The 252,802-nt window shown below is 40.4% G+C and overlaps 3 protein-coding genes and 1 long non-coding RNA gene across 10 annotated transcripts; 3 read left to right on the top strand and 1 right to left on the bottom strand.

Annotated features, from left to right (window-relative positions):
• Positions 1 to 3,479: 3,479 nt before the first annotated feature.
• On the top strand, positions 3,480 to 70,787 carry ECT2L (epithelial cell transforming 2 like). 2 transcript variants are annotated; one of them, XM_036024782.1, is made up of 23 exons: positions 3,480 to 5,065; positions 5,324 to 5,477; positions 6,001 to 6,134; positions 7,453 to 7,565; positions 27,036 to 27,198; positions 32,176 to 32,428; positions 33,288 to 33,456; positions 34,180 to 34,318; positions 36,926 to 37,094; positions 40,035 to 40,163; positions 44,079 to 44,171; positions 45,890 to 46,072; positions 47,380 to 47,483; positions 49,053 to 49,178; positions 52,938 to 53,024; positions 55,392 to 55,606; positions 56,581 to 56,728; positions 58,349 to 58,422; positions 58,520 to 58,676; positions 59,288 to 59,353; positions 60,726 to 60,814; positions 68,626 to 68,798; positions 70,342 to 70,787. In XM_036024782.1, exons 3-23 carry the CDS (start codon positions 6,033 to 6,035, stop codon positions 70,461 to 70,463), a joined length of 2,874 nt encoding a protein of 957 aa, XP_035880675.1. In that variant the 5' UTR covers positions 3,480 to 5,065; positions 5,324 to 5,477; positions 6,001 to 6,032; the 3' UTR covers positions 70,464 to 70,787. The 2 variants fall into 2 exon arrangements, with proteins under 2 accessions (XP_035880675.1, XP_035880674.1); XM_036024781.1 differs by lacking the exon at positions 5,324 to 5,477.
• Positions 70,788 to 74,394: 3,607 nt separating this feature from the next.
• On the bottom strand, positions 74,395 to 152,914 carry REPS1 (RALBP1 associated Eps domain containing 1). 5 transcript variants are annotated; one of them, XM_036024784.1, is made up of 20 exons: positions 152,384 to 152,914; positions 113,939 to 114,062; positions 112,123 to 112,319; positions 111,835 to 111,988; positions 111,256 to 111,317; positions 110,506 to 110,668; positions 110,168 to 110,231; positions 107,974 to 108,128; positions 97,070 to 97,191; positions 93,576 to 93,656; positions 88,052 to 88,139; positions 87,145 to 87,246; positions 86,312 to 86,384; positions 84,650 to 84,768; positions 83,838 to 83,902; positions 81,810 to 81,995; positions 80,666 to 80,761; positions 78,642 to 78,790; positions 77,307 to 77,412; positions 74,395 to 74,665 (listed from the first exon to the last, which is right to left on the bottom strand). In XM_036024784.1, the coding sequence occupies exons 1-20, from the start codon at positions 152,534 to 152,536 to the stop codon at positions 74,597 to 74,599; spliced, it is 2,328 nt and encodes a 775-aa protein (XP_035880677.1). In that variant the 5' UTR covers positions 152,537 to 152,914; the 3' UTR covers positions 74,395 to 74,596. The 5 variants fall into 5 exon arrangements, with proteins under 5 accessions (XP_035880677.1, XP_028364543.1, XP_028364542.1 ...); XM_028508742.2 differs by having other exon boundaries at positions 86,312 to 86,381; positions 111,193 to 111,317; XM_028508741.2 differs by having other exon boundaries at positions 111,193 to 111,317.
• On the top strand, positions 132,579 to 133,579 carry LOC118500349. The gene is made up of 2 exons (XR_004902919.1): positions 132,579 to 132,969; positions 133,144 to 133,579. It is a non-coding gene; the product is annotated as an uncharacterized LOC118500349 (long non-coding RNA).
• Positions 152,915 to 192,689: 39,775 nt separating the features above from the next.
• On the top strand, positions 192,690 to 205,521 carry ABRACL (ABRA C-terminal like). 2 transcript variants are annotated; one of them, XM_036024786.1, is made up of 3 exons: positions 192,690 to 192,713; positions 198,203 to 198,269; positions 204,949 to 205,521. In XM_036024786.1, the coding sequence occupies exons 2-3, from the start codon at positions 198,209 to 198,211 to the stop codon at positions 205,131 to 205,133; spliced, it is 246 nt and encodes an 81-aa protein (XP_035880679.1). In that variant the 5' UTR covers positions 192,690 to 192,713; positions 198,203 to 198,208; the 3' UTR covers positions 205,134 to 205,521. The 2 variants fall into 2 exon arrangements, with proteins under 2 accessions (XP_035880679.1, XP_028365283.1); XM_028509482.2 differs by lacking the exon at positions 192,690 to 192,713 and adding an exon at positions 193,110 to 193,461.
• Positions 205,522 to 252,802: the final 47,281 nt, after the last annotated feature.

Raw genomic sequence — 252,802 nt, forward strand, 5'->3', positions numbered from 1 at the left:
TCTGATGCTTGAATCCCAGCTAGAATTTCCCTGACAAGTGGTCATTGAATTTGAGTTTTAATATCTCCAGTAATAGACACAACCTTCTGAGACAGCTGAAGCTGCTGAAGTACTTGTTTTCCCACACAGATTCATCCAAAATCTGTCTCTCTGACATCATCCTTTGTTCCTAAGTTTGTCTTCTGGGGATTCACAAACCATATGTGATTGATTTTACATTAAAAAAAAAAAAAAGCCTTCAGATAGCTGGGGTGTCTGTGTGTGTCTGTGTGTGTGTGTGTGTGTGTGTGAGAGAGAGAGAGAGAGAGAGAGAGAGAGAGAGAAAGGGGCTCTATTTCTTTTCTCTTCTTAAAACAGGTACTCTGCTTTCTGCAAGTAGAAGAACTCACCTCTTCCTCTTTGATTTATCACCTTACCCGTGCTCATGTGTACATGAGTCCATTTGGGACTTCCTCTGTTGCTCCCCTTCTTTCAATGTCTGTCTCCATACTAACACCACGTCATCCGCTTGCTCCAGCTTTATAGTGAGTCTCACCATCTACAAACACATCTCCCTCCCTTGCTCTTCCAGGCTGTTTTGACTGTTTTTGGCTCTTTAACTGTCCAGGAATATTTTAGAATCAGCTTTTCAGTTACACAGACACGTACAATATCTCTTGGGATTTTTCACTGAGATTGAATCGAATCTGTAGAACAATTTGAAGAGAAATAATCTCTTCATTCTTCTGAGTCTCTAATTCATGAATAAAACGTATCTCTTCACGTATTTAGATCTTTAAAACGTTTTTCAATAAAGTTTATGATTTTCTTCAGAGAAGTGTGTACTTCTATTTTTTTCTAGATACTTCATATTTTATTTTTTGTAAATGATATCTTGTCTAAAACATCCTGGTTGAAAGAGAAGATATAGGAAAATATTCCAATCATAGGTGTAGAACTCAATGAATGAGAAAGCGACTCGCCTGGGCTCCCCCCACTAGATCAGCACCAGCACCTCAGAACCACACCTCCCCATCCCTCCTTGTCATCAGCCTCTTGTTCCTCCCCAAAGGTAACCACCATCCTAACTTCTAACATCATCGTATAAAACTTTGTATACATGAAACCATACATGGTTCAATGTGTTCTTTTGTTCCAGCTTGTTTTGTTTAATGTCTTATGTGTGTGAGTCCTACATATTTTTGTGTGTAGCAGCAGATTGTTAATGGGTGTATGAATATACGACAATATAGTTATTCTTTCAACTGTAGGTGGATGCCTGGGCTTTTTCCAGTTTGAAGATGTCTGATGTAGCTGTGAATATTATGGATTTATCTGATTCACGTGTTCATGTTTTTCTGTTGGGTCAAGTGTATGCATATGTTCAACTTTAGGAACTGACACCAAACAGTTTTTCGAAGTACTTATACCACAGCAGCTGTACGTGAGAGTTCTGCATGCCCACAACACATGGCTTTGTCAGTCTGTGCTGGACAGGAAACCATCCCAACATTGAGTAGCTTGAAACAAGAACCATTATTTTTCACAGTTCTTTGGATTGGCTGGCCTCACCTGGGCAGTTCTTCTGCTTCCTGTTATAGTCTGGGCTCATTGATGCGGTTGCATTTACCTAGGAGATCAGTTGGAACAGGACACCTAAGCTGGCTTCATTCACACATCTGGTGCACTGGCTAGGGTGGCTGAAACAGGTGGGGGCTGGCTCAACCTCTCTCTCTTCATGTGGTCTCAGTCATCCATCCCAAGCTTATTTATTTGCCATCAGCTAGATCTCAGGAGTACAAAAAAGGCCCAGACTCAGAAGTTGCAAATCTTTACTTTCCACAACATCCTACTGGTTGAAGCAAGGCAGTGCTAGTACAGGTTCCTGAAGTCAATGTCATGTGCTTTATGTTATGCTATGACAATACTCTCCTTCTGGATACCAATTTCATATCAGTTATTATTGCTGAATAACAAGTCACCCAAAATTTAGTGGCTTAAAACAGTAATTATTATTTCTCATGATTCCGAAGGTCAGCTGGGCCCAACTGGGTAGTTGCCATATCCCCTAAGTAGCTCTCTAGAATCTTCCTTTCTCCACTGCTCTGCACTACCACCTTTGTCGTAAATCAGCTGTCCATATACGTGAGTCTGTTGCATTGGTCCTTTCCGTTTGTCCGTCTGTCCTTGTGCCAATATCTCATGCTCTTATTTACACTGGCTTTGTAATAAGTCCTGATATCATGTAGACTAAATGTTACCACTGTTCCTTCTGAAGCTGCCTTTAATATTCTTGCCCTTCTGCATTTCCATACACTTTTTATGAGTTTGTCAAATACATACACACACACACACTGTACCTGCTGGTTTTGACTGAGATTGTATTGAGTTGTAGATTAGTTTGGTAGAACCAACATCTATAGAGATGTATGGTCTTGATTAGGTCTTTAAAATGCTCTCTTGATGAAATATTTAGTACTCTATGCAGAATACTTGTCCCTCTTTGCTTTAAGTTGTATTTAATTTTTTTTTACAAATGGTATATTGTTGTTTGATAAAGTTCTCTTGTTAGTAAACAGAAATCCAGATTGTTTTTAATGTTTTTCTTGTGTGCAATAACCTGGCTAAGCTTCTGCATTAAGCCTGACAATTGATTTGTAGATATTTTAGTATTTTCTACATACAATTATGCCATTAAAAATGACATTTTTTTTTTCTTTTCCATCACTATACATTGTATTTTATTTCTTTGCTTTATTCTTTGGACAGAATTTCAAGAACAATGTTGAATAAAGATGATAGTAGTGATCAGAGGGGAAAGTTTCAACATTTCTCTACTAAATTTGATGTTTGCTATGTTTCCAAATATGTACTTATTTGGATTAGGAAGTTCCTTTCAAGGCATAGTTTGCTAAGATTTTTTGTTTTAATGGACGTTGAAGCTTATCAAATTTACTTTTTGTATCTATTGAGATTATCACATACTTTTCTTCTTTATTTTGTTAATATGAGAAGAACATTGATTCTGTAATATCAAACCAAATTCTCATTCCAAGAATAAATCCACTTTAGTGGTGATATATTACCTTTTTTATACATGTCAGGTTTGGTATTGATACTTTCATCAGAATATTTGCACCTATGTTTATAATAATAAACCTATAATATTCATCTTTTGTAAGGTCCTTGTTGAGTTTTGGTAACAAGGTTGTGCTGACTTCATAAAAGGATTTGGTAATAATTCCCACTTTTTCTGTTCTCTGGAAGATTTTGTTTAAGATTACTGTTATTTCTCCCCTAAATATATTTTTTAGGATTTTATTTATTTATTTTTAGAGAGAGGCTAAGGGAGGGAGAAAGGGAGAGAAACATTGATATGTGAGCTGCTTCTTGCATGTCCCCAACCAGGGACCTGGCCTACAACCCAGGCAGGTGCCCTGACTGGGAATCGAACTGGTGACCTTTCAGTTCATAGACCAGTGCTCGACCCACTGGGCCACACCAGCCAGGCCTCTCCTCTAAATGTTTGATAGATACAAATATTGGTCCAAGAGTAGGGTGCTACTATAATAAGAGCAACACATTTCAAATTATGTGACATTAACATCCAATCTCGTACCATGAATTGGTTATTGGACACTTGGAAAGATGGCAACCCATGCTATACAGTGGAAAAAAATTATAAAAGTATAGTCTTGAATATACTTTTATAAGGGTAAAGGGCATATTATGTACCTAATTAGCTTGTATTTTATGCAAAGAGTTAGAAGATTAATGTTATTAGAATGAGTTCATTACCACTGGCTGCATTTGCCAAAGTACTACAAGAAATAAAGGAGCTCAGAAAATATTTTGGCTGGTTTGTGAGCAGGAGTATAAAGAAATGTAGAGACAGCCAAAAAACTCAGGTACTTGCAAGGTTGGAAGGTGCAACTGATTCATAACTTCAATTAGTAAAGAAGCAACTGAAAAGGCATTTGATCAACTAAGTCTGCTTTAAAGTCTGCCTAGTGGGCAAGGGCCAAGTCCAGGGTGTGGCTGCCACACCCTTGTTAGGATCTCCAAATGGAACAAGATGGTGTCCAGCAAATACTGTCTCTTGCAAATATACCACAGGGAAGGTAAACTTCCAGTTTGGTCTTTCCTAAGGAAGACGGACAGGCTCAAAATGTTTGCAATTAATCTTAGAGAGAGAGAAATGTCTCTAAACAATTGTGGCATGTAGCACTACCTAGAATCAAGTACATAACTTGAGATAGATTTTGAGAGAGTGGTATGATCAGAGGAATCATGGACATGGTCTAAAAGAGAATGTGATGGTTTGAGACTAAGAATAATCACTGGGCCCCAGCCTTCTCCAGCAGGATTTCAGAATCGCTACGGATTAACTCTTTTATACATCATTCTTCTTTACAAATCAGGATATTTATTATAGTTATGCTTTCCCTGTTCCACCATTATATATATTGTATATAGGAGCTGGAGCCAGAAAACTTATCTTCTTAGTTCAGAGATCTCTAGGTCAACAGGGGCTATATCTGGATCTGTAGAGACTGCTATGAATCATGCATGCCACCTGGAATCTAAGTTAAAAATATTGATGAGATGGAACTTTTGGGTTGTCTCCCTTAAAAAGTGGGTGAATGTGCTCTGTGTGTGGGGAAAGAAGGAACTGGCCCAAAGGCTAAATTGTGGTGGACTGCGTTACTGTTTGTCTCTTATGTAATCCTCTCCCCTTGAGCGTAGGCTGGACCTAGTGACTTGTTTTTTCACTAATAGAATAGAGCAAAAATGATGGGCTATCACTTCTGTAATTCGGTTCCAGAGAGACCACAGCTTTTCTCTTGTGTGCCCTCTCCTGCTTTTCCACTCGCTCCCTCTGATGGGAGCCAGGTGCCCTTGAACCGCCCTGTGGAGAAGCCCATGTGGCACGGACAGCAAGGGAAGCCTCCAGCCAGCCAACAGCCAGTGAGACCCAAGGCCTCCCGTCCAACAGCCTGTGAGCAACTGAATCCTGCCCAGAGTCAGAAGAATGAGCTCCAAGTCCTTCAAATGACAGCACTTTATGAGAGACCTTGAAGCAGAGGTACCTGTTATGGATTTACTTGTGCCTCCCCAAGTTCATATGTTGAAACCCTACCCCCCCAACATGACAATATTTGGAGACAGAACTTATAAAGAGGTAATGAAAATTAAATGAGGTAAGGGTGGGGCCTTAATCCATTAAGACTAGTATCCTTATAAGGAGAGGAAGAGACACTAGATCTCTCTCTCTCCCTCCCTCTCTCTCTTTCTCTCTCTCTCTCTCTCTCAGCCCCTCCTTCCCAATTCTATGTGTACACAGAAGAAAGGTCTTGTGAGGACACAGTGAGAAGGTGGCCATTTACAAGTCAGGAAGAGAGGTCTCACCGGAAACCAGCCACGACAACACCTTGATCTTGGACTTCTGGCTTTCAGAACTGAGGAAAATAACATTTTTTTGTGGTTCAAGCCCCCAGGTCTGTGACGTTCTGCTATGGCAGCCCTAGTAGCCAAAGGTGGTGCTCCACTAAGCTCTGTCTAGATTCCTGACCCACAGGGACTCTGAGATAATAACAGTAATGCATTCGCTTAATTTTTTTCTCTGCATTCTCTTTGACTTGTATCCTCAAAAGATAGACAGGTAGAGTGGCACCTTTGTGCTCTTCAGAGTCTTGCTTTTCGGGGGGGTGGGGGGGGGAGGGGAAATAAAGTCTGTATTCCTGGCTGATACAGAATCATTCCAATTTCTAAGTCATTCTCCCAGCTGAGTGAAAACAGCTCTGGTTTAGATTCACGTTTGGGTGCAATGAGACAAGGGCAGAATGAATCACAATGACTTGGAGTCATGACATGAACTCCCTGTGTGTGTCTGTGTGGATTATCTTCCATGGATCTATATGTAAAGGAATTGCTGTAATTACATAATTTCTATAAGGACAATATTAATATACTGGATGTTTCTAGTTGATCTTAATTAAACATCTATTGAAATGAACCTAGTTTCTAGGACTGGAAGAAAATAATTTGCTGAAATGTCAGCTGGGAATTCTTCCAGAAAAACCCTGGAAATGGAGAGCTTCCACACAAGATTCAGTGCCTGGACGCCATTTAGCAACAAGTCTTTAAACAGACAGGTGAGTTTCATAGTCTAGAACAAAGCAAGTTTCCCTTGTGAGGCTGATTTTACTACAATATGTTGGGTTGCATGTCGCCATATGCTTTTTCTCAGGGGGGAAACACCTCTAAAGAATTTAGTTTTTGAATCATCTTAAAATAAACGTACATGTGCCTGCACCAAAGATGGTTTCTTCTCACCCCAGTCCCCAAATCCTACCTTATGGGGAGCTCCAGATCTGTGTCCCCTTTCCTCTGTACCTCCAGGGACAAAAGAGCAATCTCCAGAGCACACACTGTTTACTGTGACAGGGAAGACAGAAAAAGAAGTGCTTTGGTGGTGTGGAGAGAGTTAATGTACAGGGGTGGGCAAAGGTAGGTTAACAGCTGTGAGGACGTGAAACAGAGTTTATTCTTGTATTATTTCTTATTCATTATATTTATTTCTGTTATTTGTCTTATTACTATTGTTATTATTTCATATCCTTAGTTCCAATGTATCTTTTAGTGAATGATGGCTGGTAATTTAACTCACCCCTGTATAGATACACCTCTGTGTATTTCTTCAATCCTCTCTTCCCTCCTGTGCCAGCTGTGTGGTTCCATGGCCTGGGGATGTCCCCTTTGAAAGGTAGCCCAGGAAGTAGTCAGACCTTAATGGAGAAGCTGGCTGGGCCTGCAGAGCTCCTGAGGGTTAAGGCTGGCTCACAAAGGGAGGAGGCTCTGCAGGCCGGGACCTGAGCAATCAAGCCAGTGAGTTTGTACGTGTCATCTGAGCAAAGCTGGGCTGAAACCCAGGTGTGGGGGGGATGCTGGTTCCTGGCGTAGGTCTTTCCTGGAGACACGTCTAGCGATGGCTATGAGGCAATACTCATTAACTTTCATTTTGGCCGGTGCAGTGAAGATACAGGACTCTGAGTTCGTAAAATCAAACCTACTTCAAAGGGCCTTGTTTTCACAGTTCCATAAGGGTAGCCAGTTTGTGTTTTCAAGATGAAATATTTGGAATCTGTTTCCCCAGGCCATATGAGCTAAGGTAGAAACGAGAACCAGGATTCTTTACCTGTTTGTTTTGAAAGAGGCCTCCATGGGCCCCTGTGTAATTATATCTCCCACCCACCTTTCCCACCAGCCCACCTGGCAAGCCCGTGCTTGTCTGTATCTAAAAGTGGGTTAAGCTGGAGGGAGAGACCTCTACTAAGCATGTGAAAACGCTTTGTGACCTGTAAAGAGCTATGCAAATATGAGCCCTGAGGTTGTTAGACTGCCTTGAGGATTGCTAAGCAACTAAGAATAAATTCAGTTATACAGAAAACTGTCATTTTCCCCCCTCTATAGCTCTTTCAGGAAAGAGTTGCTCTTATAAGTCATTGGTTTGACCTCTGGACGAACAAGCAACGTCAAGAATTCTTATCCACGATATTTTTACAATGCACTAAATCACAATTAAGGTAAATGTGGCCTATTGATACAATTGTCATTGGTTCTTAAAGAAAATAAAGCGTAGTAAACTGTTTATATAACTCTTAAGGGGTTTTTTTCTCCTAGGGGGAAACACAAACAAACAAAGCCATCGATAGTTTAAGGTTTATAAACACTCTTCTGCTGCTGCTTCCTTGAGGGGAAATAGAACCTCTGGGGCTTTAATTTCTGCAGACCACAGGGAGGTATTTAATTTTTGCAAAAACTTGTAAAAAGTTTCAGCCAGTGAAGTTTTAACATTGCCCTAGTATATTAAATCCTCCTTGAAACTATGAGACACACAAGTACATCAAGTAGATATTGGATACATGGGTAGGCACTCCATAAAGATGGGTTACACGAATGGATGAATCTGAAAAGTATCTGAGAAATAACCGTGGTAACAGCATTTAGGAATATGGGCAAGACTTGTATAGCAGTGGTCCATGATTGTCAGTGGGCCCTTGTTCTTGCTCTTAACTTTCTCTCCTATTATGTCTACATTTTACTTTGAAATACTCCAGCAAAGATGGTGTGATATTCAAAGGTGTTGGCTGAAATACCAGGGGCAGCAAGTATTCTGATCAGGAATTAATACTAGCATTGTACTGGGAAGGTCATGGTCTCAGTTATCACCTGATACTTTGCTGATTAACATAGCAAATACCAGACAGTAGTTAGAATCAGAGCAACTAGTGGCTTGTCAACTTGTCAGGTGAATGTTACAATGGAGACTCTTTAGTGAAGCTAAAGATGTGGGACAGACCGGATATTCTAGAGAGCGCTGCAGGTGGATGCCTGGCTGTGGCTGAAGAATGCAGCCATGCTGATGGCAGGTGCTCGAAGGGATTGTTCCCTAGGTTTCATGACTGTTTCATGTCAGTCTGGGGGTTTCTGGTGGCCTGAGGTCAATGGTGATGGTCATGATGGAACCCCATTTCTTGAACTTGTACTGTTTCCTGTTGTTTCTCAACTGAGGGAAACTTTCACCCCAAAGTCAGAGAGCTGGGTTTTAAACCTGCAGAACAGACTGTGTGAACTGGTTTGGGGTTATTTGCCAAAGTGTTCATGGCTTTCGCTACAACCTGGTGGTGAGGTTGAGGGGACTTGGAACTTCTTAGGAAGCTGCCACGAAGTACTAGAGTGAGACCTGTGCAAGACCAAACTGGCTTATTTTAGCCGTAATACCTGCCTCCCACTTTTTCTTGCACCCTTCCCTGCCCATCTTTTTTGATGGGCCATTTCATCTCCCCTACCGACTCACTCATCTTCTCCATTGTGGGCTTTCGCCTGCACCTGTGGGCACACAGTGGGTTGTTAACCGACTGTATTTGATGAAGTCACTGGGTCACCAGGGGGAGACATATCTTCCTGGTTGTGTTGAAAAAGCTGCAAAAAAAAAAAAGCCTTAGAAAAATAGCTCTTCAGTCAACACTTAAAAAACAGGGAAGGGAACTTTTTATGGCAGGCATTGGCTAGGTTTTCTTTTGCTTCAACTTGACAGCTTTCAAGATAAGAAAATAAAAGACCAAACGCCATATCTATAATTGCTTTGTGGTGTAGTCTCATGTATCATAAATGAAGCAATTTTAGTTGCCAACACTAGAGGTCACTAGAGAACTGCTGGTATACTTTGAGGCTTATTAACACTAGGCCTGACATTTTGTCACTGGAAATCGCATCCTTTGTCTGATATCTGGATTCTTCTTTCTGTGGGGCAAGGATATGGAACTAATCTGTTCAGTGAAATCACTTTGCTTTGTGTCCCAGCAGCTGTATTTCTGCAGAGAGCTGTTTGTATTTCGTAGTCCCACAAAGCTGTGAGCACTTGTTCTGAGCCGCAGATTTTAGGGGAAGTTGCCTGTCCATTTTCAGATTCTGGTGTCTAGACCTGGCATCCTGAACCCATCTTTAATTTGCAGTGGTGGCTTCTGTTGTTTGATACCAGTCGGTTCTCTCTCCAAAGTCCAAATTAAGTCTTTCTTACCCACCTTCCTCCCCCTTTCTTTCAATCAGCCATTTCTTCTCTTCTACCGACGCCCACAGACCCCGCGTGTCCGCGTCTGATCCAACACGAACTGTGTTCAGTTTGGGTGAAGTCTTACAGCCCAACTCATTTTATTGTTTAGATTAAAGTTAGTTCAGTCAACTTCCTTTTAAACACCTTTATTCAGATATAAATCACGTATAATAACATCTCCCCCTTTAAAGTTCAACAGTTTCAGTAAATTCAGAGCTGTGCAACCATCACCACAATGGAAATTTAGACCATGGTCATTGCCCCCAAAGGACACCCCCACCCTGGAGCAGTCTCCTGTTCTCCAGCTCCCAGCACTGGGAAGCCACTAATCCACTTTCTGTTTCTATAAATTTGTCTTTTCTGGACTTTTCATATAAATGAGATCATACAATGTGTGCTCTTCTGTGACTGGCTACTGCCACGTATTATAATGCTCTCAAGGTTCAATAGTTTTGTAGGATGTATCAGCACTTCTTTTCTTTTTATTGCCAAATAATATTTCATGGTACAGATAGGCCATATTTTATTTATTCATTCATCAGTTGATGGGCATATAAGTTGCTTTTACATTCTGGCCACTTTGAATAATGCTGCTATGAACATTTGTGTACACATTTTTTTATATGGATGTACTTATGTCCTTTAGGCATATACCTAGGAATGGAATTTCTGGGTCAAATGGTGACAGGGCAATCAACTTTTAATAATTAAGTGTTTCTTTGGAATCATATTTACTCCTATAGCCCCCATTCCCCAATAACTCTGAATAAGGTTGTGAATAAATGGGAGATTTTAGCCTCCTTTGAATGCCTGAAATCTTTATATTTAAGCCAGTCTATATATTTGTGCAAAATACCTTGTTTTCAAACCGTTGTGTTAGATGCTTTGTTTGGTAATTTCTGGATAACATTGTTGTGCTCCAGGCGGTTAAAGCCGTGAAGCTTAAACAAGATATTGCCGTGCTGGTCAGAAATACGCTATCACAATTTCTGTAAAAGTTCCTTCTCAGTCTCTATGACACATATTTAAACACCAAAGATGTTCCTTTCCTAATAAATATTTCATAGTGTTACCATTTAAGATTTCCTCAACAGAGTTTTATGATGTTTAAGACAGCTTCCAAAGGCCCAGCTTCTGAGACCATCCCTTGGGCAAATTCCCCCTCGCACCTCACCTGAAACGCCCCTTCTCCTGGGCAGCCCTCCCGGCTCATGTTTCACCCCCAGCAATTTTTATGAACCTCCGTCATGGCGTTTCCTCCAGTAAGTACATTGTGCTTTTGTGGTCACATGTCTAATGGTTTCCAGTGTGTTGTCCCCCTGCCACTTGGCTGGGCTCACCTTTCTTGTGACTCCTTAAAGGAAACTGGGCTGTTTGTGGCTGTCGCACTTGGACAGACCTATGAGAAGCTTGCACCTGCCACACTGGTGACACTGGTGAGACCGGTTTCAAATGGCCTCCGCTCTGTCCCAGGGAACGCCCCACACAAAGGCCTTTCAGTCCAGGGCTGGAGCTGTTCAAACTTGTAGCTTTGCGTGGTGGGTGGGGCCACAGTCATGTAAAATCATTTCCCAGAGATGGACGGATTGTGTGTGTGTGTGTGTGTGAGTCAGGCGGAGAGGGAGGTAATGATCAGTGAAAGAGTCACTTTCCTCAGATGTCTCCCTCAGAGCCAACTGGCCATGGGGTTGGAGGGGAGAGAGGCCACCAACCCATGTGCAGTTAAGAAAGTTTCACACACACCCCCACCCCCACTTCAGTACACCCACCCTACCTCCCATGCTGCCCTGGGAGGGCTCAGCTGAGGGTGTGTGTCTGAGCTGGGAACCGTGAGGAAATCTTGCAGACAACACAATTCTAGGTTAACTTTGAACGCAGAACAGCTACATCACTGTGAATGACCGAGCGTCCACTGGAGAGAAGACTCCTGTGTGGAGGCAATGGGCGGAGAGGGGAGGAAGCAGGGACACACTGGGTTTCTAAATGTCTCACACGGTCTTGAAATTCGAGTCATCTCCACTCTTCCCTCCCTTCAGCTTGTGGTCTGGACATGTTCCTGTCCTTGCACAGAACTCCCGTGGTCATGGGCAGTCATGTGAACTGTTAGCATTTCTTGTTTGGGCAGGGGGTGTTAGAGGTGGATAAAGCTGAGAAAGAAGACCCTTGAGTGCAAAAGAAAAGGAGAACCGCAATTAAAAACCCAAAGCCGTGTAATTGGGTGGGGATGGGGACAGCAGGAGAGTGTGGATGGTGAGGAGTTCATTGGCCTGTATTAGGCAAACCCATGCCCTTGAAGTTCTCACTTCCATTTTGTAAATGGCGTCTCTCTGCTTAATAAGGTGTAACATACCTTTGTAGCACTTGGCGCCACCTGACATGATGTTATACTCAGTACTTGTTGGTTTACTTACCATCCGCCTGCCCACAACAAGTGAGAACTCCTGGTGACTGTGTGTCCGAGCACTTAGAGCAACACCGGGTACACAGGAGCCCCTCAGAAGATGCTTGTTGAATGAGGAATGAAGATGTCTAAAGCACTCCTGTCACAACAATAACAAGGAGGTAATCAGAAAGAAATTGTCACCTGATAGTTCTCAGGAGGAAAACATTTTTCAAGATCCTACAAGTTTTTGAATAGAGGTGATTACTAATACTTTGCTTCATTCAAGACTTTCCACCATTTAATTAATTCAAGACCCCTATTAAAGCAAATCCAAAAGGAATTATGCACAGCAGTAAAAGCTAAGGGTGTCGTGCCACGCGGCTCCCGGGGCTGCTGTCTCACACTGTCATCTGAGGGAAGGGCACCTCTTGCAGTTCGTCGCACAACTTCCCAAATGCAGCAGCCCAGGCAGTACTACCAGCCATTCGTAAAATACATGGTATTAGCTTCCAGATCTACCAAGCAGAGAATTCGGGGTGGGAAATGGAGACGAGGTTTCAAGGGACTGTCTGTCTGCATTGCGTATTTAATAATCTTGTAAGGAGGTATCCAGGAGGGCTGCAGCAGAATTAGTGTTGAAGTGGCCGCCTGGAGACCTCAATGGCCCGGCAGGTCTGAGAAGCCCCGTAGCGTGCCCGCTTGTAGCCCCTGGTATGCATTAGCGATGTTTGTCATCTTTCCTCCCACTCTCTCTGTTATTCTTTTGATTTCATGGTCAGGATGCATCCAGGGGAAAAGAACAGAAGTGCAGTTCAAAGAACCTTGAGAAGGCATGTGAGTTGACTGATGTAAGGTTTGTCTAGCTGCAGGCTGGGCTGGATACTTGGAATCAAACAATCTTACTAGGTCCCTCCCTCCCTCCCTCCCCCTCTATCTCTCCCTCCCCGTCTCTTTCTCTCTCTTATCTCAGCTCGGCTTCCCTGTCTTTGTTGTATATAACTAAAAAGATAAGTGCAAGGCTGTTAATTAGGAAATTATACATTTGTATTAGGGATAATAAAAAATAACCCTGGATAAAAAGATGTTTCATGTTCAAAAATGCCAGTTCAATCCAAATTAATTTTTGAGTTCAATTCAATCTCTGCTCAAATCCCCAAATGGAATTTCCTTATGGACCTTGAGAAACTGATTTTAAAGCTATTTCTAGAAAAGAAAATGGACAATGGTTAAGAAAAATTTAAATATAAAGAAAAAATGAGAAACAGTAGCACTGCCAGATAATAAAACCACTTTTATCCACTTAATAAATACCCCTTACAACCCAGCAATTCTATTTCTGAGTATTTATTTTGGATAGATAAGAAAACAAAAACACTAATTTGAAAAGATATATGCACCCCTATATTCACTGTAGAATTATTTTAAATTGCCAAGATATGAAACAACCTAAGTGTCCATTAATAGATGAATAGATAAATAAAGATGTGATATATACATACATGTATTTTTTCAATGGAATGTTCATCAGCAATATAAAAGAGTGAAATCTTGCCTTTTGTGACAACATGGATGGACCTAGAGAATACTGAGCTAATTGAAATAAGTCATATAGAGAAAAACAAAGGCCATATGATTTCATGTGCATGTGGAATCTTAAAAAAGACAAAATAAATGAACAAAAACAACAACAAAGAAAAACAGAAACAGACTCAGATACAGAGAACAAACTTATGGTTGCCGGAGGAGGGGGTGGGGGGGCGGAGATGAGTGAAAAAGGTGTAGGAAGAAGAATAGGCACACATTTCGAGTTATAAAATAAATAAACCATGAGGATGTAGTATAAAACACAGGAAATGGAGTCGATAAAATTATAAGTTTGCATGGTGATAGATGGTTAATAGACTTACTGTGTAAAGTATGTAAATGTCAAATCACTACATTGTACAACTGAAACTAATACAATATTGTATGCCAACAAAACATTGATAAAGAAAACTTTAAAAACATTTTAGGACTTACTGTAAAAAGTAAAATAAAAGAACCTTAAAAATTAAAATAAAAAAGAAGAAATACCCCCAAGTGGTATCTTAAATGTGAAGAGGAGCAGGACGGAGATGAATAAGAGCGGTGAAGGACGGGGGCTGATGTCTGCAAGGTTGGACTGGTCACACACGTAGGCAGCTGCCTCGATCTTTCCTCTTCTTCCTTCAATGCCTCTAGTGGGCTGGTCGCTGTGGATAACCCACCTGCTCATGCCATCCCCCGATTCCTCTCCCTCTTCCTGACAGCAGCCCTGTTTGACCCCAGGTATCACGTGTGGCAGAGGTGACTGATCACCTTGCCCCACAAAGGGTTAGAGTCAGGGTTAGACAGAATCATGTTAATTCCATCCCTTTTGGCGGTGTCTGGTTTAGGAAACAGTGTGTATATATTAATTCTGCCCAGGGAGATGTATGAGAGTGGCTGCAAGAGAGCTACTGGCAGCATTTTTTCATTCTCAAAGGGACTTAAATGGGGACATGAGGAAGGGACATGGCCTCTTCCAACCACCGAGCCTGTGGCCGCTGTTGTGTGAGAGTTATGCTCAGACTAGTCAGTCATTTGGGAGCCATCTCAGAGGATAATCCTGAGGACCAAAGCAAACTGTTGAGCACATCAGATATGGAAGTACTTTGGCCCTTGATGACGTCATGGAGTTCTTGACTTCACTGGCCCTGGAGCTGCCCTGATTTTCCTTCTTTTTTAAGAAAAGTGAAAGGAAAGACCATATATGATAAACCCACAGCCAGTATCATACTCAGTGGGCATACCTAAGTATTTTTCTTAAGATGGGGAACAAGACTGGGATGTCCATTTCACCACTTTTATTCAGCGTAGTACTGGAAGTCCTCACCACGGTGATCAGACAAGAAGAAGAAATAAAAGGTGTACAAATTGGAATAGAGGAAGTAAAACTGTCACTATTTGCAGATGACATGATACTGTATATAGAGAATCCTAAATATGCCACCAAAAAACTACTAGAACTGATAAATGAATTCAGTAAGGTAACAGGATAGAAGATAAATATCCAGAAATTGGTTGTATTTTTATATACCAGTAATAAACTCTCAGAAAGAGAAACAAAGAAAACAATCCCCTTGGGGTGGTAAACACACAGTACAATGTACAGATGATGTGTTGTAGAATTGTATATCTGAAACCTATATAATGTCATTAACCAATGTCACTCTAATAAATTCAATAAAAAATTTTTAAAAAATCAATCAACCCTATTTACAATTGCATCAAAAATATCCATGTAGGAATAAATTTAATCAAGGATGTAAAAGACCTGTACTCAGAAAACTGGAAGACACTGAAGAAAGAAATTAAAGCAGATACAAGTAAGTGGAAGCATAAACTGTGCTCAGGGGTAAGAAGAATTAAAATGTCCATACTATCCCAAAGCAATTTATATTCAACACAATTCTTATCAAGATACCAAAGATGTATTTCACAGAACTAGAATATTCCAAAAATTTATGTGAAACCACAAAAGACCCTGAATAGCCACATCAATCTTGAGAAAGAAGAACAAAGTTGGAGGAATTACGCTACCTGATAACAAACTACACTACAAGGCCATAGTAATCAAAACAGCCTGGTACTGGCATAAAAACAGACACAAAGATCAACAGAACAGAATGGAGAGCTCAGCAATAAACCCATGCCTTTGTGGTTAATTAATATTTGACAAAGGAGGCAAAAACATACAATAGGGCAATGACAGTCTATTCAATAAATGAGGTTAGGAAAATTTGACAGATAACATGCAAAAAATAAAGCTAGACCACCTTACACCATTCATAGAATAAACTCAAAATGGATTAAAGGCTTAAATGTTAGACTTAAAACCATAAAAATGCTAGAAAACACAGGCAGTAAAATCTTGGACCTTTCTTGTAGCACTATATTTTTTCTGTTATATCTCCTTGGGGAAGGGAAACAAAAGAAAAACAAATGGGACTACATCAAACTAAAAAGTTTTGTTTTAATTTTTTAAAAAATACATTTATTGATTTTGAGATACAAAGGGAGAGAAAAAGAAACATGCAGTGTAACCGAGAAACATCTATGGGTTACCTCCCATATGCACCCCAACTGGGGATCAAACCTGCAACCTAGGTATGTGCCCTGACCAGGAATTAATTCCCCAACTAACTGAGCCACACCAGCAAGGGCCAAAGTAAAAAGGTTTTGTACAGCAAAGGATACCATCATCGAAATGAAAAGACAACCCACTGAATGGGAAAACATGTTCTCCAATGATGACAAAAGGTTAATATTTAAAATTTATAAATAATTTATCAGCCCTGGCTGGTGTGGCTCAGTGGATTGAGTGGTGACCTATGAACCAAAGGGTCACCGGTTTGATTCCCAGTCTAGGGCACATGCCTGGGTTATGGGCCATGTCTCCAGTAGGAGATGTGTGAGAGGCAACCACACATTGATGTTTCTCTCCCTCTCTTTCTCCCTTCCCCTCTCTAAAAATAAACAAAATCTTGAAAAAAAGAATTTGTACAATGCAACACCAAAAAAATCCCCCAAACAATTTAATAAAAAAATGACCAAAGGATGTAAATAAACACTTATCCAAAGAGGATATACAGATGGCCAATAGACACACAAAAAGATGCTCAATATCACTAATCATCAGGAAAATGCAAATTAAAACCACAATGAGATATCACCTCATACCTGTCAGAATGGTTGTCACCAATAACTCAACAAACAAGTGCTGGAGAGGACGTGGAAAAAGGGGAACCCTAGTGCACTGCTGGTGGGGATGAAGAGTGGTACAGCCACTGTGGAAAGCAGTGTGAAGTTTCATCAAAAAATTAAAAGCGGAACTGCTTTATGACCCAGGGATTCCACTTCCGGCAATATATCTGAAGAAACCTGAAACACTGGTTTGAAAGACTATATACACCCCTGTGTTCACTGCAGTGTTATTTACAATCGCCAAGATTTGGAAGCAGCCCAGGTGTCCATCCACAGAGGAGTGGATGAAAACTGTGGCACATTCACACAGTGGAATACTGCTTGGTGGCAAAAAAGAAGGAAATCTTACCTTTTGCAACAGCATAGATGGACCTAGAGAGCATTAAGTGAAATAAGCCAGTCAGAGAAAGACAAATACCATATGATCTTAGATGTGGAATGTAATGAACAAAATAAACAAACAAAATAGAAACAGACTCATAGACAAAGAAAACTGACAGCTGTCAGAGGGGAGGGGAGCTAGGGGACTGGGTGAAAAAGGTGAAAGAATTAAGAAAAAAAATCATAGACACAGACAACAGTATGGAGATTACCAGAGGGAAAGGTGGGGTGAGGGGAGGTAGATGGGGGTAAAGGGGGATAAATGGTGATGGAAGGAGGTTTGACTTTGGGCGGTGAACACACAGTACAATACACAGATGATGTATTATAGAAATGTATGCCTGAAACCTATACAATTTTGTTAACCAATGTCACTCCAGTAAATTCAATGAAATTCTTTTTAAACGAAAGGAGGATAAACAGGTTTTGAAATGGTCTATAATAGTCCATTTACCTAGTTGTCACTTCTCTGGTCACACAGGGGGTCCAACCTTCTGGTGTCTCTGGGCCACACTGGAAGAAGGGTTGTCTTGGGCCACACAGTAAATACATTGCCACATGTAATCACAAAAAAAAATCTCAAAATGTTTTAAGTAAATGTATGATTTTGCGGTGGGCCACATTCATAGCCATCCTGGGCTGCATGCAGTGTGCAGGCCACAGGTTGGGCACCCCTAGAAACTAGCTGAGAACCAGCCAAATTTGGAAAAACAAGAAAGTATTTAGCAGTCAGACAGATGTCTTTCACACACTGCAGAGAGCCTTTCAGCCCTCAGTCAGAGTCTAAATCGTTAATTAATTCAGGGCTTTAAAAGGAGTTATATATGCTCTTAAAACCACCACACCTACATCCAGCCCTCTGTACCTGACTTTGGAATCAGCATCTGGAGCTGCCAGACTGCCTCTTCCACCAGCGGGCGCTCAAGTTCACCGACGTTGAGAAGGGGTGGGCCCATCGGAATCACTTGGAGTTTGTGAAAACACAGATTATGAGTTTCGCTCCATAGAGATGTTGGTTCATCACACCTGGAATGGGGCCAAGGAAGCTGTTTTTACCACGTTCCCAGCGTGAGGTGGTGAACGCTCAAGTGTAAGGCACAAGGCCTAGGCGACCTGAAGTCCCCAAGGCTTCTTCCACCTCTGGATTCTACTCCGCCTGGGAGGCCGAAACACGGACCACGTGAGTGTCCCGTCCCTCCTGTCCGCAGTGCAGTGAAACAAAATTATTGGTTCAGGTTCTGTGGGTGCCTTTTTCATCTTTTGCTTGTGGTGCTACTTGATGCTTTTACAACGTGTTTCATTGTAAGCGACATTAAACTTGACACACATGAGAAAGGACATACTTGACTCTCACATAACAGAAAAATCCAGAGGTAGGCCTGGCTACAGTTAAAGCCTGATCCTGAGGTTCAGTAATAAAACCAACACCTTGTTTCTCATTGTCCCTCTGTGCTGCCCTCGGCAGCCTTGGCTTCATTTATTACACTTCCCCCATGATGCCCCAAAGAGAAAGTGTTTGTTTGTGCTTTACTCTGATTGGACTAGTTTAGGTCCACGCCCACTTCCGACTAAGAGCTGCGGCCAGGGGACTGGCCCACAGGACCTGACTCAGCCTTCATCAGGCGCTTTGTGGGGGCAGGGATGGAGCCAGCTTCTCAGAAGCACATGGACACCCGAATTGAGATTATTTTGACCTAAAGAAGGGGAGGTAAATGATCAGTGGCAAAAGCTAAAGTCTATTCATCCATCCTTCGACAAATACTGAGTGCCTGCTGTCTCCTAGGCATAGTTCTGACCGCACAGGACTCAACACTGAACAGTGTGAAAGGCAGACCTGCCGTCTGAAGTTCATATTTCTGTAGGCTAAACTTGTTGTAAAATAGAAAAAGGGGGGCTGTCAGTGCCTGTTATTGGATATTTGACAGTGCAAGTTAACATCGCTGTAAATATTTTGGGGTGTTTTCCACGTCTCAGAAGTTAGAGCAGCGTGGTAGACTAAATAATGGCCTCCAAGTGTGTCCCCGTCCTAACCCCTGGAATTTGTGGATTTACCTTATACGGCGAAGGGACTATGCAGATGTGATGAAGGACTGTGAGATGGGGCGATCGTCCTGCATTATCGGGACTCAGTGGTCCTGACAAGGGATGCAAAAGACATCAGAGTCAGAGAGAAAGTGTGATAATGACGCAGCAGAAGGGGGAAAGAGAGAGGAAGGGGGAGGGAGAGAGAGAGTTGAAGATCCTATGCCGCAGGCTTTGAAGGTGGGCCTGAAAAAGGCAAGGAAACAGAGTCTCCCCTCAGAGCCCCCAGAAGGGCCCCGTCCCGCCAACACCTTGGCTGTAGCCCAGTGAACCTGATTTCACTCTTCCGACCTCCAGAGCTGAGAGGATAAATTCACACTGCTGTAAGCCCCTAACTTGGTGGTCACTGGTTACAGTGACAGCAGGAGGTGAAGGCATGCAGTGATTTTCTCTTTTTTCAACTTTCATTATTTTCCTTCTTTCTTCTAATTTACACACATTTCTTTAGCCCTTTTCCAAATTGTAAGCACCCTACTAGGTGCTGAGACAGAGCAGCAGATAAGACAGCCACCATGTCCTCCTCGTTCATGGGACTTACAGTCCAGCGGAGGAGACAGACTTTCAATGGTGAGTCTGAGAGAGGACTGAGCTGGAGAACCAACAAGAATGGAAACACAGAAACAGTGCTTGGTTTGCTCGGCAGGACACATCCAGTGTAGAGGGTGTCAGTGTTGGCAAAGGATACGAGGGGGCATGAAACGGGGAGTGCTCAGTGGGCGGCAGCATCCTTGCATAGGGCAGTGTTTGGGTGGCAGGAACGGTCAGCCTGACACGGAGGGGGGTTGTGGCATCACCCCAGAAATATCGCCCTAAAGACCCATTATCAGCTTATGTGATTATCTATATTGTTGCAAAAAACAGCTTTTCACCAGTCACATGACTTGGATCCAGACAAAGCTGCTCGCTCCTCCCCCAGCACCATGTCTCTTCATCGGCCTCCGTCCTGTAATAACTGGGAAAGCGATGCTGCCACGGTGCAGCAATGGCAGGTCTGCGTGCATGCATCGCTCTCCATGTTCCACAATCTGGGTCTGGCCTGGCCAGCTTGACAGATATCTAGTAAATAGCTACGACTGTGCTGAGAGCCAGAGGAAAAGTAATGGGGACCTCACCTAGTCCAGGGAGTGGGGAAAGCTTTGTCTGAGGATTTGGCTGGAGGTTGAAGATAGAGTAAAAGTTAGACAAGCAAAGATTGGAGAACATGTGTCCACCTAGAGGGAACAAGATGAAGCCTTAGTTGTTTTTGTCTGTTTAGTAGTAATACCAGGACTTTAGAAAAAGGTTTTATTTATTTATCTTTAGAAAGAAGGGAAGAGAGGAAGAAAGGGAAAGAAAGAGATGTGAAAGAAAAACATTAATCAGTTGCCTGACCCAGGACTGAACCCACAACCCAGGCATGTGCCCTGACCAGGAATCAAACCGGTAACCTTTCTGCTTTATGGGACAGTGCCTAACCAACTGAGCCATACTGGTCAGGGTAATACCAGGCTTTTGAAGAAGCATTGGAAAATTGGAATAAACTAAAAGAATACAATACCAATCACTCATAATCCCACCATCCAGATGCAACCTAATTTTTGTGCATATGCATATCCTTCCATATAATATGAATTGGAATATACAAAATATTTTAAATCTTTCAAAAAAACCTCTTCAGTTTCCCTTCCTTATGGCTATGCTCTTTTATTTTTTAAAGATTTAGTTAACTTATTTTTAGAGAGAGGGGAAGGGATGGAGAAAGAGGGAGAGAAACATCGATATATGGTTGCTTCTTGCATGCCCCTGGCTGGGGACCTGGCCTGCAAACCAGACATGTGCCCTGACTGGGAATTGAACCAGCCATCCTTTGGTTCGCAGACTGGTGCTCAATCCACTGAGCCACACCAGCCAGAGAGTGTGCTCTTTTATTCACTGAAGACTTTAGCATCTGGTTCTCCATTTCCTTTATACCCCAATCCTGGTCATTATTCTGTGTCATGTGGGCATCCGCATGGAAACCCATCTAATACAGACCCTTGCCAGGCTACATACAGAGTGTTTGTAAAGCAACCAGACAAGACTGAGAGGTACTTAGGCACCTAGAGACAGGTACCTTGGCCCAACTCCCTCACGCCTCTCCAGGCCACCTCTCCGTGCTGTTCTCCTATTCATTTTCATCACGGTTTTGGCAGCTTCTTTCCAATTCTTATCAGAAACTTAAGAGCAGAGAATTAGATTCAAGTCCCATATTACCAAGCCTTGTTATTTTTGCAAAGTACACATTGTACATTCAGTGGCACACTGCAAAGTATTATCATGAATTATTTAAATGAAGCTATCCTTGTCACAATAAACAAGCAACACACATTTTGTTCGTTGTCTCCTTCCATGTTGTTATTTTTCTTCACAGATTTCTTACTTTGCAACATTAAGTAAAATGCAATGAGCCACAGTGTCATTACTGCAAACTACCCTGCTTTTGCCGCTCACGTAATGATTTTTTTTAATGTGACTGAAGCATTTTCTCTTCTTCTTGCCTCAGACTCATTATACTTGAATGTGTCCTTGTAGCTGTGCAGACAAGGGACAAATATAAAACATGTATAATTGAGATTTTCTTTAAAAAGTAACCCAGACTCAATGCTTCTCTTCTGCTCTGCTGGTATGGAACAGGAGAGGCTGGGGGCGGGAAGGGAGATGGGGACAAAAACTCCGAAGATACTGAGACCCATCTTTTTTAAAAAGAGGCTGAAAACGTTCTTGTTTTGCATCTTCTTCTTCTTTTTTTTTTTTTTAGGATTTTTTTTAAATTTTTAGACAGAAGGGAAGGGAGGGAGAAAGACAGGAAGAGAAACATCAATGTGTGGTTGCCGCTTACATGCCCCCTATGGGGGACCTGGCCCACAACCCAGGCATGAGCCCTGACTGGGAATCGAACCAGCTAACCCTTTGTTCACAGGCTCGGTGCTCAATCCACTGAGCCACACTAGCCAGGGCTGCATCTTCTTGTATTGATCTGTTTTGTGATTCTAAATGAGAGAAAATTGTCCATCAGGGGCCAGTAAAATGACTGTGAAGCCTGCCTCTGACAGCGATGAATTAGGTCAGGGATTTGAGATGCACTGTTCTCAGTGTTGGCACAGGCTCACTCAGCCTGATTGTTAACCTCTGTCAACACTGAGGAGGTTCCCCCGGTGGCATTTCTGTGTGTGGACACTACACGCTGCCAGGACAGGCACAAGTCCATTCTTTGCCCCTCTGCTTATATCACACACACACACACACACACACACACGCGCAAACACTCACCCATTCCCCAGACTGACGTGCCAAAGCTTCATCTCAGACCACTCTGTTTGTCTCCAGTTGTGAGAAGGCTGCCTGGGCAGCACTCAAGAGGGAGCAGTGACTTAGAGCCAGGGGGGTAGAAACACAGAAAAGAACAGGCAACCATTAAACCTTGGAGCTAAAGTAGGTAGCCTCTTCTTTAAAAAAAAAAAAAAAACTTTTTTTGTTTTGCAATAATTTTTAACTTCCAGAAAAGTTGCAAAAATAGTATAAATAATTTCTTTATGCTGTTCACTTGGATTCATCAAGGGTTACAGTTTTGCTGCATTTTGCCATATTGTTCCAAATCATTTGGGAGTAGGTTGTAAACGTGATGTCCTAAAAAAACAAGGACAGTCTGCTGAACAGTCAAAGCACATCCTCCCCTATCAGGGAATCAGCAGGGACAGAGCACCACCATCCAACCCGCAGCCTCCATTCGATATTTGATATTCCCAATTGATCTGACAACATCCCTTACAATCATCCTTTCCTTCCCAGTCTAGAATCCAATCCACAGTCACCTAGTGTATTTAATTTCCACGTCTCTATAGTCACCTTCAATTGCTCACTGTTTCCTGGTCTTTTCTCACTTGGCGCTTGAAAAGGACCGATGTGCTGCTTTGTTGAATGACCTTCATTTGTGGTTGGCTGATATGTCCTCCAGATAACATTCAGGTATTACATCACTGACAGGAATCACAGAGAGGCAATGCTGTGTTCGCAGTGGGCCACATTGGGGGCCAGCCATGACAATGTGTCCCACTGCTGGGGATACTGACTTTACCACTTGGTTAGGATGGCTCAGCATGCAGTATTTTGTACTTATTAATTAATAAGTAACTAAAATGTATTTAAATGATTACTTAAACATTTTTATTGTATGTTTTCCCATTACCAATTAGTCCCCTTATACCCTCCCCCTGTACAATCACCACACTGCTGTCCATGTCCATGAGTCCCTTTTCCTTTTTGCTCAATCCCTCCACCCCCCTAATTCCCCCACCCCTTAGCTGTCATCCTGCTCTCTGTCTAGGAGCCTCTATTTTGCTTGTTGGTTCAGTTTGTTCATTAGATTCCACATAAGAGTGAGATTATATGGTATTTGTTTTCCTCTGACTGGCTTATTCTACTTAGCATAATGTTCTCCAGGCCCATTCATACTGTTGCAAAGGGTAAAATTTTCGTCTTTTTTATGGCCAAGTAGAATTCCACTGTGTAAATGTCTCACTGCTGTTTTATCCTCTCATCTTCTGATGGACACTTGGGCTGCTTCCAGATCTTGGTGACTGTAAATAATGCTGCAATGAACATAGGGGCGCTTATGTTCTTTCAAACTAGTGTTCTGCGTTCCTCCAGATATATTGCCAGAAGTAGGAGTGCTGTGTCAAAAGGCAGTTCCATGTTAGGTTTTTTGATGAAACTCCATACTGTTTCCCACAGTGGCTGCACTAATCCGCTTTCCCACCAACAGTACAAAAGGGCTGCCCTTCCTCCCCTTCCTCGCCAACACTTGATTACATTTAAATTAACTAGAAATATTTGAATCTATGCAAATAACCTGTTTCTCATCAGACTTGTTTGATGCATCCATTGATGATTCTAATCTGAAGCAATTATTAGTACGAAAGCTTCCAAGAGGTGATTTTCTAATTTAATTCCTTCCACATGTATTAGTTGGAATTCTGTTGTGTGGTAGAACTTGTCCTTCTCCCAAGACTTGTAGATGAGGCCCAAGTTAAGCCCACAGTTGGGGTCAATTCATGGTCAAGACTATCTCTGGGTCTACTAGATGTTCGGCAACCTGTTCATGAATGTAACTAAGGTCCTTTTTGTCCTTAACTGGAGGTGTCGTTTTTATTTCCCATTGAAACTTCCTGAGGCTTGACCCACTTTATGGGAATTTAGGCAGAGAAGACACATTGCAGAATAAGATCTGTTCAGAGTCATGCATGCTTTTCCAGTGAGTTCATCTGTGTCCATCAGGATCCAGGGCAGCAGGAGACACTTAGCAGTGAGAAACACTTATATAGACCTGGTGGCCTGAGGTAAATGACTCCTGGTAAGTTCTTACTGCCAAAGTTCCCAATCAGCTGTGAGATTGGTCACCAGTATCTGTAATTCCACGAAGCTTGGAGGAGATTAGGAGTTCTAGGGAAGAGTTTGATTTACTGATGCCTGGATTGCTTCCAAACTTTTCTATTCTGGTGTTTCTTCTTATTCAGTGACAACCACCTGTCTGGCAGCCTGGGACAGTAGCAGATGTTTATGGCTAATATCTAAGGTGCACAATTGTTTTCTGTGCATTTGTTTGTTTTTGTAGTTGATGGCTGTAGGGCCAGCAGTGCATCTTCCATGGGCTGTCAAGTGTTTCTTTGGCCTATACCGCCCCAAGACGATCACTTTGATGGGGCCTTGGATTGTGTATTCTTTCAAAATCCATCTGTGCTTAGGCAGCTTGAAATGCAATGTAAGAAGTGCTCTTGATAGATGCCATATAAAAAGTTTTCTTTATAGATGTCTCATTAAGAAATTATTGTTGAATTTGTTTGGGTATGGTGATAGTATGAGAATATATAGATATATATTTTAAATATTCTCCTTATTTAGTATACACAGTGAAATGTTTATAGATAAAATGATATGATGTCTTAGGCTTGTTAAAATAATGTGGATGTCGGGGAGAGGAAGGAGGAGAAGGAGCCGAAGGGTGGGGAGGAGGAGAGGAAAAAGAAAAAGAAAGAGCAGAAACAAATTGGGTACAAGATGAAAATTATTTAAATTAATTAATGGAATCATAATACTATCACAAATATTAAAGATGAAATAAAGAAATTTTAGGCAAAAAGAAACCGATGAAATTTATTATCAGAAGACCCACAGTAAGAAATGCTAAAGAAAGTCATTAGGGGCCAGGAAATTGATACCAGATGGAAACTGAGATTTATAAGCAGGAATGAGGAGCACAGGAAATGGTAAATGGGTGGGAAGATATAAAATTTTTAAGTTATTTAAATTCATGTTAAAACAAAAACAATGCATTGTGGGATTTATAAGTAGACGCAGTGTATATGTCAACAAAAGCACGAAGGATAGTGAGAACTCTACGGTTGCACTGGTTTAAATCTTACAGTAATATTAACTTTACATAGACTATGAGAAGTTAAAGATGCATATCACACTTGCTACAACAATTTAAAAGTGTAATTAAAGAAGTATTGTAAAAGCCAATAAAGGAATTAAGATAGAATACAAAAAAATTAGTAATTCAAACAAAGCAAAGAGCGGAAATAAAGTTTCATAAAACAGATGGAACAACCAAACAACAAACAAAATTAAGACTTTGATTCAACCATATCAATAACGATATTAAATATAAGGGGACTAAACCTTCAAATAAAGGGATGGCTGTCAGATGAGCTAAAAACAAGATCTATGTCCTGACTACAAGGGGTACACTTCAAATATAAAGAAGCTGATTAGCTAAAAGTAAAAAGAAAAGATACAATACGCAAATAGCTTTTTTAAAAAATACTAATAAAATAAATAAACTCCTAGCAAGAGTAACCAAGAAAAAAAGAAGGAAAACACAAATTATCCAATATCAGAAATGAAAAAGGGGCCATTGCTACACAACTTACAAACATTAAAAAGGTAATAAAAGAAAATCATCGATAATTTTATATTTATAAATTCAACATTTAAATAGTTGTTTTGTAGATTCCATGGTTGTTTGTAATTGCTTTGTAAATTTTACGTGCAGGGTACATGCACTGAGACAATTTTACTGCTTCCTTTCCAATATGTATGTCACTTATTTATTTTGTCTTGTTGAGCTGGCTAGGGTGTCCAGTGTGTGGTAAGTTGAGTAGTGAGAGTGGACACTCTTACTGAGTCCCTGATGTCAGGGGGAAAGCATTTAATATTTCACCACAAAGTGTGATTTAGCCAGAGGTTTTTAGTCTAATTGCATTGGGAAGCCATTCTAAGTTTTTACGCATCTACGTGACATCATCTAATCTGCATTTAAAAATCCGCTTGGGCTGCTGTGTGGAGAATGGGTTCTGGGAAGATGAGAGTGGAGGCAGGGAGACAATCAGGAGGCTGTTGCGACAGTGCAGGGGAGGCTGGAGGTGGCTTAGACCAGCGTGACAGCAGCGGAGATGAAGTGAAGTGGCTGGATTTGGGGCTATATTTTGGAGGTAGAGCTGACAGGCCTTGCTGATTTACTAAACTTGGGGTGATGGAAAAGGGACAAAGAAATTCCAGATTTATAGCTTAAACAACTAAGCCTATTTCAGATTTTGTTTGTGAATTTTAAATATTTTGGTTATTAATTTCTTGGAATGGATCATGGAAAGTAGATAGAGTATTTTTTTTAAATATAGCTTATGTTATTTAGGATTTAATTATTTTTTTACAGGTAGACCATTAGAGAAAGAACAATGATTAATATTTATACTGGATTTTAGTCAACTTTAGAAATTAGTGTTCTGAATTTAATTTCTGTATCTTTCATCTTAGGTTTTTCTACGACCAGTTTTCAGAAAGGATGCAAGTGGCCAAAGTGGATTTCTCTACAGTGTTACCACGCTTCATTTCTCTCTATATCTTTTCCTTTCTGAATCCGAAAGATCTGTGTGCTGCTGCGCAAGTCAGCTGGCCCTGGAAGTTTTTAACGGAACAGGTTTACTAATCATCACTTCCTAGTAATAGGGCCCAAATGCATTAGTAGTGTGTAATGAGGCTATTGGGATAACTTTCTTCCCTAAACAGTCCTGGCTGGTGTGGCTCAGTGGATTGAGTGCAAGCCTACGAACCAAAGGGTCACTGGTTCGACTTCCAGTCAGGCTATGTGCCTGGGTTGTGGGCCAAGTCCCCATTAGGGAGTGCCCCATTAGAGAGACAACTACACAGTGATGTTTCTCTCCCTCTCTTTCTCTCATCCTTCCCCTCTGTCTAAAAATAAATAAGATCTTTAGAAAAAAAAAGATAACTGAGGGCCTCTGAACCATAATTGACTTACCCGTAAGAAAGAAAATGGAGATAAGGTAATTTATTTTGTAAGTAAGGGGATATATACTATTCTAATAATTCATGTGATTTTAATAATTTATTAATACTCAATTATTTAGACAATACTTTTTCTTGGCTAAAGGAGTCCATTCTTTCATTGAAATTATTTAAGCTTTGGTTGTTATATATTATTATTTTATTCATGATAAATTGCCTTGAAAATTGCTGTACCATCACAATTTCAACTAATCTCTCTGTGGCTAACATCTGTTGAGGAAGGTAAGTCTAGATCTTCAGTATCCTCTGCCATTGATGCTGCCTCTGTTTTCCTTTTAAAAGATTGAATGAAATGTAATGGTAGACATAATTTAAAAAACAAGTCAATAATTTGCTTCTTTAACCTGTGCACGCCTTCCGGGGCGGGCTTGTGCTGAGATTCTGATCTCAGAGACTACCTCGATCTCTGTGATGGGCCCACGTGCTGGAGCCATCTGTGAGCCTGGATTTATTGCTGTAAAAAAAAAAAAACCAGGCTTACTCTTTGCACAGTATGTTGTTTTCTGTCTTTCTACTTTCAACCTTTCTATGTCCTTCTATTAAAGAAATATTTCATAAAAGAATGTGGTGGTGGTGGTGGTTTTTTAACATTTGGCAGTCTGTGACTTTTAGCTGGGCTAATTTGGTCTGTTTACATTTAAGTAAATACTGATCTATTTGAGCTTAAGTCTATTATTGTACTATTTATTTTTTGTTTGTTTCATGTATTTTGTATTTTGTTTTTCTCCCTGTCTTCTTTTGGAGTACTTAAATATTTATCAATATTTTTTATTGTTAATTCTTAAGAATTATAAATTCTTTAGAAGTTCTCTCATGGCTGCCATAGAGATTACAGCACCCATCCTAGGATTATTTTACCGTGTAGGAGGTCATGCAAAGAGGTTAGAACATTTTACTTCATCCCCCTCGGCCCTTGTTTCTATGCTTTTGTCAGATATATTCTTTAAAAAATTTATTTATTTATTTTTAGAGCGAAGGGAGGGAAAAAGAGAGGGGGAGAAACATCAATGTGTGGTTGCCTCTTGCATGTTGCCAACTGGGGACCTGACCCACAACCCAAGCATGTGCCCTGACTGGGAATCGAACCGGTGACCTCCAGGCTGGTGCTCAATCCTCTGAGCCACACCAGCCAAGGCTGTTGTCAGATATTTTAATGTCATATATAACTTTTAATATATTTAAGTATATATAAAATATGCGAACATTCAAATATACAAAGTCCACAAAACTATTACTATTATCTTCTTTATTAAAATTATGCTTAAATTAGTTTAATATTCAGTATTATTTTGTATCAGTTTCAGGTGTACAGCATAGTGATTAGACAATCATGTACTTTGCAGAGTGGGCATCCCAATAATTCTGGTGCCCACCAGGCCCCATACATAGTTGTTATGATATTGTTGACTATATTCCCTGTGCTGTACTTTGCATTTCTGTGACTATTCTGTAACTACCAGTTTGTACTTCCCAATCCCTTCACCTTTCTCACCTAGTCCCCACCCCCCATTACTGTTATTTTATACAGTCAGTATTTATTTATAGGTAACAACATATTTACTTTTTCTGTTGTTCGTGCCTTCCTACATCTCTGAGTTTCCACTTGGGGTCATTCTCCTTCTGAATTATTCTTAATATTTCTTTTCATGCAACTTGCTGCTGACAGACTCTCTTAGTTTTTATCTTAAAATGTCTTTATTTCACCTTCATATTTAAAGGATATTGTCGCTGAAAATTTGAACTCTGGGTTGCCAGTTAATTTTTATAGTACTTGGAAAATTTTCCATTGTTCTCTGGCTTCCATAACTATTTGCTGAGAAGTAGAAAGTTTAATTGTTATTTCTTTAAAGGTAATATTTCTATTTTCTCTAGTGAGTGTTAGGATGTTTTTCTCTATTGTGTAATTTTTTCATAATGTACTTAGAAGGGATGTGTCAGTGTGTATATTTATCTTGTCTTTTTAATAGTAATAAAACTTTTAGTTAAAAAGCTATTTTTTCTCTTTTTTATTGTTGTTCAAGTACAGTTGCCTCCATTTTCCTGCTGCCACTTTCCCTCTCCCCACCCACCCCCACCTCCCACCCTCAATCCTACCCCGCTTTGGCTTTGTCCATAGGTCCTTTATACATGTTCCTTGATGACCCTTATCCTGTTTTGTGTTTTGCAGTGATTTTTGAATCTGAGATTTAATGTCCTTTATACACTTTGAAAAGTTCTCAGATGCTGTCTCCTTATATATTGATCCTCTTTCCCTTGTGGGAATCTGACACTTATCTTGGACTGATCCCCCACACCCCCTAAGTCTCGCATTCTCTCAGACGTCTTTTTCATCCTTTTGGCTGTCAGTGTTTTCAGTCTGGACTTTTCTTCTAGCCTGTCTTTCAGTTTACTAATGACCTCTTTTGCTGGATTCTAATTTGCTCTTAAACTAGTCCATTGAGTTACAAATTTTGGTTATCATATTTTTCAATTCTAGAATGTTGATTTTTTTGCCAAAAATTTCCACCTAGCCATTTAATTTCTTAAACATATTAATTATAGATTTTTTATTGTTGCTCAGTTACAGTTGTCCCCATTTTCCCCCATTACTCTCCCCTGCCCTACCCATCCCCCACCTCCCTCATTCAATCACCGCCTCCCATTATCTTTGTTCTTGGGTCTTTTATTCATGTTCCTTGACTAGACCTTTCCCCTTCTTTCCTCCACATCACCCCTCTCCTCTCTCCTCTGGTTACTGTCAGTTTGTTCTTTATTTCCATGTCTCTGGTTCTATTTTGCTTGATTGTTTGTTTTGTTGAGTATGTTACACTAATAGGTGAGATCATATGGTATTTGTCTTTTACCTCCTGGCTTACTTCACTTAGTATACTGCTCTCCAGTTCCATCTATGCTGTCGCAAAGGGTAGGAGCTCCTTCTTTGTTTCTGCTGTGTAGTATTCCACTGTGTAAATGTACCACAGTTTTTTGATTCACTCATTTACTGATGGACACTTAGGCTGTTTCTAGCACTTGGCTATTGTAAATTGTGCTGCTATGAACATTGGGGTGCATAGGCTGGGGTTTTAGGATTCTTAGGGTATAATCCCAGCAGTGGAATTGCTGGTCAAAAGGCAGATCCATTTCTAGTTTTTTGAGGAATTTCCATACTGTTTTCCACAGTGGCCGCACCAATCTGTATTCGCACCAACAATGCACTAAGGTTCCCTTTTCTCTACAGCTTCGCCAGCACTTATTGTCTGTTGATTTGTTTTTGATGACCATTCTGATCAGTGTGAAGTGGTATCTCACTGTGGTTTTAATTTGCATCTCTCTGATGGCTAGTGATGCTGAACATCCTTTCATATGCCCCTGGGCTCTCTGTATGTCCTCCTTCGAGATGTGTCTATTTAGGTCCTTTGCCCCTTTTTTAATTGGGTTGTTCATTTTCCTGGAGTGGAGTCATGTGAATTCTTTGTATATTTTGGAGATCAAACCCTTGTCCAAGGTACCATTGGCAAATATATTTTCCCATGTTTAGTTTTTTTTTTCTTTTTGAAGTTAATATCTTATAATTATAATATCTGGATCTCCTGAGGGTCTCTCTGTGTTTATTCAAAGACAAATGTCTTCTTATGTACCTGGTGCTTTTGATTGAGTACCAGATACTGAGTGTAAGAAGTTAACATAGTAATTTGAGTCTCTGGATGATATTATCTTCCTTCAGAAAGAATTTGCTTTTGGTTCTGGCATTTGTTTCGGCTAGGAATAGATCCCTTAAATGTAATCAGAGAGTGAGAAATTTCAAACCTAGCTTCAGTCCTGGTGAGAGTTTATCCAGCTCTTTATCATCTTTACTGAAAAGGATCTCAGTTGACAGCCTGGTGTGGTTACCAGGGTTCTTCCCCTTGGGGGTCCCCAATTTAAGTTTGTTTCCTCTCTTCCCTGCAAGAATGCCTAAAAGTCTTTTGAGCTTGTAAGGCTTTCACTTATAACCTTCTGCTCTGCTTGTCAGCCTGAACTTGACTTTGGAACTGTCAAATGGTGTGAAAGCAGTGCCGACAACCAGGCCCGCCCCTGGATTTCCCTTCTCTCCGGGGTCTTGGCTACACAGGTGCTTAGGCACTGTAGCTCCATCACGACTTCAGATGGTTGTTGTCTGATATTCTGTCTAGATATTTAACTTGATTACATCACATGAAAGTTGCTGTTTTCATATCTCAAAAATGGTGGCGCATGAGCAATCTCTCATGGCTCAGTCAAAGTTGTTCTCAGGGGGAGGACTGGTGGGGACGAACACACACATCACTGATAGAAGCAGGAGTCCCCGAATCTAGGGTTAAAGTAACCAAGTGCTCTGGGAGCACTAGGTGAGTACCCAAAGATAACTACTACAGATATTTATTATATATAACATCCATGTTCATCAGAGAATAGTTTTCCTATGGAGTAAGGGATGCTTCTCATTTTTCAGAGTCAAGTTTAGATGGCAAGTCAACGGCACTAGAAATCTTAAAGTACTAAAACAAACGATCTGTGTACCTGAAAGCATTATGACTAGGAGACTGACCTTTAAAAAGCTCACAACTCATCTTTCTCACTTCTGTCTCTGCAGGATTGCTTATGGATGCCCAAGTGCATCAGGTTTGGGTGGTTCCTGCCCTATACGCCAACGGATCATGAATACGGTGCTTGGAAGCACCATTACATTGCTTGTGTGTCCAACTTAGACTGGCTGACGCCTAGGGAAGCTGCCGCTGTTTATGGGACCCTGAATGAACCCAAAACAGAAGATGAGGAGCTACAGGAGATACAAAGAGAAAAGCGCCTAAGGAAAATAATGTGGGAGAAAATTGTACTGCGTAAGAGTGAGTAGCATTTTAAAACTTCTTATCTTGACCAAGTAGTGTTGAAACCAACGTATTTACATGCAAATTCCCACAGAGGAGGGTAGTGCTGTTTTTCTGGACTAGCACGTGGGTGGCACTCTCGGAAATACTCATGTTCAGGATAAGCTCTTTTTCTCCTCATTGTATATTTCCAGTTCATTAATAAGCAAAAAATATTTCAGATGAACTATATAAGGTCAAATATCAGTGCCTCTATTGCCTGTCCTAGTTTTTCTCAAATTTATAAGACCAAAGATAAGGAGGCGAGAGAAGTATGAACACAAACCTAAGCAAAGAAATAGGTTCAGGACAATTCAGAAGACTTGGGGTTGATGAAAAGGAGGAGAAATGAGCATGAGAACAAGAGCAGGAAGAGGGGCACTTTTTTAAAAGTAGAAAGGGCGTGGGGGAAGACACACTTTCAGCTAAGCCTTCTGACTTGTGTGGAAAGGTAATCGACAAAGTCGATTTGAGTTTTCCTTTCTATTCATTTATTATTTTACTGACTCGCCCTCTGTAAGATCATAGCAAAGAGAAGTTACTTGAAGCCAAGGAGGTGGACAGAAATGGATGGGAAGCCTATAAATTAACTGGTTTCCACACAAAAAAAAGAGTTGCTTGTTCTCTGAGCTTTGTTTCTTGACCTGAAATGACTGGAAACTTGCAGCCACAGTGCGGACAGAATAAGAAACACAAATAGAGTGTGAAAGTGGCCATACTGATTGCCGTTTGGAATGCTGCCCTGGTGCAGCCTTGGTTTTGGTGCCTTTTATCTATGGAGACTTGGCCGGGAGAAGCGCGCTGTAAACAGCCCAGCCGGCTGCTGTTTGTCTTCCAGAGGAGTTATTCCGGGACCGGCCCCCTTGGGTGAGCGGAACAGGCTGCTCTAGATTGTTGCAATCCCAATGCCAGCCACGTCTCTCCCAGACTGTGAGGGATCGAGTGGGATTACACGAAGCTTTGGAGAAACGGCTTGTTTTGGCATCCTTGGCAGCTTTGCCCAAGCGGTAAGCAAAGCCCCATCTCCTGAAGGCTCTGGACCATCCCTTGATACCAAGAATTTATTCTAGAACAATCTAGTTAACACGTAGGATCTCATAATTATACAGCTCTTCCCCTTGGATAGAGCAAAAACAGTGGTCTTTAGCATGCTTTCTGAAGGAAGCAATATATAACATTCAAAATTTACATTTCAGGTATTCTTAACCCTATGAGGAGGCCATACTGTGGATAGAGTATATATTTTTGCACAAAGTTATTGAGCAAAAATATCATTTTTTCCCCGAAATGTTTTAGGGTGTAAGCATATCCAATGGTAATGTGGGGGTGGGGTGGGGGTGGCGCTGGAGAGAATGGAGACATTACTCGGATAACTGTGAGGCCTGGGGGACTATGAAAACCTGAAATCTCTCCACTGCCCCTTTTCAAAATGTTGTTTTGAACCCCTAAGTAAGTTACTACATTCATTTTAAGTGTCCCACAGAAGCTAAGTTCCAAGAGAACTTTCTGGCATCCCACAGATGGAGGAAGAGAGGACCAGAGGGCATCTTTGCCCCCACCCTGCCCAGGAGACCCATTTGCCTTTGTCTCCAGCTGCAGGGAGAGACTGAGGTACTGAGGCCACCCGCCTCGTATACAATATGTGGCTGATGGACACAGAGAACATGCAATCAAAGTTGAATTAAGAGAAAATGAGAGTTTCACTTGCTCCCCCCCTTTTTCCCTTATAGAAGAAATGTTTCTGGAAGATATTCCTACCCTCTACTATCAAAGAAAAATTGGTGTGGAGTTTTTAAAAATGATGACAGCCCTTCATGTGCTGCCCCACCACACTTCATATTGATATCATCTCGGATTCCTGCATATGAGGTACAGAGTGTGTCAGAAGGCCAGGCCTCTCCGCATCAAGTGTTTTCATTGAGACTGCAGATTGTACGATGATCCTTGGCCACCAAGTGCATGAAAATGATTCATCTCCTAAAAGACAACTGGTCCTCTCTAAGTGGAAATTTGCAAACACAGAGCAGTTTTAAAAATGAGAACCAATAATGATAACCATAAATCAAAATTAGAGACCGACTCATAGATGGAGAGCAGGCTGACAGGTTTTTGGGAGGTGGGCTGAGTGGAGGTTGAAGGGATGGGGCAAAATAAAAAGAGAGAAAAACCTCAGGGATACTGATAGTAGTGCAGTGGCTGCCTGGGGGGTGGGAGTGGGTGGAGGAGGGCCCGGGGGTAGATGGTGGTGGATGGAGACTTGACTCGGGGTGGTGAACACACAGTACAGAGTACAGATGATGCGGTGTAGAATTGTGCACCTGAAACCTGTAAAATTTTGTTAACCAGTGTCACCAAAATAAATTCAATAAAAAGGAAAAGAACTAAAAAATGACAATTTATATTTTCTTCCACTCAATTTTTGTACACTTTTGTTGTTATGGATGAATTAGAAGTTCCTAAAATTTTAATTTGGTGATTAGGATGTATGAAGTGAATTAAAGCATAGACATTCTTTGATTACAGAACATTAATTTAGTTCTTTGGTATGCTCTCCTACAGTGTAAATAGCACTCAATTAAGTTCTTTCAGTATAGAAAATACCTGTTAGGTATTTGAGATTTATTAATTGCTGTGTCATAGAATTCAAAGCACTATTTAATAAGTCTCTTCTAACACAAAAGTTTATTATATGGATCACTTCATGTAAAGTTATTAATTTAAGTTAAACCATTAAAAATCTCTAGTGATCCAACTGATGGAAATATTGAACAGAGGTTTGTACTGTACATGCTTTATGAGTGAATATACATGTACATGTTAAAAACTGCTATAAAGTATTAGCTCACTGAGAATTGTTACTTCTAAAAAGAGCACTAATATGTAATTACTGAGAGTAACATAACTTTATTAAAATAAAAGAATTACTAACTAGTTATTTTTAAGATTCTCTGAGTGAACTATAAAATGTATGGTTTGATTGATTGTCTATTTAAATAAAATATAATAATAAATTAAAATAAAAATTTTAAAGAAATAAAAAAATAAAGCATTAAACGCCTAAACTGCCTATATTTAGTAGGTATCCAATAAATACTTACTGAATTTGCTGCACTTAATCCACAAAAGAACCAGGTGATTGCAGATTATTTTAAAACTTCTTTGCAATGACCAAGGAATTAACAATATGTACCCAGCACCTCTCAAAGGGATAATGTCAGAAATCCTGTTTCATGGTCTGTAAAATGAGGGTGTCATTAAATTAAAAAAACACTCTTTCTATGATGAAGTTACATATTTTAATTTCGATATAAATAAGGAAAATAAAGGAAGTACATATATATATTAGTACACACATAGGGACATATGTAAGCGATAATATCTAGTAGGTTATATAGACTAGTCTACTTAAAGTTTTCCCAAAATATTCCTATTTGCAACAAAATATTTTTTTTTAATTATTCTAGAGAGAGGGGAAGGGAGGGGGAGAGAGGAAGAGAAACATCCATCAGCTGCCTCTTGTGTGTTCCCAGACCCAAATGGCAACCTTTCAGTCTGTGAGATGACGCCCGACCAACTGAGCCACACCGGCCGGGGCCAAAATGTTTCTTAAGATATGAAATCACTTCTGTTCTGGGCATCTAGGGATGGACCTTGACCACTTACAAGGGCTGACTTAGTGGGTCCACAGGGAAGCAAGATCAGTGTTCTGATCTCCGCGTGGGCCACAGTTTCCCTAATGCTTGCAAATTCACTGTGCTGGGCACAGAGAGTAACTGGTGACAGAGCATGGGTGAATAACCTGATATAAAATAAGTTAATTCTCCTACCTGTCTTCTGTATACAGTACTGTGTCATAGCTACTTGACTATGAACATGGTGTTGGGGGATAGGTACAAAGGAGGGTGTAACCGTGTGGTAGTTCTCCATTCTGCTGAACTCTGATCTCCAGAAGGCGGCCTGAGGTTTTGTGAAACATTAATGACTTCAGTGACTTTCTGACCTGTCTGCTGCTAACCGATTAACTCTGTCACAGTGAAGTTTATTTGGTTGTTGAATTCAAGGAATAGTGTTTTTGATTTTTATTTAAGTGGGAAATTTTTATCAATACCTATAATTCAAAGACTCATAACTAAGAAGAAAGTTAAATCTATCTCAGAAGTCTATTGCAAAATTGAATGATCTCAATTTTATTATTTTTTGAAGGCTGTATACATGTCTCTGTGTATGGGTGGAAGGAAATAACCTAACTTGTTGGTAGAATTTATCTGAGTGATGCACACACAAATGTACATCATTTTCTCTTCTAATAATTAGAAAAGAAATTAATTCTGAAAAGCCCAGTGAAGGAGAAAGGTTATGTTTCTCTTTTGCATAATTTCTGAAAAAAACAATAGTCTTTCCAAGTCACAGAAGACATATTTATTAAACTTCTATCATTAACAGTCTCAAGTAAAGGGCTTTGGTTTTATCTTCTAGATGGTGGTGGACAGTGTCAGGACGGGTGTCACCTCTGTGGTGTACGAACATAGCGGCATGACCCTGGAGAGCCTGCTGTACCTCATAGACAAAGCTCTGGATGGGCAGAAGGCACAGAGTGTGGGAATATTTAGCGATGGAGACAGCAGAGAAATCAATTTACTGCAAGGTAAGGTGGGCTTGGAAAGAACAGCCAACTGTGCACCGATGCAGTGTCTGTCCACGTGGATGACCTTCCGGTGCTGTGTAAGTTCCCAGTTGTTAAGAAGGTTGACAACCCAGCTCCGAGTTAACCAGGCAGGAGTAGCTCTGTTTGGGCCTTCCACTGCGGTAACAACGCCCACCCACAGTAGGGAATCTGCTTTGCTTAGCCTACCCGTTCAAATGTTAATGTCGCCCCCAAACACCGTCGCAGATGCGCCTAGGATGATGCTTGACCAAAATTCTGGGCACCCCATTAGAGTGACATGTAAAATTAACCATCACACCATTAAACAAGAACTCCCTTTTCCCTGTCTCTCAAGCCCCAAGGAATTGCTACTTCACTTTCTGCTCCTATGAAGGTGACTGATTTAGATATCTCATATAACTGGAATCATATAGTATTTGACTTTTTGTGACTGACCTATTTCATTTTATATAATGTCTTCAAGTTTCGTCCATCCATATTGTAGCATGTAGCAAGTTTTTCTACCTTTTTTAAAGCTGCATAATATCCTACTGTGTGTATATACCACACTTTGTTTATTCATTCATTGATGGACATTTTGGTTGCTTCCACCTCTTGGCTATTGTGACTAGTGCTGTTATGAATGTGAGTATGCAAATATATCTTTGAGACTGCTTTTAATTCCTTTGGTTATGTATGCAGAAGTAGAATTGCTGGATTATATGGTAGTTCTAGTTTTAGTGTTTTGAGAAAATGCCATACTACATTTTCCATGGTGGCTACACCACTTTACAATCCCACCCACAGTGTACAAGACCTCCGACTTCTTCCCATCTCACCAACACTTGTTATTTTCTGGGTTATTTTTTAAGCAGTAGCCATCCTAATGGGTATGAGGTGACATCTATCGTGGCTTTGATTTGCATTTCTCTGACGATTAGTGATGTTGAACATCTTTTTATATGCTGGTTGCCATTTGGATATCTTTAGGGAGATGTCTGTTCAAGTCATTTGCCCATTTTTAAATTGGATTATTTGATTTTTGTTATTGAGTTGTAGGCATTCTTTATATGATCTGAGTATTGACCTCTTATCAGAATATGGTTTGCAAATATTTTCTCCTATTGTGAAGGTTGCTTTTTACTATTGATTATGTCCTTTGATGCACAAAAATGTTAAGTTTGATGAAAGTTCAGCAATTTTAATAGCAGCAAACCCAGATCTGTACGCCGGTGTGCAGTAACAGCATTCCCTGTACTTCCACATGGCTGCATGCAAAGGAAAGGGTCGGCCAACATCGTTCACCGGTCGTGGGCCATCTTTTAAAAATTTCAGTAGTTACCTGTTTGGGGGGGGGGAAGGAGGTGGTGAATGTTTTAGAAATAAAACTTTTAGTTTCTATTCTTCCTCACACTATAACTTACATCTTTCTTAGCTTATACCTAAAATAGAATTGTTTCAGTTTTACTGACTTGAAATCTTCCACCTTTGTGGGACGAGGGAGGAGAGGGAACAGGTGGCCCAGGGTCCAGCTGGCAGGGAGCTCACACACCGGCAGAGCGAGCACCCCCACCGCCCGCCGAACTGCCATGTCTATGTCTGGGGCTGGACCTCAAGTTTCAGTGAATTTTGTTATTAGTCTTTGGTTCAGCTGTGCCTTATTTTTCACTTTTCTTGTTTAGTTTACCTGTGCATGAAGCTAGTTGTATTCCACACCCAATTTTTATATCCCCCAAAGTAAAGCACAGCTGCTACTTGGGGCTTGCATTGGTGACGGGTCACATGGTGGCTCTTTCCTGAACAGTGATGTGCAAGTGCAGGTCTGCACTGTGGCAGCAGGTGCACCTCCTGCGGGGCAAGAGGGCCTGCCAGGGCTTTTTCCTGATCGCAGCTCTTTTTTTTTCTTTTTTTTCTTTAAGATTTACTTATTTATTTTGAGAGAGATGGGGAGGGAGGGAGAAAGAGAAGGAGAGAAACATCAATGTGTGAGAGAAACATCAATTGGTTGCCCCTCGTAAGCGTCACAGCCAGGACCAAACCCGCAACCCAGGCGAGGGCCCTTGACCAGGAATCGAACCAGTGGCTTTCACTTTCTAGGCTGATGCCCCACCTACTGAGTCACACCAGTCAGGGCTGATCTCCAGATGAGAAAGGTTTCCAAACGCTGCCTTTTCTTTGTTTCCTTTCATTAAAGCAACAGTGGCAATAACAAAAATACCACAGAAACCTAAAGTTTCCTTCTATATAACTGTGGCATTTTCCCCAAAGATTTTGCCTTAAAAACAACAAAATGGAATCTCAGTCCAGTCACCTGGAGAGGACCTTCCATTATGTGCCTCTCAGTGTGAAGGTGCAAACTGCCAAGCTTCTGCGTGCGACTCCATGTGCATTACCTCTGTGGGGTCAGCAAAGCTGAGCCTCCAGGACCGGTTCCGGAATCAGCCCAGACACACACAGGTGGGCTGAGTCATCGCACACACTCCCAGGGAGTGAGCACTGCGGTGACGTCTGCTGTCTCCTGGAGCATCATTTCTGCTCCAAGTGGCTTATTTTTTGATTGACAGTCGTGGGAAACATTTCTCCTTTGGAACTTGGTTGCAAAGTCCCAGGACTTGACTGGCCATCCGCCCTGAACCCTGTCATGAGCCTGGTCCCTCCCACTGCTACACGGTGATGGCAGGAACACAAGGTCCCCAACCAAGTGCGCAGTGTCCAGTAAATCCGACGCGTGAAGGAGACTAGGGCCACGCTGAAGTCCAGCGGTACCTTCCGTGGCCTGGACACGCTACGGCGTGGAAGCCCAGATGCCCTGCCGATCTTGATCTGAGGGGCAGATGTTGTTGGCTTTTGGAATTGTGCTTCCATTTTTCACAAGCTGCTAAGAGTTTCTAGTCATGAGAATGTTACAAATTAATACGACTTTTCGATTTTCTTCCTCAGGCTATAAAATTGGTATTAAAAATTTATTGAAGCCAGAGGTGAGAGACTTCTGGGAGAAATTAGGCAGCTGCGTGGCTCCTGAAAAAGAAGGGGGTCACGTGGACCTCTTTGTGCCACTTGGAGCATCAGGTGAGGCTTGAAAGGTAGTGGTCCTGCCCACCTTACGACCTTTTGTGAATTTGTTCAAATGATTCTGTCGCATTTACTCTTTCTTTCTTTTTTGCTTTATACTTCGTGTACTCATGCATTTAAAGGAAACAGGCTTTGGGGCTAGTGGTCCCAGTAAACTGTTCTGTAGAAATAAGGTCGCTAGTGACAAGAGCCAGGCAGGAAGGTTGTTTCTGTTTCTTCTGGAAAACACAGTGAAGTCAGGCTGCACGACACGAGGGAAAGCACCTCATCAGCACAGGAGCTGTGACTGGTCAGTCTGACACAGCTTGCCATGCTGTGTCCTGAACCTGGAATGTGTGAGCCTGAACTTGGAGACCAAGAACCTGGACTTGGATCCTGCTCAGGCCACTTTGGCTGCGTGGCCTTAGGCCAGTTTGGGAACCTCCGTTTCCTCCCGTGAGCTTTAGGATAAAACTACCTGACATTATAGGACTCGTGAATATCAAAAAATATAAAAACTTAATTTATGCAAATAAGTAATAATATAAATACTTCACATTAGAACACTAAAAACAGTGACGTGCTTTGTGAAGATGAATGTAATTGCTGATCACCGAGGCTGCTGATATAATTTTAAGTGCCTCCCTGCCTAGTAGCAGCCACTATAGTTTGAAGTTGATTTTAGTACTTGAAGGGAAATTTCAGAAACATTAAATCAAATTCACTCTTGAGTTATCTGTTAAATAAAAGCCCTGCCTTTGTGGGCTCTGGGTTTGTTTGGTTTTTACCAAGCAGAACAGGGGAGGGAGAGCATGAAATTAAATTTTCTCAAACTGTTTCTTATTACCCATTCTTTAGAGAACTGTGAATTTTAAAGTTCTTAATTTTCAAATTTCACTAGCAAGCTTCAACCAGGGGAAAGGATAAAAACAAAAGGAGGGAAAGGGTTTAAAGGAAAATGAGATTCTATTTTTTTTACAGTTATTACAATAATATAATCTCAACTATAGAGAAAATGTGCATAGAAAAATCAATAAGGAAATACAGCAAAATAGTAACAGAATCTATCCCTAGATGTGTTTTTTTATCATTTTCAACAGTGCTTAGAAGTGTGTTACAGAGAATACAGATATTGTGGTTGCATGCTTATAACCTGTGTTGGGGGGGGGGTCTGTATACAGAAAGGGACATATACCAAGGTGTCAACAGTGGTTGGATAAGATAAGTGAGATTTCCTTCCTTTTATATTTAAATTTTTTTCTTTCACCTTATTTGTCTCTATTTTCTGTAATAAACTAGTATTACATTCTTTTATAATCAGAGCACAACAAATTTTCTAATTGGAGAAGAAAAAGAAAGAATATGGGAAAGTAAAAGATTGAAAGTCAGACAATAAAGGCAAAAGAGGAAAAGATAAATAGGTTTGGTGACATGAAAACTGTCTCAGTGAAACTTAGTGGCACTCAAACAACAGATTTCCCACCCCCACCCTGGGTCCTGAAACCATCCCTGAACTTCTTGTGAATGGTGTTCAGTTTCCACCTGGATGAACCATCATGCCCTGGTTCAGTCAGATGACCCTGGCTTCTCAGCCCAAAACTCTCTCTTCCACCACCTCAAGCATCACTCCATAGCTGTATCACCTCTGACATCTTGGATTTCAAGCACCTGTCTCTTTAAGTACCACTTCCAATTCATGAACTCAACATTCCCACCCTATCAGTTCTTTGCCTGAAGAGCTGCAATCCATCCACACTCCCCTCTTTCTCTCTCTATCACCATGCCTTCGTCCTTGGCTCCTTCCTCGTTAAACTTGGATTTAATGGGTCATCCTTATCATGACTCTCTTGCAAAGACTGAACTTCTTTGTCTTTTTCCTGGCATAATCCCCACCCCTTTGGCTAAAGTCCAGCGCTGGCTCAAACACAGTCACCTGCAAACTCTCTTCCCGCCTGCGCTAAGGCAGCTGAAGGCTGCTGGGAGAAGCAATGCAACTGTTCTTACTGACCTGACTTTACTGGAAGGGGTGCGTCCACCCTGCCTAAATATCAGGCAGGGTGGACACACCAATAAAGCAGTCCTACCGCATTTCCTTGGCAAATCCATTTCCCCGCCCTTTGAAATAACTCTTTCCTCCCTTCTCCCCTGGAGTCAGTCCTTCCAGCGATGTTCTCTCTCAGCCGTGGACTTCACCTTTTACTTCCCCAGGAAAACTCCCTAATTTCCCTCCTGACGCCGGATCCACCACCTGCCCCGCCGCTTACCTTCATTCTCCGTCCCCCCTTCTGTTCGCTGCAGAAGAAGCTTCTCTGCTCAAGGGGAAGACCAGCTGCTCCACTCGGGCTCCGCAGCCCCCTGCTTTTCACCTCCCCACTGCACTTCTGTGCCTGCACCCTCTTGTGTGGCCTCAGTTCTCTGTCTGTAGTGGATCACTCCTGTCAAACCAGGAACACCTGGAGTAGCTCCTGTCCTAAAAAAAAAAAAAATGAGAGTGATCATAAACTTTCCCTCGCCACATTTTAAGTTGACTCTACCAGCGTTTCTCTAGCCTCAGCGTGTGTTTGGATCCCCCAGAGGTCTTGTTGAGGGACGCATCGCTGGGCCCCACCCTCGAGTGTCTGATTCAGTGGGTCTGGGGCGGGGCCTGAGGATTTTCATCTCTACCATGTTCCCAGGTGTTGCTGCCGCTGCCGACCCAACGGCCACCGTCTGGGAACCGTTGGTCTACCTTCCTCACCTGTCATTTGCTCCTCAAGCTCCTGCAGGTGGTCTCTTTCTCTCTACAGGAACTGCTTTTAGAAGAAAATAAGTGACTTCCACGTGCCCAAACCCACTGGCCCCTTCTCCATCCTCACGTGGCTTTGACTTCTCAGCGGCATTTGACGCAGAGGACCGCTCCTCGGAACTCCCCTCCTCCTCTTGATTTCCCCGAGACCACACTCTCCTTGTCTTCCTCCCACCTCAGCCGCAGCTTCGCCTCCTTCTCCTGCGCGGGCCCCTCCTCCTCCGCAAGACCCTTAAAGGTGCCCAGGGCTTGATCCTGGGTGCTCTGCTTTTCCAAGCCCACACTTTCCCCATGCAGTCTCGTCTATTCCCGAGACTCTGACTTCAATCCACAAGCCAGAAACGCCCAAACTGACGCTTCCAGCTCAGGTCCCTCTGAGCTGCACACTCGTATCTAACTCCTGCTCAGCATCTTCCTACGGCTGTTCGTTCGGTTGGCACGTCTAAGAGCCTCTCAGAGCTAACACATCGGGAATGAACTCGCCATTGCCCGCCCAGCACCAGCCCTCCCCCTTCCCCTCCCCTGGATTCCTCGGTTAAGATATGGTCGTTCACCCAGTTACTTCATAAGCCAGAAACCTAAAATTCATCTTCTGGGGGCATTAACAATTGTTAACAATTCTAAACAGCTTTATTAAGGTGTAGTCGACATACCACAATCTGTACGTATTTGAGGTGTGCAATTGGCTAAACTCTGACGTGTGTCGTAGCCCGTGAAGCCATAGGACAGTCAAGATGATGAGCAAACTTCAGTCTACAGTGTCACTGAAGAGGGAGTGAAATTAATGCCCGGCTCCAGTTTGACCATCGTATTCTGTTCCGTGTTTAATGGTTTTATGTCTCTCCTTTTACACTGAGACTTCCTCTTCTGTGACTTTGGCCTGAGTATTCCAGATGTGAAAATGAGCACAAGCTCAAACCTCACGCCCTCTTCTCCCCCCTGTTGTGCAGTCCGCATAAATTCCATGTTTGGGCCCCAGCACTTAGGGCTGAGCTGCGACGTGTTGGTAACCTGTTCCATGAGGGATTTGAAATGAGGACGAGAACTGCTATGGCCTTTCGTGGCCGGCTCATTAGTGCTCCTAAGTACTACTTACCTGTTCCACGGTGAAACCTGGGAGTAAACTAATCAAAGTATTTTGTGTGCAGAGGCAGGTGTAGAAGTTCTTTCTCAGCTGTCTCAACTAACTGGCACGTTATTTACCGCCCCCACCGGGATCGCAACTGGCTCTTACCAGCACAGTAAGTGTACACGGGCGATGACCCCCCCCCCCAAGCCCCCCACCCCACCCCGGGCCCAATAACGCCCACCAACTCCAGGGTCACCAAAAGACAAAGCGTGGCCACATAATACTGGTTCTGGCTCACATCAACTACCGTTCCTTCTCTGAAACTGTGTCATTTCCCATCACTCTGTCATTTGCTTAGAAAGGGGATTATGTGTTGCAAATATTTGCTTCAAGCCATCATTTGTAAGACTCAGTTGAAAACATCATCTTTCACAGTTAAACAAAGATGTATAGTTGCTGATCTAGAGAAATAATACATACAAAGAATAGTTTTTAGTAAATATAATTAGTAGGGTTTTATTTGGAAAAATGAATTTCAGCCATAAAGAGATGATTAAGAGGCTTGCTCAGGTTCCATTTCATTATGTGAGAGGAAAACCAGCCAGCGATACAACACACCTGGAAGCAAAGTTTCGTTTAGATACAAATGCAGAAGATACTAGATTGAACCATAACATTGGCTGACCAACAAGAGAACCAACAGCTTTGTCACAGTAATGCGAGTCATTTCCCCTTTAAAACTCCCTGCCTCTTATCACACAGCATTTGGGGTGATATAGAGACAATACAAAGCATTACCTCTCTGATCCCAAATTACCTTTGAAGACGGGAAAGCTGCCACGATTGGGGAACTTGTCTGGGAAATGCTGTAACAAAAAGCGCATTGATTTCATATGGTTTTGTAACAGAAGTTACTTGTTAATTTTAGCTTACGTGACAACATCCCCCAGTGAGAACATATTTGGCCCCGGAGAGGGGAATCTGCCTCGCAGAGCAGGGCAGGGGCACACACTGTGTTTGTAGAGCAAGTTTCCTTCTTCTCTCCTCCTCTGCCTCCTCTTCCCCCTGTTCGTCCTCCTTCCCCCCCCCCCCCCGCCGACCCCAACTCTTCTTAGTCTCCCTCTGGGAGAACAGTCACAAAGATTTTCACACGGTCAGCAATAAACACGGGGTGGGGGAGAGTCAGACAAGCCTATCTGTCCGTCCGGGATGGAAAATCAAATTGAACGTGGCACTGTGCCCTTTGGTAACTGATTTTCAAGGAGAAAGACTTGTGTAAGCACCCGCTGGAGTCGTGCGGAGATATTTGGAGAGAGAGAGAGAGAGAGGGAGAGAGAGAGAGCAAGCGCAACTTGACATAATGTAAGGAACATGCAGGGCTGGCTAGGACAGGGGTGATGTTGGGTGGTACGATGGGGAAAGCAGGCAGAGTGGGGTTCCCTCGTGTTTTCGTTTTGAGGATAAAAACATAACATGGTACGTTCTTACTTAGATGCCTGCTCTGCTTCCCCATGCACAAATCCAGCAGCTATTTAATTTTTTTTATTTCAAATATATCAACCCTATCTATCAAAAAGTAGATAGACATTTGATATTATTCATTGTAATCTTTTTGAGTTTCTTTTTTTTTTTTTTTATTTCAATCATTGTTCAAGTACAGTTTTCTCCCCCCTACTTGAGTTTCTAATTTTACCTTTGAAAGCAGACTGTGGGTGTTTATCTTAGCCTTCTAAGGAGAAAGGATAATAAGCCTGATGTAAATACAGCTAAGGGGTGTGTGTGTGTGTGTGTGTGTGTGCGTGCATGCACGTGCGCGTGCATACTATCTGAAAGAAGTATGATTTCACCTAAGCTTATGTCTGCACTAATAAGAGGAGGAAATTGTGTCAGTTCTTAGCAACTGGCTGGGACCCCCACAGGGAAGGGCTCCCCCCTCCATCTACTTCAGCGAATCGAAGCTGCAGACATGGTCCAGCCTCACAGACTTCCTGGAAGACACCTTGAAATCAGTAAGGAAACAGTTAAGTCCTCTCTTCAAGGAGTTGCAGAAGAACATCAGTGGCAGGATGATCGGTAAGAACTCTTGCTACTTCTGTTGCAGTCTGATTATGAAGTTTGTTTCACATCCAGGGCCAGCCCAAGTTTAGGAATGTAAAAGCTGACTCCTCAACATCGTGAGTGCTACTTTATTCCCTTTGTTTTTCATGTCCTGTTTCAAATCTAACGAATACTCATTAAAAATAAATATTAAATACTATTTAATAAATATTACCTGTAAAGACAAATAAATATATTCATCTTTGTGCTGAAGCCAGTTCCTGGTTTCGGAGTTTACCGTCGTATTAATCCTGTGTCAGTCAATTGTTTACCCAGGCCAAATGCGCTGCGTGTTTGCTCAGCCTGAGAACTCTGTCCTTTCCCATGGCAGTTTTCTGTCAAAACTAAGCACCTCTTCAAGCATGACACCCATTACTTAAATGGCTCTGCAGTTGTGTTCTATTTATTTTTTACCTAAAATGTGTAATTGGGTGATGGATTCCAGAGTCCTCTGCTGAACCTGCTGGACACTATTGAATTTATTTTCTCATTTACGCTCCACAGCCTTGACCAAATTATCACAACAGAGGCTTTTGGAAGCGATGCCCTGTGTCAACTGGAACTTCATCTAAATCAGTCCATTTTTTAAAATACTTTTTTTTTTTACCGTATGGGCCAATGAGTTTTCCTTCTATCTTTACCTGTTCAATTTTTCCCCTTTTTCATATAATAAAACACCCTATGAGTCAAGTCATTATATACATATGCCTTACTTCCTTTCTTCCCTTCCCCAGCCTGCTCCTTATTTAGCATGTTTACACAGTCACTCTCTACACAAGAGCTGTAACACACGAGTATGCATGCAGATCTCTTGATGATATATGTGACCAATAACAAGTAGAATGGAAGAAAATTCTTTTCATATAAATGCATGTTGCCCAATATTTTTAAATGTAAAAGATGTCTGTGTATGTATGTTAGGATATTATTTTCTATGGTCTTAAAATATTTATATTTGAGCACAAAGATCAATGAGAGTGTGGAGGGATCTCTGGTGGGATTGAGAGTCTAAAATCTAAACCTATAAGGTTCATTTTCACACATTCTCTCCTTATTGTCCAGGTTGTAGATTTTATTCAGCATCGGCTTTTCTGGGGTGGGTCCTTTTTATGCCCTGCACATTTAGCTGCTTTTGCTGGCTTTATATTTTTATCATGGTAGGTAACCTTCATGGTGTAACAGAATCACAATTTTTATTCTTTGCATCTTTATCCACTAAAAAGCAACTGTGAGGACCGAGCTGTGCTCTTCTTGATCACGTCTGTTATGTAAATTGATTGCAGGACAGTTCATGTTTGACACCATGGGCGTGGCCAACACTCTGCACAACCAAGAGACCGCACGAGCTCTGGCAGATGGACTGACGGAGCTTTCAAGAGAAAATTCTGTAAGCATTTTTTAAAAAATAAAGTATACTATGAAATCCCAACACTTAAATACATTTTTAGTTTGTATTTATTACTGGTTTTTTAACTAGTATATCCCTCCAGGGCACAATTCCTCAGAAAAGTCACACCAGTTTGTAAGAAGAGCACTGACAGATTCTGGGCCCCAGGTCTACTAGGCACACAAGACAGACAGACAGATGGACAGGAAAACCCAGATTATTCAAAAGTGGGCTGCACTGTGCATTGTTTTCTGTCTTGTGAATCATTTCAGTCAGAAATGACTTCTTTAAAAAACATGTGAGTGGCTTTATTATATTTCACATAAATATGAATCCATGGTTAAAACAATTAATAGCAGGACAGAAAAACTGAAACAGAGTGAAAGCAGATAGAAAAGGATGAAGGGCCCAGAGGCTAGATGAGGGGAAGGGAAAGAGAACCCAGCAGGATGGGAAGAAGCCTGTCCATCTTCTGGCTGGGGGCCAGCGTGGGGGACGCCTGATGACGCATTTCCATCAGAAACAAACCTTGGACGCTCTCCCGGAATAGTCAGTCCATGTGTGAGGACACAGTGAGCAGAGGCCCCGAGACCCTCATGAGGCTCCGGGAAAGTGGACTGGGCAGCCGTGGGGCGGGGGGAGTGGACAGGAGGACGAGATTAGGGACGGCACAGACACGCTGGGTGCTGTGTAAGGGCTTTCGTCTTTCAGTGAGAGGTTCTCCAATCCGTCTCTTCCGCTGCAGTAACTTGACTGTGTGGGCGGATTTCACCTTGTCTTTGCGTGCGTTCTCCTGTTCTGTCCTGTGTCTGCTTTGGTTCCACCGTGGCTTCCCGGGCAACCACCAGGTGTCCCCAGGGCTAGGGGTTTGCTGTGGAGCCTGAGAAGCTGTAGCGGGTGGTGATTTCCCTTCCCTGAAGTCTCAGCTCCAGGCGCTCCAGCCAGTCCCGGGGCAGCTGAGGGATGAGGGCTCTGGTGAGCTTTGAATGACCAGGGAAGTTTTCCGGGGGCGACACTGAGACTTTGAAAGGTCCTGCACTGTCTCCCGAAACACCAAAGATGTACTAGATGTGTTTGGTGTAGGTTAAGTGTGCTTACTGCCAGCTCATTATTTAAAAATAACTGTGGATGGAACCAAATTTGAGTGCTTTTCCCAGCCACTTAGCTGCGTAGTCCCTCTCCCAAGCCTCCTTTCTGCTGAAAGATAAGATCCCTCCTGCCCTCTTCCTCATCTGGCCAAGAGGCTGGTGTGTGGGCCACTTTGGTTCTGAAGATCTTGAGACCCCCCTGTAAGACCTTGGCATCCAACTTGAATTATGACAGTCAGTCGAGAATCAAGAGTATACATGGCAACTGGAATGTATGATTAACCAGAAGGTCCCACTTACTGACTCTAGTTGGTTGAATAATCATTACTTTGTTTGCTGGACTTATAAATTAATTAGGTAGAACATTGCAAACTCTACTAAAGAACATGTCCTCTTTTCTACTACAGTTTTGTTGACCTATATTTCTGATGAAGGCTTTAAATACAATTTTTGGGGGGTGCCGGGGTTGTGGATTTTTCAGGACAAACCTCTGGAATTTTTGTCACATTTTCTGTTGAAGAAATGTAGTGAAAAGAGCAAAGATCTTGAAGGAAATGCTATTCTGACAAAACCGGACCCAAAGGGGATGTTCCATTCATTCGTGAAGGTAAAGTGACCGCTGCATGTTGTGCTGTTGCTTCAGTCAGGAGTCAGACACATGTGCCTGAGTAGTTCACAGACAATGATGACCGTTCCGCCTGGACGGCTTCCAGCTGCTCATTTCCTCTAACAACTTTATTTCCTTGAATTATTATTTGCGAAAGTGTTTGCAGTATCCCAAGTAATGTTTAAGGCACTTACAAGCATAAGCTGCACCATGTGGACGGGAATAACGCTCCTAGGGTTCAGAGGAAAGTTGGATATTTGCATTTTGCCTCTTTTTCAGTTGAGTCTTGAGATAACTTAGAGAGATTTTTTTTTTCATTTGCCTCCCAGGACGTGTGTGTGTGTGTGTGTGTGTGTGTTAAACTAAGAATTGTTCTTCTTTTCTTCATTGAAATTCAAATTCATAAAGGAGAAAAAAGTGGGTTTGAATTTAGTTCTTCAGGCAAAAAATAATAATTCTGCCCATACTGTATTCAGAACCCATATATTTAAACAAAAGATTTAATTAATTTATTTTTAGAGAGGGGATGGGAGAGAGAAAAAGAGGGAGAGAAACATCAATGTGTGGTTGGCTCTCATACAGCTCCAGCTGGGGACCTGACCCTCAACCCAGGCATGTGTCCTGAGTGGGAATCGAACCAGCGATCCTTTTCTTCACAATCTGGCACTCAATCCACTGAGCCACACCAGCCAGGGCAGAATCCATATATTCTTGATTAAGTGAAATAATCGGGATCCAGGAAACATGGAAAATTGCATTGTCATTCAGAGAGCTGACTTCTATAAAAATGTCATCTTAGAGCCATCTTACGCCCACAGAACAACCAACTACCTGTCTTGCATGATCATAGGCTTGGGATGCCAGCCCCATCACAAACTCACCACGGAGAATGGTCGTAGGGATTTAGACTGTGAGTTCCCTTAGCAGGTAAATCACTTGTTTCCCTATAACCTGACATCATGGAAGTCTTTGCTGTGGATGGTGAAGTGCTGGGAAGGGCGACAAGAGGACCACTATAGGCAGTGTCCCCTCGGGCCACCCCAAATCTCTATATAGTTCTTGGGGATTATTCTCCCAGAGGGTAGATGTTCAGCCTGCTGCCAAACTAAACATGCATTCACTTTAATAAAACAGGGCAGAAAGTTTGAGCTTAAAGTTGCCTCAACGCCGGCGGAAATCAGACTTGCTAGGGTTATAGTGCCTGTCTGTGATGAAACTACAGAAAAGTGAAACTCCTTAATGCCTAGAAATCTCTTGGATATATTTTTAGTTTTTAATTGATACTTTTATTTTAAAAATCAAATTAGAAAAATATGTTAGATTCTTATTTGGTTTTCTATTATTTAGTACCAAGAGCTTATGTACAAAGCCCATAAAACAAAGTTGGGGACCCCCAGGAGAGAAAAAAACCACAGGTTAAATGTGGGTGCTGCATTAGGATAAAATAGAGAAGCTGAGTTACCACTTCACACATAGGGGTTTACTTTAAATGAAACTAGGTATTCATCCAAAAGAAGCACATAAACCTCACGGCCTTAGGAGTGGAAAGTCATGTCTTCTGCTGAGATACTGTTTCAAAGAGCCTTCCTCAGGGGCTTGTCTGCCAAATCCAGGACAAGACACACACACACACACACACACACACACACGGATGTATGTAGGTAGAGACAGACTCATCTGTCTACCCACCTGTCCGCCCATCCCCCATCTCACTGCCCAGTCAGCAGTGACCGCTGGTTTCTGTGTGGCCACAGTGTTTACCCTAATACCACACAACCACGGCAGTGAGTCACAGCCAAAACCATAGTTGTGCCTGAGCAGGACCTGTCACTTTCACAACTATTTCTGGCCCCTAATACAGAAAGCTAAGTGTTTTCTAGGAGAGGCACCAGCAAACTGGGGTGTCTCTGGAACATGCAGTGCCTGCCTGCTCCATCCTGGAGGAAAATTTCTACCATGTGATCAATCAGATGTTGCTCTTCTATGCCAGGGGAGAGCCAAGGCAAAGGCCACCAACCCAAAATAATTGCTTTCTTAGAAATGTGCGAAGTTTGTTGTTTCTGTGACTCCCTCTGAATTTATCCTGAAAAACAAAATAAGGGATGGCATCTTAATCTAAAAACAGTCTCTAAAATTTCTAATCATTAGATGTGTAATATAAAATGAGAAAACTTGATACTTTTAGGTTCAAACAAAATTACAATGCTATATCAATTTCCTGTCCACAAAGAAAACTTGATATTTAATAAAAATAGCTGCAGCTAAGCCAGAGGAAAAACAAAGCCCCAGTGTGAGCAGGCAGCTTCAGAAAGAACCAGGATGGTCTGGGGTCCATGCTGACGCCTGAATTTTAACGATGGGGGCTCATGTGAGCCCTTACAATAGGGTGCTCTCCCAGATGACGGTGCCTCCCCTATCTATGAGAGCCACAGGTGATTCTGTTCTGTTTGGGTTCTCCTAATCCTGGGCCTGGCAGTTTGGGTTTAATTTTCCCTTCGTGTCTGCAACCAATAGACCTACACAACTATTGGTGTCACTGCTGATTGGCTGGAGTTGCCATTTCTCAGTATAAAAATGATCAGCGCTATTATTTATTTTGGAAGAAAAGAGTGTTCCACTCAGAGAAATTTTAAATCGTTTTGTTAAAACTCAAAGTAGATGTTTTCCGCCCAGCATAAATACAAACACAGGCCAGGTTGGGATGCCATGCCAGGAATGGGGAAGACCCGAGAAATGGCAGAAAGCACGTAGGCTCAGGGGGGGCCTCCGGACACCAGGGAGAAGCTGTGGGGCCTCAGCCAGGACCAGGGCCCTAACCCAGAGCCTTCAGGCAGCCCTGGGGCTACACACACAGAACAAATTAGTTTTTGCCTCAGTAAGGTGAAAGGAGTCTCACTTACAAATTGCTGTTTCCTTCCAGTCTCACCCCTGGATATCAAGATTTGACCACGGCTAGTTTTATCATTAACAACACACGGCAGCATTAATGACCATTAATCCTCCCTTAGTAGCTTTCAGCATAAACATGGGACCATTGTCCTATTGCTAGAGTGGACCCAGGGATGCTGCTAATTTATATGGAGTCCCCAAAAACAATTAACAACCCTGGTCATGTGGTCAGGGCATTGTCCTGATATGCCAAGGTTGTGGGTTCCATCCCTGGGCAGGGCACATACAGGACTTGACCAATGAATGCATCAATAATTGGAAGAGCAAACTGATGTTTGTCTCTCTAAAACCAATAAATAAAACAATTTTAAAAAACAATGGGTAAAGTGAAGAAAAAAAGTCATATTTAAATGTGGTAACAGGTCTAGAGAGGTCATGTGGATTGTTTCGGGTGCATTTTAATTAGGTGATAAGAGCTGTGTGTTTTGTAGAGTGTTGAGAGTTTTTTCTTCTGGCGCCTTAACCTGTTTGCCCTCAACTGACATGAGACAGAGCGGAGCCGGAGCAGAAGCAGCCGCCCAGTGACCCAGGACAGTGGGACTGCGTCCCTCAGCCTGGGTGGGGGCGCAGATGCAGGGGGGCGGCGGCTGGGAAGGGAGCTGCTCTGGATTTAGTTTCTCAAGTATAACGCAGTTCAAAGGAAGCTAAAGGCTCTGTTTTTACTTTTAACATAAAATTTACGTTACAAGAGGCCTCGGTCTTGTTCAGTGCTTCAGTCATAGCGGGGGCTGAAGGCAGGGCCCGGAGAGCCCCCTGCAGGCTCCCGACGCCTCCTGCCTCTGGCTGACCTGATCCGCATCGACTCCCCAGGAAAGAAACACTACGGAAGACAATCCTCAGGACACGAAATCAAGTCTCAGCCAAAGCGATCCAGATTTGGGGGTGCTGGTTCAGCTGGTAAGCCAATTACTACATAATAAGAATTTTCCTTGTGTTTTTTCCTGACCCTCCCCCTGCCACCCTCGCTGGGTTGGGGGGGAATAAAACCAAAACTCTTTAGCCTTTATTCCAGTTAGTTCTTCTTTTTTTTCTTGAAAATTCCAAGAAAAAAGTTTGGGGGGACGGGCTTCCAAATGTAATTGAGGGGAATCTAGGCAATAAGTTTTCTTTGGAATGTTTCCTGGTCAAAATGAAGTTTGAGTCCCGAGGACCGAGGTCCTTCTGACTCACCTGGGGAGTGAAAGCCGTCGCTGCTGCTCGGTGCTTATCTGACACGACGCCAGGGCGGCGTTTGAAGAAATGCACAGAAAGGTTCACGGATTCCAGCCGACCGACTGACTCATGGTCCCCCTTCAGACGTCGAGCAGAACCGGTAGTACCGCATTCAGGGCTGGTCTCTGGGGCGAGAGAGGGCGGTGCGCGGAGCAGGCTGCAGTGGAAGCGCAGGCCTGGTCCGGCCCCACGCTAATGCACCGCACCTGCATGGATTCCACTCCTGTCCACGTTTACGGTCGTATTTCATTCTCAGGGCCCTGTAATGCAGCTACTAGTAGCCACATCTTTGTAGATGAGGAACGAAAGCCAGAAGACTTAAATGACTTCCCTAAGGACAGATAACTGGCAGAAAGAAACTTGAACCCTGTGGCCCTGACCGCAGCCCGAGGCTGGGTGGCAGCGGAGAGCACCCTGGGGAGCACACGTGTGGCAGGCGGTGCAGACCGCACCCCTCTGGAGTGGGCGTCAGTGAGCTGCACAGCGCCTCATCTGACTGTGGGCGACGACACCTGACCACGGTGTTAAGAGGACTAGAAGTGTGACGACGGACACCTTAAGTCAAAGTCATCACACAGGGTCCAGCAGCAGCAGGAAGGCCTGCTTCAGTGCGCTGGGCAGGGTCACACTATGGGTGTGGTAATTCAGAGTTTCAACTGAACATTTCACCTGGAATGTCACATGGTGTGCTTCAGTGTACTGTTGTTATGTTACAGGATCACATACTTATGATTCTGTAATAAAAGATTTTGTAATAAAAAGGGGTGTTATTTGTGCCAGGTTCTGTATATGCTGGATAGGTCCAATAAATTTTAAAAATATGTAAATACACATAAAAATATAATATGGGCTGCAAGCTCAAGTGGGATGTAGATGTATTTTTAATTCATTAGATACATCTAAGTAGGCATTATACACAGACCATGCGTTTGAAAGATAAAATTCACTAAGAGAACAATGTGTTTATAGTATACCAAGCAGGGAGTTTTCTAATTTTTCTCTTAAGTTACTTTTCCATTTTAATTTTAGTTCATAAACTTCTGGTTGATTTATTTTGGGTGAAGATCACATGGCACTATGCTTCACTACCATTGTTTTATTGGGGGCAGTTGGGGGCATGCTTTGGGCTGGAGGGAAAAGGGGAAATTGTGTTCTAAGAATATTAATAATTCTAGACTCAAATACAAGCCCAATAATTTCAGACATTTGAATAGTATAATTGTTTTCCCTTGTAAAGGTGCTCATTTTACAACCTTTGAAAAGTACAGACAAAAGGAAAAGAATTGCCCATTCCCATTGTGAAAACTAATTTCTCCAAAGATAAACATAGTACATACAATGATAGGGTCTACAATTTCTTTATACCAGTTTAAGGTTTTCCCCTCTGCGTTAAAAAATAAAGCAGGCCTTTGAAATAAAGAAAACAGGAGAGTTGACCATCTAGCTACCCAGGAGAGATGGGGCTGCCGTTCTCAAGTTAGGTACGTTTTCCTGAATAACAAAAGGAGAGCGTGGGCTTCCATATTTCATGACACACCTGTGGAAGCAAATTGATAATGAGAGGGCTCGCTCACTTGGCCCTTCTGTCTGCAGGATAATCAATAAAACACTCCTGGAAAAAGGAAAACAAGCAAGAGTGGGCAAGCCAAAGGCTTCCTCACCCACCGTGATGAGAAGGCAGGAATCCATCTTCTCATCATTGTCCAGTCATCAGCTAGCACCCGGCGCTGAGCACATATTCGAGGGGCAAACAGATAAAAGCCGTCTGAGTCGGTCCGCTCAGGATCCAGAATTCAATTTCCACCTCTACTACAGCATCATGCAGGCCTGATGTGAGGGGCTATGTGCCCCTGTTGGGGACGTGCAACAGTCAGCAGGGGCCTCCATAGCCCCCTGTCAAGATTCCCTTCACCCCTGCACGTCACAGACCAGAGAGGGGCATCTCCAAGGGACTGCCTGATTGCTTCCTTTTCTCCGTCTCCTTCGACTTTCAGGCTTTTTGAAGCTGTAAGCCAGGAAAGACTCCTTATGCATTCTCAACGCTTTCCACAGGAGAGAAAGCTGCAGATGGACTCAGCTGTGAAGCGAACTCGAGTGGCCGGGGAGCTCTTACAGAGCGAGAGAAGATACGTGCAGATGCTGGAAATAGTGAGAGATGTTTACATGAGACCGCTGAGGGCAGCGCTGTCATCAAACCGAGCGATTCTGAGTGCTGCAAACATCCAGATCATTTTCTCTGATATTCTGCAGATTTTAAGTCTCAACGGGTAATTCCTAAATTTGCATATTCTGGCATTCTTGTTTTGCAGTGGGAAGAACCCACACGGAACTGCACAGAGGCTCAGGCGTCTCCACCTGTCTTGGGGACCCTGAGCAGCATGCAGAAGAGAGCGTTCCTGCCACTGGGCTGCAGCCAGTAGCGATGATTCTTGGGGTGTTACTTCTGCTTCAGTTCAAAGCCATGGTACTAGGAGTGGAGTTCACTGCCAGTGGGCTCTGTATTCAGTACAGTGTTCATGCAAAAGACAAGACAGTATGTTTAGTTAAGCAATGGGAAAGGAACCAAAGAATTTAACAGGACTAAGTCACTAGGATACTTTGCTTAGCGAACCCAAGGTCCACCTTAGTAACAGCAGGTGTCTTGAGTATGTGAGGGTTCACGGAGGAAAGTGATCGCTTGCCCTGGTGGTAAAGTAAGACAAAACTAAGCTTGTGCTTCTGTGCCAGTAATGCTCTAGAAGACTGGGAGGAGGTTTCTGACCCTCACTGGGCCCCCACTCCTACAGAATCAAGAGGTTGAACTAGGCCTTTTCCAGTTTTCAAGGTCTGTGGTGGCTGGATGAGGGATAACCTTAGATTCATGGGGAAATGGGACCAGTGAAGATTATGGCCATCTCAAGTGAGTTGAGTGCTCTACTCTGAGAATTGAAGGAAGCCTTCCCTGCCTGGCTGGCCGGCCCTGTGTGAATGGGAGAGTCAGCCGCAGCCTGTGGAGGCCCTGACTCAAGGAGTGAGGTGAACAGGTGGGATCCCACCATAGCCAACCTACTTTCTCACCTCCCCACTCCCCCTGCCCGGTACTGCCTGGTACTGCTCTGTCTCAAGACAAAAGCATTTGACAAAAGCTCAGACACAAATGACTAGGCTGAAGCAGCCTGCGCGTGTGACAACTGATTTATTCATTAAGTTGATAGGTTATTACAGACCAATCTTTCACGTACATGCGTTTCTCATATTGCAGGCAGTTTCTAGATAACCTGAGAGACAGACTCCAGGACTGGGGCCCAGCTCGCTGTGTGGGAGAAATATTCCTAAAGTTTGGAAGGCAGTTGAACACCTATACCAATTTCTTCAACAATTACCCTGTTGTGCTGAAAACTATTGAGAAGGTAAGTGATTGCATCACCTCCAGGCATTTATTAGACCTGAGCTTGAAAGGAAGGTTCGTGTGACATCCAGAGGACTAGGGTCAATAGGAAAGGTTTCTTCCCCACTCTGCTTCCCGATCTACTCCTTTAGTTTACCGTGGACTCTGAGGACGGGGACCCTGGTACTTAACTTTGTGTCACTAGGTGCCAGCACAGTGCTTGACACAGCAGGGCCCAGAAACTGGTTGTTGGACTGAACTCATCCTCACACAAACTGTCAGACTCCCCTCTGCTGCAGACGCCCGGCGGCTCAGTTGCAGGAAACCGTTTAACAGGCAGAAGAAAGACGGTGAGCCCCAGTGTTACTGTGACACAAAGACCCGCGTGACCTTGACAAGGCTGGCTCTCTCATAAAGACTAGGAATTAGTAATCCATGTTTCTTGAGATATCACAGACAGGATTCTCAGTCTGTGACATTTTACTGTGAGTGAGGAATTTCTTTGCCTTACATTCTGTAGAGAGTTCCTTGTGCCTTGTGCCATGTATAGTCTGGGCAGGAATATTTGCTTTCCTCTGGGTCACTCACTTGCTGCTCTTGTTGGGATCCCTTCTGATGGCAGTAAGATCCCGCTCCCTTGCGACACAGGGACACACTTCTGCCAGTGTCCAGTGTGTCCACTTTGGTTGTGTCTCCTTGTCCACACTGAGGTCTCTGGCTGATGCCTGACCTTGGACACCTCCCTTTATAGCACACCTCTCCCCACACCCAGAGAGTCTAACACTGCTGAACAATCTCATTATGTTTTGTGGGAAAACTGTGTGAACAAGGCAATTTCATAGAACTGACTGACCATGAGCTGAAGAATTGGCGTGCAGTGTCCTGTATCATCAGAAACAAATCGGTGATGACATTTTTATAGTCACAGATACCAATGGTGTCTGTTTCACCACCATAGAGGGGTGCACACAAGTACTCAATACTTATTAGCTATTAATATTATTGAAATCAATAAATATTTGATTTCTGGAAATTAGCATTACTGGTATCTTTTAGGCATGTACCCCATGGAGAAAAATGGGTACTTCCAGCGTACTTTAAAGGTGATGCATGAATACATTTTAAAACAGATGTTAAATACAGTGGAGCACTTTTAGAACATCACACGTGATTGGCAGCACTATTACAAGTGCATACCTTCAATAGTCTTTTACTACAAGGAAATAACATTTCCTGTGTGACAGGCACTTTATGGACAGGATTTATCTTTCCTTCACCACAAGGGTTAGGGTTGATATCCAGGAGGAAACCAAGGCTCTGGGGCATGAAGTGACTTAACAAGGTCCCAAAGAATTAGGGAGAATTCGATTAGAATTCTAATTCTTCTTCAGGCTCCCTGGTTACAAAGTCTGTTTTTGTTGGTCTGCCCTGTTTAAGGACAGTGAATAGGGTGGGGTCTGGGGCATAAATAAACCACTCTACTTGGCGCATCAGTGTCCGTGAGCACTAAAAATGCTTGGACCAGATGCAGATGTTGGCCTCTTGCTTTGAGTGCTTCCCAGATCGCGTCCGCCTGGGGGAACGGAAGGCCTTACGGCGGGCACGCAGAGCTACGCTTTGACAACATGATGCTCACCTTTAGTGCAGGGAAGTGAGACCAGCATTCCGAGCTTTCCTGAAGAGGCATGACAAGACTGTCGCTACCAACATGCTGAGGTGAGTTCCGAGGGTGAGCATGGCGGAGGCACCCCCGGGGATGGGGCATTCTTGGACCTTCAGAAGGAGACCAGGTTGCCCTGTCTATGCCTCCCAGCCTGCCGGAGCTGCTCTTGTACCCATCCCAAAGATTCGAGGAATATATTCATCTTCTCCACGCTTTGAGGCTTCACACCCCTGCAGAGCACGTGGACCGCGGGGACTTGACCACTGCAATTGACCAAATCAAAACATATAAAGGTTACATAGATCAGGTTGGTGGCTGACAAGAGTCTGGGTCCTTTGACAATGTGACAGTGCTTTTCTGGCACTCGAACTTGCAGGTCCAGAAATGCCTGTTTCTCCTGTGGCAGTCTTCAAATTCTTTCGTCTTTTCAGTGTGAAATCATTGTATTCAGAGACTTGGAGCACTAAAGGTATCTATTTTAAGCCAAACAACATGTTTTTGGATAACTATACATGTTCGATAAAATCTTTAATAATGCAAAAGTTTGAAGAAGTGGGTACCTGGATTGATTTTTCTAGAGGACTAAAAGTAAAACAGGAAGATCCTCTGTGCCTGAAACAACTCCTTCATGTATTAGATTTCCTGCCTGGGCAACGCAGCATCGCGGAGCACAGTACTCTCACTCCGAAAACGTCCCTCTGCCGTGCGTTCTTCATGGGCGCCCAGGCTGAGTGTTAACCGCTAACACATGATGCCCAGAAGATGCTTTTTGAATACAGTCTTGTCATTTGCCTATTTGTTTAAAAACACTGGGTGTATGAAACCAGATTCTTGTAAGTGCCATGAAATATTTCAAATCTATTTTTATGTACACAAATCTCACGGTTTTATGTTGCCTAAAATCACTTTGTTTTCTAGATGAGGCAAAACATCAACACGGAAGATCAGCTATCAGACATACAGAGAAGCATCTGGGGATGCCCTGTATGTATTCCCGATGTACTTTCCACCTCTTGGGCTCATGAGAAACTCTCGTGTCATTGGCAAAGGGAGACACCCAGGTGTCAAATCAGCTAACGTCTGGTGAATGCCTGCGCCGTGCCTGCTGCTGCCGAGCTCCCACACCTCACATCCTCCTTACCTGCACGGATGCCACAGGAGACGCAGCACACGTGGGCCTGACCCTGTCCCTTCACTTTTCTGCAGTCTTAGCTCCTCGCTCGGCACCACTGTGATCAGGACCCCCACCCCAGAGGAAAGGGGCCGTGTCTTCTATTGTTTTATATCTCCCTGTGCATAGTACCTGGTGGAGGGCTTTGCACACCAAGGATACTCGAAAAAGTCTCATAAGTCTTCTGCTGGCTGTTACCTACAGAATATCACCTGGTCTCACTCTGCCTTCTTTCCTACCTCCTTGCCTACCACTTCCTGAGCAAACCACGCAAATCGACTCACAGTTCTCCAGTCGTGTTGGCCTCTCCTTGTACAGTTGCACTTTCTCCATACACGTCATTCTCAGAAATTGCCTTCCTTTCTCACTCCGCTGGGTCAGCTCCTATCCTCCTTTATTTACATCATCCAGTTCAACCATCATCTTCCCTGTAGCTTCTCCATGTCGCCAGCTGTGGATTGTCCTTTCCTGGGTGCCCTGCAGCACCCTGGACCTCTGTCACATTACATCTTTTATTCATACAACTGGGAACTCTGTCAGGTGTGAGTTATGACTGGCTCGTCGTCCAGGCTTTGACATATAATAGGAGCTCAGTATGGGAATTCTAAGGACTGAAATTACCCGTTGATTGGAGATGTTATGTTTATTTGGCTAAACTGGAGAGGCAAGATGGAGCTGTTCTGTCATAAATTAGATGTGCACATTTTGGTAGGGAAAGTGGAATTAACTGGATTACAAAAAGCCCCAAATCGTGGAATGGGCAGAGTCCACAGAACTTAGTTCCAGGTCGCTGCTCACACCACGTGATCATGCGCAAGGCTCCATCCGTGCAGGGGCCTGACTCTTAGTTTGCAACAATTCGTTCCCTTCCTTCTCTTGATACGGTGCTTCCTATTCACCCCACCCCCGCTTTATTTTTGGTACCATGAAACATTTGTAAATAAAACAATTTCGGTAGTTGAAGAATTAGACAACACCCTAAAATATAGATTTCATGGTCAATTCTGGGGTCCTTCTAAAGAAAGCCTGTTTTATAACCAATAAAAACATTCCCTTTTTCACAACTGAGCTGAGCTCTACTCGACACTCGCATGTTCTGGGATGCAAACTGGTTCTGCAGTAGTAGTGGAGCCTTTTATTGTCTAACAATTATCCATGTTCCTCATTTTGTTTTTGATTTCCTAGCCTCTTTCAGAAGCACACAGATATCTGATTAGGGTCCAAGATGTAGCCCAACTTCACAGCTGCGACGAGGAAACAGGTTTCTCTTCAAGGTAAACACCTGAATGCCCTGCGGTTGTGACCACGTCTTAGTCACCCTGTACCCAGCACCCAGCTCCGTGTCTGACACCGTGTAAGTTTATGACAATCTGTGTGTTGAACTGAGAATGTACACACATACCCTCCTCTGAGATAAGGTAAGATGCCTCGTCACCTTACTCGAATTCCAGGCAGCTACTGGGCAAAACGGGAGAGAATAAATAGTCTCTGCTGACCACAAACTGTGGAGAAACAGAGAGTCTCAAGATGAGTCACTTTCCCACCGAGAGGCGACCCGAGCACTGCGGGACATCGCATGAAGCATCTGCTCAGCGTGAGGAAGGGAGCCCCAGTTTATTACCCTCAGAGGGTCACCGTGGCCAGTGTTTAAATGGTCTCACCAAGGCCAGCCGTTACACTGAGGTCTCGCCCTGTCTAGTTTGCACAGTCTCACAGTAACGTAAGTGCAAAACATGGGAGAGTGTCAGTTTCCATAAACCAGCACCCACTCTTCTCCTGTGGGACAAAGATGGGCACTGTTTCTGTAAAGGGTCAGACAGTAAACGTTTTAGGGCTTACCGACCAAATAATCTCTATGGCAACCACCTCACTTTGTCTTTGAAGCACAAAAGCAGCTATATAATCAATACAATACTATAACAAATAGAATCCTAATTAACAATATAATACATAAATGAATGAGTGTAACTACATTCCAGTAAAGCTTCATTTGCAAAAACAAGTGGTGGGGCCAGTCTGCCAATCCCTCTGCTTCCAGAAGTTGTTTGCCCGACTGTGTTCTCACTCGGTATTAACGGCAAAGACGATGACTCAGTAGCAACCCAAGGGAGAGGAATTAACTTCTTTCATTTGTCCAAATCCAATAAGAGAAATAAAAATTGGTTTACCAGTTATTTCCATGGATATTTCGGTAAATGTTTCCCAAAGACACAGGACAGAGTTCAGGGGTTGTTAGAAGAAATCCGTTCTCTCACCTACTCCCCACCTGGAGTGAGTCTTAAATGAAAATCAAATCCCACCATGCACCACGTTCTTACTGTCAGTTTTTGCTGTGTTTCGATGTTTTTGGTCAGGAGCAATAGAAAGAGATACAGTGATGGAAGGGAACTAGCTGCCCAACCAGCGATTCTAAACACACTGGTAGGAGTGGTAGGAACGTGCTAGGGATTGCTCCACTTCCTGATGATTAGAATTTACTTCCCCTTCATAGAATGTATTTAACCTTAAATAGTCCTTCTGTTTTTAAGTAATTTGGAATTTCTGACATACAAGTTTCCTTCTCTCTGAAGAACTTCCTTTGACATTTCTTGCTAGGCAGGTCAAGTGGCAATGAAGTCCCTCAATTTTTGTTTGTATGAGAAAGTCTTTTTTTTTTTAATTGTTGAGCAGTTACAGTTGCTCCAGTTTTCCCCCATTGCTCTCCCCTGATCCCACACCCTCCCTCCCTCAGTCAGTCCCTACCCTGCTGTCCATTGCCATGGGTCCTTTACACATGTTCCTGAGAAGTCTTTTGGAGGATAATTTTGCTGGGTGCAGAATTCTAGGCTGATGGGCTTTTTCTTACAACACTTGCTTCACTCCACTCTTTTCCCCCCTTTCTCTCCCAGCACCTCCCTGCCCGCCTCTTCTGGCACTTTCCTTTCTCCCTCCCCCGTCTTGTACGGTTTCTGAAGAGGAGTCCAATGTAGTTCTTATCCTTGTTCCTCTGTAATTAGGGCATTTTTTAAATTCTCTAGGTCCTTTCAAGATTTTACCTTTGGCTCTGACCAGTACGGCTCAGTTGGTTGGGCACGTCCTGTAAAGCAAAAGGTCGCCAGTTCAATGTCTGGTCAGGGCATATGCCTGGGTTGTGGGTTCGATTCCCAGTCAGGGTTTGTATGAGAGGCAACCAGTTGATGTTTCTCACATCGATGTTTTTTTCCCTCTCTTTTTCCCTCCCTTCCGATTTCTCTACAAATATTTAAAATCTTTTTAAAAAGATTTTATCTTTGTCTCTGATATTTTGGAGTTTGAATGTGGAAGGCCCTTCCTGCGCCTGTGATTTGGTGTCTCTCAATGATTTTGGAGAATTATCAGCTATCATTATTTTGATTCCTCTTTTTTCTGAACCTGATATTCCTGTTAGATATAAATTACATCTTTTGTAGTTGTCCCCTATTTCTTGGGTCATGTCTTTTTTTTTTGTTTTCCAGTCTTGTTTTTCCTTCTTTGTCTTCCAGTTTGGTAAGTTTCTATTGATAAATCTCACTGTTTCTTTCCTTGGCTATGTCCAGCCTGCTGATAAGCCAATCAAGGGGCGTTATTCATCTATTGTTTCTGATTTCTAAAATGTCTTAGCATTTTTATTTCTGTTTGTATTACCCATGTGTTCCTGCCTGCTGTCCAATTCTCTGATAGAGTCCTTATCATCATGCTGAAATTCCAAACTCTCTTGTCATATCTGGGTCTGGTTTTGAGGCTTGCCTCCCTGGTCCCATCAGAGTGTTTCTTTGGCTCTTAGCCTGCCTTGCCACTCTCTGTTGAAAGGCAGACATGAGGTATTGGGGAAAGGAAACCAAGGTAAATAGGCGTTTAGTATAAGGTTTTATGTTTACTTGGCTGTGTGTGAGCCTGTTTCTCTCTTTGCTGTAGCTATGGTGTTAGAGGATCCGGTTTTCTCTGTTGTCCTTGGTTTTGTCTTCCCTGTTGTCACCGGGTTTTCTAAAGATCCTTTAAAGGGAGTCTGAGACTTGCTGTTCTTTTCAGCTGTAATCCCTTGTCATTCTAAAGCATCCTGTTGAAGTGGCGGTAAAATATGAGGGGGAGAGGAAGAGTTCTATAGTCCTGAGATTTGGTCTCAGATATCAGTGAGCCTGTGCCCCTGAGCCATGACCTTCACAAAAGCTGCTCAGGGTTTTGTCTTTTTTTTTTTCTTTTTTTCTTTTTTGCCTCTAAGGTAAGACAGGAAAGCTAGAGGGAGCTGGAGTTGGGTATTTCCCTTCCCCCACTTTGTCTAGGTTCCCGTAAAAGTTTCCCTTGAGGGCAGGCCTTTGTTAAGAATAGCACATTCTGAGCATGTTTCAGAATTGTTGCTTTTCTCCTCCCTATTGGGAGAAGGAAGACTTCTCTCAGATCTTCACAGAAGGAACCTGGTGCGGGTTCTGGAGGTGAAAGTGATGCAAGGGGGTAGAGGATCTCCCCAAAGCCAGGTCAGCAGGAGTCCTTAGTCTTTGAACCAGGTGGAGTCTCTAACAATTAGTCAAATCCCTTAAAGTATTCTTAGGCAAGGCTGGCTCCAGTGTGCAGCTTCCGCTTCCAGTAAGCTGTCCCTCTCCGTGTGCACCCGCCTCTCCCGCTTTCAGGGTAGTGGTTTATCTTGTGACCACAGCTCTCAGATGGATCTAAGGAGACTTGTTAATTCTGACTCTTTTTGTTTCTTTTTTTGTTGGAGGATGAAAGTGATGACTTCCAAGCTCTTTACACGTACAACCAGAAGCTAGAAGCCTCAATTAGAATTTAGGTGTCTGTCTTCAGTGTTTCAACAACAGAGTACATTTGACAATTTGACAATAGTGAGGAAATACTAATTATTTTGCACCCTGAGTATGAGGTACACTTATATTTAAGTAGACAATACATCAGCAATTTGCCAAGCAATTAATGTTAATGTAATTCCACATTAACATTTGAAATCAAGTAAATGCAAATCAGGTTTATGTTCCAAAACGTATCATAGAGTATGTAGCCTGCAACCTTGTTTTCTGTCATTTTAGAAAATCACAGAAAAGCCGAGAAATGACATTCCCATGATTCCCATCAGGAATATCTACCTACAGGAAACCCTGCTTACATTTATGTGTACCCCACCACCCCACACGAGTACAAGGCTTCACAGTCTCCCATGTATTTTAACTCCTCCTATTTGATATGATCTTTACGATCACCTGGTGAGGAAGGCAGGACCGAGCCGTGTGTATGGATGGGAAATTGGTGCTTATGTTAAGCTGTCTGAGGTCCTGGAACTAACAAGTGCTGGCCTGGAGTTCCAAACCCAGGTCTCAGTGCTCCAACTGCTGGTTGGACCGGCAGGTGGGAAGCCGAACTGAGTCTTCCCCCTCATAAACTCACCGATACGGCAGCAGTTGCTAAACAAGTAAGTTACTAATCAACAAGATCTGCCATAGAAAGAGCAAATAACATTTGCATTATAAATTTTAAAAAATTGGATAGAGATCAAGTCCATCATTTTAGAGCTAGGAAATTTGGAGGTATTTGTCTATGGATATAGGCCCAAGTTTTCAGTATATTCTTTTGGAATACATTATGCACCTTGGAACTTTTATCATTTTTTTTCAGGAACACTGATTTTTGTTTATGTGACTTTAAGCTTGCTGATTTTCAGCATGCCTTTTCCCCTTTCAGTGGGGTCTCCCCAAATTTACAAGAGTGAGCCCCTCAGAAGCTGGTGACTAGAGCCTTGAATCATCAAATAGAGCCATGAATCATCAAATAGAGCCATCATCCACTTCTCAGACCCAGAGTTTTCTCGAGGAGAAACCCTGCTACAACGCCAAACATGCAGCTACCTTTCCTTTCAGCTCTCTCTAAAGGGCCCTGCAGTCATTTACCAGGGCACTTACTTGCGCACAGGGAAGGAAAACCTAGACTTTCCAGGGACGCTTAACTCTGCCTGAGTTGACTCTCTTCCTGGGGACCCCAGAAGCCACAGATTCACCTGTCGGAGTGTGCGTGATGGGGGCCATCATCTTGCCTCAGCTTCCAGAACCGATTGTCTGCTGCTGTCTGTTTATGCCAAAGATTAGGTTCTGAAAATCCCCTTAAAGTTTTATGTAATTTTTGAAGTTGGGTGCTTTGTCTCTTGGGCAGGCTAATGAAGTAAACAACAAAATACTTCCAGAATTTTGCTGAGAATCTAAACTATAGTAGACCCGTTCCATCTTTGCTGAGTCATTGAACCTATTTGTGAACAAGTAAAGAAACCCTATCCAACTTCAGGGAAAATACTCTACCCTTAGAGCTGGTTCTTCTGAATGTGAGCAGAAGCAGTTTTCTGAAACCCCAGCAGAGTCCAGTTTCAGCTTCAGCGGCTCCACCAGGTCAATGTGAATGGTGAAATTATTTGCCTTTCTGTATGTAGAGGAATGAAGGTTTGTTTTAGGAGAGGTTCTGACTTTTTTTATGTCTTTGGATGAAAATTGCTGGAGATCTTGGGGCCCTTAATTTAGTAAATGACTTTTGAAAATCTTTTTTTTCTAGATAAAACTCAGATTTGTATGAATTTTAAATAGCACTCCAATAAGCAGATTGAAATAAAAACTTGTGTTTATATTTTCCCGCTCATGTGTTCGGCCTACAAGTGACCTTACTGCCAAACTCAGTTGTTGTGCCTCCTCCTTCCCTCCCTTGGGCCGACCACCCACCTGGTCCAAGTGGGTCACAAAGTGGGAATTCTCACTCATTTACCTCTACTCGCCATGTTTTCCCTTCCGAAGGGAAAATGAAACTATTTACCAAAGCAAATACCTGTTTCAGGGCCCCTTCTTCCAAGAACCCTTGTAGGCAGCCTCTTGGATAATTCACATGAAACAACAAAGTTTCCTTACAGCTTTCAAGTTTCCTAAATTGGTATGATAGAGGGAATAATGGCTCTTACCAGTCATATAGTGAAAGTACTGCTCAGAGGGGCAAGGTTGTGGGGGGAGATCTTCCGCTTGTTTACAGTGGCCTTTCACCACCGGTCACCCACCACACATGCATTTAGAAAGCACCCTCTGCCTTTCTTGCTTCCTTTCTCCTTCATCCCTGGTTCCATCTCATCCATTATTGTCAGAATAACTATCAACCTGATCAGAGCATTATTCCTTGCAGAGTACCAGTGTATGAGCAGCATCCCACTCCTTCCCGCCTGAGTCTCAACCAGAGACGGGAAGGGGACGTGTGCGAACAAGTTGACTAGTGACTGGATGACCGTTTCTGTCTCTCCACACACCTAACACAACCTGCACTTCCTAACCCTCTGCAAACAGCTGAACCCGAGGTGCAGCACTCTCGAAAGTATGCAGCTCCCTGACCCAGCCCTCGCCCCAGCTTACAGGTGTGGCTGTAACTAGTAAGTGCCTCACTGCTCAGTGTGTCCTGCCTGTCAGCACACCCAGCCAACTGTCAGAAACAGAGTCGCAAGCTACTCTTGCACTATCCAATCAGAATTTGCATTTTAACAAAATCTCCAAGTCAGATGCACATTCAAGTTTGTACTATGTACAAGTCAGAGACATTGTCATATGAAGTAGACTCTAAATATAAAATAGAGCAACTTTTATGGAGAACAATCTGGAAGTCTTTGATAAAAATACATAAACCCTTTCACCAATTGACTGTACCCTTGGTGATAGAAATAAGAGCACATGTAAGGAATTTGTTTATGTGTAAGGATCAGTTTATTCCAATACTGCTCACAGTGGCAATAAAGACCATACGACAGGAGGGGAAGGGAGGAACGAGACCCAAACCTGTGAACAAAGCACGTCTATCAAAAGGGGACAGCCTGCCCCGGCCGGGTGGCAGTTGGCTGGAGCATGATCCTGTCCACCAAACAGGTTGCAGGTCTGATCCCTGGTCAGGGTCACGTACCTAGGTTGTGGGTTCGATCCCTGCTTCGGGTGTCTGTGGGAGGCAACTTCCTGATGTTTCTCTCGCCCTCCTTTCCTCTGTCTCTAAGATCAAGGGGCACATCCTCAAGTCAGGATCATACAAAAAGGGGGCTGCCCATCCAAAGGGGGCGAGTGAGTAAGTAATGCCCCATCTACACTGTGAAGTATTGTGAGAAAGGCAGGAAAAAATGTGAATATTACCATTTTTGTAAAATAATGGCAAACTACCTGTAAATAGGGGTGTGTGTGTGTGTGTGTGTGTGAGTGTGCATGCGTGCATGTTAAAATTACCTGAGCACATTAAAACAATTGCAAAGATATGTACTAGTTTGGTATCTTGGGTCACCTCAGTGGAGGTATGTGATGTCACTTTAGCATTTATTAAAACTGTATATGGATCAAAATCGACAATTTAAACATTAAATGAAAAGTGGAGATAATAAAACAAGAGGCTTCCTTTAACAAGCTAGTAAATTGACTCCCTTCTTTAGAGTTCCTGAGGGTTGCTTGACACTTCCAAGAGAAAGTGAAATTTTTGGTCATCTTTCATCAAAACACTGAGCTTGCTGTTTAGCCACTCCTGGTGGAGTGGGGCTCCCCGAGCTCTTCCCCATCACGTCTCTTGAGGTGTGTCGAGTGCTCGCACAAGACAGCCCATTGCCACTGAACAGGGAAACCGACCTGACTGGTTCCAACAACAGAACAGCAAGAAGGTAACAGGTGGGGGTTGTGGACACATTTTGCCTGCTGATCCGCATGCCTCCCTTTGACCGCGGTCCTGGCAGCCTCAGTGAAAATTGAGAGCTTCTTAACTCGAACTTTTCATACTGATGAGGTATATTAAGTTGCACACCAATTCCCCTTCCTCCAATCAAAATTAGAAATTTCCCTACAATAGTTAAATGCTTTTTACTTAAGGCACCTTGTGCCACACTGGTTCACCCAAACCTGTAACCCTTAAAAGATGAAACCAAACAGAAATTTATTTTCTCCGGATTGCCCAAATGTACCAAACACTAAACGTCAAACTTGATGGAAGTTTCAAAACACAGCACGACTTAGGTCTTCAAGGAGGGAGAGCTGGATGTTCATGCTGCCCACACTGCACAGGAAATCCTCCGACACCGCCCCTCCTTGTGTTGGTTTTAACACAGGTTCTATGAACACACCCGAGACCTTGGCCTTTTCCTCCTCAACGATGCACTGCTTGTCTGTCGTCGGGGCACAGCTCACACTCCGTTCGAAAGGACTTCAAAATCCACCTACCAGTTCATTGCATCCGTGGCCCTGCACAGGCTACTTGTGGAAGACATTCCAGATTCCAAATGCATGTATTCTTTTACTTCCGAGAGTTAAATACCTTTTGAAAGCTATATTCTGTAATGCTCATTTACTATTAATTTAGAAAGTAGGAAAAGGATTGGAATTATAATTTGTAGTTGGCAAATAATTCCCTGATTATTCAAAAAAATTTCACTAAGGTCAACGTCCATCTACCTGAAACAGCAGAAGAGAAGGATGCTGGCACTGTCAGCCACCCACCCTGGATGTTAGAAAGTTTCCAAACTCACAACGCAGGGCATGGCCCCACATCACCACGAGGGACTCTCTGAAGCAGGTCCACAGGAGCGCTGAGCCCTCACCTGCCACTCTACACTGCTCGGGAGGTTCCAGTGTTAGGCTTTTCTCTGTTCCTTTTCCCTTCTGTTAGGACTCTATACTGCCTGTGGATGTTACTATTTTAGATCTTCTGTTTCCATTCTACTAGGACTAAGTGATTATTACAGATCTGACTGTACCTTTTCTTAAATTTGTAAGTTGAGAGCAACGGAGAAATGAGGTCAAGAGATTTGCAAAGGATATTTCGTAAGAAACATTTCATTCATAATAACCTCAATAAAAAATCATGCTACAAAAAAAATTTCTGACTTAAAACCTAACCCTACTGTGCCTATTTTTAGTTACTCTAGACTCTACTTCCCGAGCTTAAAAGGCTCCACATCTCTCTCTTGTATTTGTTAGGCCAGAAAACCTGAATGGACCGCTCTCGTTCCAGTATTTGTCACTGTGTGTCACAGCAGGACTTGAGAAAATATTACCTAGAAAGAAATGCTTCTCATTAGCTTCAGCCCCATTTTAAATGAGCCTAAGGGGGAAAAAAATGAAAACCAAGTGTGGGACTAAATATCTCCACGGAGAAGACAAGCTCAGATAAAACGGGCTAGTTACCAGTGTCACTCGGTACGTTGAAAAGGGTGTGACGCCCCTTAGCCAGCTACGCCCTGTGTTAAATATCATCGTGTAACCTCACAGGTAGTGGTCATTCAGCTAAGCAGTTGGCTTAGTTCTGTCATTGGCCCTCATACCAATGTTGTCTAGGTCTAGCTCTCAGCATCTCTGTAACTATTAGGGGAGACCTTCCCCAGCTCCAGGTCCTTCTGGAGTGACTAAAACAAGGAATCACAGAACATTAAATCAGCACTGGCTAGTGAGGCTTAGTGGTTTGAGCACTGGCCTGTGAACTGAAAGGTTGCTGGTTCAATTCCCCACCAGGGCACATGATCTGTTTCTTTCTCTTCCTCCTTCCATTCCCCTCTATCTAAAAATATTTAAAAAAATTAAATCACCTATCATTTAGTCTTTAAATACAATCACTAATTACAATTAATTATAACATAAAAAGTGTTATTTTCATTATCATATATTTGAATTATTCAGTAATTTTAGGGAGCTATATTCTAAACTGGATTTTAATTCCTTTTTTAGTATTCAAAAAATTCTTAAGACTTGGGCAATTCTTGACTTTTAAAATAATTTCTTTTGATTGTTCCTTGCAAAGATTAATTAGTGTACCTTAAATATTTTTACAGATATCAAGAATGCATTCATTCTTCAAGGGCCAAGACACGAATGGATCTGCGCCACAGAAGCAGAGGATGACAAGTTCCTGTGGTTGTCCGTACTCCAAAATGCAATCAAAAGTACAATGTAGAAGTGAGGCTGGACTTTTTAAAAAAAAATTCAAGGCTGCTAGTTCTCCCTGGCAAAGAGAGACAACATGCATTTTCTGTTCCACGTTAAGTTTTGTGAGAGGATGACCTAGGATAGCCCATAAGGTTCTGCTTAACTTATGAACTTCACCATCTATGTTCAATCATCTGAAATGTAGAATAAGGACAAGTCCGCGGTTCTGAACCACTTCTTTTGCTAGTTGTTTTTCACAGACAGTATTAGTTACTTGATTTACAAAACCTAAGACAGAATAAGCATACTATGTATTCAAAATTTTGTTTTATGATCTAATAAAAAATAAAATCACAATGAAAAGGGTTCCTTAAATGATCAGTCTGGAGAAATATTTTAATTTGTTGGTAATTTACCAATCATCTTTAACATTTTCATGAAAATAATTACTGATTTAAAAATATGTATAGAAAATATAAATGGCAATTTACTTAAAAACTCATCACACATATCCTTAATATGAATGTACTCTTCCAGATAGCATTAAAAATATACCACTACAAAGTACTAAAAAGTTTTCTGTAATTTTTAAGTGTTCTTTGGTTGCAAAATAAAATTCGTAGACCTTCCAAATAAGCTTTAAAAATCTGTGACATTGTTAAATTAGAAGGCTGTTAAAAACATACCTTTAAAAAAAACAGGGTTCTAGCCAAGATACAGGGGTAGGTAGAAATGCTTCGCTTCCTCGCACAAGCAAAAGAAGGATAACAACCAACTTAAAAACAATAAATAACTAGAACTGCCAGAATAGCAGTCTGCATGGAACTCCAACAACCAAGGAGTTAAACATTCATCCAGCCCGGCAAGAAGGGCAGAGATGGGCAGCTGAGTGGAGAGGACAGGCCACGGACCACACAGGTGAGAAGGGGCTGGCTCACCAAGAAACTAAGGACTCAAAACCTCTAGCTGTAAATACTGTGGGGGTTGCAAAGGTGGAAGAAACTCCCAGTCTCATAGGAGAGTGCATCGGAAAGTGGGGCTAGAGTGGAGCAAGCAAGTGGCATTATTCCCTCTCTGATCCTTTCCCCACAGACAGTGCCACAACACAGCAGAGTTGCCCCGCCCTGGCAAATACCTAAGGCTCCACTCCCTAACAACTTAACAGGTGTGCTGAGGCAAAGACACACAGTCAAAATGAAAGAACATATCAAAATTCCAGAAAAAAGCTAAGCCACAAGGAAACAGACGACCTACCAGATGCAGAGTTCAAAGCACTGGTAATCAGGATGGTCACGGATTGAGCTCAACTGCAAAGTAAAGGAAGAAACTAAGGCTATAAAAAGGGAAATAAAGGAAAATACACAGGGAACCAATGGTTAGGGGAAGAAAACTGGGGCTCAAATCAATGATTTGGAACAAAAGAGTGAAATAAACATCCAACTGGAACACAATGAAGAAACAAGAATTCAAAAAAAGTGAGGAGAGCCTTTGGAACCTCTGGGACAACTTTAAGCACTCCAACATTCCAATCATAGGGCTGCCAGAAGAACAAAGGCAAGAAATCGAAAACTTATTTGAATAAATAATGAAGGAAAACTTCTCCAATCTGGTGAAGGAAATAGACTCCCAGGAAGTGCAAGAAGCCCAGAGAGTCCCAAAGAAATTGGACCCAAGAAGGAACACACCAAGGCACATCATAACTAAGTTACCTAAGATTAAAGATAAGGAATCTTAAAAGCAGCAAAAGGAAATAGTTACCTACAAAGGAGTTCCCATAACACTGTCAGCTGATTTCTCAAAAGAAGGGCTGGAAAGAAGTATTGCAAGTCATGAAAGGCAAGGACTTACATCCAAGATTACTCTACCCAGCAAAGCTTTCATTTAGAATGGAAGGGCAGATAAAGTGCTTCCCAGGTAAGGTCAAGTTAAAGGACTTCATCATTACCAAGCCCTTATTATAGGAAATGTCAAAGGGACTTATCTAAGAAACAGAAGATCAAAAACTCTGAACAGTAAAATGGCAACAAACTCAAAGCTATCAACAACTGAACCTAAAAAACAAAAACTAAGCAAACAATTAGAACAGGAATAGAATCATAGAAATGGAGATCACATGGAGGATGACCAGTGGGGAGGGGGATGGGAGAAAATGGGGGCGAAGGTACAGGGAATAAGGAGCATACTTGGTAGGGACACAACACACAGGGGGAGGTTAAGAATAGTCTAGGAAAGAGAGAAGCCAAAGACCTTATATGTACGACCCATGGACATGAACTAAGGCGGGGACTGCTGAAGAGTGGGGGGATGCAGGGCAGCGGGGGGATAAAGAGAAAAAACTGGGACAACTCTAATAGCATAATCAATAAAATATACTTAAAAAATAAATAAATGGAAGCCTATATCTACCAAAACTTACCTATAATGGAATTTAAATAAAAATAAAGAAATCAAGACAAATCTATTTCAAAAGAGAATCAGCAAAATAGGTGTTGAGTATTTTTCTGGATCATTCTTTAAAGTCTTCATTTAATTATTTAATAAACTGAAACCATAACCTGTTATTTGGAAACTTTAGCTGATATATGCAGTAATAATATTTTTCTTTAGATAATGGTAGATAAAAGTTATATTAATCTAGGGAGCTTTGGCTTATCAATTTCCTTTTTGTTTCATATTCTCCTCTAATGTAGTAAAATCTATTAGTATACTACAGGATTATGAACTAGGCTATTTTAAACAGTTTCTTTTTTCAACAATGAAAATATAATTTAATTTGTAAAACTTTCAATTGTTAAAAACTGTACAAAACTTCAAATATTGTTTTATTAGTGTAAAGTCACACTTTGGATTCTGTTAGATATATTCCACAGCTTTGTGTCTGTGATCCCACAGACAGAATAAGCTAAACCACTAAAGGGAATACTTGCTATTAGCAGTGAATGTAAATTTACAAATTTGATCAAAATGTATATCTATCATATGGTCTAAAACAAATTCTAAGACAGTGTATCGTCCTGAATGGGGCACACCCCAGAAACTCTGTTAATAGGAAAACCCTGTTTACACGGCAAAAGAGTGAGTGACAAGACAGCTCAAGGTAAACTAGAAATCCTAAGGAATTTCCATTTATTCTGTGACTAATTAATGTCCTTAGGTTTTAAAACATATTACTTGAAAATAATCTCTGTAGAGACTGATGAGTATAAGCTTTTAAAAGAGAGTTAAGTGCATAAATCATCCAAACAGTAGTGATGTTTGCAAGTGGATGATACTTACGTTGTTTGTAGTTCAACACTTGCCCTTCACTTTTAGCGTACAGTTAAGAACAGTCTGTCTTCACAGCTATTTTATAAGTTTGCTGCTGAATTAAAATCTTACACAAGCCCTGGCTGGTGTGGCTCACTGAACTGAGTGCTGGCCTGAGAACCATAGGGTCACTGGTTTGAATCCCAGTCAGGGCACACGCCTGGGCTGCAGGCCAGGTCCCCAGTAGGGTTTGTGTGAGAGGCAACCACACGTTGATGTTTCTCTCTTTTTCCCTCCCTTCCCCTCTTTAAAAATAAATACATAACATCTTAAAAAGATTTTAAGTCACTGGTGAACCTGATCAAATTTTCATAAGGAAAACAGAACTGACAAGGAAAACTGAAAGTACCACATTACTCCAGAACAATGTTGATTACTGCAGAGCTTATGGTTAAAGAATGCCTCATCCAATATAGTTCTTTCAAATAAAAAAATAGGAAACTCATTTTAAAGATTTTTACAGAACAAAGATGCTTTATGTGTAACATTTAGTTTACTCAATTTTGTCTCCTTTTGCAAATAGGCTTGAGAGGTAAAGAGAAGCCCATTCTGTAAATCCAATCAGTGTGAAGTTTTGGCCACTTAAGTGTAAGGGACCAATACTGATGCTTTGGAGTAACACGGGTGGTGTGTGCCAACAAACACAATATACCTTCCAGGAAAAGTCATCCTGACCCTTTTATTGTTGAAATTAAAAAATAAAAGATACTTAAATACAATGGTGAACATAGAGGGCAAAACAGAATCATAAAATTTAACGCTGACTTAAGCAATGAGCTGAATGTTTGGGTCTCCAAATTGGCTTGAACCCCAAACTGCTCAAGAAGGGTATGTTCACAGTTAACGGCAATTGGCTTATAGGTGAGAGAATGGTCGAAGCTGTTCCAGTTGAACTTCCAGGGAAATTCTCTCCTCGAGAACATCCTGCAAAAGGTGAAAAGCCAAGTTATGTTTTAACACATATAAAAGTGAAGGCACACCTATCAACAGCGCTGCATCAAGAAAACAATTTTAAATTGTTAAGAAGATGAAGGGACAGCTATTCATTTTTAAAAAAAGATACTTCACTTTAGTAATGTTTCTTTATGTATGTAATATTAAAATATGCTATTAAAATATCCTTATTACATAAATCAGGATAATAAACTGTTTTGTTTAATAATTAGAAAAGCTAGTATTTCAAATGATGGCTATTATGCATGAAACCTGCACGAAGCATACCCCCTGCAAAACCTGTAAATGAGTTAGCACAGGTTCATCCTTTCCCCTGGTGATTACGTCCGGTCACAGCAACTCCCACACCTCATGCTGAGTTTCAGTTTTGCAAAGAATAAATTTATTTTGCAATCAGAATTTCTAGTCACTGTTGATTTTGAGCAGTCTTTTCAGATAGTCAGCAAATTCTAATTTATCTACTTTCGTTCCCCCCACCCATCATACTGATAGTATCATATTTTAACCAGAACTACCTCTTCCCATTTGGAATCATACTTCCTATTTCTATTCTTGGAGATAATGAGAAAAGTGATTTTTAAAAAGGCTCCTCTACATGTTTCTATGATTTTCTTTAGTTCTTCAGAAAAACACCCATTAACAAAATTTTCATCTTCAGCATGGTACTAGCAGCTTGCCCTTAGTTTTATATTCTTTCTTTACAACAAACCAAATTTATGAATACAGAACATGAAATATCTTCTTTGATTAAAGAATTCTATAAGAATGTCATTCATTCAACATTTATCAAATGCCTAATGCAATACTGTGATTTATAAGAAATACACATTTTTCATTCAGATGACCAAACTATATCTCTCATACATATCTGGTCTTCATCCATAGTTCCTGGCTCACAGCTCCCCAAAACCCTAGGAATTTCACAAGCATTTGGGGGGTTGGGGAGAAAGCATCTTTTGTTATGTCAATAAAAATAACTTTTGGAAAGCACCTAAGGCTGGCTGGTAGGAGAACCAACCAAGTGATTAGAAGGTTGGAATTTTTATTCCCACCCCTGGGCTGAAGGTTGAGTCAACAGCCAATGACTTAATGAACCAGGCCTAATTGAAGCTTCCGTAAAAACCCCCAAGAACGGTATCTGGAGAACTTCCGGACTGGCGGGCACATGGAGGTGTAGGGAAGAGTGCTGCCTGGAGAGGGCATGGAAACCCTGCGTCCCCATCCCACAAGCCTTGTCCCATGCACCCTTCCCATCTTCCTGAGCTATATAACTTTCAGAAACCAGTGTTCTAGTAAGGGGTGCATTTCTCTGCATCCCGTGAACCTTTCTAGCAAATTAATCGACCAACGAGTGGGCCAGTTGGTCAGAAGTGCTGGTAACGACCTGGACTTGTGATTGGCATTATTGAGGGGGAGGGTGTCACTGGAATTCCATCTATACCAGGTTGGTCAGAAACTCTTAACCTGTGGAACATAATGTTATCTCCAGGTAGATAGTGTCAGAATTGTTTGTTGGTGTAGGGGACCCTCTCCCAATGTTGGAATTGGGCCTGGGAACCCAAAAAACCTAACATACGCTAGGTTTAGGGGATACAGACAAGATGGTTGTAAGTTTACCTAGCAGAGTTCCAGTTTACCTCTGATGTCCTGGCCTAAGAACTAACTCATCCCTCCCTCTCTTATCTCAAAAGTTTATTGGTTTGGACATAAATTATATGGTCACCCCAAACAGAAATGATTGTAATTTACCCTCAATGAGTTCAGTTTAGCTAATAGGGCAGAAACAAATGTGCCACAGATAATAACTCCAGGAGACTGTGATAAATGCTGGATGTGAACATAATGTTATAGAAATGAACTAACTCTGTAGTCGTTCCACATTTCTGCAAATTCATTTCCACTCATCTTTGTGGCTTACAACCTTGCTACTCAGAGTGGGGGCCAACGGTCTAGAAGCATCTCCAATATCTGAATACTTACTAGAGATGCAGAATTCTCAGGGTCCTACATGTTGAAGTTGAGAACCACTGGTTTATAAGACATGAATGCTCAATGACATTAAGCCATAAATGATCCTGGCTGTTAATTTTTGTTCGTAGGGATTAAAAGAAGTCATGCTGGAGTAAGAGAAACAAGCCCACGCCTCTCACACACAGGAGCACACATAAGCCCGAAGCGCCACTTCTATCTAAGGCTTGTCTTGTCTTTTCCACGGGCGAGAAGATCTGAACTGCCTCCGTCCCGTCCCTCTTCTTTAGATCTGTCTGATGAAAGGATAAGCTGACAACACCCAAACCCTCTCGGAGGAAGAGTGCAGAGAGCGTGTGTGTGTGATCTGGGAAGCACCGCAGGCCACCACACGTGCTTGCCTGTTTCACTATAGAAAATCAGGAACATTGTAAGAACAGCAAGGCCTTATAAGGCAGTCATATCAGAGTTCAGTATAAGAAATTCCTATTAATATCAAAAGACTCAAAGACATGTAAAACATTTTAGACACATATTTCTCTTGTTACATGCAAAGTTTCATACTAGTGTAAGAACTGCTGGATCACTTCTAAGTTCCAGTTCAACTCTGAGATACTGAGTCCACGCAAGGAAACTACCTTACCTTTAACTGTTGCTGTAATTCACTGTTCAGTCTGGCCAAAACTGTGTTGGCTTCCTTATTGCGTCTAATTGATGCCTGAATAGCTTTCTTATCTTTCCCCACAGACCTGAGAAAATAAAGAGGGCAAAAATAAATAAATAAATAAATAACCAACCTTCATCTCTTATCTTTAAATTCTCTCCCTTCATTCCTGATCTACCTCTAAAGACTTCATTTATTTTTAGGGAAGGGAAGGGAGAGAGAAAGAGAGGGAGAGAAACACTGGTGTTACAGAGAAACATCAACTGGCTGCCTCTCGTGCGTGTCCCAACCAGTGACTGAACCCTCAACCCAGGCATGTGCCCTGACCAGCAATCAAACTGGTGACCTTTTGCTTTGCAGGATGATGCCCAACCAACTGAGCCATGCCAGTCAGGGCCCTGATCTCTAAACTAGAAAGCAGAGGGAGCATCTTTTGCCTTATTAGTATAACTTAACCTTACTTAGTTTCAATGGTCAACCAAAGGTATCTAAGCTTCAGAAACTCGATTATTGTTATTACTGTTTTAATTCTTCTTCTTCTATGGTCACCTGGGTTTAAGTTAGTCTAGAGCAGGCACTAGCAAACTTTTTCTGTAAATGGCCAGATAGTAAATATTTTAGCCTTGGAAGGCCATACGGTTTCCACCGCATATTCTCATTTTTTCTTTTCTCTCTTCTCCTTTCTCTCTCCTCTTTTTATAAAAATGTAAAAACCATAGTTCGTGGGACTTACAAAAACAGGCCATGGGCTGAATTTGGCCCATGGGACCTAGTCTACCAATTCCTGGTCTAAAACAACTATAGTTAAAGTATCAGTGTTACTCTACACTGTTAATTTTTAAAAAGTCTGCTTCAGGGTTTGCAATAGGGTACTCAAATGGAACTGGAATTGAATTCAGTAAAAGAAGGGAAAAATGGAAAGATTATTCTACTTACTCATAAATGAGAAAACTCTCAAAGAGCAAAAATTAAGAACTTCTCTTCAACTAAAAAACTAGTCCAACACAATTTCTTTCTGGTTGATATTTTTAATTGCTGTGCTTTTTAAAAAAATACTTAAGGTTAATTTATTTTTAGAGAGCGGGGATGGGAGGGAGAAAGTGAGGGAGAGAAATATCGATCGGTTATCTCTCACATGCCCCCCAACCAGGGACCTGGCCTGTAACCCAGGCTTGTGCCCTGACTAGGAATCGAACTGGAGACCTTTAAGGTTTGTGGGATGACCCCCAACACAATGAGCCACACCAGTCAGGGCTTAATTGCTGTGCTTTTTGTTCCCAGTAATTAAATGTGTTCGGGAATAGCTTTGATTACCTAGGAAGAGGAGGCTGTGATGTAAGAACACCAGCTAAGACACCTGTCTTTTGTGTATGTTCATCAACTTCTGGCCTTAACTCATCTTCTGATTTTAATCTTCTTCGAACAGGTTTGGGTGGTGGAGCAAGAGGTGTTGTACCTTTGCTCTAGAAGACAAGAATTCCATTAATAATGAGCATTTCCTAAAGACACTCATGGTTAATCAAAACTGCCAACATCACTTGCTTTCCTTAAGCCACTTATTCTCCAAAAATTAAGTCACTTTTCCTACTTTAAAACAATTTGTGATTTGTAGCAACACAAGAAAGGATATTCCTACTTGACATCACAATTGTGAATGTACCCTTTAGACAATTTTTAAAGAGTAAATAGCAGCTCCCTGTGAGCTGAATCTGACTCAAACCTGTAATACTCACAGATTTAACATAATGATGATATAAGCTCATATACACCTGTTTAATAAACATAAAAGGGAGTCTCCAGAAATATGCATCCATTATCACCACAGAATTTCCTACTCAAAAATACTAAACGGTATCACCTTAATGAAGAAAGCAATTTTTAAAGAAGTGAAAAGCCAGGCATTGTTAAAAAAACAAAAACCCTTCACTAAGGTGCACAGTAATTGTAACTCATGAAAATGAATGGGCATTTTGTTGGAAACTGTGAATCTGCCTTTGACAGAATCAAATATAATATTTAGTATTTATCATAATCCAATTTGACCTGTTAATAAACGGAAAGACTCAACTGCCATCTCTCACCACCTCTATTTTTAATTTGTTGCCAGGAGCTGACAAAAAATTAATTATTAAAAAACACCACAGAACTACTAATGTAGTAAACACTGAAGTGTCCAGAAAGTAGAATTTAACCACTTTCAGAAACCAATGCTATTTTAATAACTATTAGGAATGTCTGGATGAAAATAGAAAAAAAAATTAGCAAAATTTGGGTAGTGTACTGATATCTGTAACTTACTTGGAAATGCAAACAAAACATAAGGAGGACTGATACACATCAGCGATTTTCAATCGGTGTACTGGAAGAATTGTTAAAACACGCAATACCTGACTATGTAGTCAGGGGTACTGTCCTCTTTTCCCTTAGATCAAGGGGTGTCAAACTCATTTTCACCAGGGGCCACATCAGCCTCGTGGTTGCCTTCAAAGGGCCGAATGTAACTTTAGGACTGTATAAAGGTCCTAAACTGTATAATTCCTTAACTAGGGGCAAGGAGCTTGGCGCTGCCGCTGGGTAGAACAAGGTACCAGGCTGGATAAAACAAGGTGGAGGGCCAGATTTGGCCCTCAGGCCTTGTGTTTGCCACCTGTGCCTTAGATGGCCAAATAAAAAAAATGACAGCCAACACAATAGCCACCCAGTGTGAATAAATCAAAATTACACCTATTTTTTTGGGGGGGGGGGGTCAGACTGGCAAAAAATGTATTTTTTGGTGTGCCACAGAATTAGCTTATATTGTGCCATGAGATGAAAAAGGCTGAAAATTGCTGATATAAATAGATATAAGAATAGAGAAATAGGCATAAAGCAAGTATGATAAAATATTAATGGTACAATAAAGGTATATGGGTTTATTGATTAAAATGTAAAATTCTTTCAACTTTTCTGTATGCTTAAAAATGTTCATAAAATGTGAGAGAAAAAATGATCCCTAAAACAGTTAAAGACACACAGAATATAACATTAACCTTAGAGGGTTGATAATTTTTCCCTATTATACTTTAAAAAACTCTGAACTTCAAAAAAGGAAGTTCTACTATATGTACTCAGATGACTTTGATACCACATAAATGCTGATAACATGTGGCATGGACTAATATAGATGACAGACTACCATCTAGCATTTTTAACAGGCAGAGGCAGCAGAATGAGTTAGATGATCTCTAACTTTATTTCTAAGATATCTGTCATCTTTAAAATCTTAAAAAGTAAAAATGATTTCCTCTAACATTCTGTACATACAAAACGGCCAATATTCTGAAAGACTTTTTGCATACCACATTGGCGGGAGCACTAGCAGCTGTCTTTTCTTCACTTTTACTATCTGTTTTGGCAACTCGAAGAGAACTTGCAGGATCAGAAGCTTTTTCAACCTAGAGATGAATACACAATATTACTAATTATATACAAGTAATATATAATTATGCATAAATACATGTCACACATCAGAGTAAAATGTTAAGAAACTATTCATTGTGACAATGAGGAAACTGAGATGAAGATGAGAAGGAATTTGAGAAAACCCTGTAAAATGACCGTTCCCTGCTGCTGCAGGGCAGAGAGGAGGGCAGGTCACAGATCTGAGGGTGGGAGGGGATGCATCCACCCCAGGGGCACAGTACCAGTACCCAGCACACACCAGCACTTCCCCTCAGGTTCTGCCCCACCTTCCTGGAGGTGTGGTCCATACCCTGAGTGGCCCCACAGTGACACAGAAGGTTACAGGTTTGAAGAAGTGGCTAGTAGAAAATTTTCCGTGGATCAGATCTATAAGAAACCTTTAGCAATGATGCCAGTCAAATAAACATGGATTTTGGGATCTGTCAGAAAGGCTCGACAAGTTGAGACAATCAGAACCACGGTTTTAGAATTCCTCTGGTCCCTCCAATTCCGTATTTATTTAGTGAGGTCAGGGAACCCCAGAGAAGTTCTTGCCATCAGAACTAAACAGTCTTCTGCAGCATGTCTGCAAAGATGTAATCTGTAAATCTGTCTAACTAAAGTGACTGACTCTCATGCTGTACAAACTGAGTGTAGCTGTGGTGACCAGTGCCTGTTGCTACATGGAAATCTTCACCAAATCACAGAGTCAGAAGCTCAGCATGAAGACGCAACCCAGGGACCTGCTTTAGCCAGGACCAGATGGCTGTGTCTTTTCACACAACAGCTACTCCCACCCAGATTCTGATTCTGACTAAGCATTACACTGCAACTAGCAGATGCCCAAGGCCAATGAAAAAATCGAGAAGCAAGGACCGGGGGAATATGAATCCTCTCAAGGAAGCAGCAGCAGATATTCTGCCCACTGACATTCACTCTAATACATGCTCCTTTGGAAGCTCCTCTGTTTACAGACAGGCTATGAATTTGATATGCAAAGAGATTCCCTGTAGAAAGTTACATGAGCCCTTAAAAACTAACCGGCAAGACTTCTGGATGTTTCTCAGCTTCATCTTCTTGTTCTTCATTTACATTTGAGGCAGCAAATACTTCAAATTGGCTGAAATCTGCAAAATTTGGTTGTTCCGGTATCTGCTGAGGTGAGGTACTGGTGTGAGTTATTAGGCTGTCAGCATCCACAGGCCGATGCACTACGGGACCGGGGGCCTATGCCGTGGTTTGGAACAGAGGGACAAACATTTTAATGGTGTAGCAGTCACAAAGGGGCCTCTTCTTCTTTGAAAATATTGTCATGAAAATGATGTTTTATTATCTGTAAATTCAGCAAGGTGAGCTACAGTGACATTAAGGTCTAAAAAACCCAGAAGCAAAATGCTAAGACACTAAAAAAAAAAAAAAGATAACAAAACTCCAATGGAAGAGATACTTTTACAAAACTATTATTGCAAAGAAAGTGCATAAGGAGGGAGGAAGGTCCGACCCTACTCTCTGATTCTCCTTTTTTTTTTTAATTGGGCTACTGCTTAACAGATTGTTCTTTAAACAAGTTATTTTTTAAAATGTTTCATTATATTTCTAAAAAGGTTATTTTTAATGTGAAAACCAGTGCACTAACAATCCCTACAGCACTTCATTGTACTTCACTTCAATTTGTCCTCCACTCCTTTGCTAGGCCAATCCTACAATTTTCCATCGAAAAACACATTTGCTGAGGATCTCCTTTTGGCCACGCACTATGGCTGTAACACTGAACAAAACAAGTAAGGTCCCTGCCCTAATAGAGCTCACAGTTCACTGCAGGATGAGGCACAGGTTCACAAGGTATTAAAACAGAGTGTGAGAAGTTTTATGACAAAGGAAGTACAAGATGCTATGGGAATAAATCAGAGTTCTTTTCCTTGCTTACCCTTTAAAAAATTTCCATCTCTAAGAAAAATTCTTTCCTCTTCAGAATAACATATAGGAGAGGTGCTGCCCCTTCCTGACCTCTTCAGTTCCCTTTTCCATCACTCCGGTTGTACTGAACTGACTCGATTTTCCTTGAAGAACATGCCAGATGTACCTCACACCTCCGTGGCTCTGTGGGTACCATTCCGTCTGGTTGGAATGCCCTCTGCAAAAGGACTGTCACTTTGTCTTCCCAGTCTCTGCTTAAGTCTTACTTCCTTCCCTTTACTTAACCTTTTCAATGTGACCCCTGACTACTAGCTAGTAAAGGTAGCAAAGCATTTCATAAACACATCTACAGTTACACTTACAATTGTTGTTTATAGTTCTGTCTTCCCCACTAGACTTGTTCTTGAGTCGAGAGAGAAACTCATTGGGTTTTATAGCTTAACCCCAGTAAAAATACATCTGTACATGTGCTGGCACTTTAGATGAAATAAACACTGGAATATTCAAATTTCAGTATCTTTTATGATTAAGAAATCATCTTTTTAACTGCAAACACCCAACTTTATTTTAAGATTCTAAAAAAAAAAATCAACCAAATTCATTTATGTAAAGGTAGTCAGTCAGTCACGTAAACTAACAGCTATAATCCAGAATCTGCCCAGGCACATAATAGTTTTGTGCAGACTGACACAATTTCACACTAGCAGGATGCAGGGGCCACCTACTACGTCCTTTACTGATGCAGCGACACACCCAGACAGTTGTAGGAGGTCGCTGTGAACTACTGCTAGACCCAGCAGAGATGGACATCTCGGATCTCCCGATCCTTTGTTCTGTCCACTAAACCCTCCTTTGTCAGGACACTATCCCACTAGCCTTTGGTTCACTATGAAGCGTCTTTAAAAAAAACACACACAAAAAACCCCAAACAACAACAACAACAAAACAAACAAACAAACAAAAAAACACCTAAAATCTTTACTGGAATTATCTTTCAAAATAAGACTTTTCTTCTCTGAATTAACTGCTCAGAAGGAATGACAGTTAGGCAATTTTGCATCTTCAATATAATTCTAGAACAGAATCCAATACCTCACAAACAGACCGACCATGAGGAGTGTAATGACTGATGCTGAGTAATGAAAAAAATACCTGTGAGGGCTGTGGTCTGGGAGGCACTGCAGGAGGATGGGCAACAACTCCAGCCTGTTGTTGTCCTGTATGGATACACAAGTCTTCATTTTAGCAAATATAAAATTACCTTGCTAGTAGAGCAGGTTGAATGAATATAATCAAATGACACAGATTTCTAAGACTGGTAAGTACCGGAAGGCATACGTTGTCTTACATAACTAACTGTCGAGGTGTGACCTAGCGGCCAGATCATGTAGCCTTTTCTCAGGCCTCACTTCTTTCGTTCGGTTGCCTTGCCCTGTTCCTGCAATACCATGCAGTCTTGGTTCTCACCCCACATTCTGACTGATCTTTAGCCATCAAATATGAGGACTTCCCCACAAATCCAGTGGCCTGCTGATATCATTCTTCATCATTCCAAACTCATCACATCCAAACAGGACATCCTCACCCAGTGTCCCAACTTTTTTATTTTGCTCAACATAATAATAATGACCAATTACATAAAAATTAAAAATCTCAGAGTCAGTTGTGACTCCCCTCTCTCCTCTGTCAGCTAACTTAAGACCTATTAGCTTTTCCTCCTTGATCTCACCACATCGTGCTTTTAAAATCTCTTGTGGCGTCTCTCAGGTTCCCATCTTTACCACATGAATTCAAACACATTTTAGACAGTCATTAAGAAAAAAATCACTTCTCATGTGATACTTTTTAAATTTGAGTTTTTCCTTCAGATAAATATTTAAAAAGACATACTGAGAATATGTCGTGTGTCCTTAATTAACTCTAGACTCAAACGATTGCACGTTTTATGGCTCTCTAACCCCTACCTGTGGTGACTGCAAAGGTCCGATTCATGTCTAAAGATGACGATCTAGAATGAGAGGGCTGTGGCCTTGGAGGGGGAGGTGGCGGTGCGGGGTTATCAGGTGACGTTCCTGAATGAGACCTGCAAAGTTCATCGCATTACAGTCGGTCATGCTACTGATATTGAAGCTTTTTCCTTCTTAAGCATTCAAACTGGGCTAAGCCACAAAGGATATTTTCTTGAGTAGGTATACAAGTATTATAATGAATAAGGACAGTATTATTTATGATGTGCATTAAACAAGTGGTTATTTAATGTGGCAAATAATCTTTTTATAAAGTATAATTTTACATTTAACAAAATTTCAAAAAATTTGAAAAGAAGGTTATTAGTAAGAATTCAAGGTAGACTGAAAAACTAGTTTGATGTTTTCCCATTCAATTAAAAGTACTATGCATTAGTCTAAAATATTTATTTTTAAATATAAGAAGTTCTACTTTCAGACAAGGATAGTTTTCAACTTATTTAAAGTTTGGAGTTTGGAAAATCAAGGTAGAATGTGGCCCAACTACCTGCGGTTCCTGTGCCTGTGTTACCACCGGCCATACCATTTTAGAGGTGATTATACTTACACTCAGCTCACTCTAGAGATGCACTTATTTGCTACCAAAATGTTCTATATTCTGAAAAGAGTCTCGTGGACTCTGGCAAGCTGATCCTCACTTATATGGATAAAAAGCAGAATAAAATCCAAGATGACTGAGAATTTTAAGTAACATAGGAAAACTATATGAAGGAGCAGCCTTTTGACTCCAAGCTCTTCAGCGATTCTATATTACTACTAGTCTCTTCTATATCCTTCAGGTGTGTGTTAAAAGGTACCACATATAAGAAATAAGAGGGGAATGATGCTTCTGTCTGTAGTTTTTTTTTTTTTTTGGTAAATGGTAGAGCCCTTGCAGACAAACCCTTGCCATCCTCACCCGATCCCCCATCCTTTTAGTTTGTGTCTGAAAAATTATATATAATGCCGATCTTCGGGTCAGTAGGTAGCCCAACACTGGGCTGGGGATCTGGATAGCTTTTTAAAACACAGAAGTCTTTTGGTGATTCCCCTAAGGCTATAAAAGGAAATCTGCACATTTATTACTTAAACAGGCTCTCATGTTTACCTAAAAAAGGACTACCAGTATTAAATTGCTGCTGCAAAGAAGTTATAAGCCCTTCTTTTTTTTATTTTTAGATTTTATTTCTTTTCAGAGAGAGGGGAAGGGAGGGAGAAAGAGAGGGAGAGAATAATCAATATGTGGTTGCTCCTCACACAACCCCTACTGGGGATCTGGCCTGCAACCCAGACATGCGCCTGGACTGGGAATGGAACCGGCAACCCTTTGGTTCACAGGCCCACTCTCAATTCACTGAGCTACAGAAGCCAGGCAGAAGTTATCAGTCCTTAAATCTTCCACAGAATGCCATGAGACAATAAGGATTTTATTTGTTTTCTGTTCACGTTGGAAAAAATCAAAATTATTTTTCTTTTACATAAATTAATAGGTAATCTAACAGCTTTCAGTGAAGCAAAGAAGAATAGAGAAAAATACATAATTTATACTTGGTCCTAAATCATTTTAAATACTAAAATGTAACAAGATATTTTAATGTTTTTATCGACAGAAATACTGACCTTTGACGAGTTACATTGTTCCCGATCTGTTCTGGGTCTGAAGTAAAAGAGTCTGAACTACTGTAACCATCTGCTGATAAATGGAATATATCCTACTTAATAATAATAATTTCTTCACTTTCACTCTATGTGCCTCAAACAAATATAACTGAATTACTGTTTCAAAGCAGAGATATTCAAAGACTGGCTAACAGGTTAACAGTTCATCCCAGTATTACCATAAAAAATTAAATGTAAATCAAATAATGGCCTTTTTATACAATAAAATACTATGCATATAGATTGTTACGAATCAGAAAAGTTAATACTTAATAACAGAAATATTCAGAATAAGTCACATGAAAGGGGGTCAAAAAACAGTACATACATTACCATTTTTCTCCAGGGTGTTAACCACCTGCTAGGATATGAGTTGCTAACCCCACCTTTCCTCTTATCTCCCCTACAAAATGTAAGCTCCATAAAGGCTCAGACCTGTTTATGTTACTGCTGAACCCCCAGTGTCTAGAACAGGGCCTGGCACACAGGCCGAATAACTAGATACTGGTATACAGAAGTCCTTGTGAGGGAGGGAGACAGGAGCTAGTGGGAAAGAGCCAAGGGACTATATCTGGCTATTAGAGAACAGCAAACAGGAGGCCTGCCTTGAAGCAGGCTCAGGCAACAACGGGGAACCATTGACTCATACAGTGGGTAGGGTGTTAAAAAAAGTGACTATTTTCCACCTTATTCGGTGAAGACAGTATTAAATGGCTACACATTTGCATCATTTAGGCTCTTAATCCAGACTTAATGAACTTCTAATGGAAGATGTAATGCTATCTTTCACTTACCTACAGTATTTCCAGAAGCAAATTTCACTGATGAATTTATCTTATTTTCTTCTGATAGGTCAGATGGTTTCACAAGTAATGGGCTAGTGGGATTGGTATGATCTAGTAGAGAATAGGTAAAAATATAAGATATAGGTATCTGAATTAATAAATTTATAAACTTCAGAGCCCATGATAAAACTTCATTTAGATATTACAAAGAAGTAGCAGATAAGACAAAATACTTATTACACAAAATACTACTTTAATTAAAAACAAATATAAGCCTATTTATATAGAAATATGTTTTCTGACATAATAGAAGATATTTTATAATAAAAAAGTCAATTTGCATGTTCATACTTTGTTAATTTTATCCCTTTAGGGTAATTACTTGAACAAAATTTTGATTATTTCATGGTACCAGTTTGGCATTTTTAATACAAATTCCTTAACACAAATGGCTGTAAACAATTTATTATGTTGTCTTATAGGAAATATATTTACCTATGAGAAACCCTAACTACAAAACATTTCATCTAAAATGACGAAAAAATTCAAGAGTTTAAGCAAAAGAATTTCAAAGCCAAAATTTAACATATGCCTCTTCAGTTACAATTTTAACATACTTTAAATGAAAATTCACAAAAGTGATCATAAAAACACAGAGTCAGAAAAGGCACATTTTCCAAACGTCCTTATGTAAAAGTTTTATAATTTAAACTAAAAAATTCCTTTTATAAATGGTAACATAACTTAAAATATACATATAAATATGCACACATATAACTGTAGAAAGTACTGTTGAAAAATTAGCATTTATGAAAGAAATCTGAATGCTGACAGAATAATTACTTGTGTATTTTAGTTGATGCTAATGTAAAACACAACATGCTAACCTAAAACACAGTCCAGCCAGCTTCCTTACCGTTGCCAGTTCGTTTAAGCTCCATTTCCTGCATGTGGATTTTGCTTGGAGTCATCCGAATGGGCACTGGATGAACAATAGCAGTATCCTAGAGACAAACGACAGGGAATACAGAATTTGTATTAAAAATGCTAAGCTGATACCATGAAATAATCAAAATTAACAAAACTTTACAAATACTGGCTAGACTCTTCATTCACACTAAGGCAAGCACGAAAATTAATTTAAATTAAAAGTTACAGAATTATATGTAAAAAATCAAATTCACTATATATGCTAACAATTTGATTTGTTTGATAAACATTTTAACTTCTGAATGATTAATTAATGGACTGCATAAAAAATGACCTTATAAAAGTACAATTTAAGACAGTATTCAAAGGCAAAGTATGAAATGATCTGATAAAATCATATAAGTCTGAATCTCTCAGGTTAAGGTAAACTGAACTATTTCATGAGAATCTAAAATCAAATAACAGACGAAACTCATTTTCAGAAAACTGATGAAGAAAATTTGACACTTCTCTTTTTCATATATAAAACAAAGTTAACGAGCTGCCTGCTATGATTGTAATAGTAGGCATGACACATACTTTTATAGATTAGTTCTATATCATTCTAAAATTTTGCATACAACTTCCACCCAAAAATCCATTTGTTTAAAGAGAGATCAGTAAGACTCCTATTCAAAGATTCTAACACTTTTCTTAAACCTTTTCAAGACTGTAATACATCTGATATTCCTAAACTTCTCGAATGGCAAGCCTTGTTAGAAAAGTAAAGAAACTGGTAGAAGAGACTTTTGCAAAGAATGAAAGAGTAAGGCAAGGAAGAGTGGATAAACACAAATGGTAGCCTCTCAGAAAGGGAAGGGAAAGAGAAAGGTGCACCTGGGAACACAGGCAAGCCTGACTGACCCTGGGAGCTGAGATTCCAGTGGAGGAACCAGAAGGGGATCAAGTATTTGGCTTAATAGGAGCACACCAGCTGAAAAACACTGTGGAGGGGGCTCAGAACCCTATATGAGAAGTCAGTTTGTATGTGTGCTGCTGCAAAAAACTGAACATGAGATCCTTCAAGTTCATATATCTAGTAATGAGTCCAGTTTATACTTTAGCATAAAGGGTAACAACTTTTCAGTTTCAGCTGAACGCCGTCTTGATGACAGTACCGAGGAACACTAAGTCTCTGCTAGAGAAAGTTAACTTCCAGCACACCGTTTCTTGCTGAATAACTCTCCTTGGCTTAGTCTCACAGTCTCCAAATTCAAACAGTTCATAACAAATTAATTTTTTATTGCAATTATACTGATAAATCCATTCATAGTAATTTCCTGCCTCTGTACCACTGAGATTCTGGACAGGGATTATGTATTATTATCCAATTAACCTGAACTCTAAAATTATAGTTATCAAGGTGGATATTACAGATGGATGAAAGTTTAGATTCCTCACATAACAATGAGTCACTCACAGGAAATTATTTATAACAGTACACTTAAAATGTTGTTATGGTTATAAAAACATGGCCTTAGAAATAATTACTAGTTTTTTAACTTATAATTTTTAATAGCAGAAATAACTGCTATGAAAATCAGAATTTTATGTTATAATGCAAGATTAAAAGAGAACGGATACTTTGTGACACAAAAAGTTTTTATTCCAACCCCCTATTCCCCAAGACTAGAAAGAGAACAAGGAAAATTTATTAGATGCTTTAACTTATAGCATATACTGATAGTCTGTGTATACTTATAAAATCAAACTTATAAAGCTTGCAACAGTTAGAAATATTAAATAGCCTTTTCATATATTTCTAGTACAATAAATGGAAGTACAATAATGACTCCAAGAAAAGAAAATTATGAACATGCTATTCATTATCCCAAATAATTTAAATTTCTATAGCAGCAAAGCATGTACTACATACTTCACCCATACATGAACTGGCTGCTATGGGCCTGTAATAGCTTTAGTCCAATGGACCCTGATACTAGCAGGAAAAGGTAATTCCTTCAAGACCGGGGGCCAGCATATCAGAAGCTCGTGTGATCTCACAAATGACCATCACACAGGATAGAAAGCTCTGACTTTACGCATTTCAACCTCCAAATGAAGAACCATGAATGCTTACAAGCCTCAGAGTCCTGAGTCACAAGATGCCCAAGTAATAATACTTTCTCTCCTCCAAATTAGCATCCCCAAATTTAAAAAGAGAGAAGAAAGTATTAAGACTGCCTGGCAGCTTCTCCCCACTTTCTTCTATTTAAATAACCCAAAGCCTCTAGGAAACCCATTCCTAATCACTCATGGCACATTTGTATCATCTATTTGGACATCTGATTTTATACAATTTAGTACTTTACTGAATATTATATTAATGTTCAGATATCTGTTTTTCTACTCCCTGTATATCCTGTCCAAATCCAGCCCTGCCTACTTTCTGTCCCTTTGTCACTAAATTAGTTCAGGTGCTCATCATCTCTCTTTTGACCCCATCAATCTTTCACACTACTGCCAAGTGATTCCCCCAGCTTTCTGTTCCTCATCCTCATTCTATCATGGTACTTCTTGTAGCCTACAGTGCCTATGAGATTAAACTCTGGTTCTTAGACTAACATGCAATGATATTCCTGGTCTGGTTCCAACCACATCGGTCAGTCCCCATAATTCCCCACCCCCCACATGTCTACCCTCTATTTTCACCACACTGAATTTGATCCTGCTCATGATATTCTCTCTGCTCTGAATGCTCTTGTTCTTCCAGTAACTCATTAACAACTCAGCACACAAACATAAACTCTTCTGTAGAAACCTTTTGGGCTGAGTTGGTCCATGGTTCTCCGCCCACAGTTTTGTCCACAGCCATAGATGATAATTATGACAATCAGCTATATTACAAAAATCAAGCTTATAATAACTAACCTGCAGTCTACTTAAGACTGCAACTTTATTTTTGACATCTTTGTAGTCCTAGAAAATATCACAGGCACCTAGAAAGGGGCTCCACCAAACTAGGTGAGTTGGCTGGGCATAATCAGTGATCAGACTCACTTCCTTTTCATATCCTGAATTGCTTGGAAGTTCTGCAGCATTCAAGATCAGGCATACATCATGGAGAAGACTAGTGCATTAACTTTTTCCTCAGTCTAGAATTCTCTTGCAGAGGCAGATTCTGCTAGAGGCAATTAACTGACAAGCAGTTCAACAAAAGTGACCAAGTTTCTGCAAATGAAATATTAGGAATTCAATTTCACCTCAATCCTGGGAGACTAATGATTAACTATCTCATTTTGCATGTGAGGTCACTATGCTGTGGGATAGCTGTCTCCAAGTGCTACAGAGCAGTTTAGAGCTTTTCAAAGACTTTCATTTTATTGACCAAATGGCTAATTACCAATTTTAGCTTTAAAAATATTCCATTTTTAGGAATATTTTTAGGAATTTTAGGTCTATAATGGTTGTCAAATTCACATTAGAACTACAATTGTTTTGTTTTTTTCTCCAAGGTGATTTTTTTTTCTAATCTGAATGGACCTTACTTATGTACAATCCTTATTTACATAAACCTTGCAAAAGATCATTTGGGATTATAGTTACCAGGTGTGTGTGTACAGGCATTATGTCAGGGAGGTATTAAATGAAGGTTAAGAAATTTAGGCCCTCAGTGGGAACAGGACATTCTCCTAATTGAAAGTTTAAAGAGAAATTACTAGTTGGGGAACAAAGTTTAGATATAATTTTGCCACCATAAAAGAAAAGTGTTTCTAGGTTCCAGATTATAAATATTTAAAACTGGCAACTCTATGAAATTCAGAGGTCTAAATTCAAGTTTAAAATGTTGATTAAACACTTTAAAAATTTCTAGAGCCTCCAGCCACACTAGAGATACCAAAAGAAAGTACTGAGCCATAGTATTTTAAACACTAAAATTCATAAATTTGGATATTATTACCAAGAATTTATAAGAACATCACGATTATTAAGCCAATTTATTTCCCTGCATTTCCTGCCTGTCACGAGTTAACTTATTTTGTCCCTGAATTCTACATTTCATATTTAATGTTCTTTCCTGGCCTGACAAAAAATCATAAAACGGTGAATAATTATTTTAATTATTTCTTAAGGGTTAGAGAATAGAGTTCCTTTATTGCTACAGCAAACCTTCTTTCCCAAATAAAATACTTTAATGGGGTACTTTAAATAAAGCTATCTTGACTGTGTAAGTAGGAGGTCAGAATAATACGGAGACATGAAACAGAGAGTGCTAAGGTATTGTAAGATTTTCTTTCAGCTTACACAACCTGTCACTTCCCAAGAGACCTTAATTATAGCTGATAATAAGTAGCAAAAATTGTGTTTTTTATTTCTCCTTAATTTTTCTGTTTAAAATGGAAGAATAATGAATGCCCTCAACGCAGCAGAAAAAGCAAAAGGCACAGATGACCTGCATATTGAGTCTTAAATTATTAAATTATAAAACACATTAAAAACTTCTATACATTATCTGTCTGAATTTAATTCAACATCATCCTCTATATTTCACATACAAATTCTTTAAAATTGTAAAACACACCAAAGATCCATTAAGCTGTTGATGTACTATATTACTTTAAATGCCACTGTCTCAAACATTAAACAACAAGACCATTTTAATTAATAAATGCTGGCTGTCTTTGAAGAAATATCTAAAAAGAATGTTTTGTATCCCTTTCTCCCTATCTTTCAACTGAACTTATTTTTAAATCCTTCTTCCCTTTCTACTGCCTCTTCTTTTCGAAAAGTACTTATTAGCATGTTCTTCTCTTTAAAAGAAAAAAAATAAAAACAGGAGTGAATAGTGAGAAAAATAATTACTAGCTAAGGTCTTGAAGTTTTCAAATAACTTGAGATAGTTGAGGTATATAAGAAATTAAATCTATGGGGACAGAATTTATTTTTGAAATCAGGATGTGAACTTTGTAGCATTTTTCAAAGCAACACAGTGAACCACAGGAAGACAAGACAGGCTCCTTTGCACAATGGATCTTTGACTAACAACTCCATTGTTCTGCTGAACTTGATTCTCTTTAACAGAACTCAACACACGATTAAAGTCAAAGCCATACCATCTGGACTATAAAAGATGACATTGTATATTTACATACATAGTACGTATTACATGATGTGTAAGCATACAAATAAAATAGTATTTACTGTCACTACACTAAACAGTATGTTTAATAACACATACACTCAATTAGCAAATGAAAACAAGTCAACTAAGTCAACTGTCACAAAATGTTTCTTTAGACACATGTACCAGATTTTAAAAACATACAGTTTTCTCTCACCAAAATAACTACAAAATACAAACAATGGTTAAAAAAATGTTCTTTCCATCATTAGGCACACAAAAATCGAAAAGCCTATCACTATTTCCCTCTAAGCACTCCACTGAATCATGCATAGCTAAAAACCATAATGAATGGAAATTTGGGTTAATAAAATTAATTTCAAACAAGCAAGCTAAGTGATTGACTTACAGGATCAGCTGGTGCAATGTTAGAATCAAATTGGGTCAGAGTTTGTGAGCTTGAAGAGCGTTCGCTAAATGTCTCCCACTGCTGAACAGACAGAGGAGAGACAAGTCAGCACGATGAGAAAGGTGGAGTAAAGGTCACTGGAGAAGGTTGAGCAAAGTAATTCAGAGGTTGCACTGCAAGTTGTGTTTCATAGGCCTGACAAAATTCCATAACTTCTAATTTTCCATAAGCATTTTATGCTGTTCTATGCTGGGTCATCTTGTGATGTAAGGTGAGAGGCTTCACAATGAAATGTATAGTAACAATTTATTGCAATCTCTATGAAGAGATTCAAAACCTTACAGAATCCAAATTCAAAACCTAATATAGGAACCGAGTCTAAGAGGTATAAATGGCAACAATGTAAAAATATAAAGGGGTGTGTTGACTAGACAAAGAATAACTTCAAATCCTCCTTTTAAAATTTAAATGCTAATGTACTGATTTGGTAACGTTAGAGCATCTGAAGTACCAAACTCTTGGTCGAAACAAAGCAAGTCAGCGTGACTTGCCAGTGCGACCCCTGAAAGATGATTCTATTATGTACGTGCAAATTATTTTGTACCTATGTATACTTAATAAAATATAATTGAGATAAAATGCAAAGATTTCTGGAATTAAAATGCATGTTTGAGCTTATGTCAATCTGTAGCAGGTCAACCTCTGCAATCAGCACTAGGAACAGGACCATGCCAGACCAAAAGACAGAACTGCCAATCAGGCACCGCCCCCCCATGCTGGGAAAATCAGAATGCGGCCACAATGAGAGCAAATCAAGCATCTGGGTATATGTTACATATATAGAAGATGTAGTTTGATATGAAATACTACTCTTCTAAAAGAGGTACACAAATATCATACCTCAAAATAGGTGGAGTAATAAGCCAATATTAATTTTAGTAAATTCCATTTGTTTTAAAGATCTTGGCAATAAAATAGCATAGAATTTTTATATCAGAATTGCATTAAAATTTGATTAAGAATTATCAGTTGTATTCTGAAGAGGGAAAAACATCTACACATATACAATATATACGAACAAATGTTTACACACAGACACACCTACCCCATTCATCAAAATCCTTTTTATAATTCAGTATGGAAAAGTATTCATTTTTATGCTTCAAAGTTCGACTCATTTAAAATAATGATATTTAATTTGAGAAGACTTGTAGAAATTATATTCAGCAAATTAATGTATTGATAAATTATTTACAAAAATGGCTAATACATCATTCAACAACTTTGCCTATATATTAGTATTAAATTCATAAAAATTAAGATACACAAAGACATACGGATGAGTTCATAGTGTTTCTTGAATAAAGAGAGCTCACAATAATTCATTTTTATCATGGGATGTCACTTCAGGGAAGCGACTTACCAATATTTGTTGTTATAGTTTATTCAATAATTATTGGTGCATGTGTACAGAAGGAATTTTAAAAATACTAATGATGTAACTGTGGAGAAATGTTTAGATACAGATTTTTGCCAAAAAGAAGGCATTTATTTATTTATGTGGTTGCATGAAGTTTTACTTGGTTTCACAAGACTGTACGGAGCTACCTGGAGAGCAGAACGACACTTTCATCTTTATAATGTTAGTATGACGGTTAAGAGCATAGACTCTTGAACTGGACTACCGGAATCCTAGTCATGCTGTACAACTTTAAGCACGTCACTTAACTAATCTGTGCTTCTTTCACCATCTGTAACTTGCAATTAAGAATACCTATGTTATAGGATTGTTGTGAGGAAGTAGAGTTCATATATGTAAAGAGCTTCTGAACAGAACTGGCACATCAGAAGTGCTCCATAAGTGTTAAGGATTATTATTAGTGCTGTTGTTATTATTATTAGTGTTATCCTCTACAGTGACTCATCCATATTCACATGCTGAATAAATATTTGTTGAAAGAATCATTAGTGCTTTGTGGTAGAAAATTATTAATATGTCTCAAAGTCAGTGTTAGTTTTATTAACATTTTGATTTTCCACACAGAGTAAAAAGAAAAATAACTATGACATTCATAACCTTATTACTGAGTACTACAAAATGAAACTTGTGCTATCTAAAAGATAAAGTACAACTGTTTAAATCAGAACATGGACGGGACTTTCATTCCTAGTCTTTAACAATCAGGCACAATTTTATTTAGAATGAATATGGGCTTTAAAATTGAGATGCTCCAGAAACAGTTGCTTTATTTATGACCTGGTATTAATGGAAAAACTACTCTTAATCTGATATTGCTTTTTCTAAAAATGAGCAAAAATAGCCATTTCTAAAACAGTGACCCTACCCTCTATAAAGTCTCTTTCCTAGTAAATTCTTTCCTCCCTCTAGGAAAAGGTTAATCTCCTCTGTCTAGGAAATCTCTTCTGTACATGGTTTTACATCCAGTGGAATGACAAGTGGCACGTTCTATCTCGGGAACAGGTGTCTGTAATTGTCACACAGCAGCAGCAAGTACTTTCAACCTGCCAGTCACTTCTGTTTTCAACTGTCCAAAATGAACCAGTGTCTCTTTAACCCAGTAGTAATTTTCTGGCTTTAAAAGACACGGAAAACACAGAAGTTTAGAATTTCCTGAAAGCCAACAAACTTAAATATGTAGCACTACCTAAAAATTACACCAAAAATGTAAGAAAAAAAATAACCTGTTCACAAAGGAAACTGCTCTAAAAGGCTGGAACAGCTATTTTTTTAACTGAAGTTCTACAGAGCACTAAGGTTTATTAACACAGGGGCCTCAGGCCCATTCCCTTATTCTTATCTGAGTGGGCCTACTTCTATTGCTTTACATAATGTGGTTACAAAGTAATGAGGAGGAGGGGGATTGCATTTGTCTCAAATTGTGTTTTACATGTTATACTTGGTCTTATATGTAACATATCTTTTAACCACTGCATTTAACAGGGTTAAATTTGACTTTGTATTAAATAAAACTAAGTTACTATGAAAAGCATGGGTTGAAGAAAACACTTTTTTCATATGCAAAGGCTCATTAGTGACTACTTGTATCATCACAATGCTGATTCCAAATGTGCTATCACATACCTTGCCTACAGGAGCGAGCAGGCCGTGTGACACAGTGGGTATGGTAGCTGACTGCATGTCAAAGAACTTGTGTTGCAATCTTAGCTCTTGTTCCTCAATAGCTTTGAGGGATCTTGGGCCTTTTTGACTGTCAACAGCATGTGCCTGCCCCATCTAACTCATAGGAATTTTGCAGGAGTGAGTAGTAGAAACCAAATGACAGCATATATATGAAAAAGTACTTTGCAAACCTCAGAGTCACATAATTATAAACATTTATCACAGTCCTACTTTATATGTTCTCTGAACTATGTGTACATACTGAAAGAGCTAGATGCTGAAATCACTCTGTTTGGAACATCTTACCTTAACAAAGTTAATGTTACTGAAAGGAAAGGGAAGCTTTGCTAACCTCACTGCTCTGATTCATCTCTGGCCAAGTCTGGTTGAGTGACGGCATGGATGGTGACTTGCTTGGAGGTGCTTCTGCAGGAGAGCCTGAATAACCTACCTCACCTGTCTGATCCCCAACGTCTGCAATTTAAAATAGAGAAATTCTCTATTAATAATGTATTTTAGTTTAGGAATATTACTTACAAAAAAACAAAATGAAGACTATGACAAGTAGTAATTCATAATCTGAAATTTCATTCCTCATGTTCCTAAAATAAATATTTTAACAATCAGACAATGAGACAGGACTTATTCTTGCTATTTATTGTCTACCTGAAACCACAGCTTTCCATAAATATAAATTCTAGTTAGGAATAAATAGAAAAAAGAGTGTTATACATAATAATAATAATACAATAGCAACCATGCTTTGAATCATTTTCTGATCGTAGGGATGAACTTGTACCAGTTCCCAAAGTGTATTTCATGGAATATTAGTGAGGTACTTTAAAAAATTAGGGTCAATCCCAGACCAGCATGGCTTAGTTGGCTGGGTGTCATTCAGCAAAGGGAAGGGTCATCGGCTTGATTCCAGCTCAGGACACATGCCTGGGGTGTGAGTTTGGTCCCTGGTCGGGGGCATACGGGCAGCAACCGATCACATTTCTCTCACATTCGCCCTCTCTTCCCTACTGTCTAGAAATAAATGAAATCTTTTCAAAAAGTAGATTCAAGAAGTTTTTTATCTGTTCAGATAAATTTGCGGGTACTGTAATTCCCTGTTGGAACTATAGAAACAATTTCTATATCAAAGACTTGTAATGTCCTAGAGCAAATAAACGATTTAAATCAGTTTTCCCCTAACACAAACCTTTTTTTATCAAATAAAATCCCTTGATATTCCCTTGGAATATACTTTGGGAACTGCTAATTTATGCCAAGCCACTCACATTTTCTCCATGAGTATCCCGTTACCAAAAAGCATCACACTGCAGGGCAGAGAGCAGGAGAGGACGAGTCTCAGGCGTGAGCAAAAAGCAGTCAATGAGCCCACACGGAACGAACTTTTATCATGAGGCTCCCTGGCACTTACAGCTTTCACGAGAAAACTACAAATCCGTGGCACAATGTCAAAGGGGTTTTTAAGTATTATGTGATAGCATACTCTACTTTTAATTAGTTAAGCCTTAATTTGGAATATTTCTCAAATTCCATTTTAAAAATGACAAATTTCAATGGTAATTCTCATTCCAATCTTCCCGAGTTTTACATGACTTTGAATGAATATAATCCCAGTGTGAAAAGCATATTAACAGCCAAATTAATGGGCCAAACCTAATCTATTTAGAACCTGTATTAAAACACTATTCCACCATCTGTCACTATGTTCACTGTTTGACCATGGGCAAGTCGAATGAAACAGCACCAGAGTTTCTCCATCAGAACAAAAGACCCTGCCATTAAATGTTAGCACTGTACCTCAAATTCCTACACAGATATCCATATAACAACCTAGTAGTTTATAGGTTTTAACCTTTCAATCTATTCTTAAGTAAATTTTTCACATCTTATTGCCCAACACAGAACCTAATACATACTGGGCAAGCAAATATTGAATGAGTTGCTTTTTGTGTTCTTCTTCATTAAATTCATTCTCCTTTACTGTTATTTTCCTAGAACCAAAACTAACTACTGATATTTTGAAAAGGTACTCAATTTCTCTATGCCCTATTCTATTACATGAGTATCTCAAAATACTGGGTTAGCCAAAAAGTTCATTTAGCTTTTGCCATATGATAGCACTGGTAGTGCTTAGCTGTCTTTAACTTCATTTGAAACAATTGTTAGATTGTGATATGACAGCTGTCATATCAGCATGCATTTAAAAAAATCAAAACTGGTGAATTTTTGTGTAGCCATTTTAAAACTCAAGATGGAAGAAACTACCCAACATTTTTGGCCTGTAAGTCCTTATTATTTCAAAAAACGCAAACACTGAAACACAAAAAATGATTTGCACAGTGTATGAAGAAGGTGCTGTGATTGATCAAACATGTCAAAAGTGGTTTTCGAAGTTTCTTGGTACTATTGAAATTTTGGCCAAATACTCCTTTGCTGCGGGACCGTCTCATGTATTGGAGCATGCCTGGCCTTTACCCAGTAGAAGTCAATAGCAGGGGATAGCTGACATACTGAGAATATCCAAATCAATAAAGTTATTGGTGAAAATGAAAACTGTCTTTTATTTTGCAGAAAAAACTAAATGGACTCTGTGGCCAACTCAACACTTCCCTTTTACTTACCCAGACATTATTTCTCTACAGTTATATCACACTGCAAGTTCTTTTTTTCCTTCTTCCATTTTTTCAATGCAAGTTCTAATATGCAGTCCAGCATCATATTTTGTGAAGTTTTGTTTTTGTAAGATCAGAAACTGTTGCTATTTCATTCTTAATCCTATCCCTTTCTCAATAATAGTATAGTACAGTATTATACTATACTAGTATTACAGTATAGTATAGTATAGTACAGAATAGTATAGAAACAAGAGGCAGACAGGTTCCAGGGAATGTTGTATGAAGACCACGTAAGTCAAAGCTCTTAGAGAAAAACTAATGAAAAAAACATTTATGATAAATAGTAGCAGCAAATTCCTCATGGGAATAGCTTCTTGTGGTTTTTAACGTGAACAAAAATTACAAACTTATTTCTGTGATAACAAAGAGAAAGGAAGCTCAGGAAAGGAGGATGATGGACATAAATTCTGACAGTTTACGGAAACTCTGTTAAAAGGATGGCGAACGGAGTAGGGTCTTTAAGAGATCCACCAAAGCAGGTGTTAAAGAAAAAACCTATCTATAGTCAGACTGCATTACTTAAGTTACTAATGTCATCTTAGGGCAAACTGAGACCCTGGTCTGGCTTTCTACACCTCCATTCTCATGTCCGTCTTCTACCAGGAAATTTAGAGCCAGACTGTACCCTACGCCCACACCTCAGGGCAGTTATAATTCGGGACAGATTCCAGGAACCTCTGCAATTCACTGGCATAAAGCTGTACTGGGTACAGCCTCTTGAAGTATAATTATACTTCATTAGTATTCCAACAGAGTCATTTTCCTAGAGTAGCAGTTCTCAAACTGTGGGTCATGGACTCAAGGGAATCCTCATGACTCTTTTAGGGCGTCTGAAAAGTCAAAAAGATTTTTGCAAGAACAACAATAACAATAACAACAACAACAACAACAACACTTTTTTCCTGTGTTGGCATTTGAACTAATAGTGCAAAAGCAACGGTGGGTAAAACTGTTGACTTACTAACAAGAAACAAGGCAATGGCACCAAAATATAAAGGGTGGGGAAAAAGTAGGTTTATAGTCATAAGTACATGAAACAGAGTTTATTCTTGTACTACTATTTTTTTTACATACAAAAAACTGGAACCTACTTATGTCCCATCCTGTATTTGTCATTGTATTCTTCCCCCACGCATTCTAGTTAAAATGAATAAACAACTAAGCATGGGATTATCACAGAAAAATGTTCACAACTAAGCTGTAAAATTATTTTTATTAAATCTCAGTACTGGAAACACGTCTTTTTAATACTCTGTGTAGCAAAATGGGAAGTAAAATAAATATTTGCAAATTTATACAATGGAATTCCAAAGTAAAGGGGGGGTGATATAGTAGATACATTCCATATATATTATGCATATGCATGGCTCTTATCATAGCACAATGATCCTCTCAAGGAAAAGTACTTGTGTGGTCCAGCTGTCAGCTGAATGGACCGTTTTTTTCCATGCAACATGATTTTTCTTTAAAGAACAGCTGATAGACTGTAATTATTCAGACTTGATGTAGGCATTTTCTTAAAAATGAATTAAGTGAGCCTGTCACTTCAAGAAAACAACTGTCTTCAGTATTTTAACTAATGAAAAACCTTGAGCTTGTAAGACAAAATTAGAATTTTGGCAAATGTGCATCCATATCCACAAGCTCAGGAGATTCACAGTACTTAAAGATTTCTTTGATCAAATAGGCTACAGAATTAACAAACACACTTTTAAAATATTTTATAATAAAGTATTCTAACATTGGAAATATCTGTATAACTCAATATTTACAAATCATCAATTATGTTATAAAATCATGCATGGGTAAAAGATTCATTCAGAGCACATTCATAGTGTAAGACAGATCCATGGATTTTAAAGTAACAGTACAAGTTACTTACTAAGATGGTTTCAGCTTTTTACACTGCAATTAAGGTTTAAGAAATCACCATTTGTGACATTTGGTGTAGTATCAAAGAATAGCCACAATTATCTAGAAACTGTGCTTCCTTTCACCACGCAAGACCTGACTTTCTTCATGTACTAGGGACTGGCACCTTCTTCCTGCCAAGACTTTGCAGGCTAGATGGTCTCTGGTGCAAACATTCAACTCTGCAGCTGCAGTGCACAGCAGCGACGATCATTAGTAAAGATGAGAGCTTGGTTTTATTTTACTAAGACAGTGAAATTTCAGTTTCACATAATTTCACAAATTTGAATTTCATGTGTCATAAAATATTCTTCATACTCTCCAACAATGAAAAAACACTCTTTGCTGTGGGTATACAACAGTCAGCAGACTGGATTTGGCCCTGAGGGCTTAGTCTTCCAGATCCCAACACCTCAAACAAGGTAACATCCAACAGCCTCAATGCAGAGGCAAATATGAGAATCTAGCTGCCTTTTACAAAGATAGATATTAAAGAGATTACAAAAATGTAAAGCAATGCCACCCTTTTCGTAACTTTTTTTTAATTTTGGGGAACACAGTTATTTTCCTAAAAATATCTATGCTAATATTTAAGGAGCTTATTATTATTATTTTAAAATAGCCATATACATTTTTAAAATTTATCATTTTTAATTTCTAATAGGGTAACTATTAATAGATTTAAGTCACATAAACAGAGGCTCTTTGGGATCCACAGAATTTTTTAAGAATATAAAGGTTCTAAGACTAAAAAGTTAAAAAATCACTCTCTCAGAAAACCCCTCAATTATTTATGGAATAAATTAGCAGAATTTCACATTGCTTTTTTCCAACTTCATGTATAGAAAAACAAACAGCTGTAGAAAAAGAACAAATTACCTATGTTCTAGAAACTAACAGTCATGAGTATTAGGTCTATAAATAAGCTATACCGCCTTCCACTTGGCTCCCTATAAATATTCCAATGAAGAGCTTCATGCCCACCCATGAAAGCTCACTTTAAGACTGTGTCCTCACGGAGGCAGGGTGTCTCCGTGAGGACACCCCCTGCAGGGGTTTTACTCTTACCTGATACAGTGTTCCAACCTAGCCTCCCACTGGAACACTGTGTCAACCCTGCCTCCCTCCTGAGGGTTCTGCTCTGCCCCTGATATCATCAGAGCATCAGGGCTGAAAAAGAAGAGCACGAGCCTAAATTCTTTGTTAAAGTCAACCCCAAAAGGGCTTTTTGCAAAAAGTATTTCCATGTATAAAAGTGTGTCTGGAAGACACAACCCTCTGTGGTCATATTGACATACTGTCAGCCTGCACTTAAAAGTTAGCAATGAGTGCAAATTAAATGAGCACAAACCATGTTTTCAGTTTCACACTAAAAATAAAAACACTGTATATAGTTTTCACCCTTCTTTCAAAAGACTCTGCGAAGTCCACAGATTCACTTCAGTACAGGCAGTGTACCTGCTAAGCAACCTTTCTTAAACAGTTTCAGTTTTTACCTTGGTTTATAATCTCCCCACCCTAAACTTCTCTTATTGTCTTAGTAATGCATTCAATATACTAAAAAATTGTTTCAAAAATGACTGCCAGCTATTATTAAGCTTAGAGAAGTACATACACACCCTAAAGTCTTACGGTTTAAAACTTATTTTGTTTTCAAGTAGTCAAACATGTAGGAATTCTTTAATCATAAAGACTCACAGTTCCAATCTCACTTAATAGCTTCATCAAAGCAAAGGTTAACTAGAGTTTTTATTTATTTGAGATGTCAGTAATATTCTTACAAGGAAAAATATTTAAATTAAAGAATACACAAGCTTTGATAAATTTTACGTATTAAAGGAAAACTAGAAATGGTACCTTTTTCACTTATACTTAAAAGACAGGGATAAGCAATATATGCAAAAAGAAATTATAAACAATTTCAGGTATGCTTTGTTTTGAATATTATATGCATCAACAACTATATTTTATTTCCAAAATTAATTCTATTTTTCTAGACACACCACAAGAGGGAAATTTAGTAAGCCAACCTTAAGAAGGCTTATGTAGAAGTCTGTTAAGTTTTAAATTAAAATCAAAGGTAAGATTTAAAAAAAAGTAAAAATGTGTCCAACAAGGTTTGAAATGAACCAAAACATTCACCAAAACACTAATTAAATTGTACTGGCTCATTTTTTTTTTTTTTGGCAGTACTGATCAACATTTTAGAGCTTACTTGATTCAGCTATTATACTTCAAAGAACATCACAGCTCTCTCTATAGGAGGTTCCCATTAGCCAAGGATAGCTAAAAATGGAAAAGGTTCATTTAAAGTTAACCCACTGAAAATAAGGACTATAATTTCATAAAGAGAAAAATTTAATTAGGGCTTTGTCTTCAAAATTTACATAGAAAATCGTGAAAATGAGAATGAAGAACAAAGAATGAAAGATGCTAAATTCTGTGGGTGCAGTTTGGTGGCAAAATTAATAAAGGCACGAATTCAGTCGAAGAACATTTAATGAGGACCTATACATAAATAACAGTAAATAAAAATGTTCTATTGAAAAGACAAGGCTCCCATTTCCATGGAGTTTTCACTCTAACAGAGGAAGATAGACAACCTTCCTTCACCTTTGACTTCCACAACACTACAGGCAAAGAGAAAAGCCACTTCTGCACAATATAACTAGAGGGGTCATCAAGTATCCCCAGGACTCTTATTAATCCACTGATATTTAAACCAGGACTCTTATTAATCCACTGATATTTAAACTAGAATCTTTAAAAGCCTCTAGTGTGTCCCCTTGTATAGGTTTTCTCATATATTATCTAAACTTATTTGCCAATGTCTTTGCCAGGAATTTGAGAACAATTATTTTGACCAATTTCATTAAATGGTGCATCTTTGCCAATATTTGCATTTGTACTGATTTGTGAGCTATAAAACCCAACTATCTGGAGCTAAATAATTCTAATGTTAAGATTGTACATGTGTTTGTATGGGGGGCTTGGGAAGTAATTCCTTAATTGGAAAGTCAATGACCAATATTAATGCATATTTTCATTATTTTTCCCTCTGCAACTAAGGGCACTTGGAGAGTGAATTGTTCAAAAACAAAGATTGTGGTTTCTTGGTAGAAGCATGCTCCCTGAGGCACTGTTTTAAAGGTAAAGCCAAGAAACTGCCTCAGAATCCATCAGGAAGAGACTGGTTAAATTAAGGTAACAAGCCTGCAGGTGACAAAGTGCAAAGATGTCCAACATTGTAGGAAAAACAATCAAGGGTGTATAGTGTGAATACACTTGTGTTAAAACAGATATCTGCATATGTTACCTGTGTAATCTTTCATGTTAAAATTTTCTGAATACAGAGAAACTCTTAACAGTGATTAACTCACATCAAACTAGTATCCACTATACATTTTTATAGTAAACTATTCATTAAAAAATCCTGGCTTTTAAAAACATCCATGTTAGAAGTACTTCTAGGAGTCTGAGGGTCTGTGTTATGCACCATGTCAACAATGAAAATCTGCTCAAACTTACTGTATAAATAGTGATCAGGAAGGAGGAGATGGAATGGGGAGTGTGCATTCCTTTCCCTCTTTGAGCCCTGAACCAGATATCACTGAGTTGCTCATGTGAGCACTGTGATGTGAAGACAGAAAACAGTTTAAAAAACAAGTAGTTCACCCAATTAGTCATTAAAAAAATGTCTACTTATATACTAATTTTCACCCTACTAGCTGCTGAGATATAATGAACAAGATCAATCTTCTGACTGCCCATCCAAGGCCTCTATTCTAGCTTAACATAGAAACATTTTATCCAATAATCCCATAAAATACAGTATGTGTATAACTGCAATCATGCTACAAAGAAGATTCTTCAGAGACTGAGATTAAGATGCAAAGCATCTCAATATGTCTGTTTTTTTCCTTGAAGCTACAGTATTGTGGTAAGCTGGCAGGTCACTTTTATAATATATCTATATTTATATATCTATATATTAAAAAAAGATAACCACTCTTAGAAGATAAACATTCTTTCTTGAATTCAGCTTCAGAAAGATGTTTCCACAAATGAATTTCTGTATGCTTTCTTTTAGTGCCAATGTTAAATATTAAGAATTTTAATTCAGGTCCATTTAAGTACTTGTACCTATGATCCTTAGCTATTTTATTTTTATCTGCTACTTAATCCCATAAACTTGTTCAAATAATTTTGGAAAAAACATATATATCCCACTCACATGTCTGCCTCCAGAAAGCCTAGCTCATTTCTCCAAACTACTGTAATGTAAGTCATCACTTTCACCACCTATTTTCCCATGTTATTAACTTATAAAAACAGAAACATACTTGTGGAGTGAATATTTCAGTTTGTCCCAATATCACAAACATGTAACAAAAGACTGTATTTTCAAAGATAGAAATATGTCAAGAAAAACATCCTATTTTAAAGATGGCACACATTTAGCATTGATCCACTTAGTCATTATTTACTGAGCAACTTAGCGCATGCCTGGCAGAGTGCCAGATCTTGGGTGTATTACAGTGAATGTGATATAGTTCCCTTTTTAAAAAAGAAACTCAGAGTGTAGTGGCAGAAACAGAAAAAAAAAAAAGAACAAGATTCAGTGTGACGTATGCCACAATAAACAGCATATAGGAGAGATCAGAGAAGACAGAAACTACTTTTGTCTTTAAGTCAGAAAAGCTCCACAGAAGAAATATTTATGTTAAATTTTCAGGTCATGCAAAATATATTGCTTGGGTATTTCCCTTTCAACTGTGATCTCTAAAAACACAGGTATTTAAAAGGATTTTTACAGATCTTGACTGATCCAGTGCCACATGACAATTTCCATACACAAAAATCTTTGTGTCATAACAATTTAGGCTTGCGATAGCTGGGAGAAAAAAAAAGATTCATCAGTTTCCCAACCCCTAAATTAACAAAATTCCAAATTTATCATTTGTAAGTAGGCAAAGCAGATCTGAATTTAATATCATGTGGGCAAATGTTTAAATAAATTCAGAAAACTATATAGATTATGTTGAAATGGGAAAAAACTATTTGAGACTCTGATACCTTTAAAATTATAGTTGGAACAATACTGTACAGATACACACAGGCAAAAAAAAAAAATCAGAGTGACTCTTCACTAAAAAGATCTAACAGGAGTAAAAAGAAATACGCCCAGGAAAGAACTTCTACTTGAATCATCAACCTTAAAATTCAGGCAGCAGATTTACAAAAAAAACACAGCTTTTATAAAAGACTACATGCAAAAGCCAGATTTACCAACCTATATGCAACAGATAACAGAATCAGACAAGTCTCTAAAAAATGACATGTAACAGAATAAGCTTGACTTATTAACATGGTACCGGTTTTCAAAGGATTAAAGTCATAGCAAAACTCTAGACATTGGGCCAAATTTCTAAATCAATTGCATAGCAACTCTGTAGCTATCAGAATTTCTTCCCTTTTGGCTACTACTGAATAAACCAAAGTTGTTCTTTTTGTTTATTTCTTAAAATTTGGTAAATCAAAGTACTTTGGAGCAAAATTACCCCCCCAAAATACTAACATTTTAGCTCAAGTTAGATGTTAGCTAATGCCTAATAACTACTTGAAATGATCAGGAAAATCCTAGGATTCTTACAGGATGCTTCTAAAAAACTAAAACCAACCCTAAAATTTTAAATCCACTTATTGGTTGACAAAAAGTCAGTGTACAATTCAGGTCCTGAAATGTGAATGGTATTGAATCCACATTTCAGGTGGAGAAACAAAAAGGAAATAATATAGTAAATGGTTAGAACTTGCCCAAGGTCACAGGAGTTATTAGCAAAACTAGAAGCACACTCAGATTCCTGACTCTAAGGAGACCATTTTCTTTTTGACAGTAATAGTCAAAAAGATTCCTAACATGTAGTTCAGGCAATAAAGTCATATCATATGCAATTCTGGGTCAAAGAGATGCTGCCTAATAGATGAATGCCCTTTTGAGAGTCAAATTCTGTTTTAACTTCTCTTTTAAAAGTATAAAGTTCCTTCCATCATATCTAAAGAGAATTTAGATAGAAAAACCAAAGACAATTAATTTAATTTTAATTAGACTCTTTAACATTATATTTCCCTTTAGTCATTCAGAATTTTTTTAAAGTACTCATTTTCTACCCCTTACATTCTTGTTTCCTTTAAAATAAAGCTGTCAGTAAATATGAGCATTTATAAAAGCATTCTTGTAAACATGATCAACCATGCAGCAAACAGGCATTTCCCTTCAGCAAGTTAAGATGCATGAAATGGAAAAATGTTGATAATGAAGACAGGCTACTTTAGCCACTTCAGACAATATAAAATGCAATTAAAGGATGAAAAATAAGACACTGTGAAATGCTCTTCAAATCTCAGTAAGTCACAAGTGTCAAGTAAAGTTGTGGCATATATTCTTTATCTTTGTTTAAAGCTGATTAAAGAGACAAAACATTAACCTGAGGCCAGGCTGTACATCTTATTCTACTGGCAAATCTACATGCTCCTGATGAAATGTTTATGTTCTTAACCTAAGTTTTAACATCTATATCTTGATTTTGCTTTGAGAACCAAGTGTTATTTATCAAGGCATGCAATCAGGTCTCCTCAGGCTCCTGGATCTTACCTGCTGAATCTTCCAAATCAATCAGTTTGGGCATTAAACTTTCAGGGAGTTTTTCTGGTAAGTCATAGCCATTCTTCCTAGCAACTACCAGATGAAAAGCAGCACAAAACTCATCCAGTGTCAATGCTCCATCTTTATCAAAGTCTGAGAGTTCCCTAAAAGACAAACTTATCATGAATATAATCATATTCTTCTTCGGATCCCTTTATGTCTCAAAAAAAGAGAGAAGCCCTTCCTCAGAAAAAGTGCAATCAATAACTTTAAAAATCCCATAGATGGGAAGATATGTAACAAAGCAAATGTAGCAAACTGTTAACTGTACGATATAGGTGATAGGCATGTGGGTGGTTTAAGGAATAATCCTTTCAACTTTTCTATGCACTTAAAATTGTCATAATAAAATGCTGAAAAAGAACCCCCAAAATAAGGTCAGCCAAAAAAAAAAAAAAAAACAAAAACCTTTAACACATATGGGGTCTGTCCAGAAGGTATCCAGCCACGTTATATGAAAAATAGAGACATTTACAGAAGATAAATAAACATTGTATGTGGGACAATGACACCTCAGTCTCCTTCAAAGTAGGCACCTTGTGATCTCACACAGTTCTCCCAGTCGCCATCAGCTGCCCCTTTATATTTTGCTGAATCTCATCGAGGGTCTGAAATCTCCTCCCTCTGAAAGGTGATTTTAGTTTGGGAAAAGGAAGAAGTCACAGGGTGCCAAAGCTGAGCTGTAGCAGGGCTGAGTCACATTGGTGATTTGATGTTTCACCAAAAAACTCTGCATAAGATATGATGCATGAGCAGGCACACTATCACAATGAAGCTGCCAATCACCAGTTACCCATAGCTGCGGCTTTCTGAATCATCTGAATAGTTTCTGCAGAGGAATGTTCAAGCTTAATGCAAAATCTGATGCAGATTTGTTGCTCTACTCACTCATCATTTTGAATCGATGGCCACACAGTGCATATGCCCACTCAACGATGTCTACTGCCCCCACTGACTAGTACAGTGAAGTTATCACTGTTCATGTGTGAGCATTCCAGTCTACTCTTCTTGGCTGCTAGGCCACATCGATCTCCGGCCAACCAGCCTTATTAACAATGGCAGCATTTTTCTGGACAGACCTCGTACGTATTTTTAGAAACCAGATTTAGTTGAAGTCAGGTTTATTTAACAAGTCAATAAAATCTTCTACAACTTTGTTCTTATTGTTATAAAAGGTCTACACATGCATGTACTTTAAAGCACCCAATACAACTACAAGGCTTGACACAAAAAGAGAGCACCCCCGCCCTCTGATCCTGCCATTTCCTAGATGCAGGTGCAACCATTTTTGTATTTATCACCTTAAATTATAAAAAGCATGAATAGATTGTTAGTTCTTGATTTTTGGTGTTAAGCATTATCTACCTCCTACCATAGCGCACTATGCTACTAAAAGTCCTATTAAAATTTAGTATATTGATAAACATATTGATATAAAGTGGAAACAATGCCTATGTTTATCTGATATCTTGTTTTTTTTTTTAATCCTCACCCGAGGACATGCTTAATAATTTCAGAGAGAGAGAAAGGGAAAGAAAGAAATGCTGATCAGTTGCCTCTCATATGTGCCCCAACTGCGGACCAAACCCACAACCTAGGTATGTGCCCTGACTGGGAATCGAACCTGTAACCTGTAACCTTTCAGTTTACAGGACGACCCTCCAACCAACTGAGAGACACTGACCACGTCTGATAATTGTTTTTAAAAAGTAATAAGTGATTGTAATTTAATGACTAATTCTAACCATACAGCTACTATCCAGAGTCTTAAGTCTGTATTTAAATGGGTGCTAAGCTCTGTTCTCCAACTCGTGGCTAGTATAGGACTTAATAAACTTGCTTAAGTTCAAATAAACATAAACATGTATAAGCAAACTAACTTTTATTCCATGCATTATACTAGCAACAAGAGACGGTTAATAAAGCTTAAAGACTTTAGCACTTTTTAAAGAACTGCTATACCAATATCACTTTATTTCATTTCTAAAGAGAGAGAAGCTGACTACTTTAAGACCAATATTGAGTTAAGAGCATTCTTGAAAAGGTTAGTCTAATAGCTTGTTTTTTAAGGTTAAAAAAAATACAACTGCAGGAAACTCCTTTGAAACAACCCACATTACCCAATAATATATACCACACTTACCAAATATGAGAAAGTTCAAGAATAGGAAGCTTTGATTTTGTAAAAAACTCTTTAGCTGCAGATCCTGAAATATTAAAACAGTGTTATTTAGCATTATTCTGAACGGAGAGATCCAAGAGTAACATGTGTATGTCTTAAGACCTTTTTCACTAAAAAAAAGGTGATCTTAACATGTATATATGGCATATTTTTGGTTTCCAGTGATTATAAGCTCTTTCTAGACAATTTGAGAATTAATTATCTTTTATAATTTCTGACCAATAGAACCATGTCTTTGATATTATGAAATTGAGACTTTGAATGTTCCCATCTAGAAGAATTTGTTTTTAATAACTCACCTGGAATAAATCCATTTAGATCAGGCTGAATGGTTTTAAACTGGTTTACATAATACTGTCTTTGTTCATCTGTTATTTTCCAGGGATCATCATAACTACTGGATTGCCTACGAATCTCATTGGCAGTTGTAGCTGATGCTACAGTTCGTACTGTTGTCTGGTCCTGTAATGAAACAATTTTTCCTCAGTACAGTATCTATCTACATGATTACATGGACCAAGACTGCTAGGTTACTTATTTTTGAAAGTAAAACTTACTTTTTGTGGATGTTTAAAAGATAAGAAGTCTTCACAAACTCATCAGCAAACCACAGATTTATAACCAGGTTACTGAATGTTTTTGGACCATGATTATATAAATGTGTAGAATGACAGCAATATGTAAGCAACAGAAAGTTATGGAAATGTGCTAAGAAAGCCAAGCAAATATATTCCTGGATGCCAAAACCTTTCCAAAGTTCACTAAGGAATTAGAAAGAAAATCAGCCAGAACTTTTAGCGAAACATTTCAATGATAACAGACTTGAAGAAAACTTGAAGAAAAGGCACAGAGCTAAGTTCTGTTTTTTAAAAAATAAAAGAATTAACTTGCGTTCATAAAATTTGCACAGCAAAATATAAAAACAATGACTGCAGCAATACTCTGAATGAAGCAAATAAAAATGCAATACCAATAAAATGTCACACCTGGACAGAAGCAGGATGCATGGGTAAAAGAGTACTGGTTGGTGGAGTATCTGCAAAACTGACCCAGTTTTCTTGAGGTGGAGGTGGAGAATGCCCAGACCATACTGCATCACCAGCAGAAGAACCTACAAGCAGAAAGGGTAAACATGCTGACTCACTTTTAAAGAAAAAAAGTTACCAGGCTTTTTATTGTAAACTCACCACACACACACATTATGTAAGTATTCTTTCAAACTCTAACTTTAAAGAATATTATTTTCTAAAAATAAAATCTTTTCTGTCAATTTAAAATTATCTCATTTTAATCTATTAAATTGTTATTGAGGTTTCCTTGTCAATACTGAAACTAATACAGTATATACCTAATATCCTGGGAAATAATTATTTATACTCATTTCACCTTCAGACAATCTGGTATCTATAATTTTTTTTCTAAGCATCGTAGATATAAGTAAAAGCAATTACCACTATTCAAAGCGATCCATCTACTTACAAATTTTCACAGTTGGTTTTTGTTTCTATTTAAGGCATTTAACTTATAATTAGAAACTGTCTTGGAGGCAACTCTTAAAGAAATGTTATCAAGTTTCCTTCTATCTGCACCTTTAATCAATGCATGTTACCCCTAGAACTTCTAAATACCTGATTGTGCTTCACCAAAGGGAGACCAAAACGGCCCAGGTCCGGCAAGAGGCCTCTCACTGTTTCCTCCACTGGGATGTCGGCTGTGCTTCCTCCATGTGTGCGGAGAAGCTGGTGGTGACTGCTGTGGAGAAACTACTGGAGATGCAGGTTCCTAGAATGAGTATTATTATTATTTTTAAATTTTAATTTCAAGGTAGCATGTTCATTATTAAGGCGCTCAGTAAAGTTTTCCTGTAAGCATCTACACAGGATGTCAGCTGATAATACTGACATGCGTGTGACTACCTGCTGATCTGCAGAGGTGCGAGGCTGGACGGCGTCGTGGCTCACGGATCCTTTTTTCACCTGCCCCCTTCCAGGTGGTGGAGGAATCACACCAGAGTAAGACCCTTGATTTTCAGAATCTGAAGAATATGAGGCTGCATGGCGAGATTCCTGTTCATTCTTTGAAGCAATAAATCTTGGCAGAGGGAGGTCCTTTACTGTTAATGGTGAAAATAATTATTACTTTAAATTAAAAAATGATGTACACATTAAAAACTGAAATTGAGATGAATTAGATATGAGAAAGAATTTTATAAAAACTGATATAGAAACAACAGGCATAAAATGTCTATCATTATGAAATTTAGACCACCGTCTCCCTTAGATTAAGGGAGAGTATAGCCTGGAAAGAAATAGAAACAGCAACACCACATTGTCCTTCTTAGAGGTTATAACAACAGCTATATTAAATGCCCATTGCATGTCTAGTCCTATATTTGCACTTTATATTTAACTCATCTCATAACCATTATAAATTTGCAAAGTCCCTACTTTACATGTATAGAAACTGAGACTCCAAGATGCCAGTCACTAACAATAACTGACAAAACCTAAATCCAGGTCGGTCTGACCACAAAGCCTAGGCTGTTTCTACTCAACACTGATTCTCTAAAGTAAGATGTTAGAGTTCCAAGTAAAACACAGAGTATGTCACCAAGTTTCAGACTAGATCAATCTAGACATTTTCATGGCAGAAATTCCTGAAACTATTTTACTGTTCACCTACCAAGGATACAATATAAACTGCTCAATCTATGAATTTTAGTCTGGTTTATTTCACTCCTATAGGCAGACACTCTACATTCAATTTTTAGTGAAAAATAAAAATCTTTTCTGCAGGTCAGTCATAACTCATACTTTTAGATCAGAATAATACAGCAGCAGAACCATTTTTTGGAAGAAAATGTGCTTCCCTCCACTATGACTACCGGCATGGCTCCTGAGAATCTCCACACTAAGGGGGAGATCAAAGTTATTCAATATGTATGTGAAGAATTCAAACTACCTGAAAAGAATGTAAATTCTCAACACTAGAAGAGCGATGTGTGGCAAACCAGAGGTCCACAATGAAACATCCAGCTAATAAACTAAACTGGTACTGAAAACTACTGTATTAGAGATAATGCAGTTTCTCTTTCCCTTTTTCCCTATGAAAACTATAAAACTCCCTGCATTTAAGTGCTTAAAGTGTCCATCTACTTTAATATCAACACACGTCCAAATAACAGAAAAACTAATTATTCTAGGTGATACTTACAAGGCAGTTAGATATCTGTTAACTAGGTTTTAGTCTGCCAATATTTTAATATTGTCTATCAATCAGAAAGTTCTGTTTAACTAATACTTTCTAATTCTATATGACACTTTTCATAATCTTCACAAACAAGAAAACAAAGTATAATGTTGCTTTATACTTAGTTAGAAAAAAATATAAAGAAAGCATATATGAAGGTCACTGAAATTCACCACTTACCTTGATAAAATTATTTACCTATATTCTAAGCAATTCTTAATAAATTTATGCTATAAAAATCACCATTTTGTTTTATATAATTAAGTATGTATGAAGTACATATATGCCATAATATTTAAGATAAATGTTTTTGAATAATCACAAATTTTAAAAAGTATGGCAGTGAGAATAAAGTCAGGACACTTTACTCAAGGTCACAAATGCCACCATCATATCAGAAAGACTCAACATTTGTAATGAATTTACTTCATTTGTGATCAGAAGTCTAGTTTTGTTTCAGTTACTAATGTATCCCATATTTACCTGTATTAATACTTTCCACTCTTAAAGGGAAACCAGACTGGGCCACAGCTACAAGTTTCAAAGCAATATAGAACTGACTTCTTCCAAAATAACCAAGTCTTGTTGCACCACAAAGCTCCATAATCTGTAAAAGAACACAGTGTAATATAAGATTTATGACAGTAATTATGTAACTTCTGTTGATAACTTCTCCGAAAATACATAGCTGACATACTACTCTCAACTTGATGACCTACTTCCTCAAGTCTCAGGTTTGTTTGAAAACAAAAAGGCACTGACCTTAAATGAGTAGGTTATTGTTCTCCTACTTACTAAAATCAATGTGATAAGCAATTTTATTTTATTAGAGTAACTTTTTTATAGGAGTCGTACTTTTAGAAATAATATACCATCCACACTTCTTCACAAACACTGTTCGTACAACAGGGCCATGCAACTGACAGATTATCTTGCAGCCATTTAAAGTAAAAATCATAAAATCATGTATGAAGTGGAAAAAAGGACACATCTGAACCACATAAATACAAATTTGAAAATAACCAGATATATAAAAATTCTATCAATAATTTTGTTAAGGGAGATTAAGGGTAGGGCTTTTTCTTATTTTCGGTACACCAAAAGGTTGGGGGTTCAATTCCCAATCAGGGCACATATTTAGGCTGTGGGTTCAATCTCAGGTCGGGGTGTGAATGGGAGGCAACCAAATGATGCTTTTTCTTCTCACGCACGCATGTTCTCTCCCCCCCCCCCTCAATTTTCCTCAATCCCTCCCTCCCTTTCTCCCTAAAATCAATAAACATTATATAAATTTATTTTAAAATGTTTAAAAAGCCAAGGAGGATAAAGAGGCAGGTTTACATTCAGGGAGCTATGAGGAAAAGGAGGACGAGAGACTTAGGAAAGGAAGGGCACACAGCCTCGTAGGCTGCATAGGCATTTTGTTAGGATTACTGTCCTTATCCACTATACTCTTCTGCCCACTTGACATCCCTTAAGAAATCATCACGCATCTTAGATGTTTTTGTTTGTAAAGCAAAGCATCTAAAATATGGTAGGTATATGTTAGATAAAGGGAGAACCTAAAAGGAAACATATGGTTTATTTAGCCTTGTTACATCCGTTTCAGGGGCCTGTGGGACACTCAGGGAGAGACACCCAGGGAACGGTTAGAAATGCAGAGGGAGTGTCCAGAAGGGAGTGAGCTGTGGAAACGGGCTCCATACTTGGGAAGCAGACACAAGTGATGACTGAACCTGGGGCAGGAAGGGAGATTACCTGCAAGCCCAGAGCAGTGAAAGGAGACGCCAGAGAACACCAAAACCTAAAGGGCACAAAGAAGTCTATGGAAAAGGCAGGAGGAAAGTACCAAAAGGAGATGCCGAGTAAACTTATCACAAGAACAAAACAGAGAAAATAAACTATGGAATAACCATATAAGAAAACTATACAGCCCCTAAAACTAACTGCTTATAGAATTAATGTTATTTAAAAAGGTAATGTATAAATCTAATTCCAATTTCATTTATATACATACAAATGGCAATGAATATGCCAGTATTTACTGTCTGGGTGCTGAGATTACGGGATTTTTCTGTTTTCACTACATGAGTCTGTAGTTATTGCGGTGCTACCAAAAAATATATTATCATTTGCTCAGAAAACTGATAAATAACTTATAAAAAAGAGAAATAGTAGGACCAAATAAACAACGGAGGAAGTGTACTCTGTATTTTGTAATCAGGAGGTTTTTGCTGCTTGAGTAGAGGTGTGGCAGGGTAAAATACAGTTTGCAATGAGTTAAGGAATGAACAGGAGGAATTTAAGTGGAAAGACAGGTAGTAAACAGGTTAAGATGCTTGGTTTTGAAAGAAAGTTTGGGAAGGTAATATTGCTTCTCCCTAAATCTCAGAACTAGTCAGGGGAAGAGCTGACACTAGAAACCAGGTCTTTTTATTCCAAACACAAAAGTCCTTCCAGGGTGGTTGGGAGAGCAAGGAAGCACACTACCAGTCTACTGCATCACCCATGACAAAATTTTAAGAGTTTGTATGCCAAAATTCCACCCTAGGAAGCATGAAAAGAAATTTGAGTACAAGGGGAACAAAGGGTAATGGATAAAAAATTAAACAGAATAAAGTTTTTCAAAAGACAAAGAAAAAGTTTGAGAAGGGAGAGGAAAATAGCTCGAAGGGCAGTATTTGCAGTTATTTCTCTACAACTGCTCTGGCTGCACCAGCTAAAAAACTCACTGTGGCCCAAATCAGCCATGTGTCTCACTGATTATCTCTCCAAGCTACACCAACTGGAGAGGCCACAAGCTCTTGAGAGCAAAAGAAAGCAGGGCCCTGGCCTATGCAGCTCAGTTGGTTGGGTGTCTCCTGCAAAGTGAAAGGTTGCAGGTTCAATTCCTGGTCAGGGCACATCCCTAGGCTGTAGGTTAGGTTTCCTGTACGCATCGCATGTGAGAGGCAACCAATCAATGTTTCTCCTTCTCTTTCTCCCTCCCTCCCTTCCCGGCTCTCTAATACATAAATAAGTAAATAAATAAATAAATACATACATACATAAATTTTGGGGGGAAAGGGGAGGAAGGAGGAACGGAGCTGTGACATACAATTTACAAAATAATCTCTGATTAAATCAAGAGATTTCAGAATCAAAAAGTCTGATTTATCATTACAATCTTGTGAATTAGATAAAATGTGTCACTGAAGAAATATCTGGAAAAAATTTCTAAAGGCAAAACTGCAGGACTGAAGTATTTGTATATTTGAAAATATAACTGCCATCACCAATTGCCTTTCAAAAAGGCCACTGAAATTTATTCTCCCACTTTCAACATGAGAGTGCCTGTTTCTCATCTCATCTCCAGTTAACTTGAAAAACCACTCAAACTTACAAGTATCTGTGGCTCACTATTTTACACTGTTCTGTATAGCTAACGTAGACCTGTTTTTTAAATTACTTTAGCTTTATAATATTTAAATATCTGATAAGGTTAGTCTAGCTCTCAATTTTTTTTCTTTAGAATTTTCAAGGCTATTCTCATATTATTCTTCCAAATAAATCCTTTGAATCATGTATAAAAATAAACTGAGGTTTTAACTGGGATGGCAATTTATTTATAGTCATATTCCTAACTTTAACAAGACAACTTCTAGTGTTTTATCGCTAAGCATGATAGTGACATAAACACTCTGTAATATCTTTATCATATTAAGTAACTACTCAGAAGTTCCCCTATTCTAGGAGTTTTGTTTTTGTTTTTTATCTTCAAAAACCACAAATAGGTGTTAATTTTACTTCGTGTATATTTGGGCAGAAAACTAGAAGATCATACTTTTTTCCTTTGGTCTATTAATGTTAATAATTCTACTAATAGATTTCCTAACATCGAACCAATCTTTGATCCCTGCCTGAAATGAATTCCATTTAGTCATGCTGTATTACTTTAAAAACAAAATACTTATACAATTTTAACCAGAATTTTAAAATGATTAAGTTTAAAAAACAAAACAAACAAAAAACCTATATCTGGAAGGTTTGGAATTGGTGTTATGTTGGCTTTGTAAACACAACTAGCAGGCTTTCTTTTTTTCCCTCTCTGGTCTGAAATACTTTAAATAGATTAGCAATTATATGTTCCTCAAAAATGTGTTAAGAATTTGCCTATAACACAGGGTGGACATGTACATCTTTGACATGTGTCTCCACGTTATTCAATGTTATTTGGTATAAACCAGGCTTTCTATCTCTAAAATACATAATAATTTCCTAGAAAATCATTTATCATCTCCAAATTTTTATATTTATTATTAGCTCAGCCTATTATTCAAAGTAGTCTTATTGCTTTAATGTACTCTCTATGGTAATTTCACCTTAATCTAAAGTCTGTATATTTGTGCACAAGGTCCTCTTTTTCTGCTCCAGTGAAACCACTTCAACTTTTGGGATACAGAATCCCAGGCCCCTTCCGTGAGATTCTAATTGAACTAGAAAACCAGCCCTGGCTGGCGTAGCTCAGTGGATTGAGCGCGGACTGGGAACCAAAGTGTCCCAGGTTCGATTCCCAGCCAGGGTACATTCCTGGGTTGCAGGCCATAACCCCCAGCAACAGCACATTGATGTTTCTGTTTCTCTCTTTCTCTCTCTCTCTCCCTCTCTCTCTCTCCCTTCCCTCCCTAAAAATAAATAAATAAAATCTTAAAAAAAAAAAAAAAAAGAAAAAGAAAACCAAGCTAGTGGTGGCTGCTACACTGCTGATAGTTACTATAAGCTATTAAGCTTTATTTTATTAACATTATAAAATTTACATGCTCATGGAAAAACAAATGAAATAGTACTTATGGATACAGAATGAAAAGTTCCCACAATTCCCATCAGAAATAACAATTCCTTTCATACATTCTTCCAATTTTTTTCTACATGTATATAAATACATGAGCACACATATGTAATACGCATACTTTTTACAAATACAGGGTCATACTAGATATTTTTTCACACATTACTCGAACATCTTTTTATATCAGCATACAAAGTTCTCCTTGATTATTTTTTATATAGCATTCCGTCGCACAGATATACCTATTACAAATTAACTAATCCCCTAGTGATGATGGACATTAGGTTTTTTCCAGCTTTCCATTAGAAATAACTTCAAAATAATTGTGTACATCTATTTTTGTGCACTTTTACAAGCGTAGAACAAATATCTAGAAATGGAATGTGCTTTAAAATATACCTACTCAAGGACTACAAACTCTGAAGGACTGCAACATCTCAATGACTGCCTGGCTGCCTGGTCTAACTCGAGAGAAGCCTAAGTTGTCATTAATTTTATTGGCTTCATGAAACTCCACTAAAGTATACCAGCCCTAAATAAGTCAGAATTGGTTTCTCTACTCTGTTCCATAATATTTATCAAATAGTCACTGACATCTAGGAAAATAAACTAGATTGTGGTCCACCTGAATACCTATAGAGATCAAGGTGACTAGGGAATTGTTCTGTATCATTCATATAGCACTTGAGCAAGTTATATAACTTTTCCAGTGCCTCAGTTTCCCCACATGTAAACTGGTAAAATATACTACCTCATATAGTTGCTGTGAGGATTCCGTGAGTCTGCATTTAATAAAGCACTTTTTTATTACTCTCATCATATGCACTTTACATTGTCAGGGACTTCAGAGACTAAGGCATTCTTGAAAAGCACATTTTCTTCAGAGCTGAGAGCTAAGGCCTTTAGGTACCAAAATAGGATTTATTCCAGTTTTTGACAAAAAGTACTCCAGAATCAAGGATGCTCTTGTGCCTTAAGTATTTTGAACTTCTGATTAACACAATACACTGAGCACTGGAATTTATCCTCTGCCGTCAGGAAGCTTATGAAAATGACACAGGGAGTACATCCACAAAAATAAGAGGGAAAGGGGACCAAAAGCTGACAAGAACTCTCAATAGTTTAGCAATCAGAAAACAGATGGAGTCATATCTAATGCAGTAAAGTGGAAGAAATTAGTGTCAAGAATACCCCTGAGAAAGAATCAATTTGCTCTGAAAAATTTAGGGCCTCACCCCAACAAGCTAGATATGACTGACTAAGGGTGAGACTGGGACAGAGATAAAGATCCTTATTTCTACAGCTGCTCACTGAAGACTAACAACCAGACTTGACCCTCCCAGTAAAATCAAACAAAACACTGGAAGTTGTATCTCTAAAAAATGAAAGGTCAGGGAAATACACCAGAAGGGCTGATGCAGATAAGAGCTGCTGCCCCAGAGAGAAGCTTCTGTTTCTAGCATTTAGTAACCCAGCTTGAGTCAGCACTCAGCCCACTCCTAACACAAGGCAGGCAGTCTTCTGGCTGCGACACTGCAGCCCAGACCCAGCTCCGACAGTTTTCTACCGACTCATTAAGTCTGAACAGGTACCAAAGATCAACAAACAACTGAGCAAAACTTACAAAATGAAAGAGAACTGCCCGATTTATAAACAGGAAGAAAAAGCTCTAAGAGGAAAGATGTAATTCAGGAATGAAAGAACACTTGAAAACACTCTAATGAGTATCCTCTGACAGACTTAAGGCAATACTGCAGCCATAAAACAGTAACAGGATACTACGAAAAGGAGACACAGAATCGGATGTATGGAAATATACAAAGCTCAACAGAAATACTAGAAGATAAAAATAAAGAAAAATTTATCTAGAAGTAGGAAGGGAAAGATGAATTGGAAAATGTAAGAGAGAAGAAACAAAGAGAAATTAGAATAACCATATTTTAATTAAAATGAAGTTTACATTTTAATTAAAATGCAGAAAAAAGAGAAGAGTGATAATTCAAGAACAAGAGTTTTCCCCAAGCTAAAGGACAAAAGTTGTTCATATTGAGAGAGTATACTGAGTGCTCAACACAATGGGCTAAAAAATTCCTAAACACATTTCTGTGGGACTTCAGATAAGACAAAGACCCCAAGAGCACCAAGAGCAGGCTTAGGGCAGGTGGATAAAGGGGAGAGACACTTAACACTTAAGAAGAAATATTAACTTACCTGGAATCACACTTCTTATCAGTAACATTGAGTATCAGAAAACAATGAGGCAACATCCTCAGAGAACTGAGAAAAAATTATTTTCAATCTAGAATTCAGTATTTGAACTACCGTGAAGATGATGGAAAGAACAGACACTTTAATAAATGCAGAAATAAAGTTTATCTCCTATGAACTCTTCCTTGAGAAAATATTTGAAGGTGTTATTCAGCAAAATTTGGAGACAGAGCATCCAGGAAAAAGTAGATATACACCAAGAAATTGGGGAAATAAAGTTAAGGATGACAGCTGTGAAAGAAAATTGGGCTAAGGAGAAAGCACGACAAGTTCAAGGGGGTACTTAGGAAGCCTAACACTCAGTGACCAAAAGTAACTGTTACTGTCAGTATTGAGTTAGAAAAGGGGAGCAAATGGGACTCAGACATTGAGCTTAGTAAAATGGGAAGCATGGGCCTGTCTGCTTGCCAGCCAGGATACTACATCTTCATCTTCCGGGGAATTACAGCATTGCTCTGCCAGTGGGATTAATACTCTTTTCTTCCCCCACTGTGGTACCAGATTGCCAGGTGGGAGCAAGGGAAAGCAAGCACCTATGCAACAGAAGTGAAAATAGAGCAGGGGAAGGTGCTAGACCAATGAGGCCTGTCAATCTAGCCTGGGGAAAGGAGGGATTGGTTGGGAGGTAAATCAACCCAAAGCCTGCAAAGGCCTGGGAAGTAGATTGATTATTTTGAAAAAGCACCTGGTCCATCTCAAACCCAAGCTCCTGGTTATAACCCAAGGGAACAAAGAAGTGTCTCTTGCTCTCCCACCTGAGAATGCATCTGCCCCATTTATTCCTGCCCTCTCATGCCTGGAAGCATGCGGCCACATGGGTCTAGCAGCTGGAGAAAATGGCGTGGGCTCCAAAAGGACTAAGTTTTCTCTACGTTTCCCCCACCCAGTAATGTGCTCGCCCTGTGCACTCACACCTTCTCTCTCCATAGCCGTGTGGCCTTAGCAGCCGCACAGATAGCAGCCACATGGACTGTGCCACTGGAGCAGATGGGAACAAGCTAAGTAAGCTACCTGTATAGGGTCTGAGCCTGTGGGCTCCAAAGACTAAGCTTTAATATGAAGCAAAAACTCTGACACTGGCTTTTGTGTTGGCCTTGCTGAGGACTCAGGTAGACTTTTTCCATGGCAGGGCAGAGGGAGATGGGACACTGGAAACCTAGGGGACAGTTTCCATTTCTGCACAGATAAACCATGCCCCGTCACAATCTTCTGTCTGTGGGTCTTTGCAACGCTTTCCTCGTGATCCCATGCAAGATTCTAATTTCCACCAACAACAAAACCACACAGGATGATCTGATCATAAACTCCTAACTTGGCAGGTCATGGTGGGTAGTCACACACCGAGTCTACACCTTTCTTAGTAAAAGGGTAATTTTTGCCTTAAGAGCATTCTGTCCATTGTTCTTATGCACCTAGGTTAACATACCTTTGAAATACCAGAGCAATCTTTTCCAGACCCTCAGGAGGTGGTGTAACCACCTTCATCAGACTCCCCACTGTTATCTTGTGGCCTGTATACCATCTTTACTTACTGTAAATGTTAGATGTTAATTTTCCTGTGCCCACAAATGTTTCGCTTTTTATCCTTTCCCAGAGATTTCCCCACTTTGCTTTCTCCTGTCTCCTTAATCTACCAGTGGATTTCATATAACCTTCCTTTGTTTTTCTCCTTTGATTCTAAATGTATAAAATTAACTGCAAAACTACCATTCTCCAAAGCATTTTCTTAATCTGTTCAGATGTTCCTTCCAGAAAGGTCCTTAATAAATGCTTATAAAATTATTCCATGGGTTTGGATGTTACTGGCCTAGAGAACAACCAGTCCAGATAAGAGTAAAATGACAGAAGGTTCCAGGAGGAAGATTGCAGGAAAAAATAGAGGAGGAGAAATGAATGAAGGCAGATGGTACAAGAAAAAAAGAAAGGCAACTGAGAAATTGCAGACGAAATAGCTGTTTAAGAATATAATCATAGTACAATATCTGGAAATACAGTAAAAATATGTATATTGTCATAATGTAAATACTTTTTTTACTTTCAACTTTTAGACTCAATCTAAAGTCAAAACACATTAAATAATTAGGAATTATGGCTATAGAACATGATGCAAAAATGCTATCAATATTAAGTATGTTAAAGTATAGCTAACAGGTTGAGAGAAGGATAAAGATGAAAAGAAAAAGACATGGGCTTCTGGTATCTGGTTTAGACCATAAGAACTTTAGAAGTTGACACTCCATCCTAATAAGTAAAAAGCTGAACAAAATGAAAAATCAAGAGCTCGTCTTTGACCCATAAGAGAACTGAGGCTGTGAACCCCAAGAAAAAAGATTATCTACTAAGAAGGGCTCCTGGTGGCTAACTGGACTCAAATTTTAAAAACAGCGCCTAGCAGCCATTTCTGCACAGGAGCCTCTCACACAAACTGCACTTCCGAGAAGCTGACACTGGCCTGTCTGCCTGCACTGCGGCTGCCGCCTGCGTCAGTCCTTCTAAAGTAGTTCCTGGTATCCTTTTTCAAGCCACAGGACTGAGGCTTTTCCCCATCCAATGGGAGCTACAAGCTCCAGAAAAATCAAAGCAGCTCTATTCTGACCAATCAGGACAGTGCCTTTTGAACCAATCACACTGCCAGAATTTGGAGTCCTCAAATAAGGACAGACCAATCAGGTACCGGGGCAGGGAGTTTTGTCCAGATAAGCCAGCAGTTCCCCTCTGGCTCCAGGGCACACTTCTGCTTTCCACTGAAGACTGAAGTTTTGTGTCTCCCTGGCTGAGCTGAAACACCAAAGATGTCTTATCAGAGCAGTGTAGAGCAAAGCAGACCTGTACAGAGCACAGCAGAGCAGACCATGGAGGAAAAGCAGAGCTGTCTAGCTGGAAAGGGGCTTGGCCCGAGAGCTGCCTCACAGCCATACTGTTTTCACAGCTACGCTGTATAATTGGGAATCCCCGTTGGCGTTGAATTAGCACCAACAACCATGGGTAGACAAGGTCACAGAGCAAACTGCTACCCGCCACCCCCACCCCAAACTGGAGGCCAACAAAAAGCAAATACAGAAACTCACCACTTACTGGAAGAAAACACATCGGCACTATGAAAAATAATATAAACAGAGCCACTTCCCATTGAAGTTAGAGCTGCCATCCCAGAGAAACTACCTTAAATGTCTTTGAAGGGAACCAAAGTTTTGCCATTTTGAAGCTGCCTTCTGGGATACTGACTTGATTCTGATGTATTAAATAAATGGTAAAACTGTGACTTTCTGGAGTATTTTCTCAATCCATTGAGATTTTGCTTCTCAGCAATTGTCAGATTGGTTCAAATAAACTTATAAAATTCTCTACAGGTTTGGACGTTTCTTACATCAACAATATAAATAACATAAAACTATAAATCTCTCAGAAGATAAAATGGGAGAAAACCTAGATGGCCTGAGATATGGCAATGGCCCTTTGGATACATCAACAAACCCATAAATCATGAAAGAAAAAAAATGACAATCTGGACATCCATGCTACAAAAAATAGGGTCAAGAGAGTAAGAAGTCACAGGATGGAAGAAAATATTTGCGGAAGACTCGCGTGATAAAGGACTGTTAAACAAAGCATACAAAGAACTCTTAAAACTCTATAGTATGAAAACTGACAAGTTAATCAAAATATGGGCCAAAGACCTTAACAGACACCTCACTAAAGATATACAGATGGAAAATAAGAATACGAAAAGATGCCCCATATCATCTGTCATCAGGGAAATGCAAATTAAAACAACAATAAGGTGTCATTATAAACCTATTGCAATGGCCAAAATCTGGAAAACTGGCAACACCAAGTGCTGATGAGGGTATGGAGCAATAAAAACTCTCATTTTATTGCTGGTGGGAATAGAAAATGGTGCAACCAGTATAAGACCAAATGTGAACCCTAATGTAAATTATGGACTTTGGATAATTATGATGTGTCAATGCAGGATCATCAGTTTTGGCAAATGTACCACTCTGGTGGAAGTTATGCATGTGTGCGGGAGGGGTACTTGGGAACTCTGTACCCTCAGCTCGTTTTTGCTGTGAATGTTAAACTACTATTTTAAAAAGGGGGGCATGGACTCAACTGAAGTTAACAGGGCAAGAAATAAGTGAATAGTGTCAACAGTAAGTAAAGAACTAAAAGAACAAGATGTGGGCAAGAGAGGAATAGAGAAATAACTTAATGAAATCTTTATTTACCACAGCAGAATAATGTATAAAATTGATAAGCCCAGATAAAGCGGGTTTTTAAAAATGTATAGAAGCAATCATCAAAGAAATAGTTGAAAAGGTTCAAGGTGGTTTCTATAAGAAACGTTAAGCATTGGAAAGGTAAAGGAGGAAAGGAAACTGTTGCTTTTTATATAAGCCCTTAAAATCTCTTTGATTTTTTAACCATATGTAGATACTATTTTTATGAAAATCAAAAGCATATGCTTTTAAAAAGTATATTAAACACAGACTCACATATTTTCAACCATGTAGGTTTTATAAACAAATTATGTACTTAGGGACTTTCTGAAAAAGTAGAATTTTTTTTCACCAAATAAAATAATGCTATTTAACAGTTTTTGTTTGGTTCTGTCCTTTCTAATGATTTGTGACTTTTCCTTGTTGCCAAGCTTCCATGCCTTCTTTTATCAGCAGCCCTTCCCATTGTTGCCTTCTGCCTTGTATGCTATACATTAGAAATATAACCAACTTTTTAAAACTGTATAAAGTAAAAATAAAGTTCTTTAAAAAAATAATGTAAAGAGTTCTCCAATAAGCAAAGTATTGGGTTAGCAAAAAAGTCAGTTTAGTTTTTTTCCATAAAATAAAAGACACTTTATCATTTTCACCAATAACTTTACTGATCTGGATATTTTGAGTATGTCAGCTATCGCCTGCTATTGGCTTCTAGTGGGTGGAGGCCACGGGTGCAGCTAAACATCTCTCAATGCATAAGGCAACCCTACAGCAAAGAATTATTTGGCCAAAATATTAACAGTATCAAGAAACTCTGCAAACCACTTCTGACATGTTCAAGTCACAGCACCTTCTCCATATACTACACAAATTTTTTTTCTTTTTTGCATTTCAGTTGCATGTTTACCCTTTTTGAAATAATAAAGCTTAATACACCAAAAATGTTGCATATTTTCATCCATCTTTAGTATTAAAATGGTTGTACCAAAATTCACCAATTTTGATGATTTTTGTAAATGCATGCTGATTTGACAGCTGTCACAATACAATCTAACAGAATTGTTTTGAATAAAGTCAAAGACAACTAAGCACTACTACAGCCATCATACAGAAAAAAACTAAATGAACTTTTTGGCCAACCCAATAGGTAAGTATCATTCTTTACTTCCGGATATACAACAAATATGGTGGTGGAAGTGGTGGTGGTTGGGGCAGGGGTTAACATTTATCGAACACACAGAATGCTAAACACAGTGCTAAAAGTCCAGCTGGTCCCTTAGAATCCTTAAAAGTGATGGGGCAGAATTGGTATTATTATGATCATATAGAGGAAGAAAGAGAATCAGCCTGGACAAGTAATTAAGGCCAGAGTATCCAACGAAGTGCAGAGCTGTAATTTAAATTTATGCCTTTAAGCTCCTACTAAAACATGTTGTACATTATTCTTTTCCCAGAACAATGTCTGCTTCCTCTGTGCAAGTATCCTCAATAAATCGTAAGGCATGTCTCACAGTCCAGGGTACAGGGAGTGCTAACAACAATAAAGGTATATGGAAGTAATTTCTTATTTAAAGTAAGGAAGACCTAAGTAAAGTGGTTGCCAAATTAGATATTTGGGCTTAAATACATAAACTGAATCACAAAAATAAGAGCTCAAACCCCACGCTGCCAAACAAAACAAATGATATATTGAAACTATACATAATACTGAGAATCACCCCAGCAAGCCATTAATATTCTCTCCAAAAGGAAATTTTATGAATTTAATATAACAAAACATAATAGATCTTCCATTTATAGTCATTATCAAGTTAAAAATGAGGTGACTCCACTGCACTGATTTTAACTGGCATTCTTCAATTTAAGTGGGACTGGGTCAGTGGACATGTTGACTGTATTTGTTTGGTGGCTTAAAAGCCAGGTTAGGCCCTGGCTGGTGTAGCTCAGTGGATTGAGCACAGGCTTGAGAAGCAAAGGGTCATGGGTTCGATTCCCAGTCAGGGCACATGCCTGGGTTGTGGGCTGGGTTCCTCAGTGAGGGGCATGCAAGAGGCAACGACACATCGATGTTTCTCTCACTCTCTTTCTCCCTCCTTTCCTGTCTAAAAATAAATAAAATCCTTAAAAAAATAAAATAAAAGCCAGGGTAGTTTGGTCTACCTATATGCACAACACTGACTAGCCAGTCAGTGTCACTTTTACTGTTCAACTTAGACTAGTCTCTACACTTCTCCACGACTCATTAGCTTTACCAACACGGGAATACTTGTAATGGACAGAAATTAGAAAAAAGCATCGAACAATTATATTGAGTACCTACTATTATGAAGGCTATTTCTTTATTATCCCACTTAATGCTCACAACAATCCAATGTTTGCTACCATTACCCCCAGTTTGCAGGAAAGGAAACTGAGGCTAGTAAGTGGTAGAACCACAATTCAAAGTCAAGTTAGTCTGAGCCCAAAGCCTCTCTGTTCCCAGCTGTCTCCAGGGCAAGCTAAGCAGAACACTGAATATTGACTGTTCATAGAGCAGTAGTTCCAAAATGTATTTGAAAAGATTTCAACCAAGTTAAAGGCTCTGTCATCAAATATGCTGAGATACATCGTAGTCCCCTTGGAAATGTCACAGTGCACTTTTAGCCCATAAACACCAAAAAATTCCAGATCAGATACTCTATTTAACAGCTTTTGGGAATCAATGTTGCAGACTCTAGAACATGACAGCCATAAAAAAGAATGAAACCTTGCCCCGGCTAGGTGGCTCAGCTGGTTGGAGCATCATCATGTGCACCGAAGGGCTGCAGGTTTGATCCCCAGACAGGGTAAGTACAGGAGGCAACAGATCCATGTTTCTCTCTCACACTGATGTTTCTCCCCTCCCCCCCAAAGTCAGTAAACATATCTTCCGATAAGGATTAAAAAAACAACAACAATGAAATATTGCCATGTGCAACATGATTTGGACCCAGATGTATTGTGCTGAGTGAAATAAGTTAGAGACAAATGCCATATGATTTCACCTATACATGGAATCTAAAAACAAATCAAAACAAAACAAAATAAATGAACAAACAAAACAAAAACAAATAGATACGGAGAACAGTTTGATGACTGCTAGATGGGAGGGGGTGGGGGGAAATGTGAAAAAGGTGAAGAGATTAAGAAGTAGAAATTGACTGTTACAGAATAGTCACAGGGATGCAAAGTACAGTACAGGGAATGCAGTCAATAATATTGTACTAGCTAAGTATGGTATCAGATGGGTACTAAGTTTATTGGGGTGATCAGTTCATAAACTATATAAATGTCCAATTATTAAGTTGTACACTTGAAACTAATATAACATTGCATGACGACTATGAATTTAAAATAATTTAAAAATAATTTTTAAAAAACAAAAACAAGAATACCATTACATGTAACAAAATTTTGTAAAATACTGTTTTCCAAAATGTAAAAGAAAGTGAGTGAGAAGAGTACATATTTTATATATATGCCAATTACCTTAATGTTCGTTCAGCTTAGGAGAAGCTTCCCGTATCTGCTTCTGTTTTAGATTTACTGCAATATGTTCTTTTGTTTGAAGTGTAAGCAGACACTCCCACTTCACACAGACATGTCCTGGAGAATAGGACTGTTCAAACAGCCTTTCCAGATAATTCTGATATTATTTTTGATGCCATAACAAAAGCTAATGAGTGGTAGTTGCTTAATGGCTAGCTGCAATATGGAATCTGAAGCCACATCAATAACATTTTTGTGTATTCTTACATTAAAATTCATTGGTATCTGGTGAACTACACTCTGCATTGGTCATTTCTCAACTCTTGGTTCATGGACTTATGAAGGTCTTCCAAATACTGACACATTTCATTTATAAAGTATTTTAAAATCACATTGTTAATATCACCATTGATCTCACTGAGAAGTCATTAAATACTGGGAAGCAGTGAAGCCCATTCCTACAGATAAAAGTTTTCCAAAATCCTAATTTTTGCCAGAAAGCTGGAATTTTATCATTAATAACAAACACTAGTTTTTTCCTTTAAGTAACAGGCATACTCTCTTCATTTTCAAGAAAATGTCTGTCCAGTCCCAAGCAAGTTGTTCCTTGAAAAAAAATGATGTACCATTAAAAACAACTGGATACTACAGCTCACAACTCAGTAAGTACTTTTCCTCAAGACAATCTTCATACTTCAGTATGCAGAAGTGCTTTATGCATACTTCCTATTTCATTACACAACATACTAAAAAGACATATGCTCAAGGGTTAATATTTAATAAAATTAGTGTCTTCTACACATATAACATTCTTAAGTGAAACTGGCTTCTTTACTGCATGGCAGTACAACACACATTACTAGTACAGTTTGGTGACACTGCACTGATTTGTGCTAAGGAACCAGTAGTTTATCCACCACTACTGTTGCATTATCAATGCAAATGTCATACAGAAAAAGAGGCAAATAATATATTATTATTATGAAAATAATTTTAACCTCACAGATCAGGAGTCTGTAGACCAAACTTTAAGAAATGCTAATAGAGCATACCCTCTTATTCTACAGAGTGAATCAGAATACAGTGTTAGGAGGACCTCTTGCTTTGGTGCTAGTGCTTTATATTCCCTGCCCTAACGCAGCCACTGAAACACAAAGACTCCAGGTGCAAGTAACATAAATGAATGAAACTGGCCGGGTCAGTAGGTCGGGAACGTAGGGAGCTAAGGAAAGCAGGTGTGAAGGGAGCAGCTGCTATTCAGCTCCAGCTCACTGCTGCAATAGAATTACCTGTCAAATCATGCCATCCCCAGATTTTTCTAAAGCTGGAAATCTGGAATTTTCTATATGTTCTCATTTTTATATGCTACTATGGACTCAAAACCATTTTTTAAAAAAATGTTCGGACCAACTTAAAACATGTGAACCATCTATCTACACATTTTGTCCCAGAGGATGTTCTATAGCTAATACTAGAAAAACTGTGATAAAATAGTAAACAGCAAAAACTGCAATAATGTTCCTTCAGGTTCTCTAACGAGCAGAGTGGAAAAAGGTGAGGCCATTTCATGAAATATATACACATATATAGGCATTATTGTTATATATTAACTTGCCCTATTTATATAATGGTCCAAGAGTGTTTCAGCTGTATGAGACTAGAGATGCCCAGAAAAAAACTATTTTTTTAGTTTTTTTCATACCCTTAGTGATTCATTACATAATGGCTTTATATAAGATCTTGTTTTCTGGCAAAGTGATTCAAGGTACCCAAGACAACTGAAGAGTAACCAAGGAAATTAATTTAAAGCAAATGCATTATCTCATCCTTCACTGGTGTGTCAGGTATATAGTCCTTACAAAGTCTCATAGTATAAATAATACAAGAATTCTGAAACAACTCTTTTTCTTTCCTTCAAAAAGCCAGTCATGTTCCCACTTCAGGAACTCTGCCCTTGGTATACTCTCAGTATGTTTTCTCCTGAGTTATTTGCTTGGCTGGCTTCTTCGTCCCTCAGGTCTCAGTTCAAGTGCCATAATCTCAGAGGCTTTCCTTGAGCACCTTACTGGTTTACTTATTCATTGTAAACATTTCCCAAAAGAATGAGACTCCAGAGAACAGGGAAGACCTCTTACATTCTTACATTCCCAGAACCAAGGTAACTTCTGATGCACAGCATTAATATATTTGTTGCCTGGATAAATTAATGAAATATTTTTAATCAACTTTGCTGTAGTCTTTTTCCACTCCTATACAGACTAGCAGACAGACAATTCTATAGCGTAGCTCCAAATGTTTGTTTTATTTTAAAGAATAAACTTCTAAGTCTAGCATTCAAGATTCTTTATAACATAGCTCCAAACTCCCTTCCCTGTCTTATTGTGACCTAGATTGGTCACAATCTAGTCTAAATTGAACTCTTCTTCCTCCACATTTTCACTTTTCTCTCTCTCCATATTTCTCTCTTAACTATGTCTGTATGTTAAAATTACACTCTTCATTCACAACCCACCATAAGAGCCTCTCCCTTCCTGTAACATTTTCTATCCTTCCTACTCTATAAGCAAGTGACTTTTTCTTTCTTTGTATTAGTAGTCCAGGTTCTACGATTTGAGTTACTTGAGTTCTTTGTGCAGTTATGGTAACCACAGCACAGACTCCCTATACCCCCGTTCCTCCACTAAGCTTCTTGGAGGCAGGGACTGTGATTTACTCATAATGGAATCCCCTACAGCTTGGCATTGTACTTTGCACAAAATAAGCACTTAATGCTGAAAAGAATGGCTCCCCAATGGTGCTCACACCATCCTGATTTTCCAAATTCAGTTAGTCTTCATTTGAATTAAATCTTTTTTACTTGAAAAGATCGTTTTTACCATTTGTTTAAAAATTAAATATTTTCTAATAATAAACATTGTTTGCTCTGTCCAGGCTGTTTAAGATTTTACATGATCCATACATATCATGTTACCACCACAATATACTGTGGCAAGGAGAAAAAGTCAATGGCAACGATAGGGGCATACACGGTCTGTCCAGAAAAAGTCCAGCCATTGTTATTAGTAACAAGAATGGTTTGCACAACATCCATATAACCTGGCAGCCAAGGAGAGTGGACTAGAATGCTCACCTGTGAACAATGACAACTTCACTGTACTAGTCAGTGGCGGTGGTAAATACTTTTGAGTGAGCGTGTGCACTGTGTGGCTCTTGCATTCAAAATGACTGAGCAAGTAGAGCAACAAATCTGCACCAAATTTTGTGTTAAGCTTGAACATTCCTATGCAGAAACTATTTGGATGATTCAGAAGGCTTTCAGGGATGATGCAATGAGTGCAGAGCAAATAAAAGTGTGGCATAAACGTTTCAAAGATGGTCGAGAATCTGTTGAAAGTGATACACATTCTGGAAGTTCCTGCAACAAGCACAACACTGAGAATGTTGAACCTGTACAAGCTGCAATCCACAAAAATCAGTGACTGACAGTGTGAGAACTAGAAGCTGATCTAGGGATTCCAAATACTACTGTGCGGAGATTTTGATGCAGGATGTCGGCGTGAAATGTGTTGTAGCCAAATTCATTCAGTGGCTTCTGCTACCAGAGCAGAAAGAACATTGTGCTGCAGTTGCTGATGACTTGATTCAAACCACCACCAATGAACCAGATTTCCTCAGGAAGGTCATAACTGGAGGTAAATTGTACAGAACTATTGTGAGGCCCCAAGGTGCCTACTCTGAAGGGGACTGAGGCATCATTGTCCTATGTACAATGTTTCTTGTATTTTCATCAATAAATGCCTCTGTTTTTCATATTACATGGCTGGATACTTTCTGGAGAGGCCTCACACATCAAAGCCATTTCAGCAGGACTTAATTTTCTTTCAAACACTGCTGTCAACACAAATTATGTGGACACACTAACCTCTAGTATTTTCCTTTGTTACAAAAACAATTTAATTTAGATACTTAGCAGAGTCCAACAAGCAAGTGGGTGACTAATATCCATTACTGCATGCACGGTGCATATTCGCATTCCTAAATGATTTTAGCTATTAGTGACCAACTCCACTGCCAAATTTCTTTACTAAACTCAGATCTGAAGTGAAATGCAATCTTACCAACCCTCTCCAGATACTTAGTTGTACCCTCTCCAGATACTTAGTTGTACTAGAGCAAATATTTCAACTCACTTTCACTACATTACCTTCTTATTCGAAACCTTTCATGCTTATTGCTTGGCTTACACAATTCAAAGGGTCTTTGATTTCAAGCCTGCTTCCCAAGACCATACTGCCTCTTGCTTTCTCCTGCTGTGATATTATCTTCACTTTTACATAAATACATGGGCATTCCCTTAGTTCTTTTCTTCCTTTCAATCATACCTTCATACCTCCATTTCACATATCAACCACTGTCCTATCTCAGTTAAGGATGAGTTCTTCACGTCTTTCCCCAACAGTATCCTTAAGTAAAATAAAAAATTGTATAAATTTTTATGTTAACAAGTGGCACACATTAATTTACAGAGCACCTCAAAAATAAGAATGTATAAAAGCTGTCATAAGTACTAGAGCAAAATAGCAATATTAGATTTTCTTGGACCCTTATTATGTATATCAGGCACCAAAATATTACATAAGCATTGGATAAGAATTAATCCCCTTTCTATACTACAAGCAAGTAATTTGAAAGAGGTATATTTCCCAGCCTGTGAACCAGAGGGTCGCAGGTTCAATTCCCAGTCAGGGCACATGCCTGGGTTCCAGGCCAGGTCCCCAGTAGGGGGCACGTGAGAGGCAACCCCACATTGATGTTTTTCTCCCTCTCTGTCTAAAAATAAATAAAATCTTTTTTTTTTAAAGAAAGAGGTATATTTTTCAATTCAATAACTTTTCAGCAGAAAAAGTTCAAATATATTATATATTCTTTTCCCCTTACTAAATACTGTGATATTTAACACTATATTAGTAAATACTGGTAAAAAAGGAAATTTAACACTATAATGGTATAGATTACTGCTACAGGACCTAGAAGCTTATTATATTTAAAAGGCAGATTTTATTGTACCTGCTAAAGACCCATAAGAAATGTCTTGAGTTAAATAATCAACATAAATGAGGACTGAGGATGATTTTTAAAATTTCTAATGTTCTTGACTTGAATTTCTGAATAGTAGAGGTAATTAAAGAAATTCCTCTTAGTAATATCTGACTCTTAATCCTTTAACTATAAATTTTACTTGCTTTGGGCAATATACACTCCCACTGACTGTCTACTATGATAAGAGTAGTATAAACAGACCAATAAATATTTTATTGCTTATAATCAGAATGTCATTAGTTATCTAAACAAATAAAACACTTCTGATAGCCTCAAAATGTAAGAACTTTCTGACATGAAATATAATATGACTGCCTATAAAGTTTGTTGGTAGTTCAATTAAAGTCCCAAATTCCCAAATAAAATAATTTTTAGTATTATCTATATTAACAAAAAAAAAACCCCTTTAAAAAAGAGGACTGAAATGCAGATTAAAGGTAAAGAGAAAAACAACAAAAATGCAATGGTACTTTCAAAAATACCACAAACCATCTAAAACTTAAGCTTAAAATAGTAGTATTTGTCTTTGGACAATATTGGAGCATGGGGAGAGTGCAGTGAAATAAATCTGGCCAGTAAACTATACTTAGGGTGACCATAAAATTCACATCCAACCTGAGACAGCTGCAGGAGTGAAAGGGAACACCATGTATAGTTATGTCCGGATAAAAGGCACACATAAGCTGGCACTGTTTCAAGCAAACCCATTAAGCCAGTAAGATGCATCAAACAACATGCAAAGTCAACATTTACAACATATCTCCTTACAGTATGCCATATTAAATATTAATTTTTGAAAAGGAGTACTATTTTTCAGGGACCAGTTACTAATACTCAAACCCTCCTGTTTTCTTACTTGGAGACCTAACTGACTATTCTAGAGCCTCAGCAACTCCTACTTAATCAAAAATTTTAAATAATAATAAAAGTTAAACATTTAAACACTGGGTCAGACATAATTTTAAAAGCACTTATAAACTACCTCATTCAGTCTTCATAATGAATTTTTTATTGAGTTTATTGGGGTGACACTAGCTAACAAAACTGCACAGGTTTCAGGTGCACAATTCTACAGCACATCACCTGTACACTGTATTGTGCGTTCACCACCCAAGTCTTGTCTCTGTCCATCACCATTTATCCCCTCTTTACCCTCCTCTGTCCCACCTCCCCACACCACCCCTCCCCACACTGTTGTTCATAACAGAAATTTTTCTCCCTGAAAGACAGGGACTTTTATCCCACTTTTACAGATGAGAAAATTAAAGCACAGAAAAGTCAAGTAACTCACCTAAAATCAAAGTAAGTGGGGAAGCTGAGGATTCCAGAATGCGTGTTTACCTACTGCATTATGTCACCTCTACTGCTCCTTTAGTGGGAAGACTTGGGAGCCCGTGATTTTTTCATAAACGTATAGAACACAATGAAGCTCTAAACTGTCTGCAGTCAGTGAGTAGAACCAGACTGGACAGGTTTAAGCACCTGTGATATAATTTCTGGTTCATTTCTTTATCAGTAGTCAGGTAGCAGCAAACCCTGGCCTAGGAAATTTCTATTATTTGTCATAAAGAGAAACCCATTCATTCCACTGTTGTTATGATGTTTTAATTTGTGCTGTGGGCTACTGTGTTATTACACAGTAAGGATGACAATAATGATTATGATAATAGCTAGCATAAACAGTGTACACACATAGCAGGTGTTGTTCCAAGCACAGTAACACATTAACTAGTATCATTCTAACAACCATAAGAAGTAGGTACTGTTTCATCCTGGTGAGCTTACTCAAGCATACACAGTAACAGAACCCAGATTGAAACCCATGCTCTTAACAACTGTTTTCTTTTATAAGGGATCCTATTTGTCCAAAGGTAAATTAATATAAGTTGTATTATAAAGAGAGCTCTATGTTATTAACATAAAACAAGAGCTGTTAGTTTTTGGTGGACAGGCCACAGAATCAAGTTTTGATAACTGCTTGCTATGTAAATATAGCTAACTCAGATATCTCAAGTTTCCTAAACAAAATGAGAAGGTTAGATTCTACATCTAAGGTCTTTTATAGTGTAAATATTATTTATCTGAATGCAAATTTCATAGTCTATTACATATGATACATATATGTACAAAATACCCTCTGAAAACTATTTCTGCCATAGTATCAGACATAGATTAGCCATTTGCCCCTTTTAAAAAAATGACACAGATATATATTTAAATATGAATTGTTACATTGAGCAAAAACATAAAGAGTTGAATCAATTTGTGCTGGGGATTTACGTAGGAATAATAGTCATTTGTTAAACCTCATCCTATAAATCAAGCTCCAAAGGAGCAAGATCTGGTGTGAAATTCAAGAATCAATATTTTTATTCTATGAGTGTTTTATGATGGTTTTTATTAAATATTTGATAATAAATTTTCTGTATTCTAGTTTGTTACTGTCTTACGCTCAATATTCCACTTTGTAGAAAGAATACCAATTTAATTATTGAAAAAAAGAGGGAAATAATTTGGCTTACTGTATTTGTTTTATAACCAACATTTTAGGAACATAACTAATAACAATAGTAATAGCTAACAGCTAACAGCTTTATAGCACTACTGAAAGTACCAGGGACTCTTCCAGGTATTTTATTAATTAATTTAGTCCTCAAAACAATCCTATGAGGCTGGTGCTGTATTATTCCCAATATGCAAAGAAACTAACACCCTAAAAAACTAAGGCCCAGAGCAGTTAAGTACTTGCGTGAGGGTAAGAAATCCTTAAAATTAAACTGCATCTTTAAAATTCTATCAAAGATTTTTTGTTGACTAATTGACAAAAGAAACAAAGTAAAATGGATGATGATGATGAAAAACTACCATTTAGGTGGTATACTAGTACATATTTAAGATAATCCTCAAACAACCCTTAAAAGCAGGCATTGTTATAGTCATTTCACCAATCAAAATAGCCCAAGGTCAAAGACTAGAAAGAAGCAGGGCCAAAACGAGCCCAGCTTTGTGAAACTCATCAGCCTGGCTTTTTCCATCATGCCAGTGTTTCCCAAACTTCAAACACTAGCATGTCTCCGTCACGAATCCTGCCAAGGCCATGGGCCACCTGTGCTACTACATTCTTAGTATTTCTTCTTTAGATGAAGACTTTTTAGAAAGTTAATAAAATTTATTTTAAAAGGAACTTGTATTATAATATAAATGGAAAATATGTATCACTTGAAATAGAAGACAACATAATTCGATGCAAAAAAATTTTAATTTTTAAATTTTTAGTTATTTAATTTTTAAAAAATTATATTTGTTTATTTTTAGAATGTAGGGAAAAAGAGAGGAAGAGAAACATCGATGTGTCAGATAAACATTGCTCAGTTGCCTCTCCCGTGCCCCCAACCAAGGAACTAGCCCCTGCAACCCAGGCAAGTGCCTGACTGGGAATCAAACTGGAGACCCTTGGGTTTGTGGACAATGCCCAACCCACTGAGCCACACCAGCCAGGGCAAAATGATTATATAATTTCAGCCTAATACCACTATCTGCAAAATTGGCTTGTGACTACATCAAAGTCTACTAATTCTTTATTAAAAGAGTAAACTGTGCTGGAAAGGTGTTAAAAGCTTACAATTACCAGGGACTTCCTGCAAGATGGAGGAATAGGTGGATGCATCGTACCTCCACGCACAATCAAGATTACAACAACAACAATTTAGAGGCAGAATAACACCCAGAACTGACAGAGAATTTATCTGAATGGAAGTCGGACAGCCAAGAAGTTGAAGTAGACCCGTTAATCCAGACCGGTAGGAGGGGCGGAGAGGAGCCGGGCTCGGGGCATGGCGCAAGTGGAGAGCAGGGAGAACAGGGAGCCTAAGGCAACTGGGAGCACGTTAGCCATCCGGGGTGCACAGGATCGCAGCAGGTAGACCCTGAGTACGCAAGCAGCGGCTGGCTGACCCAGTGTGGTGGCGACTGTGGACCAGGGCAGAGCGTGCAACCCAGTATCCCAGGAGGGGTACTGAGGTGCCAGAAAAGAGGAGCTACTGCCATTGTTCCCTCCCGCCCCCGCCTCCACATACAACGTCACAATCTAGCGACTGGGGTGCCCAGCCCAGGTGAACACCTAAGGCTCTGCCCCTCACCCTAACAGGATCGACCAGACCAAAAAAAAGAGAGAGGGAGAGAGAGAGAGACATGTCTCAAATAGAAAAACAGAGTGATGCCCCAGGGCTCATTCTTTTGAGCGACCAAGAGATAGCCAATCTATCAGATGCACAGTTCAAAACACTGGTGATCAGGAAGCTCACAGAATTGGTTGGTTTTGGCCGCAAACTACATGAAAAAATGCAGGTTACCATAAAAGAGATGAAGGAAGATGCACGGAGAACCAATAGTGATGGGAAGGAAACTGGGACTCAAGTCAATGGAGTGGACCAGAAGGAAGAAAAATACAACCAAACAGGAAATAATGAAGAAGTAAGAATTCAAAAAAAAAACCGAGGAGAAGCTTAGGAACCTCCAGGACATCTTTAAACATTCCAATATCCGAATTACAGGGGTACCAGAAGGGGAAGAGGAAAAGCAACAGATTGAACACGTATTTGAACAAATAATAAAGGAGAACTTCCCCAATCTGGCAAAGGAAATAGACTTCCAGGAAATCCAGGAAGCTCAGAGAGCCCCAAAGAAGTTGGACCCAAGAAGAAACACACCAAGGCACATCATAATTACATTAGCCAAGGTAAAAATGAAGGAGAGAATCCTAGAAGCAGCAAGAGATAAGGGGACAGTAACCTACAAAGGAATTCCCATCAGACTGTCAGCTGATTTCTCAAAAGAGACCTTACAGGCAAGAAGGGGCTGGAAAGAAGTATTCCAAGTCATGAAAGACAAGGACCTATATCCCAAATTACTCTATCCAGCAAAGCTTTCATTTAGAATGGAAGGGCAGATAAAGTGCTTCTCAGATAAGGTCAAGTTGAAGGAGTTCATCATCACCAGGCCCTTGTTTTATGAAATGTTAAAGGGACTTATCTAAGAAAAGAAGATTTAAAAAAACATGTATAGTAAAAGGACAGCAAACTCACAATTATTAACAACCACACCTAAAGCAAAACCAAAAGAAACTAAGCAAACAACTAGAACAGGAACAGAACCACGGAAATGGAGATCACATGGAGGGTTAGCAACAGGGGAGTGGGAGGAGGAGAGAGGGGAAAAAGGTACAGAGAATAAGTAGCATAGATTGTAGGCTGAAAATAGATAGGGGGAGGGTAAGAAAAGTATGGGAAATGTAGAAGCTAAAGAACTTATAAGTATGGCACATGGACATGACTAAAGGGGGGGATATGGGTGGGAGAGGGTGTACAGGGTGGAGGGGAGTGAAGGGGGGAAATGGGACAACTGTAATAGCATAATCAATAAAATATATTTTAAAAAAAAACCTTACAATTACCAAACTTAAAAACTTACAAGTACCCAAATCTCCTTAATCAGATTTGAAAACCAGCTGAAAAGGGAACAGCTCTCTTACGATGTGCTTGCACATGTTGTTGGGTATGTAACCCATACTTTGGGAGCCAAATCATCATCTGCTCTATTGCCTACCCTTAATTCAAGTATGCAGCCATGCCTGCAAACTTTCTTGCACTTACAGCATTTCTGAGACTGCTTTAACACAAAAAGGAGGCAGAGTGGTTATTAAAATCTGTAACGATACAGGAAGGCCTCATCAAAATGCTCTTAAGAACTCACACATCCCCGTTCTCACCTAGCTGTAAACAAGACATACAATTGAAGTAGCTAGACCATGATGTAAGGCTGTAATCTTACATATCAAAATGGTTGGTGTCGTGACTGAACACAAATTTTGTCATCAGAAGGAGCTGGATTTGAATCCCAACTCATGTCAAGCATCTAGCCTCTGGAGCCAGGTTTCTCAGCTGTAAACCAGAAATAGTACCTATTCTTTAAGTTTAAAATTAAACATATCTAGCCCTAGCTGGTATAGCTCAGTGGATTGAGTGCGGGCCTATGAACCAAAGGGCCACTAGTTGGAATCCCAGTCAGAGCACATGCCTGGGTTGCAGGCCAGGTCCCCAGTAGGGGGCACAGTAGAGGCAACCACGCATTGATGTTTCTCTCCCTCTTTCTCCCTCCCTTCCACTCTCTAAAAATAAATAAATAAAACATTAAAAAACTTAAACATATCTAAAACTGCTCAATGCTTGGCCCATAATAGGTGCTATATGATTAGTAAGTACTTGTTACTCTAAGAGTTGAAGAGAGGTTTATTATTCATTCAAAATATTTATGAAGGAAGAAAAGTCTGATATGGACCTTAAAAAATGGACAGGTTCTTGGTTAAGTCAAAACAAGATGGCCTAGCACCCATAGATCAAAGCAGGGATTGTAGTAATGACTAGGTAGCAAAGTGGACCAAGCTAAGGTAGTAAGGGCTCTAAATGCCAGACTATACTGAAAATTTGAGGAATGGCATATAATTTTTTAGAAATTCACTTACTGGATCCCTAGCAATTACAGAAAAACTAGTTAAAATTTAGGAGGCAACTGCAGTAGTTTAGCAATGAGGTGGTCAGGGCTTAGATAAGTAATGCAAAGCATAGAAAAGGATGATTAGCTGAGACCTTTCAAAGAAAGAAAACCTCATAGGCTATATACATAAGGAAAGGAATTAAAGCTGACTGAACAAGAGGACATGCAGTGGGAAGACAGAATGCTAAGAACATAGGATAACATATAATTTAGCATCAAGATAAACAAAAAGAAGAGATACTATGCACTGAGAAGTTAGTGTCAACTGCAAGGGAAGTGGTAAAACTTAAGACCTCAGATTAAGACCTCAGAAAAGGTTATTGGATTTGTTGACTAGGATAAAAGTGAACTTTTAGAATATCTTTTTAAAAGGGGGGATGGGAGAAGGGTAATGATAGAGTTAGATTATTCAAGTTTAGGGAGGGTACAGGCAGCAGAGAAGAAATCTGGGTCATTTGTTATTTGGCAACAAAAGGAAGAAGAAAAATAAGAAGACAGCAAATGGGTAGACAGGGTCAAATGAACAACACAGGAAACAAAAAAGGAACACTATGCAGAAAATAACCATGACACAATACAATTAGTAACTATGACAATTCTGTTTTTGTCATTTGTTAGGTGCCAAGTGAGAAACACTAAGTTTGCACTGGCTTCAGAATCAAGTCTTGGGGGAATCAGCAGAAATGTGATTAGGGAAGTAAAAGATTTCTATGTCTAGGGGTTCAAAACTGTGGATAGTAGAAAATCCAACCATAAACTCCCTTCTTCCGGTTATTAAATACTTAGCTTTTTAAAGGCAGGCACAGAATACAGTAGGCTCTTAGATGTCAGAGGTTTCCCATCTGCAGTTTTCACTATTATGTGAGATTTATATGGACCACGACAAGTAGTGTAATTTGTTAACTTTGACTTGTCCCAAGGATCAGTGGCCTGTGCTGAGGAATGTGCTATCCCTGAGTGATATCATTGTGAGCGTGCCCAGCACCCTCATCTCTACATGGATTTGTGGTCTTCCACTTTCAGCCAGGTACGTTGGAAGCTGACAGAAGCTGTGCTTTATGACATTTTATAAAAGAATGTACAATGCCATAGTCCCAAGATAGGCAGATTCCACCATAATTTATTTCCTTCGTTGCCAATAAATTTCCAGCTTTGTTTCTTTTTAAACTTACAATCACTCTTCTATAAAATAATAGGAAAAAAGGGAACGAGGGGGAACTGACAATGTTGGTCAACAAAGCAGCAAAGTGAGAGCTCAGAATACTTTTTCCTGTTCTTGCCACCTCCTTGTCTCTTTCTCATGCTTAGAATGTTGACTAGGGTGGGGAGAGAGCACCCAAAATGCTATAGCAGTGGAACATCCAAGGCTGTAAGCTTCACCGCGCCCTTTTCACTTCCCTGGGTGAAAAGCCCAGAACTCATCACCCAGATTGCATTTACAAATGCAAAGCAACAGCAGGGCTAAGCAACTGGCTTGCTCTAAAAAGTTGGTTATTTTCTAAACATCTACTATGTGCTTTTGCTGTTCTAAACATTGTACGGTCATGAAAGAAAACAAACCTGAATCTTATTCAGTTTGCTAAACTATTGTTAGGATGTAAAAACATTGGAAAAGCAGCTAAGCAGTGACATAAATGAACAAAAGGCAATATACAGCGCAAAACACATTCAAAAGGATGGGGAAACAAAAGTCTCCAAGTGAGGGTAAGGATATTTAAATTAAATTTCCAAACCCTACCAAAGCTAAGTCACAGTCTGAAAAAGAAGGGTGGGAGCCTGGAAGTTGGGGAAGGATACTGCAGATGAAAAAAGCAGCATGAAGAAACTGATAAAAAACAAGTAACTGTGAGAAACAGAAAACAGATCTGCGGGGTTGGAACACAAAGTCCATGTTAGGAGAATAATAAGAAACAAGACTGTGAGATTTGAGGGTAAATTGGCAGATAACTTTTAAGGCTGGGTGGGCATGACCACTCAGATTTGATATATTTTCCCTAGTATCGTGCATTTTATGAGAATGCTATGCCTTCCCTGAAAAACCACGTCACTGTTCCCTTATTTAAATTAATTGTCTACCACTACCTGTTCATTGTCAAGTTCAAGAACAGGAAATTATACTTCCGAAAGGCAGAGCAACTTGTGAGTTTACTACTAAACTATGATATCTTAAAAAAAAATTAAGAGAAGAGCCTTAAGGTATAGTACCTTAAAGAAAAGTTATTAATATACATGCTCACTATATTTTACTAGAGTTACATGAACAACTTCAAAAGTATTCGCTAACATACTCACAGTCTAATTGAAAGAGCTATATAATCTGGTCTCAGAGGTTTCATCTTGTTCAAAACGCTCACTCATTGGCATTTGGAATGCTTCAAGCAGCGTGATAAAATGAAGTATTCAGGCTAGGACTCTTCAATGCACTGATGAGAAGTGAAGCCCTGAAGTGCCAAATTAAACAGTCCAATATGTTTTGGGCACCTACCGTGAATAGAGGGGTATGAGGGAAAGCAAGAATAAGCTAACACTCGACTTCAAGTTGCTTGCCACCTGTCAAGAGAAAACCGGAACAGGAGGCTAAAAGTACAAGATGTATAGGTGTGCAAACAGACAGACCAGTGTGGGAAGATTACAGGAGGGTTATATGGCTGAGATGATCAGGGAAAAGTTCAAAGAAGAAGTAAGGTATTACACAAAAACAAAGATGGTATTTTTAATAGTTTTTGAATTATTATTTCAAGTACCTTTCTAATTCCATAAAAGGCAATATAATTGTATATGGATGTTTCTTGATGATTCAGATTATTTACAAAATATTATACCTGGCATAAAAATTATGAAGGAAACCAAAGGACTATAAAAAATGAGTAAGTTTGCAAATAACATAAAAAAGAAACTCATCATGAGAACAACCACACAATCTGCACTCTTGTGTCTGGCTTGTGACATTTTTTACATTCATCTTTGCTGTAGCATTTACCAGTAATTTATACAACAGTATCCATTGTATGGTTATACCAGGTTGTTTATCCATTCACCGTATGATGGACATTTTTATTGCTTTTCAGTTTCTGACTATTGTAATAATGGTGCTAACAGACATTTAAACTTCTTCATGTGCACATTTTCATTTCTCTTGGGTAGATTCTAAAAGTGGAATTGCTGGTTGATATGGTAAACATATAGATATATACAACAACATGTCTTAAGTCCATTTTTTAAAAGCATACAGATATCCAATTGTCCCAACACTACTTGTTGAAAGACTATCCTTTCCCATTTGAATTATCCTGGCACTTAACAAAACAAAACAAATGAACATACATGTAAGGGTTTCATTTCTGGATTCTCAATTCTGTTCCACTGCTCTGTATGCTTATCCTTAAGCCAATCTCACATATTCTCTTTTTTTCTTTCAAATAACTCACTTTTTAAAAATCTTCTCCCAGGAATATGTTTATCGATTTTAGAGAGAAAAGAAGGGAGAGAAAAGGAGAGAAAGAAAGAAAGAAACATCCATGCAAGAGAGAAACATCCATCAGTTATATGTGCCACAATTGGTGTTCAAACCCACAACCTAAGTATGAGCCCTGACCAGGAATTGAGCCCACAACCTTTTGGTGTACGGGACAATGCTCCAACTCAGATACCCAGCCAGAGCCAATCGCATGTTCTTGATTATAGATTATAGCTTAATTTTTAAATTAGCTAGGGTAAGTCTCCTATTTTGTTTGTCTTCAAAATTGTTTGGCTATTGCAGGTCCTTTGCATTTCCTTATATATTTTAGGATCAGCTCGACAATGTCTTAAAAAAAGTCTACTAGGATTTTGTTGAATCTGTAATCAATTTGGGTAGAACTATTAGCTTGTTATTCCATCTTCTGATCTATGAACACAGACCATCTCTCCATTTATTTAAATCTTCTTTAACTTCTCTCAGCAGTGTTTGTAGTACAAACATCTTGGTGCTTCTTTTATTAAATTTTATTCCTTGTATTTTATTTCCTTTGATGCCACCGTGAATAGATTTTTTTCTTACTTTCATATTCAGGTTATTTCTCACTACTGAACTGTTAACCTTGCCTCTGTTTATAGAAAAAGTAGAGGCCATTAGGCTAGAACATCCTAATTTCCCTCCTCCAAATCTATATACTACTTGCCTCTATATGTGTGTTCTTACTTCTTCCCTCTTTATAAAATTGAGGATGATCAATTTCCTATTACAGAACACCCTCTGTACAGTCGGGATCCTGACCTTTCTTGTCTACCCAAGGAATTCTCTCATCTTCCTTCCTTCCTTTATTAATCCTAACAATTAAAACTATGCTTCGGTATTTCTTACACTCAACGAAGACTTCCTTTATATCCTCATACATCTCTAGCTTCTACCCCATACCTATTTCCTTTCATAGGCAAAAGAGGAAGGAAGGACGGAAGGAAGGGAGGAAGGAAGGAAGGAAGGAAGGAAGGAAGGAAGGAAGGAATCTATACATCAAACTTCCAGTCCTGAGCCATTATTTATCTCAAGTCACCTAAATCTGGCTTCCATCTCGCTCAGTCAGTGAAACTGGTTCATCTTAGTTGCTGATGACCTATAGGTTGCCAAATCCAAGGGACATACTTCTGCTCACATATTCTCAACCTCTGAGCCAAACTCGATATAGGTTAATATCCTTTTCTTGAAATACTTGCATTACTTGCCATCTATAACACGATCCAATGTGCATTCCACTTCCCACTTCCCCTACACCCACTGAGGCTGTCCTTCATAAGCCTCCTTCCTAGCAGCCTCCCAGCTTACCCAACTCAAAATTTGCAGCGTTCCTAGAGGTTCTATTTCTAACCAATGCTGTACCCTCTATAGTCTCTTCCTCAGAGATTTCACTTATTTTCATGGCTTTAAATATCACTAATACTCTGATAATCTTCAAATTGACATCTCCAAGCCAAATACCAGAGTTCCTCAAGATTCATTCATCCTCTCTGACAGAGGCCTACTTGACAATCTCACAGGCTTCTGAGAACTCAAGATTGACAAAAGGAAACTCCTGACTTCACCATTTTCCCTCTGCCAAAATCAAACAAACAAAAAATTCAAAAAACCCATTCCCTTCCCAGCCATCCAAAATGGCAACTTCCAACAACATCCCAGATTTGTTCTCTTTCCCTTAAGTTCTACATCCAATGCATTTACATGACCTCCGATTTCTACCACCTAAAAATACCTCAAATATGTACAACCCTCTTCATCCTACTGCTGCCCCACTGATGTAAGTCACCATGCCCTGCCGGAAACGCTGCATATCCACGGGCCGATCCATTGTACTTCTGCTTGCTCCAGTACTCCTCCTCTGTATGGCAGGGTAACTGTCACAATGTGTAATTCAGATGATGCTGTCTGCTGAACAAAGTCTTTTAGTGTTTTATCATCCAAACTTTTTATCACTGTGTACAAGGCTCTATAGCCATTTTCCCCTCTTGCTCATAATGCTCCAGCTTTTCATTTCCTCAACACATGAAGCTCTTCCCAGCATCAGGCCTCTCACATGCTGTTCCTTTCTGTGTGAAACACTTCTCCTCTCTCCCTCACTCCATGTCCACGTCTCCTCAGAGAAGCTTTCCCTTATACCTAAGCAGCTTCCCTTGTTTCCCGTGGTTCTCTATTAACACAGTGCTTTCCCTTTGTTACATTGGCACAAATTACAATTCATGAAGGCAGGGAAGTTTTCTGATTTTTCACCACTGCATATACACCCCAAATACAAACAGTAACCACAAAGAAGTATTTATTGAAAATACACAAAACTTTATGATGACACATGTTCATTCAGCATTGCACAGATCCACCAGCTCTTCCTTAAAACCTTCTTAGGCAGTGGTCCACGGAGTGAGCTTGACTAGGCTGGGGGAAGGCTGGCAACCTCAAATCACATGCAAAATTTTGTGTAACTATCTTTTCTAAGCAGATGTGTGTGCCAGCACCTCAAAGGAATCCACAACCTAGAAGAGGTTGAAAGGAGATACACAATCTAATAAATTCTAGTTTCATATTTAACAAGATAGACTCAAATTTAACATACAGTCAATTCTTGAAACAAAATGGAGATATAATTTTTTCTGAAGCCTAAGTCCTATAATTTATCAAATCCCAATGAAATTTGGTGTGTAGTGTGAACTTAAAAGATTTCTGAGCCAAACTTATTACATTGATTTTTTTGCCATACCTTTTAGTGCGTGCAACCCATCAGACACAAATTCCTTACACAGTGGTAAAGAAGGGAAAAGACAAATAAAAGTACACCTGTCACCAGAAAAACTACAGAAAATGAGACATGTATGAGGGAAAACATCAGAAACGTCAAGTGTTATCACCCATTTAAAATTCTAGATACCTTGAAGAACTAAGCACCTAAAAAGCCTTTGAAATTCTCCTATTCAACTCTTCCCCCAAAACATTAAAAAATCAATTCCAGTGTCAAAATCACGAAGCAACTAATTTCAAGTCTGTGCGCTACTTTCTTAAAGTTGTGGTTAAAGGTGCCATCCCCTACACTCTTGTTTGAAAATCCAATCCAATCATTTCATGCAGTGTGAACTAACACCTGGGTATTAAGTGATCTGTTCATGGTCACAAAACTAGCTAAAGACAGGACTGGAACGTGCCTCCCCTTTCAGTGCTCCTTACACCAACCTCTCAGGCTCCTTCACAGCTCCTCACAATGCTTAGCATGAATTTCCAAAATAATAAAGCTAACTGTGCAAAAGAGGTTAAGGAACCAAAGGAAAAAAAAAAAAAGACCAAAACTAGCACAATATGATATAAAAAAAGAGAAAAAACTTTGAAGTAACTATAACACTACAAAAAACCATTGAGACTTTTTCCACAAACAATGTAGAGGTGTTGGGGGGGACCCACAAAAACCCAGAACTTATTTATTAAAAATTGTGTATTTATTCTTACATGTTTAAACTTCAGTCACCTTCAAAGTACTCTCCACTTGATGCAATGCACCTATCGAGATTTTCTTCCACTGCTCAAAACAGTTTTTGAATTTATCAATTTTGACACCATTTAAGTGCTTCTATTGTTTTTTGTTTCACCTCTTCCACAATGGCAAAACATTTTCCTTTCAGGACTTTTTCATCCAGGGAAACAAACAAACAAAAAAAAATCGCTCAGGATGAAGAGGGAGGGTGGGGCAAGGGAGTCATGCCGTTTTTGGTCAAAAACTGCTGAACATTCAGTGTGGTTTGGGCAGGTGTGCTTATAAATTACCCATCACGAAATGGGAAAACATGCTGAAAGAATCTTCAAAAAAAAAATTTCACTGAAGCTGAAATGCAGCCTCTCACAACAACGCCAGCAGGTACACTGATACAGATGGGTTCCCAGCACACTAACCTACTGGTGGAAGCCTGTACTACAAGAGGCCTGCCCTCCAGAACATAACTCCAGGTATTTCTGGGTACTCCCCATAATATGTTTTTCAACTATATATAAGAAAGTGTCTAAGGCAAGATTATTTTTTAACGTTCTTATAACTACTTTAGTGATTCAGAAATCACAAATGAACATAATCACAATTCCAGAAGAACAAACCTGACATTTATTTGTATTGAGTTTATAATTTTCAGTGCATAATGGGGCTGTTTCCCTCTTTTAATCCTATCACTAATGAGTAATTCTTACAATTGAACAAATTTTAAGAGAAAGACAAAATGGTTTGTTTCATTATTGTTACTTTTCCCCCATTTAATTAATGAGTCATTCAAATAGTCTACCAAGATATCGCTCAACACAAATGATCTAAAAGACTTTTCAGCCTCATTAATAGAGTGCATTGTTTATAACCTTCAATAAAGGAACAGTTAGTACTGGAAACTTCTGTCAAGTTATTATGTATTCAAAATCTGTACGACATTTTAAAAACATTTCCCTACATAGAGCTTTTAAGTAAAAGCTAAGAAAACAGTGTGGTAAATAGTATACCTTCCCTAATCTTTAAAAATAAATTACTTCTGGGAAAAAAATATTTTTAAGCCACTGAATATTTTCTTGCAGAGCAGACAGCAAAATTCCTTACAAGTAGATCCTAGGAGACAGATTTTTCTCCCCCTAATCCTGCTCCTTTATGGTGTGGAGCATAATCCTATCAAGTGTTAGCTAATCGCTTTGTGTATTGCTACACTGTCTCCAAAAAAACCCCCCTTAAACTCAAAACAGGTTTTACTCTGCTATTCCAAACAAGCATAACTAATGAGCACACCTTAAGATGTTTGACAGTTGCAGTAATGTAAAATTGTGCATCTATGTGCCCAGGTTACCAACTGCAAAAATCTTCCTATTTCCCTTAAGTGGCTGTGTTTCAAGACATCATCATACATAAAAGTATTTACTACGTGAAGGAGAAAATGCATATACATGTAAATTGGAAGAGAGACTCTATTCACTAATTATTTAATTTCTCTACCTATCAAGTTCCTAGTTAACATCCACTTCAGAGATGTTGCAAACATCAAATGAATTCCTCCATGTAAGTTATTTGCCTGGTAAAAGGAACATAATAAGCACTCAATAAAGGCCAGCTCCTTCCTCCTTCAGTTCTGGGTCCTCTGTTCTTTGTTCCTAGGCTTATTCCCCCAGATGACTCAGCCATCTCGTGCTTTTATTAACAAATGCTGAAAACTACTACATCTGTCAAAGTCCTGATGTGCAGATGCATGCCTAGTGTGAGAAGCTATCTGTCCCTGTCCCGAGACAAATTAGGTGATAAAGGAAGAAGTGACCCCAACACCTCGACTTCACTGCAAGAACCAGCACTAAGGTAGACAAATCTCCACCTGTTTCCAACTATCTCCTGGAAATTTGCATTGCTACCTCAAAATGCCTGAAATCAAATTCATGATTATCTCTCTAAAAATCAGGCCCTCTTCCAGTCCCTTTTCTAACTGAGTGGGTTCCAATAGAACATAATTGTTGCCCTATTCTTTTGTCATCTCAATGTCACCAAGTCTACCTGCATAATCTCTACTGTATCTCTGGCCTCATTTTCTGCCCCTCTGCCACCACGAGTCCAGGTCAGACTGTCTCAATCTCAGCACTGTTGACATTTTGGGCCAGGTAACTCTTTGCTGTGGGAGTTTGTTCCCTGTATTGTAGGAAGTTTGGCAGAATTTCTCACCTTTATCCACCAGACACCAGTATAACTGCTCCCTCCCCCCAGTTATGACAACCAAAAATATGTTCAGACAGTGCCAAATGCCTCCCAGAGGACGAAGTAATTGCCCTCACCAATGCCTTCCCTCCTCCTACATTAGAGTACCTAGGCCCAGTTCCTCACCATTTCATATATGCCTTTAGAGAATCAGTCCCCAAATTCATCTCCAGTTTCTTCCCTCTAACTCCTGTCCCACTGATCTCCTAAGGAATTCCTAAAGCCCTGACTGGTGTAGCTCAGCTGGTTGGGTATTGTCCTGCAAAGCAAAAGGTCACAGGTTCGATTCCCCATGAGGGCACATGCCTGGGTTGCAGGTTTGGTCCCCAGTCAGGGCATGTATATGAGGCAGCCAATTGATGTTTCTTTCTAACATCTATGTTTCTCTCCCTCTTTACCCCACTCTCTAAAAATAAATAAATAAAATCTTTAAAAAAGAAAGACTTCCTAAAACACTGCTTTTATGAGTCATTTCTCTTATATCTACAACTCTGTTACCTCCACAATTAGTTGAAAGCTCTCCACTCAGCCTTGATAATTTGGCCTCGATTAAACATTATCCCACAGAGCACCTCGCACAGTGAGTACCTAGCAGACCTTCAATAACACAGACCTGTTTGTTCAGCCAGCCCCTCCTTTTCTATTCTAGTGTGGCTGCTCCAGTTTGGATGCCCATCACCTAGCAGCCGTTCCAGACCACTGGGTGAGCCTCCTTCCCCAGCCTCTACTGTCCTCCTCACTCGAAGTCAAAAATGATCAATGAGTTTCCACTGCCTACTGAAATATGAAATCTTCCACTTGTTTTTTATAGTCTTTCCTAGTATAGTCTAGCTCTGTGTTCCATTACCCCGAAAACATACTCTACCTTTGGCACAAGGTATCAGCTAGTCCTTGGAAAGGTTCCTACACTTTCCACCTTTGGTCATGTTTTTTTTCTCCCTGGCAGTCCTCTTAATCCCACTGCCCTCCCTCCACACTAATTTAAAGTCCATCTGAACTAAGAAGCCTTTCCTGATCATACTTCCTGTGTGCCTTTCCTATGGTATTCACATTCTGCTTTATGTTACACATGTATTCCTGTAGTTTACAAGGTCCCTGAGAGCTTCTTACTCTTCTGATGCTGTGGGATGCCTGGCCCAGTGCTAGGCAGATAACTCAACATCACATGTGAGCTTACCCCTTTGAAAGCAGAGGAGGGCTGTGTTTTCAGGTGATCTCAAACTGCCTTAAGGGAACTAAATCCACATTCTCTCCCCTTTGTCTCACATTTTATGTCTTAAGCCATTTTTTAAGTAAACTGCCTTTGAGATACCCAAATTGCTATTTAGTATAAGTTACTGTACGAGTTCTGCTTTAAGGAGTGCCTATAGCTTCCAACTTGTAACTGAGTCCGGAATATTTATGCTATTTAAGTTCTCTATACAAACAGGCTACAGAAATTTATTTTTCAATGTTAATAAAATTAAGCAAAGCATGAAAATAACTGGATTGGATTAAACATATTTCAAGCAAAGGTTAATTAATGCTAATTTGTCTATCCTAAGTAGTACAATCAAAGTCCTAAAAAAATGAGTCAGTTTATTTCATTTCTTCCACCCCAAAGACATAAACCAAAACAGAACATGGGAGATCTCTCCTTAATTTTAGTTCCTAAATGACCTGAAGGTGTATGTTTTGTTATTCCTACAAAAAGACCATGTTCTGACCACACCAAAACCATATGAAAACAGTATCCCTTGGCAGGGTCAGCAACCTAGAGGCCCTGTTTTGCATGCCCCTGAGCTAAGAATGGTTTTTACATTTTTAAAGGGTTGTAAAAAAACAAAGAGTATGTGACAGAGATTGTGGTAGGAAAAAGCCTAAAACCCTTTTCCTTGTCAGCAGCACGAATGTGAGACTCCTAGTTGTTAGCATGTAAGACACCCAGCTTTTCCTCCCAAGGTTTTTAAAAAGCAATGTAAAACATACAAGATTGTTTTAAAAAATAGTATTCATTCAACTTAGTCATAGTTACTGCAAAGGGAACTTCTAAAACAGGCCTGTGTGGATTTTTATACTTCCCAGAATTTTTGTTAGAAAAAACTTGACTCTCATTCTAGAAATGAGCACTCTTAGGCTTGAAGAGTGAAGTGCCTGACCCAAAGTCACAGTGTTAGTTCACGACAGAGTGGGGTCCAAGACTCCAGGCCTCGAAACTCCTGAGTTCCGCTCTCTGCAGTCCACTGCATCATAACGATGCATTGGGCTTTAAGTTTTGGCGATTTGGACAATAGCTTCAATCATCATATAGATAAGAGCCTAAGACCTGTGTTCCTGATAGGCTATTTAGACAGACGCTTACCAGCAGCTATGAATCATTAAACAGTAACATTAATGCCCACCGCATACATTAGGTAAGGACTTCTAGGAAAACGGATGTCATAGAAAAAGCTCACAACTTACTCCGCTGCTCCACTAGTACTACAGATTGAGACAAATAGGCACGTCTGACCTCCAGCTGCTCAACACTTATCTCCCGACCCAAATCCACAACTTCCACCGAATGTTATCGAGTGCCAATCGAAACGCTGTCCCATTTACATCACTCACACGCTGTACAGTTAGTTAACTATAAGCTCTTTCCAGGTCTTCTTGAGAACCACTAGTTAGAAGTTCAAATGTTTTAATCTCCCTAAGTATTTAGCTTCCTTAGAAAACCTGCTTCTTCGATGTCTAAATCTATAAAACCCACTTCATCGTGTCTGTTCGGTTTATTCTAGAATTTAAAAAAAATTTTTTTTTTACCTATACTACTGACTTTACTACTATGCAGGAACCGAGGAGCTACGTATACACCAAGACGAGGAGTCAAAGACATGATCACAATCCAAGATCCTTCATCCGAAGTTGCTCTTCCAGGGTTGAAAATCACAGAGTCTGAGGGATAGCCGAGAGATACAGGTCTCGGGCTCTTCAGAGATAATAGAAGCACCCCCGCTCCACCGTATCTCTGCAAGACTTTTGTCCTCTAAGAGCGACCCCCTCCCCCTCGACCGCGGCGCGAGTGCGGGCGGCCCGGGCACCTGCGGCCCCGGCCGAGGGCGGTGGAGCCGGGGGAAACCGGCCCACCGCAGGCCCTTCTGGAATCGGCGCCCACTCCCACCCCCCAGGCGGACCGCAGGAGGCCCGAGCGGCCGGGTAAAGACCCCTCGGTGGCCGGCAGACCCCCGGGCGCCGAGGGAGACGCGGGCGGCGACGTTACCTGGAGGACCACGTCGTTGGGCAGCTGTGCGGCCCGGAACAACTCCAGCACCCGCCCGTTGGCCGCCACCTTCTTGGTGCTCTCGATGTCGCAGTAGGAGAAGAGATCCGAGTAGTATTTCTGCTCCGCATCGCTCAGCGTTAAGCCTTCCATCTTCGCCTCCGGCTCACGGCCGCCCCACCCCGCATGCAACACCCGGGGCCCGCCCCACGACCCCGGGACAGCGGGGGCTGCGCGTGGCCCGGCTTTCTCCTCGCCCCGAAGCCCCCGGGAGCCCCAGCCCCGACCTCACGCGCGCGCGGTGCACCGAGCAACAGGGCCGGAGGTCGTGAGGAGGGGGCCCGGCTGAGCTCGGCGCGCCGCCGCCTGCGAGGCCCCGCGCAGTCCCGGGCTCGGCGCGGCGCGCGGCTCCGGCTCGGTGGCCGCGGGGAAGGAGGCGGGGGCCGCGGCGGCGCGAGGCACTGGCGGACTCCGCCACCGCCCGGGCTGCAGGTTCGAGTCCCCCGGCTCTCCTCCGCTTCCCCCTAGGCTTTCCGCCTCGGTTTCCCCTTCCGTCCACGCCCCCGGAGCGGCAGCACTTCCCGGAAAGTTGTGGGGCTTCGAGTCTAAAGTTTCGGGGTCTCTAGGCTGAACGCGGCCGCCGCTCCGCCTCTCTTCGCCGCCATTTACTGCGCCCCGGCCCGGCCCCCAACGCGCCCGCACCGCCACTGACAGCGGCCGCGCTCCAGACCCGGATGTGAGGACGGGAGGAGAGAGCGCGAGAGGGAGAGAGAAACACCCACCGGGCTGGCTCGGCCGCTCCCGGGAGAGGGGGCCGCAGCGCCCCCTGGTGGCCGGAGCCCTGCGGCGGGGGGCCGACCAGCCAGCCCTCCGCCGGACGCGCTGGGACCCCCAGAGAAGCCAGGACCAGCGGGCAAAGGCCTGCGGCTCATTGAGACCCAGAGAACTTAGAGATCCGGGTTGCCGATTAGATTGTTTCAAAGCTTCTGGCACTCAGGGTTGAATAAACATTCGATTGAAAGGGAACAATGTTCAGGTGTTGTATCCCTTCGTACCTTTTTGATGTCAGAAGTTTCTGAGAGTAAATTCAGCATTTCTGTGCGCCCTGAAAGGCTTTGAATACCCGGTCCCTTTGGGAACTCTCCTTAAACAGACACTAACACTGCGACTTAGGTAACTCCCGCTCTTGTTGTAAGCCCTCTACCTGAGAAACAAAACTGGCTGGCTAGAGGGAAACGGACAAGCTCTCTTTTTTGTACAAGGTCGTTCTGGTTACCAGGAACTTCGTGCCGTATAGGTTTTTACCATCAACTCTATAAACCTTTCATACCTCCCTTTGTGGAAGTCATGGAGTTGCACTGTTCTGTGTGCAGTGAGGGTTCTTCAGATAACTCAAGCAGATCTTAACAAGCGTTTATGTGTAACAAATGCGAAATATTTCAAAAACAGCAGGTAAGACAGAATTGCAGTATTGGTTTTTTATTTTGTCTTCTGCATGTTGCTCCCCAGAGTGCTGATCTTGCAGATTAGTACAGGTTCACGATCCGTTAACTGGAATTCCAAAATTCAAGAAGCACTGTAAACCCAAAGTTTTTGGGTAACTCTTTGACAGCAAAACCTGACGTGCTTCATTTGGAGACAAAAATCTTAACTCACATGAGGCTATGTATAGTCTTTCTGCCACTCCGCATCAGTATTTATTCATTTTGCTCCAGCCTTTAATGGGATGTTAATACATACACTGTGTTTACAGGCATTGTATTACCCTTCTTATTTAAAAAAGATGAGGGACTGTGGAGCTCTGAATATTTTCTAACTTGTGTAGTAGCATTTTATATAGATATGAATATAACATGCCATGAAGCTCAAATTTCTCTGTCTCTAAAATTTTCAATGTGCCACAGAGATACCTCCCACACCTCTAACGCGGCACCTGCCAGAGGTGATCAGAGCCCCACAGATGGCCTGTCTTCCCAAGGCACAAAAGGGAGGAGCACAGTGGGGTAGGGACTGGCTCAACTGTCTTCAGCATCGGTTTTCTTCACCCCCTTCCCTAGGCCTTGAAGGTCTCCCCTGCCCCAGGGCTGTCCTTTCTGCTACCCAAATTAGTCTTTCTCCAGACCTTTGCCCTGCTTGTTCCCTCACACCATTCACATGTCCCTGTTCACATGCCACCTCCTCAGAGAGACCGTCCCCCGACCCCTGACCTAGAATAGCCCTACCGCTGCACTCGGCCCCTTACCTGAATTATTTTCCTTTATCGCACTTTTTACTACCTGACATAAATTATTAATAGCTAATAGTTATGGAGGACTTACTAGGTTTCAGTCACTGTTCTAAAACTTAACACTAATGAATTACCATGTTAATCACAACAACCCTATGAAGTAGGCACTATTGGTATTTTTATTTGACAGAAGCGGAAACTGAGGCACAAATGAGATAAGTAAGTTATAAGTCCCATTGTTATTAAGTGCCTGGATCTAGGACTCAAAATCCAGACAGTCTTAACTCCAAAATCACTATCCTACAGTGTCCTTCTTACTTTTTCATTAAGTCCGCCGACACCATCGCTACGTGTACCAGAAAACATATATTCATTGTCATAGCTCCAAGGCCTAGTGTGTGGCACACACACACAGCACCCACCAAGAATTGGATGAATAAATAAAGGAACAAATGATACGATGAGCCAGTCAACACCGTGACCTCCTAGTCAGTCTCCCTAACTCAAGCATCCTCCAGCTCCGCTTCTCTGCAGCAACCTACAATAATTATAGGATTGCTTCACTTCCAAGTTCTGGGATTCTGAAATTTCCTTCTCAGTCAGTAACATGCTATCCTTTTACCCTCTCACCTCCCATTCCTCCAATAAGCCTGCTCATTATAAGCTTCAGGTTCTCCTCTCTCTGTCCAAACACATAACTCATGCATTCAGAAATCCACTTGGAGCATCTCGTGCCAGTGCACGGTCTTCTCCTCGGGGACCACTCACTCCAGGGACTGTATTGTCAGCCATGCCAAGGACATGCTGCTGCACCCTGGATGCACTGTCCTTTCTCCCTACCTTTTGCCAAATGCTAATACTGAATTGGCCACACATGTGTTGTAGGATGTTGAGGGGGACTCTTCCTGTGGTCCTATTGCTCTGTGAGGTTTTCCTAATGGAATAGGACATAGAGGAGGAGTTTTCCTGTTGATGACCAAGGGCAAGCTGACAAAAAGTACCACATGTTCTACAGAAAGACAATCAGGTCAGACCCCCTCTTGCCTAAGTAAGGGCTTACTAAGAAGCAACCAGATGGGCCCTATAGCCAGCAACCACTGCCTCAGCCCCACTGACCCACTCCCCAGGGCCTGGGGGAGGAGCCCTGTGCCTGGGTGAGAGAGAGCCCCTCCCATGGAGTCAGGGGCTCAAAAAGCAGGGAGGCCCCTCAAAAGGGAGACCCTCTCAGCTTCTAGCCGGATACTGGGTGGGCCTGATGCTGGAGAATTTGACAGTTTCACAAGTGAAAGAGTTTTTTCTCTATATCTGTCACTTAAATGTATATTTCCAGGTTTGAAGGGAAAGAAATGATTTAACATGTGGGCTCTTTGAGGTCAAGTCTATTTTCTTTCCTTTACATTTCTAGACATACCAATTTTAAAACGTGACATCAGGAGAAAGCTATTTTAAAACAGATGGTCCATATTATTATATAGCTACACATTTAAAGATGTGGGTTTTCAGGTAAGATCAAATAGTTGGTTACTGCCAGCAAATATCAACTGTTTTTTAATGGGAAATCTTTAAGTTTTTTAAATAAACCACATACACTACAATGTATTGTTTCTGGTATGCAGTTCTATGAGTTCTGACAAACATGCACAGTCATATAACCACCAGCAGCGGCAGATGCAGCACCGTTCTGTGCCCCTCCCCCCACCAATTCCTTTATATTGCCTTTTTGTACTAACTCTACTCTCTACTCTCCGGCCCTGGTCGCTACTTTTTTACTCTTTCTATACTTACGCCTTTTCCATAAATAAAACCATGTGGTCTGCAGCCTTTTGAATCTGGACTTTTTTTCACATAATATAATGCATTTGAAATTCTTCCACATTCTTGCTTGTATAATGGTTCCGTGTTTTTTTTTATTATTATTCCTGCATAGTATTCTTTTGTATGGATAATTACAGTGTGTTCATTCATTCACTACATGAAGGATGTTTGGGTTTCTTTCAATTTAGGGTGATTATTAACAAAGACACTGTAAACATGTATATACAGGTTTTTGTGCTACTTTAAGTCTTCATTTTCAGGGGGGGTGAATATCTAGGAGTGAAATTATTGAGTCATATGGTAAGCAATGTTTGACTTCAAAGAAATCGCCACACTCTTTTCTAGAATGGCTGTGCGATTGATTCTGTATCCCCACCAGCAATGCATAGAATTTTAGTTTCTCTTCACCCTCACAAAGCATTCCAACGTTACTGTCATGGGTGTGTAGGGGTATCTCACTGTGATCTTAACTTGTATTTTCCCGGTGATAAACAGTATTGAGCATCTTTTCATGTGGATATTTGCTATTGGGATATCTTCTTGGGTAAAGTGTCTGTTCAAAACTTTTCCCATTTTTTATCAGGTTGTTTATTTTCTTAATGTTAAGTTTTGAAAATTATTTATGCATTTGTGATACAAGCCCTTGTCAGATACGTGATTTGCAAGTATTTTCGACAGACTGTGGCTTGCCTTTTTATTTACTTATCGGTATCTTCTGCAGAACAGAATTGTTAAAATTTGGACTAAGTCCCACTTAGGGGTACCTCAAAAAGACATTAATGAGGGGAAATCCACTAGACAGAATTTCAGTTAGTGCACCTGGTCATTCAATTTGTACAAGAGAAGTCACTTGCCCTGGCTGGGTAGCTCAGTTGGTTGGAGTGTCATCTCCAACCAGCTCCTATGTGCCAAGATTGTAGGTTCGATCCACAGTCAGGGCACAAATATAAGTGGAACAGAAAATTGTTTTTCTCTTTCAAATCAATAAATTAAAAAAGGAAGGAAGGGAGGGAGGGAGGGAGGGAGGGAGGAAAAGTAGCCCAAGACAAGAACAGATATTAAACCCATGGAGAATGACAAATGGTTGGGCTGGTAGGGCAGGGGCTTGGAAGGAGGCAGTTTGGAAGGACCAGGGAGGACGAGGTCTGGAGGGAAGCTTGGGACTGAACCTATGAGAAGGGGCATGAAGTGTGACGACCTTTGTACTGCATGTTCACATCCACCAGAAAGCATCCACTAGGAAGGAAGCACAAGGTAACCAAGTAGGCAGAGGACTTGGCCTGTTGATGTTAGGCAGCCTCTGCTATCAGCCACCCAAGGGGGGCTCATTGCTGCAGGAACTGAATAGCTATTGTGACAGCAGTGGAAGGTATGCGTGGGCTCCACAGTACGAGTTTCCACTTACTAAGGCCAAATGTCCAACTTGCCAGCAGCTGTTGAATTCAGCTCAACTTAGCTAGGTGTCAGCTCAACATCAGATTGAGTTTTCTGATGCAGCGTCATCCCTCAAGAAGACCAACGATGACAAGTTGATTTATGTTTACTGGAAACAAACATATTCTGGGCATCAGTTTGCTTTCCTATGCACAGGGCCTCAGCAAGCACCCGTATCAGAGGATCTAAGAGCATTTTTATCACTAACCTGGAATCTGCATGACAGCACTTCGGACCGAGAGACCCACTGTACAGCAGTAGAGGCACACCAGGGAGCACGTGCCCACGGGACCTGCCAGACCTCTCACGTGCCACATCATCCAGAAGCTGCTGGCCTCAGCGGGTAGAATGGCTTTGGAAGGTGCAACTTGGTGATGATATTCTGTGAATATGGGCATCCATCCTCCAGAATGCAGCATCTATCTTAAATTACCCACCCTGTTTACTACTGTGTTCCCAGTTGGCAGAGTATATGGGACAGGGAACCAAACAGTGGAAGAAAAACCGGCTCCATTTGTGTTTGCTCTCAGTGACTCACTTGGGGGAGTTTGTACTTCCTGTCCTCTCCATTGTAGCTTTTCAGCATCTGGAGGTCCTGGTTCTCATAGTGGAGTGCTTCCACTAGAAGGCTTATTATTAGTCCCATTAAAATTTAAGGTACCAATGCTGCCCTGCCATTTAGGGCTCCTCATGCCAACAGAGATGGGATTGTAGGGAACAAAAGAATCACCATACTTGTACTGAAGGGTAATCAAACCTATTCATCATCAGAAAAAGGTAGTTATTTTGCACAATCGAGGCAGGAAAGAATGCTTCACATCCAGAAGCCCCACCGTGGTGGTATCTCTTGGTGCTTCCCTGTTCGGCGTCAATGGTGAATGTGTTGGTGTGGCAAGAATGGCACCAGGTGTTAGACCAGGTGGAGTCAAATGACACCTGGTTCAGCAACCTTCGTACTTGAGTTCTGTCTAGGGAATGATTCAGAGGCAAGACTCCAACTATAAGAGACGGTTTATTTAGAAAGTCACAGAGGTAGAAGAAATGAGCAGTAGAAGACATGGGCTCAGGAAAGAAGTTACAGAGGCTAAAGAAAGCCCCTGGAGCTTAGGAGAGAAAAGGGTGAAGGTAAAGTGCCTGTGGGTCGGGGGAAGAGGAGGGGAGAGATGCTGGGAAGTTCCCAGGAGGAAGAGGAGCTGGGTACTTGTGCCTACAGGCTTTTAAGGGTGGAGATTTCAGGGGAGGTCCCAGGGAAATATCTCAGTAGAATATTCATCAGCTTTCGAGGCCTGTCCTTTCAAGGTCGTGGGCTCCACTGATTGGTCAGCACCAGGGCCGGGGGGGGGGGGGGGGGGGGGGGGGGGGGGGGCATGAGCCAATGCAGCTGGTTCTGAGGTCAGTCTTGTACCAGGTTGTCTGGTTTTGCTGCTGTCAGGGCCTGAAGCTTAAACACAGCTGAGGCCTAGATTTGATGCAGGTCAGAACCTCATTGTCTTGGGGTTTTAATGCTTAAGGGCTATTCTCTGGCCCCCTTGTTCGTTTCCCCTCTGAGGGAGTTTATGATTAGCGACATACCAAAGGAGGATAAGGTTGGGGAGGGCATGAACCACATGACCAGTGATATGAAAAGTCAGGGGATCTAAACCTCAGAAGTGGAGAAATGCTAGGGGAGGAAAGGTTACCCCAGGGACAAGATCCTTGTTTTCCAGGTTTTGCCTATAGCTAGGCACGGGGTTAGGGGGCTATCCACCCTGGTGACCTTCTGTACCTGGCTTGTCGTCCTTGTTCTTCTCATGTCTATCTAACTGCTTACCACAAATACACAAGTGTAACTGGCACAATGTGAGATGGTGTGGTGACAAGGGACTCAGACCTCTCAGGGGTGAGGGTCGGTGTTGCCCCACAAAGTAAGCCGCTTGGAGCAACAAAGCCATTAGCTGAGGGTTAAGTGGACACACTCACTGAAAGGACACAGTGAGTGTCAGGTGTGGCCTTGAAATGAACTACAACTCACAGTTCATTCCGCTACCCTTCTTCTTGTTCTCTTGTAAAACTTTTCAGGAAATGAGACCCATAAGAATCCTGAGGCAGCTGTCCTCGTATGGGATAAATACATGAAGCATGTGGATCCGAGTAGTGTGAGGATGGGCTGTGGTGGTCGTTGGGGTGGGCTACCCAAATTACCCACCCCCACCCCCAGGACTGAGGCACCCATTCTTTCAGCTGTTGGGGAAGTTGAAATGTCAGGGGCTTGCAGCTGAATCCCTCTGCAGGAACCGCCTTTGGGAGAGGGAAGTTGCCTCACCCAGAGTTACATCCCCGCCCTAGGGACAGTCACGTTCAATGACTAGTCAGTGCCTTAGGAGCCTAAAGGTCCTTGCATTGTTTTGGGACAACTTTGAAGAGCCATTTCAGCTCCAGAGCTCTGCCAGGGGTTGCTTGGAAATTCTGTTGTTACCCTATCGTAATTCTCCCCCTGCTCAGTTATGGGTTTCCTTCATTCCCTTAAAGGTGTTTTCCTGACAACAGTTTTCAATGAACTTTCTATACCAACCTTCACTTCCTGTGTGTTTTCCAGGGATCCTGACCTAAGCCACCCATACACTTCTGTCCCTATTAAGTTGAGTTAGTGCTTACCAACCTGTTGTACTTATTATAATGGATTATAATGTTGTAATTGTTATAATGGATTAAATAGTACATAAACAAATTCATTATGAAAACAGAAAGATGGCTTTTGTCCTGTTAAAACTAAGAATCGTGTATTGGGAAAACATAATGATGGCAAATTGCTAAGAAAGGTTGCTGTTGAATTAGCTATGGAATTCCTGATGCCACACTCAGAGTTAGAAAAAGCAACACGGTACCCACGTGTTGAGCACACAATTGTATTCGACGTGTGCTTCCTGTTGCATGATGTAGAGTTTGCAATGGAGTGTAGTTTTTTAACAGTAATAGGAATTGGTGCTTTTTCTTATTTTTTGAGAACTGTATTATTTTTGTAAAACACACTCCTTGTAAAAAGGTGAGTCAGGAAAGAATAAATAAAATAATGAAAATTACCTGGAATTCTGCCACCCACACAACTTCTATTAACATTTTCATGAATATTCTTTTGGCATCATTTGTTTAAAATACACACAAAAGAATAAGCATGCAATATCAACAAAGGGATGGGATATATATATACATGTATACATACACATTCATACTATATACATACATATATACTACATATTATATATACATTACTACATATTATAGCAAATATATCAAATAAATGGGTGCATTTCATATATTACTATGTTATTACCATATATTATAAACTGACATATAATTCACCCATTTATTTGCTATTGTATGCCTATTTCTTCGTAATATCTTTTGTAGATCTTTTTCACTCAATTACAGATTATACTTATAAAGAAATGGTCCCTTTTTTATTTAAAAACATTTTTTAGATGTAATTGACTTAGAACATTATGTTAGTATCAGGTGTACAACATAATGATTTGGTATTTGTATATATTGCAAAATGATCACCATACATAGTTACACATTTTTTTCTTGTAATGTGAACTTCTTAAGATCTACTCTCTTCATAACTTTCAAATATGCAGCTTACTATACATTTTATTTCTCTTCCTCATAATCAGATTAACTAAAAAATACAGGGGTGGGCAAAAGTTGATTTATAGTTGTGAGTATGGGAAACATAGTTTATTCTTGTATCATTATTTATTAATTATTGCATTATTTTCCATATGAACAACTGTAAACCTACTTTTGCCAACCCTTGTATACTTACCAAAGCCATATTAGGTCATCTTTATACTACATTACCAATGGGATCTGTTTTCATTACCTAACTCAAAGAGAATCAGACAGTTATTATTTTTGTGGACATTGCAGTTGTAAATCAGTGGTTTAATAATGAGATAGTGTTGGGAACTGCCCTGCCTGGTTTCAGAAACTGTAACCCCTCATGGCTAAGGCTGAGTAAAAAGACCTTGGGACCACCCCCTTTCACTTCACCCTGCTTGGCCCTGGGCGGATGACTGGTTAGTCAATGATGGGTGAGATTCCTCAAAGGAGGGATGACCTAAGACAGGCATGGTCATGAAGGGGCCCTCAGGGAAGGACTTCGGGGGGGGGGAGCTATAGAAAAAGGGGGTGACGGACCCTTGTCACTCGGCTTTGACATAACCTTAGTCCTCATTCTGTCTGCAAGAAGTCTAATCTCTTGGCTGCTTTACTTCCGTTGCCTAACTTAAGCCTGAAACAATGCTGGAGATGGGTGTGGCCCTGTGCTGGAAAGGGCAGGTTCCCTAGGATGATCAGGCCTAAGAAAGAATGCATAAAATCCCATGAAGCCTACTTTGCTAATACCCTCAATTTAAATGATAAGGGTCCAAGCATGAAGTGAGTTTGTTCCCCAACGTTTTATGGCCCTTTAGCTATCTGACTCGAACTCTAAATAAGCCCTTATAGTTCTTTGAATGTTATCCATTGTTTGATCCTTACTGCCTGACAATGATTGATGAACTTTACATATATGCCCTGTATTCCTATGCAAATAAACCCAATAAACACCCATTGAGGAACAGGCTCCTTCCTGGTTCTTCTCCTTTGAGAGATCAGCCACCTTTCCTCCCCAAGCAGATCATGTCTTGGTAGACTTATTCTCATCCCTGGTGGCCAGGGGAGCCCTGTGGAGCTCCCCTCCCCCACAAGATAGGAAATGCTAGGTAAATTTAATATCTAATAAGACTGCATGAGTTTCATCAGGAACAAAGGCATGGAAACCTAAACAAAATTTTTGCAACTCTTTTTTTTTCATTTTTTATTGTTTATGCTATTACAGTTGTCCCAACTTTCCCCATTTGTCCCCCTCTACCCAGCATTCCCCACTCCCTCAGGCCATCCCCACAGCATTGTTCATGTCTATGGGTCATGCATATAAGTTCTTTTGCTACTCCATTTCCTGTACTGTACTTTACATCCCCATGGCTATTCTGTGATTACCTAATTGCACTTCTTAATCCCTTCACCTCTTCACCCATTCCACCTTACCCCCCTCCCATCTGGCAACCATCAAAATGCTTTCTGTATCCATGATTCTGTCTCTGTTCTTGTTTGTGTAGTTTGTTTTTTAGATTCAGTTGTTGATAGATAGGTATTTATTGCTATTTTATTGTTCATAGTTTTGGTTTTCTTTTTCTTAAATACGCCTCTATAACATTTCATATAATAATGGTTTGGTGATGATAAACTCCTTTAGTTCTTTTTGTTTGTTTAGGAAGCACTTTATCTGCCCTTCAATTCTAAATGATATCTTTGCTGGGTAGAGCTTGGCTGTAGGTCCCTAATTTTCATGACTGAATATTTCTTGCCAATCCCTTCTAGCCTACAAAGTTTATTTTGAGAAATTAGCTGACAGTCTTATGGGGACACCCCTGCCAGTAAATAACTGCTTCTCTCTTGCTGCATTTAAGATTCCCTCTTTATCTTCACCTTTGGCATTTTGATTATGATGTGTCTTACAGTGGGCCTCCTTTCATTGACCTTTCTTCAGATTCTCTGTGCTTCCTGGACTTGCATGTCTACTTCCTTCACAAAATTAAGGGAAGTTTTCTTTCATTATTTTTTCAAAAAGCTTTCCAATTTCTTTCTTTTTCTTCTCCATCTGGCACCCCTGTGATGCAGATGTTGGAATACTTGAAATTGTTACACAGGCTGTTTGCACAACCCTCTTTGTTTTGGGATTCTTTTTTCTTCTTGTTGTTCTCATTGGTTGTTTTTTGCGTCTTTATGTTCTAAATCATTGATTCAATACTCAGTTTCATCCACTCTACTGTTGTTTCTCCATAAATTGTCCCTTATTTCAATTAGTGCATCCTTCCTTTCTGACTATTCTTTTTTATGCTGTTGAGGTCCTTACTAAGTTTCTCAAGCATCCTTATAACCAGTGTTTTGAACTCTGCATTTAATAAATTTCTTATCTCCATTTTGTTTAGTTATTTTTTCTGAAGTTTTGATCTGTTCTTTTATTTGGGCTGTGTTTCTTTACTCATTTTGGTAGCCTCCCTGTGTTTGTTTCTATATATTAGGTAGAGCTGCTATGACTCCCTGTCTTGGTAGCATGGCCTAATGTAGTAGGTGTCCTGTAGGGTCCAGTGGCACAGTCTTCTCTATCACCCAAACTGGGCACTCGAGTTGTGCCGTCCGTGTGTGCTGAGTACACTCTCCTCTTGTAATTGAGCCTTGATTGCTGTTGGCAGGTCAATGGAAGGGAATTACCCAACTAGTCAGCTGAAGGACTGGCTATGACCACTGACCACTAGCCTCTGCCTTCTGTGGAGAATCAGCTGTGTAGGGGCAGAGGGTTGGTGCTGTGATGTGGTCTGAAGTTGTCCACTGAGTGTGCAGGCTTTCGGATATCCTGGGTGGTGCAGGCTAAAGTCAGCCCCAACCTGTGTTTTGCCTGGGGAGACCCTGCATGAGCTATAAAGCTGTCTAAGATGTCTGCTCCTTTTGCTGAGCTTGGAGATTCCCAGGTGAAGCCAAACTGTGAATCTAGGCTGGCTTCTGCTAGTGCCTGGCCTGGGGCCACTTAGCAGGATGTACAGAAGTGAGGGGCTCACTGAGACCAGCTGTTGCTTGTCTGAGAGGATTTAGGAAGTTGTGAACCGTGAGCCAAGATCAGCCATTCATGTGGAAAATTTACAGTTAAAAATTTGGACAAGCCTGTAAATTGGGCGGGACAGAGTATCAGGGGATCTCCAGGCCAGGGCAAACAATGTTAGCCAGGCTGATGGAGTCTCAGGTATGCTACCAGCTCGCCAGATCTGTGGCTCTGTGGCTCTGTGGGGAAGGACTCAGAAAAGGGGCAATGGCCTCTGCTTACCTTTCTGTCTGACAGAAAACTGTCCCTCAGCTTTCTCCTTGATGCCAGACACTTCAGTTCCCCTCCTTCTCACCCTGCATGCTACTGATGCATTTCAAGCTGCTACCCCGGTGCTGGAGCTCAGAGAGGGTTAATCTGAGTAAGTCTGTGTGTGAGTTCTCTAAAGGGAACTGTTTGGGACTTGAGAAGTTTCTTCCAGCAACTCAATCCCTGCTGTTTTTTGCAGCCAGATGTTGTGTGGATTTATCTTCCTAGCACTGGAACCCTGGTCTGGGGGGCCTGCTGTGAGTCTGGGACTCCTTGCTCCTGAGATATCCCTCCTGAACTTTTATCCATCTCAAGTGGATATGGAACCAGGCCGTTCCACCTCTATCACCCCTCCTACCAGTGTGGATGGGCGTGGTTTCTTTAATTCCATACTTGTCAGACTTCCATTTATCCCAATTTCCGTTGGTTCTAAGTGATTGTTGTTCTATATTTTAGTTGTAATGTTGATGTGGTTGCGAGAGGAGGCAAGCCGTGTTTACCTATACCACCTTCTTGACCTGAAGTCCCATTTGTAATTGGATTGTTTGTCTTCCTTGTGTTGAGTCATATGGGCTCTTTACATATTTTGAAGACTAAATCCTTGTCCAATGTATTGGCAAATACCTTTTCTCATACAGCTGGTTCCCTTTTCATTTTGCTGATGGTTTCTTAATTGTGCAGAAGCTTTTTAATTTGATATAGTCCTATTTGTTTATTTTTTCCTTTATTTCCCTTGCCCTAGGAGATACATTGGTAAAGATATTGCTATGTGTGGTATCTGAAATTTTATTGCTTATGTTTTCTTTTAGGATTTCTATGGTATTATGACTTATATTTAAGTCTTTTATCCATTTTGAGTTTATTCTAGTGTATGGTGTAAGTTAGTGGTCTAGTTTCATTTTTTTTTTTTTTGCAAGCACTAGTTCAGTTCTCCCTACAACATTTATTGAAGAAACTGTCTTTACTCCATTGTATGTTTTTCCCCCCTTTGTCAAATATTAATTGACTATAAAGGCATGAGTTTATTTCTGGGCTCTCTATTCTGTTCCATTGGTCTACATGCCTGTCTTGTGCCAGTACCAGACTGTTTTGATTAGTGACCTTATAGTATAGTTTGATATCAGGTATTGTAATTCCTCCAACTTTGTTCCTCTTTCTCAAGATTGCTGAGTCTATTGGGATCTATTTTAGTTCCATATGAATTTTTGGAATATTTGTTCTAGATATGTGAAATATGCCACTGGTGTTTTAATAGGAATTGCATTAAATCTATAGTTTTTTTTGGGTAGTATGGTCATTTTAATGACGTCAATTCTTCCAATCCATGAACACATGTTTATGCCTCTACTTATTTGTATCTTCCTCCGTTTCTTTCTTCAGTGTCCTACAGTTTTCCAAATACAGGTCTTTTACCTCCTTTATCAAGTTTATTCCTAGATACCTTTTTTTTTTGGTACAATAGTGACTGGGATTGTTTTTGTAGTTTCTCTTTCTAATAGTTCATTATTAGTGTATAGAAATGCCATCAATATCTGAGTATTGACTTTGTATCCTGCTACTTGGCTGAATTCATTTATTACATCTAGTAGTTTTTTGGTGGAGCCTATAGGGTTTTCTATGTACAATATCATGTCATCTGGAATGGGGCTGGAATGCAACTGGAATGGGACTCAGATATATCATTTTTTAAAGAAATACATAGGCCTTGAGTTTGCCAGTGAGACATAGCCAGTGGAGGAGAGCTCAAATCTATCATTGGTGTATTTTGGGGTGAAATGTCAAGATGTAAAATGGAAAAAGAGTAATTTTTAAATGGAGATAGTTATTTTCTGTAGCTTTTTTTTTGTATCTTTGGGAAATAAATAGCTTACATGTTGCAGTATCAGACTTCATTAAAAATGGTTCTCATCCATTTAATTCAATTTTCTGAACGTATCTATTTGTTTTGCCCCACTTCTCCTTCTGCCTTTGAGTGTAGTTGTTAGAGGTCCGAAAGTATCACCAACACATTTTTCCCAAAAACTTTGTATAGAGAGCTTGACTTCTGTGGAAAACAAACTACTCAAAGATCTCCATTATTCTGGAGGACAGTGGTACTGATGGTACCCCTCAGTTTAGATAAGTGCAGAAGAAAATTGTGCTTTGTATTTGGCGACTCCAGCACCAGGAAAAGAAGCCCTTTTACTTCCTCCTTTCCAATATGGATGATTTTTATTTCTTCTTCTTGTCTGATTGCTGTGGCTAGGACTTCCAGTACTATGTTGAATAAGAGTGGTGAAAATGGACATCCATGTCTTGTTCCTAATCTTAGAGGAAACACTTTTAGTTTTTGCCCGTTGAGTATGATGTTGGCTGTAGGTTTTTCATATATGGCCTTTATTTTGTTGAAGTAAGATTCCTAAATTTCTACTTTGCAGAGAGTTTTTATCATAAATAGGTGCTGGATTTTATCAAATTCTTTTTGTGCATGTATTGATATGATCATGTGATTTTAATTTTCATTGTTTATGTGATGTATCACATTTATTTATTTGCAAATATTGTACCAACCTTGCTTCCCCAGGATAAATCCCACATAAGCATAGTGTACAGTCTTTGTAATGTATTGCTGGATCTAGTTTACTAATATTTTGTTGAGGATTTTAGCATCTGTGTTTATCGGGGGTATTGGACTATAATTTTATTTCTTCGTTTCATCTTAACCTGGTTTTGGAATTAGGGCAATACTGGCCTCATAAAAAGAGCTTGGAAGCCTTCCTTCTTAAGTTTTTTGGCATAGTTTGAGAAGGATAGGTGTTAGTTCTTTGAATGACTGGTAAAATTCACCTGCGAAGCCATCTGGTATAGGACTTTTGTTTGCTAGGAGGTTTCTGATTACTGCTTCAATTTCATTAGTTGTTAGCGGTCTATTCAGGTGTTCTGCTTCTTCTTGATTCAGTTTTGGGAAATTGTACATTCTAAAAATTTATCCATTTTGCCCGGGTTGTCGGATTTCTTGGCATATAGTTGTTCATAGTAATTTCTTACAATCTTTTGTATTTCTGTGGTATTTGTTGTTATTTTCCCTCTTTCATGTGTGCTTTTATTAATTTGTTTCCTCTCTCTTTTTTTCTGGATGAATTTGGTTAAAGGTTTGTCAATTTTATTTACCATTTCAAAGAACCATCTCCTGGATTTGTTGATCTTTTGAATTGTTTTTTTTCTTTTTTTTTAGTCTCTGTGTCATTTACTTCCAAACTGATTTTGATTATTTACTTCATTCTACTCCCTTTGGGCTTGGCTTGTTGTTGTTTTTCTAGCTCTTTTAGGTGTAGTGTTAGATTGTTTATTTGAGAATTTTCTATCTCCTTGAGGTAGGCCTGTAATGCTATGAACTTTCAGGACTGCTTTCGCTGGGTCCTATAGGTTTTGAGTTGTTGTATGTTCATTTTCCTTTGTTTCCAGCTACTTTTTGATTTCTCCCTTGATATCATTGATGATCCATTCATTGTTTAATAACATGCTATTTAGCCTCTATGTATATGAATAATTTTGAGGGTTTTTTTCTAACTGAGGTTGATTTCTAGTTTCATGCCATTGTGATCTAAGAAAATGCTTGATATGATTTCAATTTTCTTAAATTTGTTAAAACTTATTTTGTGAGTAAATCGACTCATTATATAAATGGAATTCTCAGGAGAGATTAACTAAAATGAAAAGCACTTTTTCTTCCAAATAAAAATCAAATCAACGAATATTTATTTGCAAAGCAGTTTTCCTCTGAAGTTTTCTTTGTAAACATTTTTAATTTAGTGTGCTTTTAGTATTCTGAATGTTTAACTTGGAAAAAGTCAAATGGTTTCTCTATTCTTCATTATACTAAAACACACAGAGGTAGTTTTAGAAAATGCTAAAGTATGTCACTTGCTATTAGTAGTGTTTTCTAAAGCATAAACTTTGCTCTTGGGAAAAGTCATCTCCAAACACTTCAACTTTTTAAAATATTAATTTAACAAAAATAAAACAAAGTAATCTGTCCTTTATTCTACTTCTATAACCTATATTAGTATCTATTATCCCCCCATCACTTTGCCATGAAAATGTTTTACAGTGTCATGGGTTCCATGCGATTCCATGGTGCTTACAAGCTAGAACTCTCCTGCTTTGTGAAGTATTTTTTCATTTTAATCCTACATCATACTTTGGTATTGTCAATATTTCACTTTCCAAGGACATCTAGAGGTTATCTGTGTGCAATCTTAAAAACTAAAAATGTCTAAAATAAAAATGAAAATAAACCTGTCTTAATAGCTATGGCAATAGGAAGGTATCTAGTTGTAATGGAAACAGGATAGTTCTAATTTGAGGTCAAAGACATCTGGGTTTAAAGCCCACCTCTGGCAATTATTAGCCGGGTTATCTAGGGCAAGTTTAGCCTTCCAACCAGTGCCCCCTTCTATAAAATAGAATACTTTATTCAGCTAGTGCAAGAACAAGAGAAAATGGGTAATGAATAGAAAAGATTGCTATTTAATTGGTGTTTGACAAATGGCAGCTATTGTCAATGGCAAACATGATCAATTAAAATCTAGGTTTTTTATATTTGTTCTTGCTCTCTGTTCAAATACTTCAAACAGCCAGGGCATATATCCTTTAAGATATAAATAATTTATTTTTTAAAAGATTTTACTTATTTTTTTTAGAGAGAGAAAGGATGGGAGGGAGAAAGAGAGGGAGAGAAAAATCTATCTGAGGCAGAAACTTCAATCTTGTACACACCAGGAACAGAGACCGAACCCACAACCCAGGCATGTGCCCTGACCAGAACTGTACTTTCGATCAACAACACCCAGCCAACTGGGCCACACCAGTCAGAGCAAAGTAACTATTTTAAACATACCATTATTAGTTATCACATCCATTTCCTCCTAGTCTTCAAGTTGTTAGTATACTGTAAATCCTTTGGACAAAGAAAGCCTTACCTGTGTCTAGCAATTTAGGTACATTCAACAGTGTTATAATCAGTAGGAATTTAGGGCTTAAAATCAACTTGTCTCTTTTTAAAAATAATTATTTCAATACAGGTACCTAAGCAGTGAGTTCAAACATCTAAAACAGTGTAAGTGGCTTTTTAGTTGTCTCTCATGAATACAGTCTCCCTCAGGAGCAGCATGGGGTTGAACTTAATTTTGTCAATTCTTTTAGGATCTTTCTGTTAAAGTATAATGGGATAAGCAATTCAGTCTTTCACTTAAATGCTCAGCCTTTCATATTTCTTCCTATTCTCACTGATCTTCTCCCAGATGTTCCAGAGCGGATAACAGCAGTGGGAAATAGAGATAGCTTGCATGAATCCTGACTGTGAGAGAGAAGGGGTCTCAAATGTATTGGAGTCCTTTGTGCTGTCCTCTGGTTTCACTATAAGGTGGCTGGCGTGGTGTAGTCCCCAAGTCTACGATGAGGGATTCTTAGAGTTCGCCAGTCCTGTCTGCCCTTTCAGGGCATCAGGCTTGTATCACAAAATCACTTGTACCTGTAACCTTTAATCATGAAGTCTGCACTTGGCGGACTGTCATTCACCAGTCTTCCCACTATTAGTTCCAGTCGTCCATATAGGGACTTGCCAGGATGAGGGTGTGGATGGCTTCATAGAATTGAGTCTTTGGTCATCTATTGCTGCATAACAAATTATCCCAAAACTGAGTGGCACAAAACATGATTTTGTGGGTCAGGGTTTTGGGAAGGCCTTGACCAGGCAGTTATCCTTTGCGGTATCTTGTGTGTACAGTCATCTGAAGGCTTGATTAGGCTGCATGACTCACTCACGTGGGAGCCACCGATGCTGGCTGTCATCTGGGAGCTCATCTGGGGTATCACCTTCAGAGTCTCCTGGCATCTCCCTTTGCTCAGGCTTTTTATAGCATGGTGGCTGGATTTTAAAAGGCAGCATATGAAAAGCAAGCATTCCAAGAGTCAAGACAGAAATTGTGCAGCATCATTTCAGCGCATTTAATTGATTATAGGTGAGTTATGAAGGCCAGAATAGATTTAATGAGAGGAGAATTATTTATAGTCTACCTCCTAATGGAAGTGTCCACTGTTGTTCATTATAATGAATAAGTCATGTAAAATGATTTGTCTTTTTAAATCATATATACTATAACTGACACAAAATGAGTACCACTAACTAGAGGTTTACTTTAGATTGGGTTTCTCTTTGTCACTAAATCAAGCTCACATCTTTCTATTGTTGGCATTGTACTATTGCCAGTTCCCTCTCAAGGTAATATTTACTGTATTTTGCCGTGTATAATGTGCACCCTCATTTTTGGCCCAAACTTTCAGGGGAAAAAATCTTTCATTTCAATTATTTATTTATGTACATTTAGATACTTATTTTTGTATTATAAAGGAATTTTAGCATTTATTTTTGAACATATTATGGTACAAGAAATTTTATGAAACAAACAATTACAAAACACAAGAACAGATATAAAGTATTTCAGTTACCACTCATGTATAATTACATGATCACCCTTTATATCTGTGCACCCTGTTCTTCCCTCAAAAATTTGGGCAAAAAAGTGCATATTATACATGGCAAAATACAGTCTCCAAATTAACTGGATCACCTTTTTCTATTTACCACAGGAATGATTCATTTATAAAACCATTTGATATATTTGGGTGGTGGTTTTTTTCCCCATCAACTGTATTAGTTTCTTCCTAGATGATTGGTGTATTCAGATTTTCTTTTTCTTGTTGGATGAATTTTTTTCTCAGAAATGTATTCATTATGTTGAGATTTTAAAGTTGCCATCAATCTTCTTTAATGTGTATCATACAACTACTTTAATGATAGACCATAATTAAGTTTCAAAGTAGAAGATAATTTAACTACTTTACTGTATTATTTAAAAATAGATTTATACTGTCTTTAATTTTTAAAAAATCTCATTGTAAAAGTGTACTACTTGGACAGTGGCACAGCTGGTTTTACCAAGATAAGCGATTTTCAGCTAAGAACTATAAAATTTACTGTGTGCTATTTTCTGTAGCACACAATAAAGAAACCCGTGAAGGGCAGTTCAGCAAGAAGTCGATAAGCACACTCAGATTCAGTCTCAGTGGTCCCAGCGTCCACAGTACCCATGTCTCCTGGAACAATATTTTGATTTAAAGACAGAGAGTTATTTACCAAAGTAACTCAATAAACCAGTGAAGTCACTCAAAGAGAATAATTTTCAAAGGATTATTTATCAGAAAGATAATCATTAATAACCCATATAATATATGTACAAAGAGAAAAAAGAAAAACAGAGAAATGTAGTTAAGGAATCAAAACCATAAGCTTCCTGAAATTCCCTGATAACCAAAATAAAGTTGGTTGTTTGTTTGGTTAGTTTGATGCAGTATTTGTTGTTGATTGTTGCATTTGTAGAATCTGGGACCCTTACAAAACAAATGATTGCTTTGATTTTCTACCTTAATCTGCAGACTGGGGTGTATCTTGCATGTGAAGTTAATTTAAGACAGGCTCCCTAGATAGCCACGTGATTTCAAGTGACCAGGCTAAGGAGCAGTTAACAGTGACTTTGTTGTAAGAGTACCTTTGAATCATTGTTTTCCAAAAATATAGTATCATATTTTTTCTTTATGAATTTATTAAAATTCACTAACTTCTTTCATCCTCCTTCCTTTTTTGTTTTGCTCCCTTCTTACCTCTTCCCTCCCTCCCTTTCATTCATCACTTATTAAATACTATGTGTCAGGCACTATGCTAAGTCTGAGGATTTGAAGAAAACATTTCTTGCTTTTTTAAAGGGGTAAGAAGATAGTAAAGGTGACATTCACTGTGAGAAAACAAGTCATTATAATACGGTGTGGTACACGGTCTAAGAGAGAAACAGAATAATCCTAGGATATATAGAAAATTTGCCCCATATAGACCTGGAATGGTAAGAAGTAAGGTCAGTTTGATTTTTTGCTGTTGACTGCTCCTTCAGAAGGGAACTGTGTAATCATCACCAATACTTTTGCAGATGGAACAGGACGAGTGACAGTTAACCAGATTAAAGTGATGACATTTCAAATTAGGTCACTGGAGATGGGGAAATAAAGAACAGAACTAGGTGTGATGAAAGCAAAAGGAAATGAAAGGTAGTGAGAAAAAGGAGGGAAAGGTGGAAGTTCTACAAGATGAATAGGTTCCAGTGATCTGCCATACAACGTACTCAACAGTCCTATATTGTACGCCTAAAAATTTAAAATAGTAGAAACCCACGTTAAGCGTCTTTACCATAGTGCTTTAGAAACAACACCGGCAACAGCAATACTCCCACGATACAATCCTGTGTAGGCCAGGCTGGGCCGCAGCTGAGAAGGATGCCTGGTTCTCCACACCAGCCAGACCCCAGAATCTACCTGATGTGATCCCTTTGGAATGCCTTCTCTGTTGCCTTCATTTTTCTGAGTTTTGTTTTTTTGTGTGTTTTTTTTTCTTTTGAAATAAGACCGCTACTTGATATTTCTAAGGTGTCTCTAATAAGATCACTTAGAATTAAAGAAATTGTGTAATGGAACTAGCTTTGGAATAGGAGAGTCACCATTTACTTTATTTTTTACAACCAGGTACTTTTCTGCCTATTTTCTTTATATTTGTCTCTCTGTCAGTCTAGGACATTTGTGGATATGCATTCACTTAACATTTCAGTACATCTCTAATCCTCTAATCCTCTAAGGCAGCGATTTTCAACCTTTTTCCTCTCACGGCACACATAAACTCATGACTAAAATTCTGCAGCACACCAAACAATATGTTATATTTTTCACCAATCTGATAAAAATAGGCATAATTTTGATATGTTCACACTGGATGGCTATTGTGTTGGTTGTTGTCATTTTTCAGTTGACAACTGAAAAATGGAAAAGAGGTCAGTGCCCCTGACTAAATAGTCAGGTATTGCATGTTTTAAAATTTCTTGCCTAGGTTTGTGTGGCTTAGTAGGTTGGTCATCATCTCACAAAGTGAAAAGTCACCAGTTCGATTCCTGGTCAGGGCACATACTCGGGTTGCAAGTTTGGTCCCTGGTCAGGACACATGTGAGAGGCAACTGATTGATGTTTCTCTCTCACATTGATGTTGTTCTTCCTCTTTCTATCTCCTTTCCCCTCACTCTAGAAATAAATAAACAAATGAAATCTTAAAAATAACTTCTTACTGCACACCACTGTGCCTTTTGTGGCATACCAGTTGAAAATCGCTGCCTTAAAGGTTTAAGAGTTATCTGAGATGTGTAGAGCTTTTAAGTCATACTGGGGACTTGGCGCATAACTATAATTCTGTTGTGAAAACTGTTTGGTAAGTTTAGTTATCTTCAAGTAAACATTTATTGAGCACCTACTCCATCCTAATAACTGTTCTAGACACTGGGGACAGAAAGTTGAATAACATGGTCACCATCATGGAGGAATTTCCAGTTTCGTGGAGGAGACAAATAGATACTACTTAAGATCTTTTCCGTCCTGGGTTGTACTTTATGACTGTGCACCTCCCCACCTCCACCCTCCACCTCTGAGTCCCAGCCGGGTTTTGTTCCTGGCTTGAGGATGTCTGGTTCTCCTCCAATGGCCTTTGATCCCCTTTTATGTGAACATTTTGAGAACGTTCAGCCTGCTTACTGGGTAGGCTTGGTTTTCCCTGGCTTGTCTGCACAAAAAGATGGAAAGCAAACATTTCACCTCCCTTCCAGGGAGGATTTGGAGTTAAGTTCTTTTTGATCTCAAGGACAGCTAAATCTTCAGTTTTTAATTAACAAGTTAATTTCTAAACGATCAAAGTCTATTGTGAAAATGCCACAGGAGAAGAAGGGGGACAGGGCTTCGGAGGGAAACAGGAAGTTGTGAGAAAGGGATTTTCCAACGAGAGGGGCTTACCAGAGGGCCTCTTGGGCAACACCGGGAATTGGTCCTTAGAGAAGCAACCTAGAGAGCTTTGGGCCATTGCTCTAGAAGAGCAGTGTGAGTAGAACTCAGAAAGGGTTACTGTTTGAGGTCCCAAAGTCACGAGTCTCAGAACATCTGACTTCAGCAGAGAAGCCCTTTCCTAGACACAGGGACCAAACCAGCCATTTCCTGGTCCACACCCAGCACTGCCCAGCACAGTGAAGTCCACTCGGGCTTACTCCTTAAATGATTACCCAAGTGGACCCCCCTCCACTCCTTCAAAGACCCAGACTGTGAACAGATCCAAGAGAAAAGGGCAAGGGCTCTACTCTTGGGTGGGGGCAGGGAGTTCCCTCATACCTGACTAGACGCTGAACCAGAGAAGTTTAAAATCAGCCTGCACTGAAATAATAACTAAAGTCCCTGTTACCTGTTTGTTTCCCCCAGGCTCTGCTCACCTGCCCACTTGCCACCAATACTTCTTTAGTCCCCATGGCAAGCCATTAGATGTAAACTATAGATGTCAATTGATATTATAAAAATTTTTCAGAAACACTATTCCTTTCTCTCCCTTTATGCACCTTTTCTATCACATTTGAATCTTCCTTGTCTTATATTATCTGCCTTTTCTTTGAACTCGACCTTGAGACTAGATTCTCAGATTGGATGCTTCTCTTACTTTTGGCCCTTTGGAATTTGCCTATCCTGTAGGATTTTGAATTTTTCTGCTCTTACAGCCTCCGTGTCTCCTGCCCTACATAGAGCCGAATCTGACACCTGCCCCTTGGCCAGTGTCCTAATCAGGCTGTGTCCTCCTTTTCCCTCACCAAACGGGGAATGGAAGGAGGGGACCCTGTCACTGAGCCTTAGGACAAGCTCCAAGGGATTGACACCAGTGCCTTTTTTTCAATTAGGCCTACCGATAAGGCACACCTGTCAAGTTCCTTAGAGTTACCACACAGTTAGTTTCCTGGCCCCTCCTAACTTTCTGAGAATTTCAGAGGAAAAAAATCTTTGCATTCTGCTCTTAAGGTAGAAAACCAGGCCCTGTATAAATCGATGTGTGAGATAACTATGAGAGCTCAGGCTTGTGGCTTTCAGACACACCTTTACTTGTCCTCTCGAGCACCTGATATGGTTTAAAAAGGATCCATTTGCAAGTCCTGAAATGGCTCATCCAGCTAATGGGAAGAAGACCCAGAGGGTTCCTAGGCACTCACACAGGTTCAATTACAGATTAATTTATATGTGGCCAAATACAAAATTGGTTTACCATATCTGCACAAGATCAAACAAAATGGCCATTCCCCTCAGCTTTTGGGGTACCTATAAAATGCAAGTCAGAGAAAGGGATGTGGCACCCACTTTCTTATCTTGAAACTACACTGCAACACACACATATATACCCACTAATTCCAGAAGAGACCACCTGGCTTCACCCAAGGCAAGATGCCTCCCAAGGCCCGGAGGCATGGATGGACGTGCGCCATCCTTTAATCGTATTGTTCATAATGATTACTGCTCATTGAATGATTGTGTGGGGCTAGGTAAGCCTTACAGTGGCCTCATAAAGCAAATGTTCTTAGGCTCATTTTACATATGAGGGACCTGGGTCTTCGAGAGGCTGAGCCGGAGCACACACAAGAAGTGATGGAGTTGGGGATTCTACGCACAGCCTGTCAGGCACCCAAGTGAGTACCCCAGTGTTTTCACCAGTGTTGGATGAGGGCACCAGCTTCAGTCGACCCCCTTTTTCAATGAAAATAAAGAAATTTTTGATAACAAAAAATCGAAGTGATAAAATGTTACATTAACTTTTAGCTTGAAACATTTCACTTAGTTTATAAATGGAGTAAAGACATATGCAGTTTATGTATCCTAAAATAGTAATCCATAAATTATAATGTAGTAACTTATTATATTTAACTTCTTACGTATCATGGAAGTTATTTAAATGGTATAGATTCACTGAGAGCATATAATAAATTAAATGTTACCTACCATACAGCCAATTTGGGGTGTTTTCAGAAGTACATGTCATTTGGCAATAGCTTATTAGAAAACTGTGGGCCCAAGTTAAAACCAATGCCAATATATGATATATGTTAAATTAACAATGATGTATTTACCTAAGTCATTTATAATTACTCATAAACATACTTAATAATACATTTATGGTCATTTAAAAAGCAGAATAAAGGTAACAAATAATAATCATCACAGGATAATACTGATGCTTAATTGATAGCAAAGTAGCTTATTTCATATAGTCAAATTCCAAATCTTTGCTTGTGGCAGTACAAGTAGGTGCTTTGAAACAGCGTGGCAACCATTATTCTTAGTAGTAGGCCTTTTTAGTCTCAAGTTTTCCACACTAATGGCGGCCTACCCCAAGTATACTAAGGCCTCTGTACTCTTACTTGATTTGAAAATAAGTCTGGATCTAGCTCGCTAGCAGAGGCTCTCTACTGACCGGGACAGAACGATAGTTTAACAACTGTAAACACAAGATCATTGTAAGGTGCCCAACAGGGAGAATTTGATAGACTTACACCATGTCAGCTGAAGCATCACCTTGTAGATTGCCCATCACAGTAAATGGTCGTCCCATGGCCTGAATATCAGACCAAAAACCCCTGCTAAAGGAAGTCATCTATCAAGATCGTGGTAAGTACTCAATAAATATTTGTTTAATGAATGTGTTTTAATGGTTATAATCATCAAGGACAAATGCAACTGAAGTGAGAAAATATTAGCATTAAACTCTTGTATTACTATAACATATCTAATCACCTTCTTTCTTTTCTCTCATAAGCTTTGAGTTTCTATTAATATGCAAGAAATCCAAATGATTTGTCTTTAATTCTGGGATTATTAAAACCACTGTGTGGAAACCAATCTAATTTTGCAAGTACAATAAACTGTGAATGTCTGTCAGTAGATACAACTAACATAACTTTTTATACAATTACTGTTTTTACTGTATAATAATCTGATGTCTCAAAGAAAACATTGTGTATATGCATGGTAAATATTGGCAAGTTTTTTTGATATGTCTTACCTGGATGAGCATCCTGAAACCAAGTAACTACTCAGAAAAGAAACTCATCTAGAAACATCTGGATGCTTAAACTTTTAAACTGAAATCTAAATATTTGAATGATATATTATAACCTATCAAACTCAACTGCACTATATAAGCCCAAGAAAATATTCAGCTATTGCAAGGAAATGTGTGTCAATAAAAAACCATGTTCTGAGTTCCTAAGGAATCAATGAATAGATTGCAGCCGGTTTTAGAAAACAAACTCTGGGACTTCTGACCAAGATGGAGGCATAGGTGGACGCACCGTACCTCCACGCACAACCAAGACTGGAACAACAACAACTTAGAGGCAGAATAACACCCAGAACTGACAGAAAATTTATCTGAATGGAAGTCGGACAGCCAAGAGGTTGAAATAGACCCGTTCATCCAGACCGGTAGGAGGGGCGGAGATGAGCAGCTGGGCGCAGGGCATGGCACGGAAAACAGGGAAAATTGGGCACCTAAGGCAACCAGGAGCGTGTAACGCATCTGGGGTGTGCAGGATCACAGCGGGTGGACCCTGAGTACGCAAGTGGCAGCTGGCAGACCCAGTGAGGTGGCGATTGTGGAGCAGGGCAGAGTGCGCAGCCCAGGATCCCAGTGAAGGGACTGAGGTCCCATGGAGAATGGAGCTACTGCCATTGTTCCCTCTTGACCCTGCCCTCACATACAACATCACAATCTAGCGACTGGGGTCCCCAGCCCTGGTGAATGCCTAAGGCTCCGCCCCTCACCATAACAGGAGCAACCAGACCAAAAAAAAAAAAAAAAAAGAGAGAGAGAGAGAGAGATGGCTCAAATAGAAGAACAAATAAGTGCCCCAGAACTCATCCTTTTGAGCAACCAAGAAATAGCTAACCTATCAGATGCACAGTTCAAAACACTGGTGATCAGGAAGCTCAGAGAACTGGTCACAAATTAGATGAAAAAAAAATGCAGGTTACCATAAGAAATGAAGGAAAATGCACAGGGAGCCAACAGTGATGGGAAGGAAACTGGGACCCAAAACAATAGAGTGGACCAGAAGGAAGAAAGAAACAACCAAACAGGAAAGAATGGAGAAATAAGAATTCAAAAAAAACAAGGAGAAGCTTAGGAACCTCCAGGATATCTTTAAACATTCCAACATCCGAATTATAGGGGTACCAGAAGGGGAAGAGGTAAAGCAACAGATTGAACACGTATTTGAACAAATAATAAAGGAGAACGTCCCCATTCTGGCAAAGGAAATAGACTTCCAGGAAGTCCAGGAAGCTCAGAGAGTCCCAAAGAAGTTGGACCCAAAAAGAAACACACCAAGGCACATCATAATTACACTAGCCAAGGTAAAAATGAAGGAGAAAATCCTAGAAGCAGCAAGAGATGAGGGGACAGTAACATACAAAGGAGTTCCCATCAGATTGTCAGCTGATTTCTCAAAAGAGACCTTATAGGCAAGAAGGGGCTGGAAAGAAGTATTCCAAGTCATGAAAGACAAGGACCTATATCCCAGATTACTCTATCCAGCAAAGCTTTCATTTAGAATGGAAGGGCAGATAAAATGCTTCTCAGATAAGATCAAGTTAAGGGAGTTCATCATCACTGAGCCCTTATTTTATGAAATGCTAAAGGGACTTATCTAAGAAAAGAAGATAAAGAAAAGACATGTATAGTAAAAGGACAGCAAACTCACAATTATTAACAACCACACCTAAAGCAAAACCAAGAAAAACTAAGCAAACAACTAGAACAGGAACAGAACCACAGAAATGGAGATCACATGGAGGGTTAGCAACAGGAGAGTGGGAGGAGGAGAGAGGGGGAAAAGGTACAGAGAATAAGTAGCATAGATTGTAGGTAGAAAATAGACAGGGGGAGGGTGAGAATAGTATGAGAAATGTAGAAGCTAAAGAACTTATAATTATGACACATGGACATGAACTAAAGCTGGGGAAGTGGGTGGGAGAGGGTGTACAGGGTGGAGGGGAGTGAAGGGGGGAAATGGGACAACTATAATAGCATAATCAATAAAATATATTTAAAAAAAGAAAACAAACTCTGTTCATCAAAGAATTCTTATGGCTTATTTAGAACACCCCAAACACTTTAATCAACACTGCTGAGACCAAGAAATAAGAAAGTGTGATATATGTGCCTTCCCACATATTTTTGCTGTTTCATCCCTTAGTTAAATATATAGATCAACTGCCACAAAGACTTCAAAGGCTTACTTTTGTGAATAAATCTTTTAAATGTGTGTTGACAAAACATTAAACTATATCTCTGCTATCTTCCTCTGAAATTTCTCTCAGGAAGAGTTAATGAATGTGTTTGATATTTGAATATTTACTAATCATTGACAGCTCAAAGGCAGCTGCACTAAAGAATTTTACATTCAATTAATAATATTTAAAATCCACATTATGTTTTAAATTATGGTATTAGTGAAACTTTCATTGTTGTGATACTTGGCACTTTATTCCATTAAAAATGTATTCAACTAATTTTTACATATCATAGTGGCTTACTTTAATTGAAGATGATCCAGAGGTGTTGATACTGAGGGCAGAGATGTTAGGCATTAATCTTACAATAAAAAGACTGTGGAAATTGAATATAAATGCTGGCACTAATATGCACTTAATGCATACTAAATTTGCTTATATTACCTCTTTCCTAGAAACTTGTTTAAATTTGGGTAAAATTGAAAAAGTTATTCAGTCTACAATGGCTAAGATAATTGGCTTACGCATCTAATCTTTCATTTGAAACAGCCCTGAGAAGACTCAGGAGGTTAGAGAGTCAGCTCTCAAGTCCACCCCATAAGTCCATTGTCAACCACCCATTGCACTCCCTGCCATGCTCGGCGCCAAGCATCTCGAAGGGTACCAAGTGAATAGGACACTGTCCACAATCAAGAACTCTATCGTCTACTAGGGGGAAATGACTATGGTACAAGTTCCAAAACAAATTTAATTAAATGTGCTATTTAAAAAATAGATTGTAGCAATTTTTGCCTTCTTAAGAGGATTGTCATCATTCACATGAAAAGAATTTGCTATGGGCTTACTTTCACTCTTTCACTGATACAAACTATGGTGAAGTGGGACAAAAAAAGAAGAAAGAAAGAAAGAAAGAAAGAAAGAAAGAAAGAAAGAAAGAAAGAAAGAAAGAAAGAAAGAAAGAAAGAAAGAAAGAAAGAAAGAAATTTAAAAAGAGGCAAAATTAAAAGGCTCTTCTAGGTTTTCCAAGATGCTCAGGGGTCAGCGAAGCAGGTGTTTTTCAGCAGAGCACATTAATGAGACAGGAGTTTGGACTAGAAAGCTAAACTGCTCTGCATGATAAAGGTGGGAACTGGAGGTTCTGGAGCCTGAGAAGCAGGACCTCAGAGAACAGACTTCTGTGAGGACAGTGCCCTGCAGAAGATGGGAGGCTGGAGCTGGGGGACAGGGGCCTGTGAGCAGTTCCAGAGGCAGTATGGTGAAAGATGTTTACCCAGGCTATCACATGTGCCATTACAAACTGCTTGCTTTGCTTTAACCTAACTGGTCTTCATCCTATATGCTAAGTGGGGGTCTTCATCCTATATGCCAAGTTGGTGGGGGGAGGGGTGAATTAAAGAAGTGGAGCTCTTCATGTCTATTTTGGGTGGAGATGGTTGAACATCTGTGAAATGTGATAGGTAATTGGGATTCGACAGCTCAGAGCCCGCAGAAAGCAGGACATACATTTGGAGAATTTGCAAAAATGTAAGGAAGAGCATTAGACTTCCTATGGGATGAACTTGAATTGAGTTTATTAAATTTCAAAGATGATAGTGATGTATGCATTTCATAAGGTAGCATGAAACAGCTATCCTCAAAGATGTCCAAAGTGCTGCACGGCTCTCAGGAGGGGTTATGGCACACTGGGGACCGATGGGGATGGAAGGAAGGAAGAGGAGCAGAGCTGGGCATGTTTCCTATACTGTTCATTTCCCTTAACGTCCTTTTTCAGTGAGGAAGTCTGCTTTAAAATGAGACACCAATTTGTTCAATCATTACAACCTTGAAAGCAGGTTTTAGTATCACTGCTTTTTAGGTGAGAAAACTGAGGCTGGTCAAAGACAGATACAGCCAGGACTGAGGCTAGCCAGGGTGCGTGGGTTATCTCTACCTTAACCATACACAACACATGGAACTGGTGCATGAGCCATCATTCGAGTTTGGCTTTGGATTTCAGGAGGCAAAGATATGGTGGGAGGGGAGGACTCGTCACGCAGAGGGATCAGAGCAAAGGCAAGGAAGTGGGGATTTGGTGGTTCCAGGCCTGGGTGAGAAGAATGAACAGGTTTATACCAGGCACACAGAGAGTGCTAATAAATACTTACAGAACAAAACTGATTTTTACCTCACCCCCATTCCACGCCATGGACCAGATGCAGAAACAGGATATGGTTCAGTCTGACCAATTCATGGTTTTCACAGATGGTTTTGGGTGGTCAGAAATCTGGAAGGAAGTAGGGGCCAAGTGGCAGAAGGTTTTAAAAGGCCTGGTGAAACATGTGTAGCACCTGGTTTAATAGTCCATGAGGGGACACTAAAAGTTTTGAGCAGGGGTGTCACATGATTGCCACTGTATTTTCAGAAAATGACCCTGGCATTGGGTGAAGGATAGCCTAGAACAGGGCATCTTAGGCTTGAATGTAATGCTGACTTTGTTTCCTTGTGTCTGTGATTCTGCATTTCTTTTTTTTTTTTTTAAGAGTTTATTTATTTATTTTTAGAGAGGGAAGGGAGGGAGAAAGAAAGAGAGAGAGAAACATCAATGTGCGGTTGCTGGGGGCTGTGGCCCGCAACCTAGGCATGTGCCCTGACTGGGAATCGAACCATGACACTTTGGTTCGCAGCCCGCGCTCAATCCACTGAGCTACGCCAGCCAGGGCTGATTCTGCATTTCTAACAAGCTTTGTGCCTTAGAGACTGACCCAGGGGGACTGGGTGGGCTTGGGACTCTGCTAACCCCACGAGAGGAACACTGTAGGGGCAGGCCAGAGGGAAAGGGAGAAGTTATGAGCTTGGAGGGCTTCCTTTTTTCAGAGCCTCAGAACAGGAAGAGGGGTTAGAGAAGAAAGAAATGGCAATATGGGGGAGTCTTTAGGGAGCTCTTCGTCCATTCCTGTTACAGGAAAGGATCTGAGCTTATGCACTGCTCTGTCCCTTCCCAGCCTTTCTGTGTATACATGAGAGTGTTTCCGGCTGTCACTCCTCTCCCACAGCTCACTACAGGAAATTGATGTTGTTTGGCTCCAGCTTCTCCTGGAGTCCCTTCCAAAGGGCAGGCTGCCTACCATTGTGGCAGTCAGTATTCGCCAACCTCCTACTGAGAGCTTTAGGGTGTGCTGGTTGGGGATCTGACCCATGATTTTCTCTGCCTGGGCCCTGGCTTCTGCCTCTATTTCTCCCCTTCATCCCCAGCCTGGACCCAGTGGCAAGATCTCTGCTTTGCTCCTGCACCTGGTCCAGGCTATAGTCAGGAACTGATAGTTCCGTCCCATCAATGTTTATTTAGTGCTGTCTGTGTGATAGGCATCCAACCCTGAACCTTTATTTTCCTCCCAAGCCGGAAACCTCCAGATTAGAACCTCAACTTTGAACTGCTTCAGCTGTGCTTCTTTTGAACTCAGCCTTAGAATCTCACTTCCTTGCAAGAGACTGTTCTTGCCCCTGTCTCCTGCAGCCCCTTGCTCCTCCATTCTTCTCTGAGGGTTCCACTTCTTCCTGATCTCCAGCAGCCCAGAGCCACTTCCTCTCTGTACCTGGGTATCCATTAGCCAGGGGATTGGTGACAATTCCAAGTGCTGCAGAGAGCTGCAGGACAATCAGAACCAGGAAGAGGCCATTGTGTTTGCCAACTGGGAGTCATCAGTGACTGTAGACTAGAGAGGGTAGCTTCAGAAAAAAGGGGAAGGCAGAAACCAGATCACAGCTAGTGCAATAAATGGTGGGTAGTGAGGGTTAGAAGCAACTAATGTAAAGTGTTTGAGGAAATTTGTTGAGAAAAAGAGAAAACAGAAGCTCAATCCAGCAGCAGGATTGAGGGAAGGAATGGTGAATAAACTGGAGGATTTACCAGGATTGTAGAAAGAGAAAAATGGTCCAGCAGAGACAAGAGAGGAAGAAAACCCTCTGTTGCTACTCCTAGGGACATTTGCATTTTGAGAAGGGACTTTTCCAGCCTGCACACAAGTTTCATTTTGCCTGGACCATCTTTTAAAAGCATTTAATGAATTGCCTCATTTTAAAAAAAAATTTGGAACTTAATATTTTTTAGATCTGGATTTCTATTTTTTTTTTCTTGAAAAGTGTAAGGGCTAGCATCTTGGGTGCACATGCCCACAGCTGTCATTTATATTATTTGCCGGTCTCTAAAGGCATTGGAATTTGTACCAACTGTTTTAAAGCAAGCTATCCTGGTTGAAATTCCAGGCATAAATTATGGTGGTAGAGGAGCTATTTTGGGGAAATGAAACCTTCCTGATCACCCCTCAATTTTTATAATGAGTTCCTACCCTGCCTAGATATCAGAGTATCCTCTGCCATCCTGGAAAGTATCCTGTCCCGAGATATCACAAGTGAGGGAGCCTGGGCAAAGACCAGAACAGGGACCAGAACAGACCCTCTACATTCTTTGAAATGAACTAAACAGATATCGCTGAACTATTATAGCTGAAAAGCAGCAGAAGTCCATTGGAATTCCTTGGAGCAACTACTGCCTGAGATTTCCCTGGCTGGTGACTTCACAGGCTTGTCTAGATCAGTGGTCCTCAACCTCAGCTGAAAATTAGAATTACTTTGGCACCTTAAAACACAGATGCCCCAGAGATTATGTATGATTTGATTAATTTTGGTGGGTTCTGGGCACTGATTCTTAAAGGTTGGCAGGTGGTTCTAACGTGTAGCCAAATTGACTACCACTGTCATGCTTTGTGGCATTAACCCCTTCCACTCCTGGCCTTCTGTATCCCTTAGACAACACCCTGGGCATCTGCACCAGACATTGTATTTCTCAACCCACCTTTTCTCCTATCTCCACTGTCATAACACAGCTACCTGTCTGGCTGCTCTTTGCACAGAACATTTCACCTCTTGTGATTGAGTTCAATGATCTAGAAATTTTAACTCTCAGCTGGCAGCACTGACCATTTGGCCTGGGCTCAATAAAGGATAATGTAGCTTCTCTCTTACTGCAGCTAGAACAAAGACTCAGAAAAAAGAAAGTGGAAGAATCGAAAGCCAAAGAAACAAATCTACAAAAGGGAAGGGCGAAATTTGGGTTGGGTAACCAGTTGTCCTAAATTGACTGAGACCATCCCAGATTTTATCTTTTTGAGTAATCATTTTGGGGTAAGAATTTAGATTTCTTGTCAGAGAAGTGGAAAGCCTAACGCTTAAGTGATTTATAAAACTTTTGGTTGGTAGGTTGGGAGTGGGAGAAGAATTGCAAAAACTAGTGTTTATAAAATTAATAAGGTTCTTAGCAACTTTCTACATTTCGTTGATTTTTTTTAGAACAGCTGTAACAGCTTTATCCAAGAGAACTTTCTGGGAAAAGAGAAATTTTCTGTGCTATCAACAACAGTAGCAATTGAGTATTGGCAATTGAGCAATTGAGTAACAATTGAGTGGGTTCTGGGCACTGCTTCTTAAAGGTTGGCAGGTGGTTCTAACGTGTAGCCAAATTGACTACCACTGTCATGCTTTGTGGCATTAATTCCTTCCACTCCAGGCCTTCTATAACCCCCTTGAAATGAGGCTACTATGACTGAGGATCTGAATTTTTAATATTATTTCATTTCAATTAAGTTAAAAGCAAATGAAAACTCCCCTGTGTGTCTAGTAGCTACTTAGTGTACAAGGCAGATCTCTAGAGCTGCTGTGGTCTGTGACAGACACACTTGGGTGTGACTCTTCTCCCATACCTCCTTTCTAGAGAAACTATCTCATTTACGGTTTTTGGAAAGAGCAGCCGGCCCTATGTATTGACTATATTGTAGAAGATATAACTGGGTGGATCTGAGTTGCGTCACTCCCAACTGAGTCAGTTAGTTTGTCTCTTCCAAGTCCCTGGAACCGAGATGCTGAAAGACTGCATCCCTTTGTTAGTGGTGAGCTGAACCAGTAGGGTTGGCACTAGAGACTGTGCTATGGAAAGGCAAAGCCCTAAGCAACCTGAAGTAATGTTGGGCTAGAGACTGGAAACTATGTAGTGAAACCAAGGGGAGGGGATTGAGGAGAGAGGAGGAAGGAAAGAGAGGGAAGAAATCGCGTTGTTTTGTAAGTAATGGACATAATACCTGAGCTTTGTTGAAGACATTGTTTTTTGGGGGGGTTAGAGAAGAGAAAAAATATTTCTAAAGATATAGAAGAAAGAAAAATGTCTTACATTAGAAAACATCTTAATGTAAATTCTAGAAATAATGGTGATATGTATTACCAAAAAGCCAGCTTAGAAGAACCCCATTCTTCAGTTGACAAAGAATGATTCTCTTTAATGCGGGAAGGTGGTTCTTTCTAACCACTCTATAACAGACATACGAGGCTGGGCACATAATGATTTTCAATAAACTTTTGTTGAGTGAATGAATGAACAGATAGGTGAATGAATGAATAAAATGAATGAAGCAGCAATGGGGACATGCAGCACCTTCCTAAAATAGTCAGATGACCCTTTTGTTCAACAGTTTTATTTTCAGCCAAATAAATTTTATTTGGCCTCTGGTTTGGTTTTTAATTATTAATTGTCAATTAGTCTTCTCTTTTCAAACACATGTAAATTGATATGTAATTCACATACCATAAAACTCATTTTAAGTGCACAGTTCTATGTTTTTTAGTGTATTACAAGATTGTGCACACTTCACCACTCTCTAATTCCAGGATGTTTCCCATCACCAAGAAAGAAACCTCATGCCCATTAGCGCTGTTCCCTCCTCCCCTTAGCCTCTAGCAACCATGGATCCATTTGCTGTGGATTTGCCTTCTCTGAACATGTAACTTCAGGGAGTTTGCCTTCTCTGACCATGTAACTACAACTAGGAGTGAAAATGTTCGGTCAAAAAATGTAAAATATGTGTTTAACTTTTTAAGGAACTGCCAATGACTTTCTCTGAATCCTTACCAACACTTATTTTCCATTAAAAAAAAAAGATTTCATTTATCTACTTTTAGAAAGAAGAGAAGAGAGGGAGAAATGTGAGAGAGAAACAGGGATTGATATGCCCTGACTGGGAATCGAACCAGTGATCTTTTGGTTTGCGGGATGACACTCAGCCCACTGAGCCACACCAGCCATGGCTCTATTTACATCCCAGTGGGTGTAAAGTGATATATTACTATGTTCTAGATTTGCATTTCCCTGCTGACAAATGAGTATCTTTTTGGGTGCTTATTAGCTGTTTTTACAGTATACCTCCGTCAGAGAAATGTCTACTCAAACTCTTTGCTCACTTTTAAATTTTGTTATTTGTCTTTTTTATTGTTGAGTCATAAGAATTTTCTACATATTCCAGATACTAGATCTTTACAGATATATGATTTGAAAAATTACTTTCCCATTTGTTACTGAACAAAAAAAATGGAGGTTCAGCTGCCTGCCATCACAGAATCCAAACTCCTGAGTCAAGTGTTCTTACAAAAGGAAAGGGGTGTATTCAGGTGCCCCACGGCCTGGGAGAATGGAGGGTTCTCGTCCTGCTCAAACCCACTCAGATCTTACAGCGGTAGGGAAGGGAGGGCTTTTTTCCCTTAATCCAATTATCTTTCTAGCTTTTTGGCATGCTAGGTACCCTATCCATTCATCTTTCTAGCTTTCAGCTTGCTCTGGGCTCCATCCATTCATCTTTCTAGCTTTTGGTGCTTTTGGTGTAAGAACCAACCCCTACCACCATATTGGCCAATGGACGGAGACTCCCCTAGTACTCCCACTGACTGTTTTACCTAGCACATTCTGTGGGTTGTCAAAAAAAATTATTAATGGTCTCCTTTGAAGCATATTTTTAATTTGATGAAGTCCATATTTCTATTTTTTCTTTGGTTGTGTGTGCTTTTGGAGTCACATTAAGAAAATGTTGCCTAATCCAAGGTTATGAATATTTGCATGTATGTCTTCTAAGTATTTTATAAGTTTCTGCTCTTAAATTTGTATCTTTGATCCATTTTAAGTTTTTGTGTATGATGTGAGATACAGGTCCAACTACTTCTTCTCCCTGTGGATATCCAGTGTCCCAGCACTGTTTGCTGAAAATACCATTCTTTCTCTATTGAATGGTCTTGGTGCCCATATCAAAAATCAATTGATCATAGAAAAATGGGTTTATTACTGGGCTGTCTATTCTATTCCATTTTCTATATAGCTATCCCACAGTGCCACTTACTGTAGCTTTATGGTAAGCTTTGAAATCAAGGAACGTGAGTCCTCCAACTTTGTAATTCTTTTCCAAGACTGTTTTAGTTGTTCTTGGTCCCTTTCATTTCTATGTGAATTTTAGAATCAGCTTGTCAAAAGAAAGTCAAAATTTTGATAGGAATTGCATTAAATCTGTAGATCACTTGGGGTGTATTACCACCTTCATAGTATTAAGTGTACCAGTCTATAAACATGGGATGTCTATTTATTTAGGTTTAAAAAAAATTCTTTCAACAATATTTCATACAAATGTATAAGTCTTGCACTTCTTTAGTTAAATGTATTCCTAGGTATTTTATTCTTCAGGTGTTATTGTAAATGGACTTGATTTATTAATTTTCATATTGTTCATTGCTAGCATATAGAAATACACTGCTTTTTATATGAGGTCTGTCTGGAGAAAGCCCAGCCATTGTTAATATAAAGAGAACAATTTGCACAACACCAATGTGACCTGGCATTCAAGGAGAGTGGAGTGGAATGCTCATGCATGAACAATGATGACTTCACGTACCAGTCAGTGTGGGGCGGGGGCAGGCAGTAGGTGCCGCTGAGTGAGCACGTGTACTGGGTGGCTGTCACATTCAAAATGACTGAGTGAGTAGAACTACAAATCTGCATCGAATTTTGCATTAAGCTTGAACATTCCTCCACAGAAACTATTTGGATAATTCAGAAGGCTTTTAGGGAGGATGGGATGAGTGCAGCACAAATAAAAGTGTGGCATAAGTGCTTCAGTGATGGCTGAGAATCTGTTGAAAGCGATCCACAGTCTGGAAGGCCTGCAACAAGCACAACACCTGAGAATGTTGAACATATATGGGCTGCAATCAACAAAGACTGGCAACTGACAGTGTGAGAACTAGAAGCTGATCTGGAGATTCCAAAAACCACCGTGTCTGATATTTTGACATAGGGTCTTGGCATGAAGCGTGTTGTGGCAAAACTTGTTTTGTGGTTTCTGCTATTAGAGCAGAAGGAACATCAGGCTGTAGTCGCTAATGACTTGATTCAAACCATCACTGATGAACTAGATTTCCTCAGGAAGGTCATAGCTTTGAAGGAGACTGAGGCATTATTGCCCCCTGTACAATGTTTCTTATATCTTGTATCTTCTTCAATAAATGTCCCTATTTCTGGATACTCTACGGCAGACCTCGTTATTGATGTTATGTCCTGCCACCTTGCTGAACTGGCTCATTGGCTCAAATAGCTTTATTGTGTACATGTGTGTGACTTTTTAGCATTTTTATTTTGTTTCTGATCTTAGGGGAAATGCTTTCCGGTTTTTGCCATTAAGTATGATATTAGGTATGATTTTTTTAATACTTGCTTTTTATTATGTCAAGTAATTCCCCTTTTATTCTTAGTTTATTGAGTATTGAGTATGTTTTATCCTGAAAGGGTATTACATTTTGTCGGGTGCTTTTTCTGCATCTATTGAGATGATCATATGGATTTCTCCCTTTATTCTATTACTATACTTATTACATTGGTTAATTTCCATTTGTTGAACCAACTTTGCATTCCTGAAATAAATCCCACTTGCTCATGGTATATAATCTTTACACCATTATTTTTGAGAGCACAAGTTTTACTTCACTTCCTGTGTCACCCAAAGCAATCAGACAATACTGCAATTAGATCAAGAATTAGTGACCAGGACATCATTGTGCAATCATCATCATCATTAATATGAGCACAAGTTGATGACAGTCTGAACTAGAATGACAGGCCCAAATGAGAAATCATATTTTAAGGAATTAGATAAAATTTAAAGAGTATTGGCCACAGGGCATTATTGAATTTCATAATGTTCTTGAATAATTCTTCCATTCCTGGGGATAAGCCTTGCTTGGTCAAGATCCTCTATTCCTTATTTTAAAAAGTTTTAATTGAGTAGAACATAGTCACAGGAAAAACAATATTTATCTTAACTGTGTTGCTTAGACATCAGATGAGCAAACAAAACAAATTCAGAGACACAGACAAGAGTGATTACCAGAGGGAAACGGGGTGGGGGAAATGAAGAAGGTAAAGTGGGTCAAATATAGGGTGGCAGAGGGACACTAGACTTTGGGTGATGAGCGCCCAGTGCAGTACACAGGTGATGTATTATAGAATCATACTCTTGAAACATGATGTTATTAACCAACATCACCCTAATAAACTTAATTTTTAAAAAACCCAGCTCAAGGAATTCTCAAGGCAAAGCACCTGTTTAACTAGTACACAGATCAAGAAGCAGGCGTTCTTTTGCTTCTTGGTCTGTGTACTAGTGTAACAGGTGTTTAAAGAGGGGGCCTTGGTAGCACCTCGTAATGCCCCCTCATGCCCCATCTCCCACCACCCAATAAGGATAACCGCTGATCCTTTACAAAGATTTGTTTTCTATGAAATGCAATTACATATTACGAGGTGAGAACTTGGAATTTCCATAAAGATTTAAATATGTTATAATTGATCTCATTCTAGGAATGTGTAACTTCTTAAGTAAATTATAACATACATATCATGCTTTGTTTTGGAATTGTCTATAGCTATACTGACCAGTACAACAGCCACAAGTCATGTAAAGCTTTCAGGCACCTGAAATGGGCTGTCTACACAATAGACTTCAATGACTCAGTACAAAACTAACATTTTATAATGTCTCAGTAATAATTTTTAAATAGCCATTACAGGTTGTAATAATAGTATTCTGGACATATTGAGTTAACTCAAACATATTATTAACAATATCACATGTTTCTTTTTAATGTGGCTACTAGGAAATTTTAAGTTACAGATTTGGACCATAATTATATTTCCCCTGGACAATGACTGGTACTATGCAATTAAATAAAAGGACCGATTGTTTTAATATTTTATATGTACATTACTGAAAATTTTTTTTTACACAAAGATCATGCTGCACTACTTTGTAGCCTCTAGGACTGGCACATGCTTGACAAATAATGAATACTTCTTAACTGTTTGTTAAACTTTACACTTTGCTTTTTAGGTTAAGATTCCACCTTGTTTAGCTGCATCATGATGATATTCCTAAAAGATCAAGAAAAGATATGACAAAAGTCTGTATGGAAACTGAAAGAAGAGGAATTGGGTATAAAATATATTCGTTGGAAAATGTATATTTCTTTCATCAAAAAACAATTTCCTGAATTGTAATTCCTTGTAGAGTAACATGAAGTTTGTATGTTGAGTGCAGCATATGCATAAAGGAAGTACTTTTAAAGAGTGAATCCATTTTTATGTTAACAGGGACTGTTACTTGTTTAGGTAATTTCTTTTTTTTTCTTTTTTGCTTGCTGGCAAAATAGTGTGAAACACTAATTAGTCACAACAGAAGTGTCACGCTACAGATTAATTATTCGTTTTATTGGATGAATGAAGAATTGTGATGTAGGACACCAGCCAAAATAGCCAGATCCTGATTGGAGAATTGCTAAATAGCCAGGTCCTGATTGGAGAGTTGCTTTCATTGTTTTAAAAGATTTTATTTATTTTTAGAAGAAGGAAAGGGAAAAAGAAGAAAAACATCCATGTGTGAGAGATACGTCAATTGGTTTGCCTCCTGCACACCCCCAATTGGGGACCTGGCGGGCAACCCAGGCATGTGCCCAGACTGGGAACTGAACCGGTGACTTTCTAGCTCCCAGGCTGATGCTCAATCCCCTGAGCCACACCAGCCAGGGCATGATATATTTTTTAAAATTATAAATTTTATATTATATATATTGAAAGATATAAAGTATAACTTCTCAAGATTTCTTTTAGTGAGGAAAAATAAGCCTCAAAAGATCCTGGAGTCACCTTAAACTTCATGTGACTGAGAAACCTAGACCCTTCGGATCTTCCTTGAAGAGTGATCTTTTTGGTCGTGGGGTACAGAGACTCACTCAGTCCCGCCCAGAAGGATAGGTGTTTATGGTGAAAGGGTAGGTAGAACACAGTTTGGGAAGCGGATGGATCATGAGCGCGCCGGGCTGGGGGCCTGGACATTCATATCCCCCTGCGGAGCAGGTCTTTGTCGCTCCTATTCCCTCACTGGGTCTCAGCTTTTGTTAGAGCCCGCTTCTAGCACTTCCGCCCCGCCCACCTCTGCTGCATCCTCGAGTTTCTGCCCACTCAGACGTTTTGCTTTCTGCAGGCCCATTTTCACTACTCCTCCCAAAGCCCTTTCTCCGCTTCAGCCTTTCTATCAGATGAATCATTCTCCCCTTTCAATTTTCAAGGGAGACTGATTGGCTTACCCGATTACCTTTTACTGTTCAGTGAGAACTGTTTGTTCCAGGTCACCTCCGAGGATGAGGGCCAGTTTATGGACTGTGTGCTCTTGGGTCACATGATCACTCTTAATCCAATCAGTTATTGGAAGGGGTTGCTTTCTGGATAGTTGTTTGTACAACCTCTGCCCTGGGACGGTTTGGGTCAGTTCTCTCAACAGAGCCTCGGTTTCCTTTACAAAGGAAAGGAACTCCAGGTACACTACGAGCATATAACACACACACGCGCGCGCTCACAAGCGCACACACGCACTCACTGATGAAAACAACCGTGGCTGAAATGTATGAGTAAGTTGACTGCATCATGCAATTAAATGTAGGAAGTAATAAATGAAGGGAAGAAACCTCTATTGACCCAGAATCAAGAACTGGCTTTGTCCAAGTAATTTCTTTGCAGTAGAAATAGGTTTTCAAGGTGAGTTTTGTTTTGCAAATCAGACTATTCTGCTGTCCTGGAGTTTTCCAGAGGCTCCTGCTTCTGGCGTACAGAACCAAAGTCAGGTTCCTCCTAGGAGACCTCAGCGTTCAGCACTTTGGGGGCGCTTCATTTCTTCTGTTATGGGAGAGATCTTGGCAGGAAACCACGCCAAGGACCAGATGCCTGGGGCTGGGGACCACTGGCTCTGAGTACCGCGGAGGAAAGGCGGCGGTAGCCCAAAATCTGCGAGAGTTTCCCACCTGTCTGGAATCTGTCCCCTTATCGGGAGTCTCCCGAGTTTCTTCCTTTCATGCTTGTCTCTGGGAATGTGGGCGGCCCTGCTCCTAGCGCAGGAACTCTTACTACCCCCTCCCCCCCTCCTCCCGCACACCACCAGCCTTTCTCTTTGCTTCAGTCACTTCCTTCCTCAGCCTCTTCCTCCCCTGGGCGGTGAATAAGATAACGCTTATTAGCCCCGGGCTAACGCTGCAGCACTTTTTCGTCGGAAAAGAAAAGGAGGCGGAGAGGTAAGTCAGTCCCCTGGGACGCTGTGGCCAGGTGTAAGGGATGGACCCGGTATCCGGTGGAGGCCAGGCCACGCCAAGCAGCTGGAGAATCGTGGGCAGCGGGTGGAGAGCCGGCGTCCGGGAGCGGAGCGCGGATGTTAGAACTGGAATCCGGCCGGGGCGGTGCAGGGGGCTGGTGGGCGCGCCCACCGCCCTACGGCTCCCGCAGACTTCCGCACTCCGCTCACGTGACGCTTTGCCGGCTCGGTGCGGACGGGGAAGCCCGCGGCTCTGTGCCGATTTTTACCGCGGTGCAACGTGTCGCCTTTGCACTTGGCGGGGTCGGGAGGTAGTTCTGCAGAGCAGGAGAGGAAGGGTTGGGGTTGCGGGGAGAGCCACCCACCATGGCCTCAGGACTGTGGGTTCTGCGGCGCGGGCGGTGGGTGCGGCTCTGTGCTCTCCCCATTGTACAAAGGGTCGGGGGGTAGTGAAGAGACACTAGGGGTTTGTGGAACTCGGAGTGGGGTCTGTTTGCCTTGTCCAGTTTGGGCGCTCAGTCTCACGGCGCACTGGGGCGCAGGGAGCATGGGGAGCGCGGGCCGGGGCGCTGGCGCTGGAGTCGCGGAGACAAAGGCTTCCGGGACGGGGCCCTTCCCGGGGAGGCCGCCCCAGAGCCCACGGGGCTGTCCCGGAGCAGCGGGTCGAGCCCCGCATTCCCCAACTCCAGGGCGGGTGGTGATCGTGCGGGGTACAGGGTCTTGGGAGCCCTTCCGGGCCAGCTCCCAAACCTGGAGCAGGGATGACCAAATATGGAGTGTGTGCGCGCGGGCGAGCCGGCAGGAAGGAACCCAGTCATCCTTTGACCAGCTTCAGCAGCTGGTCTCGAACTGCTTAGGAGGGCGGGGGGAAAAGTGACCGGCCCTGGTAGGTAGAGTTGGCTCCTGATTCCCAGACACCCCGTTCAGGAGGCTTTAGACCTTGAATATTAGGAAATCTGCATGTACTGCCTCCAAACTTGTAAAAAAATTACAAGAGGGTCCTTGAATAAATGTATATTAATGGTGGAGTTTTTCATCAAATGCCCAGTCCTCTGACATTCTGCTTTCTTTGTAAGTCCCAGGCACAATGCCTAATTACAATCTGTCACAATTAGAAGGCCCGCCTAGCATCTGCCACCGCCTTCCCAGCTCCTCTCGCTGGCCCAGCCCATCGACGGGCTCTTTCTTCCCCTTGACTTGCCCTCTTACGGCCTCCCTTGTTTTTGTTTTTGTTGTTGTTGTTGCTTACTCCAGTCCTAGGCCTGTGTCCTGCTAAAATGCTATGGGTCTTCCAAGGGTTGTGTAACACTATCCCCCCCCCCCTTTGTCTCTGCTAAATAATGAAATAAAAAAAAATCGTGCCAAATTATGTATGGTAGCATGTTCTGACTTAGGAAGTACTCAGTTTGTAGTATTTCATACAAATACAACTCTATTACATTTACTGCACCTTGAATAGTAACTAGCAAAGAAAAGGACAAAAGGGAGGGGGAGCTGGAGGAGGAGGATGTGGTAGAAACAGCATTTAATTGTGGGGAGCCCCTCTGAGCCAGTTTCATTGTTTATAAAATGGGGATAAATAATAAATACTTTGCAAGGCTCTTAGGATTATGAATTAACATAGATAAGGGGCCCCGTGTGTAATTAATTATAAAGAAATGCTGGTTGCCTTCCCTGCCCTTCTCAAAATTGGATGAGCGTACATCTGTTTGATATGATGCCGGTATTTACAAATACATAATAGTAGGATTTCCATTTTGAGTCTCATTATTAAAGGAGAACCATGTCTGAAATGTGTGGCTGGTGGTGGGTGGTAGGCATGGAGAATGGTGTTAGAGAAATTTTCAGAGTGGGAGGAAATCATAGAATCTGAGAACTAGGACTAGAATGACATTTAATTCTCCCTTGTGATCATTGTGGGCTGATTTCCTCACCAACACCCCCAGATCCATACCACTTGTGCATGAATGCTTCCAGGAACAGGGTGCCGACTTTGTACATTGTTAGGCAGTTTTGATTGTTAGAACAATGTTTTCTTATATGGCTACCAAATCTGCCTTTTTATTACATCTTTCCGTCCTGTCCAAGAGCAACACAAAACGAGACTATTCATGTAAGTACATAAAAGGAGCTTTAATTAAAAAAAATAGTGGTAGGTCTTCCCTAGGCTAACTTTTTGGGTTAAAAGTCCTTAATCAAGTGCAAGTGACAGAATTTCATTCAAACAACACAAGCTAAACCCAGGCAGTTGATTGGTTTGTGTAATGGGAAAGTCCAGGGTCATGTAGAGGCTCAGTCATTGTTATGTGGTTGGACTTCTATTTGTGCCAACTTTATTCCTGGCAGATTTTCCCCATGTAGTAGCTGTGTACATCAAGGGCTCTAAACTTATACCATAGAACCCAGTGGGACAGTGTAATTTTACTAATAGTTATGGCAAAGTCCATGGGCTGAGCCTCCCTGTTCATGATGAGGTCACCTACCTGTGCCCCAAATCAGTTATTCTGGCTTTGAACCACTTCTGGAATTTAGGGTGAGGCCCTATCCAAGATATGTGGAGTTAGAGCTAGGAAAGAATTGATCCAAACAAAATTAGACTAATGGTGCCAGAATGTGGGATGGGTGCTGGGTAGGTACAAGTGACAGCTGTCCCCCATGCTGACATTTACAGGTGTTTTCTCCACCATAATTCTCATGGTAAGTCTTTTAGTTGTATCCTTGTGTGTATTTTAGTTTATGAGTATCTTTCTCAAACTATATCATGAATTCACTATAATGTTATAAATAAAATTCACCAACATAAAGTTCCTAATATTTGGATGCTATAATTTTTTATGTAGTTGCATTAACCTCAGATGTTGCATTTCATTTCAGTACAAGCTTCTTAAATTATAATATCCACACATATAATGTAGCAGATGGCAGTTGTGTTTTTAATTATTAGCTGATGGAAAATCTGGGGTCCCAATCAGCATAGTTTAAACATGGATGCCATTCGTGTTTTTAAAAGCTACCAGGAATTGGTTACAATTTGTCTGGATAAAGTTTTTTCCATTTTGTCACCACAGAGTAAACCATTCACACAACCCCCTTTTTTGGTCCCTTGTTTGATTTGGAGAACTTCTGAGTAGAAGACCAATTGATGCAAACTTTCTGACCCCCACATTGTCCCTTTTACTGTGAATTACTCCCTTCTTACAGAAACTCCTCTTCTTTGATCCAAGTCGGTCAGAGTTCTCTCCTCCACCTCTATCTACTTTCCCCTCTTCTTGCTGGTATTTCTCTCCTCTCACTTACATAGCTGTTTGCCAGGCCCCTTTACCTTCCCTTCACTTTCTCTGAGCGCTCTTCCTCCCAGAGCTGCTCTCTATCCCCCACTTAAATCAGAAGCTTTATGGTGACAGCTCCCACAGGTGTAGTTCCACCCTCTCTCCTGCCTTTGCTCCTCTCAGTCCATGAAACCAGAAGTTATTGAGCCTGTCCTCTTGGTGCCAAACAATCCAGCAGAGAGAGCATTATAGTCAGCTCCCTGCCTAGAGAAGCTGAGTGCCTGGTGGTGAAAGCCGAGAAACTGGTAATTCCAATCAAATGAAGTGAAGAGGGCAGGCGATGCTTTGGGCACACTCTGCAGGGGAGCTCTCCTACTCCAGGCTTCATGGAAGGCTTTGAAGGAAGTATTCACTAAGCTGGGACTGCATGTGTGGGAGTTGGCTCCAAGAAAGAGGAATAAGTCATAGCCTGGGCTGAAGAAACAGTATGGGGGAAGGTTGGAGGCGAGAGGCTGAGGGACATTTGAGGAATAAAAAAGAAGCCCCAGGTAGATGCAGCCTAGAGTTCAAGAAGGTGGGGTGGAGGAGGCGGGAATGGTGGGCAGAAGCCAGCCCATGGAGGGCCTGGTGAGCTGAGATAACTTTAACAACTCCCATTACCTGAAGACGAATGCTATGCACCACAAGCTGTCCACTATAGTTAGGTTGTACTGAGCACTGCCCAGGGAAAAACATATCCCTGAGTGTGACCCAGAAGTCATCATTGCACTAACCTGACATTATTAAAATTGCCTTGTGTCAATCTGCCTTCCTCGCTGGATGGCAGGCTCCCAGAGTGGGGGAGTGTGTACCTCTATGTTGGTACCTCCAACTGCTAACGTAGGGACTGCCTTTTCTCCTTTGCTCCTCTGCTTTTGTACATGCTCTAGCCCATGCATAAAACACCCTTTCCCACCTGTCTGCCTGGCCTGCTCCTCCCCGGTGGGCTCCACGGAGCCTCCTGGGGCTTCCTCCGTTGTGCTCCCATAATGCCTTGGACCCGTCACTCAGCGTGCGGTCACACCGCTTTGCGTTCCCTCCCTGGCTCTGCTTCTGGAAGGCGAGTAGCCCTGCAGACAGGTCCTGTGTCACTCACCTTTTTACTTTTGATGGCCTGCGGAGAACCATAAAGACGATGGGCTTAGAGTTAAAAGTGGGTGCGAGGAAAATGGCTGCACTGTTCCCAACAGAGTGTGTAGAATAAGAGTGGGGTCCCCCCAGAGGGAAAGTGGTACCAATGGAGGGAAAACGGAGGTACTCTGGCACCATGTACGTCACACAAGTATTTTTAGGAAGAGAAGCACAATAAATCAATAGTGACAAATGCAACATAAAAGAAAGGGCCCTTGGATTTGGCAAGATGTGCTTAATGGGATGAAGAAATGACAGTAATAATGGATTTTTTTTCTCCCTCAGACAGCAATGAATGTGGATCATGAGGTTAACCTCTTAGTGGAGGAAATTCATCGTTTGGGTTCAAAAAGTAAGTATTGTAACACTGACATTGCCATTGAATTTACCTCAGAGCAAGTAGGACCAGCTTTTTTGGTAAAAGCCTAGGAAGGGGTCACTGGCGTCAGGACAGTTATGACAGCTCTGCCCTCAGTTCCAGGTGACAAGGGCCCTCAGTCAGGAAGTAATATCGGGACACACAAAGCTATTGGGGTATTGTGATTCTGATGCAAGGAATGGTTGAGATATTCCATTATCCTTTGAATGGAATGGAAATTGCTGTGCCTTGGCCCTGGCTGGCGTAGCTCAGTGGATTGAGCGCAGGCTGCAAACCAAAGTGTTGGAGGTTCGATTCCCAGTCAGGGTACATGCCTGGGTTGCAGGCCATGACCCCCAGCAACCGCACATTGATGTTTCTCTCTCTCTCTTTCTCCCTCCATTCCCTCTCTAAAAATAAATAAATAAAATCTTAAAAAAAAAGAAAAAAAGAAATTGCTGTGCCTCTTTAATCTGACTGCATTGAAATCCGCTAATTGAATCATGTTCAAATTTGTATTTGGCACACTATTAAAATTTATTTTCTGCTGTATCCTGCCAGCATTTTACAAACTTACAAATGACTAGGGACTAAGATTAAAATGACACTAAATTGTCTTTATTTTCTCCAAATTCTTGAGTATTTATGGACATATAATTAAGCCATCCTTTAGTTGTTTTTTTTTTTTAAGTCAGGTTTCTCTTGCAGCATATAAGCAGCTACTGTGAAATTAGTGACGTGTGTAATTGCTAGTATTAGTGTCCTTTTCCTAAGGTGAAATGAAAGTGACTATTGTGCTTGTAGCTGTGGGCATTTGTACATCTCAGGTAAGACGTGAAAGATTTGGGGACTATTTTGAAAATGTAAGAGCAATAGACATATTCAGCAACAACTAGGATAATGGAACTGAAAGTTATAAAATTACATCTTATAAGTGAAATATAGCTTTAAATTACCTCATAAGAGTTGTTTTGTCATTATAGCTTGATTCTTCTTACTTATAGCTCTGTCTGCTTATGAATAACAAGACATACGTTGAAAATTCCATTAAGCCATTAGTATGAAATGTTTCCTGTATTAGTTTTCTATTGCTGCCATAACATTACGACAAACGAAGTGATGTAAAACAACACATGTAATATGTTAGCAGTAATGTACCTTAGAGTTTTAGTTCATTGATGCTGCTCTCACAAAATACCACAGACCAGCTTATAAAGAGCAGAAATTTATTGCTCATAGTTGTGGAGGCTTAGAAGTCTAAAATCAGGGTGACAGCATGGTTGGGTTAAGTCTTCTTCCAGGTCCCAGATTTCTTGTATCTTCACACAGTGAACAGGGCTAGGGGTCTCTTTGTAGCCTCTTTCATTAATCCCTATGACTCATGACTTCAAATCATTACATCCTCATGACTTTAGCATCTCCCAAGGGTCCCACCTGCTAATGTCATTCCATTAGCAGTTAGGAATTGAACATAAGAGTTCTGGGGTCGAGGGGGAACACAAACACTCAGACCATCGCAGAGTCTGATAAGGGTCTTCCTGGGCTAAAATCGGGGTGTTGGCGGGGTGCAGTCCTTTCTGGAGGGTCTGGGGAATCTGTTTTCGAGTCTTTCCCTAGCTTCTAGAAGCAACCTGCATTCTTGGCCCCTGGCCTCTTTTCTCCACCTTCTAAGCTGCTGACATCGCATCACTCTGACTTGGTCTCCTGCCTCCCTCCTCCACGTCATAAGGACACTTGTGGTGACACTGGGCTCAGCCTCAGAGTCGAGGATAATCTCCCCATTTCAGGGTCCTTAATTTAGTCTCATCTACAAATGTCCCATTGCTGTGTAGAGTAACGTGTTCACGGGTTCTGGGCTTAGGACACGGATACCTTTGGGGGCCATTATAGTTTCTGTCACCTCCCCTTCATGGTCTCCGCAGGCACTTTATTTCTTCTCCAAACCTGAGTTGTCATCACTAATATATACCAAGAGAAAAATAAACTAGGCTTATAAAAGTTGGTGTGGACTCAACAACCGAGTTGAATCACTGGGTCAGGTACTACTTGGGAATCTCTACATGCCAAGCACTGTGTGAGTACATATGACATAGAGTGTGTTCCTGTGCCTCAAGTATCTTACTACAATACTTAGCTGAGAAAAATAGACTAAAAGCTTAGGAGACAATCATCAGAAAAAAATGGCATGCTAAACTGTGAGGTGCTGACATCCGATTCAGGACAGTCCCAGAGATCTAGGTGAGTGGAAATGGTAATTTTGAGGCACTCGGTGAATCCTTAACTAGCAAGTCGGACTTTGAAGGGCAGGACAGGCCAGTTTAGGAGACACGTGTGAGGAGACAGTGGAGGCTGTCATTTGTTTAGTTATGCTCTCAGACCAATGAGCAACCTTTCCTAACCCCACTTTTCTCCCACCTGCTGGGTAGAAGTTTGGTGAGTCTTATTTTCATCAGTGATGCCTCTACCTATGGTCCTCATTTCTGCATTCCCAGTTTCTCATGAGCCCTGGGAGGTCATGTTACTCCTGGGAGTAGCACAGTTGTTTGGTGTACTAGAGGGATTAAAGATGCATTTCCAGAGATTTGTAGCATTCTTTTTTCTCTTAGCTCTTTCTCCATCTCCGCTTAGTGTTTATTGGTCAAAGTCATTGTATGTAAAAGTTTAACCTCTATATCCTGTTTGACAAGGGTGAACTGAATCTACGCTCCAAAATTAGCAGCTTTACAGACCAGAGGACAACAAAGTAATCATCATAAATTAGGCCTTCTTGACTTACCTATTTCTGATCATGGATGGCTTATGAATTGGAAAGTATCTATGGAGATATGTTGTCTACTGACATGTTATGGTAAATTATTCAAGTTGTGTCTGGAATATTTTTGGTGAATTTAAATTATGGTATAGATTAATCCTATGTTGATTAACCTAAATATGATGTATTAGCGAAGGTGGGAATTGATGACCTTAGTTTTATCTGTTTCTTTTCAAATAAAATTCTTTTCTCATTTCCCATCCAGTAGGAAAAAATTAAGTGGATAAATATTATTTAGAGATTTAAATTCTTTCATTCAACAGATATTTCTTGAGTGCTGCTTTTACGTTTAAGTGCTGGAAATGTGAAAGCAAACAAGATTCCAACTCTGCCTTTGTGGGTCCCTCTGGGTGGCAGGTGGAGAGACAGCATACTGAGAGCCGGTGCCGGGAAGTGGCTGAAAGCACGCGCTCTGGAGCCGGACTCCCGGAACACGTCCCAGCTCCCGAACAGGCGTGCTGTGGGGCCCTGGGAACACCGCTCAGCTTTTCTGTGCCTTGGTCTCCTTAGTTGTAGATGAATAATACTCTGTTTTGCTCAAAGATACTTTATTTTTTCACACTTGGAAATTTCTAAAATAAGGATGTATCTTCTCCTACATGGCATGCGATAGTTAAATTGGTGGTTCAGCTGGAACATAAAATAATGGTCCCTCTTGAAATTAATTATGTCTTTGATGAAATGAGGATTAAGTGAGGTTTAATGACTGTAAAATGCATTGAATAGTTCCAGCAACACATTAATATCAATAAATGTTAACTATTATTACTATAATTAATGGTGAGTTCTTTGACAACTGTATATTCAATTTTATGAGACGAGCTATTAACACAGCTGAAGGCTTCTCAGAGAAGGTGACATTTGAGTCCATTCTTTTTTTTTTAAGATTTTATTTATTTATTTTTAGAGAGAAGGGAGAAGAGGGGGGAAAGAGAGGTAGAGAAACATCAATGTGTGGTTGCCTCTCGCATGGCCCCTACTGGGGACCCAGCCCACAACCCAGGCATGTGCCCTGCCTGGGAATTGAACCAGTGACTCTTTGGTTTGCAGCCTGGCACCCAATCCACTGAGCCACACCAGCCAGGGCAAGAGTCCATTCTTAAAGAAAAAGAATTTAGCTTGGGAAAGGGGTCTGGGTGCTGGGCAGGTGGCTCAGTGTAGGTACAATTACCAAGGCAGAGTTTTTCACATCACCTGGGATAGCAGCGGGTTGTTTGTTTTAGCTGGATCCGAAGGTGCATGGAGCAAGGTGGCAGGGAGACCAGGTGGGAGGTGAGTGCAAGGGCCAGCGGATGAGGAGTCTTATCTGTGACGCCACAACTTCACTTTATTTTAAGGGTAATAGGGAGCCATTGAAAAATTAAAGCAGGAAGTTGTCAATCACGTTTACATCTTGTAGTTTTTTCCACATTTTAAAATTCTGTACCAATATAAAGGATGTATTGAGGGTCAAAATGGAGAAAGGGAGGCTGGTAAGGACTCTTGAAGTTACCCACATGAGAATGAGTCCAGGCCTCAACGAGGGAATTAATTGTCCACCGAGAGGAGAAGCTAGAGTAACAGTAGACACAAAGAAAGTGGTATTGCTTGTGAGACTGAGGGGCGAACGGGCAGAACTCCAAGATTACACCCAGGTTACTGCCTTTGGCGCCCTTAAAATATTTAACCTGAATTTACCATGAGCTGGGCACTCTATAAAAGACTTTACCTATATTCATCTTGTAATCCTTGTAACAGCCCTGTGAGGGCTACATTCACCCTCATTTTATGGATGAGATGACTGCAGCTCAGGGAGCTCGAACGGCCTGCCCAAGGTCACCCAGCAGCTGCACTTATTTCTGGAATCGGTGAAATGGAGTTTCACTGCTAGAAGCTGAAAAAAATCAAAGAGGTACATCTTTGCTTTCCAGGCCAAGCACAGTCAGATTCTCTGTTTTTATTTACAAACTTACTCTTTTTTTCTTCTCATCTTAGCTTACTTGACATGAATCACTCTAGTTACCCTGTGACTCTGGCTTGGGACACTCCTGCATTTCTCTTACTCGTAATTGAGCCAGTGATCGCTGACCGACTGCAGAGTGCGTGCTGACCATCGCGTTGTGTGTTTTGGAACTGTGGCCGTCAACAACCCTGTGCAGAGGTTTAAGATTCCAATTTTACAGACGAGGAAACTGAGGCTTAGTGAGCTTAAGTGAGTTGCCCAAGGCCAAACAACTACTGGGCGGCAGAGATTTCATCTGAGGACGGTTCTGTGAAACTCCCCTTTAAAGTCCAGAACAGGTACTGCCTCCTTCGGCAAGCCTGTCTTCACCGTTCTAGCCCAAAGCCATCTTGCCTCTTCCAGACTAACTTGTCTTTGCTGCTCCCTGGGGTCCAATCACACACTGCGTTGCACTGTCGCTTTGTTAGGCATATACTGTTTGTTGCCTTGCAGGATTTGAAGTCATTTCTTTGGAAGCTAGAAAGTGATTCGATGGTTCCTTCTGTCTGCCTCCAGTGCCCAGCACAGCGCTGCATTCACAAGGGGAGGCTACTAAGGGCTTCAGGTTGGAAGCTCTAGCAGGGGAGCACAGGAACCCGAGAACCTTGGCCAGAGAATGGTCCCCTCTCACCGAGAAGGCCATCTTCTTGACAGTGGCGCAGCTTTCGGAGGGAAGAAGGTGAAGCAGTGCTGTAGGAAGGAGGTCGGGGATCAGCCAGGCAGGTGGAAGGAATCAACCAACCATGGGGAGGTGTCTCAGATTACTCTTATCTCTGAGTTTTCAGTGGATAGATTTTAACCAAAGATCCTCCTTTTGCTTACCTTAATTTTTAAAAGAAAACTTTATTGTCTAAGAGCAGTTCTACAGTTTCAGTCAAGCTGAGAATAAAGGACAGAGGTTTCCCAATTACGTCCTACTCCGCCACATGCACAGTCCCCCCATCATCAACGCCCCCACCGCACACTTTTACCATCGGCACACCTGCCTTGACACACCAGCCACAGTCCATGGTTTACACGAGGGGTTCAGTCTTGTTGTGGTACGTTCTGTGAGTTTGGACAAACTTACAATACATGCATCCATCATTATAGCACCATACAGAGTATTCGTACTGCGCTAAAAATCCTCTGTGCTCTGCCTGTACATCGCTCCCCCACCCCAACTTGTGAAAACCACTGATTATTTTACTTAGTTCTAGCTTTTTTCCATACTTTTGCCTTTTCTAGAATGTTCTGTAGTTGGAATCCTTCAGCATGTAGCCTTTTCAGATTGCCTTCTTTCACTTCATAATATGTTTCTAAGGCGCCTCCATGTCGTTTCATGGCTTGAAAACTCATTTCTTTTTAGTGTTCACCCTAATTTTTAACATCTGTGTTAAAAACTGGCCTCTGATCTAGGTAATCTAGGTATCTTAGTGAATACAGATTTCTTCATTTTTCAGGTCATCGGTCCCTCCCTGGGGGTTCCGAGCACATTCAGAATACACCTAGAGAAGCATTGCTCCTGACCTGGGGTTTCTCTTGTATTTGTTATTTTTATTGATTCAACAACTAACATAACAATTAAATTGAAATCTAGGCAGAGAGAAATTGGTTCACAGTAAGAAGTAGCACTGTAAGACATTCTTTTATAAACGTTTCTTAGGTTTCTTCCTGTCTGCCAAGATAATACTAAGGCTGGGACGTGTGCGGTGTGTTATATTTATTTAATCACTTTTTGGGTCTGGCAACAGGTTACCTTGAATTTATGACTATTAAATGTTGAATTGTAATTTTAGTTAACTTACAGGTAGATGTTTATTAAAAATTATGTAACTCTTTCGTACATGGGGGCGAGAAACAAAATTTGCATTGGCTAACATTGTATTTTCTCCAATTAGATGCTGATGGGAAGTTAAGTGTGAAGTTTGGGGTCCTCTTCCGAGATGACAGATGTGCCAACCTCTTTGAAGCATTGGTAGGAACTCTCAAAGCTGCAAAACGAAGAAAGATTGTTACATACGCAGGAGAGCTGCTTTTGCAAGGTGTTCATGATGATGTTGACATTATATTGCTGCAAGATTAATGTGGTTTGCCTATCATCGTTTACTGTTATTTTCTGGTAAACTGGAATATTTTCAAGTTGAAGGGCAAACATGAGCATACTTAATGTATTTTTATAGACCTTGTAAACAAAAAGAGATGTTTTAGAAGTCCGTCCTTTTTATATTTTGGAAGAAAATTTATGTATTACACTGTCAAATAAACAAAATCTATTATTTTTCTCAGGAATCTGGTTGGAAAATGTAGACATTGAGGCTTTTTTTTTTTGGTAGGCATGTGAGAGTGTTTCATAAATCATTCTTAGACAATTTCTACAGATAATTGACATTCTGTGAAAGCAAGAAGCAAACTGAAGGCCAGTTCCCCAAAAGAATATTATAATGTTTATGTAATAAAAACATGTAGCTATCTTAAAAGTGCCTTATTGTCTTATTTTGCCATTGAAGATTTATGTGCCTCTCAGAATCGAGTTTTTGCATCAAGAATAGGTAACTGCAGTAATTCTTAATTTGCAGAAAAACTCTCTTAAAGCTACAGAATCGTTTAAAAATTAAAAAGTAAGGATGGTTAGTGTTATGGTGGGGCCCCATTAAAAAAAATACTGCTTTTGATGCCTATCAAGTGCTTACATGGAGTTGGGGGCATGCCAAAACGGGTAACCCAAAAACTTCACTTTCCGGTTGGGTTAGTTAGACCCACCTGACAGGATTGTCTATAATTGCATGTTGCAGCCTGTAGTACAGGATGGAAAATGATCTGGAATCTCAAGGAGGGTAGAATCAGTGAAAGCCGTAACGATTGGAAAAGATATCATAAAGGAGGCCGAATTTGCATGATTAGAGTCGATTATCCCAGAGGGAGAAGTGGGGCTAGTGAGGGTGATGACTCAAGGGAAGCCAGAGGGACATGAATTAGCAGCACATGAGCTTGTGAAAGGTCAGAAGATGTCAGGTTGGCTGGAACATTAGGGAGAGAGGTGACTCGGGCTGGGTAATTTAGGTGGGAGCTGGGAAGCTGGGGGGCGGTTGCGGGATGAAGGTGCTGTTTCTCGCTGGCACTGGTAGCCAGGGCGGGTGGTAGAGAGTAAAGATGCAGTCAGACAGGCCCACTAAAACATCGCTCAGGAATCTCTTGGGGGTGGTGATAATGGAGGGGAAATGAAGGATGGACCTCTAGCACATTTTAAAGGAAATTGAAACCCATCAGTATCCTTTTTATTGTGACAGGATCTCAATTCAAACTAGATTAAACAACAACAGAGTTCACTGGCACTTCAGAGCCATTGCTAATGTTTATTGGACATTTGCTATGCTAATTAATCCTCACATCACCCTGTGAGGTAAGTATTAATATTATCTCCCATTCTATAGATAAAGTAAGAGAGACTCAGGAAAGTTAAGTAGCTTTTCCAGGCTCACCTACTTAGACAGTGGGTAAATTGGGATTTTGAAACTAGAGTCATCTAACTGGCAAGTCCAGGGGCAGGATAAGCTTCAGGCATGGCTGGCTCTGGGGACCCAAGCAATGTTGTTAAAACTCTGTCTTTCCATGTTGACCCTGACACCTTTGGTTCAATTCCATTCTCTACTTTATATAGGCTTTCTGCATATAGCCAGGAAGAGAGGCCTGCTGATAGTGGCAAATTCACATAATCTGAATTAATCACATGCTAGAGATTAACAACCCCAGTGGAAAGAGAATTGATTATATCTAATAAGTCCTAAGAAAGGGACTTGGGCCCCACTTGCAGCTCAAATCTGCCCCTTTGACCAATAACACTTGGCAGAGGATGAGACGCAGGGAATTGACAGAACTAGGTCACATTTGAGCAAAGGTGCAGTAGGGTACTGTGCTTCATGTCCTCACCTCAGGTAGGAGAGGTAGTTCCCCAAAGGAGAGGTGCGTGATATATGGGAATGACATGTTCGCTACAGGTACAAGAGTCCTTTTGAAGGAGATCCAGAAAACCATGCGGCAGATAAAGGGTAAATGAGAGGGAACAGTTAAAAGCTACCACCATATGTGGGCTCAGTGACAGAGAGAATCACGTGTTAGCAGAGGCAGGGAAATTGGATGGAATAAGAGGGCTGGTTTTAGGAAAGTTTCATTTGAGCACGGTGAACTTGAGGTGGATACAGGAAATGTGCAGTAAGCAGGTGAGGATTTGGTTCTGGAACGCAAGTGAGGATTCAGGAGTGTAGACAGACTTGAGAATTAAGATTCAAAATTGATTTCCATCTCAATTTTGATATGTGTAGGTGATCATAATTCTGTATTATTACCATTAAGTTGAAAATTTAACAATTGGGCACTTAGAAGACACAGAGGACACAATCCACAGGCTTTGTAAAAGCTGGGGCAGCATTGGAGCCTCCGGGTTTGTTACTCACTAACTTCCTTTCTTGGAGACAGTGGTAGTTCCGCATTTCCTCCTCTGGTTGCTGGGAGGCTGTGACTGCTTTAGCAAAGGAATACAGTATAAGTGATGCTAGTGATTTCGGAGGGTGGGCCAGAAGTGACCAAGAACCATGTTGAGAGGAGACAGTTTCAGGGATGGCTTGATGAAGCAAATCAAGGATGTCACCAAAATCCTGGATTTTTTCCCCCCGTTTGTGCGTTTTGCCTTCTGTAGTATAAATTTCATTCATTTCATTCTAAGTCTGACTTTCTTCTTGGTCAAAAAATAGCTGTCTCAAAATGCTTCAGCCTCCAGGTCATCCAGGCAGAGCTGGGGATCAGGACAGGAGGTACAGGTGCCAGGAGAAGCCCAGACAGATCTCCTTCCTGGAGCATGTGGGATTTAGCCCATTAGGTAACACAGTCTAGGCTGATAATATCTTATTTCATGTGTGTGTGTTCGGCAGAAACAAAAGAGGAAGTGGTAGAAGAAATGTCACTTATCAGGAAATAGTAGATACCACAAAATTTAAAAATGGGTGTAGAAAACATAATTATTTGGGAGCAGAATTTATTGAGACTTTATCTAATTGCCCTGCAATAATAATTATGTATATCATTAAATGGGTGCCAAATTAATTTTGTGGAGTGCACTATTTGATGAAAATAGTGAACAGTCTACATATATTCAATATTTATTGGGTGTTGACATTGTAACCAGCAGAGGAGGTGCTCGCTGACATCTGGCTGCAAAGGGTATTAGCACCAAGAGCCCATAATAAGGCGAGGCATTTGGGAGCTGGAGTTAACCACAGAGTTCAGACTTTACCATGGCAGCCAGGACGCATTCAGCAAATTGAAGAACTAGGCACTTGGTGGGGAATAGCGAACAAATCTAAGAACCTCTAAGTCTTGATTTCTCCTCATCTGTAATATGGGGAAAATCATTAATACCTTACTCTTAGGGTTATTATGAGGATTAATGTCTGCAATGCAGTAATTGCTCAATAATTGTTAGTTGTTACAATTATTTGTCTTGTCAGGGACGTTGTTGGGATTGCAATTGTTATCATTATGTGTTTGAGGCAGGACTGAAAGTAACTGGAACACCAAGGGTGACTTAGGACAAACAGAGAAAGTGGTCACAGTCAAGGTGTCATGGTGTCAAACTTCCAGGGGAGGAGAGAAGGCTTAGTGAAAGTCGTAGGACTGAATTCAGAGGCCAGTTTAGAAATTTTAGTTTTTATTTTGGTGGGTTTTGGTAGGAAAGCCAAATCCCTTTTTTTTTTTTTTTTTTTTTAACAGGAGATGCTGAGCATCATTTTACCTTTTCTTTCTTTTTTTTTTTAAGATTTTATTTATTTATTTTTAGAGAGGGAAGGGAGGGAGATAGAGAGAGAGAGAGACAGAGAAACTTTAATGTGCGGTTGCTGGGGGTTATGGCCTGCAACCCAGGCATGTACCCTGGCTGGGAATCGAACTTGGGACACTTTGGTTCCCAGCCCACGCTCAATCCACTGAGCTACGCCAGCCAGGGAGACCTGGTCTTTCGTTCACTGATGAACTCCAGTCCCGAGAGTAGTGCTGGCACTTAATACATGCTTAATAAATCACTGTTGAATGAGCGGATGAATGAAAGGGTGGACGGATGAATCAGTGTCGCAGAAGAGCTTGGTTGCTGTTCTGAGCATCAGAAGTATGCTCATGTATCATGGTCACTTACAACTTAAAATAACAAGAAGGAGTATGGGTTGGCAGTTACAGTTCTTTGGTTTGGCGATGTACTATAGTTTTTTTAAAAAATCTGTTTTGGCAGCTTTTATTATACAGTGTGCGAATGATAAATGAGTACTTTCTTACAGAAAGGTAACACATGGCTCCTGTATTTTATGAAATAACAAACCTTTCATTTCATCGCCAGCTTTTTAGAATATGTTTCATAATTAGAGAAATAAAAAACGAGCCTTTGCAAGGCTGTGCCAAAATGGAAAAATTTTGGGATGAATCCAAAACCAGCTAGTCTCAGGCAGTGCATATTTGGGGACAAAGCTCTGCATACACAGGAGCTTGAGATGCAGGAGAAGGGATAGCAGTTGCCTTCCCAGAGAGTTGGGCACAGCAGAAGTTCCCACTGTGACAGGCGTGGCTCATGAGGCTGTTTCTGAGCAGGACCTTCTGAAGTCATTACAGAATCAGAGTAGGGAATGGCTGATTTGAATAAAGGTTTGGAGAACTTTTATTTTGGAATGACAGTCAGGTTGGGAGTTTGGAGAGACTTCAAACTGTGGTTTGAGAGAGAGGTAATGACAAAGATAAGAGGAGACTGCAGAATCTAGAAAAGGGAGCTTACTAGTGGATCTGGGGCAGAGATACCAGTGGAGGAGGAACAGGGCAGCAGCACACGGCTTAAAGGAACAGTCGTTTGCATGGTCTACTTTAGTATAATGGTTTCCAAAATGGGGTTCATTGTGGGCCCCCGTGAGGAGCCCACAACTGATTTAAACACGCTAGGTATTTCTTTGGTGGTTAGAGGCAAATTATTTTCATTTTACATAGGGCTAAGAGATGCTAACTAGTAACCTACTAAGGAAGCTAAGGGTTGCCACACTTAGTCGTCTGTTAAGCTGAAATTAGTGTGACTATCACCGCTGACAAAGCAGCTGACTCAAAACCTACTGCAAAAGCTGGTCTGTAGTCAGCGCTGCGCATATTATGAAGCGTGTATCGAGTGCACATGTGGTGAGGTCGGAATCCCCACTTTGAAGAGGCACTTTGTTAATGGCGTATCATCAGTGTTTTATCGAGCTGATCACGATTTCTAATTGCTGCCATTCTGGCTACTTAATGACTAACTGTGGATTTAGCTTCATTATTTTAAATTTGTTGGTTGTTTGATTACAACATTGCAAGTGGTGACACATATTTGAGGCAATGGTATTTTTGGCCTATAATTTCCCCTGGAGCTAGAGTTTGAGATATGAATAACCCCTACTCTCTACTGCTAGAGAATATTGTGTACAGAAACCCCACAATAAGTACTTATAGAGCTAGAGTTTACTTTCTTCACTCAGTTCTTTCTCTAGTGGAAATGAGACTATTCAGTGGTGCTTGGGTCATTTCCCTTGCTTAATGTACTATGGTCCAAAAAGTTTGAAATACAACGTTCAAACATTTTTTAAAGATTTTATTTATTTATTTTTAGAGAGGGGAAGGGAGGAAGGAAGAGAGAGAGAGAAACATCAATGTGTGGTTGCCTCTCGTGTGACCCCCACTGGGGACCTGGCCTGCAACCCAGGCATGTGCCCTGACTGGGAATCGAACCTGCGACCCTTTGGTTCACAGCCCATGCTCAATTCACTGAGCTACACCAGCCAGGGCTGTTCAAACATTTTTAGTTTGATAAAACTATGAACAAAAAGCAGCTACTGTTATATGTTGGTGACATTAGGAAAATGGCCTGAAAAGCTAAGATTCCCATGAAAATTATTAGGTTATGGAAAGAATGTTCACTTCTATTATCAAATTCTTAGAAGCCTACATGTTACAATTTAGCCATACTTGATTGCAAAGCATGCTGATAGACCAGTGTTAGGCAGAGGGTAAGAGGAACATGCCTGGAGCTGGTCAGCCCCAGGGTCCAGAGAGCCAATACCTCTGTAGCACTGATTTCTAAGAGGTGGCCATGGGATCTGGGTATGAGGGAAACTCCACATAGACCCCATTATGTTGAAGGTATTGGTGCCTATAATTCTGCAATGTTGCCACTGGTGGCTACTTAAATGCAGGATTCAAATCCCAAATCCTAGATCTTCGACTAGGCAGAAATAGACGCGTCCGGATTGTTTTTATTCCAGGCCTAACAACTCCCTGCTGTGTTAGAATGATTGCAAGGCTCCACTGAACCCTGATGGGACAACATGAGAGGGGGCGGGCTGGAAGGCTGAGAATAAAGATGGGGGGCCAAGAACGGTTTTCTGAATGGGTGCAGGTATTTCCAGGAGCTGTTCATGCAGTGACTCCTGTGATGCAAGGAGGGGGAGAAAGGGCAAGAATAGAAAAAGGCTCCACAAAGCAACTTCCTAGCCTCTCTTTTAGAATCTGCCCAAATCCAGCATGACTCCATTTGGGGCTAGGTTAGGGTTTCTTTTAAGTACAAGAAGACAAAAAATGGAATAACACCAAGAGAGAATGGTAAGAGGGTTTCTTCTCTTTTTCTCCTCCACCAAATCAAATGCTAAATGTTCAAGTATAGTCTGCATGGTTTTCAGCACGACCCCCCCCCCGCCCCCCGCTCCCCACCAAAAACGGAGTGCTTTGAGAGGCTGGACCAAGGGCGGCTGTGGCTCATCGACAGTGGATATTGCCAGGGTGGACTCAGTGATTTATGTCCAGCTGAGCAACTGTTCCTGCAATCAGGGGAGGATTGTGGCCCCTGTTATCACCTCCCCTGGAGCAGAAATCATGGACCCATGTGACATCCCATCACAACTTCCCTTTACTTGATATGCAAATGAAGATGCTTCTTTCCAATTTATTACAGAGGCACAAATATGTTCAAAAGAACAAGAAGGATTTCTTTTAAAGTTTTTTTAAAGATTTTATTTATTTATTTTTAGAGAGGGAAGGGAGGGAGATAGAGAGAGAGAGGAACATCAATGTGCGGTTGCTGGGGGTCATGGCCTGCAACCCAGGCATGTACCCTGACTGGGAATCAAACCTGCGACACTTTGGTTCGCAGCCCACACTCAATCCACTGAGCTACACCAGCCAGGGCTTTCTTTTAAAGTTTTTAAGGAAGGGATTTGCAGGTACTAAACTTTCCCTTTCCTGGGTGCGTGCTGTCTCCGGGGAAGGTGTGGAAGGAACTTGGCGTGCCTCTTTCCCTGCCGTGGTCTCAGCTCGTCTGGGGAGGAAAGTCAGTGCAACTGTGACGCCACATCTCGCAGGACACAGTTAGGAGATTTCCCAGATCTGTCTCGTAAGGTCTGTCTTAACATTCTCATCTGCGACACAATTACACCCTTCGCACTAGAACAGAAACCTCAGCAAGGCTGGGAGGGTTTTTTTTGTGTGGCCTATTTTGTTCTGAGTTGTGTCCTTAGTGCTTAAAATACATAGTAGGTGCTCGATAGACATATTTTTGAGTAAATGAACTAATGTCCTTCACATCATTCACTGTGGATGATCCTAGTAATAGTTAACTATTGGTACATATTTAACAATGTACTAAGCACTTTACATATAGTATTTTATTTAATCCTTGTAACACTCATCAAATACGTATCAATAATAATACTATTATTTTTATTCTTTGCTTTATATGTAACTTCCCCAGGTTACTTCCCCAAGCTGCTGTGCACAAGCCCTGTCCCTTTCTCTTTTTGCGCACCTCGGTTACGCACCTTTGAAATGCCCCCTTTTTAAGTGGACTTCCCTTCTAGAGAGAACGTCATCTTCTTAACCATCCTGTAATCCAGCCCCTGCCCTGCTTTTCCCCCCACCTTCCTGTAACCTTCCTTACAGTTCCTTCTTCATTCCAAATGCATTTTAAAAACCTGCAAAACTACCATTTTCCAGAGCATCTAAGATTTTGCTTCCCAGACATTGTCGTCAATTTGGCTCAAAAAACTCTTATACAGTTCTCTACAGGGTTGGACATTTCTTATACCAACATTACATTACAACACACGACTCGCGTGTCTGCAGTGATGCCCGTGTGAACAAACATGCTGCGCTCTCTGTTGTATGAAGGTATAGCGCATGCAGGTATGTGCAGTACAAAGTACTTGATAGTAAAATAAATGTTATTGGTTTATGTATTTACATACTATACATTTTATCATTATTTTAGTGTGTACACTTTCTTTAAAAAGTTTGTGGTAAAACAGTCTTCTTACACATCTTATGTTCACTTTTCTTGATTGTATCATTTTCTCTCATGGTTAATTTAATATCACGTTGTTTTGTACAGTAACGTGCTGCACAGGTGTGTGGCCTAGGAGCAATAGGCTATATACCATGCAGCCCAGTGCATAGCAGGCTATCCCATCTAGGCTTGTGCAAGTGCATTCTGTTTTGTTGGAAAACCTGAAATCACCTAATGACGCATTTCTCAGAACATACCACCAATGTTAAGCAGCACAGGACTATAGCGAGAGATTTACTGTAACAAACTGGATTTTGTGGTTGTGGGGCCTGGTAAGCCTGAAATCTCCAGGGCAGGTGGGCAGGCTGGCAGGCTGGAAACTCAGGCAGGATTTCTCGGTTAGTCTCGAGACCCAGTTCCTTCTTCTCAGGTTACTGTCAGTCTTTGCTCTTAAGGCCTTCACCTGATGGGTTGAGGACCACCCACATTATGGAGGATCATTTCCTTTGTTTAAAATCACCTGATTATAAAGGCTTATCACATCTAAAAAAATGCATTTAGAACAACATCTAAACCAATGTTTGGGTACCAGAACCTAGCCAGGATGCCATATAAAATTAACCATCATGGCATCTATAAATCCTGTTTGAAGTTAAAACAGTCAGTTATGTACTCTGCTTGAATGGCCCTGCTTGTATAGGTAGTCAGAACACATGAGTGTCTGGTAGATATTTATATTCTATTCCAAGTGATACATAATCTCGGGGTTTAATGTTGCATGGACCAGTCACTGATACTACTCTTGGCTGAGGTATCTTAGTTATAAAGGAGATTAGATGTCCATATTACATCAAAAACATCAGATAGCTTGCTAAATCTTTAGGAATTCTCTAAAACCTTGTCAGATCATATTTCATAGAAAACCCTAATTTACTGGACATAATGGCATCCTTCAACCAATGAAAGTGTTGTGTTCCAAAAGCTATTTCTTTTTGTTGTTGAAACTTGAAACATCATTTCCCTCCAAATAATGTTGTAAATGGTGGTTATGCTCCCAGGCTCAACAGACTCATAGATGGAGCACAGGATGACAGCTAGTTGGGGGTGGGGAGCGGGAAGAGGTTAGGGGGTGGAAGGATTGAGCAAAAAGGAAAAAGGACTCATGGGCATGGACAGCAGTGTGGTGACTACAGGGAGGAGGGGGGTATATGGGGACTAAAAGGTAATATAAAAAAATGTGATTCCTTAGAAAAAGAAAGAAAGAAAGAAATAGTAAACCTGGAAAATAATTTTTAAAAATTATGCTCCCAGGCTCCCAAAAAACTCCAAATAGATAGTATCTCCATTTGTCAATGTAAGAAATGTCCAAATGTGTAGAAAATTTTCATGAGTTTATTTGAGCCAAAACTGACAACATTGCTGGGAAGCAAGATCTCACAAGCTCTGAAGAGTGACAGTTTTTTTTTAACAGTGTCTTTTTTTTAAAGATTTTATTTTTATTTATTTTTAGAGAGGGAAGGGAGGGAGGAAGAGAGAGAGAGAGAGAGAAACATCAAAGTGCGGTTGCTGAGGGCCGAGGCCTGCAACCCAAGCATGTGCCCTGACTGGGAATCGAACCTGAGACACTTTGGTTCGCAGCCCGCGCTCAATCCACTGAGCTACACCAGCCAGGGCTAAGAGTGACAGTTTTGTAGTTTCTTTTACACACTTGGAATTAAGGAGGGAACATGACAGGAAGGTGAAAGAAAGTAAGGCAGGGATTGCATTACAGGATAATTCACAAGATTGTGTGGTCTCTCAAGGGTGGTTGTGTTTTCTGGGGCTCTGCAAAAGAGGATTAGTTACTTTTGGCATTTTAAGGTTGTGTCACCCTAGGTGCACAAAAACAGTGGCTAGGGCTTGCTTCCACCTTTTACTAAAGAAGTTCCAGGGCTGGGGTGTGAATACCCACCATGATCTGCCCGGCTGGGAATTTATGATCAGATTACTGTGTCAGGGTCCTTTCAGCTAGTGCCTCTTTTGTCAACAGTACAATTTTTAACAATTTCTTTAGTTAATTAGTTTCACAGTTAATGTCCAGGTTGTGTCCTCCCCTTTTTCTGACTCCTGGAAAATATCAGCAATGACCAACCAGGTGCTCCTACCACAAAGTTCTACAGAGAAGTTCACTGAACGGAAAACATGTTTGACAAAGGGACCTGTGGGTTATTATGCTGCCCACAGAAGTATTTCTTTGTGATCCATATGTTTAAAAACAAAATTCATTATTGACATTTGAAAGTCAGGCGGTCTCTCAAAGCAAACCAAACCAAACCAGAACAGATTCCTAGATTCTCTGGAAAGCAAAACTAAAGAAAACAACACAGGAGATCTGGTTATACGAGGCCAAGATCATGTGGATTATACTCCCCAGCTCACTGCCCCCCTGCCCCGCCCCCCCCCCCCCCCCCCGGCAACCCCCACGCTGGCTGGCTTCACTGTTCTGTTATGAGCACGTCCCTGCAGGCATCTAAGTTGTGACCTCTGTCATGAAGACACTCTGTGACACTTTGCCGGGGGCTTCGTCACACATCCGGCATCTGTCAGTGCACTCAACACAGATTAAAAGTAGGGGACTGTGCTTGGTGGGGAGAGTGAGAAGCGGCAAAGAGGACAAATGAGCTGTGGCTATCGGGAAGGAAGACGACGAAAAGGGACATTGTATATAACACTGGAAGGGAGAGCCCTTTCTGGAGAAAAGTCAGTAGACTCAGTTTTACACTATGTATGCTAAGGAGTAAAAGGAGACGCCTTTACTTGGTATATTTTACACCACATTCCTGGTGCTTTGCATCCCGTCACTTTTTGAAAGTGTGTTTTGAATATGTTATATGATCATTAAAAGCAAATCACCAACAAAGCGAAGGAAATGGGTTCGCAAGTTCAGTCTTCTTTCTTTCTGTGTGTATCACACCAGGATTCCTGGCATTGCGGGAAGGGCCTTTAAAATAGTAACTAATCACTAGCCAGATGTTTGAAACTCAGTGTTTATTTTAATATAGTCAAACTTAAATCTCTGTATCATCATCTAGTCTCAACTCTAAGTACACAGTCAAGACATAAGCCACGATGGTACTTGTATTATGATGATTAAATGGACAATTCACATTGTTAGTATTCAGTTATTCCAAGATGTTTATTAAATGCTGAGATATTGATGAAGCTGTGATTAGACCACACATAAAACAAATGAATTGGGCAGATAACCACCCAGGCATCATTCGTTACTGAAAATAAGCACCAGTGCTAATAAGATCCGGAATAATGACACCAGCCTGACACCCATGGCATCCTCAGGAATTACTGGGCTGGCTCCATTTTACCACCAGCTTCTGTGTAAATACTAACTTCATAGAAGTTATGAAACCCATAAGCAATTACATCAGCTATAGCAGCATTAACTAGGGTATAGTTTGAGTTAAAATTCATAGATATAAATTTTTGCATATATAATAAATACTTTACATATTTAGTTAAAACCAATTTTCTACACTCATGTAGAGATTGTAGCATTTAAAATCAATTCTTATTAATCCCTTAATTCTCTTTCTCTGTGTGTTTCAGCAAGGGGGAGTGGACTCAGGAAAGCCTTCAAGAGAGATATCAGAGGAGTGTTAAGAGAAGAGAAGATGTCTATCATGATGTCACAAAAGATGAAATTATTTTAGGGGAAAGAGGAGAGAGAGAAAAGGTCTGAAAAAAATGGACGACTTTAGGGTAAAGTACTCACTTTACACTAAATATTCACTTTCTCTGGAGTAAAGGGAAGAGCATGGTCTGAAGTTAACCTAGCAAGGCAAGCAAGAGTAAGATATTCCAGGGCCTAGCGTTTTTGTATGAAGAAGTTGGTACTTTGTTCTGCAGCCAACAGAGGCCATTTGAAGCTTTGGTGGCAAACTGAGACTCTTTAATAAGGACACATTGCCATCAGGGACAGGGACACACTGAAAGGGTCAACTTAAGGCAGTGGTTGTAGGGACAGAGAAAATATGAATGATGGTGGAGATGTCAGGGAGATAAATAATCGGGGTGTGGATACCAGCTGGACAGGGGGAGATTTGGGCAAATGAGTCTGAGAGAATGACTCAGGTTTCTGGGTTGTTTAGGGTGTTAGGATTGTCTTTGGCTACTAGCAAAGCTGGCAGTGCCTTCTACTACCATGCTTCAGATTGCAGTGTGCTCAAGGTCTTAGAATCCTCCTGGCTTTCTGCTCAGCCTCCTTTTGTGTGGGCCTTCATCTTCAATTTGTCTTGTAGCAGGAAGCCTGTGCTAATCCAGCATCACATGTGCTGTGGTCCAGGTTGGATGCAGAAGGATGAAGGACAAAAAAGCTGAATCTGTCCTTTATATTTTTTTAATATTTAAAAAATTCATTGGGGTAATATTAGTTAATAACATCATACAAATTTCAGGTGAACACCTGTATAGTACAACATCTGTATACTCCATCGTGTTCTTACCACCTGAAGTCTAGTTTTCTTCTGTCACCTTGTATTTGACCCCTTTCCCCTCCTCTTCCTCCCCCAGCCTCCTGCCCCTCTGGTAACCACTATTCTGCTGTTTGTGCCTATGAGGGTGGTTTATTTTATATGTTTGTTCATTTTTTAATTTTTTGAAGTATATTTTATTGATTCTGCTATTACATTGTCTCATATTTTTCTCCTCTTTATTCTCCTCTACCCTGCACCCCCCTCCCACCCACACTCCCCTTCCTTAGTTCACGTCCATGAGTTGTACATATAAGTTCTGTGGCTTCTCCATTTCCTATACTGTTCTTGGCCACCCTCTGTCTATTTTGTACCTACCATTTACGCTTCTTATTCCATGTGCCTTTTCCCCATTCTCCCCCCTCCCCACTCCCTACTGATAACCCTTCATGTGGTCTCCATTTCTGTGATTCCATTCCTGTTCTAGTTATTTGCTTTGTTTTTGTTTTTGAATTTTATTTCTGTTCTTTTTTTTTAGGATCAATTGTTGATAGTTGTGTGTTTGTTGTCATTTTACTGTTCATATTTTTGATCATCTTCTTTTTCTTAGATAAGTCTCTTTAACATTTCATATAATAAGGGCTTGGAGATGATGAACTCCTTTGCCTTTTCCTTATCTGGGAAGCACTTTATCTGCCCTTCCATTCTAAATGAAAGCTTTGCTGGATAGAGTAATCTTGGATGTAGGTCCTTGCCTTTCATGACTTTGAATACTTCATTCCAGCCCCTTCTTGCCTGCAAGCTTTCTTTTGAGAAATCATTTGATGCTTTTTGTTTTATATCCTGCATAGGAGTAAAATCATACAGTTCTTTCCTTTTCCATCTGACTTATTTCCCTTAGCATATACAGATCTCAAGTCTGCCCTTTTAAAAAGCGCTTTCCTCAGTGTCGGTCCTTGTCACTGTAACATGCATTAGCCAGAACTAGTTTGCATAGCTACCCTTCGTTGCAAGGGAGTTTCTGAGCTGGGCATAGTGCCTCTCTGAATGAAACAGTGGTTCTGTTGGTGCAGAATGGATTGTGAATGGACAACAGAAGCACTTTCCACAGGTAGTTAGGTGGATGCTGGCTTCATACTCTGAGACAGGAAATGCAGGGTGAGTAGCAAGTCTGAGTGGAAGGACAATGTGCTCAGTTATAGATGCGTTGTGTTTATGGTGACTGTGGCTCATCCAGCTGCAGTATTCAGCTGACATCTGAAAATCAGAAAGCAGCATAACTGATGATAATTTTGGGAGTTCTTGGCTTATAAATGGCAGTTGGCCTTTCTCAGCATAATAATAATTGTTACTGGTTGTATGCCTGGTTCCTTTAGGCATCAAAGTGGATTGGTTTTTTGATTCTTAATAGCAGTAGTCTTCAAACTGGGGTACCCCTGAACATAGAAGACTTTCTGAGGGACATGTGAGCATAAATGGTTGTAAGGAAGTCAACTTCTATGTTTGCAACTCCCATACATGCTCTTTCATGAAATTGATCTGCCTGAGAGCTGGCTGGCATGTTTATGAAGGTTCTTCCTTCTGACATCTCCTTTTCCAGTAGTCATTCTTCCAGTTTAAAGAGAAAGACTTGCTTCTTATTCAGCTAGAATGTCATATTACACCACTTAATTACAGATTCGTTATGTGAAACATTATTTTCTTGTTTTATAATTTATTCTAAAAAGTGAGAAAATTCTATTACCTCTACATAATTTTAATCTTGACTTTACTACTTTCAGCAATTTATTTTATAAGATGTGCTTCATATTTATGTATTAAGTTTTCATACTATTTCTTAAAATCCATATTAATATATTTACTTGAATTGAGAACTGAAGTCAAAGTTTTTCTGGAGAAAGTAATTGTGATATGATTGATTTTGCTAGTTAGATTAGGTGTTGAGTGTTTTCACATATTCAGTGAGCTAAATCTGTTGCTTTAGCTCATCAGAGTTTTGACAAAAATATATTTAAAATGTGGTAAGATAAAATAATTTTTTGAAAAATAAAAAATAAAACTAATTTTATTGAAAATTATGAGTATGCAAAGATATATAAAAATAAAGATCTTTCAACCCCTTTTAAATATATCTTATTTTAGAAAGTACCTGTAGGTCAAATATAAAATATATTAATTATATATTTTATATTACATAATTAATGGGCATTTCATAAGTCTGGGCAAAAGCTTTCTTGGCAAAAGACCTAATAACTGGATACAACTTCGGTTACAAGCCAGGTAGTTTCCAGCTCTTTTCTTCCAGCAAAATCCAAGGCAAGCCTAATCAAGTTGTCATTTCATAAAACATGAAAATAATTTCATGACAAATCACCAGGTGACTTTTGACATAAAACTTAGGAGTTCAAAGAATTGAGTGACTTTGTTTCATTTAAACTTTTTCCATCCCCACATAGAGGGCTTAGCAAAAGCCGGTTTGCAGCTATTTGTGTGAAAAAAGACGTCTAGGTTAATGTTAGTTATGATATTATTAACTTTCTTTCTGGTACTCACGACTGTAAGCCTACATTTGCCCAGCCCTGTATTTATTTGTCTTAGAAAGATTTCTTGGAGTTTACATTTGTAAAAATGAAAAATAAGAAAAAAAATCTCCAATCACCCTTTTATTAGTAACAATGATATTCATGGATGACTAGATGAACAAATGTTTAAAGTGCAGCCTCATGCATGTCATTAAGAGATGCATTTCCAACAAAAAATTTCTTATGTGTTTACTAATTAGCTATCAAAAGTGTCAGCATGCGGGTGTTGTTTTGATCAACTATGTACTAGTAATTTTACTGATGGAAAATTTTAACATTTAGAGCATAATGGGTCCATAAAGTAAATGTTTTTCAATTTATATATTGAAAATGCATGCACATGGTTTTACAGAAAATATAATATGGTTATCTATAAAAGACTTTCGAGCATAGAATGGCATTACATTTGGATAAATTTATGTGATGGGTAGAATGGCTTTAGTGTTGGGAAAATTTCCCCAGGCCCAAGAGACCGTGGGAAGAGGCTGATGACTCTCCCACATGAACAGTTTTTTAAGGGAACTTGCATACCTAACGTCATGGATACCCACCGCTCTGCGGGGCAAAGGGGTTCTGCGGGACAGGGCAGGAGGGGTAGGGGTACTGGGGCATGACCAGCCCCACAGTAGGGAAAAGTGCTTATTGCGCTTGTGCAGGGTAAGGCGGAGGCCTGGTCCATGAAGGAGCACAAACCAGCCCGCTGCGGTGACTCGGGGAGGGCCCCTCGGACGGTCTCCGAGGGGATCTGGGGAGAGCAGGCTCTGTTCTGCCCCGGGTCTCCCCGGCACATCTGGCAGCGCCCAGGCATCAAGGAACAGACATTTCTTTTTACCCAAAGAAATTTCGTGTTCGGATTTTTAAAAAACAGATACTTGTGGTACCAAATTGCTAAAATACTCAGATTTCCATTGGCTACTTTTAAAAGAGTGATGTCAGACTTGTAACAAATACATCACTATTTAAAGCACACTGGAAATTATATTCCTTGCAACTTTAAACCTTATGATAACAAGTACTCTTAGAAGCAGGCTTAAAATATGTGAAGTGGGACATGGTTTTAAAAATCCTTTATGTCAATACATGAGGCTTTTAGCTTGTGGTGCAACATGCAGTTTGAAGACTACCACTGGAACCCATTGTCATGGAAGCAGGTAGTTCAGACAGCCAACCCCCCCCCCCCAACCCCAGGCTGCCTGTGGGGCCCCCCACGTGGTTTCCTGTGCCTCACCCCTTCTCCAGAGCCAGGGTGAGCACCCCAGCACCACACTTTCCTCAGGAGGGGATGTGACTGTGAAGAGCTTTTTTGGGGTTCCTTGAGAGCCGGTCCTGAAGGCATTCTGACACTAAGAGGAATAACCTTAGTGGCTGGAGAAGAGAATCCGGGATCAATCTAGTTGCCACCAGACACTGGGCTCTAGGGGGAAATTGAAGATGAGTGTCACCTTGAAGGGCAAGAGAACCGGTGAGGAAGAGCTTGTCTGTGGAAGCAGGTCGGGGGGCCTTGAGAGGGAATCTGGCAGCCACTCCCTGGGTCTCTGAGATCAGAATAAGCACAACAACCCTATCTGGCACAACCAATTCCTTGAAAAGAGAAAGAAAGAAATGCTTTTAATGTACAAGAAAATATGGAGAATATTATGAGAGGTGTCCATGTACAGTTTGCCAAAATATAATGTTATCACTTCGGTATACCTGCTTCAGCTCTTTCCCAATTAATTTCTAACTCAACCAGCAATATACTGGAAGTTTTTTTGCTTAGGAAAACTTGATACGCTAATGTAAAATAGATTTTTAAAAGAAATATGTGATTGCTCATTATATCCTTGAAACTTATTTTTTATAGTGCGATTCTAGTTGTTGGTGGTGTGGGTTTCTCAATACTGTAGAATCAAAGCCTTGTATTTTCACACGATAAGTTCACCCTTGAAGACCTTGAAGTATTATCAACGTGCTCAAGAAACTCCTTTCCAGGTTACTCATTCAGATCCAACTTAGCATCACTAGAGTGGCTGCAAAATAGCTACTATTTGTGATGTTCACCGACACACAGTGAGGACCATCGCTGAAGTAATTTAAAATATTGTCTGATTCCCACATTTTACGGTGAGCTCCACTCACTGGTCCAGACTACCACACGTCTGTCTGGAGGGTGGGAGCGGGAGTTACACTGAGTGTTTGTTCTGGACTACACTCAACCTCAGTTGTTTTCTCTACTCTGCGTCCTCTCAGGACTTAACATGTGCACCCTGTGTGGTGGCAGTTTGCCAGCGTCATGACAAGGGCATGTCGTGCACTCTCCCACCAGAGTGAGGGAGTGTCGTATTTGTGATCATGACCCACAAGCAGAAACTCAATTTTTATTGACCCAGTAAACATATATGCACACGCACACAGTACACCACATGTGTGTATCTTACTGGGTCAAGTACTGTGTGTGATACATGCATGTGTATCTTACTGGGTCAAGTACTGTGTGTGATACATGCATGTGTATCTTACTGGGTCAAGTACTATGTGTGATACGTGCGTGTATCTTACTGGGTCAAGTGCTGTCCTCCTTCAATTCATGTTTGCCTGTTTGCCTGGAATTTGAGATTGTAACCTGATTTGGAAATAGCATTGTTACAAATATAGTAAATTAAAGTAGGGTTATACTGGATTAGGCTGAGTCCTTAATCAAATAGGACTGGTATCCTTATAAAAGAGAAAAGAGACAGAGACAGACACACACAGAGGGAAGACAGCCGTGTGTGAAGTTGAAGGCCATGTGTGACGGCCTTCCATGTGAAGGCGGGGACAGGGATTGGAGGTATGCAGCTACAGCTAAAGGAAGGCCAAGGGTTTCCAGGAACCACCAGAAGCTAAGAAAAAGCAAAGAGCCCTCAGAGAGAAGATGGCTGTGGCAACACTGCCCAGTTTGTGATGCTTTGTTATACTGGGGATATACAGGGGATCATTCAATCTCTTGCTCTCTCTCTCTCAATCCCAATGCAATATTTTCACGAAATAATGCTCACCTATACCATGAAAAATGCATACTGAATACACACTGATATTTTATTTTTTGGTTATACTCTATTATAATTTTGATTAAGATTGGGCTGTGGTTATATTCATTTTATTAGGATGCCAAGCTCCCTTCACTAAATCTGCAGAATGGAAGGCACTGAACTAAATGGTCCTAAAGGAAAGAGAGTATATGATATATTGGAGGGATACCTAGAATGTTTAATAATTAATGCAAGAAAAAACGGCCATCATAGTCACTTGCATTATATTGGTATCATTATTACATTAATTAAAAGCCTCCAAAGGAGTTCAAATTGTTCATCTGCTTTCAGAAGTATTTCTGTGCCGTGATTCAGTGGCTCCACGCAGAACACAAATGGGAACTCTGTCCAACTCAGTGACGCCTGAAACTACACTAACAGAGCCGTGTGTAATTGTAAACCTGCAAGTTTTAGTGAGAGGGACTGATTTGCAGCCAGTTCTCACCGCTTACTAGATAAGTGACTTTAAGAGAAGATAATAAATATCTCTGAACTGTACTTTTCTCCTCTGAGAATTAATGATGCCAATACTGTCTGCCTCACATCATATGTAGTGTTAAGCACAGGGAAAGTGCTCAGTAAAGTGAGTGGTCTTCTTTTTCCCGTCTATACTAATGGGCTCAGAGAAGGGGGTCAATGGAAGGACCATGAGGACACCAGAATCTGAGAAGACAAGAGGCGATGGAAATGACGGTGCCTTCAGGATCATCTCAGATGCCACAGATATGCAAGGTCCCAGGTGCTGTAATGGGATCAACTGGTAATTATTATATGTGGTTCTAATTTATATTTCTAGGTTGGCCAGATTTTGTCATCAGTTCAGCTAGTCATTAACTTTTGTATTTGCTTCTGCATTAGTATAGGGAACCACAAATATTAGAGTACAGGATGGCTGGAATAAGACAATGGTATCTCTGTCACTTAACAGTCCTGAATTAATCATGTCAGGACCAGTGGGAGGCTCTACCACCCTTGATAAGTCTCAGCTCCCTACCAAAGTTCCTCATCTCCCTCCTTACAGAGAGGGAACGGGCAGGGGAGCACACATGCCTTCCTTCTGAGGACACCACTTTGTAGAGACACAAATTGCTTCTATCCGCATCTCATGGGGCCATAACTTAGTGATAGGATGACACCAAACTGTAAGGGCTGCTGAGATGTTTCTACTATACCTTGGTGGTCCTAGCCCCCTAAAACTTGGGTGTTTTAACATTACAGGGAAAAAAGGATTTGGTGGACACTGAGTCTCTGCAGCAGTTATCCCTCTTGCCTCCCAAACATGCATGCTCTTCTTCCCATATGCTGGACACACTCACTTCTTCCCCACAGCAGATGATTCAAACTCCCTTCCAAGGGACTACAACCAGTCCAAAGTCCGAGAGCTCTGGGTGATGTGAAGTCCTCTCCAGCTGGGCTGGAAGTGGATCATTTGGTTTGTTGACCCATCCATGGATAGGAGGTTGTTGTTGCCTCCATCTAATGCCCAAAATGCAGTGGAAAACTAGAGACAGGGTAACTCCAACGAACACTATCATTTGGGAAAGAGGACAGGAAGCACATGGCGGTCACTGGTCAATGGGGATTATGAATATTTGGTAGGTAGGAGATGTAAAAACTTGGGCCCTGGTAGTGAAGTGAGGTCCCTCGTTAGCCCCTGGATCTGCTCCTGGAGGAGGAGCAGTTTGGTCCATTGCTCCCCATAGTCCTGGGCTTTGCCTTCTTGGTCCACTAGCTTTGCTGGCTGCACCTGGAGAGTGCAGCCTTCCCAGGGCAGACACCTTTCACAGCAGACCTGTTGGTTCAGCACTGAAGGCCTGGATTGCTTTCAGGGTCCATGAATCATGTGGATCTGAAACTCTGGGGGTGTGCTCCTCCTGAGACTGTCCTAGAGCCACGAGTTCAAGAGCGCAGCATGGCTGCTGTGTCTTTGCCCCTCCAACTGCTCTCACACTCAGGAAGCTGAGAACAGGACCCGGAACATTGCTGTAGAAAAAAAACCCGATCAAAACATGGCAGGAATGAGGCCTCTGCCTCATTTTTGCCTTCTACTTCTCACCCGATTGCACACACTAGATGGAATACATCTCATATCCAGAACCCCATCTGTTAGGGAGTTTGGGAAAGATCAGTTTTAGATTCCCAGTCCTTCCAACCACAGGGAGCTGGGCTGCAAGTTGAGCCAGCCAACCCACAGCATCCATCTCAGGGTTTATAAAAGTGTGTTTGCTTTGATCAAGGAGTTTACTGTGAGTCTCAGTGATGTTAATGTAGGAGATCTTGGTGCACGGTTAGAAGGCCTTAAGCCCTGTAGCTTGGGTTGGGGGGTGTGTTTGGAAAACCCCAGAGCTCATGTGTATGCGCACGAGGAATTCTTGTGAGCGTCGGTGTGCAGCAGTCGGTGCCTCCAACTCCGGCAAGGTGGGCGATACAGACTGTGCAACAGGAATTCTCAAGGGCCAACACTTTACCAACAGTCTAGGGACAAATTGGGGCTTCTTGGACCTATTCTGGGACTACACAAGAGTCATCTTCTTCTTTCCAGATAAATGGCAGAATGATGAGAGGGATGTGTCATGTTCTGGCTTTGTAGCCTTAATAACACCATCTCCGTGTAATAAATATAGTATCAAGGTTGCTGTTGCTTTTGCTGCTGCTACAGTGACTCACCAGCAACACTATTATTAACATGACAACCCTCTTTACGATGAAATCTGGGTAAAGTGTTTGCCTCTTTGTCACTCTTAAGTGGCATAACGCCAGTGATAATTGTTTAGGCTGAAAGAAGGAAAAACTTAATTCAACTTGCTGGGCACCTTACCATGAAAATATGATTAAACTTAAAGGGTTATCTGGTTCATTTGCTGTTTGTTTCTCATGAACCATATTGAAATCATTAACACAGACCTGATAAAACTATGTCTTAAGAAAGTTTCTTGCAACCTTGTAGAACTATATAAATGATAGGCTCTTTATAATAAAAATATCAGCCCATTTTTAAGCATGCAATGTTACAAAAGAACCAAAACAGCACAGTAGAAAAACATGAACACTTTTCATTTGTTGAGGACTGTCCATAATTTTGAAGCTGAGTATATTTGTGGTCTGAGAAATACAGATCATGAGTTAAGGAAGCATTGAGGGGATTATTTTATGAGAGAACCAATGCCAAAGCCCCCTCCAGTGGTCAGAGAAGAAGTGTGTCCCTTCTATTGTCAAATGAATGGAATGCGAGTCTTAGCAATAGCAGCACTGTTGTTCACAGTGCAACCGCACGTAGGGAATCTGCTTGGGGTAGGAGAGTCCTGAATGCAAAGGATTTCTTACTCCATACACTTCTCTATTTCTCTCTCTCTCTCTCTCTCTCTCTCTCTCTCTCACACACACACACACACACGCACACACTTTTTATTTCTACCCAGTTTGAGAAGGTGATGTCACTTGATAGTTAAGGTTTGGCTTTTGGAGTCCAGCTCCACTGTGGCCTAATTCTGGGATTCTGCTAAAGTTATCAAACTCCTCTGAGCTTCAGTTAGCTCATTGGAAATTATTATTGTCATTGCAGCCTCTGAGAGTTGTCAAGGAAGTAAATGAGATAATGTCTGTAAGGTGCTCAGTGCTGAGCGTGGCATGGAGTAAATTCTCATTAAGTATAAGCTACTTTTTTCATTCTCAGAGAATGATTACAAGCCATATTGTGAAATTTTAATGGACTGGAATTGTGTTTAAATTTTAAAGGGTTTATTTCTGGAGGAAAGAGCATTAAGAACAAGTATGTACCGACATGTTCTTATCAGAGCACTTGTAAATATCTCAGGGTAACATTACAAAAAATGGTGTTTACTCTCAGCCCCAAAGTTCAAGTCTGTATTTGGTAGTTAACTTAGATGCTTAAAGAGCACACAGCATCAGCTGTTGGAACACACTGCAATTACATTAAATATATTAAGAGATACATTATATAGTTTATAAAGTTGTTGCAATAAAAATGCATAACCTATATGCAGGGGGCAGAAGTAAAAGACTTTTTAAGCATCAAAAAGGGCTTTCTGCAGCAACAGCAGTTGGAAGGCCGGTTGCAAGATCTGCATGTTAAGTAAAGATCTCTTTGTCCCTTGTCCCGAAGCTGTGGAAGAAGAGAGATCTTTTCAAAGGGATCCAGGAAGCAACTATAGAAAAAGGAGTCATCTATCTCTAAGGAACTTGAGCCTCCCCACGAAAAAGCACAGCAACTGTAGAACCCGCACTTCCCAGGTGTGAGCAGGGATCCAAGACTCTAGAAGACAATAGGATCCCTGAGAGCTGGGAACCATAGGCACACGCAGGGGAAGATCAGATGCCCATTGAGGCTGATGATGAGAATGGACCAGCAAGTAAAGAAGACCATAAAGAGGCTACTGACCTTGTAGTCCTGGAGCCAAGGTGTGTGCCCTTGGGGGACTGTCTTCCCTCAACTTTGAGAAGGCAGAGCAAAGGACAACCAAGCACAGATGAAACCAGAAGTCCTACCTCTGGGACCACACCGAGAGGGCCTGGCCCTCAGTGCTGGGTTTCGTATTGTGTATGAACGGACACCAATGCCAACAGTGATGTAGGAGGTATGAGGTAAAAGTGCTGGAGTAACTGTGGTTGCCTGAGGTAAGGCAGAAAGCCTGAGAAAATTTGGAGGGAATATTGCAAAGTCATGACTGCTATAAAAGAGCAAGCTGGTCAGGTCAGGCCTAGAATCCAGGAAAGGGCAAGGCTGAGGATCATGACCAGGACCGAGGCTGTGCCCTGCTCACCTGTGGCTGAAAACATTACCGGTCCTTCAGTGGGAAAGCATGAGGTGACCGTGTGGAAACCACTCCTGTGTTTTACTCCTTATTCACAGCAGGGTACCCATATATGCGCAAGTTAAAAGCTTGGCATATTCATTGTGTAGCTGGGATTCCTCTCAACTAATCTCTGGAAATTCTCAATTCCTAACATGAAGAATTCTGCCCAGAAGTCTCAGTGACGTCTGCTCTTTTGAAAACGTCAGTCTCCCTCCCCCACCCCCAGAGGAAACAGAATGAAAGTAAACAACTACACCTCGCTCGGTGGATTCGGGGGACCATCTGCTGGAAAACATAGTAAGGTATAGCTGTAATCACATCAAGTACATGTTACAGGGTGTAGCCAAGAGGGGGGACCACAAATAGGCATTTTAAAATGGCGTCCAGAACTCAAGGTGTCCAGGAGATTTTGGGATGTCTCCATCACCGCCCCCTCCCCCCCCGCCCCCCGGCCCAGGGTGTGGGTTGGGGGAAGGGACAAATGGAGCAGGGCCATTGAGAGCTGTTTAGCATAGCAACAGCCTTGCAGCTAAGCTCTGGCGTGGTCATTTAACATATCTATAGCCTTTGGCTGGTTGCACAGATATGTTAAGTAGCTGTGATCAGCTCTAAGCCAGGGGAATGGAAGTAACTTCCCCACCCAGATGTAACTGGGGGGGCGGGTCCCCTGAGTTACAGCGCTTGCGTGGGAGCTCAGAGAGGATTGGCTCCAGGACATGGGGCCACGCCTGCCCAGACTCATGATGGCAGCCCAGTAAAGCTGGAAGGATATGAGTTCCGGCATGTGAAGCCAAGTGTGGGAGGAGTTGGAAATGAGGCTGCAGAGAAAGATTGGCCGAGAGGATTTAAAACCCAGATTTGGCGGCCATGGAGGAGAACCATGCTGCTTTAGGAGGGAGAACTATGCTGCTTTAGGAAGAAGAACCATGCGCAGCCCTGAGAAGAGAACCATGCGCAACCCTGAGGAGAGAACCACGCGTCTTTAGCAGAGTGGAGACTCCAGCATCCCAGAGAGAGAGGGAACCACGCAGCAGCCCTGGAGGAGAGAACCACGCGGCCTGGCAGAGTGGGGACCCCCCCACAGCTTTAGAAGGGGGAATCACCACCTGGTTTTAGCAGAGATCCCGGTGACTCAGCGGAGGGTGCCGGGAACCCAGGGAGGTCTCCCAGTCGAGAGGGAGTACTAACTGGGAAGAACCAGAGGACTGCCTGAGCCATGGACTTCTATTTCCTTTCCTGTGATACGGTACTCTGGACTGGGCAAAGGGGGAAGGAAGGAAGGACTGTGTGTTTGTGGGTGTTTTTAGGGACTTTGGGATTTTGGTGAAGACATTAGGTCACCACTTTAAGTTAGTATAGCATTAAATAAACATTTCCTTTCCTTTTCACAAATCTCTAGCATTGAGAGATGTCTTTCCTCTGGCAGCGGACATAACGGACCCGGGGCCTTCTTTCAATAATAGTATATCATCCCAGGCCCCCCCTTGTTGTGTTCTGTAACATACATATTTTGGAGTCAGCCAAATCCAGGTCTGAGATCTTCCTCTAGCACTAGTTAGAGCTGGGGGCACATTTAAACCTGTGTTGGCATTAATTCCTCATGTGCAGCATGGGGACAAAGATGGCAACCTTATTGGGCTTGTTTTCTAAGATTAAATGACCTTACATGTAAAAATGATTTGGAACGAAGTAGGAGACCAGGAAATATCAACCCCTTTTGTCATGGTTTTGACCTTGGCAAGAAACAGACCCAGATACTGGTGCAAAGGCACTCTGACAGGTATGACCCTGGGCCAAGAATTGCCAAGCTGCGCAGGCTTCCAAAGGGGCTGCTAAACGCTCTGGTCAGACTGCCTGAGCCACTCAGTAGCGGCATGACCTTGGAGGAGCTTCTTATCCTCTCTGTGACTTGGAATCCTTATCTAGCAATGAAGATGGGAATACCCAGCTTACAGGGTTATTTGAGTGCTCAGTGAAATAATTCACGTAAGATTCCTGGGTGATCTGAGAAGGGAAGAACTGCGGTGAAGTCCATGGTGACAAAGTTCCAAAAAGGTCAAGATCCAATGTAGCAGACTCTGGAATTGCCTAGTTAGGCCTTGGTCAAACATAGCCCTGGAGGGTAGCGTGGCCCCTCCTAGTCCCTGTGGGTGACTCTAAACAGGCCATACCAGCCCTCCAGGGAGATATTGTGGCATCGGCACAACACCTGAGAATGGCCTCTTCTGCTCCAGTACCTGCCATCCACCCTAATAGAGTCAATCCCTATGGTACTCCAACCCCCCAGGGCCAACTTTGGGTGGGTATTTTTGACTTAAAAACTACTCTGGGCTTCTTCCCCCCCCCCCCCCCCCCCCCCCCCAACGCTTGCTTATTTTCCCTTCTCCTCTCTAAAATGTAAGTCTTCTGAGAACAGGAACATTGAATTATGCATCTCTGCGTCCCCAGTGCCTAGAACAGAACCTGGCACAAAGTAGATGGCTAGATGAATGTGCAGGCATTCCTCTTCAATTCTGCTACTTGTACGAGCATCTAGGATGTTGTAATTAGTCAAATCTCTTTTGGTGAAAGTGACAGGAAGCGAAAACTACATAGCTTGAGTAAAAAAGGAAATTGATTGGCTCATATAACCAAGAGATCCAAGGGCTGGGTCCGTGGCCTCAAACAAAGTCATCTTGGCATCACTGGTCTGAGGCAAAGATTGGTTTGCAAGAAGTGTAGTGGGAGTGTTCTCGGTTTCAGTATGTGTGAGGAGAGAGCCTAAGAAAGTAGGGCTGGCCAGCGGGAGGCCACTGATTCTGTGAGGAGCACTGGAGCTGGAAAACCCTTTAAGGTTATTTTGTGTGGAGGAAAGTGTTGGGAACCCTTGCCTAGGCTAAGGCTGAGGAAACGCCCTTGGAACTGTAAGCCAGCAGGGAGATAAGGGCTTATCTCCCTGGCAGGAGCGCTGCTTCTGCTGCTTTATTCATAACTGAACCCCAAAGCTTGGTCGGTTAGCCAAAGACGGGTAAGATTTCCCCAAGGGGGGAACAACCTAAGACAGGCACGATCACGTGGGAGGCCCCCAAATGAAGGACTTTGGGGGCTACAGCAAAAGGGGGTGATGGACCCTTGCTCCTCGGCTATGACATAGCCTGAGTCCTCGTCGTCTGGGAGAAAATCTCCTTATCTCTTGGTTGCCTTAGTTCCCTTGCTCTACCTAAGCCTGAAACAATGACAGGGTGGTATAGCTCTGTGCTGAAAAGGGCGGGTTCCCCGGGTGATCAGGCCTAAGAAAGAATATGCAAAATCCTGTGAAACCTTCTTTGTTTAGAATGCTCTCAGTTGAATGAGAAGGATCCAAGGAGGAAGTCTGTTCCTCAAAGTCTTACAGCTCTTTGACCCTGACTCAAAATAGGCCCTCAGACTTCCTTGTTATCTATTGCTTGATCCTAACTTCCTAGCAATGAGTAATGAGCTTTTACCTGAATTCTTATGCAAACGAAACCAATTAAAAGCCTCTCCAGAGGGGGAACGGAGCGCTCTCCCAACCAGGGAGGGTGGCCAAGCGGCACCCTCCAGGAGAGAGGGTGGCCAAGGCGCTCCCCACGTGAAGAGTGGCCCTGCTGTTCCTATTCCCCCACAGGACCTGGTTGTCTCTGTGTATGTTTTTCTCGCATTTCGATGAGCCATCCTCAGCGTTCCATGATCACTGCTGGCCGGTGACCCACGCATCAGGAAAGGGCATTTATAAGCCCTCACCTCTACATTATTCAGTCACTGGTCCAGGTGGCTGTCTTTGGCTGAGGGCAACGCATGGGGAGCAGCTCAACTGGGAGCCATCAGCAGCCAATGTTCCAAGCAGCCGGGAAAATGCGTGCCCCAGTTCTGAAGGAGTGACCTGGGCAGTGAGCCACACGAGCAGGTGGCTGACTTTATCCTCAGGCACTGCCTTCCTCACGTGCCACTACAGATGGCCACCAGCAGCTAGGCTGGCAGGATCCTTAGCACCTGTAACCTTTCTTGGTAGTGATGGTAAAAGTCCTAGTGAGGACGTTGATTGGCTTGATTTGAGCCACGTGCTCATCCTAAACCAACCGTAATGCCAGGAAGATGTGCTTTACGGTTGAAGATGTGCTGGCTGTTGAAGTCTGGATAATATGCCTACCCCTGGAAGTAGTGGTGATTCTGGAAAAAAGTTACTGACAGTCAGAGGATTTCAGTTCAAGAAGAAAGTACAGTGGGTGCCGACCAGGCACAACTAGCAATTGCTTATACAACCTTGTTATGGGTTGAATTGTGTTCTCCCCCAATTCACATGTTGACATTCTAATCCCCCAGTGCCTCAGAATGTGACTTTATTTTGATATCAGGTTTTTACAGAGGTAATCAAGTTCAAATGAGATCACTGGGACCAGCCCTGATTCAACATGGCTGGTGTCCTTCAAAGAGATGACATTTGGACAATGACAGCCATACAGGGAGAATGCAATGAAGAACATGAGGACGGCCATCCACAAGCCAATGTGGCTTGGAATAGCTCCTTCCCTCAAGCCCTGAGAAGGAAACAACCCTGCCAACACTGGCTTCCCAGGCTTCTAGCCTCCACAACTGTGAGAGGACACATTTCTCTTGTTTACATCTCCCCGTTCGTGGTACTTCGTCACAGCAGCCCTAGCAAACTGATAAAACCTGGGCCATTAAGTGTTTTTAGGCCACAAGATTTCCTGAGGTCATAACCCAGATGGTTGAAATAGGTGATTTTGTAAGTTTTGCTGTTCAGTACTCCATAGATTGAAACATCAAATTGTTGAAAGAAAGTGGCCCATTTTGCTTGGGAGAAGTGTAATGTATTTAGCTATTCTCTTCTAGCTTTTCTCAACTGAAATTTCACAAGAGAATTGGCTTGAAAACACTCAGTGTTTAAAATGACTTAACTTCCCTGTGTTTGCAATGGCACTAGTCATGGATCATGGAGAGGTAATTGAGAAAATAGTCATTCCAATAATTTTCTGTAGGATTTCATTTTGTCAAAGAGCCGTTATTGAGGATGACCACTGGACTGCGGTAGTCCAAGCGTTCTATTTTGTGATAACAAACTCATCTAGGTCATACACCTGCACTGTGACCGACACCAGGTCTTAAATGTGCACGTGGAAGTTGTCTCGGCTTGATGAGCCATGGTCATTGAGAGAAGGTTACGTGAAGGGATGCTACTGCCTGTCTTCTCAAGGCATGGCGACACTCATTTCATGCTGGGAGCTTCCGTTCTGGTGCTGTACAGCTGCATCCAGCCAGAGAAAGCCAAGATCCACAGAGACCAAAGTAAACAAAATATTCAAAGTCTTGATATCCTCATATTTCTCGAATGGGTCATTTTGGTCGAGGTACACCAAGAGTAGAAATTGCACAACTTAAAATTGCGACAACCCTGGACAGAGGTATTATCAGATTCTGTATCAGCTTAGGAACTTGAATTTAATTATCTACATAAGGCCAACAATATTCTTGGCTATCCGTTTTGTACCTGGATCTATCATTTTGTAAGGGATAATTTGTCACCCATTTCTTTCTCTAGATTAAAAAACAAAACCTAAAACCCCCAAGAATTGCTGATATTCTTTATTGTCTTGAGGGTCTCTTCACCTAGGATTTTGATGTATTTTCTAGTATCACAAAATATTTTTTTACATCCTCAAGTTTATATAATTTCATATCTAGTTTTTCTTAGCCTAAGAATTTTCTTTCATTATTAACAACTCTGGAACCATAATTTTTAATGGTTTAATAGCATAGCTTCTATAAAATGTCCAGTTCCCTAAGATAATTTATCTGTAATTGGACATTTATTTTCAATTTTTATGCATATAAATAAATAATGCTTTATTAACTTTTTGTGCATACATGTAAATCTGTTTATATTTCAATTTATTTCTAGGATGGATTCTTACCAATAAAATAACTGGATCATACAATATAAACATTTTTATCTTCATTACTTAAAAAATTGCAAATATAATAATTTTTTACTTTTACAATTTTTACAAGCAATTTTTACAATTGCTTATTGTAAAGTATTCATGGAACAGGAGATTTAGCTTACGCTTTTCTATAAGAAGTAATTAATATATGAGACCCTCCTCCCAAACAAATAGAACCATCTCTTACTGCAATCATCTGGGCTTTTGTTTCCCAACAATCGTTAATCGTTATTTCCCTTCTATTATCTTAGAAATGTTTCCATGTAATTACATTATCAATGCTTATTTTGACTTAATTTTACATTTTACAAATTTCTTTGCACCCACTGTTTTACTTCTTTTGTTTTTCTGGGAATGTCTCTTCTTTACTTGCCCAACCCTCAAAGTCACAATGGACGCGGCCATGTTATTGTACGTGACTTTGTCACCCCAGGTACAGCTGATGAGATCAGGGCGAACCTCTGACTCGGATTAGGATATGAGCTCCATTCCACAAGAAGGTTATGGTTGAATCAGGAGAGTCAAACCTCAGTCTGGCTATTTGACTTCCTCTTGAGCAAAGGACTTATAAACTCATTTGTTACCATGTAGAAAGGTACAGATAAATAAAATTTTTAATGCTTTCTGGTGTTCATAGAATGAGTGTAAAAATCCTGAATTCCAGAGTAAAAGCTCAAGCTAAAGCTCTGACAGCCCCAGACTGAGGTATTATCAGATTCACCAGCTTAACAACTTGAATTTTAGTGTCTACAGAATGACCAGAGACATTCTTGACTGTCTGTTTTGTACATTGATTTCTCATGGTCTGTTCATGCTTATGCCAAGCCAAGTATAATTAGATATATTTTAATAGTTAGAAATTACATTTTTCACATTACCAATTATTTTTATTTTTTAAAATTAATGTCATTCATTTTTTTCTCCCCCTTATTGTAAGATCCTACTCCAAATTTCATTACAGTGGAGACTGGGATTGCAATAAGTCTATAAATGAACTTGAAATCACCGACCTATTTATAATAATTGGCTTCCTATTTATTTATATGATGTGTTCCTTCTAGTTATTTATTTGTTTTATTTTTTTAAAACTTGGGTTTAGAGAGTTGAATTAAACATGCTCCTCCTCATCTTTGGTTTGTTTGAGGCTATTCTCTTGTGTATTTTTAATTATCCTTCCTTTTTGAGGAAATCCACCTGCAGCTTTAGAGAATTAAGCTGACCTGCAGAGAGAAGCAAAAAGAGCAATGGAAGTAAGGGCAGCTGTCCACTCCCCGAGGCCCAGTCACTGTTTGCAGTTTATGACAGAGGCCCAGCTACACCCCTGTTCCTGGACTCTGTGTCAGAAAACCTCTAAAAGCGCATTTCAGAGCCTTTCTGTCCCACTTCTCTCCACAGCCTGGGGCCAGTCGTTCTGAAGAACAAACGAAGGGCTCTGGGTGGGCTCTCACCTTGCACAGGTGCGTCCAGTGGGGCCTGCTGCAAGCCCACATTTACTGTTAAAAAGTAGCCTATATTACTCAAGAGTAAATTTAGATTCACAAAAAGATTCCAAAGATAGTACAGAAAATTCCTATAAAACTTATATCCTCTTTTATAATTACCTTATATTAATATAGTACATTCATAAAGACTAATGAACCAAGTTTGCTACATTATTAGCAAAATTCCATACTTTATTCTTAATTCCTTAGTTTTTACTTCATATCCTTTTTCTTTTTCAGAATTCCACTTATGCTTCACCTGTCTTTAATAGTTTCTTAGGATTTCCTTGTTTTGATGATCTTCACCTCTTTGGGACTGGTCAGGTGTGTTGCAGATGTTTCTCTGTCGGGATTTGTGTGGAGATTTTTCTCATGATTAGACTGGAGTTATGGATTTAGGCGTGAAGGCCACAGAAGCAAAGGACTATTTTTGTCACCTATCAAGAGTCCCTAATATCAATGTGACTTATCACTGGTGATGCTGATCTTGATCACCTGGGTGAGGTGGTGTTTGTCAGGTTTCTCTACTATAAAGTTATTTTCCCGTTGCATACTGTCCTCTTTGGAAGGGAGTCACTATGCTAAGCCCCCAAGCAAGGAGGGGGATTTATGCACCCCCTCCTTGAGGTTGGACTATCTACATAACTTATTTGGAATTCTTTTGCATGAGATTTTTGTCCCCCCATGTTTATTTATTTAATAATGTATTTATATTAATATGGACTTAAGGATATTTATTTTATACTTTGAGTTATGATCCAATACCACTTGGTTTTATTGCACAAATTGTTCCAGCTTTGGCCCTTGGGGTTCTTTAGTTGGCTCCTGGTTCTTTTGGCGTACCCACGTGTCAACAGTGTGTGCGTTAGCACTTGCTGGTTTGGGGGCACTCCAGGGTGTTCCAGGCCCATCATTTCTATTTCCTGCTCTAGCCTTAGAATCAGTCACTTCACCAAGGAGCTCTGTTCCCTTTTATTGGAGAATGATATTAGAAACCAAGTTCTGGGAGGTAGTTATGCTTGTTGCTACCAGGGTGTCGTTGCTTCTGGGTCCTACCAGCTGGCAGTGCAAGGACATACCTGTGTGTAGACTAACCCATGCCTGTACACAATCTCTACATATTTCTATGTGTAACAGTCTGTATCTGTGTTAAGCTAAACATGAATTCCTGCTGATGTCTCCAACTTTAACGCATTACCATATGAATCATTCTAAGCACCACCCCTTGCTTATCTATAACCTCCCTCTCCAACAATGACCTCATCACCCGCTTATTTGTTTAAATCCAGTACAGCGTAGTAGAATCGTTGAATCAACTAGGGTATAGCTGTATCACCACGGGCACTCGGACTAGGTAGAGCTTCTTCTTCCTTCAGTTCTGGGGGCCTCACGAGTTTCCAGCATTTGCAGTCAGCACTTCCCCCACTCCCGTCCCCCAACCTCCTTCAGGGAGGTTGTGTCATAGATTTGCAAAGTAATCAAGTTGGTGTGTCATATTCTACATTTCACCTGAGGATTCCCTCAGCTCCTAAGTAGTTATATTTTAATTTGTATACACGGTTGTGCCCTTCGTGTTTCCAGAGCTACTTTAAAACAACCTTTTCTTCGCATTTAACTGGTGAGACTTCCCTTATCACATATTAAATTCTTATGCCTACTGCTCTTCCCTTCTTTGCTCACTCTCTGTGTGGTATATGCACCTCCTAACTTGGAAATTAACAAAAATTGAGCTCAAGTCAGAGCAGGGAAAAACACAAAACTTCCTTGGCAGCATTGCCCTACAACCCAGGCTGAACGGGATCCTGGCAGGAAGAAACCTGATGAAACAAGTTCAAGATAAGCAGAAAGTTAAAAAATGGACAGGGAAACAATCTACCATGCCTAAGAGTCAGCAGACACAACAAAGAAGATTCATGCCCACGGGAATTTCACATGCAAGATGAAAAATGGAAGAGATGATAAAATAAGCCTGAAAAATATTAATGTCTGTTTTTTGTGTGTGGAGTTAAAAACAAAGTAAAACTAAAGACTACTATGGGGGTGGCTGGGGGTGGAGGGATTGAGCAAAAAGGAAAAAGGACTCATGGACATGGACAACAAGGTGGTGATTACTGGAGGGAAGCGGGTAATGGAGCTAAATGGCAATGAAAAAATACATTAAAAAATAAATTAAAAAAAAACAACTCTGGTTGGCATAGCTCAGTGGATTGAGCACGGGCTGCAAACCAAAGTGTCTCAGGTTCGATTCCCAGTCAGGATACATGCCTGGGTTGCAGGCCATGACTCCCAGCAACCCCACATTGATGTTTCTCTCTCTCTCTTTCTCTCCCCTTCCCCTCTCTAAAAATAAATAAAATAAGATCTTTTAAAAAATGTTAAAAACCTAAATACTAGCATATAGTTACATGTGCCATGGGAGGATTTTTTAAAATAAAGTATTGGCATTCCAAGACCTTTTATTGTCAGATAGGAAGTCTAAGATATTAATTCGGATTTTGTTAAGTATCCAGGCAAAATAGTCCTACAAGGCCTGAGTCTAGGTCTTGAGGAAAATGAGCCTTTGACAAATACATTGTGTACCAGTCACATATCACAGTGAGGAGCTCTGACCCTGACAGCGAACATCAGACAGGCAGATACTCAGTGAGTGCGGCTTCTTGGGTGCCCTTGAGGGCCTCGTAGACATGCTTCGGTTGGGCGATGGTGTTCTGCTTGTTTGAGGTAAAACAATGTTTACCAAGCTCTTGCACCCCAGTTCTTAAATTTAAAAGTAATTAGCTTTTGTGGTTTCAAAAGTTGCCTTTATGTAGGTGGGATGTTGAATATCCGGTTCTGGGTACAGAAGTTGTATAATGGTATCTAGGCTGTGGTGATATGTGCAGTCAGTTGTCTGCTGGGGTTCAAAGTTGAAGAGTACTTAGACCAGAACTTGACCAGAACCTACCACAGCACGTTAAAATTTAAGAAAAAGTAAAGTGAAAGTAAACAGGAATATAAAGTAAGACTTCCAAACTAGTTGAAGAACAAAAGGAAGTGTAAAAAACCAAATTCATTCCACAGAAGGAAGGAAATGACACAGACAGACACACAGACACAGAGAATGCATCAGTAGTTTAAAGAACATCTGCCTAAGAGCAAAACTAAATATTAAAACCAAAGTGGCTTTATAAGCAAGTTCTACCAAATCTTCAAACAACAAAAGAGGTAATTTCCATCTTATATATAATAATCCCGAGAATAGTTAAGTAGGGACAGCCCCCAATTCATGTTATGAGAATAACGCAAAGTTCATTCTAAGGACTGAACAAAAAAGGAAAATTATTAGCTAATTTTACCTGGAGACACAGGCATAATTTCAGCTAGAACAGACTAGTTTAACTACATCATTGCCTCTTCCAGCAGGGGGAGCCCATGGACAGTATCCATCCTTACTGAAGCTTCTTTACAATGGTTGAGTAGTTGGGCCTGCTGGATGAGGTCTTTATCTTAGAACCTTACTGATGCTCTTTAGTCTCTCATGGTAGGGAAATTCTTGTTGGTGTCTACCATGGGTTGAATTGTGTTCCCTTACCCCCACAAAGGGATGAAGTCCTAACCCCTGGTATTTGTGAATATGACCTTATTTGGAAATGCGGTCTTTGTAGATGATCAAGAAGAGATTATTAGTGAGGGCCCTCACCTAATACGACTGGTATTATTATTACATGGGTGAAATTTGGACAAAGACGCAGTCACATGGGAAAGTGCCACATGAAGGGAGAGGACTGGAGTGTTGTATCTACAAGCATCAGACTACCAGAAGGTGGGAGAGATGCATGAAACAGATTTGCCCTCAGAAAGAAGCAACTCTACCAACACCTTGATTTTGGACTTCTAGCCTCCAAAACTGTGAGGCAATTCATTTTTTTTTGTTGTAAGCCGCCAAGTGCACATATACAGTGCAAGGCTGAATCTGATAAGAGGGACTCTTCACAAAGAAGACAGAAGGGTGTGGCTGGGTGTGGGTCCTGCAGAAGAAGTGTTCTGGGCTGGCCTGAACTCCTGGCCCTGGGCAGCAGAGAGGATCCAGGCTGAGTAGAAAACAAGCCCCATACAACGGAACCATGACCTCCTTCCTCTCCAGCCTCCTCTCGGGACTTCTTCTCCCCTGAATTCCTTCTTGTGACTGTGTGCAGGATGGGCTCCCTCTTGTGAGTCCCTCACGGCGTAGCCCACTGTTTGTTACCCTCACAACATTTATTTTTCAATTTTTAATTATGATTGTTTAAAGATTTTATTTATGTATTTTAGAGAGATGGGGAAGGGAGGGAGAAAGAGAGGGAGTGAAACATCAATGTGTGGTTGCCTCTAGCACACCCCATACTGGGGATGTGGCCTGCAACCCAGGCGTGTGCCCTGACTGGGAATCAAACCAGCGATGCTTTTGGTTCACATGGCCTGCGCTCAGTCCACTGAGCTACACCAGCCAGGGCTAATTAGAATTTTTTTTAATTTACCTGTTTATTGGTAAAATTCCCCAACTAAATTGTGAGATGGAGAATAGCCTGTTCCGTTCAGCGTCTGGCACACAACATGGCTTCAGTGTTTGCTGAACGCTTGAATGCGTGAATGAATGAATTTGACTGAGGTGGAGCGGCAGCAAAGGTTTCAGTATTTTTAAGGTAAGTTATTACACTGTTCCCATAGATCCTATTAATGAGTCCAGTGTATCTTATACCATGTTTTCACCTGAAGATGATAAGGATACTTTAATTCTGCCATGTCTTGTTGCCTGCGGATGAAGGCTGCTGGTAAGAGCTTATTTGATGCTGAGGCTGCAGCTGCTAATCTTTAAGTGATGATTGCAGTCCTTAAGGAAAGATATTACAGGAAGGTCGTGTTTGATTTTCAAGCAAGTCTCATTAAAATTTCACTCTGAATTAATTAGCCAGCGACTAGTTTCTTTATATATCTCACAAACTATCCGTTTGAATCTACTCTCTAGGAGACAAAAGTGATATTTTAAAAAGGGTGAGAAATATTTTACAAGTTTTATAGAGGAACTAGATATAACCCTTAAGGTACTATTAGATTCTAAAATTCAGTGGAAATGTTTTATTAAAATATAATCTTTTTTTCCCATGGTAATGGGGCCACCATCATGGTAGATATTGGGAAATTTTATATTCCCATGGTGGATATATTTGTGGATATTGGGAAATTTTATAAGATCTCAAAGTTATCTTCCTTTGAATGGGGTCATGGTAACATTTGGTCTGTGAAAGGAAGGAGTGGAAGTTGCTAATAAAAGTATTTGAATAATTTCCACTCATTGTGCTGCTGAAAAGATAGTAAGTGGTGGGAAGGGAGAGTGAAGAGAATGGTCCTTGAGTTATAATATTTCTAAATCTCTGAGAGTAGGGCCAGGATTAAATGACTACAGTGATAAATACAAAACTTAATCTGAGCCATTTAAGAGTTTCCCATTAAGATTATTTAAATTCAATTACAATGAAATTTAATTATTACACATTGAGTACTCAAAGAAAACAAGGTTTTAATCTTGGGTTTTTGGTATTCTTTCATTGTTCTCAGTTAAAAGCTCTGCTCCAGCTCAGAACATAATTCACACTCACTCTTCTAAGTTCCTGACTGACTCTTGGCTCCTCTACTCTTATAATAAGATTATATTCTGTTCTCTTTCAAAACTCTGCTTAACCTTCATCTCCTTTAAAAGCCTCCCCAGACCCAAACCAGTGGATGGTATTCATCCCCACAATCTCTTTAACACAAACATAAATGTAGATTCTCAAGGAAAAGAAAGTCATTGAACTGTCCTCTGCACAGTGTCCATTCTCCAAACTCCCCACAGATGTCTCTGATACGCCCCAAATCTGTGGCTCTCAGTCCTGGTGGCATCTTATTATTAATTACCTGGGGAACTTGTTATTTATTTTTAAGTCATATTTATATATACTCTTTAAATAACTATAATAGAGATTCATCTGGGGTAGTTTTACAATTCTGTTTTTTAAGCAATTTTACAATCAATACAAACAAGATCCTGAGCATTTGGAAGAGGAAAGTCTTTGTTTTAAATTAGTTGCCTGCATGTTGATTATTTTGAGGTACATGATTTTGAGTTGGGGGATTTTATTTATTTATTTTTAGAGAGAGGGGAAGGGAAAGAGAAAGAGAGGGAGAGAAACATCAATGTGTGGTTGCCTCTCGTACACCCCTACTGGGGACCTGGCCCGCAACTCAGGCATGTGGCCTGACTGGGAATCAAACCAATGACCCTTTGGTTTGCAGGCCAGCACTTAGTCCACTGAGCCACACCAGCCAGGCTGAATTTGGGGATTTACATTTTTTTTCAATATTTATTATATTTTTCCATTACCATTTAGTCCCCTTATATATCCTTACCCCAGCCATCACCACACTGTTATCCATGTCCATGAGTCCTTTATCCTTTTTGCTCAAACCTTCCAACCCCTAACCTACCTCCCCCACCCCACTAGCTGTCATCTGTTCTCCCTCTGTGAGTCTATTTTGCTTGTTAGTTCAGGGTGTTCAATAGATTTCACACATGAGTGAAATTATATGGTATTTGTCTTTCTCTGACTGGCTTATTTCACTTAGCATAATGTTCTCCAGGTCCATCCATACTGCTGCAAAGAGTAAACTTTTCTTCCCTTTACAGCCGAGTAGTATTCCATTGTGTAATGTCCCATAGTTGTTTTATGTACTCATGTACTGATGCACGCTTGGGCTGCTTCCGTATCTTGACGATTGTAAATAACGCTGCAATTGTCCAAGGGTGCGATTCTTTGTCCTGCACACAGCAGGACTCTCACATACCTTACTGTGTCTACATTTAAATATGTACTTGTTTTTCTGCTATATTTATGTGTAGTTTCACAGAATTATGAATTTAGACTTAAAGCATGTCTGAGAGGTCATCTCTTCCGACTTATTTTTGGAAATCTCCTGTGAAAGACCTGGCTTACTCACCCACAGATGGAGAACGATTTGAAAAATTTCAAGATGCACTAGGCTGAAGATGTTTGGAAGAAAACTACTAAGAGAACAAGTGCAAAGGTCTTTTTTGTTATTTGAAATAGTGTGAGAACCTTCTTTCACTGACCTTAGAAGATAAAAAGAGAAATAACTATTTTGCATTTGATTTTTGTTTCTTAATTCTAATTAAAGCCTAATGATTTTTAAATACCTCAAAGATTCCCAGCATAATCTGTCCTAATTTCACCATTTGGCTTAAAAAATGTATATCTGGCATGCTTCCTAGAATTCATTCTATTATATTTTTTGAACTCGGTGAAAGAGACATAAGCGCCGTTGTTCAAAAGGAATTTGGCATCTAGGAACATATGAGAGAGCTAACTAACCTATTTAAAATGTATCTTTTCAAAATTTGTTTAGAGGAAGAAAAAAAGGATTACTTGACGTGAACAAATCTCTTTTGTAAACTTATGGTTACAAAGACAAAAAGCAGATATAGGACAGACACGATGAGGTATTCATCGTAGATGAGGAAGGAGAGTTTGAAATGCAGTAGCAATGCGAGCCTCCCGGCCCCGGGAAGACTAAAGGACTAATGCAATGACCGTGAGTGTGTGTGTTTGTATGTTTGTGTGTGTATGGCTGCATGTTCCCAGTGGCCTTCTTTCAGTTTGGACCTCAAGAGAGGCAAACATTAAAGCACTACTCTCTTCTGCCCAGGAGTGGTTCCAGGGCAGCCTATCAGAAAAAGAAAAACAAGAGAAGATAAGATCTTAAGCAGAGTAAGGAGGGCAAGCGCTTGCTTTTAACCTCAGAATCAGGGGAAGTGGTAGAGTTTCAGAATGTTGTTTGAGAAGCCTGAAGTTCTGTGGGAGGCGGGGCAATGCAGATGTCTCCCAAGGCCTTTGATTATAAATGACAGTTTCAGCATCAAGTTTATTGGGTTAAAAATAAAACAGAAATGCCATCTTTTAATATTTTCAAGGGAAAAAATCCTTAGAAATATTATTTCCCTGTGTCTCCTACTCCCAAAGCCTTTAACTGATTCTATTTTAGGTTGGGCGATTACAGCAATTATAACATGAGAAATTGAATGGTGACAGTTGAGTCTAGTTAGAAAGTATACATTGTATTTAGGGGTGACACAACTTTAAGTCTTAACTGTATATACTAACTTTTTAATTGTATAATACCTTGAATAAAAGTTAGAAGAATGAGTTATATTATTTATTTTGATCCAAAAAGCGTTGTTGGATATAAAAGTATGTGTCTTATTTCACCTCTCTTAATTGCCTGCCCTTTTGATCTAGGATATATTTATTTAATTTTTTTTCATGTTTTGTTAAAGTACAGTTGACGCACAATATGATACTAGTTTCAAGTGGACAATATAGTAATTCTACATTTATATACCTTGCGATGTAATTATCATAAGTCTAGTAACCATCTACCCACAGACAAAGTTATTATGATATTATTGACTATATTCCTTATGCTGTACATTATATTTCTGTGTCTTATTTTATAATTGGAAGTTTGTATCTGTTAATCACATTTATAATTTTTTCCCATCCTTCCAACTCCCCTCTCCTCTGGCAACCATCAGTTTATTCTTTGAGTCTGTTTTTGTTGTTAGTTTTTTTAGATTCCACATGTAAGTGAAATCATACAATATTTGCCTTTCCCTATCCAACTCTTTTCACTTAGCATAATACCTTTTAGGTCCATCCATGATGCTGCAAATGGCAAAATTTTATTCTTTTTTAAGGCTGAGTACTCTTCCATTACATGGCTATACCACACCTTCCTTATCCATTCATCTGTTGATGGATACTTAGTTGCCTTTGTATCTTGGCTGTTGTAAATAATATTGAACACAGGGATGCATCTATCTTTTCAAATGACTGCTTTTGTTTTCTTCGAATAAATGCCCACAAGTGGAATTGCTAGGTCATACGGCAGTTCTGTTTTTCATTTTCCGAGGAAGCTCCATACTGTCTTCCGTAGAGGCTACACTAATTTAAATCCCACCAACAGTGCATGACAGTTCCCTTTTCTCCACATTCTCACCAACACTTGTTATTTGTTGTCTGTTTGCTAATAGTCTGACAGGTATGGGTTGATATCCTATTGTGGTTTTGAGTTGTATTCCCTCGTGATTAGTGAGGTTGAGCATCTTTTCATGTTTCTGCTAGCCATCTGTATGTCTTTCTTGGCAAATGTCTATCCAGGGCCCCTGTCCATTTGTATTCAGATTGCATATTAAGCCTTTATTGAATATATCATTTCAACACATGATCCTATCAGGAACTATCGGCCCATTCAGTAGGCCACCTTTTAATTTTGTTGATGGTTTCCCTTGCTGTGCAAAAGCTTTTCTGTTTCATGTAGTACCATTGGTTTATTTTTGCTTTTGTTGTCTTTTCCTGAGGAAACATATTTAAAAAATATTGCTAAGGCTTATGTCAAAAAGTTTACTGCCTATATTCACTTCTAGGAATTTCATGTTTCAGGTCTTACATTTAAGTCTTTAATCCATTTTCAGGGCTTTTTTGTATATGGTGTAAGCAAGTGATCTGTCTTCATTTTTTGTGTGTATCTTTCCAGTTTCCCATCATTAATTTATTGAATAGAGTGTGCTTTTTTCATTGTATATTCCTGCCTTCTTTGTCGTAAATTAATTGACCATATAGTGTGGTTTAGTTCTTGGCTCTCTGTTCTGTTCCATTGATCTGCATGTCTGTTTTGGTGCCAGTACCATACTGTTTTGATTATTATAGACTTGTAGTATAGTTTGGATTCAGGGACCATCATATTTTCAACTTTGTTCTTCTTTCTCAAGATTGCTTTAATTATTTGTGATCTTGTGTGGTTCCATACAAATCTTTGGTTTATTTGTTCTAGTTATGTGAAAGATGACAATCATATTTTGATAGAAATTGCATTGAATTTGTAGATTGCTCTGGGTACTATGGACATTTTAACCATATTAACTTTTCTAATCGATGAGCTTGATAGATTCTTCCATTTATTTGTGTCATCTTCAATTTCTTTCATCAATGTCATATAGTTTTCAGAGTACAAGTCTTTCACCTCCTTGGTTAAATTTATTCCTAGGTGTCTATTCTTTTTGGCACAACTGCAGATGGAATTGTTTTCTTAATTTCTTTTTCTGATAGTTTGTTATTAGTGTATAGAAACACAACAGATTTCTGCATATTAATTTGGTATCTTGAAATTTTATTGAATTCATTTATTAGTTCTAATAGGTTTTTGGTATAGCATTTAGGGTGTTCTATAAATAGTATTATGTCATCTGCAAATAGTGACAGTTTTAATTCTTTCTTTCCAACCTGGATGTCTTTGATTTCTTTTTCTTCTCTAACTGTTGTGGCTAGTTCTTCTAATACTATGTTGAAGAAATTGATGAGTGGGCATCCTTGTCTTGTTCCTGATTTTAGAGGAAAAGCTTTCATCTTTTCACCATTAAGTATGCTATTTGTGGGTTGTCATATATTGTTTTTATTACGTTATGTTCTCTCTATACCTATTTTGTTGAGAGTTTTTTATTATAAATGAATGTTGAATTTTGTCAAATGCTTTTGCTGCATTTATTGAGATGACCATATGATTTTACCCTTTGTTGTGTTAGTGTGGTGTGTCATGTTTTTGGTTTGCAGACATTGAACCATCCTTGCATTGCTAGAATAAATCCCACTTGATCATGGTGTATAATTCTTTTAATGTACTGCTAATATTTTTGCATTTATATTCATCAGGGATATTGACCTGTAATTTTCCTTTTTATTTTCAGTATTTTTGTCTGGTTTTGGTATCAGGGTAAGTCTGGCCTCATGGAATAAGTTTGGAAGCATTACTTTTCACTTTTCACTTCACTTTTTGGAATAATTTGAGAATAGGTATTAATTATTCTTTAAACGTTTAATAGAATTCACCAGTGAAGTTGTCTGGTCCTGGAATTCTGTTGGAAGTTTTTTGATTACTGATATAATTCTGTTACTGGTAATTGTTCCATTCAGATTTTTGGTTTATTTCTAATTCATTCTTGGGAAAATGATGTTTCTCAAAATTTAGATGCTTTAACCACTTCTTACAGGTTCTCCAGTTTGCTGATGAATAATTGTTCATTGCATTCTCTATGATTCTTTGTATTTATGTGGTGTCAGTTTTAACTTCTCTTTCATTTGATTTCATGTATTTGATCCCTCTCTCTTTTTTCCTTGATCAGTCTGGTTAAAGGTTTGTCAATTTTATCTTTTCAAAGAATCAGCTCTTAGTTTCATTGATCTTTTCTATTGTTTTTTTTAAGTTTCTATTTTATTTATTTCTACTCTAATCTTTATTATTTCCTTCCTTCTACTAACTTTGGGCTGTTTAGTCTTGTTTTTCTAGTTCCTTTAGGTGTAAAGTTAGATTGTTTACTGGAGATTTTTCATGTTTGTTGGAGTGAGCTTGTATTGCTTATAGTTTAAGTTAAGACTAAATGATGAAGCAAGTCTTGAGTCAGGCTAAGACTAAATGATCATCTTCTTCAGGATGCTGTAGAAGGAATTCCAGGTTGAATTGTAAGGTCTTTTCCCCATATAAGATTATGGAACCTTGAGTTAAATAAATCTGATAGAGAATACTTTGGTTTCTGCCACCTTTCTGATTTTAGATGATAATTTGGTTCATCAAATATTCATGAATAACACACTAACTTAAAAGTGAGAGAATGAAAAGTATGGCCTGTTTGTACATTGGAGCCCCTTCATGTTCTATTGGAGGTTCCTCAGACAATAGTGTTGGTGCTTTTAAAAACTGAAATAACACCCAGTCTTATTGTTTTGGATTCCTTTTACATGTACCCCCTTGGTCTCTCTTACATCTTACCTGCCAATATGTTCTTCTGTGTTTTACCCATTCATTTTATCAATTATATCTGATTACAGAGTACTTTTATGGTGGATTGATTTACATTGCAGACTTGAGTGAAATCACCCACACATCAGTTTAGCAATAACCTTTGCAGCCTGAAGTCTTGGACCCTGTATCTGCAATGCTTCAGACATTAGGATGGCCAAAAAATGGTCTATAATTGGTGCTTTGGGTGGGAAGCATATTGCATAAGACACTTTATTTCTTTTAACTCATTAGAAGCTATTTCAAAGATGATACCAAGGTTTATTCCTTACAAAGAAAAGGCACAGATAAAATGGAATCCTCCCCTTCTGTTGGGCATCGCACATATGCTGGGAGAACAGCTGGCATGAGGGTGATTCACAGGCAGCTATTGTCCTTGCACCTGGCTGGGGGTCACAGTCTGGGACTCTAACCCGTGCAGCTGCAGGGATTCTTGTCAGAGTTTTCTGAGCCATAGAAATGGGAAAATCATTTTAGTTATATATAATATAGTAGCCTCCATTAAATACCTCAGATAGGAAGGAAGGATAAAGCAGTAAAATACAATGATTTTGAATAGTCTCCAAACTATTTAGCCCTCTCTTCTATTACCTTAAAAATAACAATCATTGGCTGAAAAAAATAAAATAGAAGAGATATTTGAATAAGAGAAAAATCTGGGGCTAAATGTTACTCTTTGAATATGTATGAATGCTGTGTGCTTTGTTATTTGAAGGTACAACTAAGACACCCATCCCACATAAAATAAGCATCTGAAAAAGGGGTTATGAAAAAAGAAGAGCATGGACATGCTTATTCTGATAGGAAAGAAATTAGACTTGTAATTCAGACCTATTATATATCTCATATAAATAACCTATAATTTATTCTATTCGCTTCCCTTCCCTTTCCTTCCTATTCTCTTCTAGTTCTCTTTTCCTTCTTTCTTCTTTGCCTTCACAAAGATTTCCTAAATGCTATTTGTGAATAAGGCATCGTCAAATCTACAAGAAGACAGCAGCTTCATATAGCTTCTGCTATAGCCATATATGTTAGGATGGTCCCAGCAGGGTGAGCTGACAATGGAAAACAATGATGGGTATTGAGGAGTGGGAGAGATTGCGTTCTGCCAGAAGTCAGGGAAGGGCATCGAGGGAAAGAGCAGTAGAAACAGAATGAAGGCAGGTCTGCTTGTGAGAGACTTTGGAGGCAGAATCCATAGTGTCTGAAAATTCCGTGAGTAAAGTGTGCAAAAGTGAGCCAGAGTCAACGATGCCTTCGGCTTTTCCATTTTCATGGGTTCCTCACAGAATCAGGAAAGCACAGAAGCCTCTGTTCTTGCTTCACCCCAGCTGTGAAGTAGGATGGAACACTACTCCTGGTTCCCCAAAGAGAGTCCTCTCCAGTGCTGAGAGGTTGGTGTTTTCCCTGTGGTGTTATATTTGTATATGTGAGTACATGGAGACTGGGGTGCGTGAAAGAGTTGCAGAGCAAGATTTTCAATGGATGAAGGGGTTGTCTACTAAATTTTTCTCCCCCAAATCCCTTTCCTCCCTCACCCCCAGTTGATGAGTCTCTTGTTTTTTCGTCTTCCTTCCCTTTCATGAAACCCCCAGCTTCCTCCCCTTTGTTTTTCCACACCTACCTTTCCACTCCCATGCATAGAAATGTGTCTCACCCCAACTTCTCCTCACCCATCACTTAATACTACCTTCAAGTGCCTGCAGTTCTGGGGATGACTTCATTTGTGCTCAGCAAACAAAAGATCCTTAGTCTGAAAGATCCACCCTCTTTACATGGTGGCAGATGGATCTTCAATCCTTGGCTTTTATTTCTGTCACACACAAAAATGTTATCAACCTTACTGGATAAAGCACTGCTGGGTAAGATTTTTAAATATCCTTTTGTAATCTCAGCAACTCATCACATGTACTCAGAGATAAAGTCAACGCAAATGTTTCTGAATGCTCTCCGAGGTGGCTGGCAAGTAGGATCATGTCTGATTTCTCTTCTCTGCCAATCATTCTCATTTCATGCATTTCCTCTGTGGGGAGTTAACACTATCCTTCGTTATCTGGCGTTAGCCCCAGTCACATTGCCAGGAAGGCCTCTCTGCCGCTCATCAGCCTGTCTGCGAGGTGCACGGAGGCTGCTCTGCCCCATCAGTTAAGGAGGTAGTCATGCTCTAAGCAGCTGGGAAATGCTACTTCCCTTCTACACCTGCGGGAGCACTGCAAGGAAATACTACTTTTAGAAAACCAACCCCAGAAGTATGTTACATTTTCTGTGCTTTTCCTTCCCTTCAAGACAAATTTTGTCGCTTCCCTTTTATTAAACGGGTTAGAAATCTAAGACTTTTGTTAGACACCAGATGTGTGGATTATTTTAGGTTGAGAACTTTTTTTGGGAACCGTCCTGCCTGGTTTCAGAAGCTGTAACCCCCACATGGCTAAGGCTGAGTGAGCAACCTTCGGACCATAAGCCACTAAGGAGACAAAGCTTATCTCCCTGGCAGGAGCACCACTTCTGCTCCTTTTTCTTCACCCTGCCTGGCCCCCAGTGCTTGGTCGGTTAGCCAATGACAGGTAAGATTCTCCAAGGGTGGGACGGCCTAAGACAGGCACAATCACAGAGAGGCCCCAGGGAAGAACTTGGGGGGCTATAGCAAAAGGGGGTGATGGACTCTTGCCCCTCAGCTTTGACATAGCCTGAATCCTCATTCTGTCTGTGAGAAGTCTCCTAATCTCTTGGCTGCCTTAATTCTACTGCCTGACTTAAGTCTGAAACAACGACGGAGAGTGGTGCAGCCCTGTGCTAGAAAGGGCGGGTTCTCCAGGTGATCAGGCCTGAGAAAGAATATGTAAAATCCTGTGAAACCTGCTTTGCTAAGAATGCTCTCCATTAAATGATAAGTGTTCCAGCAGGAAATGAGTTTATTTCCTAAAGTCTTGTAGCCCTTTAGCTAATAGACCCTGACTCAGAATAGGCCCTCAGAGTTCTTTGTATGTTATCTGTTGTTTGATCCTTACTGCCTAACAATGATTAATGAGCTTTACCTGTATTCCTGTGCAAAATGAACCTAATAAAAACCCATTGAGGAAAAGGCTCTTGGCCCTTCTCCTTTGAGAGATCGGTCACCTTTCCTCCCCAAGCAAATCATGTCTTGGTAAACTTATTCTCATCTGTGGCAGCTGGGGGTGGGGAGCCTGTGGATGGAACCACCCCCACAAACTTTTTCTCCTTACTCTTTCTCTGTTATTAGGCAGAAATGTAACTTGATTGTATTTTTTAAAAATGTAGCTTAACATGAAACCAGAACTAATTCTCAAAGAACTCCTTTTGTTCTGTGGTCTTGGATTTCTGACGGAAGACTACTATAAACTTAATATAACTCTAAACCCTCATCAATCCTTTGGGCAACCACTCTTCGAGTAGGCAGACTCTATATCCTTATTTGTCATTTTATTTCATTTTAAGGGTGAACTGGCATATGTAAACTACAAAAAAGTGAAAATCTTTCACTTTGTGTGTGTTTTTTAATTCTTTTATTGTTGTTCAAGTACAGTTGTCTGCATTGACCCCCCACCACTCACCCCTGTACCTCAGCCATCCCCACCTCCCTCCCTTGCTTCCACTCTCCCCCGCCCTTGGTTTTGTCCATGTGTCCTTTATAGTTGTCCCTGAAAATCCTTTCCCCCATTATCCTCTCCGGCCTCCCCTCTGGTTACTGTCAGATTGTTCTTTATTTCAATGTCTCTGGTTATATTTTACTTGCTTGTTTGTTTTGTCCATTAGGTTCCAGTTAAAGGTGAGATCATATAGTATTTGTCCCTCGGTGTTTTAATTGTTTAATGGGAATTTTTCTGTGATAACAAATCTCTTTTAAAACAATATCCCATCCATAATAAAAATTTGACTTCTAAGAGTTAGGTGTTTGCAGCAAAACCTGCCTGTTTCCTTTGAAAACTGAACAGAAGTCTTTGGCCCCGTTCTTGATGGGGATGTCTGCTCCAACTCTGAATAATGAGATTGCAATTGTGTCCCCTCGTTCTCTCATGGCGTTTGACGCATATTTCTGTCACTGTACTTACCACAGCGTAATGACATTTTCTGCTTAAGTGAACCCCTGTAAAATTGCTTTCACTGAAACTTGACTTTGATGATAAGCCATCAGCCCACACTGAGATATGTTAGTGGAAATAGCTCCTTTGCTATAAGGATATTATTGAGGATGGTCTTCAGTGTATCACATATTCTTGCATCTTCAGGATCCTTGTGAGTTTGTTTGGCTTTATATCCAGACTACTACATCCTGAACAATTGGTCTGCTTTTGTCAGCTTCTATCTGGTGGAACCTGCAGATTGTGTAACTGATTGTGTTTTTCCTTGTACAGAGATTGCTGAAAGGCTGAGAGCCAAATTCCTGATGAATCCTTAGCAAGTCCACGTAGGCCTTTATTGTATTTATTTTGTGCATTAGCTTGCCTCTGATCCCATCATTGCTTTCCTTTGCTTTAATCTTTCTCACTTACTTCTAATAAACTTTATTTTCTTGTGTTGCACATCTCATTGTTCTTACTGTAAGTCCTTTCAGAGAAAGGCATGGGAATACAGACACCTCTGCACTTCCCTCCCAGCAGGCTATGAGTTCCTGGACAGTGGACTGGGGTTGTTTCTTTATCACTTTGTACTGCATCTCTCAAAAACCTTCATTATATGCTCATTAAATAGTTTTGAAAATTAACCAAATGAAATTTCCATCATAAAATAGAAAATAAGAATGGTAGTTTGAGCAATGTCACTTTTCTTTTCTGTAACAAGACAAAGGGAAAAGACTGTGAATCAAATCGTCACCTACAGATGGGAAGGCAGAAGATATTTTTTATGTGAGTCAAAGATGAATAGTTGGACGAAGTAAAAATTCCTTTTTTTTCACCTGTTGAAACTATGGTCATGACATTTTTGTGTCTTATAAACCAAGGAAAATGAAAGGTTTTTGCATCTATCACAGAGCTCTGCAGAGAACCGATATAAATACATGTTGAGTTCAGTCTACCTTCCTGGATAGCTGGTTGGGAAACAGAGTTATCTAGACTGGTTGGCAGATGGTGAGCACTTTTTTTTTAAATCTCAGACTGGAACCTAAAAACGTCTTGGTAAACCTTTAAACTCAG

The sequence above is a fragment of the Phyllostomus discolor genome, chromosome 4 (assembly GCF_004126475.2).
Source record: "Phyllostomus discolor isolate MPI-MPIP mPhyDis1 chromosome 4, mPhyDis1.pri.v3, whole genome shotgun sequence".
NCBI lineage: Eukaryota > Metazoa > Chordata > Mammalia > Chiroptera > Phyllostomidae > Phyllostomus > Phyllostomus discolor.

Coding starts and splice junctions, on each gene's coding strand:
- REPS1 (XM_028508741.2), bottom strand. CDS start 152,536: ATGGAAGGCTTAACGCTGAGCGATGCGGAGCAGAAATACTACTCGGAT. Junction 97,192..107,973: donor TGATTTGGAAGATTCAGCAG/GTAAGATCCAGG, acceptor TTTAAATTGCAG/ACGTTGGGGATCAGACAGGT. Junction 87,247..88,051: donor GCTTAAACGAACTGGCAACG/GTAAGGAAGCTG, acceptor ATTCTCTACTAG/ATCATACCAATCCCACTAGC.
- ECT2L (XM_036024782.1), top strand. CDS start 6,033: ATGTCAGCTGGGAATTCTTCCAGAAAAACCCTGGAAATGGAGAGCTTC. Junction 49,179..52,937: donor TGTTCCATTCATTCGTGAAG/GTAAAGTGACCG, acceptor TCGACTCCCCAG/GAAAGAAACACTACGGAAGA. Junction 56,729..58,348: donor TGCTGAAAACTATTGAGAAG/GTAAGTGATTGC, acceptor GCTCACCTTTAG/TGCAGGGAAGTGAGACCAGC.
- ABRACL (XM_036024786.1), top strand. CDS start 198,209: ATGAATGTGGATCATGAGGTTAACCTCTTAGTGGAGGAAATTCATCGT. Junction 198,270..204,948: donor TCATCGTTTGGGTTCAAAAA/GTAAGTATTGTA, acceptor TTCTCCAATTAG/ATGCTGATGGGAAGTTAAGT.